Source organism: Homo sapiens, chromosome 4 (assembly GCF_000001405.40).
Source record: "Homo sapiens chromosome 4, GRCh38.p14 Primary Assembly".
Classification (NCBI taxonomy): domain Eukaryota; kingdom Metazoa; phylum Chordata; class Mammalia; order Primates; family Hominidae; genus Homo; species Homo sapiens.
Window position 1 is genome coordinate 27523515 of NC_000004.12, and position 288358 is coordinate 27811872.

General features: G+C 35.6%; 3 long non-coding RNA genes and 1 pseudogene across 6 annotated transcripts, besides 3 other annotated features; 3 read left to right on the top strand and 1 right to left on the bottom strand.

Annotated features, from left to right (window-relative positions):
• On the top strand, positions 61620 to 62791 carry IGBP1P5 (IGBP1 pseudogene 5; annotated as a pseudogene).
• Positions 122459 to 132982, bottom strand: LOC105374547 (uncharacterized). 3 transcript variants are annotated; one of them, XR_925516.1, is made up of 4 exons: positions 132957 to 132982; positions 131760 to 131814; positions 125255 to 125348; positions 122459 to 122712 (listed from the first exon to the last, which is right to left on the bottom strand). It is a non-coding gene; the product is annotated as an uncharacterized LOC105374547 (long non-coding RNA). The 3 variants fall into 3 exon arrangements; XR_925513.1 differs by lacking the exons at positions 131760 to 131814; positions 132957 to 132982 and adding an exon at positions 126349 to 126472; XR_925515.3 differs by lacking the exons at positions 122459 to 122712; positions 131760 to 131814; positions 132957 to 132982 and adding exons at positions 124640 to 124894; positions 126349 to 126472.
• Positions 138829 to 139365: an enhancer, noted in NCBI's record as "OCT4-NANOG hESC enhancer chr4:27663965-27664501 (GRCh37/hg19 assembly coordinates)". NCBI's record gives its function as "activates a minimal SCP1, AML or CMV promoter by ChIP-STARR-seq in naive and primed H9 embryonic stem cells {active_cell/tissue: H9 hESC(naive and primed)}" and the evidence as "EXISTENCE:reporter gene assay evidence [ECO:0000049][PMID:30033119]".
• LOC105374548 (uncharacterized) lies at positions 146453 to 195735 on the top strand. Of its 2 annotated transcripts, XR_925517.2 has the most exons (5): positions 146453 to 146597; positions 171273 to 171375; positions 173766 to 173876; positions 179919 to 180040; positions 195168 to 195735. It is a non-coding gene; the product is annotated as an uncharacterized LOC105374548 (long non-coding RNA). The 2 variants fall into 2 exon arrangements; XR_925518.2 differs by lacking the exon at positions 179919 to 180040.
• Positions 172773 to 173067: an enhancer, noted in NCBI's record as "tiled region #11222; HepG2 Activating DNase matched - State 9:DNaseU, and K562 Activating non-DNase unmatched - State 24:Quies". NCBI's record gives its function as "activates a minimal TATA promoter and a strong SV40 promoter by Sharpr-MPRA in HepG2 and K562 cells {active_cell/tissue: HepG2 | K562}" and the evidence as "EXISTENCE:reporter gene assay evidence [ECO:0000049][PMID:27701403]".
• Positions 206879 to 207079: a silencer, noted in NCBI's record as "peak5015 fragment used in MPRA reporter construct". NCBI's record gives its function as "represses an SCP1 promoter by STARR-seq MPRAs in K562 erythroleukemia cells {active_cell/tissue: K562}" and the evidence as "EXISTENCE:reporter gene assay evidence [ECO:0000049][PMID:32103011]".
• Positions 213104 to 226692, top strand: LOC105374549 (uncharacterized). Its single transcript, XR_925519.3, has 4 exons — positions 213104 to 213223; positions 213868 to 214078; positions 221907 to 221939; positions 226578 to 226692. It is a non-coding gene; the product is annotated as an uncharacterized LOC105374549 (long non-coding RNA).
• The last annotated feature ends 61666 nt before the right edge of the window (positions 226693 to 288358 follow it).

Below are 288358 nucleotides of genomic sequence, written 5' to 3' on the forward strand. Positions count from 1 at the left end.
GAAGATCAAGCTTTGAGTGCTTCTGTTGGTAGAAGAAGTTGGGCAAATTTCAGCTTTTTTTTTTTAATAAAAATGAAAATTGCCTTGTTAGACTGAATTTTGAAAATCAAATAACCAGGGCTACATTAGATCATTTTTAGTAACTTTAAGAAATAGATACAGAATGCAAAAAACCATGAAGCTTTTAGAAAGTTTTAATGCAAAATGCTTTAGAAATTAAAAATCAGGGTTCATAGTAGGTACAAAGATGGTTTATTCATATTTTAATGGGTAAGAAAAGATACTCACTGGCAAATCAAATAAGAGCATGACATTGACAATAATGTAGCTAGTGAAATGATGTGGCTAATTTATGATAAACATAATATCAGGTGAGAAAAAAGATATTTAGGAGAGCATTGTTTTAAAAAATAATTTTACTACTATAAGCCACTTTTACTACTAACAGATAATTATAATAATATATCAAAAATAGCTCACTTATTATCTTCTGTGTATAACATTTTGTAAAAATATTTTGCATGCATTAGGTCTATTTATCACAACAACACAGAGAACTTCATATTTTTTGTTCATAAAAAAAGTTCGTATCTCTTGTTTACTTCTAATGAGCAACCTGAGGCTGGATCAGGTAGTGTTTTGGTTTGCCCAGTTACATTGCTAGATTCTGTAAATGTCTAAGCCAGGGAACAAAACTTTGTCTCTTTATGTTCAAAGACCATAGGTTTTGTTGTTGCTGTTGTTTTTGCTATATATTCTACTTTCAAAGAAAGCAGAAAGTCACGTATTTGTAAAGAAAGTAACAATAATTTTGTGTATGCAAAGGGCCTGGTGTTGAGGGGCAGGGCCTTAAATGCTAGCCCTGTGTCTTTCCTATAGCTAGTGCTTAATTTGGGTGAATTACGTAACCTCTCTGCAAGAGTGTCAAGTTAACAGAATGCTCTCTGCCCCCAAGCAGTACAAGTGCATAGTTCTAGGAAAAGCCTATTTGAATCATCACATGCATAAACTCACATTTCTGAAACAGGCCTTAGTGATGAGAAAAATGGCATTGATTTCCAGTTTTAAAGTGAAAATATTGCAGAACTTGTGGTTCCAGGTTTATGATAGATAATAAAAACTAACAACCCTCCAGAATTAAACCCTCCGGTACTTAGAAATGTTGCAAAAATTTTAACAAAATGTATATTAAATGTTACCTGAGCTGGAAATAAAGAAAGAAAAGAAAGAAAGATAGGAAGAAAGAAGAGAAACTCTGCAAGTGCCTCAAACCAAGAGAGAAATGAAGGCCAGGGCAATTAGGATTTGAGCTTAGGTTACAGCTGCATCTGGGGTAAAGATGGGTGCATGTGGATGTAACTGTATTTTTTTTTTACCAGTAGGATCAGGTTTTAATGCTGATTTTGGGGACAGAAAACTAAGACACAGACTTATACCAGGTAGGGGGATAAAAGCAAAATCTTTGTGTTTGCACTTTCAGTAAAATGCAGACTAAAAATCCACCCTCCACTTCAAGGAAGTGATTGAAAAACACAGTTACAGCAAATACTTTTTTTTTTTTTGAAATCTGTAATTTATCTGCTTTGCCATTTAGTCAACTAAAAAGAAGTCTAACTTGAGATTTAGAAAACCTAAGTTTATACCTCCTTTAGATCTGTGGTTTGATTTTACACTGTCCGTGTGTTTTTATAACTCTTAGAACAAGGAGTGGGGCAGAGGAAGGAAGAAAGAGACAAAAGGAGAGAGAGAAAAAGGAGAGACTGAGAGAGAGAGGGAGGGTGTCAAGAAGGCAGAGGAGGTAAAATGTGAAACTTCCAAGGGATTAGCAAAAGCAAATAAATGTAAAATTTCTCTTGTCAGGCATTCTCAAAGGGATTCCCAGGCCTAAGAGCTTAATGTAATAGAAATACATTGAGAAAGACAATATAAAGTAAGCAAGCACACAATTATGAAAAAAGGAATTGAAACACTAACATAAGAGAGAATACAATGAATGGAAAACAGATTTGAAAATTACTGAAATAGACTTTCTATAAATTAAAAATATCCTAATTAAAAATGACATGTTGGTGGATCACAGGGTCAGGAGATTGAGACCATCCTGGCTAACAAGGTGAAACCTCATCTCTACTAAAAATACAAAAAATTAGCTGGGCGTGGTGGCGGGCACCTGTAGTCCCAGCTACTCGGGAGGCTGAGGCAGGAGAATGGCGTGATCCCGGGAGGCAGAGCTTGCAGTGAGCCAAGATCGTACCACTGCACTCCAGCCTGGGTGACAGAGCGAGACTCCGTCTCAGAAAAGAAAAAAAAACATGATATGTTGAAGAGTATTAGTGAAATGGAAGTAGATTATACAAAATGAAAAATATTAAAGAAAGAACATATAAGAAGACTGAGGTCCAAGGAATAAAAATTTAGAAGATGCAATGTATTTCTAATAGTTCCAGAGGGAAATATTGTATTCAGAATATACTTCAGGAAATCTTTAAAGAAATCAGAGTTGACAATTTTCCAGAGTTGATAAAAGACAAGGATTTTTCATTACAAAAAAATACCCAGTAAATTCTGAGAAAAACTGATTAAAATCTATTTCCAGACAGTATCAGTGTGCTCCTGCAAACACCAAAGTCAAAGATAATGTTTCAAAAGCAGCCAGAAAGAAAATGCAGCCTACCCATCAAGACAATTATTAGATTGAAAACAGGCATGTGAAGACCATTGCATTCGTTTACAACAGAGAGGCAATGCTATGCTATCCTCAAAGGGACAAGAAAACAAATCTGTCAACTCTATGCAGCAAAACACTTGTTCAGGAAGAAAGGCTTTCTTAGGTTGGTTTCTGAAGTAGTAAGTCCTGGGATAAGGATCCATGTGAAAGTGATTTATTAGGAAGTGCTACCAGGATAAATTGGTAGAAGTGGTAGTGAAAGCAAGCTTTAAAAAATGTTAATAAGCGGGTTTATTATATCCATATACGTAGGAATAATTACTAAACCAGAAGCTAACAGACCTAAATACGAAAGTTAACAAAAAGCTTTGAGAATAAAACATTGGAAAATATCTTTGTATCTTTGGGTGAGTTTTTTAAACAGAACACAAAATGTACCAAATATAAATAAAAAATTGAACACATTTGACTTGAAACTAAGAGCATGCATTCACTGAAAGCAATGACTGATAGAAAGTCGAACTACACACTAGGAGCAAACATTTTCAGGGCTTATCTAATAAATAATTTGCACCAGAATATATAGAACTCCAAAAATCAGTAACACATATTTTTTTCTAAAGACGTTTTTTAAAGCATGAGATGTTCTTCTTCATTATCTCCAGATATATTGTGCAATTTATATCTTATTTGCTAGAATTTAGTCAGATGATCACACAACTACCAGTGCTGGGGAGAAAAGTTCAGTTCACTTTGCCTGTATAAAATTAAACATTTTCTTACAGATAAAATTAAACATTTTCTTACTGGGCAAGTCAGGGAATATATATTGAATTTGATCATTAATAGGCGATGGCTCACACCTATAATCCCGGCACTTTGGGGGGCCGAGGTGGGCAGATCATTTGAGGTCAGGAGTTCAAGACCAGCCTGGCCAACATGGTGAAACCCCATCTCTACTAAAAATACAGAAAAATAAGCCCAGCCTGGTGATATGCACCTGTAATCCCAGCTACTTGGGAGACTGAGGCATAAGAATTGATTGAACCCAGTAGGTGGAGGTTGCAGTGAGCCAAGATCAAGCCACTGCACTCCAGCCTGGGTGACAGAGTGAGCCCCTGTCTCAAAACAAACAAACAAACAAACAAACAAACAAACAAACAAACAAAAAACGTTACTAATCCCTGCACACAATTTGGATGTACAAAGTGCGACAACATTATTCAACAAATGTACTGAAGATGGCTTCTATGCTTCACTTTTTTCTAAGTTCTGGATGTGAGAGGGGTCTTAGAGATTGAAAGCTGAAAAAAGACATTGTCACTGTACTCAAGGAGCTGATAGTCTAGTAGGGAAAGATAAAGATACACAAATATCCCAAACATGTTTTTCACTAAGATGAACTGGTGTATGAGTTCAGAGGTGGAAAAGACTGCTCCCAGAAGAGTGTTGGTTAGCTTCATAAATAAAGACATTTTAAGGTACAGGAAACTCATGGGCACAGTCATGGAGCTGGAAAAATTCTAAGTAGCTATAGAGAAAATTAAGTAGCTCAGTTTGGCTAGAGTGCAATATATGAATTGGGGAAATTGAGTTAAAATCTGGAAGGGTAGAATACGATGTGACTGTAGCAGGTCTTAATGGTCAGACTTTGGCCTTTTCTTACTGTGAATGAGAAACCATAAAAATTCTCAAGCATGATTCTTAATTTTGTTTGTATATGGCAGGGTGGCAGGTTGAATTTGTTATTGTGATGTGTGCACATTTTATACTAGAAGTCATACTAAAAATACCTTTAGGATTAATTAATTAATTTGTGTTTCATACTCCAGGCAAATTTGTGTTTTCACAAATTCTAGAAATTCTTCTAGAAATATACTAGAAGGTAGAGTCCCCAATTATACACACATATGCCTATATGTATATAGTGTATAGTAAATATGTATACACACATAAAAGGGAGGGAAATAAATAAAAAACAACCAGTCCAGTAGGCCTAATATTAATAAATATATTTCAAGACAGAAACAAAGAACCAGTAAAAATAGAGGAGAAGGAAGAATGAATAGTCAACAAAACAGCAGAAAACAAGTCATGGTAAAAAAAAAAAAAAGAAAAAAAGGTCCATCTCTAAACCTAGCCTATGACAATCGTTATAAACTTAAAGATCATATTAGTTTGCAAAGATGTTTGCAGCTTATGACTATTCTCCATATGCTTAACCTTTAGACTTCTTTGTTCTCCGATCTTATTCTTTCCAAGTCCTTTACCTCTCAGCCAAGCCACTCACCAATGTTCATGAGTCTATGTACATTCTAAACAATGGACACTTCTCTTTCCACACAAAGAGGATGGCCAGGTTAACCATCCGAATTGTTGTCCAATAGGGTGATTTCCTTTCACTGCTGTTTTTAGGGCCACCTTGAGAAAGGTTGGAAGGCAGCCAAGTCCATTTAAAAGCAAGTCACTGGTTTAACAGTAAGGGATGACAAGGGTGCCCTGGCCACCAGCTAATACCCTTTTACCCTGCTCATGTGGAATCCTGAAGGTGCCACTTCAATACTGTAATGGATTACTTCTGGATACACCTGACATTATGAAACAGTGGGCCCGGAAAAAGCCAGGTGTGAAGTTCAGTTTTATGTGTCAGCTTGGCTAAGCAATAGTCCCTAGTTAGTTATTCATTCAGAGTATTTTGTAGATGTAATGTAGATTTACAATCAGTGCACTTTAAGGGAATTATTATAGATAATCTGGGTCAGTTAGATTCAATGAATTCAAGGCTTTAAGAGAAAAATTGTGATTCCCCTGAAGAGGAAGAAATTCCATTTGTGGACCAAAGCCTCAGCTCCATCCTGAGTTTCTAGCTTGCCCTTCCTGATAGCCTGGACTGTGGCTCTCTCATCTGTATACATACACAATATATGTATGTATATGTGTATCATACAGACTGGTTATGTTTCTTTGGTGAAACTCTAACTGATATATCACATCATGATTGGAAAATGATGGGAATTCTCACCTCTTGGTAAAGTGGTTTCCTGTGATCCACTACCCTATAACTTTCAGGGCTGGGGATTGAGCAATGGACTGTTTTTCAAGAGGTATATAATTCTCTGCTACAGATGACATGGCCTTTCTCCAGAACTTTGTCTATGCTGTGATTCTTTTTTTAGGGCTTGCCTTACACTCCACACAACTTCTTTTCCCAACACAAATACCTCTAATACTTCCCTACTAGGTCATAAGGCGAAAGTGACAGAGCTTCATGCTTGTCAGTCTGAGAGCATGTTCCCCCTAGGTCCTACTAGAAGTTGGAAGCATTTTAAGTTACTTTGTATATAAATCATAGTGGTATTCCCATAGATAGAATACGCTACCCCTGAAATGTAAAGAGGCCTAATAGGTATTTGTGCTTCATTTTTAGTGGTGGGAAGTGCAAAATGCAAACATTTATCTTTTACATTGGACAAATTATCATGGCATCCCAGGATTCCAGACCTGCCCCACACCTTCCTGATATAGTCAGCTTCCAAATGTTTGTAAGGATTAGTTCCCATCTTCTGAAGTGTATTTGTCTTCTAAGGCTTCCTACGTTTTTGACACTTCTTATTCAACTGGTCCCACTAAGGGGAGGTCGTCTATCTGTGGGACTTCCACACAGTCCTGTTCCCATTGGACTATTTGTGACAGAGCAGTAGTACTATCATAAGCCTGTGACAAAAAGGTGTACTGTTATCTGTTCTAAATGGACACTTGGAAGTACTATTCCTGATCTGCATTTTTACTAGGGATGGAATAGTATATATTTTCACAATCAATGGCTGCAGATCACATATCTGATGCCGTATTAATACGCTTTAGTACAGATTTCTCATTCCACACAACAGCTACAATTAACATTGCTACAAGGTGCAGATGGCAATATTGGATGCTATCCTCCAGTATCCATCTGGCTTTTTTTATGAGTCAGAAACATGAACTGAATGGAGATATAATGAACATCAGCACCCCAAGGATAGCCCTAGCCTCTACCATTCTTTCCAGGACATTTTTTTTTTTTATGTTTCTATTTTGGCTGGTGGAAAGGTGCTTTTGGAAGCTGCCAGTTGACTTTCTCACTATGATGGTTCTTACGCCACACAACAAGGAGGAAATGTGGGGCCTGACATCTATCAACTGTGAGTACATCCATTCAAATTTATGTTCGGGAACTAGGAAAATTATGACTAGGTGAAGTGGACCCACTGTAAGCCACGTTTGGCCAGGATTCCATTTATTACCTGGCCTTCATAATGCCCTCACTCTAACAAAGAAGCCTTATGATGCTTTGGGTTGTTAGTTATAAATGCAAGTGTAGGCCTTGTGTATGACTGTCTTTAATATCTCTGGGCATTCTGCTTTCCCCACTGTATAGTTCCTGAAGTCAATAACTGTGGTTTCCTTTGAGGAAGGAATCGGGGGATAACATCCACATGCACATGTCATGGTGTCACAAAGTCCTTCCTTCTGAAAACTCAACAGCTTTAGTACATGGGTTCTGGGTTAGAAAACTGGCTGAAATTTAGAAACTAGGCAAAGGGTTGCAACTTTTTTTACTGGGGTGACCATTCTTAGATTCCTGATCATCAATCCTAATTTCTTTTGTTTTCATAGTTTGAGAGCCACCTCTCTATCTTGCTCATAGGCACAGCATGCACTATTACCTAATTGCATAGCTCCTCATACTTTATAGAGAAACCCTATTGGGACAGCAAACCTGCTGGTGATAAGAGTTCAACCTTCTTTGATATTCTGCTACTTTTATAATTAAATCTGATTCTTCTGTCTTCAGCCTTCAGAAGATGGGAGTCTCTTTATATGCTGCCAAGTAGAACCTCTTAGGATTTAATTGTTGATTAATCATCTTAGTTTTTCACTCCAAGTCATCTGTTTCCCTTAAAATCCTGATCCAAGTCCATTTGTCTTATAAAGACTATTTTGATGTGCTTCTTAAAAGCCTGATACATTACTTCTGTCAGTGCATTCCCTTCCAGTGCATACCAATTCCTTGCAGTAAACATTTCAACAAATTTCATCACCACATTGTGCCAAGAAATATCAGTGCTCTGCCAGCCAACAGGTGATCCAGTCTGCTTTCTTGGACCACCTCTGGCTTCAACTATTGCAGGTTGTGCTTTTCTTCATCTGAGACAGAGATGTGTGCACAAAAAATTTACCTGGTAGTGCTCATTGGTTGAACACTTGTGAGAAAATGAAGAGTGCAGAAATGAGTAGAGGGAGACCTCAGGTGATGTTAGCACAGCCAAGGTGAGCTCTGGGACTGGGAGGGCCCGGCAAAGCTGTCTCTTTATTGGAGGTGGGATGCTTCCGGGAAAGAAATGTTACCTTTACCAAGGTGTCTCTCTTTATCCTAGGGCAATAGTTGGGAAAAAAGAATTACCTGAGAGTTGTTAGCCATTAACATTTCTAACAGCCCGGAAGAAGGATGCTTAGTCCTACAGTGCACATGTGTGTACGTGCACACACGTTTGTGGATGATAGGTGAGCTGGGTATTGCGCATCCCCTACACCTACTTTTCATTCAGTGAGAAAGTATGTGATGATAAAGTCCCTTGTTACTTTTCACTCTGCCTTATTTTCTGTTTTCTTTCTTTCTTTTTTTAGCTCTAAAAAATTAACGCTTTTAGTCACTGTAAGGCAAGTTTATAAATTGTGGAAAGAAATCTAGAAAGATAAAGAAGGGTGGTTCGGCCAGGCACGGTGGCTCATCTCAGCACTTTAGGGGTGCCGAGGGGGGTGGATCATTTGAAGTCCGGAGTTCGAGACCAGCCTGACCAACATGGTGAAACCGCATCTCTACTAAAAATACAAAATTAGCCAGGCATGGTGGCACATGCCTGTAATCCCAGCTACTCAGGAGGCTGAGGCAGGAGAATCACTTAACCCGGGAGACGGAGGATGCCATGAGCCAAGATCGCGCCACTGCATTCCAGCCTGGGTGACAAGCGTGAAACTCCATCTCAAAAAAAAAAAAAAAAAAAAAAAAAAAAAAAAAAGAAGAAGAAGAAGGGTAGTTCAATTTCCCTAAAATTTTGTACTGCTTTTTGAGGTAGTGGGGTCCATTTTCACTTGAATGTATGCCAGGGTATGGATTCGAAAAAGACAATTAGGAAGGCAAGTTACTCCCCAGATTTTTATTTGATGTTTTATTAAAATATAACTCCATAAAATATTTGGTTTGAAACTTTATGAATATCTAAAAGATAAAAGCTCATATTTAAATTTAAATACAGATGCTCATTCCAAATCCATCTAGAAACATTTTTTAGCTCTTACTGTATCACAGTTCCATTCCATTAGTGTGGACTATTAAGCTCTGAATGAATGTAGAATGAGATACTGGGAATGGGGTGGGGATTGAAAGTCATCAATACTATATTCTATTACCCGAATTGTGTAAACAATATGACATTTTGGAAAGGCTTATTTTAAAGGCATTTTCTGAAATAACAGGAAAGCATTATACCCATCTCTTCCAAAAAAGAAAAGTTGTGGAATAATTTTCTGATGTCTGGAGTTTGTGGATTTAGAATATGGAATTATTTTTAGAAATAGTGTGGATAACAGAGGTGAAAGTGGCCCTAGGCCCTCTTTGGACGAGCTTTTGTTAAAAGAAGTAGGAGGAAAGGTTTCTGCATTTATTCCTTTAATGCAATTGAGTTGCAAACTACTCAAATTTAGTATAAAGATTCACTTGCATTTGCTGACCATGGGAAGTGATACTGACTGCCTCCCAACTTCCATATCTAGACTTGAGTGGGTGAATACTTTCATCTCGAGTGCTGTCAAGTGTATTTGCACCCGTGACCATCTTTTAGGATCTGCCATCAAGTCAGGAAGTTGCCTTCAATGCCAATGGTCGTATTTCATCTTGTTGCTTCCCCACAGTAAATTCCAATCCTTCTTTTGCTTGGCTGTGACCACCTGTTCTCTCACACCTGTTTCAATTTACAAACCATACTCTGGAGTCACAGCTGAGAACCACTGTAGACATGATGGGACTGCTCATAAATATTTCATAAATTCAAAGTTTCCTGTAGTTAAAAAGAATTTGAAGGCATTGATTTTGCTGAAAGCCTCACAGAGACTGGTATGCATTCTTTATCATCATCATTATTTGGGCAAAGAAAGATGAAGTTTACTTCCTTATAATATATATAATATAACCTGTATCAGTTCTAGGATAATATTATCTGGTATTTACACTTTAAAACAAACACTACTGAAGTCTATGGTAAAATAATTCACCGGCAGAAATTGGACTTAAATATACATATGCCCAGGGGACCAAAGTAAACATATGGGTTTTACTTTGCAATCACTACATAGAATGAGCCATGCCTCATAAAAAATCAAATAATCACCAAAATAAATATATGTTTGTATAAACATACATATCAATATCTTAATTTTTTTAGAGTTTAAGTTAAGCAAAAAATTACAAATCATGCTTTTCAAGTAGCAGAAACCTAAAATCAAATTTATTTAAATAAGGAAAATCACCTGGCTTATTAGCTGAATGAACAAGAGGTAGACAGACATTTTGTGCTTAGATTGATTTGAGAGTAAAATAATTGTGAACGGGTTTCTGTTTCTCTATCTCTACTCCTCAGTTTTATTTCTGTAGGGTATGCCTACCTTTACATTTAGAGGTTGAATGCTCTTTTTTCTGGGCTTCCATTTTTTCCTGTGTAAGTCAAATGCAAAACAGTTAATTATAGTAACACCATAAAACATCCAAACAACAATAAAAACCAATGCAACAACAACAAAGAAAAAGACTCCTTTTTCCTCCAGAAGTCTCAATATCCTCTTATCGCATTGATTATAATCTGCTGAAATGACCATTAATAAAAGAAATCTTTTGAATTGAGGAATGGGATATGCTAAAGCAATCAGGACCTACCCCTAGGAATTAATTCCTCTGAGACAACATTCTGGATAATTGAGACCGGTGAATTCTTCAATGGAGAATCAGTATACTTTTGTAGGGAGTAGGGAAATGGATATGAACAAAGTCAGTTTGTATCTCCATCTCTCTATGTGTATATCTATACACATGCACACACACACACATACTTGGAATGATACTGTATTATTCTGTCAAATTCCTCATACTTGATATTTTATCATGTTGTTAGACACCATGTTTTCCCAAAAATCAAGTTTTGTTTTTCCCAACTTTTTCCTGCAGTCTTTACTATTAGATTTCGTCTAGAGCATGCCCATTTGTCTTAAGTACTCTTTATCTTGATTTCTTTGTAGTGACACCTTTCTCCAAACCTTTCCATGCTTGTTATTGAAAACTGGGAAGCATAAGAAACAAAGAACACACAATCATTCATAAGTACAGTCACTCTATTTTGATGCATCCTTCTAGTCTCTGCTGCATCTCTATATTTGCAAGCTGTCCCGTTGTGTGTGTCCATATTCACAATGGAGAAAACATTTTGACTTCATTTACATCATGGATATTTGCCAATTCAAATTCCCAAAGCCACAAGTAGTTTGATTACCAAGGATATACTACACCACAACAAACAGGAAAGAAAGGTATTCCAGCCTTTTCTGAGGACAAAAATTTCTTTAAAAACAAAATGACAACAGACCTGTGGCTATAGATGGTGTCAGAGATACATTTAAAATACTGTATATCCTTAATGTTTAATTTAACATGAGACCCAGAACAATACAGTACTATAAGCATAATGCTCTAAGAGATTCTAAGATGTATGTGATTAAAATATTAGCAAGAAGTTATGTTGTCATTTAGTTATTTTAAAACCTATTCACATAGTATGGCCAAGAGAAATGCACACATTCACCAGTGATTACAGTCAAAGTGTGACCATGGGCACTTCTGCATACACCTCTTCCTTTGTACTTGCATCTGCTGCCAACATGATAAACAAGTTCTGATTTAACTGCTCAGAGATGATTTAACAGTTCCATGTGTAAGACGTTTCTTTTCTATTAAATATAGCAAAAAAGATGTTTTCAAGTTGGTTAATTCAGTAGTTCTATTTTTTATCATACGCTGTCATCTCAAAACATTTAAAGAGCTTAGGTGTTGCAAAATAAAGATAGTACTTTGTCCACAATAAACACAGGCACTTTATAAAAATGCACATATAGAACTGTGGTTATAAAGTGAAACTGTCTTCTAGATATCAAGATACTAGAAAAGAGTCCTTTCTTTCACTCTTTCTTTTCTCTTTGTCCCCACTGGTGGTAAGGATGGTAAATGACCCCTGCTATTGCTTGCCCTGCCTGGGGATACTGTGTTATTTCTTGATGGCATTTCTAAAGCCTTCCTAAAACATTAAAAATTGTTCTTTTATTACACTTGTCTCATATTACTCCAGTGGAGTGCCATGTAGTTACTAATGGAACCGTGACTGATACAAGCTAAAGATTTCAGGTGATGCTAAATATCATGAACAAAAGTCATGCTATTGTTTTAATAGATTGCTATCTTCTTGAGAGTAAGACCAAGCTGTGTTTTGTTCATCAATGTGTCTACATTACTTAGCACTTACAACATACAAGTACACAATAATATTCAATAGTACAGTAGGAAAATTACAGTAATAATTTATTGTATATTTCAAAATAGCTACAAGAATTGTAATGTTCTCCCAAATAAAGAAAAGATGAATGTTTGAGGTTATGGTTATCTCAATTACCCTGATTTGACCACTACACACTGTATACATGTATCAATATATAATATGTACCCCCAAAATATGCACAACTATATCAATAAAAATACAAAAATTAAATGAACACATTTTAAAAATGATTTTTTGAAATTTCGATAGCATTTGGGGTATAAGTGGTTTTGTTTACATGGATGAATTACACAGTGGTGAAGTCTGAGATTTTAGCACATCCATCACTCTACTAGTGTATATTGTACCCAATACGTAATTTTCTATCCCTCATTCCCCTCCCATCCTCTCACCTTCTGAGTCTGCAATGCCCATAATACCACTCTGTATACTTTTGCATACCCATAGCTTAGCTCTTACTTACAAATGATAACATACAGTATTTGATTTCCCATTCCTGAATTACTTCACTTAGAATAATGTCCTCCAGCTCTACTCAAGTTGCTGCAAAATGCATTCATTTATTCCTTTTTAAGAATGAGTAGTATTCCATGGTGTATATATACCGCATTTAAAGAATAAATATTTGAATGAAGAAATGAGGGTTGAAAGCACCCTCAAGTCTTTCAATCCTTTGCTGTTATTTTCAGTAATAATAATAAATGTCCCTCAAGTTATATTCTGGAATTATTTTGATATGAATGGAACATTTATAATCTGTATGACTTGATGTGCATATAGTTATACTGGGTTGAATAATATCCCCCTTGCTTCATTGCAAATTAATGTCCACTTAGAACCTCAGAACGTGACTTAATTTGGAAATAGGGCCTTTGCAGATGTAATTATGAAGCCATACTGGACTAGGGTGGGTCTTTATCTAATGACTGGTATACGTATAAGAAGAGAGAAATTTGGATGCAATGACACATGCAGAGAATAGATGATGTCAAGACATACAAGGAGACCACCATGTGAAGATGGAGGCAGAGATAGGGGAGATATATCTACAAGGCAAGAAACACCTAGGATTACTGGGAACCACTAGAAGCTAGGAGAGAAACACAGAACAGAGTCTTCCTCTCAGCCCTCACAAAAGAGCCAGCCCTGCCAATGCTTTGATTTCGGATTATTGCTTTCCTAACTCTAAAATGGAAAATGTCTACTGTCTTAAGCCACAAGTTTGTGGTAATTGTTATGGTAGTCCTAGGAATCTGACACAATAGTTCATTTATTCTACAAATATTTATGAATCCCTAACATGTGCCAGGCACTAGTCTAGGCAGTGGTGATGTATAATGGTGTACAAGATCAAGAAAGCACCCGCCTTTATGGCCACATATTGTAATGGAATAGCAGCAAACAAATGTAAAAATAAACAAGGATGCCATTTCAGAAAGTGAGAAGAGCTGTAAAAGAAAGTAAAAAGGGTGTGATAAAGAGTCACCAAAGGGCACTGTTTTATATGAAGTAATCTGGGAAGACCTTTTTACAGGCAGTGCTATTTAATGAGAAACTTAATTAACATGAAGAATCAAAATATGTGATGACTTGGAATAAAAGTGTTAAAGAACAAAAGAACACAACTATTAAATCTAGATGCAAAAAACCTTGTTTTTGAAAACAGCAAGAAGACATTATAATAAGCAATATTATAATGGATAAAGCAGAGGAAATGATTTAGGAAAAACAGAATTGTAACGTCACAGAGGGTCTTTTACACCTTGGTACAAATTTTTTATTTTCTTCTAAGTATAATTGGAAGCCATCAAAATTATTTGTATACATGGGAAGGGGTTGATAGACATAGATTGTTTAATTTATATTTTAAAAGTACGATTCTGGCTTCTGTGTAAATAAGAGACGTGTGGAAGTAGGAAGACAAGTTAGAGAGCTATTGAATTTACTTAGGCAGGGTACCATATAGCTCAGTCTACAATGTGAGCAGTGGAGGTCATGAAAATAATTCAAAGTCAGGGCAAATTTTGAAGGAAGAGAAAATAGCATTTGCTGCTAGATGTGAAGATGGCAAGAAGGATGAAAGAAAGGCAAAGAAGAAATATGAATTCTAATTATTTGGCCGAAGCAGTTAGTAAATGATTCTTCAAGTTAGTATAATGTAAAGCAAGAAATATTAAGAGTTTAGTTGACAAGTTGAGGTTGAAATGCTGTCATGCTAGATGCCTGTTAACTTCAATAGGGATGGCACCACGTGCAAGAGGCTGAAGAGGAGACCCAGAGCCAGCAAATGAGACATGGGGTTTTATTAGGGGTAACTAAATAAAAAAATGGTCTAGTGGTAGCGGGCTGGTTAGAAGAGCGGCACAGCCCAGTGTCTGCAGGCTAGACAGGGGAACTATCTCCTGCTTGTAAAAAGCATACAGTTTACAAGGCATTTTCACTTAGCACCCTCTCCCTAACCTCCACCTGGCAACCTTCATATGACCCAAAACAAACGGGCTCGATCCCCTGTTATGTTCCATGGAGGAGGTTGGGGCTCAGATGTTCCTCATAGATAAGGAATGGATCTCCAGGATGGCCACTCTTGGATTCCTCAGCTCAGAACTCCAAACACGTACTTCGGTGCATCTGCCATACAGGCTCATTCTCTTAAATTATAGCAGTAATTTAAGTTATTGCTATTAGGCATGTCTATTCCATAAATGCCTATAGCATATTCAATGTAAAATGTCAAGTGGATAGGTATATATTGAAGTCTGGATCTAGGAATTAGTTTTCCTATAAAGGCAAGCAGAAGAATGGAATAGCAGTTGCAGGGGTAAGTGGTGATTCAGAAATTTAATCACATTTTTGATGTGGGAGATACAACGACATGTTTCTCTGATTATGCAAATAGTCCAGAAAATGGGAACAGATTCATGATGTAGGAAGAACGGGAAAATTGCAGAGGTATTGCCACTGAGGCAAGTGGGGAGGATCCAATGTGCCAATGCGGGGGTTGAACTTAGCTAGAAGCAGAGTCATTGGGCCCACTTCAGCAGAAGAAAAAGACAGAGTAGATGAATATAAGTCCAAGATGTTTGGCCCATTGCTGTTGCTAAATTAAATATTTTTCTTCTAATTGCTTCTGTTTTTCTTAGAGACTAGGAAGGTTAAAATAGGAGCAGAGGAGGCTGAGTCTTGAGAAGAAAAAAATTGTTAAAAAATCAAGTCAGAGAGTAGAAATTAAAATTAACAAAATTAATACACAGTAATTCATAGCCTGCCAGTTTTGAGGACCCATTTTTGACCTGTAGTTGTAAATTTAAAGTGAGACCAGTCAACTGTGTTTTTCTGTGGTGATATTCAGCTGTTTTAGTACAGGTGAGAAGTTAGAAGTTAGAGTTTGGTTTATCTGAATTCAGATTTTGTGAAGCCAATAAAATAAAAAGTCAAGAAAATTAGGTATATATGCAAAGTGCAAAATGCGATGGGCCTTGGAATTAAACTTGTAAAGAAGGGAATAAAGACATCAAGGAGATGAAGGACACTCACTAATGGTATTAAAATGGTATGGTTAACTACTAGAGGTCCTAATGCATAAAAAGTTTGTTAGACTCTGTCTTATGGAGAATTACTCCATAAGACATAGTTAGAGTCTGTCTTATGGAGAATTACTCCATAAGACATAGTTAGAGTCTGTGTTATTTTAGACTCTGTTTCATGCTTCTGTAATAAAAAACTTGGACTGGATAGTTTATTAAGAAAAGAAGTTTGTTTCTCCTAGTCCTGGAAGCTGGTGAGTCCAAGATCAAGGCTCTGACAGTTTTGGTGTCTGATGAGTGCCCAGTCTGCTTCCAAGAGGATGCCTTCAAGGCTGTGTGCTTGCATGGAGGAAGAGACAGAAGAACAAAAGGGCTCCTCTATTTCCCTTCAGTCCTCTTATAAGGTAGCTGATCTCATTCATAAGGATAGAGTCTTCATAATTTAACTACCTTCTAAATGTGCCATACCTTAATACGATCACATTGGTGATTAAATTTCAACCTGAATATTGGAAGGGACACAAACATTGAATCATAGCAAACTCATAGATTCTAAAATAAGTAACCTAGATTAAAATTATTCATTTAAAATCTACAAAAATAAATACAAAACAAAAGCCAATTAAGTTGCACTTAGGAACACAGATGCATTTTATTTAACCAATAAATCAGAAAAATACACTCAGATATAACTTAACAATTTTCCCCAAAATTTATAAAATAGAATTTGGCTTGAAATGAATACTATTTTTCTGAGATTTGATTCATAATGCTTTCTTATTTCCTCTTAATCTAAAGTCTTTTGGGTAAAACTGTTCAACAGCATAAAATGTTTATCTAATACTCATAAGAAATATCCACTCCACACACAAGTGGGCTGTGATTTTTCTGGAATTAGAAGTCTATATAGTTATTGATAAATCTCTTGATTTCATTTTGTCTCCCTGTTGCAATGCAGCAGGAAGATTTAATTTTTTTTATACAACACTATTTCCAGCATGAATCAAAGTAAGTAAGAAGTAACTTATGCATTCTCAGAAATAAGCCTACATCTCATTTTGCTTCAGGCATTTCAAAATTTTTTTTCTTCTCTATTCTCATACTTTAAGAAGAACTTTAAATCTGAAGCCCTAGGACTTAGTAAATATTGCAATGAGTGGAGAAGGAAGTTTATTTTCATTATTTGATACATATGTCATCTCAGAATGCTGAGAGAAATTACATTATTGTGTTTTATATGTGTACTGTGAATTTTTGTCAGAGTTAAAGATCAATTCATTATCAAGAACAGCAAATTACTAGGCCATATATTTTACGCCTTCTCGCTGCCTAATGGTTTATTTATTTCACTGACGGCTGTTTTCTAGACAACTGGAATATCAATATGAGTTTTTAAGATGCCCTTCTTCACAATCATATTTTACTTTTTTCCATTCTCATTAATTTTTTTAATTTGAAACATTCAATAGTTGTTTGCGTTAATAATTTTCTAGTCTTGTTTTCAATAACATAGTTACTTTAAAAAATGTTTTGTTGAGACTTCTACTTTTGCTTAGAATGTAAAAAGTTGCCAAAAATGTTGCTCCCACAACAGCAATGAGAATAATATGGATAATCCACACACAAAAATCAACTTTTTAAAGCCCATCAGAGAGGTGAAGTTGTAAGGAAATGAAAGAACAAAAAAAGGCTCCAAGGAAAGATGGGGACACAAAGGATCTCAGCTTTTGCACGGAACAGAAGAAGGATATGGCCACTGTACAAGGGGTTAACAAAACATCAGCTAAAATGTTAACAAGTTCTTAAAGGCAAAGCGTGGGCTAGTATTGGTTGGGAATGGCCAAAAAGAAGGTCATTATCACTTTCAAGCTCTTCCCCAGAGACCTCCAAGGGGAGTCCACATTAAAGACTGAGGACAGAGCACAGAGAGCCCTCCATGAAGCAGAAGCGAAAGAAGTGATGGTGTCTGTGGGAGAGGAGCAGACCAAGAGCCCCACCTACTTCCCAGTCGCTTCTATCATGTAAGTAAAATCTATAAGCCTCTCGGGAAGGAGTGGCACATGCTCGAATCCATACAGCTTGGACAAAGATCCATTGCTTTTTGCGGAGGAACAAAAGGAAAGTCCCTCTGCTTCTGGTGATCTGCCTCTCTAGGAGTAATAAAAATCCCACTTCTGAGACAAAAAAAATTATTACCATTGGGGGTAGGGTAGAAGCCAAAAACCCCTATTCCCGAGGGAATGGGGAGAACTCTCTTCATCCAGTTTCTACACTGATACCATGTAGAAGTCTATGCAGCTGAGGAAGAGGCCGGAAATTGCAACCAAAGACCAACCACAGATGGGCAGGCAGAGTTTGGATGCCAGGCGGAGAAAAAACAAAAAACAAACAAAAAAAACCCAGACACTGAAAATGCTCTGCCCCTGAGACCTAGGACCCAGGTGCACAGGGTTTGCCTAATACTGAACTTTCAGCAGGACAACAGAGTCCTCTGTCTCTGCCAAGAGACTCTGGACAAGGGGCAAGAGCATGGGGAGAACTCTTCATGGTATACGTGTGAAGAGATAGCTCAAAACTGAGAGGGAGAGGTGGGACTGTGAATAAAGCCCTCTGGTACAGTAGCACTCAGTCTCACCATCAGGTGACAGTTTTCCATCACTAAAGAAATTTGAGGCCTGTTGCACACTGAAGGCAATAGTAGCAATAACAAAATTCAAGCCCAGCCCAACTCTTAACTAGATTAGTTTAACCCCCTAAATTAATGACCTGACAGAAGAGTGATTATTTCCTAAGATAAGATGATGTGCCTGTCTTTGCTGTTCCTTTATTTGGTATATGACATTTGATAAAAAATTGTGAGGCACAAAGAGTGCAAGATAAAAGCAACCCATTGTCACAAGAAAAAGCAATAATGAAAGAAACTCAGAGATGCCTGAGATATCAGGATTATTGGAACTAAATTTTAAAGTAGTTATGATTAATATGATAAAGCATGTGGTTGGAAAAGTTGGACAATGCACATAAACATATGATGGGTTTTATCAAAGAACAGGAAACTATTAAAAAAACACAAAGGAAAATATTATATATAACAATATTTGACATAACAGATGAATAATTCTTTTCATGGGCTTATCAGCAGAATAGAGACCACTAAGCAAAGACTTAGTAAAACTGCGGATATGTCAGTAGAAATTTTGGAAACTGAAATGGAAAAAGGAAGAAAGAAAGAGTTAAAAAAGAGAGCAGGAGCATGTAAGGGTGTAATTATAATATCTAACATATATTGACTGAAGTCCCAGGAGGAGAAAAGAGAGAGGGGGAAATAATAAATTAAATATAAAATGGACAAGACATTCTTAAAATAAGAAAAGATATTAAAATACAAATTCAAAAAGCTTACAGAAATAGAGAAATGGATGCAGGACTAAAAAATTACTGCACATATTGCACAATGAAATACATAAATAAATCCTCAAAGAAAGGCAGGAAAAATGTTATTACATACAGCAAAATAAAGGTAAGAATTACCTCAAAACTATGAAAGTTTTAAGACAAGGGAGTGACATGTTTAAAGTTCTGAAAGCAAAAGCAAAAACAAAATCCAAAATAACATATTCAATTGAAGTATATTTCAAAAATAAAGTATAAGTAAAAACTTTTCTTTTTAAGTCAAATAAAACAGAAAAAAATAAAGATACTCAGAGAAATTATTGCCAGAGGACCTGTAAAAAAGAAATGTTAAAGAAAGTTTTTCAGGAAGATGAAAAGTGATGCCAGATAGAAGCTTGCTATGGAAAGAAACAAAGATTACAGAAAATGGTCAAATAAAGGTAAATATAAAAGTAATTATTTGATTTTAAATTTTTAATCACTAAAACATAAAGGATTGTAAAGAAAAAAATGGAATGAGTATAATGTTAATAGTACATGTAAAGGTCAAATGCATAATTGTACTAACACACAGAATGAGAGAAGCTGGAAATATAATACTGCAATGTTATTATAGTGTATGCAATGTTCTATAATATTATTTTAAGGTCTAGCTGTCTATCTATCTATCTATCTATTGATCTATCTATCTACCTACCTACCTACCTATTTAATTTGACCCAAAGGGAAATGCTAAAAGTAGTAAAAGATATATAACCAAAAAACCAATCACAGAAATAAGATGTAACATGAATAATACAAAAATAATACAGGAAGAAAGAGAGAGAGAAAAAAGCAAAATCAACAGTCAAAGATAAAAAAAAAAACCCTGAAAATATGGTAGTTTTAGAACCAACAAGATAAAAAATTGTATTAAATGCAAATAGGCTAAGTACCCAATAAAAGGCAGGACTCCTCTCCAAAGAAAGACTCAACTATGTACCATCTAAAGCAAGTCTACTTTAAATATCAAGAAATAGATTTAAAAGGTTAAAAAATGAAAAAAAGAGTTTTCATACAAATACTAATTTTAAAACATTCAAATGGTAATATGAATATCAAAATAGAATTCATCACAAGAAGTATTACCAATGATTAAGTGAGACATTAGATAACAATATAGTGGTCAATTGCACGAAAGACCTAACAATCCAAAAAATGTGTGTAATTAAAAAAGATTCAAAATACGTGAAGCAAAAATGAAAAAAAAACTAGATAAATCTACAATTATATTTAGCTATTTTGATATTCCTTTCTGAATAATTGATAGACCAAATACATAAAAATGAATAAGTATATTGAGGACTTGAACAGCACTATCAACCAACTTGAACAATTTGAAATTTCATAGAACACTTCACTCAAAAAAGCAGAATACAATCTTTGCAAGTGCACGTGTAACATTCTCTGTATAGACTATAGGGTATAAAACAAATTTCCACAAGTGTAGAATAATTGACATTGTATAAAGTATGTTCTCTAACTACAAAAATAATAAAACCACAAATCAAAAAAGTATTTGGAAACTCAACTATTAAGAAAAATATTATGCTTTTTATTAACACAAGAGACAAATGAAAGGTCATGGGTTACTAGACAATACACTGAATTCAATGAAAATGAAAACACAACATATAAAATTTATAGGGTACAGATAAAAGAGTGCTGAGAGGAACATTTATAGTATTAAATGTTTATATCAAAAAAGGGCTCAATTAAGTGATAACATCTTCCATGGTAACAAAAAACACTAATTTTATGTAAACTTTTCCAACATATAAAAGAGAACAATATTTTCAATTTATTTTATGAGGCCACAATTACATACCCCAAACAGGAAACTATAAAAAAAACTACTGCCCAATATGCCTTATGAATATAAGCACAAAAAGTCTTAACAAGATATCAGCAATTAGCAAATTAGCAAAATTTTGCTGTATATAAAAATATATATATAAAAATAACATTGTATATAAAAATACAGTTGTATTTAAAATACAGTTGTATATAAAAATAACATTGTAACACAACCAAGTCTGTTTTATTCCAGTAATGGAAAATGCAAGTTTTTTTCAACTTTTGAGTATTAAAATAATTCACATATTGATTGATTAGCAAAGAAAAATATATGTATATTAACATATCTAGACAGAATTAGACAGATACAACCACTCACCCACCCAGAAAATCATGACCACAAATTGAAATTCGTGACCCCAAATAACTAGAAGACAGATACTGTGTTTGAATAATTCTCTAATGTGTTATAGTATCACGAAGAATACAGGAATTAATTCTCTATCCTTGTAGATACTTGGGGAGGTCTCCAATGTGGAAGTGACATTTGACTTGAACGCTGCAGTTTTTAATTGTTCATTAATACCTTAATAGATGTAAATATATATTTTTATGATGCAATATTCCAAGGCATCTTCATATGAATTTGTACATATGTAAGGCGTTTAGAGGCATTATGTGCATTTACAATTTGCAGTACACTTGTGGGTACCATTAAACCCTTTCTTTTCCAAAGATTAAATTGTTTCCATAGTAACAAAAGCATTTCAAAATGAACATGAACATTGGAACCACTCAACTAGTGTTCATAATACACTGGGTTAGCACCTTAGCAGCAGTAGATTCTGCCAAGAAAAATGTTAACAAGCATTTCTTTTCTAAGGCTCTGTCTCTCTATCCATTTGCTTTTCTGCAAGAACATATTCATGAGAAGTGACCCCATCTATGTAGTTACATACATTAATGAGCTAGAAGAGAAGCTTGTTTTCTCATGTATTAGGCAGGCATGGTGGTTCTTTGTCCATGTCACTTGCATGCCATTATTTAATGAATTAATCTAATACATAGTTATGACAGCCAACATGCAGTAGGCATATAGATTTGCATCCTTACAATTGTCCTCGTCATAGGTGTCTTAGTCCATTTGTCCTGTTATAAAATGATACATGAAACTGGATACTTAATAAAGAACAGAAATTTATTTCATACAGTTTGGGAGGCTCCAAAGTCCAAGATTACAGTACTGGCCTGTTCAGTTGTCTGTTGAGGGCTACATCCCCTGGAGGACAAGCACTATGCCCTCACATGGCAGAAGGCAGAAGGGCAAGGGCCAAATGCCATGTGAAGCCACTTTTTAAGGGCCTTAATGCCATTCATGAGAAAGACTTTGTGGTCTAATCACCTCTTGATAGCCAGACCTTTTAATGTTATTACATTGGCCATTTAGTTCAACACCTGAATTTTGGAGGGGACACATTTATACCATAGCATTCTGTCCTGAACCATGCAAATTTATGTTCTTCTCACATGCAAAATACATTTCAAATAGTCCCCAAAGTCTTAACTCATTCCAGTATCAACTCAAAATTCTAAGATTCAGTCTCATTTAAAGTAGCTATGGGTGAGACTCAAGGCACCTTTTATCCTGGGACCGATTTCTCTCTAGCTGAGCTGTTGAAGTCAAAGAAGTTAAGTATTAGGTTGGTGCAAAAGTAATTGCGATTTTTGCCATAATGGCAAAACACAATTACTTTTGCACCAACCTAATACTTCCAAAAACGAGTGATGAAACAAGAATAGGATAGATATTCCATTCCAAAAGGGAGAAGTAGGCAAGAAGAAAGGGAAAACAGGTCTAAAGAAAATCCAAAACCCAACAGGACAAACATCAAATCTTGAGGTTTTAGAATAATCTTTGATTCCAAATCCCACATTCCAGACACCCTGAGGTGGGAGTTAAGTTTCCATGCCCCAGCTCTCCTAGGCTGAAGTTGGGTGCCTGTGGCTCTTTCTGGCTGGCACTGCAATGCTGGTGACTCTGCAGGTCTGGGGTTTTGGTGGTAGTCCTTACCCCAGAATCATTAAGCATTGCCCTAGTGGGAGTTATCTTTGGTGACCCCCACCACTGTGGCAGTTCTCTGTCTGGGCTGCAAGGCTCTCTGAGGCATCTTTTGAAATCTACATGGAGGAAGCCATGCCTCCACAGCCCCTGCACTCTGTGTGCCTATGGAGTGAACGTCATGTGCATGCTGTTAAGGCTTGTTGACCGTGCCCTCTGGAGAAATGGTCCAAGCTGCACCTTGGTCCGCTTGAGCCATAACTGAAGTCATCAAGAAGTGTGGCACCTGAATGTGGAAAGCAAAGGCTTGAGGCCACGAACACTGAACTCTGAATTCCCACAGGAGCCCTGCACCTCTGTCTCAAAACCACTCTTCTCCCAAGGCTCTGGCACTCTGGGCCTGTGATGGGCATGGCAGCCTCAAAGATCTGTCCACCAATCTCCTTATCAAACATCACTTGGCCACACCCTTGGTCTTCTCTCCTTAACATGCTTTTTTATTGTTTACATGGCCAGGCTAAGAAATTTCCAAATCTTTAGGTTTAAATTTTATCTTTAAACATTTTTCAGCTCTTGCATTTTGCTATAAGCACTTAAGGAAGCCATGCAGCACCTCGGACCTCTTGGATAACTTTTAAGAAGACCAAGGTTCTTATGCAGCTATCCTTGTCTTTGGAGCCCTCACCAGATTTGTTCTTAATGCTTCCTTCATGGCAACACAGGCTTTTTCTAGTCTTCAAGGCTCTTCCAGCCTCTATGCGTTATCCAGTTCCAAGGTTGCATCCAAATTTTTAGGTATTTGTTACAGTCATACTTCACTTCTCTGATGCCAATTTTTTTGTTTTGGTCCATTTGTGCTGCTCTCACAAAATACCTGAAACTGGGTAATTTATAAAGAACAGACTTTTATTTCTGACAATTCAGGACACTGGGAAGTCCAAGATTAGGCACCAGTGGGTTCTGTGCCTGGTGAGGGATAGGGTTCCTATTGCCAAGAAGGCACCTTGTTGATGCTTCCTCCGAAGAGGAACACTGTGACCTCACATTGCAGAAGGTAGGAGAGTGACAGATCTCAACACTGTCCAGCCTTTTTAATGAGGGTCAATCCCATTCACAAGTGAGAAGCCCCCTTGGCCTAATCACCTCTTAAAGGCTTCACCTTTAAATATGTATATGACATTGACCATTAAGTTTCAACACCTGGATTTTGGAGGGAATATATTCAAACCATAGTAGTTGATATCATGCATTTTATTTTATACATTAAGAAAAAGAAACAGGGAACTTATATCATTACTGTGATTTTAGAAATCAAGAAGTTATTTGGGTCAGATATGCTGTATATATGTCTCTTGTATCTGACATCTAATATTGCTCTTTTGTTTTTAGCTAGATCCCAAATTTGGCTACGGTTTCAAGGTTTAATATGAATGTATATTATAAATTCAATTATTATGAAATTAAAAGAAGCATTTGTCATTTAAGCTGCTACTGGCTTTTAAAAATGAGAAAAAAGGGAAAATATTGCCTTCTCTAACTTGTGAGTGATTAAAAGTGGTATTCTCCAGGGATTGTTGCTAGGGCTCTGCAGACTTATTTAAGTATATTTTAATATAAAAGCTCTGGAAGGAGGACCACTTAATGAGATGATCAGGTTTATAGATGAAAGTGTGGCTTCCTGGGTTGAGAAGTGCCAAGCTAATGGGAATAAACCTCAGCAATTGCTTAAGAGGCTGTGTGACTGCTGAGAGCCCCGGTAGATAAATTTGAGAGCAGGCAAACATGAAGTTTTATTTTAGTCAAAAATAATTCAGACCAACCAGTTGAAATTAAGACCTCTAAGTGGTGAATATGACCCAGAAAAGGATTCTTTTAATCACTATTGGTCCAGAATATTTTATCTGGATAAGAGAAGTATCCTTAGAGAGAGAGAAAAAAAAATGAAATGAAAATAAAATGAACCCACCCTTTTGCTCTCGAATTCTGCATGCAGCCTTGGTTTTGGTACTTCGAGAAAGAGAAAGCCTTCCTAAAAGCAACTGAAACGACTGAGTTGGAATGATTTTTACTTCTACTATAGGAGTTAAATATAAGCCTAGGCTGTAGAGGAACACTTTAAGTATAACTAGAGAATAAAAATGTGTAAAAGTATGATCACCCTAATCAAATTTAGCTCATTATTTTATAATTAAGCCATATTTTTAAACCTGTGTATTGTATAGAATTTTATACTTGAGAATTTGATAGAAAACAAAAAATTATTCAAAGAATCTTCTATCAGCAAAATAACTCATGCAGTGAGAGAAAGGACTTCTTTCTAACTAGGAATTTTCACCCTGTTCTCACTTAACTTTTCAAAACTCTGGGATGCAGGCATGTCTTTTCCCTTTTGAGAGTTTAAAAGTCAGCTTTTAAGTAGGTTAATTTTCTTCTGATCAAATAGGTCTTCTGATCAAATAGGTAGCCAGAAATATAGCAAAGATTGAGACCCCTTTTTCTGTTCCCAAACCAAAGTTTGTTCTGCACCAAGGGCATTGTATTAAATAAAAGAAAAATTGAGTTCCTAATGCCAAGCTCATTCACTCACTAATCACACCTATTACCTGAAAGGGATACTGTGGTTTATTTAAATATTATAAAAGGAAAGAGCCTCATATAGAGTTTTATCAATATTTTTAGCACTGTATTGGTAAGAAAAGCCTTCCAATTCAAGGATTAATATTATTTATGTACATTAATACTATTAAACAATGCATATGCCTAATTAAATAGTACTAATAGTAATATTTATTGGCATATAAAATGCTTCAAATAGATGATTTCCTTTCTTTCCTTTCCTTGTAGGATTCTTTATAGTAACCCTACAAAGAAGATATTTTTACTAACCAAAAACCTGACAGAATTCCTGACTGCCATTGCTTTCTTTCTGGTATTGCTCAAATCTTTATTCTTTTTGCATTTTCAGTGCTGATACACTGCTTAAGTCTTCTCCCTGAACTGCTTTCATATACTTCTCACATGGCTCCTAACTGCAGTCATGCCCCATCAAACCTTTCTCCACATTCTGTCTAGTCATTTTCCTAGAATGCAACACAATGCCTGCTTGCATAAACATTGCATATAAAATCAACATTCTTTGTCTGGGATTCCACTTCGACTCTTCTCATTTATGTCTTAATGAAGTCCATGAATATTCATTAGTCTTCCAGTTCGATTGGCTGGGTATAGAATGATTGTGATTGAATTTAGATTGATGGGGAGGTAACGCTAATGAAATTCATTGTTATATTTCCCGTTGTGGAACCAGGGTTCAGAATCAATGGAGAGAGAAACATAGGATGAAAATAATTGGAAGAATAAAATCCTGGAGGATTCATAGAGGGATGAATGTAACATTAACAGCTGTGGATATGTGTAGATGCAAGCTAAATGTGTGTAAGAGAAAACCAAAGAATTTTATTTTAAATATGGGCTTTATGTTTTTAATCAGCAAATTATTTTCTAGTGACCAAAACCAATGATGCTGAAACCTCCAGACTAATTTTTAATCATAACTTCACCTGAATATGTAATATATAGGCCCCAAGATATTTTGTTAACTGTATTTTGTATTCCATTTAAAATATTTAATTCTCCTTTGTCAAATGTGTGAAGAGCTTTTGGGAAATTCCTGAGACAGAATGTATGGAGAGCATAAACCCAGAGCCATGGTTTATTACAGCAAAAGGACACACTGAAGGAAGGGAAAAAAAGGCATCAGGCAAATACTGGAGGAGTCCAGGAGTTGGCTAACAAATGTCTCCATCACACAGTGGTAGGGGAAGAGACAGAACACTTCTTCCTCCAGCAATGAAATGCAGCAGCGGGTGTCCAGTGCTTCTGCTGTAGGAAACCTGCTTAAACCTCAGAGTCCAGGGATTTTTATTGGGGGCTGCACGAGTATGCGCTCTTTGCCTGAGTAATCAGCCACTTTCCACTGGAACTGCTACAGTTCCAGACTCCCAGAAGGAAAGCAAGTGTTCACCATAAATCACATCATTTGCACAACATAGAAGGCAGGTATAACCGAATTTAGTGCCCTAGTCACGCAAAACAACCTTATCAATACAAAGCAGGGAACATTGCATGGGCCAAGTTTCTAAGAGAGATCCCAAGCTTCGGTGCCTCCAGAAGATCCTCTTGGAAATAGGGCTTGCTATGTTAACTATTTATCGTATGACATGGATGCCGACAAACGTCCTTTTTTCTACTTCTATACTTGGCAGATATAATTTGGGTACTCAGAGTACTAGGTACTCATTCGAATATTTTGGAACTTCGAAGGCATTTACCCATTCTTCCAGCTTCTAGTGGTTGCAATTGAGAAACTTGATTTCACCCAATTCCTAATGCCTTGAGGGTAACCTGCTTTATGTTTTTAAAATTATTTTTCTTTCTGGAGGGATTAAGTTTTTTGCTGTAATCTCTGTATTCTAAATTCCCAGGTTATATGGATTGTTCACAAATTTTAAAGCTTATTTTTCACAAAAAGTGGCAGCTTTAATCTGGAAAGCATGTCCTTTAATTTAAGGAAATATTTTGTGTCAATTTAAAAATTTTCTCCCCCTCCTCACATTTTTTTTGTTCCCTTGTTCAGGAGTCCTATTATTCAGATCTTGTCATTTTAGAATGGGCCATCTTATTTTCTTGATATTTATCTCATATTTTCCCTATATTTGTGTCTGTATTTTGATGTAAGAGAAGTTTTCTCTACTTTGTCTTCTAGGATCAGGCACTGTTCTGGATATGAGGAATATAGCCGTGTACAAATCAGAAAACAACCCTACCTTTCTAAAGGTTACATTCCAGTAAGACAAAAAACCAAGGTAAATAAACACAAAACATTAAACATCAATACATGCTAAGAAAAAAAGGAAAGCAGGAAAGAAGAAGATTAAAAAAGATAGTAAATGGAGGGGCTCAAATTTCAAGTAGTTTTTAGGGTAAGACATGAATGCACATAAGGAGATAATACTTCATGAGTAACTGTATCTGAGTATATCAGGCTGAAGAACAAGTCCGGATTCAGGACTGTATCTGATGTACATTAGAAAAAGCAAAGTTACCCGTACGACTGGAGTGGAGTGTAGGTAGGAAGGAGAGAGTAGCAGGATAATAGAGGGGATTTGTAATGAGAGACCAGATCAAGGAAATCATAAGAAAAATGTTGCTTTTACTCTGAAAAAGACAAAAAGCTATTGTGAAGTTTAAGCAGAAGACTAATCTGCTCTGATTTACATTTTTCTGTTTTCGACTTTTACTTTACGTTCGAGGGTACATGTGAAGGTTTTTATACAGGTAGACTTGTGTCACGGGAGTTTGTTGTACAGATTATTTCATCATCCTGGTATTAAGCTTAGTACCCAATAGTTATTTTTTCTGCTCCTCTCCCTCCTCTCACCCTCCACCCTCAAGTAGATCCCAGTGTCTGTTGTTCCCTTCTCTGCGTTCATGGGTTCTCATCATTTAGCCGCCACTTATGAGTAAGAACATGCATGTTTGGTTTCTGTTGCTGCGTTAGTTTGCTAAGGATAATAGGATCTTTTGGATGATATATTGAGAAAAGATTAATGGGACGAGAATGAAGGTGTGGAGACCAGTGTGGATAGATGAGACATATTGGTAACTTTCTGGCCCAGGGTGGTAGCAGGGAAAGTGGTGAGTGGCGATCTGACGCTGGCTACGTTTTGAAGGTGCAGAGTACGGGATGTGTTGCTACATGAACTGTGCAATGCGCTGAAGAAGAGTGGAAGAAGACTCCCAGTGTCGTGATTTGAGTAACTGGAAAGATGAAGTTGCCAGTAACTGAAGAGAAGATGGCAGAGGAGCAGATTTTTGGACAGGTGGGAAACATAGGTTCAGTTTTGTACATCCAAATGGAGATATCAAGTAAGCATTTGGATAAGAGGGCCTGGGTTATTTTCTCTTTCTGTGAGTGCCTAATTCTTGCCTTTCATGCATTTCTGAATTGTGTTGGTTACCTTTTTCTATTTGATTTGCAGGAATAGTTTATGTCTTCTGGATACTGAGTCTTTTTTATGTATGACATAAATATCTTCTCCCAGGTTGTGGGTAATGTTTTTACTTTATGATGTCTTTGCATGAAGAGTTCTTAATCTTATCTGAATAGAATTATGTTTTCTTTTATGCTCAGAAGTTTGTACATTGTTTAAGAAATTAAACCTCTGATGAGGTCTTATTGATTGTATTCTATATCTATTTCTAAATGAATTAAAGTTTCAGCTTTTACTTTTTTGTTCCTGATCAATCTAGTTTCATTTATGTGTATTTGGAGTAAAATATGAATCCAATATTATTTTCATATCATAAGAAGTTTATTTCAGGAGTAATAATCAATTGTATAATTAATTTTAATCAATTGATTACATTATTACTACCTTCCCTGTCAATCTTCAATGTCATCTCTATATCACATTTCCACATGTGCCTAAGTTTCTAGACTCTTTTTTGTCATTTCTTGAATTAATACCAATGTATAGTTGGATGAGTAACCCTACTCTTTTGTTCTTATCTTAGCTAGTCTTGGCCTGTAGTTTTCCACATGAATTTTGTGATCACCTTTTCGTGTTAAACAAACAAAAAGACTATCAAAGTTTGTACTGGCATTAATAAGATGAATTCTGTTATTCTATATCTTATACATGAATACTGAGAAAGACTCTGTATCTTAAAAATGAAAATTCTTACTAATTCAATTTATTTTTAAGTCAATATGTATTTAAAACTTAAGTATACAATTAAAATTGAATAAGAAAGAATTTGCATTTATAAGATACAGTCTGTCTATTTATGAATGTAGTTGATTTCCTTAAGTAGCTTTATTTCCTTCTTTTAGTTATTCACATTTTGGGATAATTATTTTTTGGTTCCTTATAAATTTAGTTGATATTTTAACTAATTTTTTAAAAATAATATTTCCAAAAGTTTGTTACTTTTGTTTGGAGAAACTGGTATTATTTTATACATTGATATTTTATCTATGATTTGCTTTCCTTTGAAGAAGGGATATTGTCTGTGAATAATAAACATATTACTTTTTCTTCCCAATATTTATAATTTTAGTTCACTTTATAGTATCTTTTGAGTAGTATTAATATTACAATTTTTGAAGAGAAATAATATTAATAGGCATCATAGACTGCGTTTTAATTTTATTATAAATGTGTCTATTTCACCTAAAATTTTAATTTTATTGGTATTATATTGTTTCTACTATATTTCTACTACATTTGAAATTTCTAACATGTTCAAATTTATTATAATTTTATATTTCTAATGTTTATTTGTGCCACTCAATTTTGTTGATAATTCTTGATAGAGTTTTGTCTATTTTATTTATCTTTAAACAATTTTTTTCTCTTCTGCCTCTTTATTATATAGTTACTATCTTTTATATTTTGTATCAAAATCTAATTTTTCTGTTTTCTCAATTTAATGTTATTTTTCTACATTATCAAGATGATATATTCCTGAGATCAATTTTCACTTATATTGCTGTAATTTCTGTATTTCTTTTTTAAAAATCTTAGTCTCTAAATAACTACAAAGGAATTTGTTAAAATCTCCTGTTATAATAGCTTAGCTAATGTTGCTTTGTAATTCTTTTAAAATCGATTTTATTTTACATATTTTAAAGGTTATATAATCAGATAAATGCAAATTCAGAATTTTATATCTCCTGATTGAATTTCACTTCTTATGTAAACATGTAATTATTCTCTATTCCTGGTATCACTTTTTAAAAAATAAATTGAATATTTTATATTTTTCTTTTAAGGATCAGTAATTTGTAATGCTGTTATAAAAGTTATGAAATATGAAAAAGTTTTTAAATGAGTAAAAATGTAACTTGTACTTGGTTTAACTTTATGATTCCTGCTATTATTCCTATTATGATAATTATTTCTTTCCAGGAAGAAGTAATACATTTGCCTAGTAACACTTTTTATTGCCTTATTAGTTATAGTTTCCCCAAATTTGATTATGACAAGCAGATTTTCTTTTTACTTTCAACTGTTTTGTATATTTCAGTTTTTGGTATTATATACATCTCCTGTAAGTGCATAAAATATAATTTGCACATCTTTTTACCAAAAGACTTGGTCTATTTACATTTATCCTAAATGTCTTTACATTAGACTTTTTTCTGTCAATGTATCCTTTTCCTTTCTTTATATCATAATTTTGCTTTTATATTTTTCCTTCTGCTGTTCCTTGAACTTTTTTGATATTTTGTCAAGTTTGCTTTCTATCTTCTTAAATTTTTGTTATTTATTGATTTGGAAGTTTTGCATTCTATTTCTTTTCTCTCTTTCCCTTCCTTCCCTCTCTTTCTTCCTTCCTTTCTTCCTTTCTTTCTTTTTCTTTCTTTCTTTCTTTCTTTCTTTCTTTCTTTCTTTCTTTCTTTCTTTCTTTCTTTCTTTCTTTCCTTCCTTCCTTCCTTCCTTCCTTTCTCTTTTTCTTCTTTCTTCTTTCTCTTTCTGTTTTTTTTTTTTGAGACAGTGTCTTGCTCTGTTGTCCAGGCTGGAGTGCAGGGTGCAATCTCGGCTCACCGTAACCTCTGTCTCCCAAGCTCAGGCAATTCTCATGCCTCAGTTTCCTGAGTAGCTGAAATTACAGATGTGCGTCACCACACTCGGCTATTTTTTGTATTTTTAGTAGAGATGGGGTTTCACCATGTTAGCCAGGCTAGTCTTGAACTCCTGGCCTCAAGTTGATTCCCCCCACCCCACTGCCTGAACCTCCCAAAGTGCTGTAATTATAGGAATGTGCCACCATGCCTGTGTTCTATTTCTTTTAGCTCATCTTAACATTTCTAAATAAATAGTTGACTTAAAAATAAATTTAGTAATGATATCTCCTCTCAAAAATACTAAAATATTTCATTAGCTGCTAATGTCTCTCATTGCATTTTTTTCTGATAGTTCACATCAGCATTAATTATACATTATTCAAATCATTATTGCTATTATAGTTTTATATAATCAAATTGATTTATAAGAACCCACGTTTACAAATTTCTTTGCTACCAACTATTCTTGCAGCTCACCTCACAGCCTTCTTGTGTTTGTTTCAGCATTTTCCTAAAGTAATCCTCTTAGTAAAAGTCTTTCCTATGCTTTAAACATTTGTTTTCCTGACAATATAGCTCCTTTTTTCTCTCTGATAGTTCTGAAAATCTCTTTGCCTCTAACTTTAAAAAATTATGTCTGTGGGTTGATTTGCTTAATTTGTCCTGTTTGTTATTCTTACTTTTTAAATCTGGGGATTCATATCTTTCATCAGTTCTGAAAAATTGTCAGTCTTTGTCTCTTCAAATATTATCTATTTATCATTTTCTGTATCCTTTCTTTCTGGAATTCTCCTGACTTTTCTAGTCTCTATCTGTATTGTGCACAACATATGTGCATCCCTTGCTTTAATGAAACACACCTGCCTCCTGGGTTCTGGGCAGCTTAATCATTGCAGAGACCTGGTTGTTGCTCTTCTTGAATCATTTCCTCAGAACTAGACTTGACTGTAGACCTGAGCTCCTGTGGAGCACCTCTCCATGGGGCCTGGAGTCTGGAGTGTGGTTTTCCCCATATTTGTGGAAATGCTGGAAATGTTAATGATCCATGGAGTCACCTTTGATGGAAGGCAGAAAAACTCCTTTCACTCCCCTGAAAGACTGCTCTGAAGCACATAGGTTCTGTATTGTCTGTTCAGATATTCTTACATTTCTGAGAGTTCAGTTGTGCTTTCTTCGAATATGTAGCCCCTTACTGATGTACTGAATTGAATTTATTTCCCTTTCTTCTTTGCCTCAGTTTCTCTTTTTGTCTTCATTTGTGATCCTTGGGATTATACCGCCAAATAAAGCATTAGTATGTAAGCTTTGGCTCAGGTTGTTTTTCCTAGGGGACGCAGGATAATTCACTACCTATTCAGCTTCTCATTATGTTTTATAAATTTTTCTCTTTCCTTAACCTATTTTGAATTCAATCTGTTCATTAAGATTTTAATTCCATTGATATTTGTTTTTATTTCTGAAGTTTCATTGTCATTATTTTAAAATATCTGTATGCTTTCAATCATTTTTAAGTATACTCTCTCTTTTATTTCTTTTTCTTTCCTTTTTTTTGTTGGGGGGGGGAAGGAGTCTCGCTCTGTCGCCAGGCTGGAGTGCAGTGGTGTGATCTCGGCTCACTGCAACCTCTGCCTCCTGAATTCAAGCAATTCTTCTGCCTCAGCCTCCCGAGTAGCTGGGACTACAGGCGCCCGCTACCATGCCCAGCTAATTTTTGTATTTTCAGTAGAGACGGGGTTTCACCATGTTGGCCAGGATGGTCTCCATCTCTTAACCTTGTGATCGGCCCACGTCGGCCTCCCAAAGTGCTGGGATTACAGGAGTGAGCCACCGCACCCGGGCTGTATACTCTCTTTTAAGGCTGTAAAAGTTCATTCTGTTTTTCAAATTTTCTGGAGGTCAAAAAGTTAACCACCATTTTCCTTATAGGCCACCTGCTCTCTACCTCAGGAGATCGACCAGTGTAAATTGCACAAAAAGTTTCTCATTTTTATGGTTTCTGATTGGGTCTGACTAGTGGTTTGGACTAACTACAGGGAGGGAGAAAGAGGAATGAGGTCATGGTATTTATGTGTATGCTTTATATGCTTGCTATGTAAAAAATTGATTTAAACTTGCTGTATCCCTTTTAAAAAATGACTATCCCTCTCCAGAAAGTTTGCTGAAAATACTTCCTTCTACTTCGATTTCTGAAAATCTTCCCTCATCGGTCATTTCAGAACTCAGCTCCATTGCTATGGAAAAAATTACTACACTATTTCTTCTACACTCAGTTTACTACTTTGTCATCTATCTTTTCTTAAATAATTTTCCTTGAATTATCCTAATTTGAGTATGCCACCTGATTTCTTATGGAACCCTGAATGATACAGGGTCTAATACTTCTATGGTTGATTCTATTATCTCAGTCATGGAATGTAGTAACCTTTGCGTTTTAGACTTTTAAAAATTATTATAATTTTTATTTCTGCTTTAATTTTACTGTGGCACAATATGCTACTTGATTTGAGGGCATGATTGTCCAGAGTAGTTTCACAATTGCTTCCAACACACCAAACGCATTTTATTCCCTTCTTGAAGTATTTATAATATTAACATATTTTGTTTCATATTCCTGAAATATGCAAATAGTGTAAATTCAAACTTCAAATCCATAAGGGTACATAGCTGTAGATATAAACTCAGAATTCAATTTTTGTTCACTCAGAGATCACGCCAAAATAGATGTGCTCTGTCCTTAATCTTTATGGCACATGCCCTATTCCAAATTATTTATTATCTCCCTGTGCCAGGGCTGGGTTTTTTCTGTATTCCTCTAATATTTTACAAAGGATGCAACCTTTCAAACCTGCCAGCTTCTTCATGTAGTTCTGGTCTATCTCCCCATATCATACAGGCTAAATGCTCATTTTTCCATGTGAGCTTAGAAAATTTGGCTCTTAGATGACAAAACCAATACCTCTTCTCCTGTTCTACGAGGGCAGGGTAACTGTAGCATCAGCTAAAATCAAAATCAGTTTTAGTTTGCTTTTTGTTTCTGACCTCAGAAACTTTCTTTTTTTTCTGGTTAGCACTTAAAAAGATATTTGTTATATTTTATTGTACATTTTAATATTCTTGACCAGGAGGATTATCAGGTTATTTAATCTGTCATATTGATAGAACTCAATATTTCTTTACTTTTCATCACTTCTGCTAATCTCATATTTAAGACATGATTTTCTCTATTGAAAAACAAGTCATTTACAATGTGTTCTATTTTGTGTCTCTTAAATATTTAACAGATATTAGGCATTTAACATTTATGTAAAATAATTGAAACAATCAGTGATACATAACTTTTTCCCTGGAACACAATTAGTTTTATAATAAAATGGATTTAGTAACAAAAGCTTGCAGAATGAGAGCACACACAGTGCATTCACTGAATATTGTACAATTGACACAGTAGAATCTTCATTAATTGGCTCACCTGTATACCAACACAATCATATTTATGTCCAAGTACGTGAAATGGCAAAGTAATAATAATACCAGTAATTTCAAGCATATTTTCAGTGTCTTATTTCTACTAAATGAATTTCTATTTACAAATTCAGTAAATAAGCATTTCACAGACACAAATAATAATTTTATACTTGATGTAGCATTTCTAGCATCTTATAAATAAATCTAGGTAAATAAAAAACCAAGATCCATAAGAGCTATACTAAGAGTTCAGCAAAATCATTGGGCTTTTCAGGAAGGTTTTGTTTTGTTTTTTTGAGAAGTCAGTTATATATGCACCAGAATGAAGCGTGCTTACCAAGTAGAAAAACTGTAGTTTAAGAAGTGAATTTGGAGCATTCTCTTTTAAGATATTCTTTAAATGTACCTTGAAACATTATAAATTTAAAATAAGTCGTTACAACTTTTTAAAAATATTCAACCTTGGGAAAAAAATGTAAATTCAAAAATATGTAACCAGTTCATGAAGACGTATTATAGACTAACTCCCAGTAGCTGTCATGCAAGCTAGCTAGTAATTTTAAATAATGACATTTTATTTCCATACTATGAAATCTTTCTATCTTGAACATAAAACCTTGAAAAAGAATCTCTGCTGGCATAATTCTAAAAATCATTAAGCATGAATAAAACTATGAGAGAATAATTCAATAATGGATTTCACATCTTCAGTATATCGACAGAGGGTGGTGTTCTTTCATAATAGGCAATTTACCTCCAATACATGAAGCAGAAAAGCGTCTACAGTAAAGAAAGAGGAAAAAAACGCTGGTTTGTATTATTGACAAAGATAAGATTAAACCCAAGCAAGAGATAGTGGCAACATGGAGGCTTCAAAATTCTACAATTACAAGGGAAAAATAATGATGATATAATAGAATTATGTTAATGTTTCACATACTCAAATAAAATAAAAATGGAGAAAAACAGGACATGAGACTGGGTGTGGTTGCTCATGCCTGTAATCCCAATGCTTGGAAGCTGAGGGAGGATGGATTGCTTGAAGCTAGGAGTTCGAGACCAACCTGGGAAACATAGGGAGATCCTGTCCCTACAAAAAATAATTTTTGAAAAAATTAGCTGAGTGTGGCTGTGTGTGCCTATAGCTGCAGTTACTAGGAAGGCTGAAACAAGAGGATTGCTTGAGCTAAGGAGGTTGAAACTTCAGTGAGCCATGATTGCACCACTGCACTCCAGCCTGGGCAACAGAGCAAGACCCTGTCTCTAAAAAATAAATAAATAAAAGTAAGGATCATGATTTCAATTAACTTATAAAAGTTATTTTTACAATTTTAGATATAAACTGAGGCTCAAGCTTGGCCAAAGCAGAGGGACTCTATTGGGGAAAACAAAACCAGTACATTTTTTACATTTGTATGGGCTTGCTTTAAGAAGCCCTGTATACTTGAAATCTTTGATGAGCTCTGGTCTGGTGAAGCTTTTGTGAGGCTGGAGAGCTAAGAAGAAAGCTTCTTGAATATACTGTGGGAGGGAAACTGACTAAAGGCAATGAGTCTCTGAAGACATTTGGCAGAATTTAGAGCTTCAGGGTATTGACACTGAAAGGTAAACTCAAAATCCCCACAAAAGCAGAACTGAATCTCTTTTCACTAGTGAAAACATCAGTATTTAAAAATAACTCTGAATAAAGTTTTAAAGAAAGGAAATATGCATCAAATGGAGATGCTAGAATAAAGAATGAGTGAACCCAAATTACACAAAATGGAAATTATCTTGTTTTTGAGACCAAAATATGATTTGAAAAAAGACAAAATCTTGGGGACCTATTTGATAACATTGAAAAGTCTAAGATACATGACGTTGAAGTCCCGGAAGATTAGGAAAATAAAGACAAAATAATTATGTAAAAAAATGACGGGAAACTTCTAAAATTTGGTGAAAGATACAAATTTACAAATTCAGAAAACTCAGCCACATGCAGGAAAATTTAAAGAAAACCATTCATAGTTATCTTACACTCATATTGATGAAAATCAAAGATAAGAAAAATTCTTGAAAATCACTAGGGGAAAATCACACATCACCTGCAGGGAAGCAATATTTTGAATGTTCACGGAATCCTCATTAGAAACAAATGATGTCAAAAAGAATGGAACATCTTTAATTTCTAAAACTGAGGAACTGCCAAAACAGAATTTTACATCAGGAAAATCTCCTCTAGAAACAAACTTAAAATCTTAAAAGAGAGTGCTCCAAATTTACTTCTTAAACTAAAGTTTTTCTACTTAAGATAAGCATGTAATACAAAAAATTAACTGAAGATGGATTAAAGACCTAAATGTTGAACCCAAAACTGTAAAAGCCCTAGAAGAAAACCTGGGCAATACCATTCAGGACATAGGCATGGGCAAAGACTTCATGACTAAAACACCGAAAGCAATGGCAAAAAGCCAAAATTGACAACTGTGATCTAATTAAACTAAAGAGCTTCTGCACAGCAAAAGAAACTATCATCAGAGTGAACAGGCAACCTACAGAATAGAAGAAAATTGGTTGTCCATCAGTGCCCATCAATGATAGACTGGATAAGGAAAATCTGGCACATATACACCATGGAATATGCAACCATAAAAAAGAATGATTTCATGTCCTTTGCAGGGACATGGATGAAGCTGGAAACCATCATTCTCAGCAAACTAACACAAGAACAGAAAACCAAACACCGCATGTTCTCACTCATAAGTGGGAGTCGAACAATGAGAACACATGGACACAGGGAGGGGAACATCACACAACGGGGCCTGTCAGGGGTGGGTGGGGGCAAGTGGAGAAAGAGAAGTAGGACAAATACCTAATGCATGCGGGGCTTAAAACCTAGATGACGGGTTGATAGGTGCAGCAAACCACCATGGCACATGTATACCTGTGTAACAAACCTGCACATTCCGCACATGTATCCCAGAACTTAAAGTAAAATAAAAAAAAGTCAAAAAGAAGACATTTTTAGATAAGGAAAAACTAAGAAAATTTGTCACCAATGGACTTGTTCTACAAGAAATGCTAAATGCTGAAGAGAAATGATACAAGTTGCATACTTGGATCTTTGAAAATAAAGAGCAACAGAAATGGTAATACCTGGGTACATGTAAATGATAATTTTACTCTTAATTCATTCTAGTGTGCATGACTGTTTAAAGAAAAAACGTTGTCTTCTAGAGTTTAAATAAGAAATATAAAAACTATAGCATAATTAGAGAATGTAAGCTTTTTATTTTTTACGTGAGGTGGTATAATATTAAGTGTAACTGTGCATGTACAAGTTAGGTTTTTGCATTGTAATTCCTGGAACAGCAAGTTTAAAAAGGTATCCTTTTAAAAGATCTCCTTTCCCCCATCATGTTTTGTAAATACAACCAAAACCAAGAAGCCAATAGATAAATTGAAACATCAAAACTGTGGGATGCAGCTAAAGCAGTTCTTAAAGGGAAACATGTATCTTTAAAATTGTTATTTTATAAGAATGTTCTACAATTGTTGACCTAATATTATGCTATTAGAAGTTAGAAAAGAAGAGGAAGTAAACTTAACATAAGTAGAATAATTTAAATAATAAATAAGAATTAAATACATCTTAAAATTAGAAAAAGTAAATCAAAATCGTGTTGTATATAAATATTAACCAAATTACCAAACCTTTCCCAAGACTAATGAAGAAAATAAAAAATACATTTATCAATATTAAGCATGCATGAATGGCTATTATTACAGATTCTACAAACATTAAAGGGATAAAGAGAATATTATGAACAATTTGATACAATCAACTGTGAACCTTAGACAAAGTGGCAAAATTTCATGTTAAATACAACTTACCAAAATTGACAAAAGTAGAAATAGAAAATTGAACATAGCCCTATACCTCTTAAATAAAATCTGCTTGTTATAAATAAAAACAACTCTCCACAAATAAAAACTCTAAGGCAAGATGTTTTTACTCATGTGTTTACTCAAATATGAAGGAATTATTAATGCTAAACTAATACAAACTTTTATACAAAACAGGAGAATCTCTGCACAAGTCATTTCATACGATCAGCATATTCCTAATACTAAATTTTGACAAAGAATTATAAAACTAGGAAACTATAAAACATTATCTCTCATTAATGTGGATTCAAATCCTTAACAAGATATTGCCAAATAAAATCTGACAATATGTAGAAGGATAAACACCATGTTAAAGTAGGGATTGTCTTAGTAATACCAGGTTGAAAATCAGCCAGTGTGATTTATCATATTATGACCATAAAGATATAAGAGCTTATGATATTTAATACATGCAGAAAAGACTCCTGAAAAAATTCAACATCAATTATGACTAAAAAAATCTGAGCAAATCAGGAAAGTAGAAAATCTCACTAATCAGATGATGAAGATCTTTGTAAAACCTAGAGAAAACTTTATATTTAATACTAAAAGACTTAAATTTCTCCCCTGACTGGAAACAAAGCAAGGATGCCTGCTATTATCATTTCCAATTAACATAGTACTGGATATTCTTAACACTACAATAGGACAAATAAATAAAATTCATAAAAATATTCAAGGAAGAAGTAAAAATTCTACCTATTGTCATATGATGTATTAGCTTACATCAAAAATAACAGTGAGTTTACTAATGGACTGTTAGAATTAAAAAGTTGAAGTCACAAGGTATTTTTATATGCTAACAGAATACATTTAGGAAATAAAACTTTAAAAATCCCACTTCAAGTAATGCCAACAATTATAAAATATTTATAAATAAGTATAATAAAATACATACAAATAAACTCCTGAAAAAATTCAACATCAATTATGTTGGAGTAAATTGCTGAATAATTAATAAAAACATTGCTGAAAATAAAAACATTGCTGGGAAAAATAAAGATTAAAAAATAGAAATTTACAAAAATTCTGAAGTAGACAAAAATAAATTTACTATATTTGTGGATTGAAATAATAAAAGAAAATCAACCTTTGCTATACTTTCAGACATAATGAGCATATTACTTTCAAAGGAAAACTCAAGGAGTCAACTTCTCAGATGCCATATGACTAGGTGTGAAACAATAACACAATACCTACAAAACTAGTTATACAAAAAGAACGCAATCCTAAATTTTATAGACAGCCGTATTATCTGTCATTTGTTATGAAGGAAAAAAAGTATGACTTGGTAAGAGTTCAGTTAATAGGTTACCCAAATATCTAATCCAAAGACATTACTAAAGATGGAATACTAACTATAGCAAACTAAAATAGAGACTTCGAGACAAAGAAGTTCAAAGCGTAGGAATAGGAATTATGAGAAATGAGCCTTGACGTATATGAATTTAATGGTAACCCACTGTGAGAATCTATCTCCTTGAAATAAATGTACCAGTAAATAAGGACAAATAAACAGGAATATCCATAGCAGCACTACTTATAATAGCAAAAACTAACAACAGTGAATTTCCCTCAGTAAGAGAAGGGTTGTGAAGATTGTGGCATATGCATACCATAAAATTGTGTAAAACTGTTACTGAAAGAGATAATTAGATCTCTAAGACACAGTTGGGAAGGTTATCTACAATCTACACTTAAATGGGAACATCAAAAGCAAGATGTAGTTAAAGGTGCATAGCATAGTGTTAAAGTAAGTTTTGCCTAGAGCTGCCTTCTTGCATATTTTAAGTTTAGCCTAAGGGTTTCTCTGTACCTAGTAAATTGAAGCCTACCTGGATGTGTAAGCAGACTGTAACATACTCTTGTGGCAATCACCAAGTTTTGGCCAACTAAATGTGGCCAACGGTTCAAACTGTGTTCAAACAAGGCAAACATCAAGTCAAGCTGTAAATAGTCTGGCTATTTCTGTACTTCACCTTTGTTTTCTGTAAGTTACTTTCCTTTTTCTGTCCATAGATCTTCATGGCTGAGCTGGAGTCCCTCTGCGCCTACTTGGGTTTGGGAGTCTGCCCAATTTGTGAATCATTCTTTGCTTAATTAAACTCTGTTAAAATTAATTTTTCTAAGGTTTTTTTAACAATAGTGTTGAATTTTTGTAAAACACCACGAAAGTGAAGAACCCAATGATTATATGAGCCTTCTAAAAACAGCATTTCTTGCAACAACTTCAATAATCAATTATTGGCCAAATGGATTATATATGTATAGATTCAATAGATTCCAAAGGATTCTAGGTCTTGAGTGATACTGTAAAATCACTCCCCTCTTCTTCCTTTGAGTTTGAAATCATTCAGAGAAAAAATTATGAGCCAATCATGTGAGACTCAAAATATCAGCTTCATGACTTACGAGGATAAATTGGAGAAAAAAAATAAAACACAAACTTGAATTGAGACTCAGGCAAAGTTGGACATCACTGGGTCTTCCATAAAGGGAGAAGCCATTTTAGCCTGGCAGAGGGAAAAAAATCTATGCATGTCAAGGATAAACCACTACTGTGCAAGAAGGAACCAGGTGAGTCACAACTACTCCATCACGTCTTCCAACTTAGTCTTCCCATGGAAGTGAAGCAAGGTGCTAGAAAGTACTTCTTCCCTGTTTCTGTTCTTCTGAGAAGTGGATATTCCTTTCGTCTATGGGAAAAGGACTGAATAAAAACATTTCTTACTAATGTGTTATCTTTTAATTTGAAAGGCATGTGAGCCTAAAAAGAGATTCTTCCCATTCTCCCTCACCTACTCAAGGAACACAGCTTGGCGAAATATTTGAATTCATTGTCTTTCTTAGGCTTTGCTTTACTATCCAATGTCAGATAAATAAACAGAAGCAATCTTATAATAAAGCAAGTGTCAGTGAGTCCAAGTAATCCTTTGAAAAAAGTTGTGATTTATTGAATTACTTTGTGTATCACTTGGTGAGAAAGTATGTAGGTTTTATACTTTGCATTACGTTTTGTAAAAGTAGTTTTTTGACAATGAAGCTGTTAAGACTTTTTAATTAAAAACCTTAGAAAATGTTATTTGGTTAAGAAAAACTCAAATACTGAATAATTGTTTAAAAGATTTTGCAGTGCACCTGATGGTTGTCATCACAATTACTCTTGAAATTTGATATTTTTTCAGTAACTAACAATATTATATGACTTAGTGTTACACAGTCTCTATTGCATTTTTCCAAAGAACACATCTAAAACAGGCTTAAGTTCTCTAAACCGTACAAAATAACTAAAGTAATGTGAATTATAAAAAAGTTAAGTAGACTTTGGTAAAGAGATCCTGTTTGAGACCTATCCAAACCTACCTTATGATTGGTTCAATTGTGCCTGTGTGGAAGATCCAGGTAACTGGACCTTTTTATTCATTTTGGAAGTTAGAAGGCAGGTCAGGAATGGAGATGGGAACAGAAGGAGATAGACAGTGAGATATAACTACAATCTTTAGGAAAGTTTTCAGATCAAGTTAGAAAATCTCTGTTATGTTCTCCTCATTTGAACCTGCAAAACTTTCATCTCTTTCATCTCATTTAAAAGTATAATATCCTAATTTTCATAGTATTTCATTGTATTCTTTTTATAACCCAAATAGAACAAGTCATTTGAGTTCAGGAAATGTATCATACTCTCGCTGGTTTCCCCACCTACAACTAAGTAGAGAGCTTTTGTCTTGAAATGAGTTCAATAGACATTTGTTAAAATAAAGAAAATATCATCCTAACTAGGTTTCCTTAGCTAAGATAAATGTCAGCTCATCTTGACTAGATAATTTTTCTTCTATATGGAAGTCATAGATGACATACCCAAGCCTAAATAGGTTTATCATGAATATCCATTATGGGTATCTAGATTTAAAGACAAGATTGATTATTACAAAATAGTAGTTCTCCCTACAATAGGAAGTTTATAAAAGCTATGATGATTTGGTATCTCCTAATTGTAAATATATCACATTATTGTTAAATTTGTAATGGAATCATTAAAAGGAGGCTTCTGGTGGAAACTGGCTTAGGGATCATAGACCAGCAGTGACCTATTAGCATTTTCTGTAATAATGGAGAAGTCTTGTATCATCTCTGCTGTCCCATATGGTAGCCACTAGCCACGTGTGGTTAACACTTGACATGTGGCCCACGTGACACAGAAATTGAATTTTAATTTTTAAATTTTAATTAATTTAGATGTAAATAGCCATGTGTGACAGCAACTACACATTGGACAGTGCAGTAGAACTTTTTTGCAAATCAAACTCCAGGCCCTAAGTTTTCTTGCCTCTCTGAACTTGGGGGGACAAGCTGTGTGGCATTTATAACTGAAGGAAAAGCAATAGAAAGAAAATAGAAAGCAATATAAAGAAAATAATATTTAAGGGTTTGGCATTGAGAGTCTGCTGATCGTACGACAAATGGGACCTATAACAATAGCTAACATTAACTGAAGATGCTATCTATGTGCTAGCCATTAATTAAAGGATTTTGTAAGCACTAACATATATATATATATATCATAAAACCCTTGAAATTATTACTCTTATTATACCTATTTTGTTGATGAGGAAAATGAGACATAGAGAAGGTAAGTAACTTGCCCAGGGCCACCCAACTAGTAAGTGTTGGAGTCTAGATACAAACATACAGTCTGGCTTCAGAATAGATCCTCCACATATAGCTTTCATCCTTCCTGGGCTATATACTAGAACTTACCAAATCTAATATTGTTGGTTTAAAATTCTCCATCATTTTTTCTACCTATAAAGGAGAAAAAACCCAAAATATTGTCACTAACTGGAAGGTCATTAATTGTAAGATGTAATGAAAATATTATGATGTTAAAAAAGTATGGCTTAGGATAGATAACGTATTTTAGCATTGCTGAGAAGACAATGCTATTTCTAGTTAAAAGTCATACTCTACTCGTGAGTCAAATACACCAAGTTGGGCTTGTTATTTTAGCTCTTCACCAATCTATAACAAGAAAGGAAAACCGACATGGCCCAGAAATAAGAGACTAGAGCAAATACTTAGACTGGATTTTAATAAAATCTTTCAGGATCTATCCCCTTTACACAGAATAAAAACAAGGGAAGATTTGTTGAAAGCTTAGATTTACCAATCCTGATTATTCACTGTTCAATATATCTAAACACCAAACTCCACATTCCTGGTAAAATACAGATGCATCAGCTCTGCAGGGACAAAGCAAGACTCCATTCTGTTTGATTTTGATAGGGCAGCATTGTAATCTACTTCTGCCTTATCCCAGACTTGCCACAAATAAGGAAAGAACCACTTCTGGGTGGCACTGGGAATTCAAAGTGGCTGCTAGAGCATACAATATTTTTATAGGCGGAAGCTGTTGGAAAAGTATCTTCAATTTAGCATACTGTCACAAAGTCTTTTGAGACAGAGTCTCACTCTGTCATGCAGGCTGGAGTGCAGTGGTGCAGTCTCGGCTCACTGCAACCTCCGCCTCCCAGGTTCAAGCGATTCTCCTGTCTCAGCCTCCCGAGTAGCTGGGATTACAGGTGCCTGCCACGACGCCCGGCTTATTTTTGTGTTTTTAGTAGAGACAGGGTTTCACCATATTGGCCAGGCTGGTCTCAAATTCCTGACCTTGTGATCCACCCGCCTTGGCCTCCTCAAGTGCTGGGATTACAGGCATGAGTCACCACGCCTGGCCACAATGCCTTTTTATTAATACCTAGATACATAACCTGAAAAGCCTTCCTTTTCTCCCTAGACTGACGTGCGCATATCGCAAGCACCAGTTGGTCTTTGTAGCATCTGTACTACAACAGTGATGTCATGGCATTGTGATCAGGTATTTTCAAGCCTAATACGCTGTCCACATTAGTGGCTGTGTTTTTCCATCCTTAGTACCCAGAAAACTAGAACACATAGGAAAATCATTTTTTGAATTAAAAAAAGCTATTCAACCACGGGCACTTAATGACTACCAGAAAAAGGGAGAAATGAAGTGCTCTTAGGTGCTTATGACACTTCCTAAATGTATTTAACACTCTAGAAACTCTCTAAATCTTGCCATGGTAGCTAAGTAGATGTAGTGGATATGTGTCATTTGGTTTGTCTAGAATCTGTCCTCCCTTCTGGTACTCTAGACTCTATTTCTGGTGGGGTTGCTGAATTGTTAGGATGTAGATCTAGAGCTGCTGGCAGCAGCTTTTGGCTCCCTTGTCGGAAGGTCTGCATGAGAATGAAATCATCACAAACAAAAGCACAATGGAGAAAAGTAGAAAAAGATCATTCTAATAGCTTCATTTGAGCACCTGCATTTAGCAGTAAGTAGAATTTTCAACTATTTAAACCAGTGATTTCTCCCTTTTTCCAAGCTAAAATAAATACTTATGTGAATAGCTGTTAACTTGGAATGTTGTCCTTTCAATTATGCAACACTGAAACAAAATACTTCATGTGCCTTCTTACAAGTGCCACTGGGTGACGAGCATGTGACAAAACTTTTCTCACACAAAATATGGAAGATATAGGTATCAATATGGAAACGTTTTACCTCTGTATCCCAGGTTCAAGTGATTCTCCTGCTTCAGCCTCTAGAGTAGCTGGGACTATAGGCATGTGCCACCATGTCTGGCTAATTTTTGTATTTTTAGTAGAGACGGGGTTTCACCATGTTGGCCAGGATGATCTTGATCTCTTGACCTCGTGATCCACCCACCTCGGCCTCCCAGAGTGCTGGGATTACAGGCGTGAGCCACCGTGCCTGGCCTCAATATGGAGTTTTAAAAACATGTCTCATTTGCCACTCAGTACTCAGTTATTATCCATAAAAGTGGTATTCCCTTGTTAGACTTTGATAGAGCAGCTATATATGGAAGTGTGAGTTATCATGAGACTATATGAACATGTTTCCTCTCAAGACTGAAGCTTGAAGAATGTTTGCCCTGTAGAAGAGTACTGCCACTTACCCCATTTGTTTGACATTTAGCTAATTTGCACTATTTTCCAAACATTGCAGTAGATACTAACTTTTGAGAAATAAATAGGATCCCAAGGTCTAATAGATAATATTTTAACCTGATGACTCTAACAAAGCAAAGCACAGTCATGTCCTTTTCTTTTTGACCTACTACCTAGCCAATTAGGAGATATGTGCCCACTGGAAATTATGGAAGAATGGAATAAAAACTTGAATTCTAGTCCAGTCTTGAGATTCTCACCTACAAATTCAGGAATGTTGGGTAATTTGTTTAATCTTTCTGGGTTGTGGGTTTTTCACAATAATCTCAACGGATTAGATTGAGTCCCAGATTTCTTCAATCCCCTATAATCATAAAATGGGAAATGATATCCTTAAAAGTTCATCTGTAAGGGTTCTCTGATTCTGAACAGAATTATACATCAATTAGCCCTGGGAAACAGCCATGAAGATCTTACTTTATTCTATGAGTCTTCACTCTGACTAATAAACTTCACATTTTCATAATGAGGCCATTTACCTTAATGTTGGTAAAATATTCTTACTAAACCAGTGCTAACCAATTTGGAATTTATATTAACCATTTATTATTAATCTGGTTTATGGAACTAAACTAAATAGTACTAGAAATAGGATTCAGTGAAAAACTATATGTAACTTACTTCTGAAATAGTCTATTCCTAATATAAATACATTTAACCACTTAAAAACTAAGAATAATACTTAGCTTAATTGAAAACGTAACTACATATCCAGCATGGTACTAAGTGCATTACATGAATCATCCAATTTAAACCTCATTCTAATTTATGAGAAACATAGTTCTTATGGATAAAAACATAGAGATAGTTAGTAAATATTCAGGGCTTAACGTTTTGCCTATTTGCCCAAATTTGAACTTAAGTTACCAAACCACAATTAGATTATATTAAAATATTTTCCTCATTCTCATAATTTATATAGGTTAAAAATAGTTTTTCTAAATTTTATTCATAATTCCAGAGAAAACCACAGAATTGGGAAGCTTATAATACCAAATAATATATTATGGTAATAGTAGAATCTCTCTTTTTGGAATTCACCACACTAGGTCTTCTAGCTTGTAGTGCCACTATTCTCTTATTCAGGATGTGTTAGATTATGCCATGGTAACAACCACAAAAATTTGATTTCACACAGCAAAGGTTCTTATTCTATGTAAAGTCTATCATAAGGCTGAGCCCCTCTCCATGGAAAATTATCTTCATGAGGCCAAACCTGAAGAAACCTTCACCATCTTGCAAGTTCAACTTAAACATGTAGCCTCTTTGGTCAATGAAGTAGAGGAAAGTGAATCACTAGTAATTAAATTCTTCAGTCTAGAAGTAACCAGTATCACTTTTACCACAACTGGGAAAGGGGCTCTTGGAAACAGTTTTCTACGTGTATAGAGAAGCAGAAACTGTATATAGGGAGCACTAGCGATGTCTTCCACAACCATCTTCAACACATGATTTCGAAAGTCACTGTGCATTTCTGTTATCAAGTTGGTAGAGGGTGAAGGAACAAGAATTGTACAGAAGAAATGTTTTTGCCCCAGACTTAGAAATGGCACATCAGCTAGAAATCAGTAATATATAGCTTTGTCAAGGGGAGCCAGGAAATTTCATGGAAATGTGAAGCCAAGAAGAAAAGGAAATGGATTTGATATTAGCTCACATTCTCTGTTCCATGGGCTTTGCCAGTATTTTTTCCTTTCTTGGGCCCTCTCCTCTCTCCACCCAAATGTTAATGTTAGTGCTTTCTTCTCATCATGCCAGTGTAAAACTCTGGTTCACATCTCTCCGCACATTTCCAACTTACATATAAAATTGGATATTTTAAAGTCACATTTAAAATGTAATAATCCATTACCCTTCCCACCTCACAATACTATGTCCACACCCCAGATCATTAAAGGCAATTTCCTTTATCCACCTGATCAGACAAAAATCAATCAATATTTGGGAGCACTCTTGACTCTTTCTTTGTTTTCTCACATTTATTATCCAGTAGGCTCATTCCCTACGATCTGTCTTCAGACCATATCCAACATTGGACTGCTCCTCATCACTTCCACCACTGGCCCCTGGTCAGTCATCATCATGTCACCTGGATGATGGCAGAAACTTATTGTCAGCAATTTTTATCCTTGTTCTAGTTCAGTTCTCATCACTGATGCCAAAATAACCTATGTAAAGCAAGAACTGGATTTTGTCACACTATATTTTCAGACCTAGGCTGGTGACATTCATTTCATGAATGAAAATATATCCTCCCGGCAACAAAGACATCTGATGTTTTGGAGAAGAATAATTAAAATGTGCTCACCCACAATCAAGATCTTCAGACCCAACCTGACTTCTTACTTGCTCTGTGAAGTTCTGTGTTTCCAACTTTTACTCCCCATATAATCAACAGTGACTATATAGAATAAGAATGTTTTCTTTCTTCTTGGTGACATTGGGAATTAGGTTTTTTCTAGTCTTTGGTAGGAATATTATAAATTATAAGACAGGTAATAATTCTTAAGATACTGAGCAAGCCATCAAGACTGAAAAACACTTTATGCTTTTGTTCCCATCTTAATTGTAATTTATATGTCATATATTGAGAGTGAAACAGCTCAAAACTTACAATATTGTCTCCTAATGGCAGCTTATGAAATTCACCTTGCCTCCATGTGAAAGCAGACGTCACAGGGGAAGTGGCAATAGCGTGTCTGTCTTAGCACAAGTTCTTCTCCCATTGCCGTTATATATACACACACAGACACACACACACACACACACACATCTTTGTCCTTCCATTATCTGTGTGTGTGTCTCAATAACTTTCTTTATCACATGATATTGCTGATTTGTATCACTTTCTGTGATGCACGTTGTATCTTACCTTAATATTTGCAAATATTATTTCACGATTTCACTAAAAAATGATTTTAGTCATGTAGACAGACATTCTCTGTGTGTGTGTATTTTGCTATATTTTTGCCTTTTCAATGTACCTTTCCCCTTTATTAAATTTATCAAAGTGAAGTTTCAAAGACCCTAAGGCTCTATTACAATGGTGACAAGATCAAATTCAATTCTTTGTAAAAATCAAATGTGATTTATGGTTATGTTTTTCAAATTCTAAAATTGCCAATACATTTTTGTATTTGCCAGTTTGATTTGATATTTGCTACCTCACAGGAAGTTTGGCTGATTTTTTTCAACTTATTTTTTATTTTGCTCATTTTACAAGTCAAAATAAGTCTTCTACACGATTTTAAAAACCACACAGTGTGTGAAGGATTATAACAAATACTATTATTTTACTTTCCTCAATCTAGAATGTAGTTACAGGTTAGGAAAATGTCAATTTTGGTCATCATATTCTTGAAGAGCAAGTAGGGAACACTTTTTCTAATTATGGAGCAATTTTCTTCTTACACATATAGAGCTATTCTGAAGAGTATACAATTTCTGTTGGAAGGTTGTGTTTCTAGCAAAGCTACCATAGTTGAATGCAAATCATAGTTACTTTCTAGTTTCTGTAGTATTTAGCAGATATGCAGCGTGTTTATTATGAGGAAAACTTTGTGTGGGGACCTGTTGAAGGACAAAATGACAATTCTATCATGAAGTTTGCTCTCAATAGGTTTGTAGTCTGGAAGGGAAATAATAAAGCAATTAAAATCCATACATGAACTCTTGCCTGATTCACCTCTTTCTACCAGCTGATCTCTTTTCATTTTGTCCCAATGTTGTTTATCATGTTATCATTAGTTGTTTTTGCATATTCTACAAAAGTAAAACAACTTGAAGGTAGTTAGGGGATATACTTGATTATATCTAAAAATATCTGTCACCCATTGGATACTTAATAAACATTTGTGGAATCAATAAATGGTGCATATACAAAAGATATGCATATACTTAAGGACATTTTGATAATGTACAATAGTATTCTGAATAATTGAGGAATCTGATTAACATTATGGGTATCCTGTTAAGAAGAGGAAGGATAAAAAATAAATTATTTCTTTTATTTCATAAATTGTTTGAATTTTTAATTCACTAAGTAGTAGTAAGTATGACGTTCTCCACAGAGATTTTTTTTGAGGATTCTCTCCTTTCTCTCTTTCTTTTTTTCTTTTTGTCTCACACATACACATACACATTCTCTCCCTCTTTTCTTGCTGAAATCCTCCCCTGGGATTGTTTAGTGGTGAAAAGGAGCCATATGTGCATTCAGACTGTTTTAAGAGGCAATCCATTAAGGATAATATATAGATACATGAAAAGGTCATGCTTGCAGGTTTTACATATATTATGATCTTTAGGAAATAAATTCGTGGGAATGAAGATCTCCCAATTCAGTTTGGTGTAAATGACTTTATTGATGTACTAAGGACTGTATACATCAGTTGTCAAATAGATAAATTTAAATCTGGGCTTTTATTTGGGGATGACAAGGAGTTTTGATGAATTGGCATGCTTGTGAATAGACTCCATGAAAAAAGTCTCTAGGTGCAAGATTGCTTTTCCATGTTAACAATCTTTAAATAGACACTCAATATGAAGAACCAAAAGCCCTTCCATGGTGAAACTAGCCAGTTAGCTAGCCAAGGTTCTGTATAATTGGGGCAGATATACTATTTCAATGCTTAAAATAAAATCTGTGGACTTATCTGAAAACCTGAGATTTTTACTATTATTATTTTATCTTTTGAACAACATATTATCATCTTAAGATTGAGGTCTTCTAGTATAGTAATTGACATCATGAACCTTTGATTTAGCTATGCCAGTCTGTGCTTCAATTTTTTATCATTTTAAGAGAAATAATAATACCTAGGGATTATTCTAATGAATAATGATGAAATTTTTTAAAATTTTTATTTTAAATTCAGGGGTACATTTGCAGGATGTTCAGATTTGTTAGATAGGTAAATGTGTGCCGGGGGGTTTGTTGTACAGATTATTTCATCACCCAGGTATTAAGCCTAGTACCCACTAGTTATTTTTCCTGATCCTCTCCTCCTCCCACTCTCTACTCTCTGGTAGGCCCCAGTGTGTGTTGTTCCCGTATCCATTAGTTATTTTTCCTGATCCTCTCCCTTGACCTACCCTCCACCCTCTGGGAGGCCCCAGTGTGCAATTCTTCCCCTCCATGTGTCCATGTGTTCTCATCATTTAGTTCCCACTGATAGGTGAGAACATGCGGTGTTTAGTTTTCTATTCCTGAGTTAGTTTGCTAAGGATAATGGCAATAGCTCTACCTATGTCCTGGCAAAGGTCATGATCTTGTTATTTTTCATGGCTGCATAGTATTCCATGGTGTATATGCACCAATTTTCTTTATCCAGTCTGTCATTGATGAACATTTAGGTTGATTAGCGAGGAGGCCAAGATGGCCTACTAGAAGCAGCTACGGTGCGTGGTTTTCATGGAGAGAAAAAAAAGGGGTGAGTAAATACAGCACCTTCAATTAAATTTTTGAAAAGTATTTAGAATAGAGTCTACCTATAGTGCTAGGAAGGACTTATTAATTGTTCAAGCTTTTCATAATTTTCATGATTGTTGCTTTTATTATTATTATACAGTTACTAGCATGTTAGTTATTCACTCTCTCTATATCTCAGTTTTTCGTCTGGATAATTGGAACTGTGCAATTTACCCCAAAGCGTTCTTTGTAAGTATAGATAAGTGATAGCTAGCTCAAGGGAAACATTACACAAATTACAGCCAATATTTCCATTGTTGTATTATTGTAACCATTTTTTATTACTATTTATTATATTTGTATTTATTTACTTACCAGCTATGTGAAACCTTGGAAATATTATTTAATCACTCTATGCCTTAATCTCTTCATCTGAAAAATTAGGACTACACTACTATGCTTTAGGGATTTTTTAATAAGAATAAATGTAGCTCATAGTAAGCATTCAACAAATGATGGCTAAAATTCTTTTCATATTTGGATTGTTGTTGTTATTGCAGGTGATTGTGATGATTTAATGTAGAATAACTACCCATAATATTAAAAATCTGCTTTTCAATCAGCTCAATGGAATTCAATCAACTCCAACAGTTAAAAGGATTCATTGATTGAAAAGAGCAGATGTCTTGTCCTACAAAATCAGATAGTTTTAAAAATCATACTATGTAGTATATTTTATTGTATAAATCTATATATGTTTGCCCATGGATAGAATAGACATATTTTCCTTTTATTTCCTCTAACAATCATATGTTGCTTGTCACTATTTTCAAAACAAAATGCCAGTTCCAATGGGAAAACTGAAATTTCACTTGTCATAATTGTCAGGAGATTCGCAGCAGATTATTTACAGATTAATAGATGTGCTGGAAGATAAGGGAACTAGATATACCCTTTATTATCCCGTGAAGAATTTGATTTGCTAACACATAATGCATTTCTATCTAGAACACAAATGGCTGGTTCAGTCTTCTTTATGTCACCTGCCAAGCATAGTTCCCTTCAGTTAAGGACAGTAAAGAGTTGTTTACAAATTAATAGAGCTTAATGAAAATTTTAGACTAAATCGTGATCAAACATCTACCCTTCAGGATTGACAATGGAGAAAAAGTTTAGATGAGGATTTTTTTTTTTTTGCCTTACATTTTAGTTTTCAGTGATTTTTATTGATAATGAGTTTTTTTCTTATACACAGGATTTATGTAATCTTTGTTTAATACTTTCTACGCTTTGAAGAATGTACGATCAAATTAAATGTAAGGTACTTTTTTCTCTCAAATGCAAAGCTATAGCTTTGTAAAAAGATAATAAAAATTCTCACATTGAACGCTTCTGACTAGGATCAGAATAACGTTATGAACATTTAAAAGTAAGTTGACTTATAAAGTTTTATTTGTGGAGAATGATTTTTTAAGCAGAATTGAGATAACTATTACATATAACCTATAGTGCTAAGAGGGACTTTAGACAAAAATGTCCTCACCCACTAGTTTGCCCAGAACAGAACTGGTTATACCATTTATACCTCTTATAATATGTGGTTATCAACAGAATATCCTTCTCACTTCAAGTTGTCCTTGTTTGAATAAAATACAATCACTCTACTTAAAGGAGACAAAATCTGAGCTTCATTCTAAAAGATGAATAACTCTTAAGTGGAATAGGTTGCAAAGCTGGAAAGAATATACAGGAAGAGAGAATCATGTGTTGTAAGGACCACATGAATGAGAATTTTTGAGGAAACACACAGTGTGAATGAAATGTGGCATATGAAGTACTGAGAGTTAAGTCTAAACATGCAGGCAAGAGTCATTTCAATTCCCCCTTCTTGTAGATTACTTTAGTAGTTGTATTTTACTTTATTTCTCTTTATTTTATAGTATTTTAAATTTAGACTTGCTTCTAATCTTCCAGGTATCATGGCCCCGATCATGCACCTTGTTGCCAACATCCGATATCTTTTAAAGACAATGATTCTGCCATTAAACAGGTTTCCCGACTGTAGCTCTTCAAACTTTGCTCAATACCTCCATATAACCATAAATATGACCGTAGCATGCAGCTGGAGTGTGTTTCCTTCAATATCTCTTACTAATAAATATGACCCTCCAACAGACATTACAGGAAGTACAACTGTCCCATGGCCCACTCCACAATTCTCCTTAGTATTTGAAATCTAGTTTTAACAAGAATGAGTTTATGTTGGTTGTTGTGTGTCCTGGAAAGAAACTTGGAAACCAAAGAGACTTAGAAGTGAAATGGAGTTTGTGATTCTTTTGCTGTTTTATACTGTATGCTCCACCCATCTCCAGAAAAAATATCTTACTTTTTTTTTTTTTTTTTGGGACAGAGTCTCGCTCTTTTGCCCAAGTTGGAGTGCAGTAGCACGATCTCGGCTCACTGCAAGCTCCGCCTCCTGGGTTCACTCCATTCTCCTGCCTCAGCCTCCCTAGCAGCTGGGACTACAGGTGCCTGCCACCACGCCCGGCTCATTTTTTGTATTTTTTTAGTAGAGGTGGGGTTTCACCGTGTTAGCCAGGATGGTCTCAATCTCCTGACCTTGTGATCCACCCACCTCAGCCTCCCAAAGTGCTGAGATTACAGGTGTGAGCCACCACGCCTGGCCAAAAATACCTTACTTTTTAATATGGGTCTATATAGCAAAGAATTTTGAAATGAGAAGTCAAGAATTAAGTCTTTACTCAAGTCTTCTTCCAGTAATTAGCCATGTGACCTTGAGTTAATATTAAATCTCTCTTAGCTTCAACTTTCCATTTTCCTGATAAAGAAATTGAATATATAACGATCGCTACCCTCTGGGCTCTAAATTCTATAAGATTTAAAAATCTCTTAGAATGTCCCTGTGCCCTAGGAAGAGCCTCAAGCATGCAGACTGCATCTGGCCTGCTGAACCAAGCACAAATCATTGCCTAAGGCTTTTGGGCCTGGGCATAGTGTGCCTTTCTGACAGCATTCATGATGAATGCTGTGGTAGTCTCAAAGCACAGGCAACAGTGTTGGCCTGTACTATAGACAGGAAATCTGTCCTGCTCTGACTCAGAGGGTGACAACTTTAATGTCACAGAGTGTCATAGTGTTGATGATCAAGTAACTGAGATGTTAATGAGACAAAACTTGTTTCCTCAGAAATAAGAATTGCATGTGTCTATACAACCTAAGGATCATATGTTAATGGCAATGAACTTTAAAAGGCATGGAATGTGACTGAAAGTCTTTGCCATGTACTCATAAGAGCTTCTCTCTCATCCCTGACAACAGTCTCTGTTTCGAAGGCTACCTTTACTATTGTAGCTTGTGCTATTTTATTTTGCGTTTTCCCTGAAAAGTCAGGTTCAAAGTTCTGTTCCATGTGCTGTTTTACCTCTGATAATTCTTCTTAAAGCTACTTTTCTTGGAACTGACAATTTATGGAATTTTCCAATGTTCATTCATTCATTCATTCAACAGTGTGAATTCCACTCCAACCAATAATGCTAAAGACCTTTTGCACAGCTCAGGGAATGCCTAGGTACATCTTCCAGAGCACATATACCCACAGAATTCAGAGTATACTTTTGCTGCTGCCCAATCCACATATTTGTAGCTCCAGTTTTTGATATAGTGCATGGCATGTAGTATACCCTTAACTCTTACCTATTACAGCTAGGAATCATGTTGACTCTTCTCTGGTGCCCAGCTTCACCAAATCACAAAATGTCAAAATTAAAAAGGATCTAATTATTCATCTATCCAGGTAATCTAATTTTATAGAAGAGAAGATATCTGTAGAATGCATAAACACAAGGAAGCATGTTATATTCAAAGTCACACAACAAATCAAGATCAGAGTTGGGACAGATATATTAATTCTCTTATCCACTGCTTGTTACAATAGCTCTTTAACAATATGCTCTGCTTTCTAAATTAAAGATTAAGTATTGCATGCAATTAGTCATGATAAATATTTATAATTTAAGTACATTATTAACTACATATTTTTTAAAGTTGAAATAATCTGAAGTTAGGCTTTTGTAGAATACATTTTTATTTGATGCCTGTAACAGTTATTATATGGGCAGAAACTAGGTTACAATTTTGTAGAGGTCAGCTTACACCTGTCACTATGTCTCAGCAAATGCCTGTCACCAGGTACTGATAGAAAAAAAAAATAAGTTCACAATTAGCCTCTTTATCAAGAATAGAAATAATGACTGCCTCTGATGCCCTCTTTAAAAATGTAGCCTGAGGAAATACATCAAAATAAAGCTTTTTTAGGGAAAAGAGGCATATAATTTTCTCAAGAGCAGAGCCTAGTGCTTGGAGGCAAATACATTTAGTCAGTGAATAGGCTAGAGAGACTAAAAAGTAACAATAACTGTGTTCTTAAAAGTTTACTACTATGATGACATACCAGTTTTGTTTTACTTTAGTTTTGTTTGTTTGTTTGTTTGTTTAAGTGGTCTCATCTATCTTTTACAGCATTTTCCTGTCCTTGTGGGTTAAGGTGATTTGCTGTTGACTGAAGGTTCCCCATGACATTTCTGTCATTCAGGATCTGACCCTAGGGATGGTTTGTTCCCTCACAGAGCAAAAGCCACCCATGGCTTATTTCTGAGTCCGGATGTCTGTAGAAAGGGCTTTCAAATCCGTATGAAAATGAAAAATCTAGCACACTGGATTTTCACAATGATAATAAAAATAAAAGCTCACGTTTATTAAGAATTCACTCTGATGCAGATTTTGAGCTAAAAACAACATCCTTGCATATATTTAATCCTCACAACTCTGTAAGGTAGGTTATGTTATGTACTGCATTCCATAGACAAGTTAAATTGGGTTAAAACAGTTAAATAGCAGTATTGACTTGGATGGAAAGCCTTTAGCAGTATAACCTTTATAGTATGAACTACTCTACATTTTCAACCAAAATTACCCTATGCAGTAGGCACTATTAATATCACAATAATTTAGCAGAAGAAGACACTGAGCAGTAACACAACTTGCCTAGCCATACTGCTAGTACACAGAGCAGCTGGAGAGTTGAGATTTTGACTTATATAAACCTTTATTTCACTGTTCACTTGGCATAATGCAGATCTATCATTAAAATAGGGTGTGAAGTGTTACATAAATTATCTCTAGCATAGTAAGTAAAATATAAATAGGTATATCGTAGAGTGAAGTTTTATCATAAAGTATTAGTATTGTTTCTAAATTTTAAAGGGTGGATTATAAATTTAAATTGGGAATTAGGTGTAATCGTTATTCAGATTCTCAATTAATTTTCTCCAATCACAAATAGAAACTTCAAATCTATTGGATCATCTGCAATACTTTCATTATAACATTACAGCATGAACTATGTGATGAGATAGTTTTAAATTTTACTTAAATTTACTTTTAAATAAACTAAAACTTTAATAAACAGTGGTTATAATAGAAATAATCCACAAATTATTTCTGTTATCAATGAATATGGTTTGTTAAACTCTCTTTTTTTCTCTTTACTCTCTTTGCTTCCTTCTTCACAGATTCCTTTAGGATTTTGTTAACTTTTTAGGAATCCATAAAACACTAGGAAGAAACAAGGGCTATATAAGAAAGGCCTGGCAGAAATACAGTCAGGACAAGCCCACTATGGTTGAGAATTGTTCCCACTGATTATGAAACAATGATGCCTCAGCTTCACTAATATACAAGAGGCACTTATTTTTCCTGGCACTCAAAGATCTTATCAAAATGTCTAGTTGTAATTGTATCACAATGGTGTTTAGAATATAATTTGAAGTGCCTTTTACTTTTTTAATTTTTGAGGGTACATAATAGGTATATATAATTAGGGGGTACATGATATGTTTCAATAAAGTCATTAAAATGTGAAATAAATACATTGTTAAGAATGGGGTATCCATTCCCCCAAGTATTTATCCATGGACTTGCAAATATCCAGTTACACTCTTTAAATTATTTTAAAGTGTATGGTTATTATTGACTATAGTCACTCCGTCATGTTATCAGATAGTAGGTCTTACTCATTCTTTTTGTTTTGCTGTACCCATTAATTATCCTTACCTCTTCACCACCCCCCACTATCCTTCCCAGCCTCTGGTAGCCATCTTTCTGTGCTCTATGTCCATGAGTTAAACTGTTTTGACTTTTAGATCCCACAAATAAGCGACAACATGCAATGTTTGTTTTTCTATAGCTGGCTTATTTTACTTATAAAGATTTCCAGTTTCATCCATGCTGTTGCAAGTGGCTGGATCTCATTCATTTTTATGGCTAAATAGCACTCGATTGTGTACGTGTACCACATTTTCTTTATCCATTTGTCTATTGACGGACACGTAGATTGCTTCCAAATCTTACCTATTGCTAACAATGCTGCAACAAAAGGAGTGCAGATATCTCTTCAATATACTGACTTCCTTTCTTTTGGGTACATACCCAGCAGTGGGATTGCTGGATCATATGGTAGCTCAATATCCATCTGACAAAGGATTAATAACCAGAATATATAAGGAGCTCAAACAACTCTATAGTAAAAATCTAATAATCCAATCAAAAGATGGGAAAATGATTTGAATAGACATTTCTCAAAAGAATAAATGAGTTAAGGGATTTTTTTCAAAATCATTTTGTGATACATATTTGCATTGCATTTTGCAGATTTAAATACAGAATGTTCTTATATAAATATTTGCTAAATAACATTTTGGTAAGATGTAAAAAAAAATGTACTGGAACACTGGGTATTAAATACCAAAAAGTCTTCTACCAGGGAGATATTTACTTGAAGAAGTTTTCTATGATATGCCTTATTTCATTTTGAAAATTTATTGGCAAGCAACAGACATGTGAAAAAATGCTCATCATCACTGGTTATCAGAGAAATGCAAATCAAAACCACAATGAGATACCATCTCACACCAGTTAGAATGGCAATCATTAAAAAGTCAGGAAACAACAGGTGCTGGAGAGGATGTGGAGAAATAGGAACATTTTACACTGTTTGTTGGTGGGAGTATAAACTAGTTCAACCATTGTGGAAGACAGTGTGGCGATTCCTCAAGGATCTAGAACTAGAAATACCATGTGACCCAGCCATCCCATTACTTGGTATATACCCAAAGGATTATAAATCATGCTACTATAAAGACAAATGCACATGTATGTTTATTACAGCACTATTCACAATAACAAAGACTTGGAACCAACCCAAATGTCCATCAATGATAGACTGGATTTAGAAAATGTGGCACATATACACCATGGAATACTATGTAGCCATAAAAAAGGATGAGTTCATGTCCTTTGTAGGGACACGGATGAAGCTGGAAACCATCATTCTGAGCAAATTATCGCAAGGACAGAAAACCAAACACTGCATGTTCTTACTCATAGGAGGGAATTGAACAATGAGAACACCTGGACACAGGGCAGGGAACATCACACACTGGGGCCTGTCATGGTGTGAGGGGATGGAGGAGGGATAGCATTAGGAGAAATACCTAATGTAAATGACGAGTTAATGGGTGCAGCAAACCAACATGGCACATGTATACATATGTAAGAAACCTGCACATTGTGCATATGTACCCTAGAACTTAAAGTATAATAAAAACAAAACTTTGTATAATAAAAACAAAAATTTGTACAATAAAAACAAAAATTTGTTGGCAAGCATTTAAAAATGTTTATGCAGAGTGTCTGTATTTCCGTCTATGTATTCTGCTGTTTGGCAGTGAGATAGAAGCAGAGAATGTGGCGATCATACATATTCTGGTGTGTTCTTTTAGTTTTTGTCTCTATAAAGAAACACTTTCTCAATGCACATTAAATCCCGAAATTGCTTTGAAAGTTTTTCAGTTACTTTGCCTGAGTTTTAAGCAAAACTCCCTTTACTCTTGTGTAAATTCAGATGAAGAAAGTCATGTAAGAAGGGCCATGAAAGAGTATGGGCAGCATTGATTTCTGAGTCTGAAAATAAGAGTGCCAAGGTTTCTTACTCTTAATGAGGCCATGGGTCCCACATTTTGAAGATTATTGATATTTAGAACTGTAAAATGGTGTGTGATAAAAGTGGAATAAACTAGATTTTCATGGTGATTTACATTTGTTTACATAATCTTTGCATTGTGCAGTCTTACAGTAAGGAACTCATATACCCTTTAATGTCACTGAAGACACAACCTTATAGTAGAAATAGTGCAATAATTACAACTGACCTTGATTTCAAGGAGTCCAAGAAATATTATTGTACCTTAGTAGCAAATATTATCATCTTACTTATGCAAATGTTACCCTACCTCCAGATTTTCTGAGGCTCAATCTAAGGGAATTAGCAATGGATAAGTGCTTAAATAAAGTATGAACGGAGTTATGCCTGCTTTCCTTTTCTACTACGGATCTTGAGTGGAAGAAAAAAACTTATGACTGGCAATGTGGACTTACTGTTTTAGGATTAATATTTTTTCAGAATCATTTCTACTGTAAATCTGTATGTTGAGAAACTTTTCCCTGAATCTCAAAAGATACAAGTGAGCAATGTTCACTGTGAAATTGGATTAAAACAGGGCATTGACTTGTACTTTATGTATTTTTCTCTTTATATGTTTTGAATCCTGTATTAATTGAATGTATTAAAATGTTTATATCAATTACATATAAACATACATACATACACGATACACACAATTTTATTTGCACCTTAGTGAAATCACTTTGTTTTTCCTGGCTTTTTACATTTTTATATCAACTTTATTGTAGTTAAGTGAAGCTAATTGTTTTAGAACAATTCACTAGTTACTAATCTTGAAAGTTAACTTAAGGCAACTTAAAAGCACAATGAGCCAATAGAAACATTTTAAGTTAGGTTCAGTGAATTTAATCATATAGAAAACCAATTATTAACTTTTAATTTAAAGGTATTTCCAAGTATCTTCTTGTCTTCTCCAGAAATACATTTCTAAATATTTATTTTCAAAATATTGCTGATATGATGATTAGGAATTACTCTGCTTTTTACCATGAGCAACTGGATGCTGAGAGACTGGAAAATCTAGAGGAAATGAATAAATTCTTAGATATATACAACCTACCAAGATTGATCCATGAAGAAATCCAGAACCTGAAAACACCAATAACAAGTAATAAGATTAAAGCCACAATAAAGTCTCCCAGTAAAGAAAAGCCTGGGACCCAATGACTTCATTGCTGAATTCTACCAACCATTTAAAGAAAAACTAATATCAATCCTATCCAAACTATTCCGAAAAATAGAGGAGGAGTGAATTTCACAGTACATTAAAAAGATCATTCATCATGACCAAGTGGGATTTATCCCTGAGATGCAAGAACAGTTCAACATACACAAATCAATCAATGTAGTACATTATATTAATAGAATGATCATTTCTATTGATGCAGATAAAACATTTGATACAATTCAACATCCCTTCATGATTAAAAAAATACCCTCAGAAAAACAAGGTATAGAAAGAACCTACCTCAACACAATAAAAACCACATGTAACAGACTAACTGAAAGCCTTTCCTCTAAGATCTGGAACATGACAAGGATGCCCACTGTCACTACTGTATTAAACATATTATTGGAAGTTCTAGCTAGAACAATCAGATAAGAGAAATAAATAAAAGACATCCAAACTGGAAAGGGAGAAATCAAATTATCTTTGTTTGCAGATGATATGATATTGTATTTGGGAAAAACTGAAGACTCCACTGAAAAGCTATTAGAACTAATTAACAAATTCAGTAAAGTTACAGGATACAAAAATCAACATACACAAATCAGTAGCATTTCTACACCCCCACATTGAACAATCTGAAAAAGAAATAAAAAAGTAATCTTATTTACAATAACCACAAATAAATGCCTAGGAATTAACTTAACCAAAGAAGTGAAAGATCTCTATAATAAAAACTATAAAACACTCATGGCTCCCTCCCCAAGATGGCTGCTGAAGACAAGCTACTGCTGCCGCGGCTCCCCGAGCTGTTCAAAACTGGCAAAGTTTCTGGACGAAGCAGAAGTAGCTGCTGAACCTGCTGGTTCCTGGATAGTCCAGGAGAAAGTGTTCAAGGGCCTGGACCTCCTTGAGAAAGCTGTCAAAATGTTATCACAGCTTGACTCCTTCAGCCGAAATGAAGACATGTAAGAGATTGCTTCCACTGACCTGAAGTGCCTGTTGGTGCCCTCACCATGAAATAAGTCAACCCCAGCAAGCGTCTGGATCATTTGCAGCGGGCTCCAAAACGCTTTATAAACTACTTAACTCAGTGCCGTTACTATCATGTGGCAGAGTTTGAGCTGCCCAAAATGAGAACAACTCAGCTGAAAATCACACTACTAATTCCTCCATTGCTATCCTAGCCTCATTTCTATGGCATCTCAAAGACAGGCTAAAATAGAGAGATACAAACAGAAGAAGGAGTTGGAGCATAGGTTATCTGCATTGTAATCTGTTGTGGAAAGTGGTCAATCAGACGATGAATGTGTTCGGGAATATTATCTTCTTCACCTTCAGAGGTGGTTTGGTATCAGCTTAGAAAAGATTGAGAGCATTGACCAGGAAATAAAAATCCTGAAAGAAAGAGAGTCTTCAAGAGAGCCCTCAACTTCTAACACATCTCGCCAGGAAAGGCTTCCAGTGATACCCTTCATTCTCGCCCGGGACATATCCAAGCCAGCGTATTTGGAGCTGGTTATCCAAGTCTGGCAACTATGATGGTGAGTGACTGTCATGAACAACATCAGAAATATGGAATGGAGAATTACCAAATCAGGGAATATCCAAGGCAACATCAGAGGAATTCAGAAAAGCAGCTCAGCAACAGGAAGATCAAGAAGAAAAGGAGGAAGAGGATGATGAAACAAACACTCTACAGAGCTTGGGAATGGGATGACTGTCAGAACATCCATCCTAGGGGCAATGGCAACCGACAGAACATGGGCTGATCTTCCCACAATGTAACAGGACTGCAAGGTGCACACTTCCCCCCTCCAAGGAAAACCATGCAGTCTTCCCCTCCCTGGGCTCCCACTTCAGCTGTGTACAATGAAGTCAAAGATGCTAAATCTTACTTTGCATTCAATAAAGTGTCAAGTGATTTAAAAATAATAATAAATAAATAATAAAACACTCATGAAAGAAATTGAAGACACACAAAAAATGAAAAGATATTCCATGTGAATGGAGTGGAAGAATCAATGCAATCCTTATCAAAATACAAATGATATTCTTCACATAAATAGAAAAAAAATCCCAAAATTTAAATGAAACCACAAACCACTCAGAATAGGCAAAGCTATTCTGAGACAAAGAATAAAACTGGAGGAATCATATTACCTAACTTCAAATTATGCTACAGAACTATATTAACCCAAACAGCATGATACTGGCACAAAAACAGACACATAGACCAATGGAACAGAATAGAGAACCCAGAAACGAAGCCACAAACCTGCAGTGAACTCATTTTAAACAAAGGTACCAAAAACACACATTGAAGAAAAGATAATTTCTTCAATAAATGGTTTTATGAAAACTGTGCATCCGTAAGCAGAAGAATGAAACTAGACCCCTATGTCTCACCATATACAAAAATCAAATGAAAATGAATTAAAGACTTAAATCTAAGACTTCAGAGTGAAACTACTACAAGAAAACATTGGGAAAATTCTCCAGGACATTGGTCTGGAGCAAAGATTTACTGAATAGTATCCCATAAGCACAGGCAACCAAAGCAAAAATGGACAAATGGAATCACATCAAGTTAAAAAGCTTCCGCATTGCAAAGAAAACAATCAACAAAGTGAAGAGACAACCCATAGAATGGGAGAAAATATTTACAAACTACCCATCTGACAAGGGACTAAAACCAGAATATATAAGGAGCTCAAACAACTTTATAGGAAAAATCGAATAATCCAATAAAAAATAGACAAAAGTTATGAATAGACATTTCTCAAAAGAAGACATACAAATGATAAACAGGTATATGAAAAGGTGCTCAATATCATTAATTATGAGAGAAATGATACTACAATGAGATATTATCACACCCAGTTAAAATGGCTTATATCCAAAAGACAGATAATAGCAAATGTTGGAGTTGATATGAGGAAAAGGGAACCCTCATACACTGTTGGTGAAAATGTCAATTAGTACAACCACTACAGAGAACAGTTTGGAGCTTCCTCAAAAATCTAAAAATAGAGCTACTATAAGATCCATCAATCCCACTGCTAGGTATGTACCCAAAAGAAGGGAAATCAAAATATCCCAGAGATATCTGCATTTCTATGTTTATTGCAGAACTCTTTAGAATAGCCACCATTTGGAAGCAATCTAAGTGTCTATCAATAGATAAATGGATAAAGAAAATGTGGTACATATACACAATGAAGTACTATACAGCCATAAAAAAGAATGAGATCCTGTCATTTGTGACAATGTGGATGGAACTGGGTGTCCTTGTGTTAAGTCAAATAAGCCAGGCACATAAAGACAAACTTGCATGTTCAAACTTATTTGTGGGAGCTGAAAAATCAAACAATTAAACTCATGGAAATAGAGGGTAGGATGAAAATCAGAGGCTGGAAAGGGTAGTGGAGTGTGGGGGGAAAGTGGGGACAGTTAATGGGTTTAGTAAAATAGTTAGAAAGAATGAATAAGATCTAATATTTGCTAGGACAGCAGAATGACTATAGTAAATAATAATTTAATCTTATGTTTTAAAATAACTATAAGAGTATAATTGGATTGTTTGTAACACAAAGTATAAACACTTGAGGAGAAAGATATTCCATTTACCATGATGTAATTATTATGCATTGCATGCCTGTATCAAAATATCTCATACATATATATACCTACTATGTACCCACAAAATACAAAAATTAAAAATTACTCTGCTTTTATCTTAATTGCAACTTATATTTCAAATCTCAAGTTTACAAACATTGGAGAATAAAGCAAGGTATTATTCATAGCTCTACTCAATTTATAACTCAATTTTTGCTATGGCTAAAGATATTATTTACAAATACATGTTCACTGAATGTAGAACTAAGAAAATATCCTAGACATATACATTCTTTATTATTGAATGACCTATATTTCTTATAGAAATCACCAGAAGTAGGTGATTGGGAATTTAAGGTTTCAAAATCATATCAGCAAGCCAAGGGCAATAGACTTTTTAATTATAATGCATTACTTCAATATCCTAAATGCCAACTCCAGAGACCCCTAACTTCCAGCTAGTTCATGATTTTGGTAGCATTAAGTAGTATAACAGCTTTCAAATATGATGTGAAGTCACAATGGTGGGTTGAGGAAGAAATTAGGAGGAATTACAGCTGGGCTCCAGGGAATTTTTTGTAACATGATGCTTATCTTAGTATGTATGATTGAGTTATTTATGGGTTCCATAAATAATAGGCTTGCAAGATAGCCTTGCAATGCATAACAATCACATTATGATAAATGCGGTATCTGTCCCCACAAACATTCACTTCACTCTGTAGTGGAAAGTAGTGAATGTAAATCATGCAGGTCAATATTCTCTCTGAGGTATGTCACAGTGAGGGAAAGCAAGTTTGAGAAACGCTTGTGTCATGTAATGGTCCTTTCTCTCAAGGGTCTTGTTTAATCATCCATCTATCTACCGCACATATTTTTGGAAGTGCTTATTATTTGTATAGATTATACTATAGTCCAAATTCTGCATTAAACTAATTGTGAGATTCCTGAATACCTTGTAATCTCTGTGCTTGTTTATTCTTCTGTGTAATAACAAAGTTAACTCAGATGATAAGAGTTATCTGTCTAGAAGGGCCTTCACTGTCTAAGCAACTCAATCAGCTGCTTCAGCACTTTGAGAGCCTCCTTTATTTTCCTATTCTTTCTCTCATATATGATTAATTTTCCTGTAAAAAGATAGGCTTATAATTTTTACTGAAAAATTAACTCCTGCATTTTACTGTCCAACAGTATTTTTAGTCTTAGTGAGAGTGTGTTTAATGAATTTAAAAAAAATTCACCCTTGGATGTCATCACAAGCGACAAGTTTGGGAAAGCAAGAAAAGGACAATCACATTCCTCTATTGATGCCTACAAATGAGAGTGATACACTCAAAGCATTAAAGAACCAGAAGGGTAAGGCATTGCCCAATCAGGATAGAAACCTACCAATTCAAGAACCCACTGGCCAGAGTACTCTTTGGGTGCCTAATGACTAAATACCAGCTCTAATTTCAAAAATCGAATGTTAATGTTTTTACAGAAGCCAAGTATGTGGATGATTATGTTTACAGTGTAGCTTTTACTTATTGCTAAACAATTACATCTTTTGCTCTGTTTATATTAAGCAGAAACTCCATGGCAATCAAGTTATCTTCATATGGAGCCCTAATTAGTTTACATAGCAACATTTTGGTTGTGAGTATGACTTCACCAATAAATAGATGCCTTCGCTTGAGGCAAGATGCTAAACAGAAAACCTGCCATGAACTTTGCGATCATCATCAATGGCAATTTAATGAGTTTTTGATAGAACATAGTATATGATGAATTGTATGCTCTCAGAATAGTCATTTCATAGATTGGATGGCAGGCTAAAGCTAGAGAAATGACTAAAGTTTTTAAGGACTTTGTGCTTACTCTCCTAATTATTATTGAAAAATAGCTTTAGTAATGCAGGACAGTTTATGTTCTAATGTATCAGAAGAAAATGGGCACTAATATATTTTACTACTAGGTGCTATGTTTTCAAATTTTATTTTTTCACTTTTTAATTTAAGATTTATGCCCCTTTATGAGAGTTTCCATCAGATATGTACACCTCTTTTACGTTGTACAAAAATCAATATACAATTTGGAAATTGCCTTTTAATTTATTCATCAGGCTCTCATGCATGCCGAAAGCACATTACTGCACATTGAAAGGAAAAGAAAATAATTTTGTCTCTGCTTTGGTTCATATTTTCTCAATTCACAATTATATTTAACCTCTTAAGAAACTAATTCAGGCATGCTCAAATAAAGCTCATCAAAGTAGCCACAGCATAAAAGAAAAATCCTAATGAAGCTTGGATCAGAATTTATTTGAGGGTGAATGCTTAAAATGATTTAAGGGTTAAAGATATGGAAATTGCAGTTGACGCTACAATTTTCAAACATGCTAGATTTTACAGATATTTTACAATTTGAGCAGTTTGAGTAAATTACCAATTCAGAGACTTACAGTATTGAATGCCTACTATGGGCAACGAAGCCAAACCGTGGGAGCAGTGTGTCTCTACTTTTCCAGGGGGCTATTTGTTGGGTCATCTAGTCCTCTGGTTTTCAAAAGACAGCCTTCAAGCCAGATGCATAAGAATCATCTGATTTATCTATTAAAGATAGAAATTCCTGAGTTCCACTCAAAATTGACAGGCTAGAAATAATTAGGTGGGTTCTAGATGTTAGTATTTTATTTTTATTTTTTCTGATACAGAGTTTTGCTTTTGTTGCCCAGGCTGGAGTGCAATGGCGTGATCTCAGCTCACTGCAACCTCCCGGGTTCAAGCGATTCTCCTGTCAGCCTCCCGAGTAGCTGGGATTACAGACACCAGCCACCATGCCCGGTTAATTTTTGTGTTTTTGGTAGAGATAGGGTTTCGCCACATTGGCGAGGGTGGTCTCGAACTCCTAACCTCAGGTGATCTGCCCGCCTCTGCCTCCTAAAGTGATGTTAGTACTTTTAATGAACCTCTCCAGTTAATGCTGTCCTAGATGCAATGTAGTATGATTCTCACAAAATTCCACATGATATATTTCAGCCTTATTTTGATATTTAATAAAACGGAGAGAAAAAGGTAGAGGGTGACAAAATTGCTTTATTGTAATGGGTGCACGATGTACAGACACAAAACTTCCTGCCAAATGAGCTTTTCTCAGAGCTCTGCACCATTTCTTCCAGCACCATTACTCTTCGTTGCCATCATTTGTTACCTTTTGGTGAACTCTTTCTGTGATTTGAGAGGACACAGGTGCTCCAAACCTGAATAGCAGCCTTAGACAGTTTTTAGCTGTTTTGCTATTTGTAGGGAGCACTAGAATTTTTCAGATCCCTTAACTACTCTTTGTTTGACAAATAACACAATAGAGAAGATTGATATCAAGGTCTTTTAGATAATTGTGCAGGAAGAAGCTGCAGGAGCTATACGTTAGCTCTACTGTGTTTGTCAACAGTTGAGTTAAGTGATCCACCAGTCATTTAAAACAAATGAATCTAAATTTATTTTAACACCAGTGCTGATAATAGCATTAAGCATTGGCTTAGCTTAGCACTACGGATAGACTTTAAATCTTTCATAGTACATGATTGCTAATCACAGCAAAAACATTTGGAAAAGGGATAAAGAGTAAAGGATACAAATTATACTGACCCTAACACTATTAGGTCCCTAATAAATAACTGAAAGGAAAGAAAGAAAAAGGAAAATGGAAAGAAGGAATGAAGGAAAGGAGGAAACAAATTATACACCTCTTTATACGCATCTGCGTTTCTAAAACAATAAATCTTGTGTGTTTACCTACGAGAATCTGCTAAACGTGTTTAGTTCTAATAATTACTTAATATAATATTTAGGGATAAAATAGCAATACATAAAAAAGAGGATTTTCAGAATAGTTTCTTAAATGTATGCCGTGAAATGTGATTTTGAACAAGTCATACATTTTTAAAATCCCGTCTATGCCACTTTTATATCTATTGTGTGACTTACTGCAACAGCGAAAGTACAGCTGCTAATATTCCCTGTGCTGCTTTTGGTTACTAATATTGTCTCATGGGCCTTTGTGCTTTGCCTTTTCTATTGTTCAAAGTAGAAAAGTAATATCTAAATAATAATATTTTACTTTGGCTGGGCGCTGTGGCTCACGCCTGTAATCCCAGCACTGTGGGAGGCCGAGGTGGGCAGATCATGAGGTCAGCAGTTTGAGACCAGCCCCAGCCTGGCCAACATGGTGAAACTCTGTCTTTACAAAAAAATACAAAAGTAGCTGTGCATGGTGGCACACGCCTGTGATCCCAGCTACTCTGGAGGCTGAGGCGGAAGAGTCACTTGAACCCAGGAGGCAGAGGTTGCAGTGAGCCAAGATCGCGCCACTGCACTCCAGCCTGGGTGACAGAGTGAGAATCTGTCTCAAAAAAAAAAAAAAAAGCAAAAAACAAAAAACTTTTAGAAGGTGGAAAAATTAAATTTGGAAGCAGATGTTAAAGGTTCGAGCCTTAGTGCTCTCAATTACTGGTTTTGAGATTTGGGCAAGTCTCTTAAATGCCCCATACCTAAATCCACTCTTTGCTAAAATGGGAATAAAAATACATTTGTTATATTCTTTAGAAAGTGAGGAGACATTCCGAAGAGAGTACTCTGAAAGCTGTTCGCAGATTGTAAACCACTGTTCAATTGCACTCGTTATTCTAATCTTTCAACACAACTTCTTGCCTTTGGTCGGGATTCTGGATGTTCTAACTTAGCATAGTGTCAACACACAGTTCAGCTCTAATGACAAGAAAATCCAATTCTTACAGAGAAAGAAAATGAATTGTATGCCGTTCGGTCACACATTTGGAACCTGTTATTTTCAATAATAACATGTTAGAGAAGCATTCATTATCGACTAGAAATAACTTATTTCGACAGTTAGCTGTAGTAGAGTTCATGCTGAGTGCTAAGATGCTGACATCAAACAGAAAGAGAGTAAATACAGTGAGCTCCATTCTAGCAGAAGGCATCCATCAACATGGTTTATTTGCACGGTACTGTATTATTTCTTCTCAATCAGCAAGTTTAAGGTAGTCTTTTTTACAGCAGGAAGTGTTGTCTAGTCATTTCTCTCTCCGTACTGCTCAACCTTTTGCCATTCACAGTAAATCTAAACTATTTTAAGGCCACTTCTCTTTGAACCCACAGGTCTGGTTTAATACTCAAAAGTCACCCTTAGGTTAGAGGATATAAACCCAGTTATTTGAATCTAGGAGAGCTAACCTGCTTTCGTGAAGATCTCAGCTTTAGAGTCAGATAAATGTCTTCAGATGCATTTGTGCAGAGTACAGCCAAATGATATGAGGCCAGTTAGAAGATTACATTTCTATGTTCCCTTCCCAGCAGATAAGTTTATCCAGGGACCTATATCCTCTTCATTTCTCAGCAGGAAAAATAGTATTAAGACTTCGAGCCTGATAAAATGCATAGCATAGCAATTTCATGGGTAAGACAAGAACTGGGCTTGTGGGGAAAACGAAAGCATGAAGTCTGTCCATCAGAATTACTTTAAGAAGCCTGTTGTGCATTGGTATCAAAGATCTTCCTCTGGAAGCAATGTATGAAGGGCTGGGATTATCAACAATAAAATGATTGAACTTGAAGCCAGGAGAAAAGTCAGAACCACAGATTATTCTCATAGCAGTAAGAGAAATAAGAGGTGGCAAGATATTAAGAAATTACTTTCACTGTAAAATTGGGTGCTGCAAACACACAAGAGATATGACTGCTAAGCAGTATTGTATAAAATACAAACTAACCAAAAATCTCTAGTGACAAAATGATCAATAACACTATACATACTCATAGATTCCCAAAGAGTTACGTCCATGCATTTTGGACATTTTGGTCAGTAGAAAGATAAATAAATACATTGCAATCCAATATTGAACTTATCTGGTTGAAATGTACAAGTATACAAAATGATTATTTTGAAAACATTTTCCCACTAAAATTATTTATATTGTAATCCTATAGTGAATAAAGATCCTTTTTGTACTAGAAAATGTAAATAAGTATATAATTTTTGGATTTGAACAAAATAGCTATGTTTAACAAAAGTTTGTGAAGTACTTTTTAGTTTCTTATTATTTCAAGAAGCTAATAAACTCATCTAAATTTAAATTTTAAAAAAATTAAAATTCCTTTAAATCAATTCTAAGAATCTAGCTATTCCTTCCCACACCAGGTGGACTACAATAAAAAAATGGGGATCTAGTAAATGATGTAGCCCATTTTGAATATTACTTTTATTCAACAAATAAATATCAGGTGCTAATGCACAAGCCTTCATCATGTCAAAAACACATCCAAGTGAATGATTTTTTAATGAAGACATTATGGAATTTGGAGAAATTACTCTTTCAGGTAATTAGAATGGTCTATGTTAGCCCTTTTCCCCACCACCTAAACCCATATCCATCTCAGTTTCCATAACTCAGATCAAAATGAATCATTTGTAAGATTTTGGAAATAAATTCACTCTACATAGTTTGCTACTTTGTTCTGTGGTAATAGTCTGTGTTACCCTGATGATATAACAACTCATGGGACATTCAGATTGGTGCGAGACAATAGGGGTTCAATCTTGGTTCTACCACTTACTGGCCATATGGCTTGACTAGTTGCTTTCAGAAAATGAAAAAAATAGTACAATTTTTATGAGTATTTCATGATGTAGAGCACTTGGTACTGAATATAGCACATTATAGTGGGTCAGTAAGTATTGATTTATTATTGATATTGGTCTTTAAAAAATTTTCCTGTGTATAGTATTTGATAAGTAACAAAGAATTATAACAAATAAATCTGATCTTGTTTTTCTATTTTTAAAAATAATTATTTTCAAGCCAATTTATTTTACGTGCTTCAGTCTTTTTTTTTTTTTAATTTAACTTAATTTCAAGTTCTGGGATACATGTGTGGAACGTGCAGGTTTGTTACATAGGTAAACATGGGCCGTGGTGGTTTGCTGAACCTGTCAACCCATCACTTAGGTATTAAGCTCCACATGCATTAACATTTTTGCTTTTCGTGTTTCTGTAACCCCCAACAGCACCCACAAAAAGAGCACACTCAGCTTTTGGCACAGCTTCAATGAGTAGCTGTGTCATGCTGTTAAGCTGACTGATTACTACCCATGTGTAAATCACCCCAGAAAGCAATTCAGCTTTAGCTTGGCAGTCTCTGGAGTGGCATGGATATTTTATCTTTTGAAATGGGAATAATGTTCAATGCAACAGTCTGGACTCCCGGAAAAGTCTACCGAGTGGTCTTCAATTACATAAAAATGTTTGCAAACTGCTGTAAATCTTGTTCAAACTAGGAAATGCTCAACCCTGTGCAAACCAGTAGTGATCTTAGTCGATTCCTTTTTCCTCTTACAGCCCGTACTTGGCAGAAGGCCATCATAAATTTTGATGGACTATTTTTCTCTTCGTATTATGGAGAGTCTAAGTGACAGGTACATTGTAATAGATGCCTCCTGTTTTCTGCCCAAATGATTTGAATACAGTTAATTACATGTGAGGCTTCAGGATCTAGCTTCAGGATTGACTCAGTTAGCAATATTACTCCTTGGCCACAGTTTGAGGTACAGAGTCCTGGGCATGTGACTCAGGTTTATCTAATCAGATTGACTCTTAGGATATTTTGCTGGAAATGCTGGGATAAGTCTCACTTCTCCACTGGAATTAGTGATGCAAGTTTCTGAGACTTAAAACTGCTGCATTCTACGAGCAAGAGCTTGAAAACTCCAAGGGATTATTATTAGATCTGAGGATTAGGTGTAATCAGAGGAAACAGAGCTGTAAGATGAATTTGATTGGCATCTTTAAGCCATTGATTAAGTTCTCTTGGGAACTAGAAGTGCCTCTGAGCTGTTATGTCTTGTGCACCATTATTTGCTAAACCAGATTGTTTTAGGCTTTCTGTAGCTTAAAATTGAAATAATCCTGAGATATAGAGTCTCCTAAATCTATTGTATTTTAGATCATATTGAAGGTCCTGAATCCAGCATTCCTGGCCCAATACGAATTCCTGGCTGCAATTCCTTGCAGCTTTTCTCCCTGATTATTCAAAGCTTATATACTGTTAAGACTTGCCAGGACAGTGCCTGGTGAGAGTGTGTGTGTGTGTGCGCGCGCACGCGCATGTGTGTGTTCGTGTTCGAAGGTCAGCTAATGTCGGGTTATAAATCACTAAAAACACAGTGCTTTAAAGCAACAGCCATCTATTCCTGTTTACTCATAGATGCTTCTTGGCTGTGCACAGGAAGCAAATTTGCTTCAAGATAGGGGCACTTAACCAGGGCTTGGCTTCTTGCTAAGAGTTGGGTTCAGGTTTGTTCCATGCATGCTCTCTTTAGAGCTCAGGCTAAAGAAACAATAGTTTCTCATGATAAAGTCTTGAGGTGACGATGAGGTACAAAAGAGCAACAGTAATCCCATAAGCACATTTCAAGAGCCTGCTGGTGTATTTGTGTATTTGAGTGCAGAAGGTACCTCAGTATGTTTTCAGTGGATGATATGTACAAATAAACTTCTTAATACAATTACCTCATTTGAATTCAAAATAATTGAAATCTTAATATCCAGATTCTATTCCCAGCTTAGTCACTTGTTCTATGACCTATAGGAAGTCACTTTACCGCTTTAGATTTTTCTCCTCCTCTCTAAAATGGAATTAGTTAATTTTTAGTTCTAAAGTGGTTGTGGAAATAAAATAAAATAATGTAGATGGAAACAAGTTGAAGGAAAAGACTCCATCCTAACTGCAGTGTATAAAGAAATGAATAACCCTAAATACCTGAAGTAGAGAAGAAATTGGGCTTGTGGTTACCAGAGAATCAAGATAGAAAAGAATTACAGTTCTTTTTTTAAAAAAAATAAATAAAAAGAGAGTGAGAGGAAGAAGGATGAACATCAGCTATCTTAAAAGAGCAAGACACTCTACTAGACAGTGTTTGTTATCTCATTTAATCCACACATTTTTCATGGTGGAAAAACAAAAGGAAAGGAACATTTACTGAGGTGTAGCACTCACAAAATTCTGAACGGCCAATTTTACTTTATGGGTACATGGCTTGATTGGCAGTCTGTCTGTAGGATAGCAGAGATTTCAGAATTTTCCAGCACTATTTCTCATTTCCTGGAGCTTGAATCACACTTATGTCACTAATTAGCTCTCCTCTCCTTGGAAGTTGAGTCAACCACTCTGGGCTTTCTTTTGGGTAAAAATAAGAAAAATGATATTTACTGAATATTCTACAAGAATTGAAGAATTTTTTTCAAGTAGTATATACTTGTATGCAGTGCAGAGTTAATTTTTAATAAGTCAGATCTCCTTCTGATTTTACTTCTCTGTTAACCAAAACCTAAACATAAATTTGGATTTCCCATCTTCCTGTCTCTCTATATATACACTTCCAGAAAGAATTTGATTTAACGTCTTAAGGAACAAAACTGTCCTGTGAAACATAGCGAATGTGTAAGCTAGAATCTTCCTCCTTCTTTAGGCAGCTGAAAAAAAGCAGAGAATAAAAATAAAATATGGACCCCCTAAAGCTTGCCTACCATTGATTAAGGCAAGAGCAGAAGAAAAATATATAATATGTAAACATGCCTTCTTTCTTTCATTGCATTTTTCTAGGTTATTAAGATGTAATTCAGATGTTTTCCCCTCAATATTTTTGAAAAAGAAACAAGATTATAAGGCTTCTAAGAGCTGTTGAAAAATCTGGAGTTAAATAAAGTTTATCATGTTACACTTACAAAATTTGATTGTTCACAAAAGTGAATATTTTCTAAGCTCCAGTAAAATCTTCAGAAATAAGATGATATCACAAATGTTTCTACGGTAGAAGCTACTTCCAGTGTGGTGACTACATGGTTAAAAGCATGACTTCAGTAGTTGTCCTACTTAGGGTGGACAAGAGACAGGCACTGAGCTCTCAGTGGATTGGTACATCAAATTTTACTTCTCCCTCATGCAAACCCCACACAGTTCAGTGGGAGTGCTCCTCTATTTATGAATGTGCCTGGTTGAAAGTGAGAATGTTCACTTTCTCTTATATTCTAATTTGCCAGAACTTAGTCTCATGATCAATTGTAATTTTAAAGAAGATCGGGAAATATAGAAAAAGTCTGGTTTGTTTCATGAGCACTAATTATCTTTGCCACAGGAATGAAACAATTTGGGTTTGACTTACAGCTCTCCCATGTTTTAACTGCAAGTTCTTGGGCAGTTACCAATCACCTCCAAGCCTTAGGTGTTCAACTATGAAATGAAGACAATCATTGTTGCTTATTTTGAATGCCTGGAGGGTTAGACAAGATATTACCTGGAAGAGCTTGTCCTAGTGCCAGTCATATAATAATCACTAAAAATAGGCAGTTGTTATCATGCTTATATCAAACATTTTTCTCCATTGTTTGAAAGATTGAGGTATTTCTCAACTAAAAACATTGGAATGATAAACCCTGGCGCAAGGTAGACAAAATAAATAGTACTGGGGAGGTACATTGGACTGAATGGTGAGTGAATAACTCTCTGTTGAAATGACATGAAAGCTAATATACAAAGAATAGTAATAACAGGGAACCAGTCTTCCAGCCAATTAAAAATGCATGCAAAGGCCCCAAGGCAGATAATAGCTTACTGTCTTAGAGGAACTAAACCAAGACCAGAGTAACTGTGGCTCAGTGAAATAGATGAAGTAGGGTAGAAAGAGTGGCACTAGGGTAGGGCTAGAGAGGCAGGTAGTGTCCAGAGCACAGAAACTTAAGGAGCTTAACAGCTCGCTGAAGTTTTCACAGTTAATAAGGCACCTCTTTAAACTTGTGCTCTTTATATTACATCATATATTCTTCCCAGAGTTAGAGGCATAATTATAGCATCTAGTTATATGGGATGATAGAATTAAAAAAATTTTTTTTAAGTATAATTTCCTTCAATTATTAAAACAAGTCTCTGATATCACTAAGGCAAACAGTAATCCATAGAAACAGATGAGAGATGTATGTACAGGGGGCTGACTGAACTAGCCAAGATCACACAGTAAGTGCTGCAACAGGGGTGTAAAATAAGTAAAACTCCACCTGCTTTGAGGTAGGATAAGGGTAAGAAGTTGCACATGGACCATGTATCTACTATGTGCCAGATCTTGGATATTTTAGAAATGTTACTCAGAAAGATCTTTGACAATCACATCTGCTGCAATTTGAAATAAATTAGTTTCTTTTTGCTTTTTTCTATCATGAAATGTAAGTCATGATATTCTAGTATTCTAACTCAATATTAATGAGGGGGCAGCAATTGCTTCTATTTTCAAGAGCAGACCTGCCAGAAGAAGAGAAAGGTGTTAACATATGAAATATATCCTTAAAAAGTAATAATATCCATGATGAGAATTATACAGTTAGTACACATTACCCTTATGCTTTGATGATTATAATATATCAGTCAAAGGCAAGTGAAACCATGCATTAATTACTGAGTCATTTGTTAAATACAAAATTGTGAATCAATTTTAATCAAAAGAAAGAGAGTTCACCTGAATTTAGAGAAAGTGATGACTAATAGTGCATCTAGGTAGACTTAATCCAATTTACCTAAAAACATTACATATATATTTATCTTTGCCAGTGCTTTTAATCCCAGCTGGATCCATGTTACACAAGTCATTTTTACCTTTTGGGTAATTTGTCACTATGTAAATTTAAGTGAAATTATTTATACAGATAATGAAAACTGAAAATGATTTAAATTTGTGGATTAATTATAATGAGAATATTCTCCATATACATGTTAGACATACAAAAGGGAACTAGCAAAGTAAAGTTGGGAACTCCAAATAAATACAACATGGTTTTATTTAGCCCTGTATTTGCAATGACCCATATGTCTGACCCATCTCAGGGGCTAATAACTAATTAGTAAAATAATTCTAGACATATAAAAAAGGCATTGTGATATTGTTGCATAAAAGTGTTAGCTACGATGCTACTTAAGATAGGTTTGCTGGCTATTAAATGCCTAGTTGGGGTGATTTCTAACTGCACATTCTACCAATATTTTCAGATACCAAGGTCTTGTCATTAGGTGACACAATGAAAAGAGACTGAGTTTCTGATTCAGCTGGACCCACGGTGGAGCTTCACACCTTTCAGAATCTTGACCTTGAGCACATTACTAAACTTGTGAACCTCAGATTTCCCATCTGTAAATGAGATTAACGTACCTACACCCATTAACTGTGCCAGACATCTTACTGGGTACTAGAAAAACATCTTATCCATATGGAACTTAAATTCTAATAAGACTTAATGTTATAAACTAGGTAAAGAATCGAGCAAACTACCTTGCATGCAGTAGAAGTTCAGAACTTCACAATTCTCCTGTTACTGCCACATGAGCCATGACTGGAGGTACACTTGTTTTTTTTCTAAGACTTCTATGCAATTAAACTTTACATTACTCATGTTGCCAATATATAAGGGGCCTCACATGTTATAGTGCTTTGAATTAAAATTTAAGAGGAACAAATAAGTACCTATTTCACTATTCTAGGTACATGGAGGACATTGTTAGAAAATAGGACATTACAAAGTCGCAATACAGCCAATGGTTCTTGCCATCTGACATTTGTTTGAAAGACACAAATAATGTTCTCTACAGTAGCAAAAGTCACATAAGGTCAATCATATTTTGGAGCTTGTCCCTCATGGACAAAAACAGGTAAATGTTTAACTCTACCTGTAAAATTGTGAACAACAGAGGGAAGCAATGGGCCAACAGGGTGGTCAGGGAAGGCCAGCTGCAATTATGTGAAGTCTGACCTCTGTGTCTAGTTGACCCAAGAGGAAAGAATACAATAAAGTCTCTGACCTAAAATGTATTTTTAAATGAAATTTGACAATAGCTGGTAAAATACATTTAGTGTTACATCAAGCCTCTAAATTTTGAAATCATTTAATATGTTCAAAAAACCCAAAACACTGGTAGGGTCACAAGTCCCTTCTAATCCCATGATGTATTTATTGGAAAATTCCCATTTACGTAATAAACAATTGTGATACTGTTGACATCCACTCTCTAGAAAATGCAGTGCACTAGTAGCTCCCTTCGTGCCCCCAGTCCCCTTGTAGCTTAGACATTCTTGCTTATGTTGCAAGAAAAAGCCTGTCAGAACCAAGTGAAATGATAGTGCTGGATATTGACAGGTTGCAAACGTATGCATATGCATGCTCTCATTCTTCATTATTCCCTTTTTAACCCCTTTATTCATCCATTCATCCTTTTATTTGCACTCATCCAACAATAAATATTTATTCAACATCTTTTGTCAACAGTCACCATCCTAGATCTGGTGGACAAAAGAGATATCTGGATTAAAACAAATCTTCTGTTCTTGGATCTAAAAAGTCTAAAAGAGAAGAAATTAAAATAAATTTTAAGAAACTTTAAAATACTAAAAATCAGTTAAAGCATTATGTAGAACTTTAACAGGGGGTTGAAAATCAACAAATTGGGGCAGCCAGTAGCAACAGAGGCCAGTTATTTACATAGGTGGCTGGGAATGCCCCTTAGATAGACAGTATTTAAGATGCAACCTGAGGAGTCAAAAAGAGCTGGCTAAACAATGGGTCAGATAAACAGGTTTTTATTTGGAAAAAGTTGGTTATTCAAAGACTTTGAGTTGGAAAAGAACCTGGACTATTTGAGTAAGTGGGAGAATATTGCTGTAATTGGAATATGGAAACAAGGGGCAATGATTCTAGTCAAGATGGCAGTGAGAGTCTGGGGTTAGGTTGAATAGAACATTGAAGGCCATAATAAGACATTGATTTTATTCCAACTACATGGATGGGTATAAGCCATAGAACAGCAAGATGAAATTTCTATTTTCAATTTGTCATTTGTGCTACTGTACAGAATGTGGGTTACTGAAGGGCCAAGGTGGAAGAAGGAAAACCAGGCCGAAGCCTCCTGTGAAAAAGAAATGGTGTTGACCTAGATGTATAGATCACGTCTAGAACACATATAGAATAACTTAAATTGACATCATAATTGATAATTTCTTAGGGTTAATATTTTCTAATTCTTAAATTTTATGTGTATGGGGATGGAAAACTAAAGAGTTGATGTCATGCCCAGGATCATAAGCTAGTTCATGATAGACAAATAGCTCTGCTGTTCTGGGTCCCAAATCAAGCTTAACTTCAGGTGAATAGATTCAAACAAAAAATCCTGGCTGCTCTGTTACACTACAGTTGCTGAGATATGTTGGCATTAGGGGTAGAATTAAATTCTGGTCATTTAATTAAGATGATGATGGTGATGATGATGATGATGATGATGATGATGATGGCAGAACATTTTTAATTGCTGGTCATCATATGCCAGATTCTGGGCTAAGTCATTCTTTAGCCCAAACACATAACAATCCTATGAGTTCCAATTCTGTAGTCCAGTACATCCATTCTACACACAGGTAGCACAGGCTGAGAGAGGTTTTATGATTGGCTATGTCCACAGAGTAAGTATAGAACCCATGTATAATTCATTCTAAAGAATATACTGTGTTGCCAACAATAAAATATCTATTGTTTAGCAGTTGTGATCATTACATTAAAAAGTGGATAATATATTTATACATGGAAGATTGTTTAAAAGTCACCCAAAACCTCAAAATCCTAAATTAATCCCCCAAAATATTTTGATAGCTTCCTTTCATGCTTTTCATTACGTATTTACATAGATATCAACAATATTAACCCAGGTACTATGAGTAGCAGTCATTGTTTTTGACTTTCAGTTATATACTTGAGATTATTCTACCATATCAGCTAATAAATTATTTCCTTTGCTTTCGTTTAATAGACTATTAAAGACATTGTTTTTCCTGAAATGTGACTATGTCTTCAATCTGCCTAGCAATGAGTGATAGCAATAATTACCTAATCGCCCATTCTTACATACTTGCCTCCTATAAGAATGTATGTATTTGGCATAACACGGGGTTTCAGTTGAACTATGATGATCAGAATAGCATCACATGATGGATAAAGTATGGTGACAAAAAAAAATGACAGAATAGTCACAGTGAATCTGGAGTCCCATGCCACTATCTAGTTGCACCAAATTTAGCAAGGAAATTCTGGGTTCACTTTTACAGAAAAGATGCCCCTGAAAATAGAAAGATGTTTGCAAATAGAACAATGTTACCTCTAAAGTAAGGGAGTTTGCTCTCTAAGCAATGCTTTGCTCCAAAAAACCTAAAGAAGTGTAGAAATCTCCTCAATAATTTTTGATATTTTACATAAATTGATATTTTTAAGATCTTCAGAATACATAGGAAAGGGTAAGTTACATTTATCAATTACCGTCTCATTTAATTTTCACAAAAGCCATGAATCAAGTCTATTACAAATGCCATATAGTCATGGTACTCTTCGAAGATTTCCTTACCCCTGAGGAAATCTGTACCTTTTAGCTCTAGAGATTCTACTGCAATACTTAATGGATCATTATGTTAGTCTGTTTTGCATTTCTATAACGGAATACCTAAGACCAGGGAATTTATAAAGGAAAGGGATTTATTTGGCTCCTGGTTCTGCAGGAAGTACAAGCATGGGTCCAACATCTGGGTGAGGCCTCAGGAAACATTCAGTCATGGTGGAAGAGATGAGGGAGCCAGTGTGTCACATGGCGAGAGCAGGAGCAAAAGAGAAAAAAGGGAGGCCCCAGACTCTTTTAAACATCTAGATTTCATGTTAACTCATTACTGCAGGGAAGGCACCAAACCATTCATGAGGGATCTGCCCCCATGACCCAAACACCTCCTACCAGGCCCCACCTCCAACACTGGGGATCACATTTCAACATGAGATTTGGAGTGAACAAGTATCTAAACTAAATCATCGCTTACTACTCCTCCCTCAAATCATTATCAAAAATGCATCTATTGAATTTTTCATGTGATTTTATTATACTTCCTTCTATTGTAAGTTGAGTATGTTTTCCTGCCTGAGTGATATTGGGTTTAGGCAGTTATTTGCTTTGGGCACTGTATGTTAGCAACACTAATTCCAGCAGAAATTGAGTGTTTTTCAGTTGACCTCTTGTCCTTCTGGCATCCATGATTAAAAAAAAAGCACACTTCAAATTCCTAATGGTTCCATAATGGAGAAACACTTGAGCAGACCTAAACTAAATCTGCAACCCCAAAGCAAAGCCCATTTGAGGCCAGCCACAGTCAGAAGAGCAACATTTAAATTTATAGATTTGTGAGTGCTGAAAAAAAAAATGTATTCTGGCCGGGCATGGTGGTTCACACCTGTAATCCCAGCACTTTGGGAGGCCGAGGCAGGCAGATCACAAGGTCAGGAGATCGAGACCATCCTGGCTAACACAGTGAAACCCTGTCTCTACTAAAAATACAAAAATTAGCCTGGTGTGGTGGCGGGCGCCTGTAGTCCCAGCTACTCGAGAGGCTGAGGCAGGAGAATGATGTAAACCTGGGAGGCGGAGCTTTCAGTGAGCTGAGATCACACCACCACATTCCAGCCTGGGCAACAGGCTGACAGAGTGAGAATCTGTCTCAAAAAAAAAAAAAAAAAAAAAAAAAATGGTATTCCTTTAAGCCACTAAGACATTGTGGTATTTTGTTATGCTGCATTACTGTAGCAAACCTAACTAATAAACTTTTAAGAGTGTCCTGTCACATGCTATTTGGAATGCCATTTTATTTTATTTTCCTTGATCTTCCTATGCCATTTTAAATTAAAATACCTTCACATGCCATGTCTTTGTTACCCTGGTAGTTTATCTTCTATGTGCATACCTTGTTTCATTGTGTTTTGCTTAACTGCACTTCGCAGATAACACATTTTTTTACAGATAGAAGGTTTGTGAGAACCCTACAATGGCCCGTAAGTGTTCAAGTGAGAGAAGAGTTACATGCCTCTCACTTTAAAACAAAAGCTAGGAATGATTAAGCTTGGTGAGGAAGATATGTCAAAAGCTAAAATAGGCCAAAAGCTTGGCATTTTTTGCCAGTTAACTAGGTTGTGACCGCAAAGGAAAAGTTCTTGAAGGAAATTTAAAGTGTTACTCCAATAAAAACAAAAATGATAAGAAAGCAAGACAGCTTTGTTGTTGATATGAAGAAAGTTCATGTCATCTGAATTGAAGATCAGACCAGACTCAACATCCCTTATGCCAAAGCCTAACCCAGAGCAAGGCCCTAACTGTCTTCAATTCTATGAGATCTGAGAGAGTTGAGGAAGCTGCAAAAGAAAAGTTGGAAGCTAGCAGAGATTGGTTCATGGGGTTTCAGGAAAGAAAGACTCCACAACACAAAAGTGCAAAGTGAAGCAGAAAGTGCTGAAGTAGTAACGGCATCAGGTTATCCAGAAGATCTAGCTAAGATCATTGATGAAGGTGGCTCCACTAAACAAGAGAATTTCCATGCAGACAAAACAGCCTTCTACTATAAGAAGTGCCATCCAGGCCTTTCACAGCTAAGGAGGCAAAGCCAGTGCTTGGCTTCAAAGCTGCAAAGACAGCTTGACTCTCTCGCTAGAGACTAAAGCGTCTTGTGATTTTTAAGTTGAAGTCAATGTTTATTTACTGATGTGGCTTCAGTTTGTTTTCCAACTCAAATATCATGTTGAATTGTGATCCCCAATGTTAGAGGAGGGGTCTGGTGGAAGGTGACTAGGTCCTGGGGGCTGACTGCCCCCTTGCTGTTCTTGGGCTAGTAAGAGAATTCTTAGGAGATCTGGCTGTTTAACAGTGTGTGGCACCTCCCCCTTCATCCTCTTCCTCTTGTTCCCCTTTGCCTTTTATGACTGTAAGTTTCCTGAGGCCTCCCCAGCCATGCTTCCTGTACAGCCTCAAGAACTATGAGCTAATTATACTTCTTTTCTGGATAAATTACCCATTCTCAGCTAGTTCTTTATAGCAGTGAGAGAACAGGCTGACATTCACCATTCTGAAAATCATAGAGCCCTTAAGAATTATGCTAAATATACTCTGTCTGTGCTCAGTAAATTGAATAATAAACTCGGAATGACAGTGCATGTGTTTACAGCATAGTTTACTGAATATTTAAGCCCACTGTTGAGAACTGATTAGAGAAAAATATTTCTTTCAATGTATTAGTGCTCATTGACAATGTCCCTGATCACTTAAGAGCTCTGATGGAGATTGGCAAAGAGATGAATGTTGTTTCACGACTACTAACAAAACATCTATTCTGCAGTCCCTGAATCAAGAAGTACTTTTGACTTTTAAGTCTTATTATTTAAGAAATATGTTTTATAAGGGTATAGCTGCCATAAATAGTGATTCCTCTGATAGATCTGGACAAAGTAAGTTGAAGATCTTCTGGAAAAGATTTGCCATTCTAGTTGTCATTAAGAACATTTGTTTCATGGGATAAAGTCAAAATATCTACATTAAAGGAATTTGAGGGTAAGTTTATTCCAACCCTCATGGATGACTGAGATGTTTAAGACTTAAGAGGAGGTAGCAACTGCAGATACTGGTGGAAATAGCAAGATAACTAGAATTAGAAGTAGAACCTGAAAATGTGATTGAAATGCTGCAATCTTATGATAAAACTTTCATGGATGAGGCATTGCTCCTTATGGATGAGCAAGGAAAGTGGCTTCTTAAGATGGAATCTATTCTTGGTGAAGGTGCTGTGAATATTGTTGAAATGACAGCAAAAGATTTAGAATATTACATAAACTTAGTTGATAAAGCAGCACCAAATTTTGAGTGGATGGACTCCAAATTTGAAAGAAGTTCTACCATTGGTAGAATGCCTTCAAATAGCATCACATGATGCCAAGAAATCTTTCATGAAAGAAATAGTCGATTGATGTGGAAAACTTTATCGTTGCCTTATTTTAAGAAATTGACCCCAACCTTCAGCAAACACCTCCTTAATTTGTCAGCAGCCCCAACCTTCAGCAAATGCCACCCTAATCAATCAGCAGCCCCCAACCTTCAGCAAATGCAACTCTGATCAGTCAGCACTGTCAACATTGAGGCATGAACTCTACCAGCAAAAAGATTATGACACACTGAAGGTTATTGGCATTTTTAGCAATAAAGCGTTTTTAATTATGGTATGTATTTTTTAGGCATAACGGATACTTACACTACAGTATAGTGTAAAAATAACTCTTACTTGCACTGGGAAGCCAAAAAATTCATGTGGCTCACTTTATTCCAATATTCACTTTATTGCAGTGGGCTGGAACTGAACCTGTAATATCTCTGTAATATGCCTGTAAATCTATGTTACACTCATCAATTGTCTTTTGCAGCCATTGTTGTCCTGGTGAGTATACAAAAGCCATATAAATATTTGGAAAATAGACATAACAATAAATGTTTATTTTGAAGAAAGGATGAAGAATGACTATGTTGAGCCTGGCTTCAGGGATCTTTCATAAAACATTGATAGATGTTTCGCCAGTAGTGCTAGAATTGAAGATTTTGCTTCAATATTTCTGTAGAAATATTTATAAAGAAATAAATCTCATGTTTTCTTTTTTCCCTAACATCAGAAAAACATGTTATTGTAGGCTTTGAGAGTATTGACTTTCTCGTAAGGGAAATATAAACATCTCTACCACTTACCCTCAAATATGTTACCTAGAGTCTTACTCATTTTAGTTCCTAGTAAAAGGGTTCTATGTTTTGAGTAAAACATATTGAATGTCAATTATTTCCCTGTAATGATCCCAAATATCTTGAAAATGCAAGAAGTACTTTGCTTTCTGTCTGTCAGCAGCAACGCCTAGAGGGCCATATTCTGGAAGCACTGGACTTCCTGTTGAATGTATGGTGAGAATATTGACTTTTATAGAAGAATTAATGTTGATGTAACCATTTCTGGTGGACTTATATTGTTTTCTCAGTTTCTACTGCAGGACAAACTGCTTCTCAGTTTCTACTGCTTTAGAGTGACCCAGTTCTCCCTTTCTTGCTTGTAGTTCTCAAGAACAACTGTAGAATGTGCTGTGAATGCAACATTTTCAGATAGGGGTGTGTGAGAGCTGGCTGGAACAGCCAGAGCTCTGTTCAACTCTCCACTCCCAGTAGACAGTGTCCTTCAATGCTTTTAGCTCAGTGAGTCCTGTGACCCTGAGGTATACAACCCAGATGGGCTGCCTTTGGAAGTCCCTCATCTGCCGTGCATGTGGGCTATGCACAGTTAAGACTATCTACCCTATGCAGCTTTCTGAGTGTTTAGGGCCTGGCTCAAAGTAAATCCCAGGCTTCTATTGTTCTTTGCTGCCTATCTGAAAGTAAAAAATCCACGTCATGTAACTTGTTGAGCATGTTCTCTCTCACCAGATGTAGACAAGTTGGCGACCAATCCACAGTGAAACTGCTTCACACCTACCCTTCATTAAGTGTTTTAAAACCACCAAAGTTAATAATAATCTATTATAAAATCTTATTTTTTTACATGTTTGATATGATTTGGCTGTGTCTCCACCCAAATCTCATCTTGAATTGTACTCCCATAATTCCCACATGTTGTGGGAGGGATCTAGTGGGAGAAAATTGAATCATGGGGGTGTTTTCCAACATACTATTCTCATGGTAGTGAATATGTCTCACAAGGTCTGATGGTTGTATAAGGGGTTTCCACTTTTGCTTCTTCATCACTCTCTCTCTGCCTGCTGCCACCCATGTAAGACGGGACTTGCTCTTCTTTGCCTTTGCTATGATTGCTAGGCTTCACCAGCCAGGTGGAAGTGTAAGTCAGTTAAACCTCTGTCTTTTGTAAATTGCCCAGTCTCAGGTATGTCTTTATCAGTGGCATGAAAACAGACTAATACAATGTTCTTTCGATGGCTGTGTGATGTACTTTAAAAATCGAGTTTATTTCTTTTATGCTAACATGTGAAAATGGTATTCAATGAGTTTTCAGTGGTTTATCCAAAAAGGAAGCAAAGTAGAAATAGAAGAGAAACACTTTATATTCTCTGGCTGTATGATTCTATGGCCAGCATGATTTTTCCATTAAGTTCATGAAGAAAATGTCAGATGAGTAAATCAGATTACTCTTTCATGTGCCTTGTTTTTTGTAAAGTCTTTGGAAGTTTGCAGACTTTTGAAGTAATTTCCATATCACACATACAATAAATGAATATCCTGACAGAGTAACATGTGAAAAAATTGTGAACATTTTATATTGTTGATTTAAATCATTTAATATTGTTGTATAAAAATAATTAAACAATATTTTGGTGTTAAATTCTACTGGGGAAGTTTACCTGTTTAAATGCAAATTCAGAATTTTGACACCAGGGTTGGATGAGTGACCCATACTAGTCTTCTCTGCTCTTTCTTCCTAATAGATCAATTTGAAAGAGTTTTCCAGATAAATCTCTGTTACAGAGGAAAGCTTTTACACATGGTGATGATGATACAGGTATTAATACTAAATGGCTCTGTTGTATAGTTACAAATAGAGAACAAATAATTTAAGGGGACCATGATTTTAGTTGCACTTATTAATATTACCTTTTATTGGCCATTCAAAGACTAGTAATACATATGAATAATAAGAAGATATTCACAACATAAGTATTTTAAATTCTCTGTAGTTGTCAGGACTCTCAAGTCATTTCCATTTCAACCTATTTGTTGAATGAACTGGAACAGAAAAGACAGAAGTTGCTTTTCATAAAATCTCTAGACTTTCCTCATTTCCATTGAACATTTATTTTAGAAAATAGACATTGGTATTCCAATTTATTGTTATTTACTGATTACGACAAATTTTTTAAACATGTTACATCAGTCTTATTTATAAAATAGGTTATTCAAAATGAAAACAAAATTATAATTATGAATGCAGCATTTTGCTATGAACCTTGTTTCAGTTTGATTCATTATAACATTTTTTTTTTTCAGATTCCTTACCTAGTGGAGTATGGTTTTCTCACACATTATCTCTTCCAGTCTCATGTGGTAGGTTTGACACTCTGGATGCCATTATTAATGTGTCAGTTACAATTAGGCTGAAAATTCTCCAGGGACAAATGGCTTCTACAAAGCAGGTGGGAAACCCCATGATAATATTTCTTGAGACAGAATTCATAGCACTCTGTATTGCAGTGCTTTGGAAAACTCCTTTATCCATGGCTAAGCAAACAGGCTGATCCTTATCTACTACAGCAGGTAGTTCTACTTTAAATTGTCAAAGAATGCAAATGTCCAATAAACTTATTCCTTTTAGGGTTATGTACTTGTGTGTTAGCCTGTATATGTGCACATGTATATGTATGTGAATACATTGCACATGAATAATATCTTTATTTTAGATCTATCACTTAAAAATAATGATGTAAACACCCAAACTAGCTTGACAAATGGACAAGTATTGATCTCACTGCAACTTCTCTCCATCACTTCATTCTGTAGAGCACTCAAGAACAGAATAGCAGCACCTTTTGCATCCAGATTTTAAGGAAGAAAGACTGCCACTATAGCATAGCTGATACTTGTAGCTTCCACTTCGGAAGAAAAAGAAAAGAAAAAGAGAGACAGACATGTACAGAAAAATAAGAGGCAGTCACATGTTAGGTCAGAGAAGGAATCAGGGAAGAGAATGGCAAAGGAATGAGAATAAAGTATCAAAGGGTAAAGTAAACAACACTGTTGTCAAATCAGGCTCGCTCTCTCTCTCACTCTCTCTCTCTCTCTCTGTGTGTGTGTGTGTGTGTGTGTGTGTGTGTGTGTGTGTGTGAAATCTGGTGTGTTTGTGCTTCAGTGTTCCCATTTACCTTTCTTTCCTTATGTTCCCAGCAAGGGAAGTTATGTGCAGACAAATCTATAACAAAGTAGGATTTTCCCCCAGTTTAATCTTAATTTTATTCAAGAAACCTATTATTAATTGAAATAGAATAGTTGTACATATAATGATCAAATTGGGGTAACTGGGATATCCATCACCTCAAACATTTTTAGATACTGCATTAAATAGAGGTTGGGCCTGGATGGGACTGTTAACAGCTCTGACCTCCTCACTCCACTCCAAGTACAAAAGATGCTTTGGTAAAAGTTGGTTTGAAAAATATTTCCAGAAGGTTTAGGAGAGACTTCTTCAAATACAGAGTGTCCAGCTATGTGGATTATACACTTGTTAATTGCCTTATTTAACGTTTTCTTCCATGTGGTCACCTGCAGATAATCTAGTAGATGGAGAATGAGTTGTCTTTAGCTTTTCTCTCAAAAGACAGATTTTAGGTATGCTTACAATATGAAGACAGGAGGCGAAAGAAAGAAGGAAGAACTAGAATGATACCTTTAAGGGGAGGTAAGAAGCCTATAACAAAATGTAGCCTAGTCATTTTCAGGTCCAATGAATAAAAGCCTCAATTTCTCCCCCCAGGTAGGAAGGCCAGCAAGAAGTGTAAGTGGAATTTTGTGCTCTACTCTGGGGCCAAGTATAAACCATGGAAAGAAGGGCAAAATCATTTCCATCATCCACAATAGATGAGAGGGAAAATTAGTTAAAAAGATGAGAGACTTTGGATACATAGATAGATAGATAGATAGGCAGATAGATGATGGATGGGTGAATGAATGTACAGATAGATTAATGTAAAAATGGAAAATTATAGTTGAAATGATAGCTGAATATGTAGAGTGTAGTGATTATATTGTTCAGACACTGTGTGTATTTCTGAATGTTTGTGTGAGAGAAAAAGAATAATAGTTTAAAAAATTTAGCCGTATTTTTGCTCTAAGTGTTAGAAATTTCTCCAAGTATGTGTCACTATTAATTCCAAACACTTGCTAAGTTTTCCTTCTATTATGTATTGCAATTTTTCCCTTCCAAAAAATGCTAATCGTTGAAAGGTGATAGTATTTTACAATAGCATATTGTTAACCTCTTGCACCATGCTTTTATTTACTGCGTTGTACCACCTTATGTATTCCTTTTGTTGTGCTCATATGCTCTGATGATAAAAGCAAATAAATACATAAAAATATAATGAGCTTCTGGTCAAAGGTGAAAAGTGCATGCTATTTTCTTCTGCCTGCCTGACATAGTGATTCTCACTATTGTATTAACTGGATCTTATTATAATATCAGACGCTATTGTTTACATCAAAACAAAATTATATAAGACATTTAGAAATTTGGCACCTCTTTGCTCTTATTCTGTAATGTAGGATATTTTTGCTCCATAAATCTAATTCCTAACACAATCTGCAAGATGAGCAGTTTACTGATTTCAAGGGAGGCTTCTGGCAACTCCTTGTTAACTTAAAACATGACCATTCACTTGGATATTTTCAAACACATTTTCTTTCTTTGCTATGGAGATTCTAACTGCCAACATTTTATCAACATGTTTTCAATGGGAAATTTATTTCACACTTTCTCATAAAACCTCAATAGACCACACTTCTCAAATTTGATAGGTCAGAATGTGCTGCCTGTGTACTGCTATGATAAGGGGAAAATCCCAAAATGCCGGCTTGGACTTTTCCATTCTGGTGCACTGAAGACAGCATTTTTCTCTGTTATCATGTATTAAGTATTATATATCAAACCATAGAATAAAGTTTTGCAAGGGAATATTAACGTCAATTAGGAATCATCAGAGCTATCCTACACTTGCCATAGAAGTGTCAAATTAACTAAATACTAAATATTAAAATTATCAAACCCTACAGAAAAAGGCATTTAGTTTTCAGAAAATACTGGGATTAAAATAAAATTAACATGACATTTTGCTGCTGGATTCGTGATGAGGAAGCTTGGGCTCTGGGGCAGAGTTCCGTTCCTCATTAGCGACTTTCATCAAATTACTTATTTTCTAAGTTCTGTCTCCTCCATACAAAATAGTGCTAGTGCCTCCAATTCAGGTAACTTCAGACTTGTATAAATCCAACCGGTGATATTGATTTTTTTAAAACATCAGGTGACATATACAGTTTTCATTTCACTTCGTCAGAAGAGCAGCTAAGTTGTATATTTCATCTCATTTAAGTCTTCAAATAAACCCAAGTACTAGCTGGGAAATGACAAAATAAGGATTCAAGTTTAATTTCCTCCCTCTCGAATTTAATTTCAACAACTAAAACAGAGAACATGTGTCTATGATTATGAGGAAGAAGAGAATTCTGGGAAAATGCCAACTGACTCTCTTCCATTCTCCACTCGAATTCACCTGTCTTTCTAAACCAAAAGAACCACACGCAGAGCTAAAGCTATTTCTATATTTAAATGTACATACTTATTAAAAATAAGAGTTCATATTGCTACTTACAATTCAAATTTCTATATTTATATGTACATACTTATTAAAAATAAGAGTTCATATTACTACCTACAATTCAAAGCCCAAAATCTCAGATTTCTTTCTAGCCTTCACTGCTTTTCATGCTTGTATGTCACTTTTCTAACATTGGAAAACCTGGTTCACATTATCGTCAATATTTTTACTTATTCTTTCATGATTTTACTTATTTGTTTCATGTTACTCCTCTCCCAATCAAGCCAACCACTTCTATCCATGGCCTCTCCACTCCTGTCATGCTGCCTCATAGGCTATCAGATGCCTCCTTCATGGACACCTCTCCCTCCATTCACCCTCTACTCTCTCCTAGGCCAGCAGCACTGACAAATCCCTATTGCTCGCCTCCCAGAGCCCCATTTCTTTCTTGCTAGATACCCTATTGCCTCCTCACCATCCGGTTACCTACTGCTCAGCTTCCTTGACCATCAGGAACACTGGTTCCTCTAGATGACCTTTCCCACATCCTGCCTGGCACCCTACTCTCCATCCTCACCATTCTGCCTTCTTGGTCTCTGACACATAGACCCTGCCACTGAGGGAAGGGAAGGAAGAAATGAAGGGAAGAAAGAGAGAAGGGAGGAAGATATGAAAGATAAAAAGAAGAACGAAGAAAAGGAGAGGAAAGAGGAAGGGAAACAGGAAGGGCAAAAGAGCAGAAAGAGAAGAGCTGGAAGAGAAATTGTAAAAATAGGAAAAGACTGAAGGAAAGGAAGGAACAGAAGAGAGAAGGTAAGGTGAGACTGAAAAAACAACAAAGGAACAAAAAGAGAAAACTCAAGATAGAGGACATGAACATGTAGGCAAAGGCTTTGCTGTCAACATAAAAATACCGTTTATTCATGAGACTATTTCAGTGATTCTCAACACATTTGGGCTACAAAGCAACACCCTTATTTGGGCTAACAATAGTCTCAATATATTTACTTATTTGCTTATTCAGTCTCTCAACCAAGGTAGCCAATTTGCTACCTTGTTCTCTATGAATCAAGGTCAACACCTGAAAAACCATGCTTCTTCACAAACATAGTCATGTGCAAGCATGTTGTGGACTCTTCATATACACACTCACCCAGATATAAGAAATCTTGTGGCTGGGCCCGGTGGCTCATGCCTCTAATCCCTGTGCTTTGGAAGACTGAGGTGGGGGGATTGCTTATGGCTAGGTTACAGTGAGCTCTGATCATGCTGCAGCACTCCAGCCTGGGTGACAAAACAAGACCTTATCTCTAAACAAACAAACAAACAAAAACCCAGAAAAACCCTTTGGATTACTTTTAAATAAAATATGATTCTAATATACATACAAATTTTATTTCTTTATTCTTAATACATTATTCTTTAATATGCTAAACATCTTTCAAAAAGGGCTTTATCAATTCACATTTGAAAGAGGGGTATATGACAGTAACTCACATTCATAAGAGCAATAGACATGATTTCATTGTTAGCTATACTGATAAGCATAAAGTAATAGCTCTTTGTTACTCTGATTTGTGTTTCCTAATTGTGAATTTAAGCATTTAAAAACATTTTCAGCCATCTAGAATTATTCTTCAGTGAATTGTTTATTCATGTTCTTTGACTATTGGATAATTGGGTTAACATCATCTTTGCTCAATTTCTTAAGATCTCTTTATGTGTCATAGAGAGTCATCCTTTTTGTCTTACCTGAATTGCAAATCTACATTCTAAATCTATTTTATATTAATTGATTTGGTGAATGTAATAATTTGCCACAAATAGTATTTTTAAAATATTTTAAAATTATATCTTTTCTTTTTTAGACTCAGGATTTTAAAGCTTAGATTAAAAGCTCTCTTTGACCTTAAGTTGCACAGGATTTTTGTTTGTTTGTTTCTAAGTGTTTTTGTCAACATTTAAGTATTGAACACATTTGTGATATATCTATTATATATGGTGAAAGTTAGGTAACTGGTGAATGTTTTCATTTGTTTTCCAGATAGGTAAACTGGCTGCCACAAGTATCATGAAATAATTAGCCTTCCTTTTAATAAATTGAAAAAAATCACCTTATCTTACATTAAATACGTTAATATTTTGGTACCCATTTTTGAACAAATTCCACATTGATTTGATTAATGTAGCCTGATAATATGTTTGATACAGAGTAAATTAAGTTCCCTTCATTATTGTTCATACATTGTGGAGCTATTTGAGTACTTAAAACTACTTTAAAACTCCAATATCATTTGATTCCAGTTGTAAAGAAAAAACAATTGATATCAAATACTTATCACAATTCCAGCCAGTTAATAATTAATTTGTTAATTTTAGTGGTAGTAGTTTTAGACTGGTAACCTTTTATCTCACCTAATTATCCAAACACATCTCTAACCAGAATTTTGTTTTGAATTATGTTAAGTATTTTAACATATATTAGTTAAAGATTGTTTGGATTCAGCTAGTTTAAACTTTCATGTAAAATTACATAAATTGAAAAAGCAAAAACACAAATTCTGTTTATATAGTGTATCATATATTACATAGCTTAGTATAGTACAGTATATTTTATAGCACATGTTAAAAGACATTGTACATGTTACATGAAGATTATTATTCAGAAAATGAATTTAGAATTATAAAGGGCATAGAAAGGGCATTAACAGTTTCTATAACAATTATGCCATAAGTGATGCCTAGATGATTACATTAGGGACACAGTTTGCCTAGAATCCAAGTCTCTGATTCAAATTTCAGTTCCTAGTTCACTGTGATAGCTCATTCCAATTGGTAGTGAGATCACAGTTTGACTACTGGAAAACCTAAACTGGAATTTATGTATGTAACTTACATCTCTCTACAGAAATATGACCACCAGGCTCACCCTTAGCAGCACTACTCTTTGATGCATCTGAATAACCATGGGAGCTGAAGTTGAAAAGAATGTATAATAAGAGGCACAAGATGTCTGAAAGTTCAATGCTTCACTGGCTGACCATAGTGTCTTACAATTTACCATCACTCCATAAGAATCCTTGGCATGCCTAATGTTTGTCAATCATTCTGTAAGTCTTAAGCAATATCTCAAGATACAAAGTCTAGGCATCTGGTCCTGCATCAACTGTTTCTTTATTAGTTTTGGCAGTCTTCAAGACATGCTGAAATACCAATGAGAGTATCTTAAGCTTTTGCTTCTAGTTTTGCCTCTTGCTATTTCAGGCCAAGTACTAATGGAAAATCATTCAAATTATTTGAGTCTCAGTTTCATCATCTTCAAAATAAAGACAGTAATCCTCATACTGATGACATGCAAAGATTTAATGAGAATAAAATAAGTAATTTATGAAACCCTAAGAGAAAAGTAACGTGGTATTTTCAGGTGATCTCAGATAGTTTTGGGTTTCAAATTTCAATCACAGAGGATAACGGCTTAGCTTATATAATATGTTGGATGTTGCAAACAACTTATTCATGGTTTATTTCATTTAATATTCAGAAGCTTTTGTATTAGTCTCTTGTTTCCTAAATGAAGAAGGGTTGAGGCATACAAAAATTAAATACATAGTTGACAAGAAAACTAGGCAAGTCCCAGGTTTTCTAACTCCATACTGACTGCTCTTTTATGTGTTTCTATTCAGAGCTTCATTGCTTCATAGTGTAGAACATAATATCACTAGAAATAAAAAGCCACTTAACCCAACTACAGTGGCTTTCTTTATTCCTCCAGGAAAAACTGATTACTCTTTAAGTACACAATTATATGACGCTAATAACCTCAAAGTACTTCCAGCAATTTCCAAAAGAGCTAATTCATTGGCATTTTCACAACTCAAATACAAAATTGAAATAGCTTAATAATTCAGAATAATCCTACACTCTCTTTTCCTAATAACCCTCTGAATGTGCTTTTTATTTGCAAACTCATATTCCATTTAATATCTCTCAAAACTCCATTCTACGGCTTTGATTTGAGTGCCTGTCTGATTCTCTAGTGTTTTTTGTCCTTTGAAGAGCGGAACTGTGTCTTATTCATGAGTAGACTTGAAAGCAGTGAGAGCTCCCTGATCTCTTATTTTAAACACCCTTTCAATTTTGTACCTAGAATGATTTTGCACATAATGAAAACAAAAAACAAAAACAAGACAGCTGGTGTCCACTGAGCAACAGTATGAGTAAAGATGTATTTCATAAATGAACACAGTTAATCCTCACAATAATCCAATGAGCCAGATATAATTATCATCCCCATTGTATATATAAGGTCACCGAGGCTCAGGAAGGCTAGGTAATATTCCCATGTCCAAAGTACTGGCAAACTTAAAACAGGATTTTAATCCAGGCCATCTGACTCCAAAGCCTTTACTTTTAGCCACCTTGCTACTTTATCTCCTGTGATAGGTAATTATAATGTATTTATCAGAAAGAAGAAATATTGCTTCAAATCGAAACATCTCAAACCAAAACCTTGTCTGGTCAGTTGGTTTACAGATTCATTTGATCTAAAAATTCGATTAAAAAGCTCCCAATAACTGGGAGGTAAAATGAATGGAGGAACCCACTACTTGTACCAGATCAATAGAGAGTATACACAATGCAGTTTAGGAACTGAGAAAACACATTTCTAACTTCATGTAATGGAAAAAGTGTCTGAATCATAGCATTATATTTTGAAGTCCTCCAGATTCCTGTAGATGTATTACTTCAAATAGAGTATACCACATCAGCACCCCATACCTACATCTTCTGAAATAAATTATTTGCATCTATTTTTGCTCTGTTTATAAGGTGCTTACCATCCTTCTGAAATACATTTGTGTGAAAGCAATTTTGAGTACCTTTTCTCCAATTGGAATACAGTTGACCTTTTTCTCCTCCCTACCCCTCCAAGTTTTCGTTGCCACAGTTCAAACCCTGGCCTTCAAAGTCATAAAAATTTATTTTATTTCTGTCTGAGGGCTTCTGACAAAATTCTCAGGTACACAAATGGGAAATGATGCCAGACCTGAGAGTTTCAAAGGAAGAAGTAAAGAGGTGAAAATTAATTGTTTCTGTATGCAGTTTTGCTGCTGACTTTTGGGGAGTATTTTGGTTTGTTCCAAGTTGTTCTCCTCATCTCCCTTTCCCTTCAGCACACGTCGGGAAGAAGAATGACTCAGAGTCTTTCTCCTGCTCTGGAGGAGGCACCCTACACACAGCAGTTCTAATACATAGGCTAGGCATAACAGAGAAAGGGAAGGAAGTATTTGGCATTCTCCCCCTTGGTAGAGTTAGAACGATCCAGCATTGGTGCCTGACTACTTAGCTTCATCTTTCTTCTTTGCGCTTGAGGAAAGATCAAGATTCTGAAAAATTATAGTTCAACCTCCAACTCTAGAACTCGCCATTTTAACACCATGGGAAAATTACTTTCAAATAGGCGATATAAAACCCACATTCGTTGACATTTATAAAGATACTCAACTATTGGGAATGGTCTGTTATTGGTAGCACACAATTGATTATAAGAGTTTATGCTGACACTTTCCAGATTCATGATGGGCACAATGCTGGTGTTAATTTTATAAGTAAGAACAGATCCACTCAGGAGTAACTACGTTGCAAAATCATTATTTTTCCATAAGAAAAAGTAGTGCTGTAGTTAAAGAGCATGGAATATAATTTTAAGATCTCGAATTTGGCTCTGCCACTTACTGACCGTGTAATTTTCGGCAAATGAAACCATCTACCTTCTCCTGCTTCCACATATTACATTGTCCTGGATTCTCTAGCAGTGCTATTGTCCTTTATTTTTAAATCAAGAATTACTTATACTTGCATATTATAGGACAATTATGCAATCTGTCTCATGCCTGTAATTTATGTCAGTGCATTTGCGTGACATGTCTTCACATGCTGATTTAACAATCATAATTTAAATTTAGAACTTGATTTTAAAGCTTACTACAGTTTAATACAAAAATTTAGCTCTATGTTATTTTGCTTTTTTGATTAGTAATTTCTGCAGTTTTTTCATATGTTACTCCTTCTGGTACAATTGTTTCCATTATAGATGAAGATTTATGGGTAGCCCAAAAAATCATTATGACATTTGACACACACTTTTAAGTTAATGGGATAAATCTGATTTCCCTCCATCTTCCAATATCTAAACATCTTTTCTGAGAGTCATATTTGTGAAAATAATTAAGCTCAGATAATCAGTTTAAAAACATGAAAGTAACATGTCCCTTAGGTGAGAATGATTAGGAATATAGTGAACATGCAATTAAGTTTAATTGGACTAAGTAGAGCAGACTGACTTTCATAATTAATTAAGTCCCATGATTGGCCTTTAGGGGCACTATCCCAGATGAAAAAGATGATTGTGGTGAAAGAGCATGAACTACTTCAAGATATCAACCAAACTACAGATGATTCAGATAATAGAAAAAAGTAAGTGACTGTAGCAAAGGAATAGGACACAAGATCAATGTACAAATGATAATTGCTTTTGTACATTCCAGCAATGAACAACTGGAAGTTGGATTTAAACATACAACAACATTTATATTATAAACAAAAAATTAAATGTTTAGGCATAAATCTAAAAAATAGAAAATCTTTATGTAAAAAATTACAAAACTTTGATGAAAGAAATCAAAGAAGAACTAAATAAATAAATAGATAGTTTGTATCTATGGATTGGAAGACTCAATATTCCTAATATATTAATTCTTCCCAAATTGATCTATAGATTCAATGCAATCCCAATTAAAATAGCAGCAAGCTAACTTGTGGATATCAACAAACTGACTATAAAGTTTATGTGGAAAGAGAAAAGTTAAAGAGCAGCCAACACAATATTGAAGAAGAGCCAAATTAGAAGAATGACACTACCACACTTCAAGACATAGTATAAAGCTACAGTAAGTGAGATAACATGATATTGGCAAAATAATAGACACCTAGAGCAATGGAACAGATTAGAGAGTCCAAAAATAGATATACACCAATATAGTCAACTGATCTTTGAAAAAGGAACAAAGGCAATTTAATGGAGAAAAGATTGTCTTTACGAAAAATGGTGGAGAGGGACAAGACAGATGACTAGACTCAGCCAGGAAGTGCTGCTCCCTCTGAAAGAGCTAATTATCAAGTAAATCAATGTAATTTGGGCAGATCTTCAGAGAGAAAACACCAAGAAAGGATGGAGAGGTGATGGTGACACCAAGGCTGAAGAGGGAGGAAGCTGGGACCCTGTGTCAGGTATCCAACTGCTAGGGGTAGCTCCCAGCCCTGAATGGTCACTGAGGAAGGGGTGAGTGAGGGAACTGAGGGACAGCCTACTCTGACCAGAGACTTTTGGGATGTGAGCTTCAGGGGACCCTATTCCCCCTATGGATGTGTGAGCTGGCAGAGGGATCTGCCTGGGCAATAGACATAGACAGGGCTTCAGCAGGCACAGAGCGCAGGAGATTTTGTGTATGGGGTGGCTTGGGCAGAGCACAGCCATGGATGCCCATTCCCCAGGGCTCTGCATCTCCCTCTGAGAGACTCCAATTCCAGCTGACACCTGGGCTAGCAGAGAGCAGGACTGGCTTCCCTGCAGGACTGGGGAGCATCTATTCTGCAGGCACTCCTGCCTGCCAGCCCCTCCCAGGGCCCTTGTCTAGTCTCTCTGCAGGAATGTGTGCACAGCACAGCCTCTGCTGCCCAGCCTGCATGCTTTGCTCCACCTGAATGTTTTCTCAGTGACCTGAGAGCACTTTGGATCCCCCAGGGCAGCTGAAGCCCAACCTCAAGGCACAGGTTGACCTGTAGCCACAGGGCTGCAGTGAACAGCTTGAGAATGCCAAGTGGAGGGCTGTGGCTGTCACTGGAGTAAGGAAGGAGCCCCCACTCTCAGAGCACTGAGAAGGGTGAAACACACAGATTTGTGAACCAGCATGGAAGTGGGGCATTCCTCCAACCCCTAGAAATACCTAAGAATACAGCTAACCAAGAAGGTAAACAATCTCCACAAGCATAACTACAAAACACTGCTGAACAAAATCAGAGACAACACAAGTAATGGAAAAACATTCAATGTTCATGGATTAGAAGAATCAATATCATTTAAATGGCCATACTTCCCAAAGCAATTTACAGAGGCAATGCTATTCCTTGCAAACTACCAATGTTATTCTTCACAGAATTACAAAAAACTATTGTAAAACTTATATAGAACCATAAAAGAGGCTGAATACCTAAGGCAATGGTAAGCAAAAAGAACAAAGCCAGAGGCAACACACTACCCTACTTCAAACTGTATTGTAAGTCTACCTAACCAAAACAGCATGGTACTGGTACAGAAACAGACACACAGACCAAAGGAAGAGAATAAACAACCAAGATAATAAAGCTGCAAACCTACAATCATCTGTCTTCCACAAAGCTGGCAAAAACAAGTAATGGGAAAAGGGGTCCCTGTTCAATAAATGGTGCTGGGATAAGTGGCTATTGATATGTAGAAGAATGAAACTGGGCCCCCACCTTTCACCATATACAAAAGTTAACTCAAGGTGGATTAAAGATTTAAATCCACCTTACAAGACCCAAATTATAAAAATCCTAGAAAATACCCTTCTTGACATCAGCCTAGGCAAACAATTTTTGGCTAAGTCCCCAGAAGCAATTGCAACAAAAGAAAAATAGACAAGTGGGACCCAATTAAACTAAAGAGCTTCTTCCCAGAAAAGAAACTATCAATGGAGGAAACAGACAGCCTACAGAATGGTAGAAAATATTCATAAAGCATGCACCCAACAAAGGTTTAATATCCAGAACTTATAAGGAACTTAAACAAATTAAGCAAAAACAACCTCATCTAAAACTAGACAAAGGACATGAACAGACACTTCTAAAAAGACATGGAAGTGTTCAGCAAACATATGAAAAATGCTCAACATCACTAATCATCAGAGAAATGCAACTCAAAACCACAATAAGATACCATCTCACACCAGTCGGAATGGCTGTCATTAAAAAGTCAAATAATAACCCATACTGGTGAGGTTGCATAGAAAGGGGACCATTTACATATTGTTGGTAGGAGTGCAAATTAGTTCAGCCACAGTGGAAAGCAGTTTGGAGATCTCTCAAAGAACATAAAACAGAACTACCTTTCAACCTAGCAATCCTATTACTGGGTAAATGCGCAAAAGAAAATAAATCATTCTACCCAAAAGACACATGCACTTATACGTTCATTACCGTGGTATTCACAATAATAAAGACATGGAATCCATCTAGGTACCCTTCGATGGTGTATTGGATAAAGAAAGTGTGGTACATATATACCATGGAATACTATGTAGCCATAAAAAATGAAATCATGTTCTTTGCAGCAGTATGGGTGCATCTGGAAGCCATGATTCTAAGCAAATTAATGCAAGTAGAGAAAATCAAATACCACATATTTTCACTTATAAGTGGAAGATAAACTTTGGGTATTCATGGGCATAAAGATGGGAAAAATAAATATTGTGGACTACTAGTTGAAGGAGAGAGGAAGGGAGACATGGTTTGAAAAACTACCTATTGGGTACTATGCTTACTAGCTGGATAATAAGATCCTTACCACAAACCTCAGCATCATGCTATATACTCATTTAATAAACCTCCCTAAGTATCACCTGTATCTAAAACAAATACTGAAATTGTATAAAAGAAAAAAAAATGGTATTGGAACAACTAAATTCCACATGCAAAGGGAAATGAATCTAACCGAAGATGTTATAACTTTCACAAAAAGTACTCAAAATGAATTATAGACCTAAATGTCAAATGCGAAACTCTAAGACTTCAAAGAGATAACAAAGAAGAAAATGTAGGTGACCTTGAGTTTGATGGTGATGTTTTTGATACACACCAAAAGCACTATCTGTGAAATAAAAAATTGATATTTTGGACCTAGTTAAAATTGAAATAGTCTTCTCTACTAAAGACACCGGTAAGAAAATGAAAACACAAGGTAAAGACTGGAGAAAATATTTGCAAAACACATACCTGTCTCATAAAGGACTTATCTCAAGAAATATAACCAGGACTCATCAGATTAAACAATAAGAAAACAAACAGCCCACTTTAAAATAGATAAAAGTTCTAAACACTTCCCCAAAGGTCTACAGATGGAAAATAAGAAGAGACAAAAGGGCAAATGCTGCATGATACCACCTCCATGATAAATCTCAAAAAGTCAAACCCACAGAGGAAGAGAATGGAATGGTAATGGCAGAGGCTGGTCAGAGGGAAAAAAAAGAAGAGGAGTATTAGTCAAAAAGTACAAAGTTTTGGTTATATAAGTAAGTCCTAGATCTACTGTACAGCAAGTGTTTATTTTTAATAATATGGTATTGTATACTTAATTTTTTTCTGAGGACAGATATTACATTAAGTGATTACATCATAGATAAACAATTATAGTAAATAAGAGGATGGGAGAAAACTTCTGGTGGTGGTAAATAGGTTTATGCCATAGATTGTGGTGATGGTTTCATGGATGCTATTTAGCTCCAAACTAATGAAGTTGTATATATTAATTATGTATGGCTTTTTGTATGTCAATAACTACTTGTTTGAAAAAGAGAAAAAGTTGAAGTTATACTGAAGTAGGATGGGCCTCTAATCCAATATGACTGGTATCCTTATAAGAAGGTGGCCATGTGAAGATAAGCACACCGAGGAGAATGCTCTGTGATGATGAAGGCAGGGACTGGAGTTACTCTGTTGCAATCTGAGAAAAGCCAGGGATTTGCAGCACACCACCAATAGCTAGGAAAAGGCACGGAAGGATCCTCTTCTGCAGGTTTCAGAGGGACCCTGGTCCTGTGGACACCTTGATTTCGGACTTCTAGGCTCCAGAATTGTAAGACAATAAATTTCTGTTATTTGAGCGATTCCATTTGTGGTACTTGGTTACAGCAGTGCTAGGAAGCTAATGTACTACTTCCAAAATGGTCAAGGTCATCAAAAACAAAGGAAGTCAGAAGCAGTAGCCAAGAAGAACCTAAGGATACGTGGCTATGTAGTGCAATTAGGTATCCTAGATAGAGTCCTGAGCCATAAAAAGGACATTAGATAAAAACTAAGAAAAATTGAATAAACAATGATTTCAGTTAATCATAGTTTATCTTTCTATGATAGCTCCTCAGTTTTCCTGTGAAGCTAAAACTGTTCCAAAATAGTCTATTAACAATGAAGATAATGATCATTATAATTTTTTATAAAAGCACACAATTATAAGTTAAATATCCAAGAAACTTTCAATGTAAGGAAAGAGATATATTGTAAGTTAAAAAGAATTAAACAATTATACCCTGTGAAACTTAGATTAAGAAAGGATCTACTTTAAGGCAAGATAAAGAGTGATAAAGAAAATAGGACAACACAAGAGAAAGTCATAATAGTGCTAAATTTTTACATACATAATCACAAATATTCAAAATATAAAATAAAAGCAGGACTTAAAAGTGTGAAATACAGCTGAAGATTTTAGCATGAATTTCTCAATAATGCCACAAACAGAAAAAAAATAGACACTGAAGATGTGAACCACACAATGAAATGAATTGCCCAAAGTGACATATTTGGGCATTGTGCAATATTTCAGACAGAATATAGATTCCTTTCATGTGCACAAGAACTTTATTTTTCAAGCTAGGCCATACTCAGAACCCTAAAGTAATCTGAAGCAATTTTAAACAAACATACAAACTCTCTTGAAAGCATTGCTAGAATTCTTCAGTTTGGTATTATTTAACTCCATCTGTTAAGAAATAAAAGTAATTTGAAAACTTTAAAAAACACATATGGCTGCATTAATGAACGGATTATACTCACAAGAAGAGAGAAGTGGTGAAGAGACACTATTCTGAAGAAATGACTATGGCAGAGTTTAGGGGATGTGGGGAATGGAATAAAAGTCCTAAAGGTTTAACATTTTCCTAATTATACTTTTAAAAAGAAAGATTAAAGAAGAAAAGTACTGAAGAGGTTATGATAGTTTGTTAACAGGATTGATGCATCCTTTGATACCCAAATCACAAGAATCTAAAGCAGGAAAAATTTGAAACAAAGAAATCTATACCTACTCACATCCAGGTTTACTGAATACAATAAAGGCAAACAAATGATGTTAAAAGCAGGAAAAGAAAAAAAAAAGCAGGAAAAGAGAAAAATCATATTATCCTTCAAGTAATTTTATTTTATACCTATATATAGATAAATTTTATCTATCTATCTATCTATCTATCTATCTATCTATCTATATATATATATATAATTTTTATTTTGAGATGGAGTTTTGCTCTTGTTGCCCAGGCTGGAGTGCAATGGTGCCATCTCGGCTCACTGTAACCTCTGCCTCCCAGGTTTAAGCAATTCTCCTGCCTCAGCCTCCCGAGTAGCTGGGATTACAGGCATACACCACCACACCCAGCTGATTTTGTATTTTTAGTAGAGACGGGGTTTCCTCATGTTGGTCAAGCTAGTCTTGGACTCCCGACCTCAGGTGACTCGCCCCCCTCAGCCTCCCAAAGTGCTGGAATTACAGGCATGAGCCACCGCGCCAGGCCTGTATGTATGTATATATATATATATATATATATATATATATATATATATATATATATATATATATATATATTTTAGAGACCCAGTCTCACTATGTTAATCAGAGTGGTCTCACACTCCTGGACTCAAGCAATCCTACAGCCTTGGCTTCCCGAAGCACTGGGATTACAGGCATGAGTCACCATGCCTGGCCCTTAATTTTAATTTCATTTAAAATTAATGAAAGTCATAAAATATTAGACTATTTTAACAGCACTGATAGAAAATAATAATCTAAAATTATACACTTAGTCAAACAATAATTTGAGAACAACATTGAATTCAAAATATATGCTGACAAACCACCAAGCAAAATTTTGCCAAGTTCCCTAGAACAACTTTTGAGCAATCTACTTTAAATAGAAGAAAAATTAAATGCAAAAGAAAGAATAGCAATTTAATTTAAAAAATTAATTAGTAAACAACTTAGTACATCTATTATTGATAATATAAAGCAATAATACTATCTAAATTGGAGGTTTAAAGAATAGAAGTAAGCCTCAGAAAGTAATGACATAAATATGCAAAGGGAAATGGTTTTCTAAGAGTTTTGTATTTTTTATCAGGATTAAAAGTGTAGTGACTTACATGAGAAATATGGATGTAGTGATCTAGGCTAAAATTTAAAGATAACCTCTGGAAGAATAGAAATATGATATATGATAATGAAAATAATGGTGGAAAACAAATCAATGTAAAAAAAAAGACAGAAAACTTTAGTTTCAAATAGTACTAATTATGTTAATAGCAATTAGATCAAATATTTCACCAAATATGTTAAATGTCAGTTGATTAGACTTGCCAATTAGAAGAGCTGAAGATGAAAAGGGTAGAGGAAAGGCAACACACCAGCAAACGCAAACAGGAAGAAGCCCTGTGTGTATTTGAAAGCAAATGCTGCTAAAGTAAATATAATCAATACATATGAATAAACAAAATCATCCAGAAAATGTATCAGTCCTAACTGATCTAATGAATGCATGTAAAACTGCGGAATCATTATCTTTAGAAAACATACTTTTTGTGTCCACTGGAACATTTATTAAAATTGACCAAGTACTAGGTATTAAACGTGTCTCAAGAAATTTCAAAGAATCTTTTAGCTCTTCCGTAGTAGATCTAGTAAATTATAAATTCAAAAAGAAAGATAACAAACGCCCTGAAACATATACAAATATAACAAAATTGTAAAAAACTCAGGAATTTTTGGAGAAAAGTATCAATGGAAGTTATGCAAATACAACAGAACTTAACAAAAAAAATAAAAATATGAATGAAAGAATAAAACTCATCTTAATTTTCAGAGACTTATCTACATAGAAAAAATAAAGTATTTTAGAATTAACAAGATTGGAAGATTGCTGACATAAAAATCAATTTTTAGTAGTCTATTAAATTCACACAAAACAGCAAAACGAGTGTAGAAAAGTGTTATTAAGAGCACATTTTAGTGTATTTTTTGCAATTTTGCAACTAAAATTTAAAAGTAGCTAGAACAAGACTAAGAGAAGAATTGCATTTTATGGCAAAATTATTTAAAAATTGTTGAAAACCATAAAAGACCTAAAAATAAAGAGGAAGAGAATATATCTATGGATCAGAAGACTCAATATGGTAAAGGTAGAAAATCACCTCTATTTTAATCAATATGTAAATTCAAGTGATTCCAAGTAAAGTTGCAAAAAATACTTTCAAAAAAATTGGCAGCTATAATATTTGTATGGAGCCAGGCATGGTGGTACACTCCTGTAGTCTCACCTACTCAAGAGGCTGAGGCAGAAGGATTGTTTGAACCCAGGAATTTGAGATCAGCATTGGGCAACATAGCAAACCCTCGTCTCAAAAAAGTAAAAAATTACAAAGAAAAAAGATGAATACAGTAAATAACTATAAAATGTGAATATGAGTTATAATAAAAAATCAAGACATAATCAAATATGGTATGTAAAATAGTGTAACTTTATCCTGATTAAACAATTAAACCGGAGGACTTACTATGAAATTCACAAAAATTTTCAAACTTAATAGATGATAAAGCTGGATTTCAATTCTGTATCATTTTACTTTCTTTTTTTTTTTTTTTTTACTTAAAAACCAAACGCTTATGACAGAATGCCCATTGCTGGTAGTGTTAAGACTAGGTTGTTACAAACCATCCCTTCTCATGGGGAAAAACTAGAAAACCTCAGTAAAATATATATTTTTTTAATTTTGTGCAGCTATCTGATAGCTACAAGGGAGCAAATACTTGCTACCTTGAACAAGTGATAAGTTTACTGAGTTTTATTTCGCATAATGGCCTACCAAAGGAGACATATCTCCATTTTCATCGATAATTTATATTGCCTTGAAAGAGGATTTGATTTGTTCACAAGAGGCACTCTGTTGTATGGAGTTTCAACCAGACCAGGTGGAAGTGGACGTCTTCTCTAGTACCAAATCCATCCTTAATTACCTTAGGCAATTAAGGCAAGAATCCTCAGTCAAATCATCCATGGCCAAAAATGCAAGTTTCGTTTTGGATCATCTAAAGCCCAGAAATTTTGGCCAAGTAGAAACCATTTGAGCCTCTTTTTGAAGTTTCTTTTTTACAATTTTAGAGACATTTCCTGAAGTACATTCAGCACTTGGTTAAAGCCAAGGAAACACAAATAAGTCATTTTCATTCTCATTCAAAACTCTTGTATAGCTAAAAATATTTTATTTGGTTTGGCTCTGTGTCCCCACCCACATCTCACCTTCAATTGTAATAACCCCCACATGTCAAGGGCCAGACCAGGTGGAGATAATTAAATCATGAGGTTGGTTTTCCCCATACTGTTCTTGTGATAGTGAGTGAGTTTGCACGAGATCTGATGGTTTTATTAAGGGCTTCCCTTTTTGCTCGACTCTCGTACTCTCTCCTGCTGCCCTGTGAAGGGGTGCCTTCTGCAAGTTTCCCGAGGCCTCCCCAGCCATGTGGAACTGTGAGTCAATTAAATCTCTTTTCTTTATAAATTACTGAGTCTCAGATATTTCTTCATAGCAGAGTGAGAATGGACTAATATAATATTATTGTCCAATTTGATTACTATCTTTGTCAATTCAGCCTAACAAACATGTTTTAAAGACTCTTGTATATTGATGAATGTTCTTGGTTCTGTGATAGGTCAGAATTCTTCATGAGAAGTATAAAATGTTCTAAAAAACTAACTATTACACAAGTCCGTATATGAAAGTTGCCTAAGCAGATGTATAGTCTTAGCATACTATGCTATGAAAATAGTTTATATGCTTTCATAAAATTATACAAAGTCCATATGTAAACTTACTGGAATTTCTTACAGTATAAGTTTCCAACTGTGTATAAAATCTTAACTCCTTTTATTGTGACAAGCCTACCAAAAATAAATGTTCAATAAACTCTTCAGAATGGGAAAAGGGAATCTAGATTTCAAAGGAATCTAGAGCACTAATTCTTCATAGAAATATACAAGTTTGTCCTCTTTTCCCACTGTGTAGCCAGAGGCTCTTTCTAGCAAATGACGTCCTAGAAAACCCCACTTATTCTGGTACTCCTTCCTGTTTTTCTATAATTAAACTCACCTTTGCTGTGTTCAGTGTTTCCGAAAATTCTGGTGAAAATAGCTCTCCCTTTTTTTTTTCCTTTTTAACCCACTTTTTAATAGGTGCATTAAAGATCTATAGATGTGATGCCAGAGAAGTTTCAGAGAATTGAATTCACCTGCTGGACATTGAGAGCCTATCTGAGTATCACAAGGTGAAATCCAAGGGTGTGTAGCAGTCTAGCTATATAAATAGTTACTCTTCACCTGCAGTTGAGGGGGATTATACGTTTACAGATTACATACATGCATAGTGATATAGAATGTTAGCTCACTCATTCATTCATCGATCCATACAATCAGTTACCAAACTTTTATTAAGCCACTTATAATATGTATTATGCTAAGCATACAAAAAATGAATAAAATAACATTGTTTGTAACTTAGGATATTCAGTCTAGTGAGGAAAAATAAACAAAAACTATAACCCAGTGATTACAGTCAAGTGTGCTAAATGAGAGAGCTTTGTACATAGGTGACGTTAGCAGATATGGAAGGAGGCTAAAACAGGGCTTAGATTCTCTCTAACACTTCACCCATTGAACTGCTGCTTCTTTATCCTCTGTTGCTCCGACTTCTAGGTTTAAGACTTAAAGCCAGAAGACCTGCACCTATTTGTTGCATTCTCCTTGCCCAGTCAATCTCGCCAACTCCTGTGAATTCCCGTGTCCCATATATCAAAGGAACAATGCCTTAGATTGAGCCTTGAAAAAGAAAGCATTAGTTATCCAGGGCTGGAGGTGGGGTGTGGACAGTGAGGCTTTTGGGAGGCAAAAGCTCAATGGTGTAAAACAACCTGGTGGAGAAAAACTTGCCAGCAGTGTGAAGGACTGGCACTCTGCTAGGGCGTTTTCCACGTCACTATCCCATATGGTCACCTGTTTCACCTATTACCGATCTGATTCTAAGGACAGTATAGTGGATGTTGTGGGGAATGCCTCATTTCATTCCCCTGAGACATTTTTACTACTTTGAATGATGTACTCAATATCCCATCCCCCGCACCAGCCCTTTCCTTATCCCTTATTCTTATAAGGATAAGAGCTTATGCTTGTGCGTGCGTGTGTGTGTGTGTGTGTGTGTGTGTGTGTGTGTGTTTAAATACCTCTTTCATGAACCACTTAGGGTAAGTCCCAGCATTTTTACCTCAAGGCAAGGCAGACAGTGTTGCAATTCATACCTCAGAGATCCCATTGAGGTCAGCCGGAAGCTAGATTTTCCCTAAATTTGTTGTTGCATAGTTCTTTCCTTTCCCTGGCTTATGCCCCTTACACTCATACCATTTTCTCCTTAAGGCATTCTTTAATAAATCACTTTCATAAATTCCCATCTCAGGCTCTGCTTCTATGGAACATAGCCAGGATAATTGGGATCAGTATTTCATTCATCTTTACGTCAAAGTACCAAAGAGTGGAGGCATGCTGCAAGTACCGTAAAAATGAATGGTTACATGGATGGATCTGAAAAATACATACATTTGGTAGGATGCAAGTATACATGATAATTTAAAATCAGACCTTTGTTAATGTTTATTGAACATTTCCTGTGCTCTAGGCATCTTGTTAAACTTGTTACTTGAATAATATCATTCAAGCCCTGAAAGACCCCATGAGGTAGATTAAATATTATCTATATTTTACTAATGAAGAAACTAGGGATTAGAGCGTTTAGTTCTTTTGACTGAGACCACCCAGAAAGAATGATCTGTACATTTCTATTTCAGGTTTTTTTTGGTGCTGGTAGAAATCTGATCATTAGAACTTTATTGGTTAAAATGTAATTGATCTTTAAAAAGACTTAAAAATGCCTAGAGTCAAATGTATAACACTAAAAAACTAACAAAGGAGCTGGATGCATTATTCGAGTTATTAAGAAGACACTTTATTTTTATTAAGTTAATTTACATAGACTATTTTACTTACGCTCTAAGATTCATCCTAAAAACAAAAAGTCCTCTGCACATCTCCTTTCCCAAACATGGATTAGCACCATTTTGTTTGTAGGTAGTTCCCTAAAGTGTCAGTTTGGCATCTGGATTCTGTAGGCATAATTGGATTTATTCTATGCAACTAGAATTGGGATTTTTTTTTTTTTTTTTTTTTTTTTTTTTTTTGCTGCTGAAGCACTATGTTGCAGTTTTTGCTGGGAAATGAGTGTTAAGCATTTTGTTTGGTACTCGGAAAATCTGCCTTGACAGTCCTTCATAATAGAACCAATTATCAGGTATGCTATTACATATAGACTTCCGGACCCCAATTTAAATAGAAGGTAGTGATCATTTCTTTTGTAAAATAGTCTCCATAACACTTAAAATCAACCATATGTGAAGACCTACATGCTTATCAAGGTGACAACATGGGACTGAGAATACTTGTTACCTAAATAAATACTTCTGAGGCTGTGATGATTCAATTGCCAACTAAAGAGAATGACAGGTATTAACATCCTCTTCCAAAGCCAATTCTCACTGAATTTCTTTAATACCTAATAGCACAATTAAACCTATATTCTACTTGTATTATTTCTCTAACAGACAAAAATTATCTTATTGACAGAAGACTAATATACTTTTAGGTACTCTGAAACAAAACATATTTTGATATCCTATTTGTCCGTTGATTTATGTGAGCATTCACAAAATAAATAGTCCATTCACCAGAGAACCAAGTAGAAATGCCTGATGAATATGTAATCTTAAATTCAATAATGAAATGTGTTACTGTTTATCTATGCTATGTGTAAGCAGCATTGAAAATTACTACACAATTTTTATTGATGATTACTTACATTTCACAAGGGAATGTGGCATTAAGGAAAAATTCTCAAATGCATATATGCAGCTCAGTGGCTATATCTGGAAACCAACAGTTTCGTGTTCAATATGTAAATTTATAAATGCATTAAATTATGTTGATAATTTATCACACACTCTGACTACCGATATATACAATGAGAAATGTATCTGAAAGTAATTATGAATATATTATATTCTTCAACTCTGAACTTTAGGAAAACTCTTCCTGTTTTTATTTATAACTACAACAGGCTTTGAATATTGATGTTTAGGGCCTTTTAAAAATAGTGTCTTATGACTAGAAAAGATTCCAAAGTCTCAACCTGCCCATTCTGTTGCTTCAAGACAAAACTATGTTCCCATCTCAGGTGGATTAAGCATTGGGGGGAACAAATCCCATGCCTACCATAAGCTCCTGTTTATTTTAGTGAGTTAAAGTGGAGTGGCTAAGGGAAGCAGAAAAAAAATGCAGTTTGTCTTAGCGCAGTGGACATAAAACTAGGATCTATTTACACCTGGAAGTCTATAAAAACATCCCAAGAGTTTCAGGGAAAGAAATAGTTGTGAGGGATTCAATGCCCAAATTCTCATTTTCCATATATACCTTTGCCTACAATTTATCTATCTATGAGTGCCCACATCACTATGCAGATTTGCATTTTCCATCTTCCTTTTAAAACTCACCCTTCTCATACTTCAAAAAACAATGGAAAATGTCTAATCTACTTATAATTTATTATAGTAGATTGTGTTGGGATGTAAAGATCTCAGAGGCTCCAAAGGAACCATTCACAATATTGATGTGGGTGTTGAAAAAGTAAATGATTCAAATGACTATGTAACAAATCCTTTTGCAAAAGCAATATTGATGGAAGAGCAAATGGATTTGTCCCTGGAGAGGTCATTAATATTAAATTTTGATCATAGGACATCATGCAGTTTTTGGATGTTACGTAGAGGTAGTTCATACAATTGCATGACAAATTTTTTTTCCTACCCACAGATTTGTTAATATGAAAAAGATACATCATCATTTATATCTATAAAAAAAGACTGTATAAATTTAGTTATAAGTAATGTTCTATATTTCAAAGCAGTCAGAGTTCATCCATTTGAATTCCAAGCCTAGACTACTTTTGTAGTCTATAACAATTCTGAAAAGTAAGATCAAATTAGAACTCACAATATCTGTTTATAAATATTATTTGCAGTGTTGATATCTTTGCAAAAATTAGTCTTTCAATCTATTGAAGTGTTATAGCCCTTGATTTATTTAGGGTTAATTTAATGTCTTTCAATTATATGTTCTAGCTTTCATATTTTTTCCTAGGTATCTAATAAGTTTAGGTACTATTGTAAGTATTATGATTTAAAAATTCAATTATTTGTTGTTTCTATGTAGACGTAAAATTTTTAGAGTTGACTTCATAACATTAGTATTTTGAAATTTAATAATTAATATTATTAGTAGTTTTTTTGATGTTCTATGTATATAGTCTTGTCATCTGTAAATAATGACAGTTTTATTTCACTTTTTAAAACTTTATAAATGTATTTTCTTTATTGCCTTATGGTACTTTCTAAGTCTTCTAGTAAAATGTGGGAAGGCTTGGAATATTTCACCACATCAGAGTATATATATATATATTTTTTTTTTTTGCTATAGGCTTTTTGTAGATATTCTAATTCAGATTAAAGTCATTCTCTTGTATTCCTGATTTTCTAATAGTTGCTCCTCCTGGTGGTATTTTTAAGCATTTGTAAATTCTGCATATTGTCTCATTTTTTTCCTGCTGTCATCAAAATCATCACACAATGGTTCTTTTCTTGTCTTTGGTAAATACATTGGTCGATATTTTGAATGATAGACTAAACTTTTAGTCTATGAATGAACCTACTTAGTGATGATGCATTATTCTGTTTTAGTATATTAGGGTGATGCAAAAGTTATTATACTTTTTTTCTACCTTTAATGGCAAAAACCACAATCATTTTTGTACCAACCTAATATTTCTTGTTATGCCTTATAATATATTTTCATATAATTCTAGGCAATTTTATGCAAGATTGGTATTATTTCCTTTTTAAAAGTTTGGAGCAATTCCCTGTCAGGGGATCTGAATTCAGTGTCTGAATTTGTAATTCCATTTATATGACATTTTGGAAAAGGCAAAACTGTAAGGAAATAAATTATGTCATTGGTTGCCAAGGACCAAGGGGTGGGTAATGGGATTGACTATGAAGAGTTAAAAATAATCTTGTTGAAATAATAAAGATATTCTATATTTTGAGGTGGTGGTTACATGGTTGCATATATTTAGCCCAAAGTCTGTGAACTGTGCAATCTACACTGTATACTTAAAAAATAATGAATTTGACTTTGTGAATGATCAATATGTGTGATTGGTAAATAATGTGGTGCAATTATATCTCAATAATGTACTTCAGTTAATTTTACTTAAAAATATATATTCAATCTTGAGAGAGGACATGTAGAAATAAGTGTTTTGAAAATATACTGGATTTAAAGTAAAAAAATGAATATTAATCTCAGCTCTGCTTTTCAATTTTGTCATCTTAGGTTAGTCATTTAACTTCCCAGAGCAATGTCATTTGTAGAATGAAACTTGTGTCTATATAATCTAGCTCTCCTAAGAAGTTCAATAAATACTATTTTAAAATATCCAGGTCAAAGTAGCAATGCAGCAACTATCCATCAAACTTACATATGCCATTAAGTGCCTCTATCATCTTCTTATCCCGTCTTCAACAAGGATTTTAAAAACTCTTCATGGAAATAACAGCTTTTACATTTGTAATGAACACTCATATAAAAGAAAACACTCTCCTCTTTTGCTTGTTTACATTAGCTGGATTAAAATTATAAAATGGAATATGGCCACTTCATTTAAAGAGCATAACTGGACTAATAAAAAGCCTTATTTTCTTTCATTATATTTTTTATTCAGTAACTGCAAGCTGCCTGCCCAGCAACCAACCTAATTCTATTATGTGAGTAACCTGATGTATGTAAAGTCTGAGCAGAAGGACGCTCTTAGCCCTTCCTTGCCACTGAATGTTCCCGCTTCAGAAGCCAGTCTAGCTAGGTTCTTGCTTTTATTTTTCTTCTTCTTCCTCCTCTTTTTTTTTTTTTAGACGTATTTTCGCTCTTGTTGCCCAGGCTGGAGTGCAATGGCGTGATCTCGGCTCACTGCAACCTCCGCCTTCTGGACTCATCTCCTGCCTCAGTCTCCCGAGTAGCTTTGGATTACAGGTGCTCGCCACCACCCCTGGCTAATTTTTGTATTTTTAGTAGAGATGGGGTTTCACCATGTTGGCCAGGCTGGTCTCAAGCTCCTGACCTCAGGTGATCCACCCGCCCCGGCCACCCAGAGTGCTGGGATTACAGGTGTGAGTCACCGCGCCCAGCATTTCTTGCTTTTCCATCCCTACTGCAGTCACAGTGATGCCATATAGACAAACCTTGGTTATGGACCTGCAAAATAGCCTCTAGAGTTCCTTGATTTCTGCCAGCTTTCCAGCCCTTTGATTGATTCTAGGTGCAACACAAATTCCTCCAGTAAATTGTGTCTTTTTTATTGTATCATGATAAGTGTTAATGTTGACCACAATAATAACCTTGATTTATACTATAGCGAACATGAAAAGTCATTGCCCTCAAGGAGATTTCTACTTACATTGGTTGGGAAATTAGACAACCTGCTTCACAAAGTAAAATTGATGACAGTCTGCCAAGTAATTGAATATATTGAAAGAAAAATGAGTAAAAGGGTACTTTCACTTCTGGTCACAATCGTGTTTCAAAAACCAGATTTATTCTCATGTCTTAAAAACAAAACCAAACAGAACAAAATGGAAAAAATATGAAATGATAGTTTTGTATATTGGAAAACAGACAATGGAAGAGTGTAATACAGTAAAAAGGCAGCAAACAAACAAGGTGGGCTTTACATGTACCCTGAGTTGAAGTGCTAGAAGGGCATACCTAAATAGAGCCTAGCTATCTTCTTACATGAGAGTTGGTGTCAGAGTCTGAGGAAGCCAAGTTGTCAAAAATTAGTGGAGCAGAGTACCATGTTTGCCAAAGCAAGTCCAAGGTTGGTCCAGATTGAAAGAGGTGGGGGAATGGACTCCAATTTTTGATGGAATCACATTGTAGTGATTTCTTTGTTGGTACAACAAAGAAAGATTGGGAACAATGTTTTTAATGATCCATCTACCATATATATTTAATTATAATAACCAAACTCGTGTTATACTGAGTGGCACTTTGTAGTCTCAATGTTATTCTCCACTTTCGGTTTGAAACGAGAAATGGGTAGTTTAGACATAAAGGAAAGACTTGGTCCCACTAATACTTTCATTTTCTATCAGTTTATCTTGTGGTTACATTTTCACTTTGAGTGGCCCATTTTCTGTCTGCAATTAAAAAATAATTGTATTTCTATTTACTTACGGTTGTCATTAAATCCTGAAATACTTGTCAAATTTTACCATCTAATTATTTTTTAAACTAAAATTGTGTATCTCTCAAACCACTAAGCAGCAGATATTTGATTTACACATTCAATATTATATAAGTTGTATCCCAGTTCATATTGATTGGGGAATAATTAAAGGAATTTTACTCTATTTCCTGAGCACTTTAGGTATAAGATACCATAGAAATAAATTGCCTGAACAATATATACAACATATTAAGAAAATAGTACTGCTACAGTGTGCTGTTAGCCAATGACTCAAATCTCTGACTCCATAACCCTCTAGGCTTGCTTTGAAAAAGCCCATATATGCCATCAATTATGCATTATAGATGAAAAAAATAGAAGAGCCCAAGAGTTTCCTAAAATTATATAATTTAATTTCTTTATCTAAAAATAAACCTCGTTATAAAAGGATTTTGAACATTTGAAAGAAAATAGCAACTTTAAAGACTTAATTGGTTCTTTATTAGCAAATTACTTTCAGCGAGTTGGTATAATATTTCTTCATTGAATAATTCAAAATGGAGAAAACTGACAATCTACCAACTCTGAATAATTTGCCAGTGTGAGAGAATTAGCAAAGAGACATTTTAATTATCATTTGAATAAAACTTACTTATTGTTTCACTTTAAAATGTTTGTGTTACAAATATTTCACCTTAATTGAATTCACTTGAATCTAATGCACTAGCGGATCTAGATTCATATTTTCAACTCTCAGGTACCTAATGTAGTGGACATTCATTTGTTTGGCTACTTATTACCTTTGAATATATTCAATTGAATAAATTTGTGAATCTTGTTTTCTTAAGGCAGAAAACAGGAAGCTTGAATTGCTAGGCTCCTGTGAAGCTGGGATTCACACATATAACTAGGTTTTGCCATAAAGAGAATTAATAAAACAGATTCAACAATGAGCAACATGAGAGAATAAATCTTCTAACAAAAGTGTTGTGAAATCCATCTGATTCTTTGAGGAAGACAGTAGTAGAGGTTTTGGCTTTTAGTTTTCATTTTTAATATAACAGTAACCTAGAAACAGTGACACGTGTGGTATCGTTAGCAAAACTCCCATATACTTGATTGAGCTGCCAGATAAATTACAGAATGCTCAGTTAAATTTGAATTTCAGATAAATAATTAACCATCTCTTACTCTTAAGCATACCCCAAATATTGCATGGATATACTGTCATTAAAAAAAAAGAGTTGTTTATGTGTTTTATATTCTTATTTGCTAAATCTGGCAACTCTATTGCTTGAGTATATTTGACCGCTTAGCCTTGGAGTAGGCTTGTTTGTATCCCTTCTTGAGACCTATGAGCCACCAGAAATAACCTTATGAAATTACATTTGGTTTAAACTAGCTAGAGTTAATTTTATTAATTACCAAATAAAGTTGTGATGACAAAGACTCCTTGAGTTAGTACAGAAGCCACTATGTTAAGAGCTACAAAGTGGGTACTGTACAAACAGGTTTCAGAGCCAGGGTGGCAACCAGAATGACTCGAACCACAGTAATCTTTGGCTGTGGCTAATCTATCATTGGTGCCTAGCACAAAAAGGAAATGAGCCATAAGAAAAAGAAACCTCCAAGAATTGTCTTTATGAAGGAGATGTATCTTCATCATCAAAGAGTCAGAGATTTTCAATAATTTCTAAGATGTGGCTTAGTTTGGAAAAAGAACAGTTTAAGTAACCTTGAAGAAAGAGTCCTCAAGGTTATGTTGCCCAGGCTTTCTATAAACTTTCCACTGTGCTTTGACAGGGCCAGGACTCTATAGGCTCAGGAACAGCTTTTTGAGATTATTGGATTTTCCAAGGTCCCCTGGGAGTCACTGATAGAACGTAAGACAAAGGCAGGACCTCACTGGCCTCTGTTTGATTTGGGGCAGCTTATCTAGAACACTGCTGACTGGCACTCTGATAAAAATTCAAGTAAATTGAATGTAATCAGGTCTTGAGAACTAGCTGGCTACCTCATGGAGCCTGCTGAAAGCACACTGGAGGTCCCTGGGGAAAGGGTGAGAGGACTTTTTTTTTTTAACTATACTTTAAGTTTTAGGGTACATGTGCACAACATGCAGGTTTGTTACATATGTATACATGCGCCATGTTGGTGTGCTGCACCCATTAACTCCTCATTTAGCATTAGGTGTATCTCCTAATGCTATCCCTCCCCCCTCCCACCTCCCTCCACCCCACAACAGTCCCTGGTGTGTGATGTTCCCCTTTCTGTGTCCAAGTGTTCTCATTGTTCAGTTCCCACCTGTGAGTGAGAACATGAAGTGTTTGGTTTTTTGTCCTTGCGATAGTTTGCTGAGAATGATGGTTTCCAGCTTCATCCATGTTGCTGTTCATGTTGCTGTTCATGTTGCTTCATCCATGTTGCTGTTCATGTTGCTGTTCATCCATGTTGTTGTTGACAAAAGCAGCAGTAAATGCTTAGGTAGAGCTGTGCCTTACGGCAGTTTGCTTTGAGCAGTTGTCCTGAGCAGGCCTAAAAGCCAAGACAGTGTAGCCAAAGGTCCAAGTGCAGTTTGTAACTGAGGGCTGTGTCATCCCAAGCCTGGCCCATGGGGTCAATAGCATCCTCTGCATCTTTGGAATGATTATGGGTCCGTGCAGCAGGGATTGCTCCCTTGCCTGGAGTACTGCACTGCATTTATCAGGTAAAGGAAATGGTTTATCAATAACAATTTACACTTAGCAAACTGTTATTTAACCACACATTGATTTCATTAAGGCTGGATCACAATAATCATCATAATAACTGTGTGCTTTCCACTTGCCCTCCTAATAGTGAAAGGTTTTAGAGCCCAGTCCTCTCTTAATGGACTGACATTGAATTTTGAGATATAAGCTTGTGACCAGGAGAAAGAAAGGAAAAAGCATTGGGCAAATGTTGAATTCAAAGACCTTATTGTTGTTACTCTGATCAATTTATTGATTCATTTATTTGCCAAATATCTTTGAGTACCTACTGTGTGCCATGTACAGTAGGCCTCTGTCCCTCTGTATCCACAGATTTTGCATCCACGGATTCAACCAGCCGCTAATCAAAACTATTTAAAAAATAATACAAGAATAAAAAAGAATTCAAACACCAAAAAAAAAAAAAACTTTCCAATCAGCTTCCTCCAAAAGAATCTGTCACTATTTCCTAGGATAAATATACCCTGAGAAGAGCCAAGGGTATAGAATATTCAGTGATTGCCACTGGTTCTGAAATAACACTAATTCCTGGTACTGAATTTCACTGTGGTTGACACGTTTCTGGAGATCAGATGATAAATGGAATTTGGCACTAGTCTCCCTTAGAGTGGTCCCATTGATCTATAAATACTTTCTGTGGTTACATCCCAATCTCTAATGTATGGGTTGAAGAAATAAAAACAGCAACTGAGAGAGTTTATACATTGGCTCTTTGACTTATGCAATGATATAAACTATCCAAGGGGAAACTTCTGGAGCATCTCCATGGGTCAAAATGGTAAAGCAAAATTAAGACTGCATTCCTAATAAAATGTAAATATTGGTACCATCATCAAAAACCTGAAAGGCACAGTTTTTGTGATTCTGCTCCTATTCAAACCTCTATAACTCTGGGATCTGCTAGTTTGTAGTAGCCAAGAATACAACACAATTTCAATTAAATGGCAGCTGAGACTTCTGCCTGGTTATTGAAGACTTCCTGACACTAGAATAAAAAGGAATCAGAAAGATATTTGTGTTAGGTGTTCATTGGTTTGATTATCAAGGAGATGAGCTTTTTGTTAACCTAATCTGAGAAGAAAGAATTATAGATAAACCCAGAGGATCCTCTGAAGTATCTTCTAGTACTTGTACTTCTATGTGTTTTGGAAAAGTTAGCAGATAGTAAGAGCATCACAATAACTGTAAAATAACAAAGGATTTCTTTAGGAAAATCAGTTTTGAATCACCTTCACAAGTAAATAACATTGAGTAACTCAGTCACTTGCTGAGAGCAAAGTGAACATGAATTACACATTGAAAAAAGTAGTCTCAATATAATGTATACCCTTTTAGTCAATTGCAGAAATAAGGAATGTGATATCTGTCTTATAATCTGTTTATTACCTATAGACTATGTATGTATGCATATATATGTGTATCCATTAGTTTATTTAAGTGTTTCACTTCTTCTCCTCATGTGGCAGAGCGAGCTGTAGTCTATTTTTTCTTACATTAATTTTATGTCCTTCTATTAATTTTATCACAAGGTTTCTACCCTCATGATATAACCTAAACCTAATTATACCCCAAAGGCTCTACCTCCTGATACCATCCCATTGGAGGTTAGGTTTTCAACATACAAATTTTGGGAGGACAGACACATGCAGTCTATAACAACTCGTCTATAGGAAGAATACTTATTACTTAGAAATCTTGGACTTGTAGATTGAATAATTAACTTGAACTTTTTATTGAAAAGTGTGCTCACTTATTATTTGTGTGAAGAACAGTTATAGTTAGTTATAATAAGTTAGTTTGGGTCCATGCTGTTTTGAGTTTAAATGGGGATATTAATTATATATTAATAATGGGGAGCTAATATTGAGACTTGGGCTCTAATGGAAATTCATAATTTTTAGTGGCCTAACATCTTTATAGACCCTGTCTCTATTTAGAGAAAATCTTTATTTTGAACCTTGCCTTACTAGGTTATAAGTCAGGAAATTGATTTCCCTAGACTCCCTTCAAGCTCAGATTCAGAGTGGCGATGCTTGTTCTACTAGTCATATGTATTTAAATAAAATTTGGAGTAAAATAAAACAAAAAGTGATTTATCTTTGGAAAATGTGCTGATAGATATACTTGATTCTATGTAGAAGACAGGGACCATGCTTGTGTCCCAAACATTATGGTTACCATGTGAGAATGGTAAATGGATTTCTATAGAGAAACCCAATAGTGACATTGGCTGTAGATCTTGCCTGTATAAGCATAGGGCTTCAGAATCTGTCACCTCATCTTATTTAGTTCTATGAACAAGTTATAATCTTCCAACAAATTGCTTTTCTATTATTGTGGATTATGTTGTTTTAGATTAAGGCAGCCGGTGGTATGGATATCATTTTTCAACACTCAAATTCAATTTGCCCCTAATATGTTTGTACTATATTCTTCTGAAAACTAACTCATCCTCATGAATTTACCAGTCTATTACCAGTCTGAAGACCACCAAAAGTTTAGAGAAACAGGGTTTTAATTTTAAAATTCAATATTAACTTCATCTCTTTCTCTATTCCTGCATACTAGTTGATACAACTCGAAGCTCCCACATGATTTTCCTACAAATGAGAAGACCATGTCAGGATAACTTAGGAAAGTGTTCCAGATTTTTCATACACGATGGTATCTAAAAATCCTCTCTATATTTGTAAATTATTACTGGGGTAGGTAAGTATGAGAGTAACATGTTCTAAAAACAAAACACAACATCAACAACAAAAACTTCTTAGGTTAAGTAATATAACAGTATAATAGTTTTGAGCTTTGGATTCAAAGACTAGAATTTATTGTCAATATCAATTCTGTTTCTTATTAAGTGTGCTTGGACAAGTTCTTTAAAGTCTTTATCAATATACTCATTAATCCAAAGATAGCAATAATATCAACCTTGTATGGTTGTCATGAGAATAATAAAATTCATAAATATACCAGGCCATCTAATCTCTGAAACCCGGAAATAATTTGATAGACACCTCTTTTCTAGCTCTTTGTGATCTTTATGTCCTTGGTCCTATTTCCAACAGCCTTCTCCAAAACTTCGTTAGCTCTATACTGGACTATTGCAATTGACTGTAAATATTTTTTTTCCCCTTTTTGGTTTCTCTTCACTATTCAAATGATCATTTCTACTGTTGAAGAAAAATGATTAGCTGTAAGTGTAATTGTAATCATATTTATCCTGCTCAGTGTTTCCCCATTGTCTCACATAGAGTAGTCCATTTTTAATTTGTATTTCAATGATCTCCAAAGTATAGCCTCATTATAAATGTCCAGGTGCTTCTCTTACTGCTTCACTATACATGCCTTAAACTTACATTTGCCTCTACCCCCTGTGATTTTTCAAAGGGACTGCAAAATTCTTTTCATTTTGTGCACTTCTTTAACTTCCATCTTTCCAGAGAGCTCTTAAGCTCTGTTTTTTCACAGCTTTTACCCATTGTTAAATGTAGACTTTCAGAAAACCTTCCCTAAATATCAAAACCCAATGACAACTTTTGTCTTGGTCTTATATTATGGGTGTGTGTGATTTTGATTGCTATATCCATTATCTTGCTTATTTTACCTTAGCCTTCCATACAGAAGTAGATGTTGGATTCCTTAAATTCATAGACTTTCAGGATTAAAGAATACTTTGAAATTATCTAATCTTATGCCAAAGCAAACAATTTCTCAAATATTACCTTTAACCCTGAGTGCAGAGCTATTATGTAATCTAAATATAAAGCCTACCTCTGTATTTTTTCTGAAAAGTATGTCTTTGTCTGTTAAACAGAAAATCAACATTACAACTTTAACCTCACACTTAAGTCCTGTATTATCTTAGGCAGTTTGGGCTGCTATATAAAATTACCACAAACTGGGTGGCTTAAGCAATACTTTTATTTCTCACAGTCTGGAGGCTAGGAAGTCCAAGATCGAGGTGCCAATAATTTTTTTGTCTGCTGAGGGCAATATTTCTGTTTTGCAAATAAGTATTTTCTCATGTTATTTTTCACATAGCCAAGAAAGCAGAGAGCAAGGTCTCCTGTGTCTTCTTCTTTTTTTTTTTTTTTTCCGAGACGGGGTCTCGCTCTGTTGCCCAGGCTGGAGTGCAGTGGTGCTATCTTGGCTCACTGCAAGCTCTGTCTCCTGGGTTCATGCCATTCTCCTGCCTCAGCTTCTGCAGTAGCTGGTACTATAGGCGCCGCCACCACACCTGGCCACTTTTTTTTTTTTTTTTTTTTTGTATTTTTAGTAGAGACAGGGTTTCACTGTGTTAGCCAGGATGGTCTGGATCTCCTGACCTTGTGATCTGCCCACCTCGGCCTCCCAAAGTGCTAGGATTACAAGCGTGAGCCACTGCGCCCGGCCTCCTGTGTCTTTTTATGATACTGATATCATTCATGAGGGCTTCCCCTCATAACCTAATTATCTCCTGAAGACTTCACCTCCTAATACTAACATATTGGGGGTTAATATTTCAACATATAAACTTTGAGGGATTCATATATTTAGTTCATAACACATATTCGTTATATAGTCAGTTAAAACTAAGACATTAAAAAAAATACATATCCATCACTTTACTGGGTACTCAAAACGGTAGGTTTGTAGTGCTCAAGTGGGGAAATACAAAATTTCCCTGTTAAATAAAGACATTGGAGGTTCTTAAAACTAGAAAACAATTTTCAAATCATTTGGATGATAATAAATAAAACATTTATATATGAAGACATTACAACCAAATAAATATGATTTTAAGGATTTTTGAGTTACATATCCTAAAATGTAGCTGTGAAATATTCTACTAACTATGTCAGTGGACTGAAGAGTATAGCGTAGATATAACTCAGGTGTTCAGAAAGGTCTCTCTAAGTTGTCACCACTGGTGCTATAGTGCATCTTTAATGTACTATAGTTACATAATTATTTGAAGGCTTGAGGAAAAATGTAATGGTATGTTGCCCAGTAAGTATTCTAAGCCACCTTAGATCCTTTGGTCTCAAAACTTCACTGTATTTATGACACTCAAACATCCTCTATTTGAAATATTTACTTACTCTGCCTGGTAAAAAACAATAAACCCCAGAATTTGCCATTATTTTTGAAGAGGACAATAATACAAATGCTTGCATTTGAGCTGGCATCGTTTCTGCCTCTGATAAATTCCAAAGGCCCCTGGTTATTAGACCCTTAGAACTTCCCAGGATCCCATTTTCTAGGCCAAATTGCAAAGAAAACTCATAGAAATGGAAAATCATAAAAGAAATCACACTGTGCTGCCAATGTTCAATGGGAAAGAGTTGCTTGGCCAGCAGTCCAAAAACAGGAATGAGCATTTTACAATATTGTATGTGTGCTGTTCCCATCAATTTATATTGAGGACAACTGGAGGAAAAAGAAAAAATAAAATAAAACAGCAACTACAGCAGAGATGCAGGAAGCTAAACATTAAGAGCATGTCTAAAGGGCTGAATTGACTTAAAAGTGAATTTGAAGGACTTTAAATGGGGGCTTATTTAGCTAATATTTTAGAACATTTTAATTAAATCAGTGTGGTTCAGGGTTGAACTCTTCCCTAAGGATCCAAATTGGACACAGATAACTCATCAAATTGACACTCTGATTCTGTTTTCATTAATGAAAGCCTGTATATATGCTTTAACTGTGGCCAGATATTCCTTCTGGAAAAGTGCAATTTGGAGGGCAAAGTAGCATATTTAGTGCTTAAAGGTCTTCCATGTAAAATAATGACTTAATATTTTCTGCAAGACTCTAGAGAACAGATCTAGGACCAATGAACTGCACTCAGTGGGCAATCATGTTCAGCTTACATAGAAGATATACCCTTGGAATTGCTCATTAACTGGAATAATGTGCCTTTCAAGGTCAGAAGCTCCCTGTCAAAGAGATGCTTAGTATGTGTAAAATTTTTCTATTTTTTAATTATGTGAGGACATGTAAAATTATGTCAAAATTTCAATGATCTTAACTATTTTACTTTATATTTGATAGGATTGAGCTAAACGTGTATACTTTTAATGGATGCTAAGAACATTCTAACTTCACAAGCATCAAATACTACCTTAGTAATATTAAATAGATCAATTTTAATGCAATTTTCTTGCATTTATACTAAACAGGGAATACAATTTGAATAATGTCATTTCCATGCATTAATTTCAATATGATTAAGAGAGGATGGAGACCACTATGTTAAAGAAATTGTTTTCATATGTTAATTTGTTATGGTATTGTATGTGTTTTCAATTGTCTTCTGATGCACTCACACACATATATATAATGTAGTGCTTTTATATTAGTGAATATAGTTCATCATGGAGCCCTTTAACAAGAGGGGTTGAAGAAAGCTAAAAAGAATAAACTGAACAATAACAAGGCAATTACTAAAGGTTATTTTTTTCTCCTTGGACTTCAGATTTTTTGTTGTTGTTTCAATAGGAAGTTATTTCCCTTAGAGCTCAATTTCTCCTTTAACTTGGTGATTCTTTGATATCCTAGAACTGGATTCCATTTTTGTGTGACTCTTCATAGAATTGCATAAGATGAGAGAAGCATACATTTGATTTGTCCATGAACTGGTTTTCATCAAAGGAGAATGACCGATGCATTTACTAAAAGAGTCAGAAAAAACTTTGATCAGAAGACCAAAGAAATAGGAAAGATTAAGTATAGACAGACTTGCCTCGAGAGGAAAAATTCTGACTGAAACAGCAGAATTCTCACACTGTTGTGGATACTTTGCCCTGATCAAGTTATTCATTTTTATGTGTTGAAATAGGTAGGGATAGAAAAATGAAAGATTTGAAATGATTAGATATTTTTGGTGAATCTAAGTGAGATAAAAGACAGTGATACTGGTCTAGTCAACAGGAAATAAAACTTAAGAACTGGAGAAATTATGTCTGTTTGTGGCTTCTCCATATTTCCATTACTTGCAATCATTTCTTTGCAACAAGTTTTTCAACAACTTTTCAGCGATTTTTTAAAAATGTAAAAGTTGACTTTATGTTTTCATAGTGATAGCTTCCATCAACAAATCTGGCAGGGAATTGTTTGCATAGGGTAAAACTTAATGAAAGAGAAAAAGAATACTTTTTGAATGGTAGAATCTTTGCAAACAATATAATATTTATTTATTTATTCACTTATTTAACAAGCACTTCCATAGATTATATTTAGAAGCAAACATATTTCAGTATGTCCTGACAAAGATAATGCACGTAATACTCCTAATGTCACTATATGGTAGATATGTTCAGTCCCACTTCATAGACAAGAAAGCAAAGCCACAAAATGATAAATAACTTGCCCAAATTCCAAGGATAATAAATGGTGACACAGGCAATTTGATTCCAGGATCTTACCTCTTAACCACTACACTACGTTCTTTTATAATACTTAAGTACACATTGAATTTTGTTGAAACTTGTTAAAAATCCAAAATAATGTCTACTCACCACCATTGGTTATAGAAATTTCAAGCTACTTCACAAGTTAGCTGTAACTCCACTTGATGTCTCAATGTTGTTGCATTAAAGACATCAACATCAATCATCTTTTTGAAAGATTTTTGTGGAAATCATCCGACATACTGGGATAAAAAGCCAAACTGAGGTAGAAACAGAGGTCGGAATGTGATTTAAAAAAAAATAATTCATAGTGGCCAGGCATGCATGGTGACTCACACCTGTAATCTTAGCACTTTGGCTGAAGCAGGAGGATTGCCTGGATCCAGGAGTTTGAGACTAGCTGGGACAACAGAGTGAGAACCTATCTTTATTAAAAAAATATATATATATATAATTAAATATATATATAATTAAATATATACATATGTAAATATTTCTAGGAACTCACTTTCATAGGTTGTTAGAATTATTGATTCATTCTATCCATACAGACTATAGATTACTTATATTGTTCATGTTTCTGATTTTGCTGTAGGTGGTACAATAAGTAATTCTTGAAGAATTTATAGACTGGCTGGGGAAAACAGCATTAAAATACTTGAAAAGTTAAATACTAACACAAGCAATGGAAAAGTACAGTGTGATTTACAAAACTTATACTTGGTTTGAATTTTCATGAATTTCCTACTGATCTATAGAAATATATTACATGCTATATCCTGTGATATAATATTTAGATGTATTTGTGGAATGGCTTATGTTTGCATTAAATTTATCGTGTACATAAGTAAAAAGTTTCAAATGATTGGAATCACTTTTCTGGGAAAATTCATTAATTTTAGAATGTTATTGTGAAATGTTTCTGTGGTACATAAATGCTGAAGATATAACTTTGAAATTAAATTACCAACATAGTCACTTTCAGTTATCAAATTAAGTTTGAGACTCTGTTTATAATACACTCATTATCTGAACCTGGAATAAATTAAAGAAGAAATATGAGAATTCAGAGAAGTTCAAAGTAAATTTCATGTTTGTATAGAAGCTGAAGATAAACATTTTACATTTTATTTACCTAATTTATGTACTAAAAGTTTCTTACTTGATTTTTATCAAGTAACGTGCATTATTTACTGTATTTTTGTATCTTTTATTAGTTTTCTGTGTCAGCCATAACAAAGTATTACAAACTGGATGGCTTAAAAAACCGAGATTTATGTTCTCATAGTTCTAAAGGCTAGAAGAGCGAGATAGAGGTGTTGTCAGAGTTCAGTTTCTTTTGAGGTCTCTCTCCATGGCTTGCAGATACTTAGGGCGGTGTTCTCACATGATCTTTCTTCTGGTTCTGCACATCCTTGGTTCTGTTTGTACATCCAAATTCCCTCTTAATATAAGGACACCAGTCAGAATAGATTAGGGTTCAACCTAATGGTCTTATTTTTAATTGAATTGCCTCTTTAAAGGTCTTATCTCTAAATACAGTCATATTCGGAGGTTCCAGAAATTAGGGCTTCAACATAGAAATTTTGGAGGGACAAAATTCAGCCCACAACACACATCATATACACTCAAGGCTTTAGTAGATTCTGCTGACAATGCATATAAAAAAGAATACATTAATTGGGCTTTGCATGGTATAATGTAATACAGTGTTACGATATAATGTAACGTAAAACAATCACGTATTAATTGTAAATCACATCAATAATGACTGAGTGAAAGAATTTGTAGGACATAACAGTACCTTGTGGATTTGGGCTATTCTTTCACCTGTGGCATGAAATTGCACATGGTTTTATGGAAAAATGTTTTCCAGCTTGACCTATGGCCACAGAAACCTAAAGAAAAGAAAAAAAATCTTTATTAAAGCAGAACAGGTTTTAGTTATGTATGAAGAAGAGTAACAAGTGAAAAAATACTGGCAGGATTACTGGAGAAGTTTTGCAACTTTTAGCTTACTTTTTGAAAAAAGATTATAACAAAACCTATAACCAGGAGGCTTTACAAGTTTATGAGACTTACAGATTATCTTTTCTACCACTCTTTTAGACACCTTGAACATTCGATTGCATGAATAGTAATGTCTACCAGCAACCCTCTGCATTTGGACATTATCAAGTCAATGTTTGATTAACGCAAAAGCATACCAACCAATATGCCATTTGAGTTTCTTCTGATCTTATCTATTCTTTATATTGCCAGTGAAATAACTAACCTGTTCAGGAAATTTCAAAGACTCAGTTTCCATGGCTGGGGCTGAACTCAACAAAGCACTTAGCTGTCTCTGTTACATATCTCTACTTTATCTCTCATTAACTTAGAAGTCTAATTCCAACTTCTGTCAATTCAACAACTTCAGTGCTGCTGAAGCAAATAATATTTAGTTTGTCTTTTTGTGTTTCTTTTCTGGAACCTCCACATTTTAATGTATTCTTTATTGCCTACACTAATTCTATCTATATTTTAAGATACAGTGCAAACCACATCTTTTTCAACACATTTTCTTAGATTGCATTTATCTGTGGGCATATCCTACTTATAGATCTCATTTTATGATATTTTACTTTGCTGCGCATATTAACACTTATTTTTTACTATTTTATATTACTTAAGAGTTTATCTTAGTTCATCTCTGAATTATTAAAATAGTTCAAAATTTGAAAAAAGTAGACTTCAAAGACACACAGCCAGGAGTTGTGATATTATCCCTGTCAATTGTGAATAATTTTGGGACATTCACTTAATCTCTCTAAACTGAAGTGTCCTCATAGCGACAATTTAGTGAATAATGTCTGTTTCATATGATTGATTAAATATATGTCATCACATAATACCTACCAGGCAGTAGTATTCTTTTCTGTCCTCATTTTTCCATTTCTTTGGCATTCTTCACATTTCCCAGGATTTTATTTAGTTTTTTTATCCAACATGGAGCAGACACTCCAAACTTCTTTTTTTTTTTTTTTTTTTTTGATGTCAATCTACTCTAGGTATTTCATTCAGAAAGGGATTTAATATAGGAAATTTATTATGGAAGTGTTAGAAAGTAGAAGGACTTCAGGAACAAAAATGAATAAAAAGAAGGGCAATGTTACTCAGAGTATAATAAGAGCAAATAGTTATTACTATCCCCTAGGCAGAAGTAAATTAGAAAAAAGCAATATTATCTGTGGATCACTAATTATAAGAAGCTGTCATTGCTCATGGGGCTGAGGTAAGGATGAGAGAATGTGGTATTTCTGGGAAAATAACCCACATTTCTTCTAATGCTGAAGAAATCTCCTACTGACAGTAATTAATCACAGTCGAGATGGAAACGGATCAGGTGAAGTTTAATTTTCAGGCTTTCAGTCTTGTAGGCATAGCACTATGCTTGTCAGCATTTTTAGGTTATTCTATAGCAGCAAACAGCCACAGGATATTTGCGGTTTATAGCTATGCTATATTTCTATCTCTGTTACATGTTGGCAGCTTCAATGTAGTTGAAGGTCTTCTCCATGTGTCTTCTTTTTCAGGCTGCAGGAGTAACATATTTTGGATATACCATTTTCAGTACAGAGTAAAAGAGCAAGACTGCTGATAGAAACACACACAATGGCTTTTAAAGTTTCTGCTTTGAACTGGCCTTTGTCATTTCAACTCACAGTGTGGCTGGTTGAGTTTCATAAAGGAAGGGTATAGAATTTACCCTTTTATGGGAAAAGATGTAAGCTCCTCTCATAAATAGAGGAAAATGTATTTGAGAACAAAAATGTTATGCACCACAATGCATTTTCCTGGTCACAAATACTCACTTGCCTTCTTTCTCCCTCTTTATGCAAAATTCAACACAGTTTTTTTCATGTAAAGGACAGTGTAAAACCTCCATTCAAGCTCAGCAATGAATGACCCAAGGTCTTCATATAGCCTCTACATGGAATACATTTTGGTTAAGAAACTAAAATTTTAAAGGAAAAAAAAATGAGATTCTGTCTTCCAAATGCCCAAGGCTTAGTGATTAAACAGAGATAAAATGGCAATAATAATTACTCCAATTCAGAAGCAGCAAGAACTGAAAACAGATATCAGATACTTGTTAGTAGAAATTATAAAATATTGCTCTTAATATAGCCCCTAACTTTGAAGTAGGGAATGTTCCCAATTGAGCCTTAGTTCTAGTTCATGAGAGTTGCTTCTTCCTTGATTCTTGACTCTTGACTCCACTCTCTGAAAAATTCTTCCTTTTCCATTATCCTTCCTGGTCATATACAAAGAGGACATTAAATTACATGACTTCTTTAGAACCTGAGAGATTTTTTCCCACCTTCATTCTGCCATGGAAATTTGACAGCCCAAAGTTTATTGTACACCTTGAACAGCCACAATATCTTTTAATTTAAGCTAGTAGCTTTTTTGGCAGTGCAACTCACTCAAAAACTCTGCCAACAAAGTATTTATTTGATTCTAGTCAGGGTAATTGTGCTAATAGCTTGACTCACAATTCTTTCTGAGCTATGCTTCTCCCTCTAAACTGAGATACAGGCCATTTGAGTTGGCCAGTTGTTAGGGGAGAACACCATACCATCAGTCTCTTTATCCTGAGACATTTTGTCCATTGAAAAGAATTTCTAGGGTAAATTAAGGGTGCTACGCTTGTTTTATTAAACAAAGGTTACTGATAGTTACCTACTGGATTTGGTCTTTGCTCTGTGGCTGAACCTTAATTTATTTTTTAGCTATTCCATCCCTCACCTTTTAAGTCCTAAAATTTCTGGAGTCTCCCTTCTCCATCTTCAGCCAACACTTTTCTAAGCCAAATTAGTTCCTGTAGCAGTTGGTCAAATGTAGCTAATGTCAAAGAAAAATATCACCAGATGGAGTTAAACAGGCAAGAATATATCAGTTGAGGCTATTGCAATAGGGAGAGATACTGAACACAACTCAGCTGGAAAACAGGCAGGAGAATTTTTAAACACTAGGGTAAGTGGAAGAGTTTTGGAAGACATTGTTGGGAGGTTGGTCAATGTAATTAAGACTACTGTGTTTGCTCATTGGCACCTATATTCCTATAGAGACTGGGAAACAGGAGCTGTATGTTTGTTGATGATTGCACATGTCAAAAGAATGGCTTCCAGGTCCTTGAAAAAGAGGTTCCTGGGCCATAGAAGATGTGCATCACAAAGGGGCAGAGAAAGAATGTACAATTGCAAGTCTTCTAAAGTAAATGCTTTAAGAGAAGGAAGGTCAGGAACTTATAGTCAGAAAGAAACCTATCTAAAGTTTAGTCAAGATTAGGGGAATGTTAAGGCTGTCTTGGTCACTAAAAACAATTGTCTCCTCAGTAACATTACTTATTCCAACCTTCATGTGATGAAATCTACAACACATTCAGCACATTATTTGCCTTACAATCATCATAGGTAAAAATTTTACAAAATATTTTGCATCTTTAACTCATGATGTGGCTGCTTTTTAAAGATTCAATAACAGTTCTGAACTTACCTCCTCCCCTAGCCCCAAAAGCCAGTGTCACATATTTTAGAGGGATATTATGAAAAAATCTCATTTCAGTGTCAATTTTATAAGGTTTTACTTCAGTTACCACCTGAACATCTCCATGGCTTATACACTGTTTTATTTCTCACTCATATTGCATATTGAAGCTAAATGTTGCATGTGTCTTCTTTCCATAGAGCTTCTATTCTGGAACTTGATATGAAAGAACAGGCTGTATTTGAGACACACTATTCTCATGGCAGATGATGAAAACAAGAGTAAGCAATAATATATAACAGCTAGTTAAACTACTGCTTGGAATTTACTTGCATCACTTCTGCGCACATTTTATTGACCAGAGAAAGTCAAATGGTCACACAGCTGACAATGGAGTCATGAAATAAATTCCTGCCATAGGATGGCCCCACAAGTCACATGGTCAAGAGAACGATGCAAATTTCTCTTACGGAGTAGGAGGCTCCTCTTCAGAGACTTTCAGAACTAAAATGCAACCAATTATAAGAGCACACTGTTGGAAGGGGCATGAGGGCCTGAGAACCAACAGATGATAACCTGTATTTGATTTTTAAAACTTTGTACCAAATTTGTCTTACCAATATTGATTGCTTTGCAGATTGCTTCTGCAAAACTCCATGTGATTTTGTAATTGGAAAACATTTGGGAAATCAATTTTTCAGTGAGTAGTTTAATGTGTAAGTTCATTTGAGTGAGGTCTTGGTCAAGTGGCAGTCAGTTGAATGAACTGGAAAAGATCGCAGAATAGTATTTGGCTCAAGCCAATTCATTTTATTTTACTGCTTTCATCTCTGGGTTCATAAATATTCATGACATTTGAACATGGAAGGGAAATAGGTTCTACACAGCTTGTTTTATAAAGTGGTACTTCCAAATTTTTTCAAATAAAAACAGACAAAAGATGCAATTGCATTTAGATCCATGCCAGTTATTTCAACAGAAAAAAAATTAAGAGAATGTAAGATTATACTTCACTTAGGTTTAAAGAAAATAAGAGAAAAATAACCTCTCTATGATGTCAATTTCAAGCTACTCTCACACAAATCCCAATATCAAAATTGGGTTAAGCTTCACCATTGGGGTAGTGGAATTGTGGCAGACTACGTTAGATGGTAAGGTGCTGGTCAAAGGCCAAAAATAAAGGTGCACTATTTTTCTAGTCTGTATCTAGAGCTGTCTGAATTAGGAAAGTGATTAGAGTCACCACTCTGGGGAGTTGTGCCACAGTCATTGAGAAATAGAGGAAAAGCAAAATAGATCACCAAAGAAGGTAGTCACAGAAAGCAAGAGATCTAGTAGGAATTCGGGGTTCAAAGATGGTAAAAGTCACAATTTGGAAACAATAGGTTGCAATAGTAATTTTACAATTTTACAGTGTTTGTATGGATTCACTGATGTGATTTTCTAAGTCACCTGTTTGAAAATGACACATTGAGTTCTTCAATAAACCTCGACTCTCAGCCTCATATAACATACTCAACAGCTAAAATGCGGTTCATATTTTGAGGTCTATCTCAGAATAGCAGAGCGTATATTTAGCCTATTTCCCTACTGGTGGTTTTTAAAGTATTAAAATAGTTTTTAAATATTGAAATGTTTTTATGCTAGTTGGTAAATCGTCACTAGCTGAACTGCTTGAACATCCCTTCCTTTCTGGATTTTTGCAGCCCCTCCCTCAGGTTTCTCAGTCATTGTCGTGATAGACTAAAGAATGAATGCTTGACACGGGGCACGATGTGGGGACATCCAAGCTTCTGCTTTGGAGCTATGGCTGGTTGTTATTATTTTATTATCAATCTCTTCTATTGATGTCTGTAATGTACTATGTAGTGATTATTAAGTTTGGTCCCTTCAAATCATAAGTCACAATCACTCCTTATATCTGTCATGCTCACTAGTCATATTTTAAAAAAACACACATTTAAAACACTGTTAGAGTCTTACTGATTTATGTACATATGATACGTATGTAGCTCCTGTAGGACTGTGCATTTTTTAGGACAGCATTCATAAGTGATTTGCCTTTTAGTTTTCTCATGGGTTATACAATACTGATCACTTATCTGCTTATTAAATATTTTCTGGTTGAAAAATGAATTCCAAATATTGATAACTGGTGACATTGTTGCTTTAGCTACTTAGCTGAAAGGCTGCTCACAATATCCTTAATTTGTTAATATAAATGCCATGATGTAAATCATTTCAAAAAAGGAGAGAATAATCACAAATAAAAAAACTAGACAAATGCAATGCATCTTTTTACAAAATAGGCTAGCTAGTTCTAGAAGTTGGTTGCCATCCCTTGAAGTTAAATGGCAGTCAGTTAGTGAACAGAAAATTTGTGTATATGGAGAACCCCTACATCAAATATTCCATTATTTGAAAAATATAAATATTTTTACTGCCTATTGAGGTGTTCATTCTTTTAGAAAAGAAGAAAATCTTTGTATTATATCATGAGGAATATTTATTATTTATTGTTATACATAAACTTTAAAATTCTAACCAAATATTCATTGTTATATTATCATAATTATAGTAGAACTATTTCTGTATAGTATATAGTTGTGGGTATACCAATTCTATGCATAGTAAAATTAAGTATATTGGTGCAAAAAATAATATTTTGCTTCTTGTACATAAGTCTTAGTCATATTTACTTTTTAAAATATTGGCATTGCAAATTTTGCAGTCCCTTTTGTAAAGAACTATCCTGGAAGGAATTGTCAGACACTTACATGCTGCATTTGCTGGTTAGTAGTGGTTGGAAAATCATTCTTCTTGGCAGGGAAGCTAGAGGGAAATAAAAAATTAGTATGTTTGAATATTTTAACATGCCCCAAACCTCTGTGTTTTTTCACTCTTTCTCTCCCTGTCTCTTTTTATCCCTCTTTTACTTTCACTTTCTCTTTAACAGAGAAATATAGGGATAAACATTATATCATGTGTGCGTTATACATTAATGATTGCCACATGAAGATCCCCCCACACACATATGTAAAACAAACAAACAAAACCATTGTTTGCACACACTTGAAAACAATAAGGAAGCTACAAACATCCTAAGAGTTCTTAGTCATACTATGAATTGTTTATGGGTTGAGCAATTGCTTCATCTGAATTTTTTTTCTCTGAAAATATATTGGTTTTAAGCTATTTGCTTATTTTGTATTGGGTGTCTAATAATAATAATATAGTAAACATTTATTTAGAACTTACCAAATGCCATACTATCAGCATATTTTATCTTTATGATAATCTTATCACACAATGAGCCATAATTATCCTCATTCTATAGATGAGGACAATTAAAGGAAGAGTTTGAGCGATTTGCTAAAGGTCTTACAGCTGAGAAGGGGCAGCACTGTGATTTAGAGCCACAAATTTTCAGCTCTAGAGTCCATGATTTTCAGAGCTACAATATACTTCTTTTTCCATGAACATGCTAAGTTTACTCTGGACACAAATTAACCCTCTTGTGTAGAAAGCTTTTTTCATAGTGCTCTGGTGTCTGAGCAGTAGCTACATTAAACTCCAGGTCTCCTTGACTTCTTCTTCTTTTTTTCCCCGTAGAGAAAGGATCTCGCTATGTTGCCCAGGCTGGTCTCAAACTCTTGGTCTCAAGTGATCTTCCCACCTTGGCTTCCCAAAGTACTGAATTGCAGGCGTGAGCCACTGTACAAGACCTCCTTGACCTCTTCAGTCTGATTTGTTATACTTCTGTGTCAACCCCGCTAAAACTAAACTTTACACTAGCGGAGACTGCGCTCAACAGTTTCTCAAACAGTATTATAATTTTATTGTTGCTTGGTGAGAATTGACCTTATCTTCCTTCTACTTAATTGCAAACTCTTTGAAGAAAAGAATGACATATCTTATTACTCACCACGGCTTTCATTAAAGTGCCAATAGCATAGTTAATGCCTCATACTTACTGAATGATTGCAGAAGCATGAACTCGGGAGGCTGAGGCAGGAGAATCGTTTGAACCCAGAAGGCGGAGGTTGCAGTAAGCTGAGATCGTGCCACTGCACTCCAGCCTGGAGACAGAGTGAGACTTCGTCTCAAAACAAATAACAAAAACAAAAACAAAACAAACAAACAAACAAACAAAAAAAAGAAGCATGAACTCATGGACACAATTATCAAATCCAGGCCCACAAAACCTAAAATATTCACCAGCGAGTCTTTTAAAGAAAGTCTGCTGCCCCTTATGCTAAAAAGTAAGTTAAATCTTTTATTAGCTGAAGTTTCTCAAATTGTCACCTACCATGTGTTCTCTGTCTCTTTGTTCTAGACTACATGTAGATTTTTGTCTTTATACTGTTTTCCTCCCATTTCTCACATGTATGTTTTATCCAGAGGCACAATTAGCTCAATAAATAGACCTATTACCTTGGGGCAGGGGGAGGGTGCAGAGCTACATGTGTTGGGACCATTGAGAAGAACTGGAACACCTAGGAAACATAAAGTAAAAGACCCCAGGATTAGCTTTTTTGGGTAAAAAAGAGTTTCAGGTTTTATGCTTATGTTTTAAAGAGATGAGTAGAAATATTAGAAAAACGTACAAAGCTAAAATATATATTTCTATTGTGTGGGAGTGAACTCAGAAGATGAAGAGAAAAAGGAATATCTATTTTCCCATTAAATGTCAGTGAATCCTACTAAAAGGCAAATCATCCTATCAAATGGTTACTTCAAAGATTTCAATAATCCTGAATAAACTAGTATTGACTGAATATCAAAAGAATTTTGAGCCTTGACATAGATTAACTAAGACTTTCAGGAGACTTGAAGACTGATCTTTACTTAAACATTTTCCCTGAACATAACTGTAAGTGACGAAGTTTAGTAATTGGGGTTTAGAGGCAATTATTGCTATAAAAAGGTATTGTCAGTGGGAAAAGAAACTCTGGACAATGAAATAACGTCATTATTTCATGAGCTTATCTATGAACCTTCACAATATACATTGAGATCGGTCCAAATTTAATGTCAAAACCATATATTTATTTATATCATTGTGGATTGTTTTTATATAAATTATAAATAAAATAAGAGGGTAAAAATAGAAATTTTCAAATCATGGGTCTTCTTTAGGTATATACAGAGTGAAAAGTCTACTTTTCAGAACACATAAAATACTTATAAAATGGTTTAATCAGAGAGCTGTGGCTTTCTGTTGATTTTTATTTTTTCTCATGATGTATCACTTAAACATCATCAATTGTATATATAATCCAACTTTTTAAACATATTACTACACGTTCTATATTATTACCATTTTCTTCGTAGGTAAGCCGCATCATTCTATTTTCCTGGGACTAGGTTTATTTTTAAAATTAACATCTCATGGTATCTTTATCATAACATTTGGGCCCATTTGCTTTTCTTCTACTTCTGTGGCTACATAGCAGATAATTCAGGAAAAGGCAGAAAGAATAATAAATCTCTAAAAGGCATATTTGACCCAAATGTTAATGCTCAGATATTAATGATGACAACAACAAATATGTATACTTAGCCTTCCACCAATGGTATACAAACCTTTATATCAGATATTTTACAAATTATTTTGCTATGAACCAAACGTACATTGATATATTATTCTATAGAAATTACTCATCTACCCATAAAGGGAATTTGTAAAAATTCTTATTCATTAGATTGTAAGGTGTGTTATGCTTTTTCAAGGGCATTATATTTTTATCTTCCTTGGAACTGATAATGTAATTAAGCAATTTATCTGTTATTGATCCAGTTATTAATTATTATGCCACCCTTATATAAATATATTTCACCTAATACACTCATATATTTTATAACATTTGACCAGGGAGGAAAATAGAAGGAAGCAGTTTATAAACTTGAAAGAAAGCCAAATAATAAAAGGGTTCATACAATACTTTTGTCTATGTATATTTTTATTAAATTATAGAATGTACAGAAACATGGTCTGCTCTAAATTCTCCATGAGTTTATTGCATATTCTACATATGCAATCTTGCAACCCTATTGATTACTGTACAAACTGAAAACGCTAAAACTATTAAAACGTTATCTAACTTTACTTCAGTGGCAGAATATTCCATGAGCCATGCATTTGTTAATGATAACTCATTATCTTTAGTGTTAAAGTAAGATGGCTTCTTAGAAGGAATTTTGTCTGCTGATCCATAGTGAAAGCAAAATAAATATTTTTCTTTGTTTTAAAGTTGATTGCCTCTAGAGATTTATAATGACATGTCTAGAAGCCATCACTTCCTCTCCTGAGCCACAGTTTGCACTGTACTTGATTCAACATTTCACTAATTCCTTTACATTAAAAAAATGTAATATTTAATTTTTTTTCAAAGTTGTTTTTGTTTGTTTGTTTGTTTGTTTTGCGATGGACTCTGTCATCCGGGCTGGGGGGCAGTGGTGCGATCTCGGCTCATTGCAACCCCCACCTCCAGGGATCAAGTGATTCTCCTGCATCAGCCTCCAGAGTAGCTGGGATTACAGACGTGCACCACCACCCCTGGCTAATTTTGTATTTTTAGTAGAGATGGGGTTTCTACATGTTGCCAGGCTGGTCTCGAACTCCTGGCCTCATGTGATCCACCGGCCTCAGCCTCCCAAAGTGCTGGGATTACAGGCGTGAGACACCACACCAGCTTTTTTTAAACATTTTTGATCTATGGTTGGTTGAATCTGTGGATGTGAAACCCACAAATACAGAGGGCCAACTGTACCTATTAATGTATTCTTCATTTTTTATTCATCTCTTAGCTGGGCTATGTCTTTTTTTTTTTTTTTTTTTTCCTTTTACAGACAGGATCTCACTCTGTCATTCAGCTAGAGGTCAGTGGTGTGATCAGAGCTCACTGCAGCTTTGGACTCCTGGGCTCAAGTCATCCTCCTGCCTCAGCCTCCCAAGTAGCTGAGACTACAGGCTAGTGACACCACATCTAGCTGCTTTTTTATTTTTTGTAGAGACGGAGGTCTTCATATGTTGCTCAGGCTTGTCTCAAACTCCTGGCCTCAAGCAATCCTCCTGCCTAGGCCTCCCAAAGTGCTGGGATTATAGGTGTGAGCCACTTTTCTCTGCCTTGAATTTTTTTTCAAGAAAAAAACATAGGTGGCTTTATTAGCTAATCTCTTCACAAATGAAGTTGATTGGGAACTAAAATTAATACGTTGCAAACATTTTCCAACCTTAAACTCCTTAAATGTCAGTCTTTAGATGTCTTCTACATTTAATGTCCCAAAGAAAAAGACTAGTTAGGTTTTCTTCGTGTTTTGGTAACCTATTTTGTATATTTTTTTAGCAGTTTTTCTTGGAGGTTTTGTTTGACTCAAAATGATCGAGAAAACATTCACTAGTATAGTAGGGTGGTGATTTCTTTTCAATAACTTTTCTTGGTGGACTCTGAATCCTTAATTTACAACTTCAGTCTTTCTTGTATTGTAATGTGTTTGAATACTTCCTCTGTTCAATTTTTCCAGGTTCTTTGGACATCATTGGGTTGCATTCTTCTAGTCACCTTCCTCTAGTCACAGTGGCTTGACCACACTAGATGTGGTATAATTTATTTTGGTTGAATTTTATAAAAAGCTGAGGTAAAAGCCATACAAATGCAGTAATAGGTGAGGAATAAATAAGTGAGAAGAACAGGTTGATACTGTAATTAAATTGTATTCTGAAAAAGAGAAAATAAGCTAAAACAATTTCTAAAGCAACATGTAAGTCACTATCACAACAATCTTGCAAAGTAAACCTTGTCTCATATAATTTTTTCAATCTCCAAAGCATAATACTTGATGTCTGGAAACATATACTATAAAATATTAAATTAGTCAATGCTGCAAATATATTTGAACCCTTACAGTGTTAAAAATCCCATGGAAATATGTGCCATGGATGTGAAATATTTAAGCCCCACAGGAGATTAAGGTGTAGTGGGAAAAGGTTAATGTGTAGCAGAGCATGATGAGGGAAACATAGAAATAACCATGAGTTAGGGGTAACAAGTTTCTTAGGTGAGTCATAGAGAAAGCTTTAAGGCTATTTAGAGATGGAATAGATTGTATCCCACCAAGAGAATGGAGAAAGGCTTTGTAATGGAGTGGTTATTACTAAAATTCTCTGTGCCTCAGTTCCCCATTTGTAAAATGAATATAATAATGGTACCTTCCTCAAACAGGGTCATAAGTGTTAAATTAACTGATAAACATAAAGGTTTTAGAGGAGCCCTTTGGCACATAGTATGCGCTCAACCAAAGTTAACTAACGTCATCATGACTGCTACTAATAGTATTATTTGAGAAGGAACTTGACAGGTACAGTAGAATATTCTAGGTTTAGAGACAAGCATGGAAAAATAAAAGATTCAGAAAACCAAGTGTATTTTTAGAAACTGCAAAGAGCATAGTTTGAGTAGAACATAAACTGAGGGAATGTAAGAAAAAGTCTTGTTTGAAAACAATGCAGGTTTTTGTTTGTTTGTTTGTTTGTTTGTTTTTCTCTGAAACAGAGATATTTGTTCTTGTTGCCCAGGCTGGAGTGCAGTGGTCTGATCCTGGCTCACTGCAAACTCTGCCTCTCAGGTTCAAGTGATTCTCCTCCCTCAGCCTCCCGAGTAGCTGGGATTACAGGCATACACAGCCATGCCCAACTAATTTTTTGTATTTTTAGTGGAGACGGGGTTTCACCATCTTGGTGAGGCTGGTCTCGAACTCTCGACCTCAGGTGATCCACCCACCTCAGCCTCCCAAAGTGCTGGGATTACAGGCGTGAGCCACCGCACCCAGCAACAATGCAGGTTTTAAAAATTATGTTTATTTTAGGTTATCAGAGAACTGTGAATGTTTATATTCTTTGATTGAGGCCCTTCATTTCCTCTATTACAGTGCTTCTCAAGCTTAAGTGTGCACACCCATCACTAAGGGATCTGGTCAGATTCTGACTCAGGAAATCCTTGGTGAGGCCAGAAATTCTACATTTCTGACATCTTCCCAGATGATGTCTATGTTGCTGTTCGAAATGCCACCCTTTGAACCTGCTTACTTATTTGTCTATAAGTCCCCACTGAAATCGCTGTGAGCACAGACTCTATGTCTTGTTCATTATTGTATCTTTAGTGCCCAACACAGTGCTCAGCACACAGTAAGTGTTCAATAAATGTTTAGTGAATGACTTAATAAATGACTGGGACAATTAATACAAAACATAAAGGTATAAAATTTTTTTAAAAATTTTATTTGTATAATCTTAAAGGGTACAAGTGTAGTTTTGTTACATGGATCTGTTGGATAGTGTTGAAGTCAGAGCTTTTAGTCTAACCATCACCCAAATAAAGTACAATGTACATATTAAGTAATTTTTCATTGTCCATCCCCCTCCCACCCACCCACCATTCCAAGTCTCCAATGTCTTTCATTCCACACTCTATGCCCATGTGTACAGATTATTTAGCTCCCACTTATAACTGAGAATATGCAGGACTTGATTTTCTGTTTCTGAGTTGTTTCACTTGAGATAATGGCCTCCGGTTCCATCCATGTTGCTGCAAATGCATGATTTCATTCTTCTTTACGGTGAAAAGTATTCCATTGTGTATATATGCCACATTTTTCTTATCGGATCATCTGTTAATGGACACAGGTTGATTCCATATCTTTGCTACTGTGAACGGTGCTGCGATACACATACAAGTGCAGGTATCTTTTTTATACCATTGTGTCAATTTCTTCTCCTTTGGGTAGTTAGATACAAGTGAAAGGGGAAATGATCAGTGGAATGTCTGTCCTGGGGATGAAGAAGTAGAAGATGATTGAGAATATAGATAGTGTAGATTATGTTTGGCCACTGTTGGGAGAAAAGCTGAGTGTTGGGAGAGAAACGGAGGCAAGGCTTGGAACATGTGCAGGGTCCAGGGTCTCAAACCCCTCATGGCCTCTGAAATGTGTCTAGACTTGCTGGCTCCTTGCTTCTAGCACTCCCATTATCTCAAGTAGCTATATGTTTCAAAGAAAATGCTAAACGGTCACAGCTGTAGCTCATTCACTTGATACACTGCTTCCTTTCAACCCCCACATCCTCACCACTGTTTCTTTGTTTGAGCACCAATAAATAGCATGTGTGCCCAGAGCTCAGGGCCTTCACAGCCTCCATACTAGCATTGGCCCCCGGTCCCATTTTCTCTCTTAACTTGTCTTTTCTCATTCCTTTGACTCCAACTGACTTTGTAGCCCCACGGCCTGGTATTGGGTCTGATCACCCCAACAGCCACAAAAAGGAAAAAAATACCAATGAAAATAATCTTTTTGTAGAAAAAGGGGAAAAATATATAAGGTAACTATGTTGAAACAGAAAGAAGAAAATAGAAGTCCCATTGAATGTTCTGTAACAGCACAAAAATTAAACTTTACAGATGCTTACCACCTAGCCTCACCAGCAATGCAAACATGCTGAAACATCTTGAGTTTTGTGGAGTAACTTGAGGATGCTAATCTCAGCCTAGTCAATAAGCAGTGTTGAGATTTTGTTTTTAAAGTACAAATTCTTGAACACTCCAAATTTATGGAGTCCACTGATGGCTTTAGTTGAAGGCCCCTGGAATCACTATTTAAATAATTATACAATCATCACACAGCCGATACTTAGCAGAGCAGAAACTCAAAGCTATTATAAATGAATATTTTAATTATTTTATATTTTGCCTCACTGTCTTAGAAACAGTGTTTAGAATTTAACTAGTACTATTGCTAATACGCTATTGATGTGGTTCTATAAACTAAGTTTTCAAACCTCATAATATTAATCCAGGAAAAATTTAAGAATTACTTAGGGGGGGTTACTGGAACCAGAAATACTTTTTAAAAAGTTGATTCTAAAACTGATGGCTTTTGTTTGCATTTTCTTTACATATGAAGGCTGATCTTTGTTCATTGCTCACAAAAAAGTATAATTTATGCACCTCGTAAGGTATTTTGAACAGTGAAAGCCCATTTGATAGTGGAAAGGATACTGTATTCAAACAAATGATTTGTCTTGTTAGAATGATATCTCAATTGCATAAAACTACCCTAATATTTGAACTTAAATCCTCCTAAATTTAGAGACAGTGACCTAATCAATGTCTGTTTCCTTAACCGAGGGTGACAGTGATAGTCCTACATTGATACATTCCTAGTTCTGAAGGTATTTCATGGTATTTCTAGTAGTGCTTAAAATAATCTTGGAAGAAAATAGATTGTGAAAAATCATATATTTCCTGTTGATTTAGTTGAACTAACAAATTTCTCTTTTGAAGAAAATGCCATGGCCAGGCGTGGTGGCTTACACCTGCCTGTAATTTACCCAGCACTTTGGGAGGCCGAGGCGGGTGGAAGACTTCAGGTCAGAGAGTTTGAGACCAGCCTGGCTGGCTAACATGGCAAAACCCCCTCTCTAGTGAAAATACAAAAATTAGCTGGGTATGGTGGCACACGCCTGTAATCCCAGCTGTGCATGCCTGTAATCCCAGCTACTCAAAAGGCTGAGGCAGGAGAATCGCTTGAGGCCTAAGACAGAGGTTGCAGTGAGGCCAGATCGTGCCACTGCACTCCAGCCTGGGTGACAGAGGGAGACTTCATCTCAAAAAATAAAAAATTCAGGATAATATTTAGATACTGGCTCAATTAAAATGTTTTAAAGAAGAGGAATTGAGAAATAGTGTAGGCTGTAAAATTAAAAGTTACAATGTTTGAATTAATTGATTAATGTTTTATCTTTTTAGCTTTTCCCACAAAAGGAAGCGTAATTTCTTAAAACACAGATGTTATATCGGATTAGTTGTGTTTTTCTTTTTTGCTTCGGTGAAAGAACTAAATTAGTACTAAAATTTAAGATTCTTTTTTCATTACCAACATAAAACATTAGATTAAGAAAATATATTTAACTAAAAACACTGGCCTTGCCAATGGAGTTATCACTGTTGAAAATTTTCTTTTTCTGTTTTCTATTCTTTATATCAAAAATTCATCAATTTTTACTATGTATTACTTAACGAGAATATTTTTAAATTGTGAATACTGCTATTTCTGATATTTCATTAAGAGCTTTCATATTGCATCAGAAAGAATATAATTTTGTATTAGAACCTGTTTCTGATGTGTCATTTTATTTCAGAGTGACTGTTCAAATTTAACTCCATGGAATTCAGTTCAGAAAGTAGCTAATTTAAAAAAAAATTCAATTACTACAAGTATAAAAATACGTTTACAAGAATCAGTAAATTCTGATTCTGCTGAGAGTAAAGAAAAAAATAGAAAAAGAAATCCCAATAAGACAAAAAATAAAAATAACAAAGGAATGAGAAAAAAAAAAGAATCAGTAGAGTCAATGATAGGTCATTTTAATTGAAGCAATAAATTATTCAACTTTAGTCTTGTTATCACCGAATGTTTCATAAAAATCATACAATTGCTGTCATTTACATTTTTTAGGCAAATATTTCGTTGCCAAACTTCCTGTTCACGTTATTTAAATATTTTATTTGAATTTGTTGAGTGCTATTTTGGGTTCAGTTTTTCCAAGGAGAATTACTTGAATTATTAGTGAGGTGATCCATGTTGACAATCCACCTTAAAATATATTTAATGTATTATATGATAGCAATCATTTAATTAATATTTAGTTTTTTTTTCATTATATCCTCTGCACGCTCAGCAACTTCGATTGATAATACACAAGACCAGGTTTTAACCCACTGTCAATGTTTTCTTAATATAAGGAGACTAGTAATGAGTGGTAATGTTTTCATTATTGTTTAGTGAAAGATTTTCAATCATTGCATTAGTTTACTAGGGCCATAACAAAATACCACAGATTGGGTGGTTTAAACAGCAGAAATGTATTTTCTCACAGTTTTTCTGGAGGATAGACTTCCAAGATCAAGGTATTGGCAAGTTTGTTTTCTTTTGAGACCTCACTCCCTGGCTTGCAGATGGCCATGTTCTCATATGGGCTTTCCCCTGAGTATGAACCTGTCTGTGTCCTAATCTCTTCTTGTAAGGACAACAGTCATATTGCGTTAGGGCACACCCATCTGGCCTTATTTACCTTAATACCTCTTTATAGGCCCTGTCTCTAAATACAATCACATTCTTAGGTCTTGGGTTTAGATCTTCAACATATGGATTTGCATGTGAGAGGCGAGGAGCAAGTCAGTCCATCACAATCATTCATAAGAGAGTCTAGTCTTCTACTTCTAAAAGATTTACAAAATCAAACAACCTTTATATGCCCAAGTGGTATTGATTTAATGGTTTTGATAGTGCCAGCAGATGATTCTGAAAAGGCTTTTCCAATTTTGCAAAAACAACCTGAGCATATTGTATAAGGCTACTCATTGAATCTTATCTGGTATTAATGGCTGTATTTCTTCCATGACAGTAGAATTAAAGGGCACATATCCAATCTTTAAGGGAACAGAGTGTTGAGACTACGGCTAAATGAGATTTAAGTTGCTAAGTAGAATAACATGAAAAAATAAAGCATTTACAATTTAATTTAAAATTAGCATTGCTTTACGTGTTAATAGGTAATTATTTCTCTTTTAGTGATACCATTTAGATCTGTTCCATTTTTAAAGAAAATTCTATTTCATAAGCCCCTTTGCTCTTTCTCTTCTTTAACAAGTTATAGTTCTAGAAAAGGAGAAATTATTTTGAAAATTGTATATTTTAGTTATTACAGTAATGTTTCAGGTTGATATACATACAAATGTTCTTTTTTTTTAACCCCATGTTTTTGTTTTCTTGGAGAAAACTAGTTTTTTTGAGGGAATTGAGAAAGAACTGCCTAACAATAACACTGAGGTTCTAGTAATAAAAACTGGAGTTGATTTAATAATTTTTAAAATTTGTTTTTAATTAAAGAAGGAGCATAATTTCCACTGTGCTTGATTACAATGCTACTAAAAATTGTGGTCTGAAGTTTATCCTGCCCCTGAAATTTGTGCAGGTCAGCTTAGCAACAAGAGAAGTACAGGAATTGAGAGTGAAGAGGAAACATTGAGTGCCATTATAACACTTGAATAGGTTAATATTGTCTGTCATTTCTAAGGGTAAAAATTTGCCGAACTGTATTTTGAATTCTTTGTTTTAATGTTATTTTGCAGGCAATATTCTTTGGATTTCACAAAATTGCAGATTTACAAAGCAATACAGATTTACAAAGCAATACAAATTTAAAATGAAGCAAAACAAAACAAAAAATATGACCTTCAACACTGAGCATGTGAGCAGCACTGATCTATGGAGTAGGGGCAAGAGCTCTAGATGTGATTCTGGCTGACCTTGGTTGGAGCCTGCCTCTGTCACTTAAAAGCTATTGGGACTTTGGGGAAATTACTTACAATTTCTGAGCTTTGGGCAAATTACTTACAATTGCTCAGCTTTCAAATGATGATCATAACAAAATATTGGCATTTTGTCTCATACAGCACATTGGATCTAAACCAGGGCATTTCTGTCTCAGCACTGTTGATATTTTTGGACAGATATTTCTTTAACACCCGTGTTAACAAGAGCTTGTGCGGGGCATGGTGGGATATTCAGCAGTGTGCCTAGTTTTGATCCACTAGATGTCAGTAAGCATCCCTTGAATCTTGACAATTGAGATGGCTCCAGACATTGCCAAATGTCCTGAAGGGGGTGGGGATAAATTGTTCCTCGTTGAAAACCACTGTTCTAATCTCACCACATAAGGAAAAACCTCACATATGGTTAAGTAAACTTTCATAAAATTTTAAGAAATGTTGACATTGTTAACAAAGCCAACATACTGTATCTTAATAATTCCAACAGTCATTTTTTCTTGTAGCATTAATTTGATGGATTACATGTTCTCTTTCCTTTATAATTTTAAAAACATTTTAATTGCTGTGTTTTTAATATATGTACGATATGAAATGTTGGCTTACATTTATTGGCATGTTATATATATACATATGCATAAATACACATTCATGTATGTATATATGTATACATATACCCACATACATTTGTACACAAATACCAATTCATATACCTAAAAACACCTACCGATATATTATTGTATAACATAGAGTAGTATATTATAATCACATATCTCTATCACTTAAAATATAATCACATATAAAACACATATGTTACATAATATATGATTTGCTGAGGAAACAATAGATTCACTTTTCTAATCACATTTTTACTGTAGAGTTGTAGTATTCAACGCAGTAGCCACTAACCACATGTCTGGTACTTAAAATGTCTCTAGTTTGAATTGAAATGTGTTGTATATATAAAATAGACAGTGGATTTTGAAGACTTAGTAAAAAAAGTAAACTGAGTCAGTTTTATATCAGTTACAAAGTGAAATAACATCTGGGTTACTTGGAGTAAATAAGATATATAATTAATTTTACCTATTCTCTTTTGCCTCTGTTAATGTGACTATCTGAAAATGTAAGATTACATATGTGTTCTGTGTCGGTATCTAACATTATATTTGTATTGGACAGCACTACTGTACAATTTATACTCTGATTAAAATGTTGACCTTTCATATAATCTATTTTGCTGTAATTTTTTTCTCTTTTTTCTTTTGAATTCTTTACAATAACATGTAATAAGTTATGTTAAAGGCATATGTCGCAATACTTTCTCTCAGGGTGAGATTTATTTAAATCAATATGTTCATGATACCTACAAATAATAAAATATTAGTAAATATTCATTTCTATTATCATTATTGTTACTATTGTTGCTGTTATGTGTTTAGAAGTTTAGTTTCTCAGTACTTAAACCAGGGAAGGAAAAAGGAGAAAAACATTTTGAGTTCAAATTCTTCTCGTAGTTCACATTTATAAGCCAGCTGTTAATATTTTACATTTCTAAATAAGATGAGAATTGATGACCTGAATACAGGCTCTTTGAGTACACCGTTCTCCATTAATTTTTATGCCCCTTAATCTCATCTTTTTAGCCCCACAGCGTTCATATGGAGGTACTCAGTACATTTTTATTGAGTGTTTTCTGTTGTCTTCAGAAAAAATATGGAATTAAAATATTGATTATATCTTCTGAAGTTTTGATTAATTTATTTAATCAATTTGTATTAATGGTAATAATTTTATTAAAAATTTATTAGAAAAAATTTTTCAACTCAATAGTGTAAGTAAATATACAATCTTTAAAAAATAAAGATATTCTTTTGTGAATTGAGTAAACTGATCAAAATAATTATAAAAGATATATGTGGACAAAGATATGAGTGGTTTTGTTGCTTTTCTGAACTTTATTCTTACCCTATGATGACAAAGATGTATAGTCCTTTCTTGGTATCCATTGAGGGACTGGCTTCAGGACTCCCATGCGTACTATAATCCATGAAAGCTCAAGTATCTTATGTAACGTAGTATAGTATTTATGTATAACCAAAGCACATCCTCCTGTATACTTTAAATAAACTCTAGATTACTTATAATACCTAATACAATTAAATGCTATGATAATAGCATACTGTTATTTACATAGTAGTTGTACTGTATTTTTTAATATATTACTTTTTATTGTTATATTGTTATATTTTATTTTTTAATATTTTCGATCTGTGGTTGATTGAATCTGTGAACGTAGAACTAATGGATAAGAAGGGGGGACTGTACTAATATAAAAATAAATAAATGTTTTAAATTGACATTTACCATAAGAAAATCAAATTGATGCTAATGTGTGAATATTCATCATATATAATGGATTAACTTATTTCCTATGTATCTAGAATAGTACAAGTATGTACAAGTTATGTAGTAACTTGAAAAAAAATAGTAACTCCATCATTTTCTGTGTTATTGTTGGTTGTTCACACGAGGAACCTGAGATAGTTTCTATAGAAATCTTCTAATTTTTCTATATTTGAATATTTGCCTTTTCTTAAATAATCCAGATTTAAGGAGAGAAACCTCTTAAAACAACCAAAACCAAAGAGAATCTGATCAGTTTGTTCATTAATCAGAAAAAAAGAACACAGCATTTTATTTTTAATTACTGTAAAATCAATCCTGAATGACAGCAACAGAAGTCAACATTCAAGACAGACAAGGTAGTAAACCTCAGGAGACAACAGAAGTATTCAGAAGGGTTGAACTAAGGTTGCAAAGAAAAAATAGAAATTGGGCAGAACAAAGTAAAAATGCTAAAATACAATAAGAGTAGAAAGCAGAGATAGCCCCTGAGGGATATCTAAAGTTCCACATTAACATTTCAGGTAAGTCTGCATGTACATAAAAATACTACAGCTGAAGAGGGCAATTAGTGTAAGGGCAAGCTGAGTTCCGCCTTCTAGGCCCTCTAAAGATATCATATCACTGTAAGTAGTGTTACTGTGAAAGGAAAATGAAACAATAGCTTGTATCCACTTGAGGAGAATTGTACTGTAATTTTAGTACGTGGCAAGTTAGTCTGTTATAGTGTGAATTCCTGTAATGTGAACATTGATCCATACAGAAATAGAATCCAAAGTAGCAGGAGCGGAAGGCATGTATTTAAATATGAATCTGAAGAAGAATGTAAGTAAGATGAAATCATTAAAGGGGAAACTAGAGACTTATAGATAAAATAGTGTAAATAAAAAGGGTTGAAGACAGAATGCAAGGGTGGGAGGTAGGGAATGCAAGTGTAGTCAGCAACTTTGGGTCAGTGACTGGAAAGAGATGGGAGGGATCAAGGACCTTACTTTTTAATAAAAAAAGAATGAAGCTTGTCTGTATTCTGACAGGAGGAGAAAATTGGTAATAGAGGAGAGAAATCATACAACGATAAGAGGGAAGTCTTTAGATTGCAAGTTAAGAAAAAAATGTTGAGCACTATTTGAGGCTTTGACCTTAGCTAATAATAGGGACAATTCATCAATTCAAAAGTTAGAAGGCAGAGTATGTTAGAATACATGGAAGCAGCCTTGTGTTTGCTTAATGGAAAGTCAGGAACAGTGGAGGGTGATGTTGCTTGTTTGAGAAAAGAGTACAAAATGTCTATTTTTCCTCTCTAAGAATGAAAGAGCAAACTACTGAAGGATAAGTAAGTATTGGATGCTGGGGCATTCTGAAGGCCCAGCTGATACTTGGACTTATACATGTGTGTTGAGTTTTGTTGGAATCACGACTTATTTTCATGGGTCCATGCAATTGAATGGGACATTCATGCTTTTACATGATAACTTTGGCTTTGTTTCAAACTTAGATTAAAATATTCTTTATTCCTTTTAAAGAATGGTTTGACTTGATGCAAAATGCAGCCTCTCCATGCCTCATCTGTGTATTGGGGAAACTATTACCTGTCTGATAGGCTCATGTGAGAATTAAATGATGTAGAACTTGTAGCACAGTACCCAGCAATAAGCACCCATCCATTGTAAGTTATTCTTATTGATATTATATCCTTTAGAAAAGTGTCAATAACCAGCGACCTTTTGTGAACCAGGTACTTGGGATTCAATGAAGGTATAGTTGTTAGAGATGTCACTGGTATTAATAAGCAGAAAACTTGCTTATGATACCTCAACTGTACGGGGCTTTATTTTTCTCATCAACATAATCACAGTTAAGGGCTGGATCTGTGCTCAAGAATGTATTCAGAAACCAGTGATCCTTCTTTATTGTCTGCTGCCATCTTAGTGTATGGCCTTTGTCCCTGTGATTGAAAAATGGCTACCATCCCAATAGGCTTTGCATCAGAGTTCCAGGTAAGAAGATGAGGGGACTATAAGTATGAATGACTAATGCGTGGGCCATTGAGAGTGTGTGTCTTTGTGTGTGTGTGTGTGTGTGTGTGTGTGTGTAAGGTAAAGCAATAGCTTTCCTGAAAGAACCGATCTGTTGACTTTCTCTTGTTTCTCATTGGCTTGAACTCCCAAGACACCAGGTAGCCTAGAGAGCTATTTTATCAGGACAGATTGTGTGATGAATTAAATTGGGGTTTTCTTTTTAAAGTAGCATAGAATGCATATTTGTTGGGCAGCTAACTACCCCTACCACAGAGTAGCAAGGAACGTTATTTTCCTTGGGGAAGCCTATTTAGTTGAGGACAGAAACGTATTAACTTTTATTCACAAATTCAAACATGTATAGGGCCAGGCAGAAGATAAAATTGAGTGCATTGGGTTGGATAAAAAATTACAGAGCATGTGTCATGACTAAAGTGGTTAAGAAATGAAGAAGTTCTAAATTAAAGATGGCTTAAAAATTAAGAAGTTCTAAAAAATTGCTGCTGTGAGATCTCTGGACTCAATATGCTTAGATGTTTTGCTTTGTCAATGAAAGTTTAAAGTTTGGTTTTATGTAAACTATTCAATTTTTCTTAAGAATTATAAACTAGGTTATTATATTTTTAATGTGGAAGCCAAACAAAATATGTCTATGGTCTAGATTCAATACAATTCACCTCTGACTTGTATATTTAGGTATCTTGAAATATGACGAAGGCTTCAACAGGAGTGCCTGCATAGTGCTATGGGAGCTTCATGAACTAACATGCTCATAATGAAGGAATTTGTTTTTCTTTAGTGTTGTATGAAAATACTGGATACCATAGAATAATAAATTTTTACAATAAAATGGTCCTAAATAATCATTTTATTCAGTCTGTTATTTTATATATGAAGAAATTGAGGCCTAGAGAAATAAAGTTACTTTCAAGGCTACAGAACAACATTCTAGAATCTTGGTTTCTTGCTTCCTAGTCCAAGGATGCTTCCTAACTCAGCATGCATGTTCATACAAGTCAGGCGGAGGAGAGGATTGAAATGGGCTGAAACTGAAAAGGCGATTGACCTAGTCCACTGGACTTGTGATGCAGAAATAATAGATAATGTTTTAAACACTCCTGTCAATTCACCACAGTGATAATGCCAGGGAAGAAGAATAGTTTATAGAGACTGTGAAAATAACTCAGTTGAAGGCTATTTCACAGCCTTTGAGTCAATAATTAATTCTGCCAACAGGTAGTCCTGTTATCCTTCTCTGAAGGTCGTGCAGTTGCTCATGTTTTATTAAGATTTTGTGAGAAAGAAATGACTCCAAATAAGCTCACATCAAGGACTTTCTTAATATAGTCGAATATTTGCATTGGGTTGTTTCCAAACAATCCTATCTTTCAGTGGATATGTTTCTGAATTTGCATAAAGATGCAATATTGGAGGTTTTTTAGTTCATTTAAAACACCTCAATTTTCTGAGATTTACTATTAGCATAGGATACATTATATTTATTATACTGGGTTTGCTCAGGTTGGGAAGGCTGCAATAGCTTATAGAAATTTTTTGATCAGAATAGATTAAATTAAGAAAGTGATTAAACAGTTTCGGGAATTGACTATTTTAAAATGTTAATTTAGAATAGCTCATTTTTAGAATACTCAGGTTACTATTATTAGTAACTTTGTCTGGTTTAACCACCCTTTAGTCTTTATTAATGAAAAACTTAGCTCCATATCTTCTTTTTAACCTGGTGAGTTTTTATTTTAAACATATTCAGCATGATTCAGAAACAAAAAAGGTGAAGGATATCTGGCTATTAGTTAAATCAAAACTTACCTGTTTAAGCTGAATAGTTCTTCATCTCCTAATTTAGAGCTCAGTTGGAGCCTGTGCTCTCTGTTTTTCAATTTGTCCATTAATCTCTTTTTTCAGCCTTGTTCTTTAAATGATACTAATGCTGATAACTTAAGAGTTCATTTGTTTTTTTTCCCAGTATAAATGCCCCAATTTGTGCTAGGCATAGCTTCACCTAAACCTCTTAGGCAGATGTATATCTAGCTCCTCAGGATTTTTTTTTCTCTCCAGGGAGGAAGATTCCATAAACTCCCTTGGCAACCAGTTCTAGTGTTTAATGGAACATGTCCATTCATCTACATTAATATTTGTAATTCTACAGCACATTTCTTCTGAGTAGCTCTTGGCACTTTAAAATAGTATTTCAATCCCCAAGACATCCATAGAAGTAGGTGGTAAGCTTCATTATACTCCTAAAGGGCACAAACAGCATCTTCATACATGTTATTTTCAGTGCTCAGGACATTGTGAATACTTTAGAAATGTTTAATAATCAGAATAGTAATTTTACAGATGGACGGATTGAGAAAAAGCAGATTTAGCTCCTCTCCCAGTGCCCACAACTGAGGAAACAAGATGGAGAATTTCTGAGTTACACAAGCAAGGGTCTGCAATGTTTTTCCATAAACCTCTCATACCAGGCTTGATGATTTGCTTAGAAATTAGACATTTTTAAAAATTGCAAAAAAAAAAAAAACAGCAAATAGTCCAGGTACTTCCTACACAATTCTGATATTATGCAGTGAGTTATGGGTTTAAACATACTTGAGACCAATAACAGCAAATGAGATAAACTCCATCATTAGAATTTCTCATTTTGGTGTCTCATTTCTCATTTTGGTGAGAAAATCACAGAATCTATTGGTTGCATCTAGCTGCCCATTATAATACGGAAGCATTATCATATTACCTGGTATATGTTGAAAAAGCCCTCTCTAAATAGAGCTGTGAAACTTTCAAACTCCTACCAATTAAAGTATTTCCAACTTGTGTCTCTTCTCATTTGGGTCCTGGTAAGTCTTCACAATACTATTAGATAAATACATTGGAGATATCTCACATGTCCTTGATCATAAAATACAATTTCATTATAGAAGGGAGTTTTTGAGAGCATAGTGGTTTATCTCAAAAACTAAAAGCAGAAATGTCAAGACAAATGTCATGGGTCAGTAGGAAGAAATATTTGGGGGGAGCTAGTTTCCTTAAAGTCACCTGAATTTTGTTGCATAAATATCTACTGAATCTTTGAGTAGGAACGGTCATGGGCAGTTGTATTTATTAATTTGGAAAATTAAGTTTGCATTAAAGATTAAATTTTGCCGCATTACCAAGTTCAGTAGCTTAGAAGCCATTGCCATGCTCAAAAAGTTCAGTCTGTCTAATATAGATGTTTTCTGGGACTTGGATGACTCAAATCATGTGACTGGTAAGCCAGCTTATTGGTTAATTTTCTTACTTGTGCATGTTGTGTTTTCAAAAGCAAGTGTTCTAGGCAGGTTCTGAAAATAGTTCCAAATCTGAGATATTTATGCTTAACCTGATTTTCCTCAGCTGTTTGAAAATTTAAGATTAAATCTGAAAATCCTGTGGATGAGTGAATGTGTTTATATAAAATAAAAAATAGAGGGGGAAAGGGATCTCTGTCTCCTTTATCTAAAGGAGGAGGAGGAGGAGAGAGAAAGAAATATAAGTGTGTGTTTGTGTGTGGGAAAGAGATGGAGAGCGCAACAGAGGGAATATTCGAGTGCTCATTCCAACAGGCTGAGTGTTGAGAGTGTCACAGACAGGGATGTAAATGGATCTACTTTTACCACCTCTCTAGGGAGCATGTGTTATGAAGCTCTCATGTACCTTTCTGAAAGATACTGTTACTGAATGGAAAATATGACTTCACTCAGACCTATAGTCCCATTCATTCTGGGGAGTATCTGAAATTCTAATAGAGAAATAAGGGAAAGAAGAGTTTCATAGAGACATTCGTGGAAGGAAACATTTGTAATCTTTTTTTTTTTTTTTTTTTTTTTGAGATGGATTGTCACTCTGTAGCCCAGGCTGGAGTGCAGTGGCGTGATCTCCGCTCACTGCAAGCTCCGCCTCCCAGATTCACGCCATTCTCCTGCCTCAGCCTCCTGAGTAGCTGGGACTACAGGCGCCCGCCACCACGCCCGGCTTTTTTTCTTTTTTTTTTTTTTTTTTTTTTTTTTTATTGTTAGTAGAGACGGGATTTCACCGTGTTAGCCAGGATGGTCTCGATCTCCTGACCTTGTGATCCGCCCGCCGCGGACTCCCAGAGTGCTGGGATTGCAGGCGAGAGCCACCGCGCCTGGCCACATTTGTAATCTTTATCCAGCAGGCAGCAGTGTGAAGTGTCTTGCTCTCGGAAGAGTTTGCTTTAGTGCCTGGTGCATTGGAAGTCTTCAGATCATGTAGACACTGTAACATGTCATGCTAAAGAAAGATCGAAGAAAATATAAATGCATTGAATAATTTAGAAAAAAACAGAATTATTTGTAAAGTATAAAATTATAAATATGGACATGTCTCACATTTAAGGTTGATACTAGCATGAATATATTTGGAAGTAGTAATGTAAGTGAAAAAACAAACGAGCATTTATTATCATGCCGTTGATCAACAGGAGTAAGCCTGACGTGTAAACAGAGTGTCATCCAAACGTTTTCTATCACTTGATTCCAGGGGGAAGAAACCAAATTTTGTGGCATATCAAAATTCATGTTGTAAAAATTCTTCATTTGCTTTCCAACCTACACCTGGGTGGGTGGGACACTGAATATTCATTCTACATAAAAGATCATGCATAATAACCAAATAGAAGCCTAGGCAACTCTAGACTTCAGAAATAAATACTATATTCTATTTTCCTAATTATATTTCTCTTTAAAAAAACCTGAACCACCTACACATATCAGTGACATGGTACTAGTTCCTATAAATTGAAATGGTAGAAGTAAAACTTGCATGAGTATTATTCAAATAACAGGATGCAGGTGTAAATGGAAGCATTCCATCTAATTGACAATCTTGGTGCTGTGAGGAGAAAGGTGAGCTGTCAGCTATGACACTAATGAACTATTTGGCTGAGTAAATAGATTTTCTGTGTGCAATGCAAAGCATGTTGCTTTTAAGCATATATTCATAATTAGATGGTACTAATAAAATTGGCCAATTCTATATATAATGCCTGAGGTACATAAAATAAATAATGAACTTAAGGAAATAAGTTTCAAGTGTCAGGCATTGACTGTCATCACAAATCCCATTTCTATTACTTTCATGCTTATGACCTTGGCTAGGTAATTTAACACAAATAAACGTAAGTTTATTATCTAAATTATGGAACTAAATTTTTTTTTACCTTATAGGGTAGTTTAAGAATTTTTCAGCTAGTATTCACAAGTTGTATAGTCTTGTGTCTATAGCATAGTAAATAGTCTATAAATGGTAGTTATTTATTAATAAAACTCAAAAAAGTTTAAAATGCAGTACTGTAAAATTTCTAACCTGTAAATACTGTGCACTAATAGTAAGTTTTGGTAAGATGACACCTCTGCAGTGACAAGTAAGAGTTTGTATATTTGTAATTGATATTATACAATACTATGTATGACTATTATTCAGGCATTGAGGACAGGATCCCATGGTTCCAAACTTTCCATTAAATAACCCACCCTAATTGATATCTGGAGAATCTAGGGCAGGTGCAAAGAATGTCTTATTAAGTATTATGATAATAATAAAATGAATTATGACTTACATGACTATTGTTTCATAGTTTTGTATATAAAGATAAGTACTCTAATCTTACCTTTCTTCTATATGTATGGATTTAGAGCATTTTATGTAGGCTTTTATTGCTATAAACTTCCCTCTTAGAACTACTTTTGCTGTATCCCATATGTTTTGGAATATAGCGTTTCTATTTTCATTTGTCTTGAGAAATTTTTACATTTTCTTCTCGATTTCTTCATTGACTCATTCATTGGTCAGAAGCATGTTATTTAATTTCCATGAATGTATACACTTTCTTGTTTTGATTGATTTCTAGCTTTATTTCACTGTGGTTAGAAAAGATACTTGACATTATTTTGATTTTTAAAAATGTAATAAGACTTGTTTTGTGACCTAACCTATGATCCATCCTGGAGGATGTTTCATGTACTGTTGAGAAAAATGTGTATTCTGCAGTTGTTGGATGGAATGGTCCACAAATGTCTATTAGGTCCATTTGGTCTAGGCTGAACTCCAATATTTCTTTTTTGATTTTCTGTCTGGAGGATCTGCCCATTGCTGAAACTGGAGTGTTAAAGTCCCTTACTATTCTTGTATTGTAGTCAATTCTTTCCTTTTAGGTCTAATAATATTTGTTTTATATATTTAGAGGCTCTGGTGATGGGTGCATATATATATACAATTATATCCTCTTACTGTGTTGACCCCTTTATTATTATAGAATGGTCTTCTTTGTCTTCTTTTTAACCCATTCTTGACTTTAAGTCTATTTTATTTGATATAAGTGTAGTTACTTCTGCTCTCTTTTTATTCCCATTTGCATGGTATATGTCCAGAATACTTTAAAGTCATGATTTTGAAGATAGTGATTGATTTAACAAAGGAGGCAAATGTAACAGCAAGAATCAGAAACCTTTTGATATATATTGTTTGTAAAGAACCTCTTAAAATTATTAAATGAATTGATACAGTGATTTTTAAATGTATTGGCTAATTTATTAACTAATTTGGTAATTCCACAAAAATATACTGGATGACTTCTTTGTTCAAAGTATTGTGATCCAGATAAATGAGAAAGTTGATAGAATATAAACAAAAATGTAAAGGAAATCACAGAGTTGCCATAGAAATGTATAGAGAAGAGGCATTCACTTCTCTTGTTGAAAGTGTTCTTCTGGTACAGTACAAATGTTAATTTGGAGCTACTGTATCATGTTATTAAAAGTTCTAGTGTGATAATACAATCTCTCCTTTCTGCCTCAAGTGGCTAAGTGTATTTGTTCTAAGATTTGTGTTTGTTTAATTTTAAAATTTCATTCGCTATGCTAGTCACTCTGGAATGCTTGATTTCCCAATCAGCCTAGTCCCTAGACCTCCCTGACCCCAGCTCTGCCATTTAAGGTGCAAGTTTCTCCCTCTTTCTTTCCCATAACTCATGGTATTCCCCTAATGTAGAATTTCTAGGTATGGCTATTTTTCTAGAGGATCAACTTCTTGCAAGTTACAGCCATGTCTTATTCATGGCTGCATTCACTGGGTCTGCCACAGTGGGAAATAACTCACATTCCATGGTTTTAGAATACATGCATTAAACTATTTTCAGTAAATCTTGCTTCTAAATTCTTTTTTTCCACATTTTTTTCTAATATCTCATTATGTGTATTGGATGAATAAATGGTTGGCCGAAAGAACTAGTGAATAAATTTTGCACCTCCATACATAAAATGGAGTTTGCTAGAAGTCATTTCAGAACTCCAAAACAAACAATAACAGACATAAAAACCTAAATATACAAAAGCATCATGTATGTGTAAGTGGAAGCAGTTTGTCAACTGACTTTTAAGGGTGTCAGGAGTTGGCTATTGGGTCTTTGCTTTGTGTTTCCATATTCATTGAATTTTCCGGTGCCATTTTTCCTGTCCATCCCCACTGCCCAACTGCTTTTCGTGTGGTAATTGTTGTTTTTGGCGTGTATGTGTTTCCTGGGTGCATGGCTCCTGAGTTATTCTGAATATCAAGATTGGGTTGGGAAAGCCAGCCTTTATCCATTGTCTTCCAATTAATCCCACTGTTTCTGAGCTCAGGATTTACTACCAATTTGTATTGTACATGGCCTTTCAGAACCTCACAACTTCCCAGTGCCCAGGGTTCTGCAAAGCTCAAGAGCTTCATTCTTTGTTTTAGGTCTTTCTGACCTTTAACTTTTATTAACTGGCTGTATTAGCGATCATTGTTCCACCCTCTCCTTCTGTCTTTAATAAATTTCAATTTCTTAAAATCTTCTGGGCATGCATCATCTCACAATTTTTGTTCCCTTTGCTGTGGTCATTTTATGCTTTTTATTATTTGTGGTATTAGTTTATTATCATTTTAATGGATCCTGGAAGTGAGACAAGGCAAATGTTTATTTTGCTCCATCTTGCATATAATTCTAGAATCTCTACCCCTTCCCAATACTGTTTAAACATTTGTTTAAATTTTGGAAAGTGTTGAGGGATTATGGAAAAATAAAATAAAATAGATTGAACATAAAATAAGGAATTTGTTACATACTCTGTTATAACTAGAACTTTTAGGAACTTTTCTCAAACATTTTCTGCTGCTGATACCTAGATATCTAGCGTCATTATATATAATAAAGATGAAGTTAATTTGTATGCACAGAGTACAAGTGAAATTATTTGAGGGTTATTTTTTCTATTTTCTATATTGACTAAATTGTTTCCAAATCCCTATGTTCTTTTTCATGTTTCAGTTTTCTGTTATAATTTTCCCAACCACAGAAGTTCTTGGAAGACATATTAAAGGTAGGAAATGTGGATAGTGAAATTAATTCTATATCCTTGGAAATAGCACTATGCCAACATTATTTGTTCTCTGAATTTCAGATGACTTGAACCATTTTCAGGAGGCTCAAATAGCTGATCTCAGTCAAGATTAGGAGCCAACCTGTGGTTGAAGAGTAAAGTTTTTATTTTTATTCCACAGGGATTGGTGTTGGCTAACAAAATGTTTGCTTGTTTGTTTTTAATTTAACATCAAAAACACAATCTACTTTACCGGGAAAGAAACCAATTTCCATTTTATGTAGCTAAAAATTACATTCTGTAGTGAGTCAGATGTAGAAATATACATTATCTATGCCTTAGTTCAGATTTATTCCAGTGATGTTTGTATGTCACTTTTCATATGATGTCCTAGGAAACTGATGGCTGGTTTTATTTTTAAGCTGGCTATGGGCACAAGGAAGGCTATATTTAGCTCTGGCCCTGCAGTTTATATGTGATGCTCTGACTCTGATGGAAGAGACAAAATATGTCTACTATTTGTCCATTTATCTTGTCTTCTTCAAAATCTCCCTTTCCTTTTGAAACTATGGCTTTTGAAAGAGCTTTCATGTCTCGTCACAATTGCAAAGCCAGTATAATTCTCTGAGCATTGTGCGTTTGCTCATACTGTCCAATCCAATGGGACACCAATTTATCCTGGCTCCAATCCTCACCTATAAAAGCTTTCTTATCTTTCAATATTTAGTAAAAACGTTACTGGCTTCATAAAACATCTTCTAGTACCCACAACTGGATATAACCACTTATTGACAACTGCCATGGGAATTTTTGGTAGATCTTATAATTTTATATTTTAACTAATTAGAAAGTTATCTGATATATCCCACATGAGAAGTCCTTTAAATATCAAAACATATCTCATTCCTTATTTGATTGTATTTTAACACCTATCTCATTATTCTTTATATATGTATGTATCTATTATTTGTATACTATAGAATAGTAGTAATATTAACAATGCAAAGAACAAGTATACTAGCAAACAAATATTGAATGATTTCCCTGTGTAGACATATGCTAAGGGCTTGATACATGATATCTTGTGGGATCGTCATAACGCTATGTGTTAGGCACTAATGTAATCTTCATTTGCATATGAGAAAACTGGGACCTAGAGAGATTATATAAGTTGCCAAGAGTTCTAGAACTACTACACTCTAAAGGTATTTTAGCACTCAGATCTACCTTAATTCAATTGAGTATTTGCCCCTCTGTAAGTATACAGACAAATATAGGTCTTACACATGGTGGATGGTTAACAAAAATCATTTACATGAAACTATTAGTGAATTAATGACTCCTTATAGATATTTTAAAATCAACTCTATTAAATTTATTTTTCTGGAGCACCACACAAGCTAGATTTTACCTAGCTTTGTCATATTTGTTCTTACAGTGAGTGACCCATGGTGTATAATAGGATCACAAAAAGAGTCATTATTTGATACCCTAGGATGGCCTTTCTGGCTTTTATTTCACATATTCAAGTGTTAAGATCCACCTATTGTGCTTTAAAATACAGCCTGCTTTGGAGAGCACTCCTATAAGCAGAGTTTGGGGGAGGTATACCTTTGCCTGAAGAAACAGACATTGTATTCATTAGGATATAGAATTGCCACCAGAAACGGAGATCCAAAATAAACTTCACTTAACCAAGGTAGAAGTTTGTTTTATATTCATATATAAAAGTTGAGCTAGCGTGACAGTTCTGCTCCAGGGAATCATCAGAGGCACAGATTCCTTCTATAATTTTGCTGTGCCATTTCTAAGGAGCTGCATCTATCTGCAGAACTCAACATAGCTTACTGTGATTTATAAGGTGAGGGAGCAGAGCTACTTTCCCTTTAGGGCACATTGTGGAATGTTCACATGCCTCTTTCCTTAAACCCTATTGCTCTGAATTTAGTCATATAGCCACACTTTGGTACGGTGATGCTAAGAAATGTAGTCTTTATGTTAGGTGGCCATATGATCAGCTAAACTTTCTAATAGTATAAAAAAGAAGAGAGGGCATATACAAATTGGGAGATAAACAGTAGTTTCTCTCATAGACCTGATAAACATATTATGTTTGCTTTTAGTTGCGGAAGAAACTTGCTAAAATATTCTGCCACTTATTTTGCCATTAATATATAGAGATAGTGACAAACTTAAGATGAAATGCAACATAGAACATGAAGTCAATTGGAAATACATATTATTTATTCCTAAGTGCATCTTAGACATCTGTAAGTTGGATTTGTAATTGATGTCTGATGTTAGATCACAAAGAAATGAAGGTATGTTATCTAAGAAATTTTTTTTGCCAGTGGTCCTATCTCCAACACTCCTTCCTTGAATGGACATTAAAATACCTATGCATAAACCTTCACCATATTAATAGAAATTAAAAATGCAAAAATCATGCAGAAGCACATGGAGTATTTTGTTCACAGGTTGAAATTTTGTCAGCTGTGTATGAATAGAATGACTTTGACCTATAAAATAAAAGATTTTGTTAAAGCTACTAGACTCTCTTTCCTCTGTTTCAGTGAAAAGGATCAGATGAGCAGCCTCCTTTTGTCTAGGAGAAAAGAAGAAAAAGTGAAAATTGCACTGTGATCTGTGGAATGGAAGTTTGATGGGAAAGTACAAGAGAGTTTAAAAGCAAGAAGGAAAAGTGAATTTATGAAACAGCTGGGAATGGTAGCAAAGAGAGTGAAGGGTTAAGTGGAATTTCTAGAGTTGTGATTTAACCAACAGTAAATGGCTAATATGATGAAATTAGGAATGTTTTCTACTCATAATGAGTTGCCTCTTAAACCTGCTTGTTATGAAAGTTTATTTCTGTATGCACTGACTCTTGTTTCTAAATGATTTTATTTAAATAATCTACATCACAAAACCTTTGGCAATTTATTTCTTCTGTCTATACATTTAGTAAATTCATAATTGATATGCCAGCATTGGGCTTTTTCAATGCACTGCCATGGACATATTCGGTTAATGTGTGATGCCAGAAGTGAGATAACAATATTTGTTCGCCCCTGTCTTTTTTAAATCTCTGCATTAAGTTTAAAAATTAAAATATGGATATATCTTATCAGAAAAAATTAAACTTGGACTCATACATCATATTCTTAATGACAATTTTGAAAATTTTCTTTTGGAACTTTTATTTTCATTTTCTGCCTAACTCATTTTTTTTTCTGTGAGTCTGGCTACTTGGCAACAGCATCCTTTCTTCCTAAATCTTAGTAAATACTTTTTAAAGATGACATGATTATGAAAACTGTTATCTGGAAAATAAATGGACTAAGTTTGACAGGGCGGACTAGTTACAAATAAATACTTGGTCTGTTCTAGTTATGCACCATCACAGAATCAGAGGGTCAGAGCCAGAAGTCCTTAAAGGTTTGGTGATCAAATTCTCCCACAATGCACAGATAACGAGAGAGAACATCATGTTTGCTTTCATTGTTATTTCCATTTTTTTATGCCAACATCAGAGCATACAAAGCATAAAGAACAATCCAGAGATAGCAGAGGGGTTTCTTTCTAAAAGAGCTTCTCATTCTTTCAGGTGAATTCTAGCACTGGGTAAAGAGTTTACACAATTTATGTAAACTTCCCATAAAAGAAACTGAATGTTTTATTCTTTTACTTAATTTCTTTTGCCTCACGCATAACACATTTGTCTACAACTCTAGTCGTATGAACAATAAAGATATAATAAAGTATCTTAACTTATTGTTCTCCCTGGACTACACATTTTGGGAAAGGTTAATTTTCCTAAAGGAAATTAACATGTTGAATAGACCCCCTACCACCAGACACCTCTATCTGAATGTCAAGTAGAAATCTCAAATTCGAAATGTCTAACATAGAACTCCTGATCTCCTCTCCAAATCAATTGTTTAGGACAAAAGTCAAGAAGTTGTCTTTAAGTCTTCTCTTTCTCTGTTACCTCATACCCAATTCATGGGCAATGCATATTAACTCTACCTTCCAAATTTATCCCAAATCCTGCCACTTCTTACTACCTCTGTTATTAGTGGACTTGGGGAAGGCACAGTTATCTCTTATATGAATCTCCACAAAAGCTTCCTAACTGGCTTTCCTCATTCCACACTTCCTTTATGCTCTTTTCTTCTCTTAGAGGTCAAGATAATCTTTTCAAAAAGTAAATCCTAGCCAGGCACATTGGTGTGTGCCCGTAGTTCCAGTTATCTGGGAGTTTGAGGCAAGAGGATCACTTGAGCCCAGTAGTTCAAGGCCAGCCTGGACAACGTAGTGAGACCCACATCTGAAAAAAAAAAACAAAACCAAAAGAAAACAAGCAAAACAAAACAAAACAAAAAAACAGGAAATCCTTCCTCATGATCCCTAGCTCTAAGAGGAGGAATTTAGGCATACTTAAGAAAAAAATGGATGCTGGGGGAAAATTGGAGGCAGTGGACAAGAAATAGTAAATATTACTACAGAGTGGAGGGAATAAAGCTAATACCCCTTATGAGTTTAATGTCTTTCTGAAGAGTTTAGTTGTGCTTAATTTATTTTGGGGGATAGTGTAGAAAGCCTGAGAGTGTTTGATAACCTGGAGGACTTCCATAAAGAAAGTTTATTTAAAAATAGCAAGAGAGAAAAAAATGCATCGTTTTGTTGTTGTTGTTGTTTCATTATTGTTTTTAAACAAAGACTTGCTTTGAGTTAAAAATCAGATTATACAGTGTTTAGATCAGGGGGTGTGACAGAACAAGCTGCCAAGTATTTTTGACCTGGGGTAGTTTTAAGTTATTTGTAACAAAAGTAGCTCAAAGAAGGAGGAGAGCTCACCCTTGAAGAGCAAAACACTTTAAAATAAGTTCAAACAAATTTTTGTTTGTTAGTAAGAGGCAGGTGCTGACAGGGAGCGGTGCAAGCACAGGATACAAGCGCTGAGGAAGGCTGCCATCCTTCTCTGATGTCAATAGATGGCGGTGGTGCACCAGAAGAGAGTCGGGAGGTTTCGCCTGAGGCCTGCAGGAGCTAGTTTATGCAGGTACATGCTGAAAAAGACACTATTTTGTCTGAGGAACTGTAAATTGTATTCATGATTCACATATCATTATTAATTCATTTTGTATTCATTATCATACGGCAGATTCATTTGACATTTATGCAGATGTCAGAGTGTAGGCACTTCCAGGAGCGATCTGTGCAGGTTCAGACCAGGCTGTGTGCAGGCTTTCATGGAAGCATGAGCGGAAAGAAGAAATGCTTTTTTAACCACAACAATATTAGACTGGAAATTGGGCCAGGGATTGCCCAACTAAAGGCTTTCAGTGCCTAGTTCTGTGACTACTGCGTGTGCTCACTACTTCCCCCTGCATATTTTTTTGGCAGATTAAGTCTGGCAGATGAGAATCTCCCAGTTTAGAGAGCTCTGAGCAAGATAAAAATTTAATAATCTTATTGTTGACCCTGCCACTTAGGGTAGAACAGATAATCCTTTAATAATGCACTTCAAAAGTCTGGTTTGCATAGTCAGAGACCAGAGGCAGCCTGGTATAGTGGAAAGAAAGCCTTTGAGACAGGAAAACGATGGATTCTGGTGTTGGCTCTGCCACTAACTAGCTCTGAGACTTTGGGAAAATCAATTAACCTTCCCAGGTCTCAGCCTCTTAATCCATAAAATGAAGGGACTACATGATATCATCCCAAAAGTCTCCTTTAGTGCTATAAATAACAAGATTTTTTGACAGAAAAAAAACACATAAAAGATTGAGTTTTGAAACGCTAACATTTCTTTGTGACCTACTTCAAATCAGATGAGTTGTAAAGCTTGCTATGAATTGTAAAGCATATATCATCTGTGAGTAAATGCACCTCAAGCAGTTACAAGTGTGATTTATCGCTGGTGGCTGGTACGGTATCACATGTAACTGACAGTACTTGGTCTTGAAACCTTTCTTAAATTTCAGAGATGACAGAATAGAAATTTTGAGAAGGAGGTCTAACTCCAGGACTCTTCTCACAAATGAACACAATTTGACAAATTTTATGTCGTGCTGTGGCATGCACTTTACAAATGTGTGAAGAGATTATCTATCTCGCAACATCCCCAAACTCTAAACTAGATTTTCCGCAGTACTCAAGTAGCTCTAGCAATAAAGCAGATGCTCAGAGACACATATTAACTCTTCAAAGACAGCAGGCTCTTCCCTCCTCTGAAATATGAAAATTTAGTTCTCTGAAATGGTTTATATACTCTCATGTGTTCCCTGATTGACACAGGAGATAGTGAACCAATTGGCCAGTTTGCAAATAAAGTACACTAATATTGAGCAGTTAAATAGATTATGTGATTAAAGGTAACCAGGGAAAACCATATTTGGCTGTTTTTAAAAAGAGATGGCCAATAAACATGATAGGGATGTATACTTTGAATTTCAAAACCTTGGACAGGGCTTCAAAGAAGAGATTTTTATAAAAGAGCAACTGTCAGAAAAGGGAAGGATGTTTTGTCATAGATCTCATACTTCCATCTCTTTGGAAGTGAATGGATGGATGAGGCATGAAAAGAACAATCCCTCAGGCATCAGTGTTGATACTCATTGTTTAATCTGATTATCCAAGATCAGATGGAGGAAGTGTCTGTGTTCTCGCATGTCTGCAGGTGATGTTAAGCTCTTCAATGCTATTCAATACTGGATGATTGGAAAAGTCGAATGAGAATTTCATTAGATTAAAAGGATTGAAAAATAAGAAGGAACTTTATTTGACATACTCTAAGCAGCCACTACATGCCCAGAACTCTGCTAGTGTAAGAAATACCAAAATGCTAAAAAAAAAAAAAACCAAACCCAAACACAACAAAACAAACAAACAAAAAACCCCAGCTAAGAGAAGATTGACATACCATCAAAAACTCACTATTGCCACTATGAAAAGTGCTATCCTAAGAGATGTTGGGAGCAAGGAGAGAGGGAGGGCATCTAGAAGGATTGCTGAGGACTTCTAGAATAAAACAAGGCTGGAGAGGTAAGTGGCTGAAGGATGGGTAGAAGTAATCTAAATTAAATCGCAGGAGAAGCAGTGTATGGAAAGGCTTGAGAAGCTAAAAGTACATAGTATCTATTGAACATTCATTACCATAGTGTAACAGAGAAAAGAAAAATAATACCTGAGAGTGAGTTGTAGGACATGTGGTTAAAGAGGGAGACAAGGACCAGTTCGGAGGGATTGAATGTGAGAACGGTAGATGCTTTTATGTGAGATCTATCTAGATCCAATTTTTAAAAATAATTTCAACTTGTATTTTGCATTCAGAAGGTATATGTGCAGATTTGTTACATGACTATATTGTGTAATGCTGAGGTTTGGGGTACGAGTGATGCCATCGCCCAGGTAATGAGCATACTAACCAATAATTAATTAACCCTTCCTCCTCCCATCCTCTAGTAGTCCTCTGTGTCTATCATTGCCATCTTCATGTCCATAAGTACCCAGCATTTAGCTTCCACTTATAGGTAATATCATGGGGTATTTGGTTTCCTGTTTCTGCATTATTTTGGTTAGGATAATGGCCTCAAGCTGCATCCATGTTGCTGCAAAGAATATGACTTCATATTTTCTATGTCTGCACAGTATTCCATGGTATATACACATATATACCACATTTTCTTCATCCAATCTACCATTGATAGACACCTAGGTTAATATCACGCCTTTGCAATTGTGAATAATGCTGGGATGAACGTATGAGTGCATGTCTTTTTGGTAGAACAATTTATTTTCTTTTGGATATAGACCCAGTAACAGGATTGATGGTCTAAGGGTAGTCTGTTTTAAATTCCTTGAGAAATCTCCAAACTGCTTCCCACAGGGGCTGAGCTAATTTGCATTCCCACCAACAGTGTATGAGCATTCCCATTTCTCTGCATCCTCACCAGCATCTGTTGTTTTTTAACTTTTAATGATAGCTATTTTGATGGGTGTGAGATGGTATCTCATTGTGGTTTTGATTGGCATTTCTTTGATGATTAGTGATGCTGCACACTTTTTTCATATGTTTGTTGGTCGCTTGTATATCTTTTTTGAAAAGTGTCTGTTCATGTCCATTGTTCACTTTTTAATGGGGTTATTTGTTTTTTGCTTGGTGAACCATTTAAGTTTCTTACAGATTCTGTATATCAAATCATTGTCAGATGCATAATTTGTGAACATTTTCCCCCATTCTGTAGGCTGTCTTTTTACTCTGTTGATAATTCCTTTTGCTGTGCAGAAGCTCTTTCATTTTATTAGGTCACAATTGTCCATTTTTGTTTCTGTTGCAATTGCTTTTGAGGACTTACACATAAATTATTTCCCAAAGCTGATGCTCAGAATGGTGCTTCCCAGGTTTTATTCCAGGATTCCTGTAGTTTGTGTTCTTACATTTAAACCTTTAATTGATCTTGAGTTAGTTGCTGTATATGGTGAAAGGTAGGAGCAAAGTTTAATTCTTCTGAATATGGCTACCCAGTTATCCCAGTACCATTTATTGAACAGAGAATTCTTTTCTCATTGCTGATTTTTGTCAACTTTGTTGAAGATCAGATGGCTGCAGGGATATGGCTTTATTTGTGGGTTCTCTATTCTGTCCCATTGGTCTCTATGTTCGTTTTTGTACCAGTACCATGCTGTTTTGGTTACTACAGCCTTATAGTTTAAAGTCAGGTAATATGATGCCTCTTGCTTTGTTCTTTTTTCTTAAAATTGCTTTGGCTATTCAGGGTTTTTTATGTTGTTGTTGCTCCACATGAATTTTAGAATAGTTTTTTTCTAACTCTGTGAAAAATGACATTGGTAGTTTGATAAGAATAACATTGAATCTGTTGATTGCTTTGGGTACTGTGGACCTATTAACAATACTGATTCTTCCAATCCATGGGATGGAATGTTTTTTCATTTGTTTGCATCATCAATGATTTTTTTTCAGCAGTGTTTTGGAGTTCTTTGTGGCTATCATAAGTGGGATTATGTTCTTGATTTGTTTCTCACCTTGAATGTTATTTGTGTATAGAATTGCTACTGATTTTTGTATATTGATTTTGTATCCTGAAACTTTACTGAGGTTGTTTATTGGTACCAGGAGCCTTTTGGCAGCGTCTTTAGGGTTTCCTAGGTATAGAATCATATCTTCAGTAGAGACATACAGTTTGATTTCTTCTTTTTCTATTTGGATACATTTTTATTTCTTTCTCTCGCCTGATTGCTCTTGCTAGGACTCCCAGTACTATGTTGAACAGGGGTGGAGGGAGTGGGCATCCTTCTCTTGTTCCAGTTCTCAAAGGTAATGGTTCCAGCTTTTACCTGTTCACTCTAAAGTTGGCTGTGGGTTTGTCATAGATAGCTCTTATTATTTTGAGGTATGTTCCTTTGATGCCTAGTTTGCTGAGGGTTTTTATCATGAAGGGATGTTGAATTTTTTTGAAAGCTTTTTCTGCATCTATTGAGATGATCGTATGGTTTTTGTTTAATCTGTTTATGTAGTGAATCACATTTATTGATTTGAGTATATTGAATCAACCTTGCATCCTAGGAATAAAGTCTGCTGGATCATGATGAATTAACTTTCGGTAGTGCTTCGGGATTTGGTTTGCTAGAATTTGGTTGGGGATTTTTGCATCTATATTAACCAGGGATATTGGCCTGTAGTTTTCTTGTTTTCATTGTCTTTGCTAGGGTTTGGTATCAGGGTGATTCTGGCTTTATACAATGAGTTAGAGAGAAATCCCTCCTCCACGATATTTTGGAATTGTTTTTGTAGAATTATTACAGGTTCTTCTTTGTATGTCTGCAGGATTATGCTGTAATTCATCTGATCCAGGGCTTTTTTTGTTGTTAGGATTTTATTACCGATTCAGTTTCAGAACTCAATATTGGTCTGTCCAGGATTTTAATTTCTGATTCAATCTTGGGAGATGGTGTGTTTTCACTAACTCATTCATTTCCTCTGGATTTTCTAGTTTGTGTGCATAGAGGTGTTCACAATAGTCTCTGGGGATCTTTTATATTTCTGTGGGATTGGCTGTAATGTCATTTTTTTGGTTAATTCTCATTGTGCTTATTTGGATTTTCTGTCTTTTTTTAATTTGTTAATCAAAGTAGTGGTCTATGGATCTTGTTTGTCCTTTCAACAAATCAACCTTTGATTTTATTGATAATTTATATGGATTTTTTGGTTTTAATTTTGTTCACTTCTGCTCTGATTTCAATTATTTCTTTTCTTGTGCTACATTTAAGGTTGTCTTGTTCTGGTTTTGAAAATTTATCTAGGTGTGATGTTAGATCCTTAATTTGAGATATAACTTGTTGAGTTAGCTCTTGAGTGCTATAAACTTTCCTATTAACTCTATTTTTGCTGCTTCTGGGAGGTATTGGTATGTTGTATCTTTGCTTTCATTTATTTTAAATAACTTTTTTTGATTTTTGCTTTAATTTCATTGCTTATCCAAAAGTCATTTGAGAAATAAATGTTTAACTTCCATGTAATTGTGTGGTTTTGAGAAATCTTCTTGATATTCATTGCTATTTTTATTTTACTGTGTTCTGAGAGTGTGCTTGGTGTGATTTCACTTTTTTTTTTTTAATTTCTTGATACTTGCCTTATGGCTAAGCATTTGGTTGATCTTGGAGTATGTTCTGTGTACAGATGAGAATAATGTATATTCTTTGGATGATGGGTGGAGTATTCTGTAGATGCCCATTAGATCCAATTGGTTGAGTGTCAAATTTAAGTTCAGAATTTATTTGTTACTTTTCTGCCTCAGTGATCCATCTAACGTTGTCAGTGGGTTGTTGAAATCCCCCACTTTTATTATGTGGCTAAGTCTTTTCATAAGTCGAGAAGAACTTGTTTTATGTATCTGAGTACTCCAATGTTGAATGCATATGTATTTAGGATAGTTAAGTCTTCTTGCTGAATTGCACCCTTTATCATTATATAATGTCATCTTTTTCCTTTTTTACTATTGCTGGTTAAAAATCTGTTTCATCTGACATAAGAATAGTCACTCTTGATCTTTTTTTTTGTTTTCCATTTGCATGATAGATCTTTCTTCCACCCTTTACTTTGAGCCTATGGGTGTCATTATGTGTGAGATGCATCTCTTGAAGACAGCAGACAGATGGATCCTGCTTTTATATCCAACTTGCCATTCTGTGCCTTTTGAGTGAGGTGTTTAGACCATTTACATTCAAGGTTAATATTGGTATGTGACGTTTTGGATCTATTATGAAGTTGTTAGTAGTCTGCTTCGTAGTTTCTATTGTGTGGTTGCTTGATAGGGTCTGTGGGCTGTGTATTTAAGTGCATTTTTGTGGTGCCAGGTGTCATTCTTTTATTTCCATGTTTAGAACTCCCTTAAATATTTCTTGTAACACTGGGCTAGTGGCAAAACGAATTTCCTCAGCACTTGCTTCTCTGAAAAAATAAATATTTCTCCTTCACTTATATAGCTTAGTTTGCCAGAATATGAAATTCTTGGTTTGAATTTGTTTTCTTTGGAAATGCTAAAAATAGGTCCTCAATCTCTCCTGGCTAGCAAGGTTTCTGCGGCAAAGTCTGCTGTTAGCCTGATAGGGTTCCTGTTGTATGTGATCTGACCTTTTACTCTTGCTTCTAAGGTTTTTTTTCTTTAGCATTGACCTGGACAGTCTGGTGACTATGTATTGGTGATGTTTCCTCTGTATAGCATCTTACAGGTGTTCTCTGGATTTTGTGTAACTGGATGTCTACCTATTAGCAAGATTAGAAGAAATTTCTTCAACTATTCCCTCAAACATGTTTTCCAGTTTTCTTACTTGTTCACCTTCTGTCTCAGGAATGCAAATAATTTGTACATTTGGTCACTTTACAAAATCCATATTTCTCAAAAGTCTTTGTTCATTTAAAAAATTATTTAAGTTTTGTCTGATTGAGTTAGTTTGAAAGACTGGTATTCAAGCTCTCGAATTATTTTATCTGTTTTGTTCATTTTATTAATAAAGCTTTTACTTGTATTTTGAAATTCCTTAAGTAAGTTTTTCTATTTCAGAATATCTGATTGATTTCTTTTTAAGATGTTTATCTCTTCCTTCATTGTCCTGGATTGCTTTAGAAGTTTGTTTGTGTTAATTTTCAACCTTGAATTTCATTGAGTTTCCTTGCAATCCACGTATTGAATTCCTTATCTTTCATTTCTGAGTTTATATTTTGGTTAGGGACCATTGCTGGAAAGCTAGTGTGATTCTTTGGTGGTGGCACTACATTCAGATTTTTCATGGTGCAGAATTTTTGCTCTGGTTGCTTCTCAACTGGAAATGTTGGCACTTCTAATTTTTGTAATTATTTTTATGCAGGTAGGATTTTTTTTCTTTTTCTTTCTTGTCCTATAGTATCATCATTTGCTCCTTCCCTTTCCCTTTCCCATCGCCTTAGGGTGTATGTGTATATAGAATGTTGGATAGGATCTTTTGGCTTTGCTTGTACAGCCATAAGCACGCATGTCAGCTGGTTTCATATTGAGTTGTGCAGTTTAAACTACAAGCCAGTAGATGGCGCTTATAGGTAAACGCTGTCTGCTGCCAGCATGACTGGGTGGGTGTATACTTGGTCCTTGTTTACTGGAAGAAGCTCTCTGTTGCCTCAGGCAATGGGCTGATGCATGGAGTGCACAGGCTCTGAGTTCACTGCTCTGACCTCGGGAATTGGGGAAAGATGGGTAGGGCTGGATTGGGCAGGTCCACCTACAGATTCCCTGATGACAGACACAAGCACCAGCACTGAGGAAGAAGAGGAACAATCCAGTGGGTGGTCGCCAAGCACCCAGAGGTGTGCCGCCTAGGTGTGGAGCTGAGAAACCTCCTCATCCCCAAGATCTCTGTATGGGGAAGGGAGTGAGCAGCCTAAACTCCTAATTCAGGTGAGCAGGTGCTCCAGTTGCCTGAGATCTGCCTGGGCATGCAGTGTAGAGGGCCCTTCTGCACCACAATCTCTGCACATGCGGCTGAGGCGTCTTAGGTTGCTCATCCAGGCAAAAAAGTGCTTCAAATGCCTAGAGATTGGCCTGGGTGGAGAGTGGAGAGGACCCTGTGTTAGCACAATCTCCACTAGAAGGGTCAGGGAGGCTCAGGCTACTGATTCAGGTGAGCAGGTGCTCTGACTGACTGAAGACCTACTTGGAACATGAAAATGGAGTGGAAAAGGCCTCGCTAAACCATGATCTCTGCACAAGAAGGACGGGATAGCTCAGGCTGCTGGTTCAGGCATGTGGGTGCTTCAAATGCCTGGAGTTATCCCTGGGCATTGAGCAGAGAGGGCCTGGTTGTATCACAGTCTCCGTGCAGAAAGGGTGGGGCAGCTCATGCTGCTGAACTAGCAAGGGGCTGCTCTGACTGCCTGGAGTAGATCTAGTTTTGAATTCTTTCTTGACACTTAATGTGTGTCTCTGAGAAAGTTGCTTAATTCTGAGTAATGGTTTACTTAGCTTTAAAGTGAGGGAGGCTACTTGTGAAGTTTGAAATGACAAATGTGTCTTTATCAGTTATCTGAAAAAAAATGGACATTACCATCTCAGCTTTTGGCAGCTAGCATGAGGTTGGAGAAGGTGGGTTGGATAAGCAATCAGCCCTATCGCCATAGAGTCGGCTGAGAAGAAATTTACCCATGCATTGCTATAGACTTTTAGTTTCCTTCTCTCTTTTTCACCCTGCTCAGAATAACAAATTAATGTGGTTGGTGAGCTAGCCAGAGGAAGCATGCCTCACATGATGACAGGGGAAAGAAAATCCTCCTCCCTCCCTCAGATTTTGTTCCCTTAAACACCTGGGCTTCAAAATGATGGTGTTGTCAACTAAAGTTGTGGCCGTGCTCTCTAGAGAAACCAAGAGTCTATGAAAATATCTCTATTCCTACCTTATGAGAACACTCCCACAGCACCAACTTTATCTTCCTAGAACCTCTGGCATGTAGTTTAGCTTAGGTTTCAGAAGGATAAGAAACAAGGAGCTTATAAATAAAACTAATTTCTAATGTAAACTGCAACTTCCTAAGATATTCACATTTTTGTGAATATTTTTTGATTCCACATTTTTTCCAAAGTATGGTATGGCCATTCACGTTACCCAATATACCACACAGGAAGCATGGCAAGACATGTTAATGACAGCATAAAATTCCAAGTAATACATCTAAAAGTGTTATAAATTTAAACTATGAATTCTGTTTACCATTATTAAATTCATAAGAAGTCAAAGCCCGAAATTTAAACCCCAATTCTGTTTTAACTTAAATAAAAAGCTTTATGTTAAGCCCAAAAGTAATTAGAGTCTCTCAATTTTTTCCACTTCAATTTTTTTCTCTGCTGAATCTCAATTAGATGGATCTTGGTGAAACATCTAGAGAAGTTGGGCCTCCCTGAGAGATTATAACTTTAACCATTTTACTGGAAGGCGTATGGTATATTCAGGACCTCCCAATTTCAAATACTTTTACTTAGGTCTCTCATGTGCCCTAAGCTGTGAAAACTCAAAAGAATTAATAAGCCATATAAGGTTTTCACAATATGACCCCACACTCTCAATAGAGGAAACCACAGCTTCTACAAGAGTTACCACAAGTAAAGTTTATTCTTATAATGCAGTACCTGGTTCAATTACACCCAAGTTATCATTAAAGGCAAAAAACAGAAGAGTAATTCTCGTTGGCTGACACCTTACCAGAATCTCAATCAGCCAAGTCCAATTGTCCAGAGTTTAAGACCTAGGAGCTTATAGTCCATTCGCCTAGATGTTTTTGTCAATTCTGATATTGTGCTTATCAGATGGAGTTGGGAATATTCACCTACCTATACAACCTGACTCCCATCTCTCTGAGTGACATTTGAGACATTTGAACCTTCTTGAAAAGTTTACAAATTTGCACTAGTAATAACGGCAGTGGTTCCTTCCCCCCATTTAGAGAAGTTGAGCCTCCCTTAGTGAAAAAAAACTTATTAAATCCTCCCCTTGGGACCCCAGCCATGATCTTATCCACATGTCCCTTTTATCCACAGGATCAACAACAGCAGATGTCTGACCTCAGCTGAGACCTCTGAAAGAGCTCCCCTCAAAGGTTCATTCAGTAATGCAACCTTGCCATTTGAGCTCATTCCAAAGGTGACCATTCTTCTGCTTTGCTATTGGGTTTTTTCAGAATTGGAATAATGTGTTCTATTTTGATGGCAAAATCCATCTTTTACCACTGCAGCATCTTTTTCCATCGTAGTGAGCTATTCCATAGATGCTCTGATTCCCTCCTGTTTCTCCTTTCTGGAGGCCTTGTGGAGATTTGGACATTCTTATCCACTCCCTACACTGACTGCTTTCCTTTCCCATCACATGGGGGGTGAGCATTGCTTGTGGTGTTTTATTCATTCTCTTTCTTACTCCTCTCTCAGTTCCAGACTTGTCCTTTCTTCACCTAATCCTCTAGATTTTGTATGCTCAGACTCCCTAGTAGGAGACATAATACCAGGCCCAGTCTCTAATTCATTTTTGGTCTCTCTAGTTTTCTCTTTTGTCTTCATTTTTGTGTTGGCCTTATGTGTCTGCTTTTTCACATTCTTTTGTCATCCCTTTGAGTTCCATTCCCATCATTAAGGACTTCCTTGGTCACTAATTCTTCCCTAGGTGGACACTTCTTATTCTTCCCTGGTCTCTTGTTTTCCTTACTATTTGTCACTCTCTCTACATATTCACCTATTTATTTATGTATTTATTTATTAGCTTATGGCCCTTTATTTACCCATTGACCAACCTAAACAGTTGTCGACGTTTGTTGTTTCATTTTGTCCACCTCTTTTGTTGTTGGAATATATATTTTTAATTATACTTTAAGTTCTGGGTTACATGTGCACAACGTGCAGTTTTGTTACATAGGTGTACATGTGTCGTGTTGGTGTGCTGCACCCATGAACTTGTCATTTACATGATATTTATTTTCTATCGTCTGTTCCTTTAAGATGTAAGTCCCATGGGTATAGAGATTTGTCATCTTTCCTCATATATATATATATATATATATATATATGAATTGGAATTGGAGATATATATATATATATATATATATACACACACACACACATACATACATACCTGGGAACAAGAGCAGCACCTGACAAATAGTAAGTCCTTAAAAACTCTTTGGAATCAACTTGTGGTAGTGGTGGAGCAGTATCTCTATTTTCAACTACTGCAATGATCTTCCTTTGAAACAAACCTGATAGCGCTTAAAGTGCTTTATGATCTGTCTAGTTTCTCCCCTCAAAGGTTTGAATAATCCATAATGGCTTCATATGACTTTTCCAGTGTTCATGAAATGGTTTCCTAATTGCTGTTGCTACAGGCCTCCCATCTGCTCTTATATTATGATGCTTCTCAATGCTTTCTTGAAGATGAGTTCCTTCTAGGGAGGTCACTCAAGTTCACTGCTAAGAAGTTTTACTGTTATTAATACAAGTGAAGAGCATTTGGTATACATGTAGCTCATTTTTCCTTTCATCTAATTCTGATTTGGTGGTAAAGACCTCAAGATAGCTCTCAGGTAGATCCCTGTATTTCTTTTTTCTTCCTTTTTTCTTTTTTTTTTTTTCTGTTTTTTTTTTTTTTGAGACAGAGTCTCGCTCTGTCACCCAGGCCGGAGAGCAATGATGCAATCTCGGCTCACTGCAACCTTTGCCTCCTGGGTTCAGGTCATTCTCCTGCTTCAGCCTCCCAAGTAGGTGGGACTACAGGCATGAGTCACCAAGCCTGGTTAATTTTTTTTGTATTTTTAGTAGAGATGGGTTTTCACCATGTTGGCCAGGCAGGTCTCGAGCTGCTAACCTCAGGTGATCCACCCACCTCGGCCTCTCAAAGTGCTGGGATTACGGGCGTGAGCCACCGTGCCCGGCCTTTATTTCTTGATTTCTTGAAAATATGCTCTTTTCTCTTTGTAAAGGTAAAACCATTTCCTGAGACATAATCATTTATGACATTTCAATCCCCCTATATTTAACTCTTGAATTTTTTTCATATTATCTGCAAACTTTATTTCTAAGATGAATGAAGCTTAAAACATTCCATTGTTGAATTTATGGTTTTAACTTTGTGATAGTCTCCTTCAATATTCCTTAAGCCTAGGTTCAAATAAGAGCCATTTCCAGTGCAGTATGCCTCTCTCCTCACCGCTTGATTATCTGTTGATTAATTAAATCAACCATCCTTTTATGGATCAATTCAGTCTTAGTCTGTACCTTGGAAATCTTATGCCACAGTTACAGCCTATTCAGTTACCAAATCAGAGTCAATTTGAAACTATATTGTAGAAAGTGGCTCTTAACAGTATAAACATGGCACATGAGTCCAAGAGATTAGCTCTTGGTATGTCTCATCTTCACTCTTTTTGGAATTGTATGCCCTTTGAAGTGTGGCAAGAGGAAGGAATTTCAAATAGCTAAAGTATTAGCCTCTATTGTTGTTAAACGCTGACAATATAAAGGCTAAAATCTCACCCACTCATTTTACAGCCTACATGGATCTTAACTGCCTTTGCAGATGGAAGCCTCAGCCAGTTGATGTCAAGAAACACTACAAGGAAAAAAAAATTCACCCCTTGAGTCCTGGAAAGCCTGTATCAGGTGAGCCTTAACTGAAACGAAAAGACTCCCTTTCCCTTCATACAGTCGAATCCCTATCTCACTTATTCCTGCGTAGGTCAAGCCTGCACCTCCATCAGTCAAAGTCAGCTACAAAAGTCTGTGTGAGATGTATTTACTGAGCCCTGTGCTACTTTTAAAATAGCTGCTAAACACCATAGACATCCACTGCAGTAAGCTGCTATGATCCTAAAAGTCAAGAACTGGAGCCACACTTGAAGCATCAATTTATCCACATGACACTTTGTTTCATACAACATCAACCCATTGCTGGCTCTTTCAATGTTCCAAGCCAACATACCAGTATATTTAAATTTTAAGGTCCCAGGACATAATTAATATGTTTTTCCTTCCTCCAGTGTTATGTACAAATTGAAGACAGTAAACACATAAATTGCCAGGTGAATATTAAAACGGCAGCTTTATTATTGGAACAGCTAAATTGGAGGAAAGAATCTAATTGTGTGCTCATTGTGGCACTTTTAAATTCTGTCCTTTGTTAATTAAATTTACCTACCCCAAGTGATAGACTGCCTTGCTGAGAACAGAGATCGTCTCAGTAAATGCACTGTAATAAGAGACAGAAAGTTTGTACCTTAGAGAGCCTCATTCTAAAAAATGAGGAAGTCCAACACACACACATACTCTAATCCTAACCAACAGTCTGGTAAGAGAGCATGTCCAAAGGGTCGAGGTGTTCCCATACTCTCCTCTCTTTAGGCTTAGCCATGGGGCTATTTTTGTGAGCAAAACTGAGACAATTCATATCGCCATGAAGTTTAAAGTCTAGTGGGGAGAAATAGATACTAATTTTTTTAAATTACGGTAATAATAAAGCATAAGTAGGTAAGAGAAGTTTTTGAGAAAATATTATTTAAGATATTTTAAGGATGAATAGGAAGAGATGTTCTTTTTTTAAAAAATTTTATTATTATTATACTTTAAGTTTTAGGGTACATGTGCACAACGTGCAGGTGTGTTACATATGTATACATGTGCCATGTTGGTGTGCTACACCCATTAACTCATCATTTAGCATTAGATATATCTCCTAATGCTATCCCTCCACCCTCCCCCCACCCAACAGCAGGCCCGGTGTGTGATGTCCCCCTTCCTGTCTCCATGTGTTCTCATTGTTCAGTTCCCACCTATGAGTGAGAACATGCGGTGTTTGGTTTTTTGTCCTTGAGATAGTTTGCTGAGAATGATGGTTTCCAGCTTCATTCATGTCCCTACAAAGGACATGAACTCATCATTTTTTATGGCTGCATAGTATTCCATAGTGTATATGTGCCACATTTTCTTAATGTAGAGATTAGAGCAGAAGAGTCGATAGTGTCAGATCATAGGTGAAAACAATAAAATAAGCAGTAAACATCATTAAAATGAAAAAAGCAAACAAACTCACAAGCTCTGCATGAAAATAAGTGAATTTCTGAAGTTAATTTGGTGATTATCAAACAACCTTCTTAAGGCTGGTTCAGTAAGGACATCATTGCTAATAAGAATTCGTGCATCCATTGTACACAGACAAAAGAATGATGTAACCATTTGAGCCTAGGGGAATGACAGCTAATAAAGTTAATGTAAATGATCTGTGTATCTCACATCCACAAATAATACATTATGTTTCTTCATGTTTAGAAACCTGGCCACTGTAACTTGGTTCTTTATTGAGTGATAAGTGCAAAGTTTCTCCCAAGTTTTGCTGGATAGACAGTTGTGGCATTGGGGAAATAACACTCATTCCAAAAAAAAAAAAAATTTGTCTTCTACAAATTCTGGCCTACACATATTTCAATGCTAAGAGTATTCAAACCTTCTGAACTCCTGTTTTCTTATTATAATGTGACTATAGTAATGTCCACTTCAACTTCACTTATTCGTTTGGTCCTCACCAGTTGTCTCTGGTCTCCAGAAGATTTTAGCTGAGCAAATGATGAGAAAGATAACTGGTGTTCAACCATAAGCACAGCACTTACTCAAGTTCGATCAAGAGACTCCTGCCTTGACTGTTATCATTTAGCATCTGATCATATTTCATGTTCTCAAGGTGACTTTTCAATCATTTTCCCATAAAGGCAATTGAATCATTAATAATTTTGCTTATGAGACACTGGGCAACAGAGCAGACAGGGAAGATATTTATAGAAATTAGAACAAAATGCCAAATTGAACTAAAGTCATACGAGTATGGAGCTATGTACAATGGTAAAGATAGAATGATATCAAAAGTGTATTAAACTCATTTTTTGTGACCCTAAATTCTCATTACTTAATATTTGGGTTTACACGGAAATTTAAAAAATACTCAAATATGGTAGAACAAGGAAGAAAAGCCTTTGGAGCTAGACTTCAAAGACTCAAATCTCAGTTCTATGACCTTGGAAAAGTTATATAAATTTCTATGACCCAGTTTTTTCATCTGTAAAGTGAGAAAAATAGTAATAACTATCCCACAGGATTTTGTGAAATTTAACAATTTAACATTATAAAACACTCCAAACTTTATCAAGCACATTGTAAGCACCATATGTTTATTGCTGTTATTGTAAGGAGGTCTGGACTTACATTTAAAATCAGGTTGTAATCATAACACTTTGCAAATAGAAATGACCTCAGGTACAACTGAAGACATAGTCTGCCTTTAGCATCTAAAGATATTGAAAGACTGAGAGGTTGCATGTATTTTTCAGAGATCTAAGAGCTAGCTAATGGTCAAATTGGATTGGGACACCTGTGTCCTCCTCTTCAGCTCAGTGCTTCTCTGTTTCACTCTTCTTCTTCATTATTAAATAGCAGAATGTGTTTCTCATCAGTATGTTGAATACATAACTTGAACAGCGCTTTAGGGGGCAAATGTGAGAATAGAATGACCTAAAATGTTTCACATGTTGAGACCACACTGGCACGTTTTCTTCAAGCAGCGTTGACATACATACACTCAAATAAATTAATGTTCTCATCTCCACTGACTCACTAGGCAGAAAAAGTTTGCCTGCCAATTTAAAAAGAGACAGGAGGAGAATGGCCCAGTCAAGTTGACACGTAAAATTAACCATCACAGGTGGTCCGGGGAGAAATGCATTTTTAAATGTGCCAAATTAATAATTGGTTTAGACAAACAAAGCAAACATTTCTAAACACTGGCAAATATTCTTCCCAGTGGTAACAATTCACCTTCATGTTATTGTTTCCTTATCTTACACTCAAATTTGTTTCCTTAGTACTTTATTTGTGAAGATTTTTGCAGTTTAAGAAAGCAATTCCTTTGTCATGTTTACTACATTTTTATTTTGTTTTCCAGTATATAGTGTGGTGAGATATCAAAAAGTATGCAGCTCCTAAAACATTATTATATATTTATTTAATGAAAATTGACTAAATTCAAAATAACTCATGGGACTTTTGAAAAATATACAAATCCTGGGAGGCCTCCCCCAGTCTCAGATTTAGCATACTAAAATCTTCAATTTCCTGAGGTTTGGCCAAATTCAGTTAAACAAATTAAGCAACAAATAAAGCCCACAAAAAGGCAATAATTCCCTGGTTAGGTAATTTTGAAGAGAAAAACTACTACTGGGAATTAAAAGATTTGTGAAAAGTCTCTGAATTTAAGAAATTCCTGATAATGTTGGTATATGTGGTAGGCTTAATAAGGTCCTTACAAATGTCAATGTTTGAATTCCCAGAACCTGTGAATTTGTTACCTGACCTAGTAAGAGACTTTGTAGGTGTGATTAATTAAGGATCTTGAGATGGGATGTTCCCCTGGATTAGCTGGTTAGGCCCAAATGTAATACTCACAAGGGTTCTTCTAAAACGGAGACAAGAAGATGGAAAAGAGGATGTGATGATGGAAGTAGAGATTGGAGTAGTGCTACCAGGAACCAAGGAAAGTAGTAGCTTCTAGAAGCTGAAAAAGGCAAAGAATCAATTCTCCCCTGGAGCGTCCAGATGGAACAAACCATGCTGACACCTTGAATTTTACCCTTTGAGACTCATTTTTGACTTCTGGCTACCAGAACGGTAAGATCACAAATTTGTATTGTGTTTAAGCCATGAAGTTATGGTGATTTGTTATAACAGCAATAGTAAACTAAAACAGTGTAGCAATATCAATGAATTAACATATGAGGAGTGCTAACTTCCAGTGCCAGACACTGTACTAAACTGTTTGGGAAAAGATGATATTTCATCTTGAAAATCGTGTGAGGCAGATATTAGTATTTTCTCTGTTTTGACATAGCACAAACTGTAGTTTACAGACATTAGGTAACTCATACAGAGTTAAGTAACACATAGACACATTGCTAGTACAATGTGACCTAGAATTCAACCCATGAAGTCTAGTGTCAATCCTTTTTACAACCTCCCGCCTCTGCTCATTCCGAGACTATTCATGTTTATGTCTGAGATTCCCAGCCAAAGGCTTTGGCTAGAGTCTGGCCACAGAACATAATTGCTTCAGATGATGTTATAAACTGCAACAATTAATTGAGCAGATATTTAATAAGCATCCAATCTATGACAAGCATGGTAGATAGTAAACCATGCAGTTGAATAAGATAAACATGGCTCCAACCCTTGAGAAGCTCATAATCACAGTGGGACCTCTAAATACAGTGCCAGTACTGGGTGACCAAAAATGCAGAGTGTATAAATCAGTTATCTCAGATTTTTACAATATTGACATCTGAAGCAGATGAGAAGAGGTGTTTTAGAAAGATGAATAGCAAACATGGAAATACAATTTTTTTTTGTAATATTGCCATCAAAACCTCTGCATTCTAGCATTCTTTACCGGTGGCAAAACCACTTTTAATTTTCATTTCCTTTACTCCCTGGAAAGCAAAATGAATTAAGCAGCAACTCCATTTGTTTTTAAACATGATGGGAAGTTTCAAGTGAGGCATTTGAGAGCGCAGAAAAAAATTTAAATGAAGCAGCAGTGAGTTCGGGGGACAGATTCACAACCAGAAAGAAAAACAAAAGAATGCTTTTAAAAAACAAAGGGCTTATTTTTCCCTGTCTCTAATTTCCTCATCTTAATGCTTTTATGAGCCAAATATTTTATGACTTTATGTTAAATGGAAACAAAAGGCTTCATTGTGTATTATTAAATATACAATTATAAGAATCATTACATAAAAATATATTACATTTGGATTTCCCCCAATGCTATTTTTTTGAATGAATCTGAGCTCATTATATTCAGCTGGATCTATTGATTCTATTTCTACAAATTCTAAGTGATTTCTTGCAGTTTATCTATTGTTCCTCTTTTAATTACCAGTGGATGTGCAGTACAGCAGTAGGCAGTATTTATTGCATAATATTAATTCTGCAGCTGCACAGAGACAAAGCACTTTATACTAAACAAACACGGGTGCAAGCTGCGTGCCCTAAAAGGTAAAGCTCTATAGGATGCCCTGCAGTGTGATTTCTAACTGGGCTTCCAGAAATGTGGTTTCCACCCCTTCTGAGTTAAATGAGTCACTCTGACTGTCTAGACTTCAATCACTGCATCTGTAATATAAGGACCTCTAGTTCCTTTCAACACCTATGCAACCAGATTTCTGTGAACACTCTCTGGCTGACATTATATTGTCTGTTGCACTCTGGAAGAAGTTAGCTTCTGGCTTTGTTATGTGCATAAGAAAATCGTCTTTACACATATAATGGTCACGAAAATTCTGGCTGCAGAATAGTCTCCCAAGTGCTCCTGGGAGTAAAGGAATGACAAGTTTTCTTACAAACCCAGTTCTGCCCCTTTTCTGATTTCCCATTTGCTTTGTTGGATAGCAGGTGCTGGACCACCAGGTGGCAGAATGGCTTTATCTAATCCCCAGGGGAACTTCATACATTCTCCTTTCCTGGGTCTATTTTTGAGCTTTGAGTTTTAGAACCGTATTCAGCATTCAAAACCATCAGTGCCATGATGGCTACAGGAAGGAGGCTGTGGTCTTCCCAAGTGTGTCTCCAAAATCTTATATCCCACTGCAAACTGTTCTTCCTTGGCAGGGAGAAGACAATAATGGCGTATTCTACAGGTTGCTCTAGGACTGGATGGAAATGAAGAGAATCAGCAAAAGACTGATTTATATTGAGTTGAAGAGCAATAAAAAAATGTTTGTAGTCTCCATGTAGGTAACAACACAATCTTTAAAGTCAAGATGTTTAATAGTCGTGAACTCTCTCTGAATATCCACTTTCCTTTAGGTCTGTAACCAGATGAGAGGAAACGTAATATAACAGAAGTCACAATAATCATTTTAAATGGTAGTATATTTTCACATCCCCTTCAAATGCCTCACACTTAATAACTAGTGCTTCTGCCTTTCAAACCCAATCCAATAGTCTTGACACTTTGTGGCTGAGGACAAGGAAACTGCTTAGGAAACCTCTTGGAGAACAGGAACATCTTTCTGCCATTCCAACACAGGTTATCTTTTCAGATATGAGAAACATGAAGAATGAGTATTACCATTACAAGTAAATTTGCGTAAGAAAATAGAGATAGTACTTTTCTTCCAGTATTGTTATGGAGACCAAACAAGATAAGGAACATAAATTCGTAGCCTAGTACGTGGCAAGCACTCCTGGAATGGCAGCAGTTCTTTGTCTCCTGTAAAAGTGAATGACTACGGTTATAGTTGTTCCCAAGCAAAGATCTGTTTGACTGTTTGTATTAGTCAGGGTTCTCTAGAGGAACAGAACTAATAGGATATATGTATATATGAAAGGGAGTTTATTAAGAAGAATTGACTCACACAGTCACAAAGTGAAGTCCCACAGTAGGCCATCTGCAAGCTGAGGAGCAAGAAAGCCAGTAGTGGCTCAGCTCAAGTCCTAAAACCTCAAAAGTAGGGAAGCCGAGAGTGCAGCCTTCAGTCTGTGGCTGAAGGCCTGAGAGCCCCTGGCAAACCACTGGCGTAAGTCCAAGAGTCGAGAAGCCAATGAACTTGGGAGTCTTGAAGTTTGAGGGCAGAAAGCATCCAGCATGGGAGAAAGATGAGGGCTGGAAGACTCAGCAAGTCTGCTCATTCCACCTTCTGCCTGCTTTTTCTTTTTTTTTCTTTTCTTTTTTTTTTTTTTGAGACGGAGTCCCGCTCTTTAGCCCAGGCCGGATTGCAGTGGCACAATCTCGGCTCACTGCAAGCTCCGCCTCCCAGGTTCACGCCATTCTCCTGCCTCAGCCTCCCGAGTAGCTGGGACTACAGGCGCCCGCCACTGTGCCCAGGTAATTTTTTGTAATTTTTAGTAGAGACGGGGTTTCACCGTGTTAGCCAAGATGGTCTCGATCTCCTGACCTTGTGATCTGCCCGCCTCGGCCTCCCAAAGTGCTGGGATTACAGGCGCGAGCCACCGCGCCCAGCCCTGCCTGCTTTTTCTAGCTGCACTGGCAGCCAATTAGATGGTGGTCTGCCTTTCCCTGTCCACTGACTCAAATGTTGATCTCCTCTGGCAACCCCCTCACAGACATACCCAGAAACAATACTTTGCATCCTTCAATTCAGTCAAGTTGACAATAGTAACCATTACACTGTTTTTCCATATAATTTATTTATTATACTTTTTTCTAGCTTTCTTCAAGTACATTTGACAAATACAAATGGTATATATTTATGAGGTACAATGTGATGTTCTGATACATGTTTACATTGTGAAATGATTACCACAATCAAGCTAATTAATAGACTATCACCTCACATAGCTATCATTTTTGTGTGTGTGGGTGTGTCATGAGAACACTTAAGATTACTCTGTTGGCAAATTTCAAGTAAATGACACGATATTTTTAACTGTATTCACCATGCTATACGTTAGATCTCCAGGTCTTATTCTTCCTGCCTAACTGAACTTTTGTACCCTTTGATTAGTATCTCCCTATTTCCCTGCTCCTCCGACCCTGGCAATTACCATCTACTCTGTGTTCTATGAGCTTGACTTTTTTAGATTCCACATATAAGTGAGGTCATGTGGTATTTGTCTTTCTGTCTTTGGGGTACGCCACTTAGCATAATGTCTTTTAGGTTCATCCATATTGTTACAAAAGACAGGATTTCTTTCTTTTTAAAGGCTGAATAATATTCCTTCAGTTTCTTTCAAGCTATTTCCCCTAGTCTGGAACAGAACAGTAGAAGGAACCACAAATTGACATTTTCCCAGAGATCAATGCCATGTCACCAAGCTTCTTTCTAGGAAGCAGATGGAGTCATTCTGAAGTCAGAATTCCAGAAAAATCATTATGGGTAACTGTACTAAAGGATGGCTTGTCTTTTAAAGGTAGAATAAAGAGATGTCTTCTTTATTGCACATTTGGGTTAGAAATGAGAAGCATTTTTCTATTTCTTGTCAAGCCTAAAAGATGAGATTACATCCTAAACTTTAAACATACTTCATATAGTTTCCCATGTATAGCCTATGATGCAAACAATGTAAAAAACAGCATATTTTTCCTTAAAAAGTTATTCTATTGTCTAAATTTGATGTGATATAATATGAGTAAATAAAAGATTTACTGGAAGAAAGCTAATTTTATATTGAGAAGAATTTGAATGCTTTTCTAATACTGGAAACCTGTATTTATTCATAAAACTGATCTTATAAAACAAAATAATTTTATCTGTCAATATCATTAATGTACTACAGTCATACCTTTTATAAAGGATGCATTTTGAGACTGAGCATTATATCTGAAGTGACATTTTTTAATTCTCAGAAGCAGGTTAATGATGTGGCCAAAGGAGATTAGCTTTAGGGTCTCTCATTTAATGCATCCTATGAGTATTAGACGTTATTGGGACTTGTAGAGTATTGCAGGTGAGGAGAAAAAGCCACGTTTAGTCGGAAGTATTTCTAGATTAACATTTCTTGTAAATTGTCACAGAAAAAGGACTTGAATATCAAATAGTTGGTGATATAATAGAATTCATTTTCTCATTCCAAATATTCATTTTGTACTGTGGCTTGCAAAATAATGGCCTCCCAAAGATATCCATGTCCCAGTACTCAGAATTTATGAATATGCTAGGGTACAGGGCAGAAAGGAATTAAAGTTGCAGACGGAGTTATGGTTGTCAATCAACTTACCTTAACATAGAGAAATTATCCTGGATTATTTGTGGTGGGGGGCACAATGTAATCAGAATTTCCTTAAATGTGAGTAAGGGAGGCAGAGGAATCAATGCGAGAGTGATGTTTTGAGACTCAACCAGCTCTTACTGGTTTTGAGACAGAAGGGCACCATAAACCATGGAATTCAGGTTGCCTCTAGAAGGTGAAAAAAGCAAGAATATGAATTTCCCCATAGAGTCTCCAGAGAGGTGCCAATGCCTTGATTTTACCCAGTGATATCCATTTTGGACTTCTGATCTCCAGGACTGTAATATAATAAATTTGTGTTACATAAAAAATTAGTTTATTGCTGTTTATTACTGTAGTGGTAGGAAACTAATACACATACCTAATTTTGAGTTTGTAATTTGGTTATTTGTTTTCTTAAAGAAGATGCCCAAATAGTATAGGTACCTGGCTCCATCCCTATCAATACTACACATGAACATTAGTTTTATTAGTATGCACATATTTTTTCCACAACATATATTTGTCTGTCTCAGGTACACAAATATATTTTATGAAGTCATTGGTCTTTCTTCTGGGAACACTGGACCTCTTTTAATGTTAGTAGGAACCCTTTCTTCCCCAAACCCAACCATTCATAGAAGACAAGATTATTCACTATTTTACAACACTTTGTCCTTTTGTAATTTTTAATTAACTTTGGGCTGCTGTTTTCCTTACATTGGCCACTAAATAAAGCCCTTCGATTCAGTGATTGAGATTCTGTTTGTACTATCTCTGTGAAAATGTTAGAGAGGGATATTGTCTTCCCTTTCAATAACAGCCAGTTGTATATTCTAATCTGTAGATACGTATTTGTTCTCAATTGATTCCACTGCTGGGAACAAAATGGTATCAATATGCATTTCTTTAGAATATTTGTGATATTACAGAAAATGAAAAGGGAAGAAATGTGGAAAGATTACATTGTTTTAGAGTTTAGCATGTATCAATCCCTCTGCTAAATGTGTTACAAATCTTCAACAATGCTGTTGGATACTCTTAGATCATCTCATACTTCTTTTAAAAAAGAAGATATTTAGGCTTAAAATAATAGTTTATTTTCCTCCAGGCCAGACAACTGATGGGCAGCCAAATTGTCATATGATTTCCAGTTTTTATGACTTGAAAACCTATAAACTTGGAAATCCATATTATTCATTCCTGCCTGTGACTGCACTTGACTCTGGAATTTCAAGCTAGTGTGCACATCTATATGATGTGTTAGCTTATCTAAACCGCTATAGTCTCTCGTCTGGCCACAAAGTGGGCTTTTCCTGACTCTTCTACTGCCCCCTCATTCTCCTTCCCACTTATCCTATCCTTGATTCGCTGCTTCTATTGAGTTCAGGAACATCTCTAGAATCTTGCTGGAGGTTCTTCCCTGACTTGGCTAGGTGCCCTCTTATGTGCCCCCAGGATCCCCTGTCGCCTTTCTCATAGTGATCATGCCAAATGATAGTTGCATGATGATGTTTGCTTCTTTGTCTTCCTCACTAGACTCCTGAGTAAAAAGAGTTGAGTCCAATAAATCTTTATAACCTTAGAAACCTCTAGGGCCTAGCCTATGCTCAATCAATACCTGATGAATTAATAAACATATTCCCTGGCTTTAATGTTTCTATAAAATACTTTCCTAGAAATAGAAAACAAATATTGTCCTGTGTTGGGCTTAGAAAAATTTAGGACAGTAGCAGCTTATTATACATATTTTATGAGGCTCTTTTATTTACATTATTATTCCTACTCCTTAGAATAACTGTGTGAGTTTGACTAGTTTTATCCTTATTTCACAGATGAGAAAAGTAAGCCTTAAAAGTTAATCATCTGGAACCAGGTTGTGCTGGCTCAGATGATACATCAATGTTTACTAATAACAACCAATACGATTAGTGGTTATTCGCTGAAGGCATTTCTTGGGAAAATACACAGTAGGACTGGCTGCCTTCCCCTTCCAGTATGACTTCCCTGGGCGTATGGAGAGAGGCAGACACTTCAGAATCCCAAAGTCTCCACAGCCTGCTCCATGTGAGGGCAGCTTCTGCCCTCGAAGGATATTCCTGAAATATTCGATCAGAGCTTGGTAAAAGTTTCTGTCACTAGGTTATAGTTGTATATTTCCAGCTTCTTAACTGGTGGCCTCCCTTGGCCACTGAACAGATCAGATGCTGGTCACTGTGAGAGGAGGTCACAGGTAGTGAATCCTTGAACACATCCCGCACAGCTCTACCAAGTGCTAGTGTTTTAAGAATGCACAAATTATGACCTAGTCATTACAGTCTACAACTGGAAACAGTCTGAGTGCCCATCAACAGGGACATGAACAAAATGGAATACTATTCAGCAACAGAAAGAGACAAACAGCTCATGTTAATACATACAATAATGTGGATGAACTCCAAAAACATTTTGCTGAGTAAAAAAAGCACATTAGTTTCTTATTGCGCATGTAATAAATTGCCACAAACTTGGTATCATAAATTGCAGAAATGTATTATCTTACAGTAGTAGAGGTCAGAAGTCCAAAATGGGTCTGACAGGACTGAAATCAATTGTGTTGGCAACTATGTTCCCTTCTAAAGGTTAGCTTCCTGAGGCTACCATCGTTCCTGGGTTTACAGCCGTCTTCAACTTCGAAAGCCCAGCAATATTTGGTCAAGTCTTTCTTATGATGCCAGCTCTCCAGTTCTGATTCTGTTTTCTACATTTAAAGACACTTTTGATTGCATTGTGCCAACCCAGATAATCCAGAATAATTTTATTTTAAGTTCAGTTGATTAGCACCCATAATTCCTTCTGCTCCTTTAGTTCCTCTTTGCAGTGTACCATTGTGTTCATAGGTTCTGGGAATTACGATGTGGACATTTTGGAGGGCCATTATTTGCCTACCACAAGAAGTCTTATACAAAGGAGCACAACATTTATTACTTTCTTTCAGTAAAGTTGTAAAACAGGCAATTTAATATTTGGTGGATAAAATAAAAAACAACAGTGGTTACTCTTTGGACTTAGGGGAGGAGATTGGGAAAAGGCAATGTGAAATGATGTTTATATATTTTTTATTTAGGTTGCATTTTTTACAAGACTGTATATATACATATATATACAGTCATATATATACTTGAAATATATATATATTTCAGCATATGTAAGTTTTACCTGAAAAATAAAAAAAAACAAATAGTAAAGTGTTGCAAATAATATCCATGCATGAGTATTTAGGAAAAAATTTACTAATGTCTGAAACTTGCTAAAAAGTACTTTCCCAAATGGAGTAATGGGTAAATAGAGGGATGGAGAGACAGATATGTGGTAAGTCAAGTATAGAAAAATGTTAGTTTTAGGCAGTGGTTGGTTAGTTTTATGTGTGAATGTTTATTGCAAAACTGTTTCAATTTGTATGCTTAAAATTACCATAAAAATATGGAAGGGAAAGCGTATTGGATCACAGTAGTAAGCCTTTGTAACAACTCTGTATTACATTCCTGTTTGCCATCTCTACTTCTTTTCTTGGCACTGAGGTTGGCATTGCATCTCTCAAATTAAGGAATGAATTTCTCCTTACTGAGTTTAAGAATTCACTGTTAGCTCAAAGCTCTCTCTTGCTGATGTTCAAACTTAAATATTCAGAGACTATGAAAAAGAATTAATTCCAACTTTCATCCCTACCCCACACAAGCACACCTGGCTAAGCAAAACTAATCCTTTTGACCCTCAGCCTTGGCAAGCCTGTGTGTGTGTGTGGCAGTGGTGGAGATGGGTGGTAGAGGCCTGTGTGTGGGTATCAGGTGCATATGAATAGTCAGAAATTTATTCTAGAAAACACAACACACATCCCTGCCATAGCAGAATCTCAAAACAGATTCTGCAGCTGCGCTCTGATTAAAGGAAGCTATACCAAAGCAGATTCCTGTTACCTTGCAAGAGAGACTGTGTCTGAGTGAAGAAAACAGAGACCCACTGTCTATCAATGAGAAAATTCACTGTCACTTTATTCCATCCAGCCTGTTTAGTGCTTGCAAGCAAGCCCATTCATTTGCCGTATTAGGCTCTAGTGGAGCGTGTGAACAGCTCATTACACTCTCATGAAGGATGCCGATCCTTTACCCTATCACAGCCAGTGGTACATTTGGATATGCCCTTTGAAAAATTCTGAAATGTGCCCTCAACCTCAGAGAATTGCAAGTTACTTCACCAAACTCGGAACATCCCCTTTCTCTGGTGGATGTATGCAGGTTTTTCTATGTGCACAGTCAGCTTCTCATTATACATTTATGGCTGTTTCTCCGTATATGTTGTCAGTGGGACTACATTCCAATCTGATTTTAAAAAGAAAAGAACAGAGTTGTAGTTTTAATCTATCTGTCTATCTATCTGTCCGTCCGTCTGTCCGTCCGTCCATCCATCCATCCATCCATCCATCCATCCATCCATCCATGTCTATCTGTATGTGTGTGTATTTTTTTGAAAACACATGTACATTTTCCTGTGAGGATTTAAGTTATGATCTTGGGACTCTTAAAAAACTCTGGCCTAAATTAGGCTGTCATGTGGAAATTACAAGGTCAGTAACATGGGGCCCCTTAAAACCAAATTCTAATTTGTCTGCAACTGCAGCTACTTGCATCTCTCCTTCCTGACTCTTCTGGACTATAACAGACTTCAATAACAGAGATAGCATCACTACTAATATGATGGAGCTTTTCCCTTGACACTGAGCTTAGCAACTCTCCACAGTCCAGACATATTCAATACTTTTATACGAAAACCCAGGCGCAGTAAAAACACCATCTCAGCTTGTCCCTGGTGATGCTCTTGCTGGTAGTTGTTCATGGATGATAAATGGCTTTGATTCCAGAGAGTGGCGGTGCCTGCTACCTAAGTTGAAACTTAGGAAAATACCAGAAACTATTTTACTCACATACAGTTAACTTCTAATTATTCTTTGTTGACTTCTTTAACTTTTGATCCTCATTGTTTTCAGGAACATGTTGATTCTTCTACTGTTACATTGCTAATCCAGCAATGCTGATATTTTTGTCAATTTTAACTGAAACTTTCTTAAATGACTGATGACATTGTTATAGTTCTCAGTTTCCTTCTAATTTTTCTTTGTTATTTATTCTATTGGTGTCTTACTGTTAATGGCATTTTTATACATGTTTTGCTTGTTGGTTGCATTTGTGAGCAGGTTGAGACAATCTAATAGAATTCAAACAAACATCTAAATTGTCCTCGATGAATGTCCTCATTCTTTCATTAATTCAACATTCATTTTAGCCTTCATGTATGCACTTGCTGAGCACTTTGGGGTACTTAAAATTCCTTTCAATCAGATTAACAATAAATCTAAGCTTAAATAACTGTAATACTTGATAGAATGTGCTATGTCATAAAAGAAAGTTTGTGTATATGAGAAATAAAGTGCTATAAAATTAAACAAAAATGGGCTGGGCAGGGTGGCTCAAGCCTGTAATCCCAGCACTTTGGGAGGCCGAGACAGGTGGATCACCAGAGGTCAGGAGTTCGAGACCAGCCTGACCAACATGGTGAAACGTAGTCTCTACTAAAAATACAAAAATTATCCAGGCATGGTGGCAGGCTCGTGTAATCTCAGCTACTCGGGAGGCTGAGGCAGGAGAATCACTTGAACCCATGAGGCAGAGGTTGCAGTTAGCCAAGATTGTACCATTGCACTCCAGCCTGGACAACAAGAGTGAAACTCCATCTCAAACAAACAAATAAATAATAAACAAGCAAACAAATAAATAATTTAATTAAATTAAACAAAAATTGTAAGAGAAAAAAAAGTAAGGAAAAAAGTAAGAGAAGAGCTATAATACCCATCATGTGGAAAAGAGTGGTTATGAAAAGTGGGAAGGGATGATGAATATATTAACTCCCTGAATAATGCAAAGTGGAAGAATATATCACGAATTCCATCAACAACAGCTATTTCTTAATCTTATCTTTCATGTGCCAATCCCCCTTTTTCCAACCCCTATGTGCAATAACAGGTATACTATAAATATTTGTTAATTTATTGGTTATCAATCTGCAGTAAATCACCAATATATTCTACTGTATTCTCCATCCCCCAGAAAATACCAACTTTTGGAACATCGTAGTTTTATTAAAAAGAGGATTCCCTTCTGTATGACTTAAACAAGGCTATATTCCCAATTCTCCAACTCCAGGCAGATTCTTTACCCTCCAATTTCATTTCTAGTATTTAAGATAGAAACACAAGTCTACCTTCCTGAATTAATTCTGAGGCATCATTGGCATGATGTGTAAAGCTCTGTCATTTCCATAAAATAATTACTGAAAATTATTTGATATATTAGTTTTTTAAAAAATTTGGTTTTATTGCAGCTTTGTAACTTTATATGATTTCTCTGATTTGGGGAAAGTTTTTTTAAAAATTAAAGTTGTATGTTTGACTCCCATGCCTGTTATATGTGATTTTAAATTTTCCCTAAAAAAGCCTTCCCCCAAATAAATTCCTATTCTTTTCTATGTTTCATCTTATGACTTCCTCAAGACTCGTAATTATGCATTTTTTGGTTTCCCTGCTGTTAGGTATCCTCTAGGATGACATATTTTCCTCTTGCTATCATTTTATATCTCTACTTCTTTATATACTAAAGCCTCTCAAGTGCCAAAATGAAGGTTGATTCTCTTCCTTGATTAAGCTATTCTTCAATTTCTTCTTTACTACTCATTCCTTGGTCCACTTCAGTCCAATTCTGGCCGCACTATTCCACTGAGAGTACTCTTAAATAATCATTCATATATATTCAATGGTCCAATCTTCTTGCTTTTGTTCTTCTTGACCATTCAGTAGTTTTAATATTATAGACTATATTATTCCTTGAAACCATAACCTTTCTTGCCTTTTATGACACTATATTTAACAGAATGTGTCTTTATTCTTAACTTCCTTTTTTATCCTCTGCTTATCCCTTACTCCTTAATGGAAGGAGAATTAGTCAGAGTTCTATAGAGATATAGAAGCAGTAGATCTATCTATCTATCTATCTATCTATCTATCTATCTATCTATCTATCTATCTAGAGAGGACAGAGAGTGAGCAATTTATTATGAAGAATTGGCTGAGAATTCTGAAAATCTACAGTCAGCAACTAGAGAGTGAAGAGGGTTGATGGTATAAGTTTCAGCCTGAAAGTTGGCTGGCTTGAGACACAAAAAGAGCTGATGTTTCAGTTCAAGTCTGAAGAAGGGAAAAGACTGATGTCCCACCTCAAGAAATTAAACAGGAGGAGTTCCTGCTTACTTGTGGGAAGGCCAATCTTTTTGTTCTGTTCAAGCCTTCTACTGATTGGGTGAACCCCATTCATATTAGGCAGGATAATCTGTTTATCTAGTCCACCAAATCTAATGTTAACCTTGTCAAAAAATACCTTTACAGACACACCCAGAATAAGGCTTGACTGAAAAGATGTTGTTGCAAATGTGATGAATGTGCACTATTGGTGGAAATGTAAAATGGTGCAGCCACTATAGGAAATAATATGGTGTTTCTTCAAAAAATTGAAAATAGAATTATCATGTATTTCAGCAATTCCAACCCTGGGCATATCCTCAAAAGTGAAACCAGGGATTCAAACACACGTGTGTACACTCAAGTTTATAGCAGCATTATTTACAATAGCCAAAAGCTGGAAGCAAGCCAAGTGTCCATGGGCAGAGGAATAGATAAACACAATGTAGTCTGTACATACAATGAGACATTATTCAGCCTTAAAAATAAATGAAATTATGACACATGCTACAATGCAGATGAGCCTTGAATTGAAGACATTATACAAAGTGAAATGAGTCAGACACAAAAGACAAATACTGTATGATTCACTTATATTTGTTACCTAGCATATTCAAATCCATAGCAACAGAAAGTAGAATGGTGGTTGCTGGGGCCAGAAGAAGGAGAAAACTGAGAGTTACTACTTAATGGTGATATGGTTTGGCTCTGTGTCCCCACCCAAATCTCATCTTATAGCTTCCATAATTTCCATGTGTTGTGGGAGAGACCTGGTGGGAGATAACTGAATCATGGGATGGGTCTTTCCCATGCTGTTCTTGTGATACTGAATAAGTCTCATGAAATCTGATGGTTTTAAAAAACGGGAATTTCCCTGCACAAGCTCTTTTGTTTGCCACCATGTGAGACATGCCTTTCTCCTTCCACCATGATTGTGAGGCCTCTCCAGCCATGTGGAACTGTAAGTCCAATAAACTTATTTGTTTTGTAAATTGCTCAGTCTCAGATATGTCTTCATCAGCAGCATGAAAACAGACTAATACAAGTTGGTAGAGAGTTACAGTTTGGAAAGATAAAAAAAAAGTCCTGGACAAACATGATGGTAATGATTGCACAAAAAAAGATAAAATGATTGCACAAAAAAAGATAAAAAAAAGTCCTGGACAAACATGATGGTAATGATTTCACAAAAACTTGAATGTACTTAATGATATTCAACTATCCACTTAAAAATGATTAAATTGGTAAAGGTTACGTTATGTATATCTTACCACAGTTTAAAAAAATAGGCTATATGTAATACATCTGATGTCTCTGAATTAAGGCCCTCATGATTTAGCTGCTGTCTGAAGGTACCTTTTGCATGACCTAGGCTTCTCTCACTCTCCTCTACACACCATTATTTCCCTGGGGCCTGTATGTGCATAACCATGTACATTTCCTTATGTCTGCTTTCTCATTCTGCTGTATTTGCAATGTCTTTGCTCATGTAGAAATCTTGTTCTACATTGAAGAGTCTATATCCTCAGTGAAGCATTTCCATATATCCCCATTTAGAATCAATTACTTTTTTTTTTTTTTCTTTTTAGATAGAGTCTCACTCTGTTGCCAGGCTAGAGTGCAGAGGCACGATCTCGGCTCACTGCAACCTCCGCCGCCCGGGTTCAAGCAATTTTCCTGCCGCAGCCTCCCAAATAGCTGGGACTACAGGCGCCTGCCACCACACCCAGCTAATTTTTGTATTTTTAGTAGAGATGGGGTTTCACCGTGTTGACCAGGATGGTCTCGATCTCTTGACCTCATGATCCATCTGCCTTGGCCTCCCAAAGTGCTGGGATTACAGGTGTGAGCCACCGTGCCAGGCCCAATTAATGACTCCTTTATTTTTACCCTGTACCTTGCTTACTTATACCTTGATTATAATGTATTTATTTATACACTTGCTGTTGATGATTGTTGGCATTTGGTGGCCTCTATTAGATTATAAGCTCCTGGAATGCAAGGTGTCTGGCTTCTCCTTCTTTTCCTTTGCCTAGTTATCCCATAAATATTTGACCTGAAATTGGGACATCTCACCAATAACCCTCAAGATGAGTTCCTGCTTCCTCTTGTGTTATAAGAAGCAGATAAAACTCAACAATAATGAGAGGTCATTTTCTTTGTTTGAACATAGTTTTTAAGGTTTTGCATTCTCATTTATGTGAAAGATTTTTATTGTCCTCTACTTTTTCCTTTCGGTAGCTCCTAGACTCTATTATTATTTATATTAGTACAACTTAAAGGACTAGGGGTTGATCTTGTTTTATCAATTTGAAAAAAATATGGAGAATATATTATTTCAATTTTTATATTTGTGAGAATTCATAAAGATAACTTTTTCCTCAAGTGATTAGCTTAATACGTGGCAGTTATAGAACAGGCTAGCAATTACAGCAATCAAATGTTTAAAGTGTACACCACCACTTAACTGGTCTCATTGTTACATAAGTTGGAAATCCTGTATAACTAATGATGGATAACAGAGACACAGGCTTTTTTCATATTGCTCTGCTCACTCTTAGTTAACCTCTTCGAGTTGACTCTACTCTGCAGGAGTAAGCCACACTACCTTTCATGATGTTGGCTCCTGAATCTCACACCTGTCAGCATTGTCTTTCTAGATTATACAGAATGACTGGGTTACTGTTTAATAAATAATGCCTTGAAGAAGTTGAACTAACTAGAGGAAAATTACTGTATACATTGAGGTGTTCCTCTACTCCTTTCTCAATCCACAGTTCTGGGAAACTTTAATTCAACCTTGGATAGCTTTATATTGGAGAATGAAAAAAATCAAAGCACTCAAGGGTGGTCAGCTCTATTATTAGTGCCCTCCTCACTAATAGATATGAGTGCAGAATCTTCTTTCTCTAGACTTCATTGCTATAATAACCACTTATGCTGTAGAATCCACTTTGCCACTTTTTTTTTTCTTATTAGCTCTTTTGCTGTTGTCTTTTCCTCTGGAAGACATCCACATACTGGAAGAAGTTCCTTCTCTCTCTCCGCAGCAGTGAGGCAGCAATTTTGTGTAGGAAGTTGTGGGGGGTCATTAATGACTAGGAATAGAGGAGCTGTAAGCCTCATGTCCCAGATTGACACAGAGGGTTACAGGCCCTTCAAAATGTACTCCAGCCACTAAGGGAAAAGAATGACTCTTTTTCAGACAATCCATAGTTCAATATTGACAGGAGCATGAGAAGAAATTTCAGATTGCCTACTTCTGCTGGCTAGAAAGCCCTGTAATTGTGGCAGGCAGGGGGCAGAATGCCTTTGGTGGCTGACAGAGAAAATACTTGATCTGAGCTCTCAAAGCCTTTGTAGACATTTCTATCCAGAGAAGAGCACCAGGGCTGCATTAGCTGAGTCCTTGAGATGCAATTGAGGAGGCAATGCTATTTTCCTTCTGGCTGAGAGAAATGGCAGAGCCTCTTCGTAACAAATGATCATAAATTGCCTGTGTGTCTCCAAGGCAATGAGAGAACTTGCATCTTAGTACTAATGCAAGCTGCTCTCATACTTTTGAGTAGCGCTGGCCACTGGAAAGGAATAAGAGCCTGAGGATAAAGCTACCAAGACATATCTTTATCCCACAAGTAAGTGTAATCAAAAGTGAAAGGCTTTCAGCTGTTAAGTTACTTGAAAAACAGATTCTCAAAACTCAATAATTAAATCGAGAGGGGTGAAAGCCAGAAACTAAGATCAAGTAAAATTTGGAAAATTGGGAAGTGAAAGAATAAACAAGATCTTCAGCTAGAGTTAAACTTGGCTGTCAGCCCTATCCCATTTCTGTTTTTTGGTTTTGTTTTGTTTTAAATCCGGTATAAGGCCACGTGAGATATGACATAGAAATGTGTAATCAAAAAGCATGCGTATATTTGAAGTTTAAATTCATAGAAAAGTTCTCATTCAGTGCTCCTTAAGGCCATTTTGGCCAATTTAGAATTTTTGAGGTATACAATCTAGGTCATCTTTAAGCTTTCTAAGCTGCACTACTCCCTGGTTCTTTATAAATAATTTTGTGAGTACATATCAAATGTACAGATTTACAGTAAGTGATGCTATGTACTTACATTATGCTCATATCTATAGTTATAAAAAGTTCTTTAGAAGCCCTGGAGTGTCATATGTGTTTATAGATTTGCATTTATAAGAATTGGTTTAGCATAACACAGGCATGAAAATCTTGCTACCTGGTATTCTGTGCTTTTTAACAGGCTTGCTGATAACAATGTTGTTGATACCGATGGCAGCACCTATCATTTGGGAGGTGTTTCCAAGGTGCAAGACAATCTGCTAATTACTTAACACAGGTTATCTCACTTAATTCCTTCAACATCCTTATCATGATTATTGCTCTTACTGTTTGAGGAAGCTGAGGTTCAGAGAGGATAATCGGCTTGCTTAAGGTCATATCAATAGTAAATGGAGGATGATGGTTCTAAATGTATATTGCCCTAATTTCAAATGAAAAATATTAACAAAAGAGAGGGAATGATATGATAGAAAATGCTCTAATGTATTTGTTGAGAGATTTGGGATAAAGTTTTCACTTACATTTCATACCACTGTGCAGTGAACTTCTTTTGGTTTTGAGATCCAGCATATGGTCTTCCTTATTCTGGAATATTTATCCTAATCTGGCTTTGATAAAACACCACTTCTAGTGGTCAACCATTTCCATTTAGTGCTATTGACTCAACTCCTAACTGAATGGTTTGGGCCAAATTGGCTTATGGACCATTTTCCAGTCACCAAGTTTGGGATGAATATTTGCTAGAGCTCCTGGAATAAAATTGATCTCCCTCTCTCTTTTTCTGCAGGTACTACCAAAATATGCATTGGCATTTATTGGATAGTATGGTGTTCTATAGAAATATGAGGTTTGCAAATAAAGTAACTATTTGGACATTGTGGAAGGAAAAATCAAAGTTCTCTGTGACCATGTGCCTTTACAGTGTGACTTTTTCACAGCTTTCATCAAGACATGGAAGCTCTTTCCCCACCTCTTGCGTCTAGGCTGTGTTTTCACTTGCTTTGACCAATAGAAGATGAAAGAATGACATTATGCAATTGTAAGCCTTCGATTTTTACTCTTTGGGAACTCTAGCCAAAGACTACCACAAAAGGAAGCCAGTCTAGTCAGCTGGAGACTGATACACCATGAGGAAAAAAGATCCACAGTGATCAAGAAGACGGCCAGCTTCAACTGTCAGACCTACGAGTCTGGCCATCTTGCATCTTCCGACCCAGCTGATCCTGAGCTTAATGAAGCTACATGAGTGAGTGCTATGGAGAAAGCACAGCCAGCCAACATTCTTGTGAGAAATAACAAGTCTTTTTTTTTTCCTTCAGCTTTTATTTTAAGTTCTGGGGTACATGTGCAAGATGTGCTGGTTTGTTACATAGGTGAAGGTGTACCATGGTGGTTTGCTGTACAGATCAACCCATCACCTTGGTATTAAGTGCAGCATCCAATAGCTATTCTTCCTTGTGTTGTCTTTCCTCCCATCCCTTCCCCCGACAGGCCCCAGTGTGTATTGTTCTCTCACATGTGTCCATGTGTTCTCATTGTTCAGTTCCCACTCATAAGCAAGAGCATGTGGTGTTTGGTTTTCTGTTCCTGTGTTAGTTTGCTGAGGATAGCGGCTTCCAGCTTCATCCATGTCCCTGAAAAGTACACAATCTCATTCTTTTTTATGGCTGCATAGTATTTCATGGTGTATATGTACCGTATTTTCTTTATCCAATCTGTCATTGATGGGCATTTAGGTTGGTTCCATGTCTTTGCTATTTTGAATAGCGCTGCAATGAACATACGCATGCATGTGTCCTTATAATAGAATGATTTATATTCCTTTAGGTATATACCCAGTAATGGGATTGCTGGCTCAAATGGTATTTCTGCCTTTAGATCTTTGAGGAATCACCACACTGTCATCCACAATGGTTGAACTAATTTACACTCCCACCAAGAGTGTAAAAGCATTCTTTTCAGAATGAGAGAACATTTTTGCAATCTATCCATCTGACAAAGGTCTAATATCCAGAGTCTATGAGGAATTTAAACAAAGTTATGAGAAAAAAACAACCCCATTAAACTGTGGGCAAAGGACATAAAGAGACATTTCTCACAATAAGACATTCATGTGGTGAACAAACATATGAAAAAAAACTCAACATCACTGATCTTTAGAGAAATGTGAATCGAAACCACAAGAAGATACCATTTCACGCCAGTCAGAATGGCAGTTATTACAAATTGTTGTCTTTTAAGCCACATAGTTTTGTGGTGGTTTATTAAATGGCAATGGTTAACTGATGCAGTCACTATTGCTAGAGAACTGGGTGAGGCGGGGAGAATGATTACAGAGCAAGATAACAGAAAACCAATGGTTGCTTGGTGTTGTCACATGAGTTGCTAAATCAAGCTTTACATGAAGTCTGCCCTATAGCCAGATTTAGAATGTATGAGAGCATCTCCATTCCTCCCTCTCATTGCTTTTTGCAGGAGGTGGGAGAGATGACTTAAACCAATTTTATTTTATTAAGTTGTAATATACAGTAATAAATTACTCTGGTCACCACTTGTGTTGTTGGCTAATTCTTGATACAAAAGCGGTTTTATCATCTCTGGGTCTATTCATCATCTAAGAGACTGATAGAAAGATCATTATGCAAAACAAAGTTCTAAAGTGAGTATCACCCAAAATTAGAGTAAGAAAAAAACTCTAGTAGCTTTCATAGTATCTTTCCTTTGTTCATTTCTGAAATGAGTAAGGCTTTAAATAACACATAACCTACCTAAGTTAGCACTGCAGTTGAGACATTAAGTAATTTTTTTAAATAATCTGATGTTCATGATTTCCTGAGTGTGAAGCTAGTTTTTTTTTTCTTTTTTTTCTTTTTAATTATTATACTTTAAGTTTTAGGGTACATGTGCACAATGTGCAGGTTAGTTACATATGTATACGTGTGCCATGCTGGTGTGCTGCACCCATTAACTCGTCATTTAGCATTAGGTATATCTCCTAATGCTATCCCTACCCCCTCCCCCCGAAGCTAGTATTTTTAAAATAAATGATCCCTTCTAGTTCCTTCTTTGTGGAGAAAAAAAGGACATAATTTTCAATCTGAAATCAGAGGCTAGTACTTCACCCACATAATGGGGCAAGTCCAACATTTGATACAAATGTCAAGTAAAAAGAGTGACAGAAACTAGAAAAACTGGTGAGTTTTTTTTCTGGTTTGTTTTTCTGTTTAACCAATTATATTAAAATACAAATGTATTTGTTTTTGAAACACAATTAGAATAACCTTTGCAAACCTTTAAGCCTCTAGCATTCATTATTTAGATTAAGTCTTTAACACTGAAGTCTGGCTTTTATTCAGTCCTAGTGTGTCCAGAATTGGTTCCTTCCTGTGGGTACTTGCTCTCGCTGACTTCAAGAATGAAGCCACAGACCTTCAAGGTGAGTGTTATGGCTCTTAAAGATGGTGTGTCTGGAGTTTGTTCCTTCAGATGTTCAGATGTGTACAGAGTTTCTTCCTTCCGGTGGGTTCGTGGTCTCACGCTCACTTTAGGAGTGAAGCCACAGACCTTCGCAGTGAGTGTTACAGCTCTTAAAAGTAGTGCAGACACGAAGAGTGAGCAGCAGCAAGATTTATTGTGAAGAGCAAAACAACAAAGCTTCTACAGCATGGAAGGGGACCTGACCGGGTTGCGCTGCTGGCTCAGGTGGCCAGTTTTTATTCCCTTATTTGGCCCTGCCCACGTCCTGCTCATTGGTCCATTTTACAGAGTGCTGATTGGTGCATTTTCACAGAGTGCTGATTGGTGTGTTTACAATCCTTTAGCTAGACACAGAGTGCTGATTGGTACATTTACAATCCTCTAGCTAGACAGAAAAGTTCTCCAAGTCCCCACTCAACCCAGGAAGTCCAGCTAGCTTCACCTCTCACTGGTTTCTATACCTTGGCTTCTAAAACACTCAGTTTGAAAAATATCTCCTTAACAGTGCCATCAAATAGGAATATAACATAATCCAGTTTTTTGGTTTTTTTTTTGATGGAGTTTCACTGTTGTTGCCCAGGCTGGAGTGTGGTGGCATGATCTTGGCTTACTGCAACCTCCGCCTTCCATTTCAAGAGCTTCTTCTGCCTCAGCCTCTCGAGTAGCTGGGATTACAGGCACCCACCACCACGCCCTGATAATTTTTGTATTTTTAGTAGAGATGGGGTTTCACCATCTTGGCCAGGATGGTCTCGAACTCCTGACCTCATGATCTGCCCACTAGGCCTCCCAAAGTGCTGGGATTACAGGTGTGAGCCACTGCCCCTGACCATAATCTAGGTATTAAAAATGATGATCCAACCTTATATAGAAATGGTTGATTCAATAACTAAACTGAGTAAAGTGATAAAGATAAATGATAAAGCTTAGTTTTACTTGTAAGAAAAATAATCAAAGTTGAGTGTAGTATAAATCTCATTCAGTTTTCTGATTAAAAGATTTCAGGCATTCTAAAAGCCGTTCATTTACTTATTAAATGTATTAAGTAAGTACAATATGCCAGGCCCTGTGCTGAAAGGAATGAACAATTTTAAATTTTCTCAGGGAGTTTATAATCTCAGGGATGAGACAGGCAATTTTTCAGAGTCTGTTATAAAGCAACTTGGAATAATGAAAAGTAGTCAATGGGCAGAGTGAATTGGCCGTTCTCCTCAAAAAAAAAAAAACAAAAAACAAAAAACAGAAAAAAACAGTCTTGTTTTCCAGACTTAACACCTTGTTTAGTGTGGGACTTCATTCATGTTGTCCTTATTTCTCCACTGGTGTAGACACCTGCTTGTAGGATTGAAGTACATATGAAAGGGCAGCATCACTGCTAAATACCCATGTCTGGTTCTTCCCTCCTTCTAGTTACTTGGTAGGATTGTATTTGCTGACCTTCTGTGTAGGTGGGAAAAAGTGACTAATTCCAGGACATGAATTACAAATGGAAATAACTTATGCCACTATGGTGTGGAGCTTTTAACTTATGGAACAAATCTCTACATTTTTTTCCTGTTCTCTGGCAATATTCAAGATGATGACTGCTCTGATGTACAGTGTTCCCCCATTGACCTGCAGTGCACATGCAGAGGGAGAAAGGGGTCTACCGTTCTTGATGTAAGTCACTGAGATTTTGGCATTGTTCATTACTAGAACTTTAACCAGGGCATACTGAGTGAAACAAACATTTCGCTTACTTTTGTAACCGTCTACTTATGTGAACTGACATAGCAAGCAAAAGAAAAGGCGGAGTTACAGAGTGACTAGTTAGTCACTCCCCATAGCTGTCCCTATTTTTTCACTTATCTAAATGCCAATCCATGCATTACGAAGTCCTTCTAAATAGGCCCCGAAAGCTACAGATTGTACATACTTACATGTATGCTTCCAATATTACTAAATTATTAGTTAATATGTAATTGTTCACATGATGAATTACGAAGGTACTTATGCAGTATTCGGTGGTTGGAAGGTACTTGGTGTCATAAATGTTTTTAAAATAGACATGCAACAAAGTTTATTTCAGCACTGTGGAAAATGAATTGTGTCTTACTTAAGGCTCATATACTAAGGAAAGTAGATAGTTATAGATTTTATAAGGAAAATTAAATAAAAGGGAAACCAGAAGATAAAAGAAACATTGATCCAAAAAAGCTGAAGTTGGGTGTGACAGCCTCCTCCAGATGTGATACATGGTTTTGTGGTAGGTGTTTGACTACGTACTCCCAAATATAATTTGCTTACAGAATTTCATTATGGAGGGAGGTTTTATTTGTAATGTAAACTTCAGTATGAGAGCTTCTTTTTATTTCTGAAAGTTCTTGGCACTCTGTTTATGTAATGAAGTTTTAGTGCTGTTATAAAAGGCTATAGTTTTGTATTATACTTATCTGTGATTAATCCTTCTTGGGCTGGAGATGGGATGAGATTCTTTCCCTACGGGTGCAATGTGAAGCTTCTGCAGTATTCATGTAAAATACAATTTGACAACAAAATGTAGCTTAGAGAGTGAAAAACTCTGACTGTTCTAAAGGTCTCTTTAAGTAAAGAAACTAAAATAACAATTTCATGTGTAGAAAAATTAAGTTTTAAGAAGGTAGACTCCTGCAACATAAGCTACTTCTTGAGAATATATAAAGCACTTAGGAGCTGTGTTAATTCTTTCAAGATAAATTATTATCTCTTAGTATTAAATAGTTCCCTAAGAGACTACATTTTTTTTTCCTAGTCGTTTCAAACTAAATATATGGTTAGTTGAAATAGCCAGGAGCATAGACCTAAAGGAAACCTAGAAGGTAGTTTTTCTACTATTTATTTTCTTTTAAAAATTATTCGTGGTTGTAATTTTACTAAATGTCTGCATAACTCACTTATAGGACTCATGCCATTTGAGGATGGGTAGCAAACCTATCTCATTTTACCTTTCATTTCTGTTTGGCTCCCAATTATTAAGCACCTTCTCAGATCCTATATGAGACAATGGGATAGCAAAGTTTAATAACATGTGGCTCTTCACTTGAGGAATGCAGTCTAATCTGTGACACAATTCCATGAACAGGAGATTTTGGTGCAATGCAGAAAGGCAATGACTGTGGTAATACTGATACTTTGTGTATTTTTCCTAGGAAAGCATTTCTTCCTCTTTGTTTAGAAGTTGAGTTATGCATGTAATTTTAGTACTCCCTTTCAGAGTGGATTGGAATTTCACAGGGCTGCAGCTACCCAAGCAAAACAACAACAACAACCAAAAGCACAGAGAATTCAGCTATGACACAGAGTAATTACGTTAGAATTTATACCTAAATATACCTATACTTAAAACTGTCTTTGTATATGGATTTAAGATGGCTGGCACCTGACCTTTCCTGAAAATGTTGATAACCCAAAAAGCATATGAAAAAATAACTTATATTTATTCTTACATACACAATATTAATCAGTATGGCTGACATGACACAAACATCATTTAATGAGTGATTTTGAAATGGTGAAATATAAAGTTCTGGAGCTTCCGAGCTTGTCTAAATTTTTAAAATCTCTGATTTGAACAAATTGTCATTTGTATCTTCCAAAAAACACGTTACCTCTGCCGCGGTGAAAAATCCATATGATCTGCACTGTCAGATTTTATTATTATTGTGACAGATACTTTAGCATATAAATCTTAAACTAATGAAAAAATGTCATCTTCTTTTTGGAGCTAAGTGTTCAAAGTGCGTCAATTATTCGATTTGATAGACGTTTCTTCAGAAGGCTTTGGAGGAATCACATATTAAAAATACTTTGTATATGAAACTCTTCTCACTTATATCCACCTCCACAGTGTATAAACTAATTGTAAACCACTTTGGAGAACTAGATTTCCAAAAAAAATTTTACCTGTAGGAACAAAACTCTAAAAAATGCCAAACAATATTTCTTTGCATTTCACCATCTAGCAAGGGATTTCTTTTTATTTATTGGCTTAATATAAAAAACAGAAGGATAATGCAAAAATGTTTAGAGCAGAGGCAAAGTCTTATGTATCTTTGAAGCCATCATATGACAGAGCATAATATGTCGTCAAGTAAACTAATGAATAATTGAGTCTTTGATAGGTGTATACTTTTGGACATTTAAAAACGATAGTGGCAATTATGCATTCTTAGGACAAGCACAATCTAATGTAGTGTTTCTCAAAATATCGTGTGCACAAGATCCAATGGACATCTGTTAAATTGCAGGTTCTCAAACCACATCCTTAGAGATCCTGGTTCAGAAATTTTCTGATGGGGTTCTCTTTAAGTAATTATAATGTAGGCAGTTTGAGAAATATGTGCAGATGAAGAGTGATATGCAAAACATTTAGATTTCTCACTAAACAATTCAAAAATCTTAGGTGTAGCCTGAGTGTATTTGAAATTAAACATGGAATTGGTTAAGAGAACAAAAAAATAACAGAATATATATTTGTTTAATGAAAACCTTCTTCATTAAAATAAGTTTCTTATTATTACGATTGTTTCTATAGGAAAAGGTTGGTTAAAGTTGAGTGTCCAGAGATCAACAATATTCACTTCACTTTTCAAAGTAATTTTCCTAAAACTGATCTGCTGTTTAATATGGAAATATATTAGAACTTGGGTGCAGTGGCTCACGCCTGTAATTCCAGCACTTTGGGAGGCCAAGGCGGGTGGATCCCCTGAACTCAGGAGTTCAAGACCAGCCTGGCCAACATGGTGAAACCCCTATCTCTATTAAAAATACAAAAATTCGCCAGGCATGGTGGCACATGCCTGTAATCCCAGCTACTCTGGAGGCTGAGGCAGGAGAATAGCTTGACCGGGGCAGGAGGAAGTTGCAGTGAGCTAAGATTGTGCCACTGGACTCCAGCCTGAGCTACAGAATGAGACTCAAAAAAAAAAAAAAAAAAACATATTAGGTTTTCTTAGTTCTGAATCATTTTAGTTCACCATGGTCTGAGAGTCAGCATAGGTAGTGCTCTTCTCTGTTAAAGAACAGGCCAAGTATTCTTTGACAATGCAATAGGTAGTATAATTTTTCTCCTCCGGGTAAGCCATGGCTCATGTTTAGTTCCATGAGGAATGCAAAGGTCATAAGCCATTCTCTCATCCTTCTCTCAAGACAAACTCAGAAGGATGTGTATTTGGGCTACAAATCTGAAGCATGAGAGCCATTTTCAGTTTTTAAATCATCCAAGTCATTTCATTACAATGCAATATGTATCCTCTGATTCTAGTTAAATTATTTTAATCTATGTTGAAATATCCTAAATGATACTTACCATGGAAATAGCCCTTCTGATCCTCAGAAAGCCCTAGGTTTAGCAGAATTTCATATTGAATTTCAAGCAAAATTAGTCCATGGAGGTTTCCCTCTAAAAAGTAGTTTCATGGCCATATGACAGACACTGTACAAGCCATACTGCTGCTTTAAAAAATTATAAAACATTAACATATTAAAGGTCTGAAGTTGCCCTGGGAATAAGAAACTTCTTTAAAATTGTTTAACTCAGCAATTCCCATATAAATTTGTCTATGTAGTCTTTCTTTTATTTAATATCTATTGATTGCATATGACAATCTGTTATGTAGTACAGCTTTCTCCTCAGAAGAACTCAGGTCAGTTCTTAATTCCTTTGGAGTATGAAGTCACAAGCTCATTCTCCCAACCTTCCCTCAGCATACATCCCCTGTCCCCCCCCCCCCACAAAATGAGCATATGGCTATAACTATAAAAGAAGAAGATAGACACTTCGGTTTTTAAAATCACTTTAAGCCATATTAATATAGTATAAATACGAGAAAGCTGTCTTTGAAGAATTAGTTGTTAAAAATATCTCTATTTCTTCTACACAAAATCAAACACCAAATCCAACTGAATCAACGTTACTTTAGAATATTCCTTTCCAATCTCAATGCCACAACTCTAAATCCATCACTTCTCATCCAAAGCATTGTGGTTTCTTTTGGGGTGTTCCCTCTGGTCTATACTTTGCTTCTATATGAATCTATCTATAGATACTATTGTTAGTGCCAAAGTCTCATTTAAATATTTTTAATGTCTCCCTTTTACATAAAGAGTAAAATTATAATTCCTTAGAATTTTATTTACAGTACTTTTGACATCATCCCAACTAACTTTTTTAGTTTTATTACTCTACACTTCTACATTCATATTTTATTACATCGCTAGTGAGTCAGATGACCAACAGTATTCATCACCTAAGTGGGCACTTATAGTTTGGTTATTCCAGATCTCTCTTTTTAAATAGGAACTGTAGCCTTTTATAGTACCCTGTTCCCCTGGTTGCATCCATGTTACTCAAGTAAGTCACCTCTCTTCAACATGACTTTAATGTTTTAGAAAAATTGACTGGACTTGGGGTGAGACCCTAAACAAAATGGACCAACGTCCATTTTCCTTATGGAATTTGGAATTGATGTTAAAAGATTTCAGGCCTAATTTGGTCAATCTTTTAATGAAAGAGAGGAAACCCTCAAGCTTTGGAAGCCATGTAGACAGGAAAACAAGAGGAATTAGTCTGCAGCACAACAGTAAAATGAAGAAGACCTGCAGAAAGAAACAAATATGAAACAGAACAAGAATCTTCCCAGTATTCAGGCATTCAATTCCAGTATTCCTGATGCCTTGCATGCGGTAACTATAGCCTCAAAACGTAATCTTTATTCTTTAAGCAAGCTCATGTCAGTCTCAGTACCTTTGCAACCAAAAGATCAAGAGCTACCACAAGGTGTATAGTGATGCACGTACACACATACACACATCCCACAATACTTTACCTGTGCTGGGAATGGTTCTCTCTCTGTACTTCTCATCAAAATCCTAACATAGTTTAAAACCTACCTCTTGCTTAAAGCCCATTCTAACTTGCCATTCACAAACACTCTCTCTATGCTCATGGTATTTTAGGTAGTTTGATAAGACATATTATTACATTATATATATTTGAAGACAAGATTATGTCAAAGTTATCTTGTATAACCTAAAGCTTGTACCTAACATCATGTTTCAAACCAGGGAGGCATTAATAATAATATTTTTACATTGCAGAAGAAATAAGATTCCATAAAGTTACTTATTTCCTCTACAGACATAAACCTCTTGATAGGAAAACTAGCTCAAAATAAACTTCATAGAAGCCATAATGATCATTCCTGGAGAGTACACTTGTTTTCCTGTTGTTATCTCAGTGAATGCTTCAGCCTCAAAGATGATAAAGCTTTGATTGTCTATTTGGAACTCCCTAGAAATGGTGAGAAATCACATCCAGATTGTTAGTATAAATATGAGAAATATCAAAGGCACATTGTTGCAAGATCCTAGTTATTATGGTGAGGGAGGGAGTCCACTAGGTGTGTAGAGTCCCCAGCTGTGTTTGAAAGACCCCTTCCAATGTACGATGAATGAAATGCTTTTATATAACATCTTTAAAATGTATGCCTAATTCAAAAGAGTAAAATCCAACATACATTAGAAAGTTGATAGATGAATAATTGTTAAATATGCCTTCCAGAAAGTAAAGGTCACCTGAACTTACCATCAATGGTATTTAACATCTGAATCGATTTTGACAGTTTAAGCAATGCATCAACCAAAAGTGAAACTCATCTGAAAAAATCAAATTATTTACAGAGTACCTAAAATAGAGACTTGGCTTCTCACCTCTGCCTCTGCAATAGCACTTGCTGAGTAAGGAACCAGGGTCTGCTCCAAGAAGATAAGTCTTGATAAGAGGGAAGAGAGCATGGGCTGGAAGGGTAGAAAATTATTTCCTGCTATGGACTCTACCGAGAGTTCAATTAGCCTATATTTGTGTTTGTAGCAGGCATAATTCTACGAAAGTGGAAGGACAGAAAACACATGGCAAAAAAGTGAAAGACAAATCATCTCTCTGACCATATATGAGGTACCAGACAATGTGATCATTGCTTTACTGATGTTTCATTTTATATATATATATATATACACATATACACAAGATAAGAAGTAAATAACATTATACAATCTATTCCTATTTAATTATGTAATTCTAATTTGGAGGTTCTTTAGAAGTAGCAGTGTTCGTCATGTTCCTCAAATAGTGGTTATGATGATTACAGAATAAAATTTAAGTTAATGATGGTAAAAGGCCCCCAAATACATACATACATACATATATATGTATATAAGTGTATATATATGTATATAAGTGTATATATGTATGTATTTGTATACTTATATATGTATATAATATATATAATGTATATATAAATACATATATAAGTATATAGGTATATATAAGTATATACGTATATATGTATATAGGTATATATATACTTATATAAGTATATATACACACTTATATAAGTGTGTGTGTATATATATATATATATATGTGTGTGTTTGGGGGCCTTTTATTGTAAGTAAAATATTGTAAATATCTGTTCTTTACCAGTCACTAAAAGTCAAGCTAAGTGTAAGGCTGCCCATTGTTAACAGAAGCAGGTCATTAGTAAGCATTTATTAAATAAAAACACCCTTGTCCCTAAGCGAAAAATTTACCCTAAGTTCTCCCAGTCATCTTGTATTTGTAAAACTGTCCTATGGCTGACTGAGACTGTCAGAACAGAAACTTATCTTTCCAGGATTTTCTTAAATACTCCTATTAAGTAGGTGTATTTGTCCATTCTCATGCTGCTAATAACTACATACCTGAGATTGGGTAATTTATAAAGAAAAAGAGGTTTAATGGACTCACAGTTTCACATGGCTGGGGAGGCCTCACAATCATGGCAGAAAGCGAAGGAGGAGGAAAGGCATCTCTTACATGGTGGCAGGCAAAAGAACGTGTGCAGGGTAACTACCCTTTTATAAAACCATCAGATCTCGCGAGACTTATTCATTATCAGGAGTACAGTGTGGGGAAAAACCCGCCCCTATGATTCAATTACCTGCTACTCCCCCTCATGACATGTGGGGATTATGGGAGCTACAATTCAAGATGTACAATCATTGAACAAACGAACCTTTGATAGCGGCTGCACCATCAGCATGTCCTGATCCAACATCGAGGTCGTAAACCCTATTGTCAATATGGACTCTAGAATAGGGTTGTGCTGTTATCCCTAGGGTAACTTGTTCCGTTGGTCAAATTATTGGGGACACAGTCAAACCATTTCAGTAGGGTTTAATAATAGTTGAGACAATGATATTGATCATTTGATAAATTAAGTAGCTTGCCTCAGCTTTGCCCAGCTATTAGCAAGCAATAGGCTCAAGATTTGTATGGTGAGGATAGTGTACTATGAACTATCAATATGTAACCCTGTCCCCTAAATCGTGGTTTACTGACTTCTACTTTATCTACCAATATCTAAGAGCCTAGGTGCTTCTGTTTATACATTGTGTGACAATTAGGTTTTTGTCTTAAATACGATTTTTATCTGAGAGGTAAACAGAGGGCTTTTCCCCACATATACACAAGATAAGAAGTAAATAACATTATAAAATCTATTCCTATTTAATTATGTAATTCCAGTTTGGAGGTTCTTTAGAAATAGCAGTGTTCATCATGTTCCTCAAATGGTGGTTGTGATGATTACACAATAAAATTTAAGTTAATGATGGTAAACTATCTAAAAAAATAAAAGAACTGGAGGTGTTTTAAGTACAAGAGGCCAGCTGCTATATTTTATATAATCTACTTCCTGAGATACTGCAACATTATAGACAAGAGACCTCTTTACAAGTAACAGACTTATACTAATATAAAGAACAGGAGGTTGATCTTTAAAATAAAAGACATTTTAAGATATTACTGAAAATCTGAAGTAAGTGGTGGAATGATAAAACAGGTTGAGAAAAACATTGTATATATATATATATATATATATATATATATATATATATACACACACACACACACACACACACATACATGCATAATGTTTTTCTCAACCTGTTTTTTTCATATAACATATATATGTCATATATATATATATATGCCCCATAAAGACAGACCAAGATGCGTTCATATTCTAGGAAGCAAATGTTCATGCATGCATCCCTGAAAGGCCCAGAGACAAAGTCTCTATATAAAAAAGAACAAGTAGTAAAACATGGATTTGAAAATGAGGAATTAATTGAAAATATACATACAAAATGTTTACCACTTCAACACACAAAGTTAAGCACATCTCTCCCACAGCACCAATGTACAATGTGTAGCATTTAAATTAAATTAAATTCTGTTAAAAGATAATAATAATAATAATGATATAAAATAGTGAGGACCTCCTGTTCTGGCAACATGTTTGTATGAATATACACAACTTCCCAGAATGAAAAGCTTCAAAATGTTGACAAAAAATGTTTAGCAAATCTTCATATGTGAAGAGCTGGCAAAGCAAAAAATTAAGGCCAATTTATAATCCCAAATGGAGGAAGGAGGTTCCTGAATCCTTCTCTATCCTGAGGGTATCTGCAGATCTGTTTTACTCCAGTGGCCCATGCTTGGGGTGCCAAGCCCTGTAGCAAGCCATACTTCAGTCTACATACTGCAAGAAACATTAAGGGGATATGCTGTCTATGAGTGAATTAGTAGAAAAATGGATTCCCTTCACTAAGGAAGGCTCTGAGGAATTGTGCTTGCCCTCACTTACCTTGGATGGAGGTAAAATAGTACCTGTATGAAAATACAGTAATCCAGTCCTGTCAAGGGTTTGCCACTGTCTATGTACCCTGAAGCTCTTAAGACAGGAATGTAGTTGGAAGTGATCATTGGTTCATGTGTCTTCTGATACCTGGAAGAAGCAATGAAAATAAATGACCTATGGTTACATATATCAATACCAATGAGTCACATAAAAAGTATGTTATATGAAAAATCATTGTCACAGAATAATACCCACAATATATTTTCACAAACAAACATATGAAACAAAACAACACATTATTCAAGCACATGTACACATATTGTGAAACTCTAAGAAACCTCTGGAGAGCAACATGGGTCACGATGCTATTATAAAAGTACACTGGGGACTTCAAAGATATTTAAATGTATTTTTAAATCAGGTTGGTGTTGACATAGATATTCTTCTTTATTATTCTTTACAAAGTATTTTTGTACTACAAATATTATTTTGAATATAGGATGTACTATAGTAATTAAAAATTTATTATCAAATCGTCAAAGGCAATAAAAAACATGCTCCCTCCATGGCTACTCCCCATAAATTTGGCTCTGCCAGTCAATAAGCCTCCCCACATGCACAGAGCTCCCCACTCAGCATGCCTCTTAATTTATTCATAACCACATTCAAACTGCAAAGGTTCTCCAGATATGTGAGAAAATGCTGCAACCTGAGAGAGAAAAAGTAAAGAGAAAAAAAAAAAAAAGACCCTAGGACAAACATGAAAGAGGGAATTAAATGTAATCAAGATAAAAGAATTTTACACTAAATTCTATTAAAAACGTTCCAAAATTTTTAATAATGAATGTCATCTATAAAATGAGAATGCCCTGAAAATGTAAAAACTAGAGCAGATTGGAAATTAACAATGCAATTACTGAAATAAAATAAACACATTATTTTATGATTGTAGCATTCAGTTGAGCTAATCACAGAAATTGGAGCAGAAAAATAAGGAAATAATAGAAAAGAAAACTTAAAAGACAAAATGAATCAAACCCAAATTTTAATCATTCTATTATTAGGAAGATCAGAGAGAGAGAGAGAGAGAGAGGAGAAAAAATTAATCAAAAGATATTATCAAAAAATATTAAAAGGTAATTTCTCAGAGCTAAAGGGACATTATTTTCAGACTAGAGACCCATTAATCAAGCAGGGATAAGATGATAAAAAGAACCACACCTAGTTATAGAATTTGCATTTCATAACAATCTAGATAAAAAAAGAACTAGAAAGCACTCAAACAGGAGAAATGTAAACTCACCTAAAAAGTAAAATCAGACTTTAATTAATATTTCTTTAATGGAACTAAAAATATAGGAATAATACCTTTAATGTTCTCAGAGAAAATTGTTTTAACTTAGAATTCTATACTCATCCAATGTGATACTACTCTATCAGGTTTTGTCTGTCATATTCTTATTTTAGGGAATTATTTGAGATCATTCTTCAGAAAAAGGTAGGAGGAAATCAAGAAACCAAAAGGCAAGAGATCTACAGAACAAAGGAATACACCCAGGATTCTGTAGTAAATGTTTTAATAGAGTCCTATGACTATAATCATTATTTACAGATTTTCCCATATATAGCACAGGAGAGAAGGTAAATATTAACAACTTGATGCTGTAAAAGTAAAAGAATATGTAACCGGGGAAATTTTTTCCACCAGTATTAATCTCAAAGATTTAACTTACATGGCAGTATTCTTATTGCCTTCCACATCTGCATGAGGTTAAAGTTTAAAGAACACCTCTGATGGGCTATTCGTGTCCTGGATCACCCTGTGGAGTTAGCTGTGGCTTTCTTAGTTCAGCAACTTAATTAGATCTTTTCCTCTGTTCAGTCTTGCTTTCTCTCACTGCTTTCTACAAGTGTTGGTTCCTTAAAAACGTCTTACATGTCACATTTTATCTCAGCTCCTGCTTCTGAAGAATACAACCTGTGGAAGCAGGTGCTAAGAGTGGTCCAGGAAAGCGAGTAATAAAATGGGATTATGGAGAGGAATCACTTTCCACCCAGTCATTAGCAATATGTAGATCCCAGAGGACATCTCTGGCACAAGCGAACAGTTCAAGTTAAAAAAAAAAAAAACAACTCTCACTGATAGTGAATTGGGATGGCATAGAAGCGAAAGGGAATGCACTAGCTGGTGCAATTTGTCGGACTTTTGAAAAGTACAGGCAAAGAGTAACTATAAAGATGGTGGGTTGATACCTAGGTAGAGATGATAAAACGTTCCGGGGATTAATGAGCAATTGAAGACTGAGTGTGAAAGCCAGAGCTTACGAAAGAGATTCTCGTCTCCTGTAGGGAGAAACAAAAAAAAACTGGGGACTCGACCCAGAAGTCACTATTCTAGAGTATGTTAAATGCCCAACCAAAGATGTCTGTTATACTAAGGTCATGGCCCTAATTGAAAATGAATGAGAATAGAGCCACTTGGGAGGATGCTCCAAAATATTTTGAATTGTCCCATATTTCTGAAACTTCTGAGGCTGAAGAAGTGGCTCATCCTTCCCAGTTAACATTACTTTCTTGCCTTGAAGACAACCCCAAAGCCTCTATCCTTCCAGACAATGTTTCCCTCAGGATCTGCTCTGCCATCCATCCACTTTTTGTGAAGTTGCTGAGTAACCCCACTAGGTACATGTTGGGTGCAATAAGGGAATGAAGGGACTAAATTCCAAGGGGGCAAAAAAAAAAACAAAAAACCTAGCCATAATGTACTGGCAGAATCCTGAGGAGCATATTTCTTAGGGTTTGATCAAACAGGCTGGATTAAATGATGATATGGGAAGAGTTTATTGATTTGGAAGTATTATCTTGCATGTTCTTAGGGTCCTAGGGGATGTAGTATACTCAATATTAGGATGGCTCCAACAGAAACAAAAGAAATCTGAAAACCCATAGGAAGTAAAGTTAAATGACGGAACTTTTTTTTTTTTTTTTTTTTTTTTTTTTGGTCACGGGGGAAGAGTGCAAAGGCTCCAGGGGTGTGGAAATGATGGAGTGGAAACGTTGCAGAAGGCCAGAAGATGTTCCAAAAATTGTGGTTCACAGAAACACTGGGAGAATTCTCCATTTACCATGAAAATAAGAAACACATAGATAAGGTTGCATCAGAATCACTAAAGGGATCAGTAGTTTCGATTTAACTTGTAAGGGGAGGGGAAGCCTAAAAGAGGTGTTAAAAGGTATTAAAATAAAATTCTACTTAAAAATTTTACCACAAAACTCCATATTTAAGGTCAATTCAAGCAAATGGATCTACTGATATCTAAAACTAAAATATAATCTTGGAGAAACAAAAACAAAACCAAATAAACCTCAAAAACAATGGTTCTCTTCTATAAACCAGGGCTAAAAGCTAGGGTTTGAGCTAGGAGAGGCTATTACATAACTAGGCTTGATGATAGTAATAACACAATTGACAATCAGTAGTATTAATATTGATATTAATTTATTTATGTATAATAGGTCTCTGACATAATAGAGGTAATGGAGATATTTAAATGTGAGTAAAATGGATATAATTATTATATGAACCCCAGAGTTCATACAACCCAGGCCCAGCCAGACTTAAGGAAAGGGTGCATTGAACACCATGCTCACAGGGGTAGATGGATCATCATCCAACAAGTCGCAGCATGAATAGATGACCAAAACCAGAACTTAGCCAGTTTGTAACCCAGACTCACTGGCTGAAGGGAAACTTAGATGTCCAGGAGAAAGAACTCCACGGTACCATGGCAAATACTCATAAACATGAATCTTAGAGTCCTTCTTCAAAGGAAACTGCATCCAGAGATGGCTTCATGGTCCTATAACCAGTGCAATTGGATAGGGTTCTGTGCTCAGAAAGGGAATTGGCACCTGGGCTTGCAGTTGTCTTCTAGAAATTTTTAATAGTTTTGTCCATTAATCTGCATTTTGGTAAGATGGGAGTCTGATAGAACAGTGAAGCATCTTCAAAAGATTTGAAGCTTTAACTTACACATGGTTCTAACTCTCCACTTCCCATCTCCTTGAGACAAGTTCATGACTTTTTACTCTACACTCCTCCCAGCAACTGCTGCTGCCCTGGGCTCCAGTCATGGGTGGAAAACAGGTGCTTGGGATGGGCACAGGAAGGATCAAGGGGGAGGGTCTGCACTAACCTGATAAATATCCTTGTGCTTGAACAATGGCACATGAAATAGAAAATGAAACACACATGACAGGTTGAGAGAGAGACCATGGAAGAAAGAAAAAATACTATCATATTTTTGGGCTTTTAAAATAAGTGGCCCCACATTTTCGTTTTTTCATTTTCCACCACAAGTTTTGTAGTCCTGCTTTCAGACATGTACTCAGGTGAGCTTGCATTAGGAAAACAGGAGCGTCCAAACATTTTAAAGACAACCGGACCTATGTCCAAGTTACCATTGATACCTAGCATCCTGAAATGTCATTATGATGTCATTCTTTGTGTGGAGACATATAAGGACCAGGAAATAAATGGAATCCCAGACTAGGCGCAGCACACACGGGAGCTACTGGGTCTGTGGAACTACTTGGTGGTCATTTCCCAGTCCCTGAATATGTAATTAGAATTATTCTACTTAGTGGTAGGTGCAACCTCTACTTTGTATCCTTGGCCTGTGAGGTAAGAAATACCATAATGGAGAGAGCCGAGGGGAAGCCACTGAAATATCTCTTTTTATTGTCCAAAAAAGTTAATCAAAACAATATCTCATAATCGGGGGTGTGTAAGGGAGACAGAAAATAGTGCCACCTCAAAGGGAGTAAAGGTTGCCAGGGTAAATATACTCCTTTAATTCAGTCAAGTGTTTTTGTATAAGCCGCTAGCTGTCCTTGTGCTACTCATGTAGTAAGCTGCATTTTGGAAAAATTTTTTCTGATAGTTTTTGTCATCAGACAAATGGTGCATGAGAATCCTGTCTTCATCATCTTCCCTGGCTGCATTTGCCAGGGTTTGGCACCAGTGACTCCAGTTTGAATCCTACACCTTTTACAAAGCCAAAAGCATATGGTACCTCCACCACAGCCTCACTTACAACCTGGTCAGCCACTGGTGTGGTAGAAGAAGTGGATCTCAACTCTGGACCCTGCAGGATAGGGCCCCTTCCACAGGCAACAAGAATATGTGTGCCACAGTGGGTGCAAATAGGAGCGATTTGGAAATTATCCTAAGGGTTCCATGGGTGAGGCTCATGAAGAAGACTATATTAGTTACAGAAAAATAAGCTTTATTTCCTTTACATATATAAGACGCATGTATTTGCCACTACCTGACATAAGATGTTAGAAGTTGAGAGACAGATACTAGGAGGTGGAATCCAGCCACCTAAATTCCAGAGGAGCTGAAAGAAAGCAAGGATCTGCAATTTGGTGGGTGCAGATCTAAACATACCAACAGAGATACCCTCTGCAGTTGATGAATATGAAACTGAGGATGCAATGATATTATTCAAATATACAGGTAATCTATATTAATTATTCAAAGTATACATAAAATCATATATTTTTTTTTAGAGACAGGGTCTCACTCTGTTGCCCAGGCAGGAGTGCAGTGCCATCATGACAGCTCACTGCATCCTTGAACTCTTAGGCTTGAGGGATGCTCCTACATCAGCCTCCTGAGCAGCTAGGACTATAGGTGCACACCACCACATCCAGCTAGGTTTTTAAAAAAATTTTGGTAGAGACGTGGTCTCGCCATGTTTCCCAGACTGGTCTGGAACTCCTAGCCTCAAGTGATCCTCCCTCCTTGGCCTCCCAAAGTGGTGGAATTACAGGCATGAGCCACTGTGCCTGGTCTAGAAAATAATGTTTATATCAATATATTGGCAGGTGGGATAGAACACACTGATAGTAGTTGTATAAAGGAGCTAATCCATCACCTATATAATAGAAAGTTAACAGATGATATCAAAAATTGATAACACCAAGCTGTCATATGAAGATTATATAACTATATGAATATAAGGAAAACAAAACAAAAATACCAAAAAGAAACTAATATGGTTGCTTCTTTAAGGTGTGTATCAAGGGACAGTTGATAAATCATTATCTTTATAAATCATTCTCTGCTATTTAAATGCTTACCAGTTTGCCTGCATTAAGGTGGCATAGTACCTGCCAATCACTCGTGGTATCCACCTTGCTTCATCATGCCTTTCCTGTTTCCCCAATGTATTGCTAATTCTCCTTTGAGTCTTGCTTACTACCATATGTTTTAGTGTTTTCACAGTGCTATAGAGATACTACCTGATACAGTGTAATTTATAAAGAAAAGTGTTTTAATTGACTCACAGTTCTGCCTGGCTAGATAGGGAGGCCTCAGGAAACATACAATCATAGTGGAAGGTGAAGGGAAAGTGTATTAGTCTGTTTTCACGCTGCTGATAAAGACATACCAGAGACTTGGCAATTTACAAAAGAAGGAGGTTTAATGGACTTACAGTTCCACCTGGCTAGGGAGGCCTCACAATCATGGTGGAAGACAAGGAGGAGCAAGTCACATCTTACATGGATGGCAGCAGGCAAAGAGAGAGGTCGTGCAGGGAAACTCCCATTTTTAAAACCATCAAATCTCCTGAGACTTATTTACACCACAAGAACAGCATTTCAAAGACCCACCTCCATGATTCAAATATCTCCCACCAGGTCCCTCCCACAATGTGTGGGAATTATGGGAGCTACAAACTGAGATTTGGGTGAGGACACAGAGCCAAACCTTATCAGGAAGCAATGCACATCTTGCATGGTGGCAGTTGGAAGACAGAGAGAGTGCAGAGGAACCTGAAACCATCAGATTTCTTTAGAACACCATGGGGTAAACCACCTCAGTCATCCAATCACCTCCCACCAAGTCTCTCCCTCAACACATAGGGATTACAATTCAGATTACAATTCAAGATGAGATTTGGATGGGGACCCAAATCCAAACCATATCATCATATAATATCACTATTATCCAGTATTGCAGCCTCTTTCTAACTTGTCTCCCTATATATACTGTCCTCCTTTATGACTTCTCTGAATATCAAATTTCCTCATTGAAGCTTGTGTAATTTTTCCAAAAAAAATTTTTCTGAGTCAATGTGCTTCCTTGGTTTCCTGCCTCCAGAGCTTCTTCCTCCCTTTACAATAAGGTCCAAATGTATAACATGTGGTCCACATTCTATTTCCTCCCCATCTTTCCACCTTAGCTTTTACCAGCCTTCCAGCTGATTTCTCCTATCAGATTGAACCACTTTTGATTCTTAAAGTGTGTCATTTAACTTGATCATTTATGACTTTACATTTCCCATTCCTCAGCTTGGAACATGTTCCCCCATTCCCTCCCTCTCCAATTTCCTATGCCCTCAATTTAAAAGTTACCTGAATCTAGGACCTTTCTTCCTCTGCAAGACTAGGTTAGAGGCCCCCTGCAGTGTGCCGTTGAGCATCCTGTGGTTTCTGGTGAGTAACCTGTTACATCCCCATTAAATACATAGCTTGCTTTTTCACTTTCTGATGGTAAGGGTCCTTAGGACAAAATCAACTCTGTCCACTGTATTTCTATTATATATTACATGTATTCTTATGTACATATTATGCATATGTTCATATATGTATGCACACATATGTTCATATAGATTTATTTTGCATATGTTCTGGCACTTAAAGGAAACAATCATTAAAGTTATATTTTGATTTAAGTAGTTACATAGGGCCAGTTTAATTCTTGCAGGAAAACTTGAAGTCAGAAGCAGAATTGCAATAAACATAAAAGGACTACATTTTAGAGAATTACAATGCATTCCAAAGCTGTTTTATAATTTCTAAGTTAAAATATATTAGTCACCGAAAATATGGTATGCTGCGCAAATTTTTGATAATCAAGAATATCATGGTTTAATACTTAAGTTCTTCTAGTGGAAAAGTATCCATATAGAAAAGTCTATTACCCCCTGCCCCACACTCAGCTATTGAGGCATAATTGCCAACTAAAACTTGTATATATTGAAGGCATACAATATAATGTTCTGATGTATGCATACATTGTGAAATGATTACTACAATCAAACCAATTAACATACTATTTTTTTTAGCAAATTTCAAGTATGCAATACAGTATTATTTGCTATAGTTACCATGCTGTACATTAGATCTCCAGAACTTACTCATCTTGCCTAATTGAAACTCTGTACTCTTTTACCAACATCTCTCCTACCTCCCTAGTCTCTGGATTCCACATATAACAGATCACGCAGTACGTCTTACTGTGCCTGGCTTATTTCACTCAGTATGACATCCTCCAGGTTCATCCATGTTGTTGCAAATGACAGGATTTCCTTCTTTTTTAGGGCTGAATAATATTCTGTTGTGTATATGTGCCACTTTTTCTTTACCCATGTATTGATTATAGGGTGATTCCATATCTTGGCTATTGGGAATAATGCTGCAATGATATAAGAGTGCAGATATCTCTTCAAGATCCTGATTTTATTTTCTTGGGACATATATCCAGCAGTAATATTGCTGGATAATATGAGAGTTCCATTTTTACTTTATTGAAGAATCTACATACTGTTTTCCATAATGACTCTACCAACATACATTCCCACCAACAGCGTATGAGAGTTTCTGTTTCTACACATCTTTGCCAGCACTTATTTTTTGTGTTTCTAATGATAGCCATTCTAACAGGTATGAGGTGTTATCGCATTGTGGTTTTGATTGTGTGTCTCTAGTAATGCGTCATGTTGAGCATTTTTTTCATCTACCTTTTGGCCATTTTATATGCCTTCTTTTTGTGCTTATTTGCAAATCAGGCTATTTGTCTTCTTGTTATTAAGTTGTTTGAATTTCTTATATATTTTTGATGTTAAGCTCCCATCTGATGTATACCTTGCAAGTATTTTGTACCACTCTGTAGTTGATTTCTTTTTCTGTGCAGAACCTTTTTAGTTTCATGCAGTCTCATTTGTCTGTATTTGCTTTAGTTGCCTGTGTTTTGGGAGTTATATTCAAAAAAATAATAGGCCAGACCAATGTCAAGAAGCTTTTTCCCTATGTTTTCTTCTAGAGAAACCTATTTTCTAAGTACAGTAAAAATATTTTCATAATATTATTCTAGATATAAATTATCCATAATGACATCAGTGATTAAAAACTACATACTTTAATAATGTTCTTAAAAATATAAAACAGTTTTATCCTCCTGGGAGAGGCAACTGTCAGATAAAATCACATTTAGTTTTCTCAGTTTACTAAAAATGAAAAAAAATAAAGAAACATCAGCAAAATTGGCTTATGCTCACTCACACCAGGTGTCCTCCATTATTTAAATAGAATATTTACCGAATGCAGTGCTTTTTCTCCACCAGAACTGCCCCATCTCACAGGCAACAAGCAACCACAGAGCTTTTATTTACTTTGATTCTATTATGTGGCTCATCTCAATTTGTATGAAAAGCCTTAGAGAAATATATGGGCATCAACACTAATGTTAGTTATTATAACCTTCACTTCTCTTTAGTGTGGCAAAACAGTGTATATTTATTTTCCTTTTGTTGCATTGCATACATAAATATTATTAGACATATCACAAGGACAGGATTTATTTTTTGTCTGTTCTTCAAGTTGGTTTGTAATCTCTTGTGTCAAATTGAGTTCTGTGGTCTTTTCTTGTCTGTTCTGGCCCATATTGGCTCCCTAAAATTGGAACATATGCCACAAGAGTCTTCACTATAAGTCCCTTTTAGCAGAAATCTTAGTCTGTCCTCCTTTTTGCTTTTAATTATTATTATTTTTTAATAGCAAGTTGGCAAGATTTTTTAAAATTGAAATTTATGTTTTTGGGCATACAATTTCCTTGGTGATTCTGCTGAGCTCTGATGCAGCCTCAGAGATCTGAGATAAGATGTGTAAAGCAAAATGATTTCTAATACATGTATTTGAAAGTGCATTTTTTACAGCTAAAGCAAAATTGAATTTTGAGCAGTCAATTCAATTTCAAGAAGGATTAAACAAATGGTATGTAGATCATTTATGAATTTATTGAGCGCTTATTATGTTCCCAGTACTTTGCTAACAGTGACTTTTGATAGAATTTAAGCAAGGTTAATGGTCATTCTGTAAGTGTCAGAATGCCATAGTGAATATGATGATCTGAATTTTTGGAATTGGCCAATAAAAAATTTCTAGAATAGAAGGTAATTGGACTCTACTTCAATCTGCATTATCTAGAGATGGCTTCAGGGATTTAAACATTAAAAACCCAGTTCTTCAGAAAAAAACCTCACAAATTAAAATAGTTACTCTGAAAAAGCTCTGTGATAATACATTGTAGGGTTTTAAAATGTCCTGCACACTCTGAGAATCAAAAAATTTGGGGATGCTACAATCATCATACTGTACAGACATTTCAGGAAACATAATGAAAGAATATATGAGAGGCGATTATAGAACATGGAAACCTGACGGATTAAAATCAGAAAAACTTCACTTTGAACCTTGGCTCATTCACTTAGGTTGTACAGCCTTGACTAATGACAGGTTAAAGGATGCCGAGCCTTAGTATCACCTTATATTAAATTGGGACACTATCACCTAACTCCCAAAGCTCTTTGGAGTATAACTTCAATGACAATTTTAAGCTCCTGTCAAGCTCTTGTTTAATAATAAGTTGTTCAATAAACATTAGCTCTCTTTGCCAAGATTCACTAGTTGCATTTTTCTGGAAATTCATACAAATAAATTCTAGTGATTCAGTGGCTTTCTTGGAAATTGATTTTTATTTTTGTGTATTTTTTCTAGTGACTTCCTAAGGCTGCTTCCTGCTGGAATGATGTATTGCTCTGGGCATTCTCATGTGTTTCATTCAGGAATCCATATGCTGGGTGTAAAATAACTGTAAACTCTTTCCCAGCCCAGCTGGGCTGGGTTCCCACTCTCTCTAGACACTCAGCTTGCAATGATCTGGTTGGTACTTACTGTGAGTATCCAATCAGATCTAACTCTAGAATTTAAAAAATGCAGTTTGACACTTAGCATCAGTTTATTTAATTATTAAGATTTTATTTTCCATGTGTTTCACAAAGTACTTTATACAGATAATATAGTTATATTTTCTAAATCCCTTAGATGTACCATGTGTGTCATCTATCTCCTTTTTATCTGTTTCTTATGGACATTTAAGAAGGCAGAAAGAGTGAATGTACTTGAGTAAAGAAAAGTTAATATGTTAATCTACTTAATGTCCTAATTTTCCTATGAGCAGTCTGTAATAACAAACTTACCATTTAATTAAATTTCATTGTTCATTAAATCACCTTTTCATTATATAAATACTTTAATATTTATTAAATGCTTAATAAATATCAATATCCAAGAAGCAAGCTCAAATGGGGTTGACTGTAAGGGAAATTTTTATCAGACATGTCATTTAGATATCATGCCAGTTTCCCTAGAAGGTCTTGAACACTTTTTGTAATTTTTTTTTTCTGTTTAAGATGAGTTTTTGATAAGCATAAGGAAATACATATACAAAATGTTTGCATGCATGTATACCTGTACGCATGTGTGTATATGCATATGTACACATATGTACACATGTGTGCATGTACACACATATGTATACATATATACATACATACATAATTTTTATAGGCACGTCATTCCTTCTTCCTTGTTTTAGCATAGCCATTCCAATGTCCCATTGAAGGTCTGTTCATTGCATATCCTATTTCACACCAGAGGACTAATAATGACAGAGGGTAAGTATGTGACCAAGTTCAGGCCAAACGGACTCTCTTTTCAGGATTTATGTGCATATATTTGTTTGTATGTATGTATGTTTGTATATATGTATGTATTGAACCTGACTTTCATGTAGCTTCATGCATTAGAAATTTATCTACGTGTGGGGATGTATCAGTATCTCATTTCTTATTGCTATTTAGCATTCCTTTGTATGGGTCTTCCAGCTTGTCTATTCAGCAGCTAAAGGCAGCTTCCATTTTTTTAATTATGAATATTGCTGCTATAAATATTTGTGTACATATTTTTTGTTGGAATCTACATTTTCATGTTCTCAGGTGAGTAGACAAAAAGATTGATTAAATGATAAATGTATAATTAACTTTAAAAGAAATGGTCAAGCTATTTTACCAAGAGTCTAAAGTTTTGCATTTCCACCAACAGTGTATGAGAATTCTAGTCACTCTGCATCCTCACCAGTACTTGTAACAGGTGTTTTTTGTTGTTTTGACATTTTAATAAGAGAATATTTGCATCTTATTGTGAGTTTAATGTGCATTTCCTTAATGTCTCATGATGTAGAGGGTGTTTTCATATGCTCATTTGTGCTACATATATCATCTTTGGTCTATTAAAATGTATTGTCTGCTTTGTTATTGGGCTTTTTATGCATTCTTATTATTAAGTTTTAAGACATATTTAAGATATAAAAATCTATGATATATGTGTTTTGGAAATATTTTCTCCCACTGTATGACACGTTTTTTCATTTTCTTATGCGTCTTTAAAAGGGCATTTTTTTCATGTTTAAGTTAAAATAAAGCTCAGTGTATTAGGTTTTCTCTTATGGATCATGGTTTTGGTGTCATATCAAGGAAATCTTTCAAAGAGATTATGTATAATTTTAATGTTTTCTTCCAGAAGCTTTAGAATTTGTGTTTTTATTTTATCCCACAATCCAGCTTTGAGATAACTTTTTATATGATGTAAAGTATTTTATTTTGAATAGCATAATTTTTTAAATTTTAAGTTCTAATTGTTGCTAGTACATTGAAAACATTTGACTTTGCATATTAATTAATTATGCAATCTTATTTAACTCATTTATTATTTCTAGTATATTTTTTGTAGATTCCATATGATTTTCTACATAGACGATGATATCAACAGCAAATACTTTTATTTCTTTTTTTCCAATCTGGATGTCTTTCTTTTGTTGCATAAGCTTGAGGATGTTTTCTTCAATTTCTTTTACTGAAATTTTTAAAGAATTGTAAATGGATATGGAGATTCGTCAAATGCTTTTCTCTGCTTCTATTGAAATTATCATGTATATTTTCTTCATTAGTCTGTTGATGTTGTAATTTACATTGATTGATTTCCAAAATATTATAACAGTCTGAGTCCTGGGATACAAGCTACTTGGTCATGAATACTATTTTTTTGTATATATGACTGGATTATTCTTGCTAACATAGTGTTGAGTATTTTGGATCTGTATTCATTAAAGATGTTGGTCTGTAGTTTCCTTCACCTGTAACTTTCTTTTTCTGGTTTAGGCATCAGAACTGTTCTGACCCTAAAATTATTTGGTAAGTGTTTCCTCTTTTAAATGTTTCTGATAGATATTGTGTAGTAGTCATGCAATTCCTTCTTTAATATTTGGTAGAACTGGTTAATGAACTCTCTTGGCTGAAAACTTTCTTTCTTGAAAAGATTCTAGCTACAAGCCAATTCAAAAATATGTATTTGCATAAATAAATATATATGTATATGTATATAAGGATATTCAGACTATTAAATGATCTTTGTTATTTGTTGTTATTCAAGGAATTTATTGACTAAATTTATGTTGCCAAATTTATAGACCTAATAAGGTTGTTTATAGTATTACATTTTTATAGCTTTAATGTCTGTAGGATCTGATGTGATTCCCTCTACACCATATATTATACTGACAATTTATGTGTTCAGTTTTTACTTTTTCAATCTTACTAGATGTATATGGATTTGTTTAATATTTTTGAAGGCCGAATTTTAGTTTTACTGATTTTTCTGTAATATTTTTCCTTAATGTCATTGTTTTCTTCAATTATCTTCATTGTTTTCATCTGTCAATTTGGTAGGAGCTTAGTATGTTTTCTTTTCTTGAATTCGTTAAGGGATACATTTATAACATTGATATAAGAACTTTCTTATTTTCTAAGAAAAGCATGGTATTGCGATAAAATTTCCTCTAAACACTGATTTTCCTGGATTGAACAAAATTTGCCTATATTTTATATTTATTTAAATTTTTTTAAATTTTTATTTGTAGGTTTCTATCTTATCCATAATTATTTAGAAATGTGTTCTTTGATTTCAAATATTTGGTACTTTTACAGATATATTTTTCTTGTTGATTTCTATTTTAATTTTTTATCAGTCAATATACTTTATATTAGTTTAGTTCTTGAAGTTGGTTGATATTGTTTTCTGATTCAAAATGTGGTAGATCTTGATGAATGCTCCACGTATACTCGAAAAGAATGCATATTCTGCTGTTGTTGAGTGGAATATTCTATTAAAATCACTTAGGTCCTGTTTACTGATAGTATTTTTTAGATTTTCAAAATCTTTACTAATTGTATGTTTACTTATTCTATCGATTAGAGAAGAGAGTTAAAATTTTCAAATATAAATGTGCATTTTCTACTTCTTTTTATGTATATATGTTTTGCTTCATGTTTTTGTATTTCTGTTTTAGTTGCATACAATTGTCATGTCTTCTTGTTTATTTTCCCAATTATCATTACATATAGTCCTTTTATACCTTTGGTAAATTTTTTTGTTCTGGTATGTATTTCTTTGATACCAACATAGCAACTCCACTTGATGAATTAAATTGAATATTGTAAACACTAGGGTAACTACTAAAATGTTTTGGAAAGTAAATAAATAATGTCAGTAGTAGACATAAAACAAAATTATAAAAAGTACTTAATTCAACAGCAGATCAAAAAAGAAAAAATAAATAACAGAATATAGCAAAAACAATGATCAATTCTGTAGATTTCAAGTCAATCATATCAATAATTATATGATGTAGAACTGGTATAAGCATAACAATTAAAGAACTGAAATTGTAAGGCTGGGTAAAATAATTCAGGTCCACAAACTGTGCCTAGAATAAACAATTTATTTTAAATATAAAAAATGCAATAGATTAAAGTAACAAGAGGGAAAGAGTAACAAGATATAAAAATAGTCATGTATACAGCAATCAAATTTAAGCTGAATTTGTTATTTCCATTTTACTCTTAGAGTTTCTAACTTTCTGCTGAAGTTTCTTATTTGTTTATAACTTTTTCATGAGAGATGTTATCATAGTAATCATAGTTAATTTGAATTTTCTACCTACTAATTCCAACATATATGGCTCTCTTAGTCTCATTCTGTTGAAGATATTGTCTCCTGATAGCGTATTGTGGGGTTTTTTCCTTGCTTTTTTGTATCTTGAATGTTTCCATTCATTGTCAGATATAGTATTTAGAAAGCAGAAACTGCACAGTACTTATGCCTGGAAATGGACCAACTCTTTCTGCTAGGTTATTGACTTGCGAATTGAGGTAATTTAGACAGGAGTTTAGTTGGTTTGAAGAGAATCATATACCAAGAAATTATGGATACATGGGTGAGTGGTTTTCCCTTCAATTTTTCACAGAGACCTTAGGCTGTCCAGGTGTGCCTTTACTATGAATAGATCTTTTCTCTACCCTTCTGTCCTTCTCTCAGCAGTAGTCCTCTCTTTCTTACGTTTTGATGTTTGCTAAAGTGGGTGGTAGGTATGACGGTGGGTTCTTAGTTGTCCTGTTTCAGTCCTGTTTCAATCTTAGGGACCTGTGTTGCTATGCTGCATGAGTGGTCATTTCTCTGTGACTCAGCTCCTCTCCCAACAGACAGTGATTTCTCATGGTCTGGGCACAGGATGCATTTCTTCCTTTCTACAGTGCCGGGTTTCTTTTCTTCGACATATATTGCAGCTACAATGGGTCTTCACCATGTTCTAGGGATGCTGAGATGTACTACCTTTTCCTCAGGGATTTCGGGGTTTTGTTTTGTAGGGTCTTTAGTGCATTTCATTTCTTTCTACACTGGTGGTTCTTCTTCTCTCTAGCCTGCCTCACCAAGGAGATACTGTCCAATCTTCTCCGCACCACCATTCTTTCTTATGAGCACCCAGTAGACGTTCATGAAAAAGAGCCTGTAAGAGAGTGAAATTTCCCTTTGATCTGCCACACCTGAAGTTTCTCTCCTCTCTCTCATTAGCCTACACTTAACATTTAGCACTTTGTTAAAAAGTTTAATTTATCTTACCTGCTTTCAGAGAGGTGCTATTTTTCTTCTGATGCCACAGGTGAGCCAGTATTTGTATTCCATCACTCCTGGGAGAGATCCATGTTACCTTAGTTTTCAGGTTACGTGGTTACTGTGACATCAGCTCTCTGATGGTTTCAAGAAAAATTAATATTTTACTTTAGTATTTTGTAAGTGTTCTTTAATATCATTTTGCATTTTGGTGTTTATAGGTTTATATCTTCACTTTTAGGTATAACCTTTAGTTTACATTATAAAGTAAAAGCAAATATTTGAATGATGTTTCCTAATCAGACTGTGTTTTCTAGAGCATAGTTAATTAAACCGGATTAATTTCATCAATTTTTAATGTAGAATTATTAAACTATTTTGAGATTTTAAAGTTTCTTTTACATTTTATTGATATAATCTGTATTATTTTTATCTGAATCCTAGAAGATATTTGATTCATTTGCATTTTCAAATTTGTACCCTTGTGAGTTTTATTGTAGACAAGTTTTTACAAAATTTTCCAGGTGAAAACTTTTAAATGTAGATTTTTGACAAGAATATTAAGTTCTTCATTAGATTTCCAAGCAATAATAATATTATATTGCACTCCAAATTAAGTATGATCAATATTATTCTATGTTGATTAATTCTAGTGTAAGTTTTCTGGGATAATTTTGTAAATTTTAATTGGAACAAATCGGTGCAGATCTATTTATGTTTACATCTCTAGCATATTTTAGTGTGTGCATTTTAGCCACTATAGTTTATTTTATCTATTCAGTCATATTTATTATGTATCCATTACTGTCTTATGTTTTAATTGTTGGAGCAAAGAGCAAAAAACATAAAAAGGGCAAAAGCTTTCAATATGCACATATTGCAAGGTCAAAATATACTGTTTTAGGAGGAATATATGGAAATATCATTTCATGATATAGAAAGGGCACGAATAAAGTCTAATAAAGGGCAAGGATTTTTTGAAATCCTTGACGAATAAAGTCTAATTTTTGAAATCCTTGACGAATAAAGTCTAATTATTAGACGAATAAAGTCTAATAAAGGGAAAGGATTGTGAAGATAATAACAAGACAAAGAGGGGAAAGGTAGAGAGAACAACATAAGAAAAATAATAAATTCATACTAGGGAAATAGGAGAAAAGCTTTATTGGAGACAGATTATTAAATATTTCAAAGGGTCCTGTAGATCTTGAGAACAATAATGGCAAAATGTGCTATGTTTAGGAAAAGGCTGTGCTGGCATCTCAGCAAACCTTTCTCTTCATTCAAGAAATCTGAGTAGAGGTTTGCAAGCAGTATTTTTGGAGTACAAAATTTCCTTGTAAATATATTCCTCCTACAAAATGTAAATGAGTAAAAGAAAGTGTTTGCTGTGCATCTTGCATAGAAGCTATATATTTCTGAGTAAATGTTTATTGGTAGTAGTTCTGTGTCCAAAACTACTAAATGAATAATTAATATGTAATCTTTAAACATGTCTTTGAGGGATTAGTATCGTTTGTGTGTAGAAAACAAAGTAAATCTCTTATTCAGAGACACAAAATTTAGTGAAGGTGAGAGCAAGGATTTTATTTCAGGTTGACCAATATAATTAGTTGTGTGCGTGTGAATTTAGTTCAGAGAATTACTAAACAATAATTTAGTCAGATAATAAAATTTACCATCTCCTGTTATATTTTTTAGAGCTTCAGTGTATTTTTTAATGACCAGCAAACCTTTCAGATATATGTACTCTGATTGCGTTATAGGTACCAAAATCACCCCCTGTAGTCACTGCCAATAGGATCCTGGCTTAACCAGGAAATGATGAAAAGCAGTCACCCTCATAGAATCTTTGTGCATCTAATTGTCTCATTGATTTCTAGCTTCAGAAGAAAAGACTCAGCTCTATGTCGAGCCAAGCTCCAAGAAAAAAATAATTCTCAAGGATTTGTGGATGAACTTTATTCATTACTGATTTTTCCCATAAATTGCCCCCAAATCTTTACCCCTCTTCATCATGTTGCTCTTATTAACAACTCTTAATAAAGAATAGAACAAGTTATTAGAAAAATAACTAGGAGTAAAATAATCTGATGTTTATTTGGCATGTGGGAGTTGTATCTTCCTTAAAAATTCAATTCATTCTTTCATTCCTTCATTTGAAAATATTTATTGAACACCAGAAACTACTCTAGGCACTGGGGATATTGCAGTGAATAAAACTGACCAAATCTCAGGATTCATGAATTCTACTTGCTTGAGACAGAATATAAACAAAATATATAGTATATTATTGCTAATAAATGCAATTGTGAAAAATGAAGCAGAAAACGAGGATGGGTGTGTGTGTGTGTTATGAGGGGCCAATTTTAAATATGGTCATCATTGAAGGATTAACTGAGAAGGCAGAATTTAATAACTTCCTAATGGAGGTATGGGAGCAAAACATTAATATATTGCAAGGAAGAGTGTAAAGGCAGTGGCAAAAACAAAGAATGCTTTGGGTTCAGAAGCATGCCTGATCTGGTAGAGTAAAAGCATGTAAGCTGTTATAAGAATTTTGGAATTTATTCTTACTGGCATAGGAAGGGGTGAAATAATCTACAAAAAGGGGTAGTGTTATTACTATGCGAGGGGAATCACTCAGGTAGCTTTACAGAACGCAGTTTGTTAACAACCAAGAGAAGAAGCAGAGACCACTTAGCTGGCTAATGAGTCATGGTAATGCCCTACTTCAGTGTGGTTGTGATGGGGGCTACGATATATAGTCATTTATATTATATCATACCTAACAAGATAATCTGCCACCTGTATCACATATGACATATATATTATTATAATATATGATATGACATATATCATTTTATATATTCTATTTATGATAATCAGGGTATATCATATCATACCGAACAAGATAATCTGCCACTTTTATTATATCGTATATATTATCTTGTTGGGTATGATATGATATATATGACTATTTCTCACTGCCCCCATCACAACCACACTGAAGTAGACCATTACCATGACTCATTAGCCAGCTAAGTGGTCTCTGCTTCTTCTCTTGGGAGGTAATTGAATCACCAGGGCGGTTTTGCCCATGGTGTTCTCATGCTAGTGAGTGAGTTCTCGTGAGATCTGATGGTTTTACAAGAAGCTTCCCCCTTTGCTCGACTCTCATTCTCTCTCCTGCCACCCTGTGAAGGGGTGTTTTCTGCCGTGATTCTAAGTTTTCTGAGGCCTCCCCAACCATGCAGAACTGTGAGTCAATTAAACCTCTTTTCTTTATAGATTACCCAGTCTCGGGGTTTCTTCATAGCAGAGCAGTGTGAGAACAGACTAATACAGTATCAAAGTCATTACGGTGGATACTATTTTCAAGAGAGGAGTAGAGGTCCACAGGAAGAGAGCATTTGAGTCAAGAGAAGAAGGAAACCTAGAAAGGATAAGATAAAGAAGGAAAGACTCAGATTGAACTCACAGGCGTTGGATGCTTTCAAATTGCCAAGCATTTTCACATGTGATTTAGTCTGATCCTTAAAAATGCTTCATTGTGAAGGAAATAATATTATCTCCCTGGTATAAATAAGAAACAATTTTGTGGGGTCATCTTATGAACCCAAGTTCATATATCTTATGCAGCAGAGATTGCATTTGAGTGCTGATGTTAGAATTTCAAGTCAAGTAAACTTTGCACTATTCAACTAGGTTATGGTCCCTTCAGCATCTGTGTCTTTGGGTTCATTAGAAGCAAATATTAACTCTAAATAGTGGGTTAAATATTGCAAACAAAATTTAGTTAGCATTAGCCCAAAGAATTTAATAGACGTCAGTTTGGCCTAATCTGAGATGATATACGAAACGAATAAGTTTGTTTGGAAATAATTTCAGATGTGTAAGGAGGCTGTGATAATTTGAAATAAAGGAAAGGCAAGAAGCAGGAAAGATGCAATGGTTAGAGATTTACACATTAAAAGTGATGGACAATGAGTAAGTTCTGGACACGTGCTATACAACAGTACCAATGGTTAACAAAATGGTATTGTGCATCTAAAAATTTGTGTAGATTTCATGTTAAATGCACTTTCCATGCAAAAGGGGGACACAAAGAAACTTTTCAAGGTGATTGATATGTTTATTACCTTGACTGCAGCAATAGCATCATGGCTGTATGTATATATCCAAATTTGTCAAATTGTATACCTTAAGTATGCAGTTTTTTGTATATCAATAACATCTCAATAACACTGTTAAAAATGGAATGGTAAAAATATTTTATACCTAGATAGAGATGGTGGCTTATGACATTGTAAATACACTAAATATTACTAAAATTTCCAATTTAAAATGGCCAATTTGTTATATATGTGATATTACGTGGATATTCATCCCCTCCAAATCTCCTGTGAATTTTGGTTCCCAATGTTGGAGGTGGAGACTAGTGGGAGGTATTTGGATTACGGGGATGGATTCCTTATTAATGGTTGGGTGTCCTCCCCACTGTAATGAGTGAGTTCTCACCCTATTACTTCATACGAGAGCTGGTTGTTAAACAAAAGAGCCTAGGACATTCCTTCCCTGCTCTCTCTTGCTCTCTCTCTCACCAACTCCCCTTGCCTTCTGCCATGAATACAAGCTTCCTGAGGCCTCACCAGAAGTTAAGCAGATGCCAGCACCATGTGTCTTGTGCAGCTTGCAGAACTGTGAGCCAAATCCACCTCTTTTCTTTATAAATCACCCCGTCTCAGGTATTCCGTTATAGCAACACAAAATGGAATAAGCCAATATGTTACGTTAAGTAAATTTCATCTCAATTAGACAAACGATGATAAGGAAAATAAAGTAAAAGTAAAATTGGGCCTGAAAAGTTGTTCAGTAGAATTCCTGGGGTGTCAAAGATCAGGTGAAGCACTTAGTTCCTGGAGTATAGAGAATGAACATGATTTTTTTTTAGATGTGAGATGATTAGGAAAAAATGGTAAAGAGAACAAGAGGAGAGTAGAGGTCTACAGGAAATCAGATCATTTTGAAGAGGTAATTGGCTAGACAAGTCTGAATTGTTCTGCTTTCTGTATCACTTTTAATTAAAGTTCAATAAGTATTTATGATATACCTACTAGTTAAGTGATCAAGTTTATTCTGGTTCAAAGAGACAAATATGATGTGGTTCCATGTCTTGTTTTTACAGTTTCTAATAGTCCTCAATTACTACATCTTCCTTTTTCCAGGAATTTAACAATCCCTACTTTATCTATTGTAGAGCTCCTTTTTTTTTTGTAAGTATTTTGTCAATCTGTATCAGTGTTTTAAATATAGAAACCTAATACTAGTGTTACAATAGCAATAAAAATGAAATAAGAGGAAAAAAAGAAAAAAATACTCTAAGTCTTTTACATTCATTGCTAAGAAACTCTTCAAGTCAGGACAATTTGGAATGCTATTAATTTGCATAATAAATATACTTTTAAAATTAGAGTCATTATACTTCTTCTAAATGAATATATGTCCTGAATGTAGACCCAGACAGATTTCTGTGTGAATAATAAGAGCTGGTAAAGTTATAAAATATCTTATGTCCCCTATTTGATATCTACCTATAATATTTACATAACTTATGGTATCATTTTTTGGATTTTTTTTTTTTTTTTTTTTTTCAGACGGAGTCTCGCTCTGTCGCCCAGGCTGGAGTGCAGTGGCGGGATCTCGGCTCACTGCAAGCTCCGCCTCCCGGGTTCACGCCATTCTCCTGCCTCAGCCTCCCAAGTAGCTGGGACTACAGGCACCCGCCACTACGCCCGGCTAATTTTTTGTATTTTTAGTAGAGACAGGGTTTCACCGTTTTAGCCGGGATGGTCTCGATCTCCTGACCTCGTGATCCGCCCGCCTCGGCCTCCCAAAGTGCTGGGATTACAGGCGTGAGCCACCGCGCCCGGCCCCATTTTTTGGATTTATATGTGGCACAATGATGTCTGGAAAAAATCAGCTAATCAATATTTATGAATAGATTCTGTGGATCATGAAACTTGTTAAAGGTTTACAAAGACTAAATGCAATAAAAAACGTTTTAGGGAAAAAGTGGAATCATCACGTTTTCCATAAAAAGTGCAAGCCATCATATTGGCACGGTGTGCCTGCTGATTAGGAAGTAGGTATGAATCTGTCTAGTTTCTTAAAATCCTAGTGAAAATGTCTCTTTCTGGCTATGCTGGACCGCAACATGACCAGATCCTATGGCACTGCTAGCTGCTAGCACCATGAGGCAAATGACCTGCTGTGATTCTGACTCTATCTGAAGTTTCATTATCTTTGGACTTCACAGCCCCGCCAGTGGGGGTTTTGGCCTTGGTTTTCTGTATCAGTACAAAAGCCTAGGGAAATAATTTGACCTCCAAGATAAAAAAGAGTATTTGCAATCTGATCAATCTGCTGTTGCTCTTGGTTTCCACAAGCACATCTTTGTCTTCAATCAACAGTTCTTAAGTGTAGTTCAGGAACCCATTAGGGTCCCTGAGATAATTTCAGGTAGTTTGAACACTAAAATATTTTTTCTAATAATAGGAAAACAGTATTTGCTTTTTTTTTTTTTTTTTTACTATGTTGACATTTGTGCTGATGGTGCAAAAGCAATGATGGGTAAAAAGCGGGTATATTTTACTTACTGAAAAAAAATGCTTGAAAAATGGTGATTACTGAAGCTTTGTTTTTTCTGGTACACATTTTCTCCAAGTGGCTGATGTGAGCCTCTTGATTGGCTTTATTTGTTGATTCAATTTGAGCTTTTAGGTAAAAACTTCAACTTTGGAAGACTTGAATCGAGCACTGGGAACTTGACAGCTTTTCAGTACATGTACTAGTTTTCTGTTGCTGTGTAACAAATTATTTAAAAACTTAATGGCTTAAAATAATATTCATGTATCCTCTCACAGATCTGTATGGCAGAAGTCTGGGCATTGCATAGCTGAGAGTTCAGGGTCTCACAAGGCTGAAAGTAAGATGCCATTTAGTCTTCGTTCTCTGGAACTCAAAGTCCTCTCCTAAGCTTATAGGGTTGGTGACAGAATTTAGTGGTTGTAATACTGAGGTCCCCATTTTTTGTTGGATGTTGTCCAGAGGTGACTCTCAAATCCTAGAGGCCACTTTCTCGCCCTTGCCACGTCTTCCCTGACCCCATCTCCTAGGCCCGTAATGGAGAATCTCCCTCAGGTGAAATCTCTGTCCCCATTAAAAGGGAAATGAGGAGTCCCTTTTAATGAGTGGTCTGGTTATGTCAGTTTCACTATGGATAATTTTCCTTTTTTAAAGTTAACTGTGTCACATAACATGACCTAATCATGAGAGTTGATCTCATCATTTTCACAGGTTCAGCCCACCTTCATGGAGAAGGAAATATACAGAGTATATACTGATGGTTAGATATCTACCACCTCACAGGCTCAGAATCACATCATCCCTGAGAAAAGAGTGAATTTACATCTTTAGGCTTGGATTGGAATTCCATTTTGATCTTCAAAATAAAAACAACCTTCCTGTAACACTTCTTCTCAGATAACAGAGTCATTCTCCAATTCTCTTGAAAAAGTTTACTCTCTGCCTCTAGGAAGCTCATGTCCTTCTGTAAGAGTAATCTACCCGCACATGAAAATGAAGGCCACACAGCCCACAGTGCTCAGTCTTATCTTCCTTGGGGACAGTGTTCTGTTTAGTAACCCCAAGATAATGTGCTGATATCCATTTTACTATGAAAAAAGTAAAAGACAATCATAAATAAATGCTCTTGCCATTAGGATTCCTAAACATAAAAATGTATTAGAAGCAATCCATATCTCCAAAAAGAATCCTATAGTAGAAGACAGAACCCTAGGTCAAATCCCATTGCTAAACTGTCCCTGCCCTAGCTCCCATACCAGTTTCCAGTGTTCTATATTATATGGAAATGACCTGCACATGTGCTGGTAATACTATTTATCAGGAACTCACACTTTGCCAGGCGTTATGCTGGTTGCTTAATAATGGTGATGAGAATGATAATACGCACCACATATATATCACTTACTGTCTTTAATATTACATCCTGATGCTATATGTCCATATTACTATGGTACTAGTGTTATTTCCATTTTACAGATAGGGAACGTGAGGCAAAGAGAATTTGCATACAGTATCCAGCATTCCTCACAGTCAGTCAGGAGCAAATCCAGGTTACAACTCAGGTAGTCTAGCTCCTGAGACTGACCTCAGCTATTACACCTTGGCACCTCTCCTAAATCTTGTAAAATTATTCAAAGATAAACCCTTCAACATAATAAATCCTATATACAACTGTTACTTATAATATCTAACGTCCAAAAAGGAGATAAAGGCATCCTTGAGAATACCGTTTTAATGGGAGGAGGAATGGCAGGAGAAACATATTTAGCTATAAACATTTCTGGTACAGCCAGGCACCTTCATATACAATTACTAGAATAGTTAATATTCATACCTGGACTGTCTGTTAACCTTCTTGAATGTAATGGATAGCTAAGGGTTCAGATATACATATATTTTTCTCCCTTCATCCTAGAGGTGAATCAGATAATCCTGTCTCAGAGAATCCAGGACAGATAATTGGCTATCCAAAGAAAAGCATTCCTTTTTATATTACCCAAAGCAACATCTCAAATTATTAGTGTCTTTCTTAGGCAAATCTCCATTGATGCCGAACTAAGGTCCTGGATGTTAGTTGACTATAAGAAAATTAAATGATCTCTCTCTCTCTCTCTGTGTCTCTCTCTCTGTATTGGAGATAAATAATTTGGCTTTAATTATTACAGAATCATGAAATCATGTGATTGAACGTGGCTTTACTGACAGAGACACTGAGACACAGAAAGTAAGATTAATTGTTTAAGGTCACACAGCTAATTAATTTTATAACATGGATTAGAACACAGATCTCCTGATTCTAAGTCTAGTGTTCTTCATCAGAATTACGTGATTTCCAACAAAGCTGGTATGTATTAACGTAATCACATTTCATGATCGTAATCCATGCTGCGGGCATACTAGATTTTAAAATTAATTCCCCTTTCCTTTTAACTTTCTTAAAGAGTAGAAGTGAAAGACAATCTTAGTCTTTTTAAAATAGGAAGCTTTTGTTGACTTGAATAATAATCACAAGACAGTGAAAACAGAAGCTCTTCTTAAACTTATTTATAGATAAATGAGTAGTTCTTTACTGTCAGCTCGTCATTTGCATGTATTATCTTTTTACATTTAAATGTATTAAAAGAAGAAAAAAATGATTGTTAAGTCTACATATATTTTGCAAGGTCTTTCTCTTTCTATTGTTCGAAAAATACCTCACCTGGTATTGGGGTTTAAAAAAATGGCAATATGTATTAATCCACAAAGAACTTATATAGCTTTGTGATTATGAATAGAGAAAAATATGAGAAAAGGCAAAGTTAGCAAAAAAAAATCTTTAAAAGTAAGCAAAAATTTCATGTCAGTCAAATACATTAAAGCTAGATGCTTTGAAACTCTACTTGCTAAGCCTTGGGCATAAAACAAGAAAGCTATGAGCTTGGCTGAATAAAACACACACATTCATGAGTTGTTGGCAGGTTTTGAAAGTTAAAGTATGAACATTGGGCTTTCTATACATATAAATATGTATTTAGGCTTGTCTATATATATTTGAACTTTTTAGAGGTACCATTCTTCAGTGAATTACAAAATATTAAAAAAAATCATGGATTAAAAATGAGATAATAAAAATATTAAATGCAATATTTGGGACAGAAAATTGACATCTGTGATTGCCATTAAATGTCTCAAAATGTTAGAATGTACATCTCTTGACATCAAATTTTTAAGTAGTTGAAATTTAACTTTCAATTTACATGAAAGGCAGAAAGACATTTCCTTTTTTCTTAATCAAATGCAGTGTTGTGCCTACCCAGGAATGCTCAGAAAAGGCAGAGAGCTGTCATCAGAAAGCCAGTTAAGATGGAGAGGCAAATTTCTACTTGTGAAGAAAGCCTGGTAGGATAAATTCAGGATCTTACAGCTAGGGTTTTAGAGTTGGGTCTTGAGCAGAAAAAGTCTTGTTAGAGCCATAATCCATGCAATGTCAGTTGGGAAATGTCAATTAAGACTGTCATTCTAGAGGGATCTCTAATTTATTTATGGCCATTTATTTATTAAGCTAAAAGTGTGTCAAGACACTTCAGGAAAGTGGTATTGTAATTCCTTCCCTCTCCACCCCAAAGGAAAATGGTTTTTGGACAGAATCAAGAATACTGTGAAAGATACGAGAGTCTTAACCCGCACAGTACTAGCCCCCCTTCATTTCCCCACCTCTCTTCCATTCCGTGTTCCTATTTCTGAATTCTACTCACTTTACTCTTATTTCCCTTCTCAGACGGACTACTATTTCTTCATTATTGTCTTCCATATTCTCTTAAATTTCTTCTGATATCAGCTCATATGTGAACTGATTTTTTCTTTTTATTGTCTATACACAAATGCTATTAATATCATATTTCTAGATGTTCAATGGAGTCAATTAATGTAAGTTAAAAGAATGGACTCCCTAAACTCCCAAAGTACGTAAGGGGATTCAGATGAATGAGCACTATGTTAAACTGTCTTTAGTGTTTTTGCATATTTTACGTCCCATAGTTTTTATTTTTTAGGTCATTCTTGGATTCAGCACTGGTGTTTAATACCTTGGATTAATGAGAAGAAAGACTTTCAGATTTTAAAGAAAAAATGCTGTGTCTTTGAATCATATCCTCTCATAGTTGGAAAAGACATTATTACTCATCTAATCTTTTCTCTCCCCAAAGTAGAAATTTGTAATAACCTCCTGAGAGCTCATCAGCTTCTTGAAGGGTAAACATTTTGGAGAGTTTAGTATCTGTCAAGACAGTTCATTCCATTTTGAGTTCAAAATTATTGCTAGAGCATTCTTCCTTTTATTGGTTTATCTTGTAAGTTTCCCTTTCTGATTTTATTTCTACCAAATGGAACAAGATGCTAAGAGGGCATTTTTACATTATTTTATTGTATTTACATGCCCCCATTTCCCCCTCGAACTTTTCCCTAAAACTAACAGTATCTGTCACTTTTTTAAAGCAATGTTTTGCTTTAATAATGCAGTGACAGCTTTATTATTTTATAATTATTTTAGCAACTAGCACAGTTCCACTTAATTAGGAAACTCTTTATTTGAAAAAATTTATAGTACCTCGATAGGTTATTAGCTAAGGGGATAGGACCTCAAGGGCTATGCTGATGGGGGGCCAGTTGAAAGGGAAATGTTTATGGTTGCCCTGAACACAGGAGAGAAACATGTTTTACTCAAATAATGAAGCTTTAACTGGGTGGAAGAGGGAGCCAGCAAAATGAAGAGGAGCTAAAACAATTTGTTATAAGGGCCTATGAAAGATCACTCTCCTTCCCACTCAACCTACTGCATAAAAGCCAAGATACACATTTAGAATCCTGATGACTCCAGTTCACATTTCAAGGTATTTGCAAAGATCTTACATAAACCTACCTCCTTATGCTACATGAGATCTTCTTCAAATCCTGCTATGTGTTTCTGTGCAGTGTAGGTGCTGATGTTTATGGAAGAGGTGTTGAATTTCACATCTGGGAATATTCTACGTAACAGGCAGAACACAGTCATACCGGGAAGTTGGAGAAAAACATATGAGTATACTGGGAAGTCGAAGAAATGTTATGAGAATGTTACATTTTCATTTTTCACAGAATTGGAAAGTTCTAATTATTTTCCACCTAGATTTTTCAAAAATATAAAGGTTTATACACAAATACTGTTTTTTAAACCAATATTTTCCTTCTCTGCATGCAGTTTTCTGTATGTTGCTTAAAATATGTTACCCAGAACATAATGCAAAAGTGAAAACATGAGCCAACTGGCTCGGTGCTCTCATTTGCTCTGTGGCTCAGTTATCTCATTTTTATGTTTCCATATATTGAACTCTAAGAATATTCCAAATACGCCAAAAAGTAACAAATTGACGTGAACGTTCTCGTCCTATTTTGAAAATTTCTAATTTATCTTTTCAGCTCCCAAATAAGTTAGCGTCTCTTACAACCCTCCTTTAAAAGATCAGTGGATGAGTTATGCCTTGTGAAATACAGATTACCCATTTGCCCATTCAACAAATATTTACTGACTTCTTAACAAATGTCAAACACCGTTGCAAGAGTGAACTTTACAAAAATGAAGACATATTCTTTATCCTGTAACGATTTAATAACTAGTGAAATAGAAAAAAATGAACAGAATTGTTTTTACTTGTAGAATAAATTAAGGAAAGTTGCAGAACAATGTGTATACTACAATCTTATAAGTTCAAATTTTTTAAAAGGCATAAATATGAGTCCTTCTATGAAAATACTGAAAAGATATACAACTGTTAATAGTGGGAATAGGGAAAGGACGGAAGAGAAAGAAAACTATTACTTTAATTCACAGTTTCTTAATGTTCCCCTAATTTCCATTTTCTGTTCCAAAATAGCATCAGGGATATCACATTGCATTTAGTCATTGTGTCTCCAGGCTCCTCTTGGCTGTGATACTTACACAGACTTGACTTTTCTCTTGGTTACCTGGACAGTTTTGAGGATTGCTGATCAGGATGTTTTTGTTTTGTTTTGTTGTTGTTTTAGAATGTCCCTCAACTGGAAATTGCTTGAATTAGTCTCATGATCAAACCTAGGTTATGAGTTTTGGGGAGAAAGTCACAGAGATGAAGTACCATTCTTACCTCATCATGTCAAAGCTGCATACTATCAACATGCCATCATTGTTGATATTAACCATTTGGCTGAGATTGTTTTGTAGGTTTCTCCACTGTGAAGTTATTCTTTTTGCCGCTTTCCATAGTCTACTCTTTGGAAAGAAGTCAATATGCACAGCCCACACTTAAAGACCCAGCGTTGCTGGAGGTAAAGCTCAGGAAAGGGTGTATGTGTAGGCAGGGGCAGAAGAGACTCAGAAATTGACCCAAAAGAGTTTCTCTTGTCACTCGGTCACATTAAGCCTCCAGCAATTTGTCAGAAGTCATTTCACTGTTTCTATAGTTTATGGCTCTAACACTTTCTGCTCCATATAAGCAGATCTTAGCTATGACTCTGGAATTCTCTGTCTCTCCAGATTTCAGATTGTAGTTCATTGTACAATCTCAGTATATTAAGTTCAAGGAAACACATTGTTTTGTTTTTGTATGTCCAACTTTTTCTTGTTGTAACAATGGGATGGTGTTTGTTAGAACTGCCATAACAGAGTATGGCTGAGTAGATTGAACAACAAAAATTTGCTTTGCACAGTTTTGGAAGATGGAAGTCTGAGATCAAGATGCCAGCAGGATAATATCTTCTGAAGCCTCTCTCTTTGGCCTGTAGTTGACTGTCTTTTTGTCTTCTCATTGTTTCTTTACATAGTCTTCCCTCTGTGTGTGTCTGTGCCCTATTCTCCTCTCCTTATATGGGTGTCGGTCATTTTAATAAGGGCCCACCCTAAAATTTTTATTTTATTTTATTACCTGTTTAAAGACCTTAGCTCCAAACACAATCACTTTTTGAGGCACTGGGAGCTTACGTCTTCAACATACGAATTTTGAAGAGATACAATTCAGCACATAGCAGATGGCAAGGACAATTTCTAAGCTCTTTACAATATGGAGCTTAAAGTGGAAGTGCCAGTAAGCAAACGTTAAGTGTCAATATTTTATGTGCTGTGTTTGGGTGTGTTAAATACTATTAGCAAAGGGTCCATAGTGAATTACTAGCAAACAGTCTATGGTAAAATTTGCTCAAATTAAAGACTCAGAGACATCTGCTCCCTATGTTCTCTACAGGTGAGCTGTGAGGATTAAGCATATTCTGCATGTCCACAATGGTGCCTTTCGCAGAACCAGAAGTAAATAATTAGTGCTTATTATTATTGTCTCAGTCAATTTGGAATGCTATAACTAGAATACATTAGATTGAGTGGCTTATAACAACAGCAATTTATTTTTGAAAGCTGTGTAGGCTGGGAAGTTCAACATCAAGGCACCAGCAGATTTGATGTCTGATAAGGGCTTGCTTCTTGATTCATAGACAGCCATTTTCCCCATGTCCTCATATGGCACAAGGAGCAAGGGAGATTTCTGGGGCCCCTTATAAGGGAACTAATTCCATTCATAAAAGCAGAGCCTCCAGGACTTCCCAAAGACCCCACTTTGAAATGCTGTCACATTGGGGATTAAATTTCAACGTATAAATTTTGGGGGAGATGAATATTCAATCTATAGCAATTACCAAATCTGAAAAGGACAATTCCATAAACGGACAAAGAATATGACTCTCACTGAGCTGGGACAGAGAGTTGGGCTACCAGAAGTAGGAATAGCCAATTAAAGCTACAAGCCATAAGGGAATATGAAGATTTTAATCGCTTATTGTTATGGTATAAGCAAGAGTCTAAAACTGTAATGTACTGCAATGAGTAAATAAGTAAATAATCTAGATTTCAAAAAGCAATATTTCTCAAACTTTATCTCCTAAAAGATTATAAAAATACTTATTATGATAACACATCCTGAATTTCCGATTCGGTACATCACAGGTTAAAGCCTAAGAAAATGCAATTTCTGCCTTTTTGATAAGCTGACTGGGGTAATTCTTATTTATACAGTCTTCAGACTAGACTCTGATAAACATTTTTATGTGGTTAATTTGAAAAGAAAAAGTGTGATTTCTATAAAATGATAGAAAATAATTTAGTGTGATTAAAAAATGTCCCAGAGGTTTAATAGCTTCTGATCTGAGATCTGCCACTGAATCTTGCTAAAAATTACCTAGGTAACCTCCCTTGCTCTCAGTTTCTTCATTGTTAAAATATGCACATTTAATCACACAATCTTAATGTTTCCATCACATTCTAAAATTCTATGTGGATAACAAAATTGTAAGTGTTACTACGGAAAATTCCTTTTTACTACTCTTAGAACCACTCAAGCTCTGACAAATATGTGAATTCTTTCCAATTTTGAATTGGTGCAGCTTTTTAAATAATTTCTTTAATGGGAGAGATGTATATAACTTTCCTTCCACACACAACAAATAAACTTCAGGAAATAGAAGTGTTCACCACCCATAGACTCCTTCTGTTTTTATCAGGGTGGCCTTTGTGCTTCGTTTTTGGAGCTGAGAGAGATGATAGATTTTTCCATTACAGAGCTTGACATTTAGAGATTTAATAATTGATCTTAATACTAAGAGTGAAAACTATCTTAGGTTTTAATTTTACTTTCAGTTTTTACTAATGAATTACAAGCAATTATTTCCTTATCTTTACTGAATCTTGAATCGCCATTGGAAAAATGAATGTGTTTTACACTAACATTTTTATTTTATCTTTTATCAAATTGACTCTATTGCTTTTAGCAGCAACCTAGAAATATGGTTAGGTGTGAAATGTTCAGACGTCAAACTGTCCCATTAAGGCCAAAACTTACAACTTATCTGCTGTGAAATTTCAGACAAATGATTTACTCTTTACAACTCAGTTTTTAAGCAACTGTAAAGTAGGAATATTAGTAATTGTGGCTATCTTTTGCTTTTTCATTTGATCATAGTGTTTTCACTTAGAGTTTATATTCAGTTTATAGAGCATACACCAAAACATGCTTTGAGGAAATTATGATCACAATCACATATCAATAAGCAAGTACAGAGAATATTTCCAAAACAGTTCACCTAAACCCAGATAAGTTGACAAGCCTTATTTAAGGTCATGCAAGCGTATCAGGAGATAGAAAGACAAATATGTAACATTTCCCAACATTCACCACTCTACACTAACTTCTATCATTCACCACTCTAAACTAACTTTTAGCCCTGAAAAGAACCTAAAACTCTTATAAGAACTCACTGTGGTACTAAAAGGCAAGTTAATTTCTCAAGCCTCGTTATTGGTATTACCTTCTGCTTGAGGAAAGGTCTTCATGAAAGAGCTCAAACAGTTGGCATCCACAATTTTCTTCATGCAAAGAGGCCACAGTGCAATAAGAGCTTGTGTACATATAAAAAAAAAAGCTGTGATTGTAGTGGCTTACCACTATAACTTAGTATCTGACAAAGATTCGAAAAACAAAAGCAAGGATTTCCCAATATAAGCTTTGGCGTAAGAGACCTGTAGTACTCCAGTATTATTTTCCTTAATCCCTGGACTCTGCACACTGTGAGATACCATCCTATGTGATTATGTCAGTTTACACGGCAGATGTATTTAAGGTTATTAGCTAGTTGACTTTGAGTTTAATCAAAACAGAAAGTATCAGGGTACAACTAATCACGGGAGCCCTTTAAAAGAAGAGAGTTTTCTTTGGCTGATGGCCAAAGGGAAAGTCAGAAAGAGTCAAAGTAGAAGAACTGAATGTGTTCTTGCTGGTTTGAAGATGGAGAGGAAACCAAATATGAAAATATGCAAATAACTTCTAGAAGCTGAGAATAACTCCCTGCCGACAACAAGCAAGAAAAAAGACAGAACAGACCTTCAGCTTTAAGAACTCGATTTTGCCAACAAATGGAGTGAGATTGGAAGTAGATTCGTTCTCAGATTCTTTAGATAGGAAACCTACCCAGTGAATACTTCGATTTGACCTTGTAAGGTCTTAAAACAGAACTCAATCAAGTCCTCCAGACAGACGTTTGACTTACAATTCTGTGAGCTAATACATGAGTGTGTTTTAAGCTGCTTATGTATAGTAATTTATTACATAGCAATAGCACTAAAAAAACTAATACAGAACCCTTGCACATCCAGTTATTCTCTGTGTTTCTGCTGTTCCACTCCATGCAAAAGTGGTGTTATGACATCCAGTTGGTGCTCATAATATAAATATGGTGAGTGTCCCTTCATCATGTCCATACACACTGGCCAGAGCCCTCTTTTATACAGTCAAAGTTTGGACAGCTTTCTTGGGTACCCAAAATCTGAGCAAGAGAACCTAAAAAATTCTTTCATTTTATGGTAAACACATATATATTGGCCCAGAAATTTCACAGGTCAAACAAGCTGTTCTTGTCTACTTATTGTTTTCAGTGAACTTGGGGAACTTGGTTAATCAGTTTGAGACACGTTTTTCTTTTATAAAATATGGTTAATAATATCAAAGTCATAATATTTTCTTGAAAATATGTTGAACTATGTAAAGTGCTTAGCATAGTCTCTGGCACAGTGAGGGGTCAATGATGAATTTTTTTTTCATATTTTTTTTTGTTCAACCAAGGAAATTGAGAAACTACAATGTGGTAAAGGCAACATTATAGGATGGCGTGAAACTGACACACATCCCTGTTCCTATATTGTTTATAATAAAATTAGAGAGGGGGACAATAACATCCTCATTTATGTTTGTAATAAGTTGTCACAAATGCTATCAAGGAAAAACACGAGGAGCTATGAAGGAAGGTAGATAAGCAGTCAAGAGAGACTCCCTTCATTATGTGATATTTGACTTGAGACCTACAGTATTGCAGTATTGAATGTGCAAAGAGCTGAGAGGTTGGGCAGTGTGCAATGAAGGAAGCTTCAATGGCAAAGGGCAAAGCGTGTGGAAAAATCCTGGGGGAAGAGGAAACGCAGGACATCTGAAGAACTGGAAGAGGGTCAGTAGGGCTGGAGGACCTAAGAGAAAGAATGCTAAAAGTGCTCATACAAATAAAACTATAAATGGTTCCATTAGGTATAATTTATTTAAAAACAAAATTGCAGATTTTTTTTTCTAAGGTCCTTTTAAACTCATATTGTCTAAAATATACTTCTATAATATTAAGAGTTTCAAAGCAGGCTGTATAATTATTCTTAACATTTTCAGGTAAAATGTAAAACAATGCTTAGGGTGTGGGAGTCATAAGAAAGTCTAAGGTTGACTTGAAATTTTTGAAACAAAGAGCAGAAATTTTAAAAAACCGCAGAAACTTCAACAGATGACATTAATGTGGGAGGAAGAGTAAATAATAAAGAAAATACAGCAAGATACATGAAGACTTAGATCATTTAAATGCTAAAAGATGAAAGCTAGTTCAAAATAGCTCTTAATCAAACAGTGACACATCTCTGCAAAAAAGGAATATCAAACAATTGCATATCATTAAGTCTAAGGTAGCAAAAAGTAAAAGTATAAAGGTGATCTGTGTACATCATTAAATCTGAAAGATCAGTAATAAGATTTTTTTAAGCTGTAACATTAAAAGGAAAGACCAAGTATAATTAAGTAGGGCAGAAAGAGTCTAAAGGATCAATGAACATCAACAATCTCAGTAACAGAAAAAATAAGAAGAAATTCGGAGTAAGAATGTCAGAAGTAATACTACCAATAAAACTATAACTGGTTTCTATAACAGTAGGTGTGATTTATTTAAAACTAAAACTTTACATGTTTGCCTAAGTTTAGGAACTTTCTCAGAAATTATTTTCTGTGTTCTCATTTAATCTCAGACCAATCGATGAGTGGATGGGTAAGGGAGTGAAGCCCTGACTCTCCTATATTTTGAAACCAGAATCATACATTTTTCCATCTTTCACTAGCATGAATTGTCAAAGTCAAATTAGAGGCAGTTAATCAATTGGAGGCTACCTACTCTGTGTGTCATTCATGCAATCAGCACCTAAAATCCTCGCTAGGAAAATCCTCCAAAGGATGTCAAAGGAATACAGGGCAACAGTCCCTTCCAGAGTTGATACACACTCTGTTCAGGCTGCCCTTCTGCACTTTCTTTTCTTTTTTTTTTTTAAGTGATCTCGATAGTAACTTAATCTTATTTCATTTGTATAAATAAGAATTCACGTTTAGTGTGTTCATGTACGTGTGTTTGAGGAACTGAAATGAGAAGTCATTATATTAAAAAAGACATTTGCACATGTATGTCTATAGCAGCACAATTCACAATTGCAAAGATGTGGAACCAACCTAAGTACCCATAACTAATCAGTGGATAAAGAAAATGTGGTATGTATACACCATGGAATGCTACTCAGCCATTAAAAGGAAAAAAACAATGTCTTTTTCAGCAACTTGGATGGAGCTGGAGGCCATTATTCTAGGTGAAGTAACACAGGAATGGAAAAACAAAAACTATATGTTCTCATTTGTAAGTGGGAGCTAAGCTACGAGTACACAAAGGCATACAGAGTGATGTAACGGACTTTAGAGAACTCAGAACCACTCATACCCAAAAAGCTATTGAAGTAAAAATTTTAAAAAATAACAACAAAAAAATGGAAAATAGAGATATATTCACTAAGAATTTTTTTTTTTTTTTCTCCTTGAGACGGAGTCTCCCTCTGTCGCCAGGCTGGAGTGCAGTGGCCCGATCTTCACTCACTGCAACCTCCGCCTCCCGGATTCAAGTGATTCCCATGCCTCAGCTTCCCAAGTCGCTAGGACTACAGGTGTGCTCCACCACGCCCAGCTAATTTTTGTATTTTTAGTAGAGACGGGGTTTCACCATGTTGGCTAGCATGGTCTCCATATCTTGACCTCGTGATCCGCCTGCCTCGGCCTCCCAAAGTGCTGGGATTGCAGGCGTGAGCCACCGCGCCCAGCCAGAACTTTTACACCTTCCACCTCTTGGGAGCTGGGGATTAATAACTGATCTTGCTCTTAAATCATTCCAGGAGTTTTGAAATAAGTCATGAGAATCAGATAGATAGAGATCAATGTATAGATTTCATTAGGGATCAAGCTAATTACAGTCTGAACTTGAATCCGTGGGCTGATGTGCTTTCTAATCATGGCTTTCCCCACCCTCAATTCTCACTGTCTTTGGCAGAACTACATACTGCCGAGGCCTTGGAATAAAGGCAGAGTGAGCAATATGCACTCTTTCCTTTTGCCCAATCACACCAAAGAAGAAGAGTGAGCCAGAGATCCTTGGAGGCCGGACGCGTTCTTCCCAATTGATGCTCCTTCCTATCTAGAAGGAATCTAAGATAAGTTCCTAGGCCACTCCCCAGGATTGAGGAGTAGCCCATGTTGGGATGTCCCCCGGACCCCAAGACAATATAGTAAAGGCATTGCCACTTGACTGACTCTGACTCCAATTCCTTTGGCATTCTTATTTTCTTTTCGATTTTTCATTAATTTGTTGACTCTTAACCTTTCTATTACCCTATAAATGTGACCCTTGTAAGGAACATATCATGTTTTTTCAATCATGCCTGACAATCTTTTCTCTTAATCACAGTAGCTCATCACTTCACTTTCAATGTATTTATGAAATACTGGGTATTGACTTTCTATCTATTTATTTTCTATTTGTTTCACATGTATTGCATTCCTTATTCTCTTCTTTCTCACCTTGTTTTGAATTGACAGAGGTATTATTTATTGTTCTTGTTATTTCATTGTTCCTCTCAAATGCCTTGTTAGGATTACATAAGTTTTTTTTAGATGTTATCTTAAAGATTGCAACATGTTTCCTTGGCATAATCTGTTCTAATATAAATTAATATTTTACCCCATTCTAGATAACTCTAGGAACTTATTACATGTAAGTCCATTTGCATATCTCCTGCTCTTTGTTTATTGTAATCATTATTTTAATTCTACATGTATCATTTCATTTGTAGAGACATTATTATTTTGTTCATAATCAATGTTCATTTGTATTCACCCACATAGTAACCTTTTATTTTTGCTTTTTTTTGTTCTTTCATTTTCATGTTTCCACTTAGAGTCATTTTACTTCTGCCTGAGAAATCTTTAAATATTTATGTTTCAGTAGATCCACTGGTGATAAATTATATCAGTTTTTATTCATCTGGAAACATAGAGATTTCTTGATTGGCAACTATTTTTCAGCACTTTAAATATGACATGTAATTGTCTTCTGGCTTTTATTGTTCCTGTTAAGTCAGATCATTTTTTTGTTGTTGTTGTTGTTTCATATATAATCTATATATAATATGTTTTATATATATATAATCTATATATAATGTTTTTTATATATCTAAAATCTCTCTCTATATACATATAGACCTGTATTCACCACCATAGTATCATACAGAATAGTTTTACAGCCCTAAAATTCTTCTTACTCTAACTCTTCATTCCTCCCTCCTTACCAGCATCTGGCAACCACTGATCTTTCCACTCTCTTCAGAGTTTTGCCTTTTCCAAAGTTTCATTTAGTGGCAATTTCACAGTATGTAGCCTTTTCAAATTTGCTTCTTTCATTTAATACTATGTATTCAATATTTCTCCATGTCTTTTGTGGTTTTATAGCTCTTTTTTAGTGATGAATAATTTCCCTATGTCTGGATATATCACAGCTTATTTATCCATTCACTTACTGAGGGACATCTTAGTTGTTTCTAAGTTTTGGCAATTATAAGTAAAGCTGCTATAAAATATAAACATCTCTCTGTAGATTTTTCTGTCAAAATAAGTTTTTAACTTATATGGGTAAAGACAAAAGAGTGAGATCCTCTTTTAAAAAAATAAAACGTATTTGCATTGAGTATGTGTGTGTCTTTAATATTTTATCTTAGTCAGGTTGTTAGTCATTTTACTATGTGGTTAAGTGAAGTTTTCTTTATATTTGTCCCTTTGTATTAGACTGTAGTACTTCTTAAATCCTTACCTGCCAGTTTTGGAGAATGATCACTTATTACTTCTTTGTTCTCTGTCAACATTCATTTCTTTAAATGTGGTTTAGGCCTTTTATACTTTGTCTCAAATGTCTTTTACACTTTCTGCCACTTTTTTCTCTCCATTCTTTAGCTTGTATATTTTCTACTGACCTATTTGTAATATTGCTAACCTTTCCTTCTGCTTTTTCAAATCTGCAATTAAACCCATATATGAAGTTTTAAACTCAGACATTTGTTTTCTTTTCAGATAATCCACTTAATTTATTTTTTAAGACTCCATCTAATTAGTGAAATTTCCATGTTCTTTTATTCTCTTGAACAAATGTATCACTATTATTTTAAAATACTTTGTCTTCTATACCTACTACCTAGGTCACCTGCTTCTATTTTTAATGTTTTGTTCTGTGTGTGTGTATGTGATATGAATAACACATTTTAATTGAATGTTTAACATTGTGTATAAAAAATTCTAGCCTCTAGATGTATAATTACTCTCAAAAGAGAGTTTCTCCTATTCTCTGGGTGAGGAAAGATCACACCTTAAGTTAGACAGTGCAGAAACTAATTTGTGAATTGGGCTAAATTGCACGGAAGGTCCATTGCATTCCTCCTTCCTCTATACCACATTGTCTCGAGCTCACTGTCTCCAGACAAAAATGAAACTTAAAATTATAGAATGTTAGACATAGGGGGTACTTCAGAGATCATTAACCAAATGATTTTATTTTTACAGTGGGAGAAGTGCCAAGATAATGTAAATGATTTGCTAAGATTTCACATAGATATATAGTTGAAATTACAGAACTGGAATCCAATTACCCCGTACCTCAATTCCCCGTTCTCACATCTCCTGAAGTGGTACACTTTGTACTCTCCGGGTGCACTTGCCAAGATTTCACTGCATAATTCAGAAATCAACTCCAGTGGATCTAAACTGACACATAATTTATTAGAGGTTTATATTCCAGCTTACAAAATTACTGGAGGTCTGGAGACCGAGGCTAAGAAAATGCTCAAGGTCTAAGAAAGGCTGCAGGGAGTTTGGGCAGCATCATCTGCCGGAGCAGCCTGGCTGGGGCACATGGCTGGTGCTGCCAATAGTGTGTCTTCTGGATCCTGCTGGATGCTGCCAAAGAGAGCAATCTCGGAACTTTTTATTTGCCTTTTCCTCATTCACTTGCAATTTAAATTTCTGGGCAAAAGCATCTTAGTAAGCAAGCTGTGGTCACGTGACTCTCACAGCCATCCAGGGTGCAGAGTAAGGCACATTGAGAATGGAAACCTGACTCTTAAAATAATAACAAAAAATGTCTGTATCATTGGTTTAGTATGAAGTACAGAGATCTTTCAGTGAAGAGATTTGGCTTTTCATCTAGACCTAAAAGGGTTAAAAAAATTAGACGATAAGGCCGGGCGCGGTGGCTCATGCCTGTAATCCCAGCACTTTGGGAGGCCGAGGCGGGCGGATCACGAGGTCAGGAGATCCAGACCATCCTGGCTAACACGGTGAAACCCCATCACTACTAAAAATACAAAAAATTAGCCGGGCGTGGTGGCGGGCACCTGTAGTCCCAGCTACTTGGGAGGCCGAGGCAGGAGAATGGCGTGAACCCGGGAGGTGGAGCTTGCAGTGAGCCAAGATGGCGCCACTGCACTGCAGCCTGGGTGACAGAGCGAGACTCTGTCTCGAAAAAAAAAAAAAAGGAAATAAATTAGACAATAAATAGGACCTCAGTATGCCTTATTTTTCTTATCTGAAAAATAGATTTAATAACTTTTGCCTTTTCGTAATTCACAGAAGTATTGGGAAGACCTTAGAAGTCATATAAAGTAAATGAGATTTATAAGCATAATTGTTTGATATATGCCACTATAAGATAATAGCAGTCTTACTAAAATAAATAAAGCCATCATCACTTTTTTTTTTCCTTATGGCTATCTTACCTATGAATTAAAAGTAAACTGTTTGGCAAAATCAGCAAAATTTCATGAAAATTGAAATAATACATTCAAGTAACTATAAGTTGATTTTTAAAATATGTTCAATACACCCAAACCCCATAATTTATGGTTAAACTGGAAAATTATTTGTAGCTGAAGGAGGTCCATATTTTTAGTTTTATTTGAAGCCCCATGTCCACAATCTTTTTCATTATTAAAGAGACAGCATATCAATTTCTGGATTTCATTTTGCTCTATCAGTTTCCAGTAAGAAATTTTAGTTTCCAGGCCTCATTCTTAAACTCACTGTATGGTTGTCCATTATAAATGTGTCTGGGTGACCAATTACAAAGCAGAGTAGACCTCTGTGGTGATGGGGTATGTATTAGATAAGAGGCTTTATTCATCCTGTAGACAGTCTCAGCAACGAGCTCAATGAGTGACTGAGTACTAGGCTAAACCCTCTTTCTTTTTTTTTTTTTAATGAAAAAAAAGAGTTTTATTTTTCCCCCCTAAATTTCATAGATCTTTTATCTTCCCTTGCTGCCCTGACAAATGCCCTACTAGAAGTGGTGGCAGCAGGAACCGCTGTTTTTGTCTTATCTTTTTTTTTGCTTTTTTCTTTTTTTTCATGATGTTCTTACTCATAGGTGGGAATTGAACGATGAGAACACATGGACACAGAAAGGGGAACATCACACACTGGGGACTGTTGTGGGGTTGGGGGGAGGGGGGAGGGATGGCATTAGGAGATATACCTAATGTTAAATGACGAGTTAATGGGTGCAGCACACCAACATGGCACATGTATACATATGTAACTAACCTGCACGTTGTGCACATGTACCCTAAAACTTAAAGTACAACAATAATAAAATTAAACCCTCTTTCTAAATCAGGTGTTTGCTGTGTCTAGACTGACATTCATCGGTGTTATTGTGAATTAAAATTGCAATACTATAAATATATGTGGCTTAATAGTTACTTTTAAGATTCTCGGATTTAAATCCATCTTAATTCAAAACATTCACATACAAAAACATAGACACAGGCTAGGCGCGGTGGTTCACACCTGTAATCCCAGCACTTTGGGAGGCCAAGATGGGCGGATCACCTTGGTCAGCAGTTCAAGATCAGCCTGGCCAACATGGTGAAACCCCATCTCTACTAAAAATACAAAAATTACCTGGGCATGGTGATGCCTGCCTGTAATCCCAGCTACTCGTGAGGCTGAGGCAGGAGAATCGCTTGAATCTGGGAGGTGGAGGCTGCAGTGAGTCAAGATCAAGCTACTGCACTCCAGCCTGGGCGACAGAGCAAGACTCCGTCTCAAAAAAAACAAAAAACAAAAAAAAACCAAACAAAACAAAACACAGATGGAGGATAATATAATTCTAGTCTAGGTCAAAGGTTTTCTTTGTATTTAGCCAACCTATGATGACTATTAGAATGATATTATCATAAGTAAATTCATCTTCTAAAATGGCATTAGTATAATAAAACAGAAGGTAACTTTATATACATTATTAAAAATCAGGAATTCTAAAACTAATAACTTAATTTATGAGTTCTGCAATAGCGTTATACCGTATTTCAATAAATGAATTTACATATATATGCCTATGGTAGCAGCAGGAAGTCATAGATGACAAGCAGGAAAAGTTGCTAATCTTTCTCCTTTTAACCATATCTTATAATGTTATGTTTCAGAAAAGAAAATAGAAATAATGGAATGATAATTTATTTTTGTAGGCAGCAAAAGTTTTAAAAGTTTTTGTGTAAAAAATTTTCAAGAACAAACCAAAAGCTGTCACCTCGAAATTATTCTAAAATGAGAAACAAGTAATTAGTGACTTTTCCCTTTGCATAATGAGAGTCATTAAAATGACAAAAAGACAGAGTGATATAATGAAATCCATATATTAATAATCCTTGTTTAATATTTGACATTATGCCAGGAGACTAATGTATTTATGATTACTAAAACATTAAAACATTTATACTGTATTTCATGAGCAAGACGAATAAAATTATTGATAGATTTCATTTGTTACAATAAAATACTGCTAATATCTTGATTTTATTTAAGAAACTCAATATGGGCCGGGTGCAGTGGTTCATGCTTGTAATCCCAGAACTTTGGGAGGCCGAGATGGGCGGATCACGAGGTCAAGAGTTCGAGACCAGCTTGACCAACATGGTAAAACCCCGTCTCTACTAAAAATACAAAAATTGGCCAGGCGTGGTGGCTCACGCCTGTAATCCCAGCTACTCAGGAAGCTGAGGGAGGAGAATTGCTTGAACCTGGGAGGTGGAGGTTGCAGTGAGCTGAGATTGCACCACTGCACTCCAGCCTGAGCAATAAGGAAGGACTCCATCTCAAAAAAAAAAAAAAAAGAAAAAAGAAAAAGAAACAAAATATGAAACAATAACTGGAAAAACTGATTGAGTTGTGAGAGAGTGTTTTGGGAATTGTGGAGCCTGCTTTATTTTAATAAATTTGGTGGTAATCTAATGACACATCTGTTGTATAGTGTATATTGTAGAATACACAACATAACATATAGGTACAAAGTTTGAAAGTTAAAGATGTACTCACAAAACAACAAAAACCAAAAACATAAACTACGGGCATTATTACCACAGATGTGTGATTAAGTACACATAAACTTTGAGTTTGTCTTCTGAGGCTCACAGCATTGAGTGTACTAGATCCTACACTTCTCAATGGATAATTATTGGAAGCTATAATTACACTTTCCTTTCTAAATATGCAAAACCAGTTTAAGAAAAAGTATTCTAAAATTATTAAAGTTTAAGGTTTACAATGTCTTAAATAAAAGTATTCAAGAATTCAAGTCTGAAAATTTCCCTTTGTATTAAAGACTGGATGTATGTCAAACCCTTCAGGAAAAGAACTAAGTAAACTTTAAGAAAAGCCTCCAAAAGCCTAAAATGTGTCATTGGCCCTAAATTCAGCTTACTACACATCTAATGCCAAGTAATGTCTTATTCCTCCATTATAAATGAAATGACTTTATGGGTAAACATATTAGATAATTTCATAAAGATGTCTGACTGAAAGCTGTAACTATGTCTCGCTGGGTAAGCTCAGGTAATATATATATATATACACATACATATATATATATATAAAATATATATATATATATATACATTTCCATGATGTCTGTCAGATGGCAAGGCCATCACCTCATCAGTCAGAGAGCGTATCTTAGTTGCTACTTCTAGTCATTACTTTTCATACATCTTGCAATATTTTGGGGATTATGCTCTAAAGCATTCTGGGACATCACAGATCTATAAGATAAGACTTTTATTAGGCTCTTATGAATTTCCTTGTTGCAGTTTTTCATATTCATATAGGGTAAAGAAGTTGTGCTGAGTTTTCCTGGGGGTACTAATAGTGTGAATCTTTGCATAGGATCACTTGATAGATGTCAGTGATCCTGAGGCAAAGAGAATTGTGAGAGCAAATTGTCTGGAGATCAAGCAGCAGGTGTTCAGGATCTGATAACAGACCGTGACCGATCTTGCAGAGCACCTGCTTTGTATCTCAAGGGATTTCCTGTCTTTCATACTTTTTGACTGAATAGCCAATGAAATGTTGGAAAGACTGGAATGTATTTCAAATCTTGCAGAAAAACGAAGACACTTTTTGATTGTTGTTCTGGTGACTGATTTTTACATGTAGGGAATGTTCATGGGTCTGGGTGGGGAGTGGTGTGAAAAGAATATAATTCTGAAATAACTCTCATGTTAGGGATATAATTAGCAATCTGGGAATTGGGAATTAGGGAGATACACACTAGGGCTAGGGTGGTTCACAACATTGAAAATAAATACTTAAAGTGCAGATTTCCTTTTGATGTGTAAGACACAAATTAGCAATTTTTTCATATTGTGTTTTTACTTGAGGTGAGAATGCACACTCTTAGTACATAAAATGTAATAATTGAATTAACTTGACCGTGACAAAATTTAAAATATATATATATTTCTCAAACATCAATTTATCAAGTTACATCCCAATTATACCAAATTTTTGGTATAATTTCCAAATTATGCCAAATTGGAGAAAAGAAACTTGGGTGTATTTGACTAGCAATGATGACATTGGGGTAGTGGTTGGAGTCTGGTATAGAAGCAATCAGAGATCATCACAGAGATCAGCTTAGCTCTGTTATTTATTAGCTTTCGTTTTAGAGAAGTTCCTTAGCCAAGATGAGCTTCAGTTCATCATCTGTCCAGAAGAGAGAACTTTCTATCTGATTGGGCTAATATGACCATCAAGTAAATTGACATACATTTTAACTGAAAAGTATTGTATGGTTTTTACTTATATAACCATGAATAATGAACTTTGAAAACATCATAATCAAGTGGCTATGAACATTGTTTAACTCTTTCCATTCAATAAATCGAATTAAAATTTACATAAAATCCTTGGTTAATCTCCTGAAATTTGACTGCCATGCTGCAGCTTTCAGATTTTTGAGGCTTAGAGATGTTCTCATTCAATTTGATTAAACTCACATTTATTGAGCACTTTCTAAGTACAGAGCTTGAACTAAATATAAGAAGAGAGAGAGAGAGAGACAGAGAGGACTCTTCTTATTCAGAAGAAATCTGGAGGTAGAGAACCTGAAACCCACACAGATAATTTTCATGAAAAGATAATTAAAGTATAATGGTACAAGTTTTCATTTATTGTGTATTTAGGGCTGGGAAAATACCTAACCGCCCTTAAATTCATTATATAATTGACTCTTTGCAGTAAATGTGTGCTAGAGGTATGATTATGGGCATGTCTTCTTTTATTGCATTTTGCTTTATTGTGCTTTGCCTTATCATGTTTCATAGACATTATTTTTATTTACAAATTGATGGTTTGTGATAATATCATGTACATCGAATCTATTGGATTCGTTTTTCTAATACCACGTGCTCACTTTATGTCTCTCTGTCACATTTTGGTAATTCAAACCTTTTCATTATTATTATATCTGTTATGGGGTCTGTGATCAATGATTTGGTATGTTACTCCTACATCAGAGTAATAGTCACACCATGAACCACCTCCATAGAAATGTCAAACTTAATCAATCAATAAATGTGTGTGTTCTGACTGCTCCACTGACCAGCTGTTCCTTCATATCTCTCTCTCTCCTTGGTCCTCTCTGCCCCATGAGACACAATAACATGGAAATTAGGCCAATTAGTAACTCTACAATGGCTTCTAAATATTCAGGTGAAAAAGAGTTGCTCATTTCTCACATCAAATCAAAACTATAAATGATTAAAATTAATAAGCAAGACATGTCAAAAGGTGAGACAGACTGAAAACTAGCCCTCTTTTCCGAAGAGGTGGCCAAGCTGTGAATGCAAAGAAAAAATTTTTGAAGGAAATTAAAAATGCTAATCTAATGAACACAAATTATTAAAAAAAAAACAACTTTATTGCTGATATGGAGAAAGTTTTGGTGGTCTGAATAAGATAAACCCAGCTACAACATTCCTTTAAGCCAAAGCCTAATCCAAAGCAAAGCCCTAACACTCTTCCATTCTCTGAAGGCTGAGGGAGGAGGGAAAGCTTCAGGAGAAAAGTTGGAAACTAGCAGAGGTTAGTTGTTGAGGTTTAAGGAAGGAAACCGTCTCCATAACATAAAAGTGTAAGGCGAAGCAGCAGGTGAGGTAGCAAGCGCTGATGTAGAAGCTGATGCAAGTTATCCAAAAGATCTCACTAAGATCATTGATGTAGGTGGCTACTCTAACAACAGATCTTCAATGCAGACAAAGCAACCTTATTCTGGAAGATGTCACCTAGGATTTTCATTGCTTGAGAAGAAAAGTCAATGACTGGTTGCAAGAATTCAAAGGACAGGCTGACTCTCTAGTTAAGGACTAATGTTACAGCTGGTGACTTTAAGTTGAAACCAATCCTCATTGACCACTCTGAAAATCCTAGGGCCCTTAAGAGTTAAGCTAAATCCACACTGTCCGGGCTCTATAAATGAAACAACACAGCCTGGATGATAGCACATTTATTTACAGCATGGTTTACTGAATATTTTAAGCCCACTGTTGAGACCTACCACCCAGAAAAAAATATTCAGAATATTTTCACCTATTTCTGTTAATTGACAGCACATCTGGTCACCCAAGAGCTCTGGTGGAGGTGAACTCTGAGGTGAGCTCTGATGGAGGTTTCATGCCTGCTAATATGACATCCACTCTGCAGCTCACAGATTGAAAAATCCAACAATTGTGGTGATGGTTGTGCAACTCTGTGAATGTGCTAAAAATCACTGCATTGTACGTTTTAAATAGGTGAACTGTATGGTACGTTAATTATATCTCAATAAATCTAGGTCAGAATTATTTTGTTGGAAGGTGATAAAGTCACCAGAAAGGGGTCCCAATCTTTGACTTTCAAGTCTTATAATTTAAGAAATATATTTTTTAAAGCTATAGTTGTCATGAAGAGTGATCCCTCTGATGATTCTGGCCAAAGTAAATTGAAAACCCTCTGGAAAGAATTCACAATTTTAGATGCCATTAAGAACATTTGTGATTCATGGGAGGAGATAAAAATATCTATATTAATAGGCTTTTAGAAGAAATTGATTCCAATGCTTATAGATGACTTTGAGGATTTTGAGACTTCAGTGAAGAAAGTAACTGTATATGTGGTGGAATTAGCAAGAGAGCTAGAATTAGAAGTGGAGCTTGAAGATGTGACTGAAACGCCACAATCTCATGATCAAACTTTCATGGATGGGGAGTTGCTTCTTATGGATGAGCGAAGAAAGTGATTTCTTGAGATGGAATTTATTCTTGGTGAAGATGCTGTGAACATGGTTGAAATCACAACAAATAATTTAGGATATTACATCAACTTGATAAAACTGCAGCAGGGTTTGAGAGGATTGACTCTATTTTTAAAAGAAGTTCTACTGTAACTAAAATGCTATCAAACAGCATCACATGCTACAGAGGAGTCTTTTGTAAAAGAAACAGTCAATTGACGAGGCAAACATCATTGTTGTCTTATTTTAAGAAATTGTCACAGCCATCACAACCTTTAGCAAACACCACCCTGATTATTCAGCAGCCATCAATATTGAGGCAAGGCCTGTACCAGCTAAAAGATTATGACTCCCTGAAGGCTCAGATGATCATTAGCATTTTCTAGCATTAAGATATTTTTAATTAAAGTATTTCTGTTATTTTCTCAGACATAATCTTATTGTACACTTAATAGACTGCAGTATAGTGGAAAAATAACTTTTATTTGCATTGGGAAACCAAGAAATTCATGTGATTCACCTTACTGTGATATTTGCTTTATTGCAGTGGTGGGGATCTGAACCCGCAATACTTCTGAGGTATGTCTGTAAATTCACATTCCATGAAAAGAAACTAAAGGACATAGATGATAAACTAAATTGTTAAAGATTTGCCAAGCTGGTATGATTAATTAAATTATGACTGGTTACACAGCTAGTTAGTGGCAGAACCTGGATCCAGTCTCCAGCGGGACTGCATGACTGTTTCAGTAATATATAATTTGAAAGTTCGAAGGGTGGGGTTTCAAAACCACGTCAGGAAAGATTTGAGGAGTTGACAAATGAGAAAAATAAGAAAGACAACTCTGTGTAAGGGTGGAATTTTAAGCTTAAAAATTGTGTGAGGAGAGACACTGGATAACAGACAAATAACCTTATATATGCAAAAACCACAAGCTGTTTAGTGCTGCTGGATGATAAAGTGGGCAGCCTTGAGTGGTAAAAAAAATAAATAAATAAATACAAGACTGCTAATGCCAACTCATAAAGGCTGAGTGTGCCCGTTAGGAGTCTTCAGCTGTAGCTTGAGGGCAATGATGACCTTAAAGAGATTTGATATGAGAAAAGGGACACTTGTATTTGATGTTTAGCTAGCTCGCTGGCTATTTAAGAGACGTTGAATTCAAGGACAAGGAGATTGGAGTTAAGGAGGCTCACTAGAAATATTTTGAAGTTATCCAGTCAATAAATGATTGAGGTTTAAAAAAAGAAAGAAAAAAGATAGAAGCAATGAAAAAAATAAATGTGTGAAATAGGAAGTCAAGTCAGTAGGATTGGGTGTTTGTTGGGGGAGGGTGCACAGCAGGGAGAGGAAAGGGCTGTGATGCCTCCCAGTTTCATGCTTGCATTACTAAGGGCAGTGCCTCAAAGGGGATAGGAAGTACAGTGGAGAGCTGAGTTTGTGGGGCCAGCACCGCAGCAGGTGTTTTATAGGTGATGAGATATAGAAATATAAGGCTTGGAAGAGCTATCTAAACAGGGATCATTGGCATCTGGGAGCCATTGGCATAAGGATAGTTATTATAACCATGAGAATCAGTGAGAGAACTCATGGGCAACTTGGGATCATGGAACTGAGAAACTCCTTTCCAGGAATAATGACATCAAAGTAATTTGAATATCGATATGTTTGGCTGTGTCCCCTCCCAAATCTCATTTTGAATTGTAGCTCCCACAATTCCCATGTGTCATGGGACGGACTCAGTGGGAGGTAATTGAATCATGGGGGTGAGTGTTTCCTGTGCTGTTCTCATGATAGTGAATAAGTCCCAGGAGATCTGATGGTTTTATAAAGAGGAGTTCCCCTGCACAAATTCTCTCTTCCCTGCCACCATGTGAGATGTGACTTACTCCTCCTTGCCTTCTGCCCTGATTTTGAGTCCTCCCCAGCCATGTGGATTGTGAGTCCATGGAACCTCTTTTTCTTTCTAAGTTACCCATTCTCAGGTATGTCTTTATTAGCAACATGATATATGGACTAATACAAATACTGGCTAATTCAGCACACTAAATCTGTTTCCCTTCACACACCCAAACACTAAGGGGGCATTAAACCATGTGCACTGTCAAAATGTATTCTGGCTATCACCTACTTTGGAATCACCTGGCCACCTGTTGATAATGATAGTGTCTTTGCTCCGCTCCAGGAATAATAACTTAAAATCCTCTGAAAATAGGGAGCAAGAAATTCATTTTCACACAACTCTCCTGGTGGTTGCTTATTCCAAACCTAAGAAATAATGTACTTTAGCCAGTGCTTCTCAAATATTAATGAGTCTACGAGTTACCTGATTGTCATGCTAAAATGCGGAATCAGATTGCATGTGTTTGAGGAAAGCCTGATCCTCTACATTTCTAATAAGCTTTTTGAAGTGGTCAAAATTTCACACATTGATAAACAAGGCCTCAGGGCGTGTGATGCCATCTCAGATTGGATGTCATCAGGTATAAATAGTCAGTGTATTTGGGTTATCATTATTATTTCCTCATTAGCATTATTTTTATTATTACCATAAAGGATATTACGACTTCCACTCAATGAATTTCTTTTGGAATATCAACCCTGTCCTTTTGAGTTTGTTTCTAACTCTGTAGCCACAATTTAAAAGAAAAATAAATCACCTGAATAATATTGCTGACTTAAAAATGTAATCTTTTTTTAAATAATTTTATAAAACCCTTCAAAACTTGAAATATGCAATGTAAGTACCCATGAAGGGAAAAATGGTAGGCTACTTTACATATGTATTTGACCACAGACCTTTCTACATGAGATCTCTATTAAAAGCTCAAGAAAATATATTTTGGGAATATTGACTAAAGCCGCACCTGAGCTGACTGGAGCAGCTTTTTGCACGTTGTTTTTAGTTTGCTGTAATATACCTACACTTAAGCTATTGTAAATCAGTTTCTGTAAAGTATTAGAAAGTTGTTTAGCTCTTCTGAATTTCACTTTTCTCATCTGTAAAACTAGCACATTAGTTCCTATCTTAACACATTGCCAGGATTCAGCTAGGCAATCCAAATAAACACGTAGCATTTTGCCAGCACATTGTAAGAATTCAACAAGTGCTACCTTATTACAATTAAAATTTAGTACCTCTGAATTTACTGTTCTTACCCGTGAACTCCAAAGTTGTAGGTCAAACCTGAGTATTATGTTGGTCTCCATTTTGTTCTTTTTCTTTTGTTTTGTTTTTGGAAACAGGGTTTCACTTTGTTACCCAGGCTGGATTCAAACTCTTGGGCTCAAGCAGTCCTCCCACCTCAGCCTAACAAGTAGATGAGATTACAGACACATGCCACCATGCCCAGCTTTATTTCTTATTTATTTATTTTTTAATTGACAAATTAAAAAATTATATATTTTAGAAAATAAAATGCATTCATGTTGTTTTGAAATATGTATACATTATGAAATGGTTAAAGCAAGCTAATTAATATACAAATTATTTCATATACTTTTTTTCTGGTGAGACTACTTAAAATATACTCTTTTTCATTTTCAAGAATACAGCATATTATTACTATCTTCACCATGTTGTACAGTAAATCAAACTTATTTCACTCTCTAGTTGAAATGTTGTATCCTTTGTCCATCATGTATTGGTGCTTCTTGTAATTGGAATAGAAATAGAAAATTAATGATTTCCCTTTCAGAACACTGTTTGAATCCATACTATGGTTTGGGCCAACTACTTACTCACTCGCTCTCATTCCAAGCAGTATTGCCAACTCTGAGTGCTTATATAGGTTCTCATTTTCACTAATATTCTTTTTACTTCTCTATATTCATTCATTTTTATTTGTTGGGTTATTGCTTATATTTATTTTATTTAAACAAAAGCTAATTTGGTTAAATTAATTTGAAAATACCATGAATCTAGGAATAATGCCATTTTATAGTTTGGTATTTACTCGTAACTTTAAAAGTGGTTAATAAATGTAAATGAGTAAGTACCTTTCCAAATAATCACACAAACATCTTAATCTTGAAAATAAAATTCCATACTGAACTTATAAAAAATGTGTGTAACTACATTTTCTGATTTTTGGCATTGTCAAAGACAAAATCTACTTGAATTACATTACATTTAATTTGAGTCTCTGCTTGTAACTATTACACTATATTTGAGAGAACCATTAAAATGGAATTGCAGTGAGATATGATATGGCTTAGATTAGGGCTTTAGACATGAAGATGGAGTGAAGTGAACCAATTTCAATCTCAAGTCCTTAGGATTTTTTTTCTGATCAGTCTGATCTAAGGTAAGGAAAAGAGGGAATCCAAGATTTTTTGTATTTTACTTGAATGACTTGGTGGGTTTTTGTGCCTCTTACTGAGAGAAAAATGACTAGGGAAGAAATATTTTGGGTAGGGGTTGAACAGAGTTCTTTTTGGTATTGTTACTGTTGAATTGCCTAATAAACACCCACATGGACATGTCGAATAAACAGATGAATGTTAGAGTCTGAAGTTCCAAGCTAAGTTAGGGCTTGAAATTCAGCTTTTGGAGTCACTGGCATCTAGATGACATGTAGTGCCACAAGTTTGAAATGTGAAAAAGTCATTTTATGGGACTTTGTTCATTTAAAATATAAGGGATCTCAGAACAAGATCCTGTGTGAGTATTCTCCAAAAATACAGGCTGAACCTCAGAAAAGGTGCCAGCAAAGAAATTGGAAAACCAGAGTCAATAGTATTCTATTAAGGCAAATAAAAAAAACTAGAAAGTATGGTGTCATAAAAGTTAGACCAGAAAATATTTCAAGAAGGAGAATGAGGTCAATCAAATTTGAACAGAAAGGTGGCAGACAACTAGATTTGAATACATTTGTGTCGTCGGTGGTCTTAAGCAAAGTTGTTTAATTGGAAGGTTTGAGAATAAGTTTCATTTGGAGAAGTGTGCAGAGAAAATGTTAGGTGTGTGAGTGGAGATAACAATAAAAGACATATTTTCAAGAGGTTTCACTGTGAATGTGAGTTAGTAAGGATACTAGATCAAATACAGAATTGCCAAGTTAAATTTGAATTAGAAATAGTCAATATATACTTTTTATTTTTTTGGTATAAGTATGTCCCGTGTGTATTGTGTATTGCTCTATTTTTACGTGCTAAATCTGCCAACCTTAAGTTAAAGAGGATTTGTTTTCTTAAGACTGGAAGTAATAACATGTATATTGTTTTTATTGTTTTTAGAAGATCTTGTAGGGAGACAGAATGATGAAAATGTAGATGTAATTGCAGATTTTGGATGTTTCTTTTTTTTTTTTTTTTTTTTTTTTTTTGGGACGGAGTCTCACTCTGTTGCCCAGGCTGGAGTGCAGTGGTGCCATCTTAGCTCACTGCAAGCTCCGCCTCCTGGGTTCACGCCATTCTCCTGCCTCAGCCTCCCGAGTAGCTGGGATTACAGGCGCCCACCACCACACCTGGCTATTTTTTTTGTATCTTTAGTAGAGACGGGGTTTCACCGTGTTAGCCAGGATGGTCTCGATCTGCTGACCTTGTAATCTGCCCGTCTCGGCCTCCCAAAGTGCTGGGATTACAGGTGTGAGCCACCGCGCCCGGCCTAGATGTTTCAAGTAACTATTGAATGGGACCCAGAGCACAAGAAGTGAGGTCAGCTTTGAGAAAAATGGGACATTTCTCACATAATAACTGAAAGTAAAGCCAATTATGTAACCAGATGCACAAAGACAGGAAATTTGAGTGAAGGAAAGATCAGAAAATGTCTACTTAAATCCTTTCTTTTAAACTTAAATATGACCAAAGTCATCCTTAATCTTATCTAAATAATAACATTCACTAAGTCACTGGTGTGTTATATTAGTTTACATAATTGAAAATATTAAATAAATGTATATGTGATTTAATTGATATTTTTACAATATAATGCTTATTTGGCCAGTTAGGTAAATACACTGGCCATTGCAATGACATCGAAAGATTCTACATCTAGTAAATCAGTCTCTTTAAAGTCTTGCTCATGTTTAGGATTGCCTATGTTTAGTGGATTCATTTTACTTTGCTGTCTATTATATTATTTTATTAGATGGTTATATTTAAATTGTACAAAAAGACTGGGCACCGTGGCTAACACCTGTAATCCCAGCACTTTGGGAGGCTGAGGTGGGTGGATCACTTGAGCCCAAGAGTTCAAGCCCAGCTTGAACGACGTGGAGAAACCTTGTCTCTACTAAAAATACAAAAATTAACTGGGTGTGGTGGTATGTGCCTGTGGTCCCAGCTACTTGGGAGGCTGAAGTGGAAGAATGGCTTGAACCCAGGAGTTGGAGGTTGCAGTGAGCAGAGATCACGCCACTACCCTCCAGCCTAGGCAACAGAGCTAGACCCTGTCTCAAAAATAAAATAAATTGTACAAAAATATTTTTAAGAGTTTTCCATTACATATTAATTTTAATGCATCTAAATCATGCATGTCAACGTAGCACATTAGTGTCTTCATGAATAATATACACACACCTTGTATATCATAATGAGATATTTGTAGGCATAAATGAAATCAATAGCTAATGCTTATTGTCAGTATTTTATAGATATGTGTACATATATATTATCCACATATATACATATATATTTTGTCTACAAAATATTGTGTGTGTATATATATTACCTACCTATATATTGTCTATCGTGTGTGTGTGTGTGTGTGTGTGTGTGTGTGTGTATGGTAAACAAAATAACAGCATAACCACCACAGGTGAAACAGGTCTACTTAAGTATGCAGAGGCTAAGGAAATTCAAGTAGATCATATTTGCTGGAGGGAAGAAAACCTGTTTGCTTTGACTAAACATGGAGTTTACCGAGTTTTCACACATGGCTAGCCCCTTCTTTTTAGATCAGAGGAATCTCATTATTTACTTGTATGGTGTCAAACAGATCTATGTTTGAAACCTAACTCCAAAATTTATTTTTGTGTAACTTTAGGGAGGTAATTTCTTTGATCTCAAGTTTTCCATTCTGTGTAACAGGGATAAAAACACCTATGTGAGCCTAATTTGAGGATGAAAAGATAAAAAAGGTGGAACCAGACAATATGTCTGGTACATAAACTCAATGTGTACCAACTAGAGCAACTGCTAATCAGAGCCTGCTATAGGACAGGTATTGCAATAGGCACCGCATATATATTAATTTAATCCTTGACTAAACTGCTGCACTAGTTCTGTGTGAATAGAGACTGCCATGTTGTCTGGCCAGCATTTCCCTGGCTCATATTTAAAAATAAGTTGTTGAATGAAGTGATTAAAATGAAAAAAAACCTGTGAAGGGACATTGTAATCAGTATTGCACAGATGGGGAAACCAAATGAGTGAAGGGTGAATAAATTCACCAGCCAGGGAGTGATGGAGCAAGAATCTGAAAACAAGCTTAGCTCACTCCACATTCATGGTGTTCACTACCATGCTAGTAAGTCCACAACCAATAGAAAATAGAGTTATCTGTTAAATTAAAAAAATTTGGTAATATTTACTAGATCAGACAGTACTTTACCTCTAGTGAAACAATGAAGGTTAAAGAAGAATAGTTCTATGAATGTGCAAGTTGCCATTCTTCATGCACATACAATGTTGTTCTCTCTCTTTTTTTTTTTTTTTTTTTTTTCCTGAGACAATGTCTCACTGAGTTGCCCAGGCTGGAGTGCAGTGGTGCGATCTCGGCTCACTGCAGCCTCCACCTCCTGGGTTCAAGCGATTCTCCTGCCTCCGTCTCCCAAGTAGCCATGACTCCAGGTGCTCGCCGCCACCACTGGCTAATTTTTGTATTTTTAGTAGAGATGGGGTTTCACTGTGTTGACCTATCTGGTCTTGAACTCCTGACTTCAGGATCCTTCCACCTCAGCCTCCCAAAGTGCTGGAATTACAGGCGTGAGCCACCACACCCGGCCACAATGTTCTCTTTTAAACCAACAATGTTCTGAAACATATTTCTAGTTAGTGAATATCCTTTTGGGGGTGGGGGGGGTGGAGTTGAGCACTGGGAGAGATTGATAATGATAAATTAGGAGATCCTCTGCCCCCAACTAAGACAAATAGAGCTTGAATTAAGGCTTTTTGTTCTTTTTTTTATTTCTGTGACATTTTTGAATTATGCTATAGACTTTACCTTATCCAGGGATTGTCAGAAAATATATTTAGAGGTCCAGAAAGGGAAATTCAGTTAGTTTTGTTCTGAGAAATGTGAATGAACTGGCTAACTCTGGGAATCTTGTCTGTATTTCAGTTACCTTTTTACCATACTGTTTATGAATTGCATGCTGGTGGGAACATGAAGTCCCAGGGCCATATTTCCACTTGCTCAGCCAACCCCAGGGTCTATTTTTTGTCCCAACTTGCCACAATAACATGAGAGACAGTGTAGTATAACAAAAAGCATATAAGCTGTGGAGTTATACAGAGGGAAGTACCACATTAATTATTTTTACATTGATAACCGGAAGCAAGTTTTAAAGTTTATGAGAATTTTCTTGCTTTCAGTACACATTCAAGTACGAAATAGAAAACCAGAATTTGTCTGTTTGGCTTTCTATCTATTAATGTATTTATTCAGCCACTGGAAAAGAGCAACTTACAATACACTAGGATTTGACACATATTCTTAAACATTTGTTTCATCAGCTTAACGGAGATTGGAAGGATATTGTCATAGGGAAAATATACTATGATTACATACAATGAGTCATCAACCAGCAATGCCATTCCACAGGTATGTCAGGTATAGTTATTTTGTTATTCTTAGAAGACATTATTAAATATCTTATATGGATGAACTCTGGTAAGGAAAGAAGAAAATTAATGAGGTCATTTAGCCAGTGGGCTATTTAGAAATCAGTTGGTTCCTAATTGACAACTTCCCAGGTGTTTTGCTGTGTTTAACTGATCATATTTAAGCTAAACACTTGAAATTCAATCCCCATTTAATTCCATGCTGACTCGTATGCTGAGCCCAAGCTACAGTACAATATACAGAATCGAACTTGATGGAATTGGCCACTTGATTGAATTGTGCTGTGATTTTGGACCATTCTTAACTTTCTCAATAACGAATGTACTTCAAGATTGCAGCGAAATGATTAGTGGCGTAGTCATTTTGTCCAGACAAAATGGTCAATAAATCAATCTAATAGTGAATATTTACTAACTGATTGACTTAAGCCTAACGTTGTACAAAATTTTAGTTAGGGGCTCAAAGCATTTTTTCCTCTCACAAATTCTGAGTTCCTTTCCTTCTCTCCTACAGCCCTTTTTCACAAATACTACTCACTACATTTGCTCTAGTATAGGCATCAGTAAAACACGAATCACTGTCTCTTGCAAAACTTAGCAAGGAAACGTAAGTCCACCATGACTCCCTTAACCTGACCCTGGGATGCTTGTTTTACAATCAAAATAAGAGGGTAAGGAAGCCCCCAGAGGTGGGAGGGCGCTTTCCTCTGTGTCCAGCTTTTACCAAATGAGCATTATTCAACAAAGATAACTGCCTAGACAATTGGTACAGGCTTGGAAAACTTCAGAAACCCAGACACAAGCACGGGAATGAAACTCATTAAACCTAACTACTTTAACCAAGTGGTTTGACAGCAGCTCCTTCTTTGAAACTCATAATAATTAGGCAGAACATAAGACTTCTTTATAAAGAAGGCTTTCTCTGCTCTTCACTGCTGACCTAGAATTTGAAAGATGTTTCAACATATACTGGCTCTTCAGAGCAAACTTGGTTCCACTGATGTATTTTTTTTCCCCTTTGCACAAGGGAGATCAGCGTAAACCCCAGCGCTTTTGCTAATTCCCAGTGGAGCACAGACACCTGGAAGAAAGACATAATTTTTAGCACCTACATATTTCCAATGGCAAGAGCAGGAGAGAAAGACAATCATTGAGACCAAGAGGAGGAAAAGATTAATAAGTGCTGCCGTCACTGCAGGAAAAATAATTTTTCAAAACAACAACAGTAAAAAGTGCCTCTAGGATAGTTACGCTCTGTTCTCCTTTCTTCTACTAAAAAGGAAAAACACAGCAAAACAGAGAAGCAAAAGAGGACTGGAAGAAGAGATAAATGAAATAACAGGTCAAGCTCCTGGAGTTGCTTTTTTAAAAAAGGAAAAACTGAAAGGATAAGATAATTTAATTTCTTATTTTTCATGTATTATATATGTGCAGGTATTTGTGACTGGGCCATGTGAATGTTATATATCTGGGTAGAAAACAGCCCTGGCTATAAAAATAGATTATTCACACAGGAGTTTATGTACTCCAAGTCATTTGTGTGCTACAGACTGTCAAGTGTAGGCTTTTTAAAATACAGATTCCAAAGCAAAACTATAAAAAGAACAGTAGTCAAGTAATCGATTTAGAAAAAAGAAACAAAACATGATCCTTTGTAACTACTCTCTACTAAGATCTATTATTTATGTGTTCCTCTCTGGCATGTATTATTTTCCCTGAAAATATGATTATTTGTTTCCCTGTGTGTGTCTTAGTTTGAAAATCGAGAGTGATTAACTCTACATATTTTTCTAGAGGTATTCACTATGTAAAAATGAACTGGTCTGATAGTAGTTACATTCATTTTAATATAAACAATCACTGTGGTGTTTGTTTCTCTTCTATATATTTTCCCCATTTTCAAAGGATCTTCTGGAATTGTCATTAGAGACTTTGTGTATGACTGCAAGAATTTGGTTTTTAAAAAGACCACACTCATATTGATATACTTAAGTTATAGTAATTCTGTTAACGAAAATTAGTCTGCCTGTCTCTGATACTGCTTTTAAAAAAAAATTATAAAAAGATATTAGCTCAGGTTGAATATTCACTAGTTTTAGATCTTATAATTACTTGATAATATATTTCATGTATTAATATGAAGAGACTTATACAATAGTCCTGGATGCTTCAAATTATCATCTTGGAAAGAGAAAAAAATTAAGCTGCCTGCAGCCTCAGAACAGACTTTTCTTCCTAGTCTGCCCACAGAAGCAATGCTGCAGAGAGATAAAAGTGACACTCAGTGATTTAATTATTGCTCCACTCCTCATTACATATGTGGCTTAATATAGCATACAGATAGCAGAGATGACAGTATAGATAGTCGGTTTGCTCCTCTTGCAACCTACAGTATACTCAGGCTCATAAATACAGCTCTCAATTTATTATGTTGCTACAAAAAAGCCCACATTTCTCTGGAAGGAGAAAGTGATACTCAGATACTATACTGCCAGTTTTACTAACATGTGGCACTCTGAGGGAATGCCCACAAACTTCCACACGTGATATTTTAAGTGTTTGCATAATGAGTCAAAATGTAGCCTTGTTGAGTATGTCCTTAGGAATTATCACAATATTCTAGAATTGTGTATTTGCAAAGGACATGCGATGTTACCAGATCGCGTGTATTTTAGCGTTACTAAATGAAGAGGATTGTGAATATCCCCTCAGTGATTAATGCTAATTGCTAATCACTCTTCTTGCTTTTAACTGAAATTTCTCACATTGCTGCTTAAAACTTATTTCTAGACTTCTGATGTTTGCAAATGATTGGCCAGTCTGTCTGAGATTCCTCTGCTCTATCCATCTTCCTAACAAAGAGTTCTTATCATGACACTACATTTTATCAGGAAAGAATCAGTGTGTGTTTTCAATGCCTGCAAAATGAAGTCCAGATTTTTCGAGGGTCTGCTTTCAAACCACAGCTGACCATTCCTTCTCTCTCTCTCTCTCTCTCACTATTTTTGTACTCTAAAATGTATCAGGTTGCCCCTTTCTCTCCTCTGTGGTCTTCATGCACACGTCTGTGTGTGTTGTGTGATGATCATGCTGTTTCACTGGCCTAGAATTTTTCACTGTCATCCACTTCCATCACTTTCCGTGTGAGCAAATCTAGTCTTTCCTTCAAGATTCTTTTAAAAATGCACCAGCATTAGTTTACTTATTCTATTAATTTAATGAACATTCATAGGCAACCACCATGCGACAGGCGTGGTGGCAGGTATGACAGACACAATGATACATCAGCTGGACTCAGTGCTTGCCCACTGGCTACTTACAGAATAGGAATAGTTCTTCCCCTAACAATTCTACCACTGAATGGGATTTCTTCATTTTTGTATTTCCCTAGCATTGCATTTATATCTTTACAAACCTTTCTAATTTTCTACCAGAGTCCATTTTGCTTTCTATCTCATGTGTGTGTAACACATACATGCACACACACATATGCATACATGGATACTAAATTTATATTTATATTCCTATTTAAATGCCTCTTTCCAGTTATCTGTTATGGTCTAAAAAATACCCCAAGCTTCATGTCTTAAAACAGCCATAATTTTATGTCTCGTAATTTTATGAAGCAGGAATTTAGGCAAGGCATTAGCACCGATGACTCACCTGTCTTCTATGATGTTTCCTGACTCTGCTGAGACGGCTAAAATTCTTAGGAGCTGAAAAGTCCAGGGATCAAGCAAACATTTTTTTCTGTCTCTCTCCACGTAGCTTCTTCATTGTAGCTATTTGGGCTTCCTTATAATATGGTATCCTCAGGTAAGCTAAAGTTCTCACAATGCTACTCAGGGATTCAAAGACGAGGGTTCCAAACAGTCCAAATAGAACCAGAAACTGTCTCATGACCAGACATCAAAAGTCATTTCTTCCACATTCTATTGTTGAGGCCAATCAAGAAGGCTACCCTAGATTCAGAGTGAGGGGAATTAGATTTACCTCTTAATGACAGGACTACCAATGTAGGACTACATATGTACTATGTATCCTTAAGCTACATAGTACATACCTTGTCTTTTCTAATAGACAAAACATCTTTGGGGACAAGGTCTGTCTCATTAATCTTTGTGTCACCTCCAGGTGAATTAATATTAATTGACATTAGTTGCCACAACAAACTTCACGTTCTCTGTGACTTAATATTACAAAAGTTAATTTTTTATTTATAATGCATTTCAGTCCTTATCTTCCACCCTTAAATAGATCCCAGTGTCTATACTAGTTATGAGCGTCTCTGCATGGGTCTCGTCCAAGCACTCACTCACTCAGGATGTGGGCTGCTTCCAACTTGTAGTTAAGCAACCCAAGGCAGTGACCTCTGTGTAACCACAACAGGGGAATAGGGTTGTATGGGATTCTGTGGAGTGTTTTATGGGTGCATAGGTTACATCACTTCTCCTCTCATCATTTTGGCTTAAATGTAGTTACACGGTCTCTAAGTGGAAAAGAGCCTGGGAAATATCAAGGAACACGCAAATATTTGAACTAGCAATTTCTGTCACACAAACTATTTTGTTTTCTTCTTTCTCTTTGGTCACTGGGTCTAGTCTAACATCAAGACTGTCTGGATGGTTCAAAATCCTTTTCATCAGCTTAATCATCATGTGAAAATATGTTCCTCTTCTTAATCCATTGATTCATACACTAAAAGAGGAACATTGGCTGGGCACAGTGGCTCATGCCTGTAATCTCAGCAGTTTGGGAGGCGGAGGCGGGTGGATCACAAAGTCAGGAGATCGAGACCATCATGGCTAACATGGTGAAACCCCGTCTCTACTAAAAATACAAAAATTAGCCAGGCGTGGTGGTGGGAGCCTGTAGTCCCAGCTACTCGGGAGGCTGAGGCAGGAGAATGGTGTGAACTTGGGAGGCGGAGCTTGCAGTGAGCAGAGATTGCACTGCTGCACTCCAGCCTGGGCAACAGGGTGAGACTCCCTCTCAAAAAAAAAAAAAAAAAAAAGAGGAACATTGATATCTCTGTCCTCTCACTTCTCACTTGCAATACAGGAAACTAATATATACTTATCTACTGGTGGGGCAGGACATCCTAACCACGTTAAACCCTACCATTTGCAAAAGGTCAGTCCTGTTCCTGTTCTCTTGGAGGAAGTTTGTTTTCATTTATCTCAGAGGTACTTGACTTTAATTTGTGAGTTATTTTGCTGCTAACCATTGTGGCCAAATCTGGAGGAGAGGGAAAAGTTTATGACAGGTTATGCCTCGTGGTCACACTGTCCTCTTCCTTCCCCAGTATGAATGATCAAGGTAATAGCCTCCATCCATGTTGCTACAAAATACATGATTTTGTTCTTTTTTAGGGCTGAATTTCATTGTGTGTGTGTGTGTGTGTGTATTTCAATATTTTTATGACAGAATTTCATTGTGTACATATATACACACAAATAGAGCCATAAATATATATACACATTGTGTGTGTGTATATCTATATTTCATGGTATGTGTGATGTGTATGTATGTGTGTGTGTGTGTGTGTGTGTGTGTGTGTGTATATATATAATATATATATATATATATATATATATATACATATCATTGCATGTGTATATTAGCTTCATCCAACCATCCATTGATGAATGCTTAGGCTTAGGTTGATTCTATGTCTTTGCTCTTGTGAACAGTGCTATGACAAACATATGAGTGCAGGTATCTTTTCTGACATAAAGATGTATTTTTCTTTGGATAGATACCCAGTAGTGTGATTGCTGGATAGAATGGCAGTTCTAGTTTTAGTTTTTTGAGAAGGCCCAATATTGCTTTTCCAAGAGGTTGTACTAATTTACATTCCCACCAACAGTGTTTAAGTGTTCCTTCTTGTCCACATCCTCGCTAACGTCTGTTATTTTTTGACTTTTTAGTAATAGCCATTCTGACATGTATAAGATCACATCTCATTGTGGTTTTAATTTGCATTTCTCTAGATAGTATTGATGTTTAGCATTTTTTGATATACTTGTTGGCCATGTGTATGTCTTCCCTTTAAAATTGTCTATTCATGTCCTTTACCAAAAATACATTTTAAGTAAAACCGTCTTAACAATGTTATGGACAAACACAAATACAAAAATTATTGGTAAAACTGTACAGTTACAGATGAACTTAAAAACTTCAAAGTGTCACACATTATATCAGAATAATCAGATACATGATGAAGAGGACAGTAACAATGGCCCTACAATTGAGAAGATACTCTCAAAGAGATTAAGTAACTTGAACAAGTTAATAAGTTTTTTTTAATAAAGCAAAATCTAGAGCTAGTTTTCTAAATTCAAAGTCAAAATATATTATCCTGGAAAAATAAAAGGACTAAATGTATGAATAATCTGTCTTTACTGCCCGTACCATTGAGTCACATTTTTTAGGTGTTTTTTTTTTTTTTTTTTTCCAAAGACTTATGGTAAATTTATTGAAGGTCATTAATTCTGGATTTAGAAGAGACTGTTAAATCTTACAGGCTTGGAAATCTTGTCATATATGTTTATGACTAAAGGAATTGAATGAGCTTGTTTTAGAGAAGCTGAGGGTAGACATGCCAGCTGTGGATATTTAATAGACTGTCAGAGCAAAGAGGTATTACACTACTCCTCAAAAAAGCAAAATTTAAACATTGGGTAGCAATTACCTAGAAGAAGAGAAGGCAGCCATATCTCAAAGTAAGGAACTGTTTCACAGTTAGAAGAGTCAGACAGTGGAGTTGTCTTCCCTAAAAGGTGTTCTATAGTAGGAGATTTTTCAAGTTAAAACTGCATGACCCTCTGGCATGACTTCATAAGAAAACAAAAAGATTCCGGCAGTAAGCAGAAGATTGGATTTTGGGACTCCTATGGGGTCACTCAACCAAATTATTAGAATTACAGAATGCTAGAAATGAAAGAAACCTTGGATAATACACCTTTACACCTCACTTTTAAAGATGAGAAACTAGAACTGTAGAAGTTAATTTATCTGCTTAATATCATGAAGCAGAATCTTTATTAGCAAAATCATAAATAAATCATTGAACTGAAAGAGAAGCTACAGAATTTTCAAGTCAATTTAACCATCAGGCAGTGATTACCAAGTTACTCTGATAGTCTTTCAGGAAAGCAAGACTTTTATTGCAATGTGGTTTGCCAATGCTATGTGGTTTTTACTGAGAAATTGATGTGACTTAGAAGCAATTGTCTCAATTTATACTGTCCCTTTGGCAAAGATTTATTTTATTTGCTATGGTTCATTTAGTTGAATCTGTAACATTCACCAAACCTAACAGTAAAGGGGAGGCCTGCCAGTATGACTTAGAATCTCATAAACAAAAGAAACATAACTGCAACCATGCGGAGGCCAACTCATCAGTTCTTAAGGATTCCTTGGTAGAAAAGACCCATGGGATAAAGCTCTGAAGAGGACATAAATATGTTCAGTCATCCATCCTATTATTAATTAATTCACTCATTAAATATTTATTGAGCCCCTACTATGTGCCACACAGGCATTTTTTATTCATATTTTTGCACACTTGTGGTAATTTAGTGCAGAATAGGTCATTTCTTAATTTCTAATCAGTATTTATTTCAAACGCAAGATAAAAAATAACTCAGATACTCTATTCTGAAATGCATGCTATTAAATTTCAGAGGAAAACTCAAATAAAACAGAGATCTAAATCACAATCTAAATATTTGCACACCAGTCAGATAAACAGCTACCACCAATGTCTCAGCATATTCTAGGTTTGGGAGATTTAGTAAACATATATAGAAAGGCATAGAAGAGTAAGATGCATATTATTTCAAATGAGGGCAACATAACACATCAACATTTGCTGTGCATAAACTCTGTGCCGAGTCCTACTTTGGAAAATCCCATATACAATATTTCTTTTTTTTTTTAATTTTGAGATGGAATCTCACTCTGTTGCCCCGGTTGGAGTGCAGTGGTGCAATCTCGGCTACTGCAACCTCTGCCTCCTGGGTTCAAGTGATTCTCCTGCCTCAGCCTCCTGAGTAGCTGGGATTACAGGCACACGCCACCACACCCAACTAATTTTCATATATTTTAGTAGAGACGGGGTTTCACCGTGTTGGCCAGGCTTGTCTCAAACTCCTGAACTCAGGTGATCTGCCTGCCTTGGCCTCCCAAAGTGCTGGGATTATAGGCATGAGCCACTGCGCCTGGCCTTCCATATACAATATTTCATTTAATTCTCACCACTACAATAAGAAGGAGTATTGGTAGACCGATTTTAGAGATAAGAAAGCTGGTCCTTAGGAAGATTATATAACTGGCAAATGCTGACATTCAACCATATCTTCTAACTACAAGCTCATATTTTTTCTTACTAAATAAAACAATTGCTAGAAGAATAAAACAACAAATATGATAAGAAGCAGAAAATGTATTTGAGTAACCAGAACTGGATACACCTTGCCTAACTTCATTAAAATCTTACAAATAGACCCCCCCTAAACAAAATGGGATAATTTTATCCTTTATATATATGAAACTGAAGCTTAAGGAGGTTAGCAATTACTTAATTCCACATTGCTTTAAAACAGTCAAGTGTTATTTCAAGGCTCGGTCATCCTGACTTCTAAGCCAGCAATCATCAGCTGTTATTCTGAACTTCATGCTTTTCTCAAAGATTCTGTCTTTTCTGGTTCCGGTTGGCAAAAACTGAAGTTTCCCTAGATCTCTGTCTTTTAAAAAACTTTCTTCCTCAGCTATAAAGCCATGTATTTTTACTGAGCACTGGCCACCTGGAACAATGCCACATTTTTCTGACTCTACTGGAACTAGGTATGCCCCTTTATATGTGCTTTTTACCAGAGATATATACATGGAATTTCTGGAGTTCCTTCCCTGGACTACCTGAATAAAGTTGGTATGTTTCTCCTTTGTACCTTCCTCCATCTTAGTGCCTGGGAGGCAGACATGATAGTGCTTTATCAACCATCTTAAGCCACAAGAGTAAGAGCCACAATCCCGGGTCAGTGATGCACAGAGAATAAAATGTTCCAAAACTTGGACAAATCTGTAGGACCACCAAAGTGAACCTGGACTGCCTATGCCCACCATCTTTTTACAAAAGGGAACAAAAATGTATGTCCACTATTTTTTTTTTTTTGTCATATGCAGTTGAACTTAACCAAAGCGGGCAAGTGTAAACTGCAAAATATAAGAATAGCCCTGAGTGTGCATCCGTTTCAATTCAAGAAGTATTTATTGAAGAACTATTGGGTGAGCAGCACTGTGGGTGAGAATATAGGAAATGAAAAAAAGCACTAGCTTTTAGAAAGGAACAATTCTTGGAAGGCAAAAATAACCATTAATTAATGAAAACATAGCAGTTCTGAAGAAATGGCAATAATAATGAAGACCTCACCAGCAAAATCACTGGAAAGAATGAAAACAGCTATTTTAAGGGTCTTATTTTAAACAAATTGTGTAAATATTGACAAATAGAGATTAAAACATGGTCAATAAATTATAAAGTTACTCTTAGGAGAACCATCAATGAGGTTAGTTCCTTTGATTAAGTAGAAAATTGGAGAGAGGGAATTAATTCCTATAGGTAGTACATGAAAAAAGTATTTAGACAATCCATATTATTAATTTGGGACCAGTTCATATTGGCTTCCTCTTGGTGAGATTTAGGAGCAATAAGTAGCCAGGACATTCCTTGATTTTATTTGTCTCTGGGAATTGTGAACATTAGTGGGTACCATTGTGGAAAACAATAAAGTCAATATGAGGTCCTCATTAAAAAAATTCACTACTTCTTACCACGTTGCTGGCTCCATGGTATTGATACGTGTGCTCTCTCTGTGTGTGCCAAATACGTATTAGGAAATGAAAAATAATAAGAAAGTACTTTGAGAAATTAATTTTTTAAATATTTCACAACTGTATGGAGGTATAGACAGAAGATACATTTAGGCTTTTATGTTCATTCATTCAAGTTATGTTAATGAACTTTAGAAAAGCTGCCTTGTGACAGAGATTGTTATTGTTATCAAAGATCCATGTGTTTCTTAGCTTCTCAGCACATACTTTGGTTTAAATCCTGAGACTGAGCTCCGAAAAATAAAGTGTAGGTGATTATGATGTAAGTCAATTTCAGGAACACCACACCCTAAAATATCTCACAGAAACATCCAGCTCTCTTTCTTGTTGCTGTTGTGACCAGAGAAACATCATGGCTCCAAGATGGAGAGCCAGCTGTTTCTGGGAGAGTCAGCTGTTCCTGGGAGAGCCAGCTGTTTCACAGCATTGACTATGATGTGAACGAAAAGTAAACTTGTGTTGTTAATTCATTAAGATTTCAAGTTTTATTTATGCAGTACCAAAGAGTTTGTTGTTGAGTGAGGGAAATGATACTTGAAATAGGGTACTGCTGGTACATATACACCATGGAATACTATGCAGCCATAAAAAAGAATGATACCATGTCCTTTGCAGCATCACTGATGCAGCTAGAGGCCATAATCCTAAATGAATTAATGTAGGAACAGAAAACCAAATACTGCATGTTCTCACTTATAAGTGGGGGCTAAACACTGAGTACACATGGACACAAAGAAGGGAACAATAGACACTGGGATCTATTTGAGGGTGGAAGGTAAGGACTGAAAAGCTACCTACCAGGCACTATGCTCATTACCTTGGTGATGAAATTGTACATCAAACCCCGAGACATGTAACTTACCCATGTGACAAACCTGCATATGCATCCCCTGAACGTAAAAATAAAGTTAGAAAGAAAAAAAAAAGAAAAACGAAGCTAAATTATGTAGCATTGACTTACTGGTCAGGTCCTGGGCAGTGAGGTAACTGTTCATTGGCTGCTGGAAAAATTGTCATATATGTTAAACTATGGACAAAAATTTGGAAAACCCTTTGCCATTTTGAAATAAGGAAATGAACTATGGGCTTTCTGACGAAAAGGTTGAAAATCAGAATGGTGTAATGTCTTTTGGCTGCATTTGGCAAGGTCTATTTAGAGTAACACGTAAGATCAGGAAAGATTAGAGTGCAAGTGGAAATTTACAAACAGAGAGAGAAATTCTTGAAAATGGAGATTCAGAGCCTTAAAGGAAAAAGAACTCTCATATGCTGCTAGAAAGGAACAAATTTGGTACTAACACCTTGGGAAACTGGTAATTTCTAACACTGAATACATGTATGTCTACTACTCAGAATTCCTACTTCAAGGTGTATACGAAACAGAAATATGTGTATATATTCACCAAAGTATATGTACTGGAATGTTCATAGAAGCCCTCTTCAAAACAGCCAAAAACTGGAAATTACCCAAGTCTTCAACAATATTAGAATGGATACATACATTGCAGAATAGTCACAAAATGGAATATTACACAGCAATGAACTAACTACGATATTAACAATATAGCCGAATTGCCCCAACAGAATGTTGAACCAAGAAAGCCAGATGCAAGAGCATGTTAAAGTTTTAATATAGTTTGTTTATGTATAATCAAGAATCACTTAAAATTACTAACACCAAAATTAACCATGATCATAAACCACAAATGTTTATATTTACTTTTGAAAGTTACAATAATGTCTATCTTGAAGCCATTAAAATAAACTTTGAAATAAGTAATAAGTGATTTTTTTACATGTTTTAAAAGCACAGAAAATTATGCAGGTGACATTTTAAATACAATGAAGAAAAAAGTTAACATATCCTGTGTGTGAATTCCTGTGGAAAGTCTAGACAACATTGTAGCTACATTCTGTGCATGAGCCCCGCTAAACACAGTAGAGTTTTACACTACAACTCATCTCCAATTTGATTAACATCTGTCTGTTGTCTATGTGACTCAGCGGTTTGTAGTGCAATGAAGGGATTTTAAAAACTCTTATTTCAAATTGATTTCTAGCTTTTATAATAAAACTACATATATACCTTCTAAAGTTTAACAGTCTGGTTCCTTGAATATCAAATCAGTATAGAAAATGTAATTTCATTATTTTGATTCTTTGTGCAAATTGTTTTTTTGGTCTATAAAAACCATTTAGATTTAAAAAAAGGTCGTGCCCTGGTTTTTTTTCTCATTGTACAGAAGCTATTAACTGGGGTTTAAATGAGCTGACCAATTTGCTGTAATGCCTGAAATGGACTCTACAACATACAGTTTTGCTATTTAAAAGTTATTTATAGTATCATATTTAAAGTAGTTAGGATGTTTTGCAGTCTAGTCAGTATCAGAGTTTGCTGAACTAAGAGCAACAAAAGATTCTTTTCTTTTCCAGGAAAAAGTGAATCAATTCTATGATAAGGGCTGGACAAAAAATTGGAACAGCACCTGATTCATGAGATGAGATAGTTACATTTTTTTTTCAGAAAATGGGAAATCCATCACCATTTTAAGGCAGACAGGTTTTTTTTTTAAATGACATCAACAACTGACATTTAGTAAATTGTGAACCCACAATATTGTTCTTTTTTATCAAATGACATCACCAAAGCAATCAATCATCTTCCAGTCAAACTCTGGTTCCTAACATTATTTAATGTTACCTCCTGGCCACAGAAGGCCTCCCCTTTTCTTCACTCAGGAGCCCGAAAGCTGTAGTGTTTTGACCGTTGAACAGGATCCATTGCAGCACTGCATAGTCTTTCTCTTAAGATGATTGAAAAAAAAAATATGTTTCTGGTCACTGATTTTGATGTATAGTATCTTGCCAGGTATGGGGAGGTATAGAAGTTGCTCCATACATTGGGACCCACTGGTCATATCGAATAGTGCTCCATGTAAAAGTTACCAGGTTAATGCAGTGTTAAAATGGACTGCTAAATCCACTGAAGCAATGTTGGAGGCAATATGCTGTGAATAGGAAGAGCCATCCTCCAAAATGCAGTATACACATTTAATCAGAGACCTCTTCTTAGTGCTGTGTTCCCAAGTGGAAGACATAGGTCCAGAAACCAAGATTTAGACCCAGGAGTCTAATCACTCCAATGGCATACTGGTGTTCTTTGTGCTTCCTGTCCCCATGACTTTGGGCTTTGCACGGGAGGACTCTTGCAAATTTCCATGCAACCAGCACCCCATTACAAACTCCAACTGCCCCCAAGGCACTCTGGGCACTTTTTGTCCAGAGTCACACAGATCAAAGAGGATTAGCAGGAAGAGACAGTACTGTCACCCTGGAAAAGGGGTCAAAAAGTGCAGAACTCTTGGGAACCTCTTGGTAGTCTTTGCCCAGTTGTGATGGTAAACAGACAAGGGCAGCAATCCTAGTCTGGGAAGTATGTGGTAAACATGAGCTAAGCCACCAAAAACAATGAAGGTTTGGATCACACTAACAGTTATACTACTGAGATCAGCAGACTTGATAGCTGAATGTAAATGGCAGATTTGACCATGAAGGAGAAAGACGATGAGTACCAGTTGCAGTCCTGAACCAACTGGTAATAGGGTCTGAAGATCATCTCATCAATCTTCCCTTGTCTGAACTCCCTCAAGTAAAGAGGCTCCCTGGGATCCTGGAAGTACTGCCCCACCAAGCATAGATGAAGGAGATTCTTGCAGTACAAGAGACAGATAGACTGCAACAGCCATGAGCATGTGTCCCACATATCTTCGCAAGACACCCGGCTTGCTGACAGCCTCCAGCTGGGATCATCAGAATCTGTCTCAGCTCCAGCCTAGGGCTGAATGTTTCAAGTTATGAATGGGCAAGGTGGGCATACTAGGATTCCTCTGTTTTTGTTCAACAGGTGTCTCCTCTAATGGGCTATCTTTGCTCTGGAGTTTTACACTGGATTGAAGGAGGCTTTGGTAGATTTTCATTCTAGTTTTAGGCTGTACATGACTAGCACTCTTCCTTCCTCCATTTCTTTTCACCAGTGTGAGGTGGGGTCTGCTTGTTCTCAATTTATCTCTGACACACAAACCTCTTATACTACGAATGCCATTTTGCGCCTGCCTCCTGGAGGACATAAATGACACAAGAAGATGGGGATTCAACAATATTCCGTTTTAGTTAAATACTTACATTTTTTTGGTTCTCATTAAATGGGAACATAATTCTTCTTACTGGAATTTGTTGTGAGATTAAGGTTGATAAATAAGTAAATGATCTCAAATATAAGAGGCTGTTCAATAAACGTTGAACCCATCTTTCATTTTTATATTTAATACAAAATTTTGAAAACATACTACCAAGACCTTTTGATTTTATTGTACTTAAAATTATCATTTGAATTGTAACTGAGAAAGGCTGAGAAGAGAAATTTTAGCTCATCTTTTAGTTTAAGTTTTACAGTGACATCTTAAGGAAAGTATAAAACACGTGACTTTTGTTGTTGATTAACATCTCTCTGTTGCTCTTTCTTGTAACTTTCTCAGCATAATTTCCTCACTGGGCTTTTGGAGAGAATTTCTATGTTTTCTGAAACTTCAGCAGGATGCTGTAATTGTTTCTGAGTGGATCAGTTACAGTACAACCTTGGAATGCTTTGCAGTCCAATGTTTTCTTCAACAATTCAGTATTTTGATTTTAGTTGATGTTAGAATGATACATTTTGCAATATGAAGTCTTAGTGATGGGAATGGGATGCAATTAAAAGAAATGCAGGCCAGGCTTTGCCCTTATTTTAAAAGTTTACTAGTTGTACTTATTGATTATATTCTGTACTAATATAGAGCAAGTTAGAAGCCTCTTCCTTTTAAAAAAAATTAGAGCATATTCAAAATAAGCTCTTGAAGAACAACACTAAAAGGCAAAATTAGGTATAAATCAAGCATATTTAAATAATTTATCATGCTTTTTTTGCTTGAAAGTACACCGTGTGTATACATATATGTATGTTTTTAATATAATAATATTTAAAACATGCAATCTTACAAATTTGAAAGCCACCAAAATTGACTATACAAGTACATCTTCATAAAGAATACTAGTATCCAAAATACTCAAATACAAAATCTCTAATTTACTCACCTCCAAATTATTCTCCAAAGAGATTTAAAAATAACACTAAAAATGCTAACTAGATTATGTTATAAAAAATAAAAATCGACTGGGCGCGGTGGCTCATGCCTGTAATCCCAGCACTTTGGGAGACCAAGACAGGTGGATCATGAGGTCAGGAGATCAAGACCATCCTGGCCAATATGGTGAAACCCTGTCTCTACTAAAATACAAAAAATTAGCCGGGCATGGTGGCAGGCGCCTGTAGTCCCAGCTGCTCCGGAGGCTGAGGCAGGGGAATCACTTGAACTGGGGAGGCAGAGGTTGCAGTGAGCAGAGATCGCGCCACTGCACTCCAGCCTGGTGACAGAACAAGATGCCCTCTCTAAATAAATAAATTAATAAATAAATATATTCCTTACAACTCTCTAGCTTTAAAAGTAATAGACTTTATTTTACAGCAGTTTTGCTGTACCAAAAAATTAAGACGATAGTAAGGAAATTTCTGATGTGCCTTCCCCCCTCCCCCAGTTTCTCCAATTATTAATCTTAACATCTTACATTAATACGGGGCATTTGGAACAACTAATGAACAAATATTAATATATAATTATGAATTAAATCCATGGTTTATTAAAATTTTCTTATTATTTTTTACCTAATGTCCTTTTTACTTTTTCAGGATTCCATCCACGATCCCACATGACATTTAGTTGCCATGTCTCCTTAGGGCCTTCCTGGCTTTGACACTTTGTTTTTTTTTTTTTTCACGTCCTTGACTAATTTTGAGGAGCACTGTTGAGACATAGTGCAGGACAATCCTCTATTAGAATTTGGTGCTTTTTCTCCTGATGAAACTAGGGTTGTAGGTTTTTGGGAGGAAGATCACAAAGGTAAAGTGTCATTTTCATCGTATCACTGCCAGGGTCCATATGGTTTGCCTGGCTGCATCTAGCTTCTCAGGTTTCCCACGGAAGTTACCCTTGCCCTTTCTCCTCCCCATACCTTACTCTTTGGGAGGAATTCTCCATGTATAGCCCACATTTAACATCTCCTCCCTTTAGAAAACAGTATTCACATAGATTATTTGAGATTCTTCTGCTCAGGAGGTTTGTCTACTCACCATCATTTATTTGTTTATTCAGTTGTTTATTTTGTCAGTAAGGACTCATAGGTATTTATTTTCTAGTTTGGGTTATAATCTGAAACTTTGTTATTTATTTTCTCTCTTTGGTTGTTCTAGCTTTGGCTATTGGAAGCTCTTTCAGTTGGTTCTGTGCCCCTTTGGCATACTCCGTGTGTGTGTGTGTGTGTGTGTGTGTGTGTGTGTGTGTGTGTGTGTGTTCTTTCTTAGAACTCTTGTTTTCTGCACTATAAGATGTTCCAAGTTTACCTTGTGCATTTTCTGTTCCATTCCTAGAATGAGCCATTTCTCAAAGAGTCTTGGTTCCTTTTATTGGAGAATGGTACTGGAAACCAAGATAGGGTGCTAGGCATACTCACTGCTACTGGGGAGTCATTTGTTTATGTGAGTATAACAAGTCATGCATATACAATATCTATAATACTTCTAATTTTAACTATCTGTAACTATATTAAGCAAAACACGGGTTCTTACCAATGTTCCAGCACTAATCGGGATCACTGTAGCCGTCCCCCACCCCAGCCAACCAGTTTATCTGTAAATTCCACAAGAACAGTGAGAAACTTAGCTGCCAGCACACTCTATCCAGTTATTTGCTCTGTTGCAGTATTTGCGTATAACAATTTCAGAAATGTGAACCTTTTACCCATGGTGGCAAACAACTAGATAAACTAGAATACAGTTACTCTATTCAAATCCTTTTGCCTTTATTCTTATGGACACAATTCATTTCCAAATTTACTGAGGTCTTCACTTTTTTGTCCCAACCCCTTTAGTAAGGTTGTTTCATACCTTTGTGATACATTGGGATACTCCTGCTACAGAATGTATTCCTTCCTGAAAATCCTGACTTCCTAAGCCATTTTTATAATTTGCATACTGCTCAGAGTGTTTTTCTAGAGTCTGTTAAAATTAGGATGTCATTACTAGCCAAGTAATAATTATCATGGGGATAATGGGGCGATAACTATTTATTTATTTATTTATTTATTTTTTGAGACACAGTCTTGCTCTGTTGCCCAGGCTGGAGTGCAGGGGCACTATCTCAGCTCACTGCACCCTCTGCTTCCCCAGTTCAAGCAATTCTCCTGCCTCAGCCTCCTGAGTAGCTGGGATTACAGGTGCCTGCCAGCACGCCCATCTAACTTTTTTTTTTTTTTTTTTTTTTTTTTTTTTTAAGTAGAGCTGGGGTTTCACCATGTTGGCCAGGCTGGTCTCAAACTCCTGACCTCAGGTGATCCACCCACCTTGGCCTCCCAAAATGTGGGACTGTAGGCATGAGCCACTACACCCAGCTGGTGATAGCACTGTAAATAACTCGTTAAGAAACCATGAGAATCTTGCCAAAGGTTCTGAAGTTTTATACTAAGGAAACATATTTATAAAATTCCAAGGAATTCACTGGAATTACTTAACTGGGCTTCCTTTGTTAAGCTTAGAATTAGAGGTTATGGATTTGTTCAGGTCAGGTTCCAAAAGCAGTTTAAAAGCTATCACTTTCAGTTAGTTCTTTTCCAATTCACATACTTAATGTATTTTTAAAAAATCAAACTCTTCTTTAAATGTTCTGTCAGTGTCAATAATAGTCTTATAAAGAAAGTCCCAAGAATTCATTGCATCATAGGTAATCCTACAGGTATAAACTCTGGTTACCTACACAATAGCCAACATTTTAAAAATACACTTAAATTGGATTTCAACAACTCATAATTAGTAGATCAAAGATATTTGATAATTATTAGAATACAATGTACATTCAGATTCTATATTTATGACTGAAATCCCCTATAGGCCCCTCATATATAACCTTAGTATAATTGAAAGTCTTAAATGGACTGGTTTTTGAATATAACTTGTACATAAATAAGCAGAGTTTAATAACTAATTTTTAATAAAATAATGCTCATATTTATGTGTTGCTTGAAGAATGTCAAGGCATTCCAATTCATTACACATAGTAACACTCCTCAAATCCTCTTTCCTTTATTTCTCTCATGGCATCAAATTGTTCTAAGTTCTCTTCTTTACTAAGTCTTCTAATCTCTCTCAAACACCCCACGAAGCTCTAACAGCTCTGCCTTCTTTCAGATTTTTCTTTACTCAAATCTCTCCCTATGTCTTCTCTAGCTGAATATGTAATGTCTCCCTTCTTCTCTGCCCTGTCTCTGTCGGGGTAGATAAAAGCCTGCTTAGATGGGAACCTGGGGAAGGGAACACAGCAGGGAAAGACAAAGGACAAAGGAAAGAATCACTCCCATAATAAATTGTGTACTGACCTGGTGCATTTTAAACAGTTGAAAAACAAGAACTTTTTTTTAATCGATAGAATTAATACCAAGGAAGTTAATCCTCAATAAATATGATGTGTTTTATTTTTCATAAGGTGTCTATACCCATCAATATAAAATGTATTTGATTCAAAATAGAGATTTTGGTTTTTAAATTTTATTTTAATGTAAAGAATCACTTCAGAGTGTCTGCTCTGGTTTTGCTTTGAAAGTTCATGAATCGAACCTTAATGAATGTCAAAATGAGAAGCATCTCTTTGAAGCTCCATGAATCTTTTAATGTCCCTGTTACACTATTTTTTGGTGATAATCAGTATCTATAACAAGAAACTCATCTCAATGCCTTTGCCTGGGGCCAGGAACACCTCACCTTCTCCACAAGATATTGTTACACTGAGTTGGTTAAAAGGTGATTTTAGACATAGCAGTTACATGTTTTTCTCCCTTTTTTGTCAATTTGAGTTTAATTTAAATTCATATATTTTTCCATAAGTAAGAAATTTTTAATAATCATCTCAGAATTAAAGAAAAAGTAGCAAGCAAAGTCTGAAACATGACAATATGTATTGATAGCTTTGATTTTTGAAGTCAGCAATCTCTAGCTGCAGAAGTATGGAACAAAATGACCCATTTTTACTAAGGGGAACTTGGAAACGTGTTCCAAATTTCAAAGAACAGATTGGGAAGGTTAAAATATCATGTAGTAGTGAAAAAGGATGAGTGCTGTAGTCAAAAACACATTACTTTGGGTTGCAATTTACATACAATAGTAACTATTTTTATTGAGCCATTACTAAGTGATACATACTGCACTAAGTTCTTCATGTGTATTAACTCATTCCACACTTGAATCTTATGAATGTACAATGTTATTACTATTCCAAATATTAAATTAGAGACTGAGGTTTGAAGAAATATAGATAAGTTACCCATAAATATGAAATAAATAAATGAAAAAGAAAGGATTCAAACACAATCTGTAATTGCAAAGTTCAGGAAATAATGCCTGGAATATACTGCCTCTATTTTTGTGAATTAAATATTAGCTGCAAGAAATAGAATGTTCACTAGTTCACTTAAGGAGAATAGCAACTGAGAAAAGAATATTGAGAAGCTCACATAATCTACAGGAGGGAGAGTTATGCTTAGGGGTTACTCATCAAGAACACACTCACCACACTGTTGGGGGTTCCAGTGAGGACTCACTGCAACCTCAGTTGGGCAAAAAAAACTGAGGGTCACACCACCACTTCTCTACTGCCACTGCCTTTCCAAAGTCAGCAAATGCTGTATCTTCTGCTTTGTCACATTGTTCTATTCTGATTAAATCCACACTCAGCTGACTGAAAGATCCTAGCTACAAGGGAGGTGAGAAAAGAAAGTATAGAGAGAAGACTTCCCAAGCCGTGAGAGCACTTATTTCTCAGTGTCCTGGAGTCCTTCGTCTGTATTTTGTACTCAGAGTGCCTGCTTTGCAAATAGCTAACCATTCATTTCAGTGGTTTGAACCGAATGCCTCTCTTAGAATTATGGTAGCACATAGACAGAGCTACTAAAACAATCTGGCTAAGGAGCATGATGAGTCAGATCTCTTGGTTCCTGCTCCAGGATTCTTCCATCATGTAGTACTAAATTGTTCTACTTCCATAAAGATAATTTACTCTACCTTCCTATTCATAGGCAGAACTCCCCTCATTTGGTTTTTAGCAGAATACTTTCAATTATATTATTACAAAAATGGGTGCACTATCTTATTCATGGGCATGGAAAGTGATGACATTAGAATCTCATTTGATACACCTTTTAAAAAGATCTTTAAAATTATAGACTATTTAAGCTAATGGCTAAACATCATTTGCCACAATGTTTCTGTTTTCAAAAGTTGAAAAAAAAAAAAGCTGATTATGAAATGCCTCTGTGCCTCCGGTACTGAACTAAGCAGGGAATCTGTGGATTTCCACTGTAGTTTGTACTTACAGCATCAAAGCACTTACTATTCATGCCCATTGCGTTGACCTGGTGAGCAGTTTCTAATGTGCACTAGACTGAGAATTTTTTATGACAGCAACTGAAATGTTTGCAGGCAGAGTCCCATCAAGTCAGAGTCATTATTAACTCATAGTAAGTACTTAGTAAATTAGTATTAATTGTGGGTGAAAATAAAATACCTTTGATTATTGTATTAATAATACAATAATCAATAATCAAATTGATTGTAAAATAAAGTACCTTTGGTTCTGGTTGGGGCTTAGGACAGATACCTGTCAGCTTTCTTTTTTTTTTTTTTTTTGGAACGGAGTCTTGTCCTGTTGCCCAGGCTGGAGTGCAATGGTGCAATCTCAGTTCACTGCAACCTCTGCCTCCCGGGTTCCAACGATTCTCCTGCCTCAGCCTCCCAAGTAGCTGGGATTACAGGTGCCCACCACCGTGCCCAGCTAATTTTTGTGTTTTTAGTAGAGACGGGGTTTCACCATGTTGGCTAGGCTGGTCTTGAACTCCTGAGCTCATGATCTGCCCACCTCGGCCTCCCAAAGTGCTGGGATTACAGACGTGAGCCACCGTGCCCAGCCCCAGCTGTCCCTTTATTGGCAGTAATTTTACAGCTCACAGGGCACCAAAATATAAGAGATTTGATCTCAAAGAGAAAAGCATATTTGCAGATGTTCTCTGTCTTTAATAAAATTAACCAAGTTAAACAAAAACTCCCCCTCCATCCCAATCCTACAAGACAGAAGCAAGAAGACTTGTTTGGAAGCAGTCATAGTGATTCGATGCTATATAAAGGTGAATCAAACCAGGCTAATTACAGACAAGATGATGAGAAGTTTTGGTTTCTGAATATATTTTGAATTGAGAGCTAATGGCATGCCCTGATGCGTTGACAAAAATTATGAGAAAAAGAGAAGTCATACATGACTTGACTTGAAGGTTTATGTTCTAAGTAGCTGGAGAAAAGAGGTCAATCTTCATTGAACTGCAGAAAACTCTAGATGAAATAAGATTTGAGGACAATATGGAGAGTTCAGTGTTGAATATGTTAAGTTTTCAATCCCTGTTACGATGTTATACTAAGTAGAAATATCTAGGAGACTATTGCATAAGTAGTTGAGAGTTTGTAAGAGAGATCTGGGATGAAGATATGAATTACAGAGCCTACAGTCCATATTGATCACTATAAGAATGGATGATATCTATACAGGATTGAATGTAGTACAGAAAAGGTGAGGATAAAGGAATGATTTCTAGGGTGCTTCAACATTAAGCGTTTGTGGAAAAGAGAAGAAACATTCAAAGGTATGATCTGTCAGTTAGGAGGAAACTAAGCAAATGTGTCATCCAGGAATACAAGCAAAGAAAAAGTTTCAAAGTTCTAGGAGAAGGAAATGATTGATTATGTCAAATGCTACATATAGATCATGTGATATGAGGTTGGCATATTGATCAATTGACTTTACAGAGTTATTTGACAATCTTCAAAACAGTAGTTTAATTATAGTGAGAGGTCAAATACTTTCTGCAGTGAATTTAAGAGAGAGTGGTAGGAAAGGAAATAGAATCAATAAAAATAGATAACTCTTTTGAAAAGGTTTCACTGGAAGATGGAGGTGAAATGGGTCCAAATAATTCTGATTTTGCTTTTTTTAAACAAGATGAAATAAGACAGCAAGCGTGCATACTAATGGAGTGATCCAGAAGAGTGGGCATCATTGATGACATAAAAGAGAGTAGATAGAATTATGACAGTAAGGGGATTGCTTGATGTACAAGAGGAGGGGCTGACACTACATAAGCTCAGAAATTGCTCAGCCGCATTATGAGGAGGGAAGACACTGTACATTCCTGTAGATACTAATGATACTAGTTAATGTAGAAGTAGTAGAAGTAGAAAGCAAACTAAAAATGAAAATCAGAGAAGAGGTTTGGAATTTTGAGGACAGTGACATATCTGACAGTGATCAAGGAAAGAGGGCCAAAAAAGAAAATGAAGCCAAGAAACAGATTCAAATTATAAGGCAGCATGGGGGCCCACTTGAGCTCATAGTTGTGAATTTAGTAAAACTAGTCATCATGGTTATACATTGTACTTTAGCCCTGTTAAGCTGCATGAGAATGGTCAGTTAGGAAGCAGATAAATGGATTTTGCTGCCACATGATTTTTCCCAAGTGGTATAATAAAGTAAGAGAGAGGCATGGGTTTGGACAGTTTGGGCAAAAGAGTAACTATAACAGACAATGAAATTAACTGCCTAAGTAGGGGAATTAGAGCATTAATGAGTTTGATACATACTGCTACTTAACAGTAGTACCTATTTAGGTTTAGACTTTGGTGTGATGGATTGCTTAGAAATTTTGTTGCCAAATCAAAGGAAAACAGAAGACAAACTTGCTACAGCTTTCAGATATTAAGTTGTTCCAAAAACAAGCAAGCGTGCAACACACACACATTCACACACTCACACACTTAGTGTGTAGCAGCTAGTTGTTTTCACTCTGTCTCAAGATTTTTATTTCAAAAATTGAAATTGCAGACTGTCTTATTCAATAAGAATATCATACTTTTTTTTAAATGACAAAAGCTGATCAGACACACTCTTAACATCATGGTTAGATGGACTGTTTGAATGGTAGAATGTGACTGCCAACAAAGGAAGTATACAAATAAACAAATATGTTCTTGCAAAAAACAAAAAGTCCAGAGAATCGAATGATCAGTGCCTCAGTCGTTACTTCCTTTTCACTTATCATTTCAAGCTGCGTTATTTTGATGGCTTTTCAGCTGTGAGACTACTTGGTACTGATGCAGAAATAATGAAATACTGAAAACCCCAAACAACAGAAACGTCTATAACTGGTAATGGGCATCCTCCTTCAGTTTATTAACTCCAGCTGTGCTGTTTGACTGTTTTTTGTGAAGAGGTGCCATATGAGTTGAATATCGAATGGAAGATAGAGGATCTAATGTCACAAGCAACTGGATCACCCAAACTCTGTATTACAAGACAGGCAGTTTGAGGAAATTGCCCTACTTTGAAACACAGTTCCATGCTCATCAAGATAAAATGTGACCAATATAAATTCCTTTTGGTGGAGGTGTGTCACCTTCAGTGTTCACAATGACACTCGACAGTGAGTGTACTGATTATATGCCCAGACAGAACTCTGAACAATATTACAGAATAGTCACGGTATCAAGGTGTGACAGAGTATTTTTCTAATCTCTGGATCTCCCAATAGAATAAAATTTGGAAAAAAAAAATCATTTAACAGTAAGAGTGAGAATGTGTGCTACCTTACTCCTGACTTTTCTCTTTAAAGTGACTCTTATATTTTGATGCCCTGGCCCATTTCAATTACTTTAAAAATAAAGGAATGACCTAGAAAACTGGAAAGATCATTGCTTCCAAATTCACAATAAAAAAGTTGAGCAGGCCAGACGTGGTGGCTCACGCCTGTTATCCCAGCACTTTGGGAGGCCGAGGCGAGCGGATCATGAGATCAAGAGATTGAGACCGTCCTGGCCAACATGGTGAAACACTGTCTCTACTAAAAATACAAAAATTAGCTGGGCGTGGTGGCACACACCTGTAGTCCCAGCAACATGGGAGGCTGAGGCAGGAAAATCACTTGAACCCAGGAGGCAGATGTTGCAGTGAGCCGAGAGATCAGGCCACTGCACTCCAGCCTTGTGACAGAGTGAGACTCCGTCTCAAAAAAAAAAAAAAAAAAAGTTCAACAAATTTACAAATCCTCTTGATCTTTCAGAGAGCTGAAGTTGTAGGACAACCAGTTGGTCCCAAATCTAAGGAGAGTCAGGTGCCTGCATGGAGAAGCAAGAAGATGGAGAGCTGGGTTACCTGGGCAAAATGCAGCCAAATACTAGTAAGAAGAGTTCAGTGAGGGTGACTGATAATTATTGGAGGCCAGGCAAGTATGCACTGTTGAAAGAGGGAGAGTCCTGAGAAAACCTCCCTGATGATACAGAACTGGGGAGAGGCACCAACAGCCACCCAA